At 40.4% G+C, this 288,358-nt stretch overlaps 5 protein-coding genes and 1 long non-coding RNA gene across 15 annotated transcripts; 3 read left to right on the top strand and 3 right to left on the bottom strand.

Moving 5' to 3' along the window:
* The first annotated feature begins 24,009 nt into the window (after positions 1-24,009).
* LOC144022144 (dexamethasone-induced Ras-related protein 1-like) lies at positions 24,010-28,433 on the top strand. Of its 3 annotated transcripts, none has more exons than XM_077526805.1 (3): positions 24,010-24,185; positions 26,281-26,802; positions 27,789-28,433. In XM_077526805.1, the coding sequence occupies exons 2-3, from the start codon at positions 26,532-26,534 to the stop codon at positions 28,310-28,312; spliced, it is 795 nt and encodes a 264-aa protein (XP_077382931.1). In that variant the 5' UTR covers positions 24,010-24,185; positions 26,281-26,531; the 3' UTR covers positions 28,313-28,433. The 3 variants fall into 3 exon arrangements, with proteins under 3 accessions (XP_077382931.1, XP_077383024.1, XP_077382845.1); XM_077526898.1 differs by lacking the exon at positions 24,010-24,185 and having other exon boundaries at positions 24,897-26,454; positions 26,544-26,802; XM_077526719.1 differs by lacking the exon at positions 24,010-24,185 and having other exon boundaries at positions 24,897-26,802.
* Positions 28,434-30,833: 2,400 nt separating this feature from the next.
* med9 (mediator complex subunit 9) lies at positions 30,834-31,643 on the bottom strand. The gene is made up of 2 exons (XM_077526593.1): positions 31,482-31,643; positions 30,834-31,299 (listed from the first exon to the last, which is right to left on the bottom strand). The coding sequence occupies exons 1-2, from the start codon at positions 31,562-31,564 to the stop codon at positions 31,080-31,082; spliced, it is 303 nt and encodes a 100-aa protein (XP_077382719.1). The 5' UTR covers positions 31,565-31,643; the 3' UTR covers positions 30,834-31,079.
* An 11,208-nt stretch (positions 31,644-42,851) lies between these two features.
* On the top strand, positions 42,852-76,352 carry LOC144022936 (ubiquitin carboxyl-terminal hydrolase 22). 4 transcript variants are annotated; one of them, XM_077528165.1, is made up of 14 exons: positions 42,852-43,381; positions 43,939-43,971; positions 60,844-60,976; positions 62,689-62,802; positions 63,774-63,875; positions 64,343-64,509; positions 65,830-65,989; positions 67,981-68,089; positions 69,466-69,624; positions 72,051-72,177; positions 72,571-72,662; positions 73,194-73,256; positions 73,987-74,136; positions 75,384-76,352. In XM_077528165.1, exons 1-14 carry the CDS (start codon positions 43,262-43,264, stop codon positions 75,424-75,426), a joined length of 1,572 nt encoding a protein of 523 aa, XP_077384291.1. In that variant the 5' UTR covers positions 42,852-43,261; the 3' UTR covers positions 75,427-76,352. The 4 variants fall into 4 exon arrangements, with proteins under 4 accessions (XP_077384291.1, XP_077384281.1, XP_077384304.1 ...); XM_077528155.1 differs by having other exon boundaries at positions 73,969-74,136; XM_077528178.1 differs by lacking the exon at positions 43,939-43,971.
* Positions 76,353-81,230: 4,878 nt separating this feature from the next.
* LOC144022027 (somatostatin receptor type 2-like) lies at positions 81,231-86,562 on the bottom strand. The gene is made up of 2 exons (XM_077526465.1): positions 86,409-86,562; positions 81,231-83,901 (listed from the first exon to the last, which is right to left on the bottom strand). Exon 2 carries the CDS (start codon positions 83,852-83,854, stop codon positions 82,739-82,741), a length of 1,116 nt encoding a protein of 371 aa, XP_077382591.1. The 5' UTR covers positions 83,855-83,901; positions 86,409-86,562; the 3' UTR covers positions 81,231-82,738.
* A 26,507-nt stretch (positions 86,563-113,069) lies between these two features.
* On the top strand, positions 113,070-229,298 carry LOC144022920 (uncharacterized). Of its 5 annotated transcripts, XM_077528130.1 has the most exons (7): positions 113,159-113,321; positions 113,408-113,484; positions 154,892-154,949; positions 155,281-155,409; positions 209,198-209,258; positions 224,916-224,970; positions 228,232-229,298. In XM_077528130.1, exons 3-7 carry the CDS (start codon positions 154,942-154,944, stop codon positions 228,372-228,374), a joined length of 396 nt encoding a protein of 131 aa, XP_077384256.1. In that variant the 5' UTR covers positions 113,159-113,321; positions 113,408-113,484; positions 154,892-154,941; the 3' UTR covers positions 228,375-229,298. The 5 variants fall into 5 exon arrangements, 1 of the variants encoding a protein (XP_077384256.1); XR_013284440.1 differs by lacking the exons at positions 113,159-113,321; positions 113,408-113,484; positions 154,892-154,949; positions 155,281-155,409 and adding exons at positions 157,569-158,068; positions 169,550-169,712; XR_013284439.1 differs by lacking the exons at positions 154,892-154,949; positions 155,281-155,409 and having other exon boundaries at positions 113,070-113,484.
* A 46,418-nt stretch (positions 229,299-275,716) lies between these two features.
* On the bottom strand, positions 275,717-276,445 carry LOC144021991 (uncharacterized). Its single transcript, XR_013284242.1, has 2 exons — positions 275,915-276,445; positions 275,717-275,839 (listed from the first exon to the last, which is right to left on the bottom strand). It is a non-coding gene; the product is annotated as an uncharacterized LOC144021991 (long non-coding RNA).
* Between the last annotated feature and the right edge of the window lie 11,913 nt (positions 276,446-288,358).

The raw sequence follows: 288,358 nt of genomic DNA, 5'->3' as shown, positions 1-288,358 counted from the left end.
CATGCATTCAAGCACTCGGCCCTACTTTTCCTCTTTCATTCGGCTCCTCACCACAATGGAGGAAGAACAGCTCACATTCGGTTGGGGGATTTTCTTTCTTTCTTTCTTTCTTTCTTTCTTTCTTTCTTTCTTTCTTTCTTTCTTTCTTTCTTTCTTTCTTTCTTTCTTTCTTTCTTTCTTTCTTTCCTTCCTTCCTTTCTTTCTCTTTCTAACGACACGAGGCGGAGCGAGTTACGTGATTCGCCGAGCCCCTTGAACAGACATGAGCAGCAGCACTTGCAGTAACGATTCACGCGTGGAGCGTATTAAACTTCTGCGTCAGGCTACGGGGGAGGCGTCGCGGCGATCAAGGCTTAAACAGGTGGTCCCACCCACTGACTTTGATTGACAGACCAAGTCATTCGTCTGTAAAACGCCATTATGTAAAAGAGGCCATTGTTGAAAAGGACATTGTGAAATAAAACATGAGTTTGTAAAAAAATAAAAGTTTTCTTATCTTATAAAACCTTGAAAAATAAATTAAATGTCATTATTTTTTTAAAAGTATGACGTTGTTAAAATAATCATTATGAAATATTTAATAAAAATAAAATATTTTTTACATATTAAAGAATAGCATAAACACTTTTCATAATAATACTAATGCATCATTTTACAATTTAATGGCCATATTACATAATTGTCTGTTATTTATTAATATGATAGTTATTTCAAAAAGGCATTTTTATTTATTGAATTTTGACACTTTTGGGCTTCCATAAACTTATGCTGCATTCAATGTAGTATGTATGTATTGTTGCGGTGTGCGCAATTACTGTTTGAAATAAGATGTAAAGAATAAGGGGTAGGATTAGATAAGTTTTTAACTTCTTCCTACTCCTTTTGGACATGTAAACAATTTCTAATGATTGTTATGATTTTTTTTTTATTTCTTTTCTTTCTCTTAATTTTTACTTGCTATTTGTTTATGTTTATATGTTATGTTTACATGTTCAATAAACTTCAAACTTCAAAGATGGTTTGAAAGCAAAGGTGTTTTCCATTTATTGTTTGCATTAAGGTAGCAGTTTGACAGTAATCTTCAACAATAAATAGCTTGAATCCTGTTTTTAAAGAACATTATGTGTTATTATAAGATTGTAGCCTAAAGCATGACTTATTATGCCGCCCATCGTCTGCCATTAAAATCAAGGGAGAAATGTCATCTTCCAAATTGATCTAAAGGCCTATTGTCGGATAAAATTGAACCTCAATACCTGTTTTCGGAAACAAGTTTTTCCAGGCCACCCGCTGCTTACTCATCTGCAGCTCAATGGGATCAGACATTTGTCAAACATTGCAGAAGATTATTATGTCCTTCTAAAAGTGGACATAGAAAGGACAGATATATCATTGTTCAGGATGTTACCCATCTTTGCATGTTCACATCCAGGGATTTAAAAAAAAAGAGAGAGAGCCGACTGTGCAATCTTCCGTGGTGCTTGTCCAGCACAGCAAAAGGGCAAAGGCATCAGCTGCATTTTTTAAAACCTTTTGTACAAATAAGGATGCAATCAACCTGTGCTAATTTCAAAGGAGAACAAGAACACAGTGTAGATGTGGAATGTGTCTATGGTTGCAAGGCACAGGGAAAGAGAAGGGAAAAAAAACAATTGGAAACCAGAGCATGTAAGGTGTGAAGTCACACATGTTCACAGGCGAAGCTGAAAACGTTTCACCTGCTTAGCAAGGCAAGAGAACAGCTTGTCCAATGTGTGTGCGTGTGCATTGTGTGTCGTCCTCTCCTTCCAAACATTTTCCATTGACAGTTCTATATTTAATCCAAGTTGTATGTACTGAGGGTAAAGTGTTCTTTTAATTAGTCCTTGACTGTGACATAATGTTGGGTAAAAAGTGATCTTAGCATTCTGTTGCGTGACTTGATTGTGTTTGTGGGCTGTGAAAGCTTTTTCATTATGGACTTTTGACGCTTGAGTTGCACACTTGCGTTGCACTTTTATTTTTTTATTATCAACCCTGGCAGATTGCCTCGGGGCATCTCTAAAGAAGCAGTGCTGCCATTGTGAGACATTGGTTGTGCCGATGCTGCATGCTAGCACGGTGAAGCTAGTTCATGTAGCAGGTTGTGCGTGACTGAGTTGGGAACTTGAGACAGCACTTCAATGCACTGGCGAGGTGAGCCGAATGCCGCCAACTGGTATCCGCCCGGGTGGCGTGGGGGGTTGTGCCTTGGTGCTGCCGCAGCTTAGGGAATTCCGGCGTGGCCGTGCTCGCTTTGCTGGGCCGCGGTCGACGGCTCCCCTCTTTGGTGGCGGTCCTTATGCATGCCAGATCCATCACACCAGCATCTACTGAAATTCAAACAGAATTCGCCTCTCCCTCCCACTGCTCGTTGAATCAGTGGGTGCTGGTGTCTGTGGATCTCACTCTGCTTCATCTATCCTTCCCTCCTTCCGCTCTTTAGTTTTTCCTGTGGTCTCTTGAGATCTCCTTATTTGTTGGAATTTAGAGGTTTCTGGGGTTGGCGTAAGAATCTGATTTTGTAACCATGTGGATGGCAGGAAGTGTTTAGTTGGTGCTGGATTTTACTTTGATTTATCGTTCTTTTCTTTGACCTTTCCTCTGGTCTCCTGACCTTCTGAACTTCACGACCCAGGCGAGACTCTGAAGTATACCGTGAAGGTGAAGGGTAATGGGATTTTTATTAGGTATAAGGTGAATTAATGAGTACAAATTTACACGTATTTGCACGCACGCACACACGCATGCACACAAACTCACACATATGCACAAAATAAAAAAATAAAAAATAAAAAATAAAGAATGCCGCCAAAGAAAACACCGACCCAGGAGGAATTTGAGTAAATTAAAAATTCCCTCGATTTTCTTAAGACGTCGCTGCTGTCAGAGCGCAGCAGGAGGAGCTACTGAAGCTACTGGAGGTCGGAGGAGGTAAAACAGCTTCGTCTCCAAAACATTGAAAAAAATCGGCACATCGTTGAATTGGAGCGGCAAGTGGATGATCTACAGCAACACAATGATGTGGCCATTACTGGCATCGCTCGTATGAGTTGGAGACACGCTCAGATGAGCAACAGGTAACGTCCTTCCTCCAAAGTAAGGGGATTGAGATGGATCCTGAGCATATTGAGGCATGTCACCCACTACCCGTGAGGAGCATGAAACCACCGGCTATCATCATGAGGTTTGTCAACAGAAAGAACAAGGTTGCACTTTTGAAGGCCGTAAACGCAAAGGCACAGAATGAACACCTGAGAAGAAGGAACGCTGAAATCGGAGGAAAGGCAAGATAACTCAAAAAGCAAGAAAAAAAAAAATCAACACACTTGGGTAACTAACTAAGATCTTTAAACTCCAGATGACGCTAAAAGATTGGTGGTGAAGAGCATGGAAGAACTTAAGTACAGCTGATACCAGTGCACCATTTGGTACAGGTAACCAATGACACTCCATTTCACAACATTTCAACTGAAACTCTGACTCCACCAAGAAATGACTTGAACATACCACAGAACATCCTTCATCACAAACACATGGAACTTGAAACATATTAATACTGCAAACATAACACATTTGATCTAATCACAGAGACTGACCCTTTCGAACATGGTAAATGAATGTCATGCTACTCAAGAGCAGTTTGCATATAGTGTAAAATCTGATGGTAAATTATCAATAATACACTTGAAGCATGTATAAAAAAAAAAAATCTATATCTGAGTATTTAAACTATTTCTCCCCTCCCTTTAATATTATAGCTATTACAGAAACATGGTTCAACATCAGTAAAGGTATTGATTTTTGTCTAGATGGATATACGTAAATAGAGAAAATAAGATCGGGGTGGGGTTGCATTATAATATACAGTATTAAACATGACGTTAACAATTGATGGGATAATGGAATGTTTAACTGCAGAGATTTAAAATGATAAAAAGAAGGATGTGACTGTTGTGTAAGCTATATATAGGACACCTTTTTCAAGTATTGCAGTATTTAATGATTGGATGGTTAAACTGTTTTCCACAGTAAGCCAAAAACCGTTGTTCCTCTGTGGTGACTTCAATATTGACATGTTGAATCCAACAAAAGACAGAAATATTGATGACTTTATGAACACAATGTACAGCATATCTTTATATCCAACAATATCCAAACCTAGCCAAATCACTTCATAACGCACAACAATCATTGATAACATCTTTAGCAATGTTTTGGGGAACTTAAACATATTTCTGACCATTTACCTGTCTTTACTTGATTGTTGCCTGTTGTAACATTACCATTATTGGCACTCAACAATTCAGTTAATGGTATGCCGTGATATTGTTTATATATTATGTTAATAACATTGTTTAAATTGTTACGATAGAAATACTGTAACTTGAAGAAGTACTGTATATTTGTGTTTTATACATTAGAGATGGGGTGGGATTAAATAAGTTTTCTTCTCCCCACTCCCTTTCAGGTAAAATCATATTTTTTCCTCTTTTTCTCTTATTTTTTTCTGTTCATATAATGAAACTAAGCATGAATTGTTGCTCTTGTGTTTAACTGTAAGTTGTTGCCTGAAATAAATGAAAAATGAATTAAATGAATGAATATATAATGCCACCTTAGAGTTTTCAATGCTTAGATTTTGTATATTTTAAAGAGTGGCAATATTCGTTTTGTGGGGTGGAAAACTGCTTTTACTGCTGACCCTTTGTACAATATACTAAATTGCTGTCATAGCACATTTCCATATTGTGTCTTAAATTCATGTATGTCGTCTTCTTCTTATTTTTAGGAGGGGGAGGGGGAGGACATCAGACCTGATCCATTGCATTTGGCTACTGCCAAACTTTTCATGACATTAAATGAGTTAAGTTTTGTGTGCCCTTGATTGGAAATGCGCTAGTTATCATGCATTATCTAAATATTGATCAATCATCAAACTTCAAAATAAAGTTTTGGATTGCTTTGAGGCAACATTTGTTTCTCTGGATTTTGTATTGCTTTAGTCTACAGTTTGACTTGATACACCAATTATATTATTCGAAAAATATGTACAAAACAGACCTTCCACTGTCTGCAGTCAACTAAATAAACACCACTGGAAAAATATCATTTACAATATCTACACTGCAAAGCAGTAGCTCATAAAACTTATGCAACAAATATCACCTTACACATTGTTCTGTGTATATGTAGTTGTTATGGGTCAGTGATCCATCAGCAGCACAGTAGTGGGTCATGTGCACCTTGGTGAAAGGCACACTGCAGGTTGCATCGTCAACACCTGCTGCTGTTGATGCTGATGCCGTAACGCCGTGTTCAGCTCCGTTCTTTTCTGTCCACGCTCTCACTTTCTCAGTTGTTAATAATCCTAGATATGTCTTATTTGTTTCGTTGATTGAAAGTGGAAAATACGCAGAATGGAATATTTAGCACCCGGTAACATGTGTGAACTAGCGTGAAATGTTCCTGGGTAGCACTTTACAATAGATGGTTTATAACTGGCTTTGAATGAATAGTAGCATTTTTAGAAAGATGTATTACTTGCTATTACTTAATTTATATGATTAACATAGTTTAACATTCCTAGTAGTGAGCTAACAATTAATTGTAACTTGCTCTTACGGTGTTTCTAATATCACCGTTAACCTTCTTAGAATTTACGATAGCAATAATTTACTCGCATTTAATCAACTTAAATGCAATGAATGACCAATTCTTTTCAACATGTTTTTTATTTTACTCACTCTGTGCAGCTTCTATGCTAATCCAAATGCTCACATGATGCAGATGGGCTGAAAACACACTTTGTTGAAGGGGAGTGACAACGCATGCCACCATGTTGATTAAAACGCCATCTCATTGCATTTCTTAGTGCTCGATTACAGCTCATTAGCAACCTCTACAGCTAATTGGCATGGTACATCTTGTTCGTGCAAACAGAACGCGCCCAAACGGTCACCTGGTAGATGGACGACTGTTGAGCGAATGTGTTACACAAGTATTCACAGGAGTGTTCTGTTCTACATACATGCGCCTGAAGGCTGATCTTCACAATGTTTTCCCAAATCCATTACATACGCTCATGTCCTTTTCAGGAATACATTTTCTCCCGGACACAATGCGGCTGTCACACTCCTCGCAGCCATGTAGTACATTAATTGCAGTCCAACTAACAGATTAACCTTAAATAACGTTTTATTTATTGATTTATTTATTTATTTTTACCAATTGGAAATTTCAGAGCACTCAATGTCTCGACTTCTCCTTTGACGAACATTTAAAAGGATCTTTTTCACAGAGCCATGGGAGAGACGATATTCCTTTTATTTTGCTTTAGAACCCAGCGAGATGGAACTCTGGCGACAGTGTGGGCTTTGCACAAAGCAAAAGGGCAACTCAAGTAATTGGATGCCTGACGAAGTCAGAGTCTAGCGTGACATATAAAATACTTGCCAGGCAGTGGCATCTTTCTCCTGTTCCAACAGATCTCCAAAGGAAACTCAGTGGTGTCTTCATTTAAGTTTCATTGTAACTAAAAACATTCATACTGCAAGTCATCTTTCCCCATTGAAATGAGTGAACATGCCATTAATCCGTAACAGCCTAAAAAGCAAATACAAAAAAAACAAAACAAAAAAATCAAAAACATAATTATAATTAATTATAATTATTAATAAATACAAATATTCTATGATATTGTATTTTTTAAGAACATACATTCATGACATGCTTAAATAGATAATAAAGAATTATAGTTTTCGGACACACTTTTTCTTCAATTCAGGGGACATCGTGCTGCTCCTTCTGGTGTGCACACCTTAGCCACTTGTCGGCAGTATAGTAACGTACAGACAACCATAGAGACACTCATGAAGAAGCGTTTTGTCACTGACTTAGTAAGCTCATTCATTCATTAAACTAATCTAAGCCTGTGAGTATTCTGTATGCATGTGTTGCTCTAATGTTTGTGTTCAAATCCGTTGTTTGAACACAACTGTTTTAAAAGCGCGACACAGATGCTATTCATTAGGCAATCTAGGGCGTTTTGCATTGTTTGTTAGCATTAAGCTAAATAGACTTCATTAAGACAATACAATGTGATTGTTTAAAATACACAATGCATAATTTCTGTTTATTTTTGTTTAAGGTGACAGTAAAATTCAACTTTGATTGACACTATACAGCTTGAAGATGCATTTTTGTGGCCGTTTATACAGAACAGCCAAATGGTAAAAGAAAAGTATTATAACTGTTTTTGGTTGGGTCATATCATGGGCTCATTGGGTGATAGGTGCTCATGCAGTTACTATGTCCCTTTTGGCAATAATGTATGATGACGATGCATTAGCCATTCTTATTTTGTCTGGTCTTATGCAGTTCCTTTGTCCAGCATTGCATTCATTTGCAAATATGTTCCTGCTCATTGCAAAGAGTTGTTACTGGGGATTATGTGTCTAGGGACACACCAATTTAGAGTACTGTGTATTGAAGCACATTGCATCCAGTGTTACAGATCTATGGATGTACAAGACAAAAATACACTCGAGTAGAAATTAAAATTGTAATTGAGAAAAAAATACTTGCACAAATATTTGAGTACTGTGAATGATGCGTAAACTAAGAGGGTACGTGCCCTTTATTTATTTATTTTTTTTAACTGTTTGCAAAGCATACAATGTAAAAATCCTGAAATTTATCAAGAAATTTCAATATTTAAAATAAAATGAATAAATAGAGGATAAAGGTTCAGGTTAAATACCTGTATTGGCTTAAAGATTCACTTGCAGTAAACACGTTTTGTTTTCATTTTATTATGATAGTAGGAGTACAGATACTATATAATGTTACTCAAGTACAAGAAAAAAAGATACTCTAATTTCTTCAAAAGTTACTCAAATACAAGTAGCTGAGTACTGTCCACTTCTGGTCATAGATTTAGGTTAGGTTTAGGTTGAGCAGTAGTTGTCGCCGTAGGTAAACTAATGTATTTTACGAGTACCGGTCGTTCTCTTCGACAGACTGAATGAAGGCTTCCGATCTCTCTCACACTATGAAAACCTGTTGGTTGGATGAATAATAATTAATTAACTCAAAGTGTATGTACAACTACGGACACCTTTACAAATATGTGGTCATGTCCCTGGGCACAAAAACACATTATTATTAACTGACTTTAAGATGATAAAAATAGAAAAAGAACTAAGATGTGAGGCAGCAGTTTCAGAAGAGCATCATTCAAGCTCTCAAAATACACAAATATAATATTTTGCATGTTTCCAAGGAGCACCAACTGTTAAGCAAAATGCAGTTTGTCATCCTTGTCACCTCTCGCCTCTGTTAGATTACACAACGTGTGACGCTTTGCAAGCACGGCAGCACGAGGTGTCACACCATTTTTACATGCACGGCCCTGTGTCTGTTCAATGTCTGTTGGAGGCCACTTGATCGCCACTTTATGATATACGGTACATACGCCGCACTCATAAAATCAGATATTTAACCATTCTTATGTGAAAGAGTCATCATGTTGTCGCAATAAATGTAGCAAGGGAAGGGCACCCTTTGAATTCACCATCTGCCTTCCATCACCTGGTTGCTACATTGTCCTGTGGTTTGTATATATACATACACACACACACACACACACATATATATATATATATATATATATATATATATATATATATATATATATATATATATATATATATATATATATATATATATATATCTGTTCTGAGGACTTTGGTTAACAATGGTCTACTGGTACGATGTTTCAAGATTGGGAACAGCAAACAACAAAGTGTTTTTCATGCAAAAAATGTACTGTTATTATGAGTTTACTATTGTGTTAGCATATGTTTGTGCTAGACTACGCCATACAGATCTGGGTTAGGAGTAGAACTGTCATAAACTGAAGATCTACTGTACTGACTCCAGCTTCAACTACATCTGGTTAGTTCATTGGTTTTGTATCCTTCATGTTCAGACTCACGAGAGTCGAGCTGACTCTGAGCAAGTGTGAAAGGGGTTCTTGCTTCTTCAGACTTGGCAGCAAAATGTATGAGGTATTCCCTACGAGCACACTATGTATAATCAATGTTGTTTTTTTCCATCAGGTTTTCACTCTTCCTGTTCCCTGAGGTCAGAAAATAAGCGAGTTCACTGCGTTATTCATGTGCGGGTGGTTGTTGATCACCACCGAACTCCATAAACCTGATTGGTCGAATCAGGATAGCGAGAAGGCCAGTCTAACCAGCAGCTGCCATGACGCATGAGTGAACCGGGATGGCTCACGGGTTCAAGTAAGAGCTCGGGTAAGAGAGTTCATGCCGTTTTGCGTTTGCATGAGGTCTTCAGCATTCATGTGCATCGTGTATTTCGCTTACGTGCACACCTGTTCACCTCTAGAGCCGCATTCATGGTTCGGTGCCTCAGCTGATTTCCCGCCAGGTGGACTCTCAGCTACTAATGTACAGTTCCTTGAAACAATTATACATAATTAGTGTCATGCTGTGGTCACATTAACAGATGGAACGTATTGACCCAGTCTGTCGTCTAATGCATACTGTGGGTCACACCTGGTTTAATAATGGTCATTACCGCGGCCCACTTTTGGCAAATCAGAGGACCTTTTGTTGTTTTGTCACATGGCAAAAGAATGACAGAAAAAGCTATTTTTAGAAAAAGGATCATGAGGAAAAATGCTGTTATGGTCCCTCCAACCTGGAACATTGGATCATTGTGTCTCCCTTTCATCCGTACCTCTGTATAATAATCACTGTATACAGTAAATGTGTTCCTTCACTGATGTGCGTATCCTTCCATTCACTAGTACACTGAGATGTGAATAACTCCCCAAAGGCATGGAAGTTATGATGGCCTTGTTTCCTCATTGCATCCTCTCATGACCTCCATTACTTCCACAATATTTACCAGCATTCTTTGTTGAACATGGGCAGTTTAAGCACAAATTATACAATCCTGCTGGAGAAAATCGGTATAGCAGTTATATTGCAGTGATTTGTGTTGTTGGTGTAATTGCTCAACAGTTTGAATTGAACCTGTTTCCCCCTTCACCGTAATTCACACAGATGGTATGTGTTTGTGCTTGGACATGATTTTTCTAACGATATACTGACATATGCCTGTACAAAAAGCAGGGGGTGGGTAATCAAATCTGGAACATTTTCTTCAACAAGTTAGACATCAGCACCATTGCTTTCAAAATGAACAGAAACATCACAACAAAGGTTTTTGTTGATGTTACAGACTACAACCACATGTCATTTAGTACTCCTGCTTCAGGTTTGGGAGGTTTTAGTGCCCTTCAGAATGATTCAGGGCACACACATTATGTACCTGAAAATGGCTTGAAGAATTGCCAAAAATGCCCTCCCACACACAGCAAAACTTGAGATCTCATGAATTTTCAGATGCTTTCTTGTGCACACTATTCATATTTGGATCGTTTTAGGGCCATTTACTGTAGAATGAATCAAGTGTGTAGCCCATTTGTCTGGCACCTGTTGTCTGGTAGAAATGCTGCAAAGCTTAAATAATATTAAATATTTGCCCCAATCTGGGGATCTAGTTCAATATTCAAGTGCCAAGATTTAGAAATGCTAGAATGCTAGAAATGCTATATAAAGTATTTTAGTCACGTTTACATTTGGGGCTAATTATTCCTATAGCTAGCTTTTCATGCAACTTGATAAATAACTTTATTGTAAATTGTTGCTGGAAAACCACATATGTCCAAACATTGTCACTCATATTTTTTTTCCCCAAATCAATACAACTGGTTGTTTGTATTTTTTTTGCTAATCTGTACCCACAGTTGTGTAAACTGTACCCACAGTTTAACAATCTGTACCCACAGTTTAGTAAACTGTACCCACAGTTTAACAATCTGTACCCGCAGTTTAGTAAACCGTACCCACGGTTTAGCACTTCTGTGGCGTTATGTAATACGCATGTGCACACAACGTTCGCGTGGTTGCTTGACATCAGTATTAGCAGCAAACGGCTGCTTTTTTTTTTTTTTTTTTAAATCTTAAACTGTAGATTAGTTTTGGCATCTTAACGATGCATTCGGATGAATGGATGACGGAAAGATGAAGTTTCTTTAGCCAAGTATGGCGTATTAATTGCAGAGCACAACAAAACACGTCTGCATTTTACAAGCCTTCAGGCTTAACACGGAAGTAAAAGAAAGAAAGAAGAAAAGTGTTCAAACGCCTCGCAGTCGCACAAGCGCAACATTGCACATCAACTGAATACATAAGTCTACAGTTTAAAGATGAAAAGAAGCAGCCGTTCGCTGCTCATACCACTGTCAAGCAACCACTCGAACATTGCGTGCCCATGCGTATTACATAACGTCACAGAAGAGCTAAACCGTGGGTACGGTTTAGTAAACCGTGGGTACGATTTACTAAACTGTGGGTACAGATGAGTAAACTGTGGGTACAGATTGCTAAACTGTGGGTAAAGTTTACTAAACTGTGGGTACAGATTGTTAAACTGTGGGTACAGATTGCTAAACTGTGGGTACAGATAAGCAAAAAAAATAAAAAAAATTCAGACCCTGACACCAGAGGGGCTCCGTAGGTTGCTATTTTTACACATTCAATAACCAATTTGCAGTGTTAAAAATAGCTTAAAAAAAAAATAATCACAATTGACTCTCGTTCACTTCAACTCCATCACTTCCAAGCCGCGGCGTGATATTATGTCGCCTCAAGATTGATAGTCTGAATGTTATTTAGACTAATAATTGAAAATAGTAAAGTTTACACACATTTGAGTAGGGCTGTTTTGTTCATGGTTGGTACAGAAGGAAGCATGTCAGCTACAAAGGTAAATTTGTGTGCAGATTAGTATCGTAAAATTAATATTGCTAGGTTTTTGGTTTTGGTTGCATCACTTCAAAGGGGTTGGAAAGATGTAAACACTGTCATAATAGTTTTTTTTTTTTTTTAAGCGAATCATATTTATTGAACATGATTTTTGTGTTGTGTTGATGTTGGTGCGCAACAATATATGATAGCAATATAAGGTTTAATGGCATGTTGAACGACGACTTTTTTTTTTTTTTTTTTTAATGGTTTTTATGGTTCATCACAGTTCCCCCCTCCCCCATATTCCCTGTGTGTATTTGTGGATAGAGTAACTTGCTTTAGGAGGACCATCATGATCATGTTTCATCATCAACTTTATAATTTCTTTGCTCATATTTGATTTTAAATTTCATCCGACTTAAAAGAGCATCAAGTGAAAATTTGTGCGAGTGGCATGTACGGTGTTGTATGAAATTGACAACATCGAGAAGTGATCAAAACATTCCATTATTTACAATACATTATTACATTAGCCTACCTTACATACAAGACATTGCCGCATTTCACAACTTTTAAGAAATAAATCCCGGAATTGAAAATTAATTCTAGATTACAAACACATTGTCTGCTCCGATGACGACATTCACTTCTGCTACGAGGTAGGATGCCGTTGTTGTGACATCCGTTACATGGTGTATTTCAACTTTTTTGGTTGTTATGTCCATTTATATAATTCATGTGTGAAGTGATGTTAGAGGCAAGGAACTCCGGGTTATTTTGAGGCAGGTTTGCGTTGCTAATTAAAGTTGGCTAAAAACATGTTGGCTAAAAATGTAGTTGTTCGAATAATTGGTTATTTCCATACACTCCTATTACAATTTTAACTTTTGTGCTGCTGGGAAAAGAAAATGGAGACCCTCAAGGAGGCTATTTGTGGAGAAATCTCAAAACTGACATTTTTGTCCATTTTTGTTTCTAGCTCAAAACTAAAATTGCTGACATACGGACCCTTTGGCCGGAGCGGATCACATATGATAGCAATATAAGGTTTAATAACATGTTGAACGACATGTTCGCATTTTTTCCCCATGAAAATTAGCGATTCTGTGGCAAGGATTCCACTTGACAGCGACACTATTCAATAATTTTAGTACTGACATTTACTAAGCTCCTGTTTGTGCTAGGAAAAGACTATTAGATAAGATAGAGGCAGTATAGCTTTACAGGGAGTCTTCTATAATCAAGGTACAAAGGTGAAGAATCTGGCTGTGAACAGCAGGACATCATCTCTTCTGTGTGTAGACTAATTACCTGGACGCTGAGAGCTTGGAGCAGTCATGTGACAATATCCTGAGAAAATATGTCTGCTGTCATACAGTTTATAGTTATATTTGTTTTAATACATGGTTATACAGGTTTTACCCTTAACAGCTTGTATTCAAATGTGGTTTTCAACTTTAATTTTGGGTCAAGGTTAAGCTTTGGGGTGATTTGTTAGACTGAAAACATGAAGATCATCAGCATGAAGGCAGCATCAAGCTTCCGGCCAGACCCCTACTGCATGTGTGTGCACAACACCAGCTCATTATGCGTATTTTCGTTTATGCCTTATTAAAAGAACAGTAGGAATATCCGTGCCGGCCACTGAGGGCTGATGTGTCATGCTGTGTCGGGACTGGGCGCTCGTTACGTAGCGCAGATGTAAACAAAAACATGAGGAAGTGTTAAGTCAGTGGCTGTATATATGTGACCCGCTCCAGCAAAAGGGTCCACATCTCAGCATGATCAATCTAGAGATATGGACGATATTAGACAGTTGGACTTTATTTGAGCATTTTGATATTTCTCTACAAATAGCCTCATTGAGGTCTCTAGTTTCATTTCCAAGCAGCACAAAAGTCCAAATTGTAATAGAAGTGTATGAAAATAAGAAATTATTAGGCAGTATACCTCAAAACTAGGGGGAGTGTTTTTAGCCTAGCTGCTAGCTAACGCCGCTATTTGCGCAACAACCCGAATTTCCTGGTCTCAAACGTAATTCCCAAATGATTTAAATAAAAGAAGAAGCGGCAAAACAAATGAAAAGTTTTGTCTGAGGAGACCAAAAAGAAAAAAAAGACAAAGGGAGGCTATCGGATAAAAGGACAGTCAAGGTTCAACATTGGTCCCGATTTTACTCGCTGGTGTGAGCTCAAAGACGACGTTACGCGCTGGTCCTCATGGTAAATGTGGACATCTTACAGGCAAAACACTACTGCTTTTGTCCATATGGTGCTGCCATAATCAACGAAAGCTGGAAGCTAATTGGTGTTACTTTAAGTTGGAGATAAACAAGGGCAAAAGACTAAATTAAATAATACAAAATGAACAGCAACATCAACATTGCCTGCAAGTGGTTGATTTAGTTGTGTTCAGAAATGAATTAAAAGGTACTCATTCAGAAATTCAACTGCAAAAAATAAAACATCAACTCTTAGAACAATAATACTGACATCATGTAAAAAGAAAATAAATTGTGCAGTATGTGTAACTTAATGCTGCAGAATGCAGAAAATTCAAATTTGAATTGCTACTGCCACCTGTGGCCGAAAAATGAAACTGTACACACCCTTCTTCCCGTACACAGTGCACACATGGAGGGAAGGGAATTGATAAGATTTTTACGATTCTGATTACATATTCAATTCTGCAACAATTCAATTATTTATCGATTCTTATTTTGGAAAAAAGGAGAATCAACAGGGAGCGTAGCATCCACTTTTTAATGTCTTAATTGTGTCTGTCAAGTCAAGTAAACAAGATACAAAAATTGAAAAGTAATGTGACCTTACAAATCCAACAGTGTGGTTTTAAGAGGTCCACATTCAAGGGCTCCTCGATGGGGTGCCATGGGGTACCCAGGAAAGAAAGAAGAAAGAAAAAAAAGAAAATAAACACAGCTACAATTAAAAAATAAAAATAAAAATCTTTCGTAGAAATATACAAAATTCAAACTACATTAGGGCGGACTGGTTAGCACGTTCGCCTCCCAGTAAGATCAAGTCCAGGCTCCGGCCTTCCTGGGTGGAGTTTGCATCTTCTCCCGTGCCTGTGTGGATCTTTTCCGGGTGCTCTGATCTTTTCCCACATTCCAAAGACATGCATGGCAGGTTAATTGGGTGATCGAAGTTCTCCCTATAGGTATGCTTATGAGTGTGGATGGTTATTCGTGGATGGTTGTTCGTAGATGGTTGCTCTCTCTGTTTGCCCTGGATTGACTGGCAACCAGTTCAGGTTGTATCCCGCCTACTGCCCGAAGCCGGTTGGGATAGGCTCCAGCGTCCCTGCGACCCTTGAGAGGAATAAGCGGTCATGAAAATTGATGGATGGATGGACAACCTAGATTATTTTGTGGAAATGACATAATAATGTCCAGTAACATTTCAACACTCATATATGAACTGACCACTCCTCTTTATATAACTCCTCCTCTCAACTGCCTGTCATTATAAACAGGTCCGGCAGCTGGCCCGGCGTGACCAACGGGAAATTTCCCGGTTGGCCGCCAGGCGGCACTATTTATTTTGGGCTGCAAGTTTTTTTTGTTTTTCAAAAGCAGCAATGAAAGTGCTTTTGATAGACCCAGAGTGGCTAACTTGGAGTGGCCTGCATTTTCCCGTTTGGTCGGCCTGAATTATGGACCTTTTGGCCGCTTTTTTGTGCAGAATGGATCAGATGCATTGAAGCAAGTGTCACACTCTCTCTCACTCTCTCTCCCTCCCTCTGCTTGCTTGCCTCTCATGCTCACTCTGTCCCCCCTCCCTCACCCTTACCAGTGCTCACTGGCCGACACTACAGCCAAACAATCCACTCTGTCTGAGTGTCCAAACTCATCGAAAGTAAAGTCAGAGAGCAGAAAAGATGCAGAAAAGGCAATATTAAAGAAAAGGAGCGGGCTAACTTCCCTCTCCAAAAAACGAGTTCGCAAACTGTTTTATTTTTGAAATATACGGGATTTACCTTAATGTGAGACGCTCGATTTCCTGTCCGGCTCGTGTAATTTCTTCAGCTTCATGAAAATCCGCATGCGCCGTCCGGAAGAAATAGAACGCCTGCGGAAACCTTCTGCATCGCAGCAGTCGTTCCGCACCGCAGCTGGTGTGAATTGACACGTAGACTTGAATGCGTTCTATCCTTGCGGCGTCCGTACGGCCTCCGTATGGAGAACGCACCGCGTCCGTTCTGCAGTCAGTGTGAATTGGGCTTGATGGAGACGACGGAGTAAGCAACACAAAGTGAAACACAAAAAACAACAATATAATGTGCAGAGGTGGGTAGTAACGAGTTACATTTACTCAATTACATGTACTTGAGTAACTTTAAAAAAAAAATTTTTTTACCACACAATACTTTTTACTTTTACTTCAGTAGATGTGTGAAAAAGGATCGCTACTCTTACTCCACTATATTTGCTACACTAAAGTCGTTACCAGTACACACACACACACACACCCACGCACACACACCCCCACCCACACACACACACACACACACACACTCACTCTCTCTCTCACTCTCTCTCTCTCTCTCTCTCTCTCCTTTTTTCGTTCATTATCTTTACCAGAGACGCCAACAGCTGTTCTGCCACATGACTGCGTTTCACCAATCCGACGTATAGCAACAATAATCACATGACGACTCCTTCCCTTAACATTCTACCAATCAAACGTATAGGCAGCGGAAAGTGGAAACGCTGTCGGCATTTGGAACATGGCAGCGGGAGGGGACGAAGCAGAACACCCATGGCCTCATATAATTAGCATGTTAACCTTACACGCCGTGCGGAATAACAGCTTCAAAATGCGGTGTCTTATGTGTCTGCCGAAACAAACGGACATTTTGGCATATAAAAATTCCACATCGAACCTGAGTTAACATGTTGCGGAAAGTTGGACCGAAATTCCCTTTTTGCTGTATTTAGGCAGGTATTTGTCTTAACTATTGAAAAGGACCTTGTCACATAGACTCTTTTGCAAACACTTTGTTTACTGTTGCCATAAATGAAACAGATCACGACACATGTTATATGGAGGCATGAATTGGCAGTAACAACTAAGTGTCACAAATTATTAACTGTAAAGAAGTTTTAAACACTTGACTCCATGTAATGCCAGAACCTGGTAAGAAAACATATCAACGTTAAGCCATTCTTATTCAACGTAGCAATGATAGCCTATGTCAACAAAAAAGATTTAGGCTAAAAAGTACAAGTTTCTAATTGTTCTGCTGGATGGGTATTTACAGAAATGGAGTGACCACAATATTTTCAGGTGTACACTCAGACTTAATACATTAATCATCAGAAATCCTACTCTAATATAGTTTACTTAATTTAACTGTGCAAATTGAACTGAATGTGTGATTTCAATGGCTTACTCACCTGTAAACTCATAGCCTGATATTTTTTTGTGTCAACAGAGGGTTCACCCCAACAAAATGAATGTTTTTGTCTGTCTGATTACATTGTTTTTAAAAAAATAAATCAGACAATGTTCAAGCAGTTACTCAGTACTTGAGTATTCTTTTCAGCGAATACTTTTTTACTTCCTCTTGAGTAAATTTTTTAATGACTACTTTTTACGTTTACTTGAGTAATATTATTTTGAAGTAACGCTACTCTTACTTGAGTACAATTTTTGGCTACTCTACCCACCTCTGATAATGTGTAAATAATAGTCCAAGAGCATGTTTGGCTGAACCTTTTTTCTACTAGTAATGTAATGTTATGGTGTTTGTATTTGTTGGGAACATTAAGTTACATTTAGAGGGGGGAAAAAAATCATGCTGCCCTACTAGAAGGAAGAGATAGGGCTTGATCTGCCTTTTCCGATTATGAATATTTAAAAAACACACATATATATATATATATATATATATATATATATATATATATATATATATATATATATATATATATATATATATATAGTCATTAGATTATAAACAAATATAGAAATAACCAGTTAGTGACTGAAACTAACATTTGCATTTTGTGAAAATGAGTCCCAGTCCGGCCCTGATTCTACACCTGGCCAGCAAGTGTTTTATGTCTGCAAATGAAGCTTCAAGAAATGAACCCTTGCTTGAACCAATTTGCTGAAATGGTTCGAAGCCTCATGAGGCTTTATATTGCCATCACTATGTGTCATACTTAAGCCTAGGTGATACTTAATAACACACATCACATATTTACAACCTCAGGCCCCGCATCTGGAATCCAGATCGACATAAGCTTGCGTGCCACCAACAATAACAAGACAATATCAAAACAGGCATGTGGTGGGCCAAATAAAGCTGCAGTCCAGCCAGACTTGAGTGTATTGGATAGGGCAGGGCCAGGGACCCATGCCTCATTCAACAGCTTGGCCTTGGTTGATTCGCAACTGCACCCTTCCCCTTTCTCACGCCATTATCATCAGATAGCCTCATGCACTGCACAAACACATTCATCAGCTTGCAGATGTTATCTCACTGAATGAGTAACAGTGGCAGCGAGTGGTCGATTGTTGTCGTAACTGTTGTTGCTTGTTACATCTGCCAGGAACTGACCAGCATGTCTATTCCAGCACACTTGCCTTGATTGCATTTAGGGATATTTGATTGCATGTAAACAAGTGACCACAACACACTAAAGTCAGTTACAGTATTGGAGTCTGCAGTCTGTCCATCCAGTCATAATACCCCACAGAGTAAAACAATGCTTCAATTTGATTTACCAAATTTACCATTGAAAATGGAGATTTAACCATTACCTCTTTTAAAAAGAGTCTTCAAATACCGCAGCGATAATCGATATATTGGTCAGGTAATAAATCTCCGATAACCTACGATAAAACTACCATATTTTCCGCACTATAAGGCGCACCGCATTATAAGGCGCACCTTCAATGAATGACATATTTCAAAACTTTTTCCATATATAAGGCGCTACAGTAGAAGCTGGGGTTACGTTATGCATCCATTAGATGGTGCTGCGCTAAAGGGAATGTCAACAAAACAGTCCGATAGGTCAGTCAAACTTTATTCATACATTACAAACCAGATTTCTGACAACTCCATTCACTCCCAAAATGAATAAACAGCTGTTTTATTATTTTCTCTGAGGTAAAGTGTTAGTATTAGCTAGCGATCCAAGATGGCGGGATCTTCTGCGCATGCGCGTCACCGATCGTGCAGGGTCACCGATAGTGTCTTGACAGCGAGACCTGTTGCGGCTCAATATTGATCCATATATAAGGCGCACCGGATTATAAGGCGCATGGTCAGCTTTTGAAAAAATTGAAGGCTTTTAGGTGCGCCTTATAGTGCGGAAAATATGGTACTCAAGACATAAACTGATGTTTTTTCAATGAGAAAATAGTTTCTTTTTCTACCATCACTGAAACACAATGTTAAAACTGGTGTCTTCTTCACAGTGAGTACGTGAGTGTATGTATGTATGTATGTATGTATGTATGTATTTATTTATTTATTTATTTATTTATTTATTTATTTATTTAAACAAATGCAAATGTCTTCTTAACTCATTCATTCCCCTCCACGAGTTAACTCGGGTATTTAATATACGCGTCTCGCCCCCATCCACGAATTAACTCGGGTTTTGCGTTTTTTTTTAATGCACTGGATGTAGGAGAACTTCATGCAAGTATTGAGCTGAAAAATAATTGTAATGAGTTGTAGTTGCCAGCAGATGGCCACAGTAGCTTTGATCAGAGGAGGGCCAGCATCTAAAGCGAGTGGAAGAAGCCCACAGTGGACAAGGAAGTTGGTGGAGCATGTGGAGGAGCATTAGCTTAGCAATTTGTTAAGACGTGGGAAGCCATCGGGCAATCGCGCGTCTGTTTGACTTTCCCGTTCACCGGATGACACTTCCTGGGCAAACTGCATCGAGGTATGACGAAAGAAGCCACACAACAATCGTCATATAGCTTTTTAAATATGTTTCTAGACAATGAGAATGTTGAAAATTTTGACGGCTTTGTAACGGAATGGACGGCGAATAATTACCACTCCATCCTCTGAGGTTATTACAACGGCGTTTCAGTGTTGAAGGTAAATGTACCCGCAGATACGGCATAGTTGTTTGTTGATTTTTTTTTTTTTTTAAATAATATATTGAAGGTTTGCAAAAATAAACTTAGGTTTGTATTAACGCCACAGGTGTAAGATCTGAAATGTTTTTGGAGTTATGATCTGCTTCAGGAGCTATCAATTATTTAGCAGGCATTGACAGAATTGCTGAATTTCCAGGAAAACTTCAGGTTTTCGGGAGTGATTCTAAAGTCACCGATAGGTTTTAGAGCAGGGGTGGGCAAACTCAGTCCTCGAGGGCCAGAATGCTGCTGGTTTTGGCAGTTTCCCCTCTTCCAACACAACCGGAATCCAATCAACAGGATCGTGATCAGGCTTATGCAGAGCTTGCTGATGAGCTGATCATATATCCGCTGTGTTAGAGAAGGGAAACATCCAAAACCTGCATGACTCCGTCCCCCGAGGACCGTGTTTGCCCACCTCTTTTTTTTTAGAGCCATGTTTTGGCAGTCGCTTTAGGCCTTAATGGGTCAACCCTTTGATGCATGACCAACTAATACCTACACCACATGTGTCAAGATCCGGTCCTCGCCTACATTCATAATACATAAACATATAAATATATGTAAAATAACTTTGCATATTTTTCCCCAATACATTTGATTCCAAAATGAAACAGCTTGTACCGATCTGTATTTATTACACACATACTTACAGATGTTTAAATACGCAAGCAAAATCTCTCATATTCCCACACAAATGCTTTGCATATGTTCTGGGCAACTGTTAATTAGACTTGGCACTAATTGCCTATGTGTCAAACACTGCTTACGCATTTTTCTACCGTCATTTGTTCGGTTCTCACGTATGTCACCATCACCATACAAAAATCTGTTTTTACATCTGCTGGGTTTTGCGCCACATTCTCATTTTCTCCTTAAAACTGCAAATGACGTTGATACAACAAAACATTAAAAGCCTTGAAAGATATACTCTCTGCTACTGCAGCTGTGTCATCATCTTTATAATATGTATATAATATGTATAATATTTACAAGACCAAAATAAAGTTCAGTCCACAGCTCAGTACCTGTTGTCAACTGCATGGCATCCTTCACAATATGTTGACCTTTCAGCGTGAAACTTACTTTTAGAATTTTTAGCCAATTATAGTAGTCAGTCAGCTCCATCTATCAATTTCCACATCTGAGTCGCGGGAGATCTGGATCCTATCCCAGCTGACTTTGGGTTAGAGGCCAGGTAAATCCTGCACTGGTCACCGGTCAATGGCAGGGACGAACAACCATTCATACCCACGTTCACACCTATGGACAATTCAGAGCTAGCCTCGTAACCAGACTCATTGCTGAGTGAGTCTGGACACAATCGCCATCAAGCGCATTTCTGAGGCGAGGCAAACCTAACCAAACAGACAGTGGAACGAACCAATCAGCGAATGGCGGAGGTTAATTTATTTTGTGAATTTCCTATATATTTTGACCAAGTGTAGTTCCCGTGGTCTGCAAACAAATATAGCTTCAGATTGTACATGTAATTGCATTCTTAGATGAAATGTGCATGTAGCTCTTCTCCCAGTCTAATCAGTGTCATTTTTGCCATAGACAGAGAAAATAATGTGAAAACGCCATGGAGAAATCAATGTACTGTATTCAAGTTAGGTGGACTTAGTGAGTGGCAACATACTGTAAGATGGCCACCGATTGCTTCACTTTTCTCGCGACAGTGAGTAGGCGTCATTATTAGTTTATTCAGATATTAAGTCCGTGATCTTAACACATCTTCTTTTGAAATGCTTCCAGTGCCGTCAGCTGCTGGGCTTTTAATGACTATGTGTTTCTGGTCATTTAAAACACAGTTCAATGCTGGAGGAAACAAACTATTGTCTCTCCCGCGTGACATTTTGAATGGACTTCCGCTGCCAACAAGTGACGTTGCTCATAAAGAATATGTCACAGCAAATAAACAAATTTGATTGCACTTTATGTTTTGAACCGAGCCGAACAGCCAGACCCACTTTCTGTCTTACAAGAATGTAGGTCTGGCTTGAAAGGCTAATTTAGAGCAGGGCGACTCTAACATAAATCCTAAATAGCCTCAAAACTTTTCAATCAATCAATGGTCCATTTATTAAGGTCAGCCGCATGCGATAGTACTGCAATATTTTAAAGAAAGAAGACAAACAAACAAATGAAATAAAATGCCATTCCTATTTCATCATAAATGAAAATAAATGCTTACATAAGCAATCCAAGGCTTGCTTCAACAGCAGTTTTTAAACCTACTACTGTATATGACCCAGTAGCTTAACAACTGAAAATGGAAACAACTGTTAGTACAATAAACGGGTGTCATGTCTAGGGTCACGCCAGGGTTAAGTTTGAGTTCATGACCTGTTAAGTTGGGTTCACGACCGTGAGGTCAAGTGTCTGTTTTGTACTGATGTAACAAGTGTCTGTTTTGAACTGATGTAACCACCATCTGGTTTCAACTGGAAAAACGTTAGGTGATGTTTCAACTGGTTTATGCTATGTGATGTCATGAGCTTTGTGATGTAAATCTTTCACAACCAATCAGATCGATTCACTGTCTGTAGTAGCGTTCTGAGAAGTGTTTTTGTTTGTCGGATTATTGCTTCTGTCACCACTGCCCCTCTGTGCAACTCTCGTTGTTTCTCGTCTAGTCAAGTTTGTTCTACGCCTATCGATGTGAATAAATAGTTAAAACCTTATTTGTGTCTGCGCTTTGGGATCCAACCTCCAGCACATGACAACGGGAAGTCAACCCAAAAATCGTCTTGACCATATGTTCTATGCACCCCCGCTAGTCTAAACACGATATTCCGATTAATATTGTGTTTGTAGATTGTGAGTTAAGCAGCAAAATCTACCCGTTTTTCTTCATCTCAGGGGGCGGCCATTTGCTGTCAAATGAAAATGACTTCACAGTTGCTCAGGGCTCAAATGACCAATCACAGCTCACCTGTTTTCTGAGTTCGGTCAGTTGAGGTTCACATTGCAACGTGAGGCGAAATGCTTACCTAAGCTGTGGTGGGGTTAGCCAGCTAGCTAGCTCCTCCGTAGCTTTTCAATGTGATTGTGCAGTTCCCATGGTTGCAATTCATTTGGGTGATATTTGTTTCAAAAACGGTCAAACTCACTATTGTAATTATTTCTATAAAATTTCCAACTAAATTCTCATGGGAATGCCTGTGTGACATTTTCCAATCACAATGTGTCCGTGTCAGGCAAACATAGCTGAGAGGGGATTAATGAGCCTCTATGTGAATGTTTTTGACTTTTATTCAAATTGTTAGTTCTAAAGTGTACTGTATGTGTTGAGGGATAAACCACACAGCATGTGTGCCAGCTGAGAGAACACACGGGCTTTATTGCTGACTGATGGCCTAAGTGAGCAGTGGACCACCTCCGCCGCGGTTACACAAACCTGTCGTTCCAAGCCAAGAACAGCCGGCTTAAGTACACCTATCTGATTTCGTCCCTCACTAAAAAAGGTCAGGCCCATTTGTACGTTTTGCTTGAAATCAAGGTAAATACATAGTGTGGCATAGTGTGTTGGACCCAAAAACAAAAGAATATTCTATCGTGTGAGGTCAATTATTCATGCAACTATTTGTTTGTGTGTGCATATTATACATATACATATATATATATATATATATATACATATACATATATATATATATATATATATATATATATATATATATATATATATATATATATATATATATATATATATATACACACACACACACATACATTAGGGCTGCCAAGATTAGTCGACTAGTCGTGACTACGTCGACGACCAAAACCGTAAACGGCTAATTTAAATAGTCGACTAGTCAGTTTTACATAATATATATCACATTTTACATAATATATATCATATATATCAGCCTTATATTTGTTTTCTCTTCCAAAACTGCCTCAACCACTCGTTTGACTGCCTGCTGCCCGTCCTCTTGCCTGCTCTTAGCTTACTAGACGCACATGCGCAGTAGCATTAATCCGGGTCAGACGTGACGTCAGCACCAGCTGTACAGTATGCTCTCATGGCTAACCGACATCGGACTTCGAAGGTTTGGGAACACGAAAGCGAATAATGTTCAATGTAAAATATGCAAGACAGACCTTGCCTCTCACGGCAGTTGAGACGGAAGCACCTTTTGTCGAATCCTTCTGACGGCGGGGGACAGTCATCTCAGCCACTGTAAGTTATTTGGATGGTTAGCGTAGCTAAGTGCTAACGTGGACGTTCATTTAGCACACACTGTGTGATAAAACGTCCCCACGTTGGTTACAGCTTTTAAGTCTTCTTCTCCTACCCAGGGACCTCCAAAACGATGGTATGGCGACTGAGCAGGCAGACTCTCGTTTTCGTTGTTGTACACAAACTTTTATTTTAGCACTCCTCAACCACAGACGGTGCGCACACGCAAGGTCTTCCGCTCTCCTTCTCTTTCCTAAACAACACCGCCCTCCAGCGCCAAAGTGCGGCACTACAGGGCCAGGGCCATTATGGAATTTTTTTTTACTTGGTCTGAGGAAATATTCTAATATTTTGAGATAAGATATTTGGCTGAAAATGCCATAATCAGCAATATTAAAACAATAAAGGGCTTGCAAAATTTTAGTTGATTAGTAATGAATCCAGAATGCATGGCATTTTGCTTATTTACTTGCATTACAGAAAATAATGGACTTTACCACAATATTCAAATTTTCTGAGACAGTCCTATATATATATATATATATATATATATATATATATATATATATATATATATATATATATATATATATATATAGTACATTTTGTACACTATGAAAACAGCTCACGTGATTGAAGGCATTCCTGGAATAGCCTACATGCGGTCAAACTCAGCCACATTTATTTGGTTACTCGATCGTGTCTGTGTATTTAATGTAGTATCCCGCAGGGCGTTCCGTGGCCACGAAAATAGCAACACCTACAGCACAAGACTCCTTCCCTCGATCTCTCACTCATTCTCTTGTGAGCTCTGACTCACATGCTTAGAAGAGAAGTTAAAGGTAATAAGTGGCCAAGTCTGCAAAGTGGATGAGAAGTGTTTGAGTCACAAAGTGCATACTGGGAACAACACAGGAAGGAAGTCGATGGTGGCGGCACTCGCTCCGCTTTGGGAGATGTTTGACGTGGCTTAATTGCATATTGAACATACACCTGCCACAGAGTGAATGTTAATTTTCCATACAACAATACTTAACATTGTGAGTCCATATTTAAACACCTTAGGCCAAAAATTGATTGAGCTATTAAAATTGTTAATGTGTTGGAACATCCATCCATCCATCCATCCATCCATCCATCCATCCATTTTCTTGACCGCTTATTCCTCACAAGGGTCGCGGGGTGTGCTGGCGCCTATCTCAACTGGCTCTGGGCAGTAGGCGGGGGACACTCTGGACTGGTCGCCAGCCAATCGCAGGGCACACAGAGACGAACAACCATCCACACTCACAAGCACGCCTAGGGACAATTCGGAGTGCCCAATTAACCTGCCATGCATGTCTTTGGAACGTGGGAGGAGGCCGGAGTACCCGTAGAAGACCCACGCGGGCACGGGGAGAACATGCAAACTCCACCCAGGAAGGCCGGAGCCTGGACTCGAACCGGAGTCCTCAGAACTGGGAGGCGGAGTGTTGAAACATAAAGAAGCAAATGTTTCGTACAGGATGATGGAGTTTAACTGGCTCCCTGGTCACGCTCGTTGTTGAACTAACTCATGTATCTGGAAAAAAAAAATCAAGAAACAAAGTGGAAGAAAAAACAAGTAAGCCCAGTAGTCAACTTGTGAAGTTGTCTTTGTTTTATTGTCATTGCACACAGTCATGCAGTGAGAGATGTTTGAATTGTGTAGGTATCATAGTTGTTTATGGTGGCCACTTTGTCACTGCGTTGGGTCTTTGCCACTGCATCCATTCCAAAGTACTGTATACGCAAAAGAAAAGTGGCATTGCGTGTTCCTTAGCTGCAAAATGAACTCCAACATACAAAAGCTGTTCACTGAAGCTTGTTCAAAAGGCACAAGGTTGGGTGCCCCCTTCTGGTCTAACATTGACACTCCAGCTGTTTTTCCTCTTGGGGGCGTCTGAGAAAAGAAGTGACATATATGGAGCATTTGTAAGAAAGACATATGCAACGACCTATTTTTTATTTATTTTTTTAACGACCGTATATAACGCCTTTTTACTTTTCAATTGTTTTGTGCGTGATTGCTTTAAAGTTTCTTAAACTAAACTTCAAATGAAACGGTCTTTTTCAGCCTTTGCGGACAATGGACTGATGTCACGCACACGTAGGTTAAACCCAGCATAGGTGGGGAGGTTTAGTCTGTTCCAGCTGCCTGGTCAGGAGCGTGACGCGTGACGCACACGGGAGGCGCGGCCATCTGCCTTATAAAAGCGTCTACCCCTACCCGGGACCACTTGTAGCATCTGTGAGACCCGCACCTTCCGTCTCGCTTACATCACCACACACACTCACACAAAGTGGATTTTTAAACTTGCATCCACCATGATCAAAAAGATGACACCCTCCGAGAACGAGTTCAACATCCCGGCCAAGAACTGCCGCAGGATGGTCATCCTCGGCTCCAACAAGGTGGGCAAGACGGCCATCATCTCGCGCTTCTTGAACTCGCGAGTGGACGAGCAGTACACGCCGACCATCGAGGACTTCCACAGGAAGTTCTACAGCATCCGCGGGAGCCTTTACCAGCTAGACATTTTGGACACGTCCGGCAACCATCCTTTCCCAGCCACGAGGAGGCTCTCCATCCTCACAGGTGCGTTTGGAGCCCGCGTGCAATGAAGAGTTCACTCCTGCATGCAGCCGATTAACGTCAATGCTGTGGTTGTGAATGCATCGTCGTTGCAGAATTTACTCAGGAGTCTGAGGAATGGTATTAAAAGTAAATATATTATGCACTGCAAACTGATGCAATAAAGTAGTGTACATGAAATGCATAATTAATCATTAAAGTCAATTCAATGCAGTACTATGTCAAATTGAAATCCAGGCAATGCAGTTCACTTAAGTTGCAATATTAAAATTTAGAATTTTTGAACATCACAAAATTCCATTGGGGGAATCTGAATATTAGAATAAAAATTCATGTTTTGAAAATTAAAGTTGCAGTATTACACTATGAGGGGAACAACTCTAACTAAAAAATAATAATAATTTCAAAAGGGATAAATGGGAGGAGAGACTTTTTTTTTTTAACAACAAAAATGTTGTAGCCTGTATACAAGAATAAAACATTATTATGGGGAAACAATTAAGTTTCAATATTTTGAGGATTTCTTATTTTACAAGAAAAACTGTTAATATTTGAAATATAAGGAAATATGTGAGTTTTTTTTTTTTTTTAAGAAATGTGAAATATGCGGGGGATTGTTTTACAATGCAGTGCAATTTAGTCACTAATGTAGGAATCCATGAAATTCAGTTTATTCACTTTTAAGTCCGATGCAATTTCATTTACTTGTAAATATGCCTATATCATCTTAAAGTCAAGGCAATGCAGAGTTCACACAAAAATCGTGCATCAAAATGGTGCATTGTGATTTGCTCATTACTATTAGTCAATGCAAGGCGTCATTAATGTATCAAATGTTCATGACTCCCACATATAATAATAATGTGCAGAAATGCACAAATCTGTCCAACAGTAAAAATGCATACTTATGCCGTTTATTCACGTTCATGTGTCATCCATTTGTCGTTAATTGGTATTAACTGTACATTTGCTCCTTTTATCTCCCGCAGGCGACGTGTTCATTTTGGTGTTCAGCCTGGACAATCGAGACTCCTTCCAGGAGGTGCAGCGCCTCAAGCGGCAGATTTACGAGACCAAGTCGTGTCTAAGGAACAAGACCAAGGAAAGCGCCAACGTGCCGCTGGTCATCTGCGGCAACAAGTGCGACCGTGACTTCCAGCGCGAGGTGCAAGAGGAGGAGATCGAGCAGTTGGTCCGCGGCGGCGACGATCGCTGCTGCGAGTACTTTGAGATCTCGGCAAAGAAGAACACCAACGTGGACCGGATGTTCCAGACGCTCTTCACCATGGCCAAACTGCCGGACGAGATGAGCCCCGACCGCCACTGCAAGGTGTCGTTGCAGTCGTGCGAGCTGCTGCACCGCAAGTCGTTCCGCGTCAAGAAGTGCAAGGACGCGTATGGCATCGTGGCGCCCTTCGCGCGGCGGCCCAGCGTCCACAGTGACTTGATGTACATCAAGGAGAAGGCCGTGGGAGGAGGACAAGCTAAGGAGAAAGGCTGTGTCATTTGCTGACCCCCTTGGAGGGGGGAACAAAAGACTTTTAGACTCGAGAGATGCAACTGTGCAAGCACTGGGACGTCGGTCCTCAATGCAGTTGCGACTGACTGTGTTTACATCCCCCGCCGGACTTAAATATTTGTTACACTACGAACAAATCTGAATGTGTATTTATTATGTCTGTCAATTTTTGTATCAAATAAAACTTGCTACTTTCATAAACTTGCCTCCTTTTTTTTTTTTTTTTTAAAGAGTACAGTGGACCCCATCTTATGAAGTTCAGAACTCATTCAAATTTGTCTATTTACATGTATAGCTACTGTACAGCAGATCATGAACAAATCTAAGGAGGCACACGGCTTGCTTCCAGCTGTTTGTTGCCACTTATAGTTGACATTTAAATCAAACTATCACAAAAGTCTGCTAATGTAATGCAAACAGTACACACAATGCAAAACTCAGAAGACTGGCTAACTAGCATTATGTAGTGGGAGTTATAACAATGTGGTCACTCACATGGTGCCCAGAAATGGTGCCAAGGGGTGGCCGTACAAATTTACTTGGCCAGTGCAGTGGAACTCAAATTTTTAACTGTACTGTTGTTACTTTTTGCACATTAGATCATTAGGAATCGAAGTATATTAGTAGGCGTTTAAAGGAACACAAGACTTGTGAAAAACTAACCAGCTATTATGTTAAATGGTTAATTTGAACTCATTGTGGCAAGCGGTGACTTTTTCGAGTGGGTATGCTGAAGTGTCATATATGCGAGCGCCCGTAAGAGTGCGAGCTGAATAATTTCGGGGTATTTTTATTACTAATTTCAATATTAAATATTATTTTATACCGCTATGTAGGTATAAAATTAAAGCGGAAATATTCTGGACTGACGTAGGTTGATATAGACACACACCCCAAAGTAACCAGCTCCGTGATTGAAATGACAAAATCACAATTTGCCAATTTGTTGGAATTTACAGTATTCGGAACTGGCTCGTGCCCATGATGTGGGCTCAACCCAGGAGAAGGGAAAAAAATGACATTGCAGAAGAGCCACAAGAGGTTTCAACCAACAATATAAAGTTTGCTCACCTGTAACTGCAACAAGCCACTGATGTTTCTCGTAAGCCCTTTGTTGAAAGTGAGGGACGAAATTCTTCCACATTTTTGTCATGAGGTAGCAAGGAAAACAGGACAAATTACATAGGAATTTAAGACCAAAGCAGTAGAACTGAGGTATTTTACAACTATAATTATTTCAATGATTTTATTGAAGGGATTTAGCAATGTGCACCACATTAATAGCTTATTATGACAGCTCGCCACTGGAATCCGGCATTTTGGACAGCCACGTGATCATCGTGACATATCGCGTGCGTAAAATACACATTGAATTACATGGAATGAATGACACCAAAGAGACTCACAAGGAATTATCACATCCCAGTCCCACGGCGGACATCAAAGGTGGAATTTCGCCTTACAACAACGAAGCACTTCTTCAAAAGCAGTACAACTACGGTAACCTTGCTCTCGCAAGATGAATTCTTGTGAAATATTGCTGTAGAATAACATGTGTTGCAGAAGATATATGAAGGAATTGAACCTATACTTTAATATGTGACTACGCAAGTGATGTTGAATACAGGATGTTACTGTAATGCTTTTTTTTTTTTTTTTTTTTTTTTTACTGGATGCCTTATGCTTTTGATATAAGAAATGCAAGGTTTAAACTGAAATGCACATTTCTGTTTGAAATTGCCCTACAGAAAATGTTTCTACATAAGAAAAAAAGTTTGCTGATATGCAAAATGTGAATTTAATAAATAGGAAAATTTATTTTATTTTTTTAAAGGACCGAATTGGTCATTAATTATTAAGTAAAGTGTTTTATTTTCTTTTTCGTATTTATAATTGTTCTTTAATCAATTAAAAAATATATTTGATATGACACATTGTGAAGTGCTTTGAGCACCATGGTGCATTTACCATTTATCCAAATATCTTGAAATACTAAAATATTCAATAGCCGCAGCCCTACAACACCTGTTATATTGTCATACATATTTTTTATTTTTTAATAAAAGGGATACTTGAGTTGTGAAGCCATTTTCAGTAGCAGGTAGATTTTGTCAATAATTAATGTCATAACATCATCATTTTTCATGTACAATTAATACATTTAAAAACACATTTTTCTACTTGCAGACAAGTGAAAAGGACATTACATGTGGTCCAGAAACAAGGAATGACCAATCATGGCTCAATTTACTAACGTTACATGACCAAACCCAGAAAACAGGTGAGCCGTGATTGGTTGTAGCCTACGTGCCTATAATTAACAATAAAATTTAAAGATAATTTGAGCTTCTTTTTTTTTTAAATTATTATTTCATAGGTTGATGTTCAAGACACCAGTTGTAACCAGGAGACGCTGCTTGACAAAAAAAAACGTAGAGGCCCCCCCACCCCCAAATTTATTTATCAAAAGAATAGCAAACAACGTTTCTGTTGTTCTAATTACATTATTTATTAAAAAAATATATATATATATTGCTTAACATCATGATATCACGCAAAAATACTATAGAACATATACTGCCTCCCAAATGACTGAAGTAATCCAATACTCATTGAAAGTTCATCCATTGTCCTCCAGCTGAACAAATGTGTCTCATGGGCCACCGTAGCTCGCTGCTAACTGTGTTGTAAACAAGGCGTCCCTGTCATTTGGAATGTCAGCGCTCCTTCCAGTTAGTGTGGTAATCTTCCATATCTGTATTCAAGAGGCTTTGGGAACGTCGAACATGCACAAACTTTTGTATTTCTGTAGCAGCTGGTTCTTGGTGCGGACCTGCTCCCGCAGCGTCGCCAGCTGCTGCTGCTGCTCCCCGGGGCTGCTCTCGATGCCCGGCATGGCGGAGATCTGCTCACGGGCCTCTTGGAGCTTCGTCTTCAGCTTACTCAGCTCCTGGTGCACGTCCGGACTGTCCTTGTCCATACTTGAAAAGACAACCAAACAGGAAATTTTACTTCTCATGTTTGTTATCGCGTCTTGTTAGCCTAGCCTAGTGTTAGCTGCAGTTGCTATCATGTCAATAAGGAAAGCTATTTAATGGTTTTCAACAGGGAACATTGCGCTCGTTTAAAGTTAAGACGCCGTCGTACTTTTGTTTCAGCTTACCACTTGATAATATCGTGAACCAAAGGCAGGAGAGAGCAGTCTTCGCTCTCTTTCTCCTGCTTCGGCTGTGACACTGCCATCATTCCTTGCTTCTTGCTTTTTGTCGCAGTTCGACTGCGTCATGCACGAATACGCTCCGTGATGACGTTTACACAAACGCCGCGGCCAAAGGAAACAATTTTTTTTCTTTGTGTTTGTTGATAAGAATGGTTATTGTTGTTCTGCAATAATTACTAATAAAAAAAAAGAAGGTAACGGGAAAAAAAAACTAAACAATTATTGTTTAAATTTTTTTTATTTTGTGTGTCTTTGTTTTGTTTAAGATTCCTGACACTTTTAAAAAAAAAAATGTTTTATTTTCTCCTCTGTTTTTTTTTTTTTTTAATATAAGTTACAATTCGGTAAAAGAAGAATTGTTAAAATAAAATAAAAACTTTCCTTCAGTTTCGTGTCTCTTAAGTTTGAGTTTTTCTAATTTAAATTAGAATTGTTATAATACATTGTGCATAATTAATGTGCGTGTATTTTTTTTTTGTAACCACGGCTGGCAACCAAGGGTGTACCCTGCCTACTGCCCGAAGCCGGCTGGGATAGGCTCCAGCAAACTCGCAACCCTTGTGAGGAGTAAGCGGTTTAGAAAATGGATGGATGGATTTTTTTTTATTTTATTTTTTTGGTAACCATGTATGTATTATGTATATATTAATGTGTACTAAGTCATGAAAAGCAAAACTATTTGAATAAATAAATAGCTGCCTTGCAGATCGGAGGTTCAAATCTATAGGCACTGGTCAATCAGAAAATTTCCCAAACACAATGGGAAAATGAGACAATTCCAATGAACCCAATGACAAATATTTTGGTCATACTGTAATTCAAAACGGTATGTTTATGAAACTTCACAACAACAACAACAAAACAATTCAAACAGTGAAAGATTGTGGTGGCCTGATGCTCGACAAATATTGTCTTCTTTGTCAGCTTACCTGACTCGCCCCTTTCACAGGCAAATGACTTGACTTTAATGTCATGAAACCAGGCTTGGTTTCTGTTTCCCACCTCAGCAAATCCTCAAAATATTGTCTGCTTGTGTCAATTCTCATAAGAAGGCAAAGGTAAATGGATTGTTGACTACATTAGTACTACCTAGCAACCTTGAGGACCTGTAGCAAAATTTACAACACACTTTTTTCCCCCCTTCAGATTCAGTAGCTCAGTCAGCGTGCACTGTGAGTATTAATTGTAGATCATTCAAGGTCTATTTTGGTGGTCTTCCTCTCTTTAAAATAAGCAAAGTAAACTTCACAAATAAAAGATGAATCTGTGGCTTTGTCGTTTGCTGCATTTCAAATGGAGCCTGGTAGAATGTACACTCTGACAGGAGTGTAGAGCCAATGCACATTATCTGACCCATCTTTTTCTCATCCTTCATTCATTGACCTATATTCCCATAATACCCATAAAACATAAAGCTAACTACTTCGTGGATATCATTTATTTTATATATATATATATATATATATATATATATATATATATATATATATATATATATATATATATTATATATATATGGGAATATATCCTATATATCCTTTTGTTCCGTTTTGGTTGTACTTTGTATTGAATTATCCTCACGTACTCATCATGCTGTTTTTGTTATTAAATTCTTGCTTCCAATCTACCTGCGTGGTTGGCGGTCTGCTTTGGGGTCCAGTTATTTAATTTAACCTCGCAACAGTCCAGCACAAGTCTTGTGCAGTCTGTGCGCATGGGTGGAATTTTCTTTCTTTTTGTCCATTCCTGTACTAGTGCAGGTAGAAGTGGACATTTTGTGCGCCGTTGTGGGAGGGAACGCAGCCAACTCCCAGCCAATCAGAGTTCAAATATGCAAATAGTACATTTACCGTAAAAGGAACTACAAGATTAAAGTTGGCCACTGTGGATGGACCTTTGGCGACCGCCTTCTATCCCCGATTGTGCTTCCTTGTGTGACACCCACCACCACCCATATTTGTGCCGCATGGTCAGGAAGGTGCTATTAAAATATTTTTAATAATGCAATGCTTCTACAATGACTGAAGGATTCTCCCACGCTGTTGTCAGATTTAGAAATTAAATATGTATGACATCCACGGAGCTCAGGATTTGTCTGCCTGTGCCTTGATCAAATGCACCAAAATTGTGTTACACTACCTGCGCCACAACATAGACCTCCTTATAGCTAGTCTAAAATTTAGTATATGTATACTTTTGGCCACCAAATTGCCAGATGCAGTGGGGGTGTCCAATAGAATATGCCAGAACACCTATCAAGGCATAGTACAGTCTACCAAATTCATAAACATGCCAAAATAGACTACGAAAATAGGGGCTGTAGGGTTCCAAAATGTTGTATGATGGTGACAAATGCCTGTAAGTGGCTTTGTTCCAGGAAAAGGAATAATTGTTTTGAAATTTGAAGAGATAACGTCATGGAAGGGATTGTGCTCAATCATTGACTGTGGTGTATGTTTGCTTAAGTATTATGCATACAATATTATAGATAATTGGCTCTATTGTATGCTCTATTTTTGGCTTCATTTATTGAATACATCTGTTGGCACAATAGTTGTGTTGTCTGGTGTCTCATGGATTGGATTTGATCCACTGACCTTCAAAAGCAAACTGACCTATATATATTGTCACGACTACTCTTCAAAGAAAAGAGCCTATCCCGCTCCCTACTCTCACACCTGTCAGATAGCAGGGACACACATGGACCAGTGATGGCAATTAAATGTAAAGGCATAACAGAATGCTGCTAAGCCAATTCCATGTAACACGTACAGGACACATATTACATATAGAACATGTGCGTTAATGGTGACCCAGATTTGAGTTTGGGCATAATTGCCATATCGTGGTCACCTCACATTTACAAGTCGAAAAGTAGGTCACGACCCAGCAGTAACGACACTTGCTCTACTCAAATATACAATATTATATCTTGAGCAAATTGGCACGTGCCGACAGTAAAGGCTGCGGAATATCCGGTTGGGCCGTCTTGCATTCATTAACGTCATGACGCCCATATGAAAAGGGCACCATTTAAACCATAAAACACTGATCATCGTGATTCTTTTCTCTGAAAGTTTTGGGCTATTTTGTGACAAATGTTTGAAGAATTCAATCATAGTTTCTCTGTTGAGAGTTTCACTCTTCTAAGCTGAAAGGCACGCACACACACACACACACGCACACCCCTACACTTCAATTTTCTTTGTGTTAGGAATAAAAATGAGGAACTCGCTAAATTTGGACCTTATTATTAGACATCAATAGTATAAGCTTTGACTTAAAAACTGCACCAAAATTATGCAAAGAAAACATATATTAACATTTCATTTTTTGTTAAATTTCACTTCCATTTTGCTGTAGAATAATAGTGATATAATAACAACTAAAATAAAATACAACAGATAATGGTATGTACATCCATCCATTTTCTTAACCGCTTATTCCTCACAAGGGTCGCGGGATGGTATGTATATTTAAATTTAATTCAAAATTCAATTCAAACTAAAATAAAATACAACAGATAATGGTATGTACATCCATCCATTTTCTTAACAGCTTATTCCTCACAAGGGTCGCGGGATGGTATGTATTAGGGGTGTGAATTGCCTAGTACCTCACGATTCGATTCGATACCGATTAATCCCGATACGAATTTATAAGTCGATTGTTGCGATTTTTTTTCATTCAAATTTAGAAAATACTAATCAGTAAGCTTGTAGAGTGTAAGATTTATATGAAAATGTATTATTTATTTATCTGAAATTTCAGTCTTATAGAGGTTGTAATCTGTTTCATGTTTGAACAGCATTAAAATAAAATATTAAGGCTTAATGTTCCGTTCATATAACATTCTTCCATGCTCAAGGTGTGAATCCTAACCCGAAGTCAGACGTTTTGTTGAATATTTTTCCATTAAAAATGGAAGTTTAAAAATCGATTCACACACACACACCAAAAAAAAGAACAAAAAAAGGCAATGATGATAAGACGTTGAATCGGTAAGACTACCGAATGAACAATTCTGAGCTCTTAATAAAAAAAATATATAAAAATAAATAAATAAATAAATAAATAAATAAAAAATCGATTTTTTTTTAATTGAATCGATTCGAGAATCGCGCGATGTAGTATCGCGATATATCGCCGAATCGATTTTTTTTTAACACCCCTAGTATGTATATTTAAATTCAATTCAAAATTCAATTCAAAATGTTTATTTCACTCAAATGATAGGGGACAGAAAGAAGTAAAACTTGTAATATTTTTCCTTAATCAACACACACACAAATAATCAACACAAAATAAATGACAGCAATCAGTCAAGATGCTTTCAAAGTAACATCCATCAATCAATTTTCTTAACCGCTTACTCCTTAAATGGGTCACGGGGATGCTGGAGCCTATCCCAGCCAGCTTCCGGCAGTAGGCGGGGTACACCCTGAACTGGTTGCCAGCAACACGAATAGCACGTTTCTATAAAAGAAAGATGGGTTCAGTGTAGGTTTTGCAGACACCCCCATGGGTTGAGCATACATAATGCGATCACATCATTGTCCCGGTAAAACCTGAACCTGCGTGGTGTGTGTTGGCAATATTGTAATAGTCTTTTTGTGTGATTCCATCAACATGCCGAGGGTTAGGGCACGTGCCTGTCCTCTATTCAGCCCATAATAAACATAATGGAATGAAACACATTGATATCTGTATCATACAGCATCTACAGTAAGGGTGCTTTAACTAAAAGGCAGAGCCATCACACTTATTGTCCATCCAGCAAGCTTGGACAAAACATTTGTTTTTGTCTCAGGCCATTTATTTTGAATATTTAGACAGTGCAGGGCTTCATAGCTCTTATTAGCTCTTATTCATCCAGCAGTTGTGTTTGGGAGTAATTTGCAGCGCTACACTAAACTGTGGCTACTTAGAGCTGTACTGCCTCCAAGTGGAAGCTGACAAGATTCAACTGCTTTGTATCGTTGGTGCCATATGCTGATGTTTATCTTGACTGATAAGACATTTTATTAAGCAATACGCATACATAATGGTGTCATGGTAGCGCTCGAGCTGCGAGGTGAGTATACAATTCATGCAATCTAAATGTCCTTTAGTCGTTGTGTTGAGAAGAACGGATTGATTTGTCTGTGGAAATATTCCTCATATTGCTGAAATCTGGAGTTATTAGTGATCATCTTGATGCTACTCCCCAGAGTATACTCACTGTAATGCCCCTCGCATGTGGGAAAGAAGATTGACAGTTCATCCATTTTTTTGTGGTTGTTCATTTGTTCACAATCAGCGCATTTATACAGGAGCTACAGGAGCATATGCAGACTTGTTGATGTCGCACCACCTCATCAGGCCCTAAAGCAGAGGTGCCCAACTAAGTCCAGTCCTCCTATCTTAGCATCACTGCATTGGCTCCCTGTGCACTATCGAATTAATTTTAAGCTTCTGTTGTTTGTTTTTGAATGTTTGAATAATCTTGCACCTCCCTATTTATCTGAGTTGCTTCACCCTTACAGCCCACCCCGGTTACTAAGATCAGCTGACCAGTTGCTTCTGGTAGTTCCTAAAACAAGGCGGAAGCTTCGGGGTGACAGAGCGTTCGCGACTGCTGCTCCCAGGTTGTGGAATCAATTACCACTGTATGTTAGACAGGCCACTTCACTCCTGGTTTTTAAATCACGTTTAAAAGCATACTATTTTTCTCTGGCCTTCAGCACATAGTAATACTGATATTTACAAGCAGTAAACTGGCATGAATCTGTTTATATTATTTTATGTGTTTGGTGATTTCTAAGTATGTTCTTTATATATTATCTGGTTTTATTTTCTTATTTTATGTGCAGCACTTTGGTTCCCTTGTGGATTTTTAAATGTGCTATACAAATAAAGTTGATTGATTGATTGATTGATTGATTGATTGATTGATTGACTGATTGATTGAGCCCCTATCCCGCCTGTTTTCCACGTGTCGCTCCTATCAACGCGGCTGCATCCAATAATCATCATCAACAAGCCGGATAAGGATCCTGATCATGAATCAGGTGTGTTGGTGGAGAGAAACATGGAAAACAGGCTAGATAGGGGCTCTTGAGGACAGGACTTGGGCATCCCTGCCCTAAAGGCACACACAATACCTAACACACAGACACTCCAATACATAGTCTTTATATATATATATATATATATATATAACTTATTGTCGAGACTTTAGAATGTTGAGAATCTAGACCAGGGATAGGAACTCCGGTCCTCCAGAGCCCCTGTCCTACCTGTTTTAGATGTTTTCCTCCGCCAACACACCTGATTCAAATGATCAGGATTGTTATTAGGCCTCTATAGAGCTTGCTGATGAGATGATCATTTGAAGCAGGCGTGCTGGTAGAGGGAGACATCTCAAACAGGCAGGACAGCGGCTCTCAAGGACTGGCGTTCCCTAACCCTGAGCTAGACAATAGGGTCAGGTGTCCATACATCTCAGAGCTCCACACTGCCCCTAAATGGTGGCATTTTTCTCATAAAATTTGAACCAGTGCAAGTAGATTTTTCATATACTCACACTGGTGTAACCTGTAAATTTGCAATTTTTTTTTTTTTTTTTTAAATGACCATTCTTGATTATTTGTTTCGAAGAAACTTCTTCTCCACACTCCAGCCCATTAAGTAACACAGTAAAAATGAGTGCCGTGAATATTTACTTTGCAAGTGGACTTAAATTAATGTACACCCCTAAATTTTCTACCAGTTCCCCTGCAATTTCAGGTAATGGGCCTCTGTACTCCTTGTTAAAAAAAAAAAAAAAAAAAAAACAAAAAAAAAAAAAAACCTCGAGTTAATTTCAGACCACAGTGTGGATTGGTGGGCGAAGAAATACATTTGGGGCTGGGATGAATTCTGAGAACTATGCACATGTAAAAATTGAGTGAAAATAATTCTTAGATATTCACAACTTGATTGTTGCTAGTTTTTTTCCACGTTAAGTATAACTTAAAAGGTGTGTGCAATTACGTAGAGTTACTGTGATCATATATTATACACACACATACTGTAGTTGATTCAAATTGAAAAAGCACATTTTTTTTTAACCATCGGAAGATTTTCATACAAGCTTTACATTAAGACAAAAGGGAAAATTTCATTTACAGTCTATTAAATATAGCTGTGCATCAACTTTATTGATCTTGACATTAAATTAGGCTGTGTAATGGCTAACATGATCTTAAAGCCACTGCGAGGATGAATAGAGATCTGGACGTTGATGTCACACAACCCACAATGCACGTTGGGTGGCCAGATCTCCTGATTTAGGCACGGCAGTCCTAATTTTGAGTGACGTGTCCCGCGTCCTGCGCAACCCTAAAGAGGATGCTGGTTTGTCCTCCTTTTTAAAGAATATGAGCCGCGGTTGAGTTTATGTGATCTAACATCAGCCCCACCCCACGTTTGTCACAACTGGTGTGTGATTGGAGATGCACCAACAAGAGATCCAGTGTGGTGGCATGCAGAGCCCAAATCATGAAAATTGTGTCACTGTCCAAATACTTTTGGGCCTAACTGGAGCCTACTTCCCTCTTAACTAGGCTTGTGAACAAATGAAACAGATACATTGGTGACACCTAACCAGGGCCGGCCCAGGCTACAGGCGAGCGAGGCGGTCGCCTAGGGCGCCATCTTGTGGCGGGGGCGCCGAATTGCAGAAAGGAAAAATAATAAAATTTAAAAAACACAAACACAAAAAGCCCTCCCCCCCTCTCGTGTTTTCTAGCATAAAATGTTATATAGCAAATATATTTTATTGAGTTCCTTTTTTTTTATTACTTCTATTTCAAATAAATGACTGTGAGTTCACGACCTGCTGTCCTGGCGCCCTGAACCTGACCCGCTGCTGCCGCTTACAATGAATGAAAGGTAGGGGGAGGGGTCGTATATCATCTCAGAGTGTAGTGGCAGCACTTTAGAAAGATAGATAGATGGTTGGAACACTTGTGTTGTTTATACATTGACATCGACAACAATGAAAAGGTCCAAGCCTTCAAGTGCTGCATTAAGAAAGCGGCGAAAGGAGGAGGAGGAAAAACGGGCCCAGGGTAGAGGTATGTATGTCAGTCAATCATCATTGTTTATAAAATAAACACGAAAATAGCGTTAGCTTCTTAGCTTGCTTGTAACTTGTTTACTGCACCATTACATCCATGCTCGTAGCTGCTTTGCACACAAGAGTGGGGCAACGCTTGCTGAGTTTAAACTAAAACAGCCAATAAGTCCAGATACCTGCAAATGGATTTGCACAAGTCATTGTTTCACATAACCACATTAATTTATTAATTTATTGAAAATAAGAATTATGTGCTGGTTTAATGTAAACATGGATATAGTAAATGCATTTTTTTTTTTTTACCAGATGCGCTGAGAAAATATTTGCAGCCACAACAAGCACCTGCAGAAGCTGTGGTAAACAATCCTTCAGTGTCATCTTCACCAAAGGCTACTGAATGTAAGTGCATGGATGGTGCATTTAATACAAACAGCCATAATTTCTGACATTGTATTCTATCATAATGCAAATGGATTTGTTTTCCCTGCTTTAACACCAAAATAATTTGAAGCGATGTATTTTGTTTAATGTACAGCTGAAGCAACAGCCAGTCAAGCACCAATCAGCAGTACTTTGAGTGACACAAAGCTCGATCTTCTCGATCCAGGTGACTATTTCAGTTATATCAGCTATTGCTGCATCATGTACAGTGCTCAGCATATATGAGTATACCACCTTTGAAAAATGTAAAGATTTTGTTCAATATCTCCCCGCGACGCTTGTGAGGAATAAGCGGTCAAGAAAATGGATGGATGGATGGATGTTCAATATCTCAATAAACATAAGAACAATTTCCAAAATATTGACAAAATGTTTTCTGTAGAATACGCACTTGACTCACAACATGAAAGTAAGGTTGTAATAGGATGCATAGATTACAAAATCTTCAATTTAATCAAATTAACTAATGCAAAAAAAAAAAAAGCAACACACAACAAAAACGACTACATCTAGTATTTTCTATGAGCTCCATGACTGTTATGGGTAGCAACATGTCTGCTAGGCCTGGAATTAACAAGCCTTTTTCTCGGGGTCTACATATTTGTGCAATATGTACTCTAATAAATTAAAAAAAACAAAAAACAAACTCTTAGCAGAGATGCAGTCATTTCCTACCTGGCCAAAATCCAATATGTCAAGCATGGAACTTTTAGTTTTTCTAGAGGAGAAAAAACTTAGAGAAATCTATCCCAACATGTGGGTAGCACTCAGAGTGGCTGCTACCATACCAGTGACTGTAGCATCAGCTGAGAGATGCTTTTCCAAGCTTAAACTAATAAAAAACTATTTAAGGTCTACCATGTCACAAGAACGGCTAACTAGAGTGGCACTTATCAGCATCAATCAAGAAGTATCCAGGCAGCTATCCTTTGACGCACCAATTGATGCCTTTGCTGCAAGGAGGTCCCGGCGTGCACTATTTTAAGTATTTGCCGTTATGTTCCTAAGTTATTTAGTGAAGTTTTTTTGCACACTATTCACATTATCTGTGAATCACCTTATTGCCAAAGTTTTACGATATATCAAAGTTTGTATATTGATACATTTACTATTTTTTGTATCTTACACAATTATTAATGTACATAGTGAAAACATTTTGAGGTTTTAAATACTGTCATTTTGCAAAAATTGCAATAAAAAGTTGCATTGCATTGTACTTCTGTTATTTTTCTTATTTTTATTTGTTTGTGGAATTTGGTATTTATTGTGTGGTGTGCTATTAAATATAATATATCTATAATTTTTTTTTGTGTGTGTTTTTTTTTATGGGATTGGGGGGGGGCTACCATGTACATTTTCGCCTAGGGTACCAAATCATGTAGGGCCGGCCCTGCACCTAACAGTCAACTTCTTGTCCTACACGTCGTATGTGCATGGGGAAATGGCTCCTACAGGCTTTATGTGGCCCCTGAATTACATGAGTTTTACACCCGTCATCTAGAATTTTTGTGACTGATCCAGTGGCCGTAGTTCTAGCAGATGATACCTTTGAAAGTGGTGTAAGGACTCAGGGGTAGGATGGTTTTCACACAATTCAATTGGATGGATCCTTGGGACAGGTGACCATGTGCTACTATGCCAAAACAGCCTTGCCCTTTGTATACACTATAGTGGACAAGTGGCTTTGTCTGTGGGTCATTCCAGAATTGAAGGACATTTGGGCTTCAAAATGCTTGAAAAATTAACCTTCACTTTTCTGATTTTATGTTATATTCATTAATAATAGGTAAGAAACTATATGAAATGACAAAAATGGCAATTTAGAAGGTAGTCCAGAATTATTGGGTATTTTAAAAACTACTTTCAAGCATTCTTTTCTCTTATTTTTATTTTTTTAATTAATTCTTTTTATTTTTTTTTTTTTTTTTTATTTCCTTTAACATTTGGCCTCAGCTCTCAGGACAAGTGAATTTCCTCAGAAACTGCATGTTTTAGTATTTTGCATGTGGCTTATTTAAAATTTGATGGGTGGGACGTAGTGTCCTCCAATTTTGGAATGGCCCATAGTGGTCACTGGTCAGTGCACTTTCTTGAAATCCACCTTGCGAATGATGATCCTCAATTCTGCGACAAATAGTGTCAAAAGTGAGATGATCCGAGCTGAAGCATAATGGCAATGACCCATGGTATCGGATTGCATCCCACTCACTGGTACTTATAGTCGGAGGTGCCCATGTAAATAGTTTGTTCATTAACCACGGGTCATTCAAGTTTACTGCAGGCTACACAGCCTCCGCACGTAATGACGCCATTTGTGTCCACTTATGCAGTCGCTACATCATGGCAACGAGTCTTTGAGATTTGCTATTATCTGTAACGCATGGCCACTAGATGGCAGACTTGAATTGATTTTTAACCGAGCCTCGGCGTAAGTACGCGACATAATATTGTGGAAATATAACATAATATACATATATACAAGTATCACAACATGACACTTGCATATTATTGCATACATTGCAACACATTTTAAGCATTAAAAAAAAGAGGATCAGTGTAAACATTGTTGTTTGTTATTTTAAAGGGGTGGGAGTGATTGACGCTTTAATGTACTTAATTTTTTGTGTGTCAATTATTCTAAATCAACGGTTCAACTCCAAGCCCCGCTCGTCCGGCACGTCGCGAAGGAGAAACGAACGTTTCCAAAACATTCGTCGAGCATGGCGTAGTGACGTCACCCTTTGTCTTGACCAATCACGGTGCACGCTGGTCGGGGCATTGTGAAGCAGTAGTTGAAGCGTTAGCAGCCAGGCTAAAGTGGAGAAAGAAAGCTAACTAATCGTGAGAGTGGAACTGGCAGCAGCTAAAAACGCTGATGGAAGAATAAGCAAGTTGTCAATACAGCAGCGGGAAAGGATTACTCGACTCCGAGGGGACCCCCGCAACAATGTTTCCAGGGTGCTAACGTGCGAGACGGCGCTTGTCAGATGCCAGAGGAGAGCGTTTTTGGATACTACATCGCTTGTCCCGTTTCCAAGCGGAAACCATTTCTGGACAGATAGTTGGAGGAGGAGGGGGTGGGGGGTGGTAGCTACAGCTAGCTGGCTAGCCAAAGCCAATCACCCCGTAGACTTTTTGACGCTGTCACCCGGCAAACCACAACCCGAATGTTTTGTCTGTCATGAGTCCGGCCGGGTGCTCCCATGTGAACGGTTATAAGGTGGACAACTGGAAGCAAAACCTCCGCGTCATATACCAATGCTTTGTTTGGAGTAGCACTGCTGAAACCAGAAGACGTAAGGTAAACAATAACAACAACATATTAAATAACGTTTGCCTGCGCTGCCCTTTTCTGCAATTCACTGTGAAGTTAATGTGACACAAAGGGGGACCCGGTGCATGAGTGCAAAATGATGCATCACCACACCAATCAGTGGACGTGCTGAAGCAAACATCAACGTCGTCACATGTAGTGGTCAAGTTGGCCATCTCACCGGTCAGCAACGGTGCTGCTCCTTGGCAGCTGAACACAACACTTTTCATTCATGCGACTATTATTCACGTTATTGTTGCTGAGGTCAGTTAGCCGCAAGGCTGAAAACTCGCCGATCACAAGAGCGAGTTGAGGCGGGTGGGGAGGGACACATTACCATATCAAATACGACCCCATTGTGTTGCTCGCGCATGCAAATCAGACAATGCTGCAACGTTCACAACGTGCCCCAGCTGGCCACTCACTTTTCTTCCATTCAGCCAACTCTGTACTCCTTGCCAGTTTGTCGTGTCAGTTTATCTGCCTCAAGTTGTTCTGTGCAGCCTTGTAAGTGTCACACATTTGTATTTTGTTGTGGAAAATAGGTGCTTCAGGGTGATGCGGGATGGACAGAGATGGTGAGTTGATGCTTTGCTCCTCTTCTTTCTTCCCTCCTCCAACTCATTTTTTCCCTTCCTCTCCTCCTCGTCACTCCAACTTATCTTTTTTCCTTATTCTCGTCCTCTTCCCCTCGCTTTTGGTAGTTGAAATGATCAGAAGTTGGCTTGCTTGCTATCTCATTCCTACCTGTGCGCCTGTGGGTCATTTCCATGTACAGTAATCATCACAAAGCTAACATATGACATGTAGCACATATTTGTAGAACTTCGCCATGTAGCTTACATTACCCAGCTGTAGAAGAGCCTCAGTGTAACTGTACACTGTCCAAGAGCTGTATCCAGGTTTCTGCCTTCGCCAAGGTAATAATGCTCAGTTTTATTCGGCATGATACTAAGTTATTACACGTTTATTAGTGTGTGTTTACTTTGCCTTGTTGTATCAGTGTTTATTGCTCTTTTTTCCAATTTGAATCTCATCTCCAATATTAATGATCCTTTATTAATACAGGTGTCCTCGGTTTACAACGATTTTGCAACAATAACTAATCAAATAAATAGAAGTTGATTGCACCCCCCCCCCCCAAAAAAAAAAAAAAAAAAGAATATCGATGTAAAATCCTTACCACGAAGCTTCGCAGGGATCAAGTGTAACTATAACTGCAGTCGTGCGGACCACATCATGTAGAAAGGATTTGGCGCGAGCAGTTAGTAAAGGACGGAGACTGTCCTAAGTAAGGGATTTTTTTATTTATAACAAGGAATATCAAGTATAATGTGTGTGCCACACCAGAAGGTAATGTATCGACGTTAGCTAATTTAATATATCTTACAACTAGGGCTGGGCAATAAATCAAATTAATTCGATACATCGTCATTTTCAAAAATTGAATCGTTGAAAATTTGTTCTTCTGGATTAGAAAAAGCTGTTGTTCTTGTGTTGTGTTACATCCAAATGCCTTTATGTGTTGTAATTTTGCACAAGTGGCAGAATGCTGGATGGGTGGTTAACAATGTTTACAATAGCTACCAACTACTTAATTGTGGCATTTAAGCACAAATTATGAATGTTAAATTTATGTTAAAACTAATCTAGAATCAGTATATGTTACTGGTGTCTAAACAATTTGCACAGGAATTATTTTTGAATAAGTGAAACCTTTAAATAATCGTTTGTTGGATTTATTAGATTAAAATCGATTGAAATCGTAATCGTCCTGAATGACTGAAAAATCTAGATTTTATTTTTTGGCCATATCTCCCAGCCCTACTTACAACTATTCTGTAGAAGGTGTTGTAACGCCGATCCACTTTTGTCTAATTAACAAATGGTTAGAAAACAAGCACCAATAAACACATTCATACCTGAGCTACCGATGGCCACAGCTCAGGCTAAGTCATTCAACACACAGACTGGCTAAGAGGTAAGCCAGTTAACAGGCAGGCAAGTCGACATTCAGATACACCCATCAATTCATGACAGATTTCTGCTATTCGTGGCTGGGTTTGTTCTCTGTCCCCGCAAATTGTGGGGGAACACCCTCATCCCGCCTCTGATATCATGTCTGAAGGCAGAAAGTTCATGGGTCACCAGTAAGGGTCTAATGATACATTTATTTAAACAATGTATCCGTGTGTCTGCCCCGTGATACTACTACTCGGGATAGGGATGTAATGATATCCAAACATCACGATACAATATTATCACGATATGAAGGTCGCAATGCGATAATTATCACGATATTGTGAGGGAGGTTGGCGATTCAAAAAAGGTCACAATAAGTGTTTTTCCACCGTCGGAACTTTTGGAGAACTTCATTTTTTACACCAACAACAATTACCAAGGTAATTAAATTCCCCAGGGGGCATCCAAGTACTATCTCAGCAACAGGGTCTTGCTGAGCCAGGCAAGAACTTTGAGGGGGCGGGCTGCAATGACTACGGCTGATTGGTCAAATTTGGGTGTGTTGTTTTTACATTGGCTGGACTCAATAAAACTCATTTGAATTAATTACAGAGAACTCGAAGGTGCCGTGGAAACACAATTCTAAATTCCCTGCTGAACTTTTACAACCAAGAACTGCTTTTCCACCAACAAGCCCAGGATCTTTGAGTTCTGGGTAAAGGAATTTCTTGGTTGTAAATGTTCAGCAGGGAATTTATAATTTTGTTTCCACAGCGTCTTTGAGTTCTTGGTAATTAATTCAAATGAGTTTGATGAGCCCAGCTGGTGTAAACACAAGTTGATCGGCAAGATTGTCTGTGGCACATTCTATACAGTTCAACTTTATGCGGGCTCAAGCTTGGTTTATGATTGATGCATCTGCGTGGTCTTTTTTTTTTTTTTTTTCTCCACTCACTCACTCACTCACTCACTCACTCACTCACTCACTCACTCACTCACTCACTCACTCACTCACTCACTCACGCACACGAACTTAGATTGTCTCCCGGGTCTTTCTCGCTTGGAGACATCATAACCGGTCAGCATAGGGGATTTCCATCTTTTACGCTAACGCTAGTCCGCCTTTTAGCATGGATCAATGCAAAGGGGAAGGAGGAGAATTTCAAGCCGAAGCAACGGCTGGTGGCGGGGAAGCAAGATCGTCCCCGCTGTAAAACTAAAATCTGGTACCGTAGGTGCACGTAATTTTCAGATTTTTCAGAGTTTTCTGTCTCATGAAACCTTGAGAAGAGTGTCTTATGTCTAACATATTTGATCTATTTGATCTTGGTTATAAAACCGAACTTCCCCCATACCGTGTCCATCCATCCATTTTCTGAACCGTTTGCTCCTCACAAGGGTCATGGGGGGTGCTGGAGCCTATCCCAGCTGGCTATGGGCAGTAGGCGGGGTACACACTGAACTGGTTGCCAGCCAATCGCAGGGCACACAAGTGTTGTAAAATTTCGGCTGCCATATGGTGTTTTTTTTTTTTTTTTTAGATAAAGTAAATACATTTAATTGGCCGCTCCGAATTGTCCCTAGGTGTGCTTGTGAGTGTGGGTGGTTGTTCGTCTCTGTGTGCCCTGCGATTGGCTGGCAACCAGTCCAGGGTGTCCCCTGCCAACTGCCCAGAGCCAGCTGAGATAGGTGCCAGCACCCACCGCGACCCTTGTGAGGAATAAGCGGTCAAGAAAATGGATGGATGGAAGTAAATACGTGTGGGCATTAAGTCTATTTTTGCTCCCTGCTTGCTACCCAGTAGTGCCTGTCCATAGCTGTAATCGACCCAAACCAATCACGCGTTACAAGGTGCCGCACAGCCGCTTTATGCTTTTAGTTTTGAAATTGGAAAATGTTACGTCATAGTATTACGTAATTAGGTATAGTTTTATTCTCCCTACACTTTAGCATGTGTGATTTTACTGACTGGAGATCACTAAGTTTTGGGGGGGGGGGGGTTTCTTCTTCCACATACACTAAATATTGTATTTATCGATTGTTTCAATGTAGTTCACTTGATTACATGTCATGTTTCATACAACATGAAAAGTTGGACATGTTATGTTGTTATAATCTGAACGTTAGTTTAATTTCTTGCTGATTTACAGATTTGTATAATGCATAATGTGTTTACATCACACTTTTATTACAGAATTCTGTTGTCATGGTGAATGCTTACAAGATTAAGATGTCAAAGTATTGTTGTAGAGAAAAAAATTATTAAGGCTTCATTTGCCTTTATCTTTATATTCTGTGATCTATAATAGATCTGATGTTTATTAGGGATGTAACGATAACGGCAATATCTTGATATCGCAATATTATAACTGCCACAATTTCGTCGTCGTCGTCATGAAGCATGATAATCTATACTTGTCGATCTAATTTTGACAGCTCTAAACTGTCAAGCTTTTAAAAGTAGATTGGCCAACCATGGAGGCATTACACAGGCTTGGCTTCCTGTGGAGAATTCACTGTCAGATCAAAGGATTTGAAGCTGTACGAATGCTCCATTTTCCCAGTTTTGAATGAATTGATGATGACAAGCCAAAAAACCCCCAAAACAAAGCGCTGTCCCCTAATTGTCATTATGTTGCTGGGAATCTTTCAATTTTAATGATCGCTCTCTTCATTGTGACTCTCCCTTCCTATTACTTTTGACTGCAGAAAACACATCGATGAGAAAGCGGTGGGTCTTCAGCATGTTCTGTCCATGTTTGTGGCATCAGGTTCACTTGTGGTGATTGTTTCCCCCACGCTTCCTCGTTCAATATCCTGTAAAACCTGTACTGAAACTAAAATTCTAACTCGCGTTCCTCAACAACAACAGGAAACGTTGTCCAATTTTATGTGAGCCTGATAAACTAAACATGCGCCTTAGTGGCGGCTTCTGGTCATTCAAATGAGTGGAAGCTCATTCTTGACGCCTCAGACAAATCATCCAATCATAACGCAGTAGCCGAGTGTCTGGGTCGGTCCACTGTTTCATAAAGCCCCAGAAACACTGTTATGATTGTGTGTCCGATGGACTGGGAAAAAGCCCAGCATTTTGCCATTAGTGTTGTCATATCCTGATTAGGGATGTAACGATATCCAAACATCACGATACAATATTATCACGATATGAAGGTCACGATACGATAATTATCACGATATTGTAGGTGCGTTGCCGATATTTAAAAAAGATAACAATATTGTAAAAAAAAGAGCTCATACTAAAATAAAAAGCACAATATTGTGCTTTTGTACATAGCAGCAATGCATATGAACCACGTATAATCTCTCTTAACAATAGTGAGGCACTTATTTGCTAATGCAAGCACACATTGATCATTTCACAAGCAAATTAGGTTCCCCTTCATCTGACAATTAGCATAGATTTTAAACATAGAAGGCCAAAACATCCCTAATGCAAATTAAATTGCACTAATAAACTAGCCACTAGAGGGTGCTAGAACTACAAAAATGGAAATCAACCTGACTTTTTTTTAACAGATTTGCTCCTTTTAAATATTGTGAACATGATGACGACGATATTGTGGCAGTTTTAATATCACGATATCACGATATTGCCCTTATCGTGACATCCCTAATCCTGATACCAAAATTTCGATTTTGATATTATACCTGCATAAAATACCTCGATACCGGTACTGAAATGGTACCTCAACAAAAATCTAAAACATCAGCAAAAGGATCAAAAACTGAGAAAATAACTTCAAATTATTTTTATTTATTAATTAAAAATATTAGAATGTATACATGTTCATCAGTTAATGTATGTACATACTGCATATATATTTATGTATATAGTACTGTATGAGCTTTCACATTGCATGACATAGTCTCGAAGTACTGTATGTTTTTGATGTCATCTATTCCATTGCAGATATTGCCATCTTCCTGCATCCTCTCTCACACAGAAAGAAAGAGGTGTGCTACTTAAGGCGTTTTCCACATATCGGTATACAGGCGGCCATGTGTGTTTTTATACTGTACCTTCCTTTAAAACAGAGATGGCAAACTGTCTTGTATATATATTTTAAAAAAATAAAAAATTACCGAGCTGTTTTTGACACCAAATCATAATGGTACGGTTCCGGTATCCCGTCAACAATATATCCAATGACTGTCCGCTTTTCACGCAGTGGAACAACTCATTCTACGAAGCAGCGTCCGACTGTGTAAACAGAAGTGCTGTGACACCACAGGGATGAATGAGAAGGACGTTGTGTCAGTTATTTGTGATTAGTAGCTGATTCTGAATAAATTATGTAATCACTGAAGTTTATCGTATTATGTCATGAATGTACGTGCCTAGTTAGTTCCAACAGGGTCGCTACAACTTGGCTCATGGTGGCCCTACAGGGCTACACTTAAAATGTCTAAATGTTGGACCCTTGTCATGCCAAGGATGGAATATGTGACACAAGTTGGGATGTTATCAAAGAGCTTCTATTCAAAATTATTCTTTGGTCACTGACTGCTTGTGTACGAGCTGAAAGAGCAAGCTTGCAACCGAGACATATTTTACTTTCTTTTTTTTTTTTTTTTTTTTTTTACCACAATTTAAAACAGTTCCAAGGTCTATTTTTGCCTCACTGAAATTCGCCCGTTTTGAGTGGGTTGCTCCGTCTAACGGTAATTCCACCCCAATGCAGAGTCTGGCTTTTTTGTAACCATATGACAACTGGAGAAGTGTTATGGTGTGGCAAATTCTTTTGTCCCTCGTGTAAAGAAAGCAAGTGTGCATATGGAGTAAGCACTTCCTCAATAAGTGGAATTACACTTGTCAATTATTGTACTGATCCTTGCATGTGGTGAATGCAAGTGTACACATTGCCAGACAGCTCACAAGCGATTTACTTAATAGTTTATGGAAATACACATTTGATGGGCAGGCAGGCACTCCAGAGATCGAACTATTTGTAGACAAGCAAGTAAAAAGTCAGTTTAATACAGCATGTTCCATTTAATGTGATAATGTTGATATCAGCATATGTACAGTCGAACCCCACTATTCATGGAGGATAGGGACCAGCAAATAGCAAAAATCTGTGTTAAAAAAGAAAAAAAAAATCCCATATTTTCCACAAACAACATTACTGCCTTGGATTGAGTGAGACCTTGTGAACAATTCTAAAATGTTTCATTTTGCTGCTCTTGCCGCTAATCATATACAAGAAAGAACCCTTGAACAAATGAACAATATTTTTAAGAAGCCACCGGTGTAACCCCTTTCTGCCTCTCACACAAGAGTTCTTTGATTGATTCTCCCCTGAACCGCTTCCTCCCACTGGTCCAGATTTCTTCCTTGCCTCTCCTACAGCTGCTACTTCTCATTTGACGGGCCAGCAGACACCACAGAGGCCGCTCTTCGAGCATGCATGCTGCTTGTGGCCCAAATCAGCCAGCACGGTTTCCTTTTGTACCACCATCTGGCTAATGACCTGTCAATCACTATCCAAGGTCCAGCCAAGACCAAAAGCCCAAGAGGCAATATATCTCCCCTCGCTTGGACACTCAATTATTGTCTTTTGTTAAAACCTGGGAACCCAGGTGTTATCTTAGTTTTGGAAATTGCTCCTTGTCCTAATGAAAACCACAAAATGTGAGTGTTTAGTGATCGGAATTCGATGGGTTGATGGCTTTTCTGTCAACAAATTAATTAACTGGTTCTGCTCTTGACAGTACTGTGGTGCACTGGTTAGCCCGTCCGCATCACAGTACTGAGGCACAGGGCTCGATTCCACCACTTCCTGTGAAGAGTTTGCATGTTCTCCCCATGTCTGTGTGGGTTTACTCCGGGCACTCCAGTTTCCTCCCACATTCCAAAAAACATGTATGGTAGGCTGATTGACCACTCCAAATTGTCCGTAGATGTGATTGTGGGTGCAGATGGTTGTTCGTCTATGTGTGCCCTGCGATTGGCTGGCGACCAGTTTGGGGTGTAATCCACCTCCCGCCCATTGACAGCTGGTATAGGCTCCAGTATGCCCCTGACCCTAGTGAGGATAAGTGGTTGGAGAAATGGCTGGAGAGATGGGTTTTGCTCTCAAAGTAACTTAACCCAAGAGACTGAAGAATACCAGAGGCTTGTGCATAGATGAGAATATGTTGGAGTCTAGTAACCACCCATAGTGCGGATGGTATACTGGTCTCTGTTGTTTTTGACTGTTTAGAATTTGAACTATGGTCCTGTGTCATGACATTGTGTTTCTTTGTAAACAGTAGCTAGCCTTGAGAATTAGGCTAAGCAGTTTACATTTCTGGACTTCACAAAAGGACCACTGCTTCATCACTCTGAGAATAGTTGGATGAGGTTGCTTTGTCTTCTAAGACGGTTGCCTTGCGGTTCATACACCTCCATCAGGTAGGAGATACTGGGGGTTCAGAAAAAATATCCTTGGAGTCAGGAGTTCAGACGTCTGAATGGGTTGCTGGAATGAACCCCAAATAATCCAGAGATTAGCCCATCTGGGAGGGGAATGCCTGGCAGTGCCCCAGGGGTAGCTGTTGTGACTTACTTTAGAGAATGGATGCCAATACTACAGTAAAATGACTGTTGTTGTCTGGTTTCTGTAATGATAATTTATTGTGCAACCTTTTGTTAAGATTCCGTTCAACTGGTCTGGCTGTGCCTCAGTCTAAACTAAGCACAGACACATCTGCCTTTCTTGTATTGCTAGTTGTGTTTTTTTTTTTTGTCGTTTTCCTGCTGCATTAGTCAGCCTTGATTGCATTATAATTGGCTGGTGCTCTTGAACAATGAGGCTTTTTTCCTTCTTTACGAGGTGGTTGGACCAGTTTGTTGATGGAATAAGCATGTTCTGACCATGTATTGTTTGGCCAAAGATTTAAGATAAGGGAACCTTTATTTTATCACACAATTTATGTTATTAATTATCCAAGTACGAAAGGGTAGAAGAATTTGTGGACAAATATCTAAAACGTTTTATCAGCTAATCTTGGGATCTTGAATATTGCTTAACCTGTTTAGTACAACTCCATAGGTTGTGTGTAAAAACTATTTTGTAATGTCAACAACGTTGATATAGCAACGGTGAAAAAGATGGGTCCTATGTATTTTGGGAATTGTTTTAATATACATAATTGCATATATTTTGCATGCATCTCCACTGTTAATTTCGATATGTGCTGAAACTGCTGAGAATTATGCACAAGCTAAATACGCTGTTAGTCACTGCTCTCATATATCCGTGGTCTGCGCTGTATTGACTTTAGCCTCCCCTCCCCGGTCTGTTCTTTGCGGCAGAAATGCGTGCTGTCGAGCCAGACCTTTGTCCCACTCTTTATGGTTGTTGACATCCTGGCAAGCGCTTCTCACTGGCTCTCATTACAAATGTGCATTTGGGAAAATACAAAAATTTATTGTGAGATGTAAGGTTTTGTATTTGCGGTATCTAGCTTGCTTGATGCCTGGACCTAACTATTCATCCAGGTAATTACCAGCATATATCTGCCCTTCAAGTCAGCCAGCAGCTTTTTTTTTCTCTGTAGTGTTGTCATTGCTTTGGACACCAGCCAAACAGCACCTCAAAGAGCGTTGTCCAGATGGAAGATGCGGCCCAGCAGGTTGCAAACATGATCCTCTGGAACCTGTCTGACAGTTGTTCCAGTCATTTGAGCCACTGGCTGATCAATAGCTTCTCTAATAGAACATTAAAAGCCCAGGGTGGAGTGCGACTCATGGCTGATGATATTGAGGAGTTACATTGCTTGTGAACCGGGTGAGTAAATCAAGCTGAGCAGGGGACCAGGAGCATGAAGTGATTGCCTGTCATAGCCACCGAACATCGAAAGTGCTTAGGAAGAGAGCAGGTCACGCTTTTAATATGGGTGAAGCAGTCATTGCCATCCAGTCTACACAGTTCCGCAGTGCAAGCACAAGTCTCTGTAACAGTGAACCAAACACAACTAGACAATTATCAGCTGAGCTGTTTATAGTTCAATAGTCATCATTTTGACAGATATCGGAATTTGTCTTTAAAAAAAAAAAATCTGATGGCTGATATGAGCTCACTTTAAAACTGTTAACGTCAGGGAACAATTGATTTAAATTTTCATTTAATGCTATGCAATGCTGATGAGATGCATATGAGTCCTGACTCCTGACCCTGGGAATACTGCGCATTTAATTTTTGTTTGACATTAAAACAAAGTTAAGTGAAAGCCAAGGAGCTCCGACTTGGCTGGTCATGTAGCCCTAGCGGCTGGGGAAAAAGCTCGCTTCTGTCCGGCCAGAAGTGTGTGGAGCTGCAGTGCTGCAGCTCGGCGTTGCTCGCTATGACCGCCTCGAGCGTCAACTGTTAGCTAGCAAGCTGCACGACAACCCCTGGAACTGCCCTGTCTAAAAGTTGGACATTAAAATGTATGGGTGGATGGACTTTGAACAATTAAGCCCACGGAAGGTCCAGCGAGGACTGCAGACAGACCCACCAGCCAATTCTGAGCGCTTTCAACATGTCTTTTTCGGACGAGTGGTGCCCCTGCAGGTGGACGTGGGGGAAAAATAAGTCAATCTAAGGGTTACCTTACCTTATAGATTGAAATTTAATATATAATGACCTGTGAACAATTCATCTTTAGAAAAGCCTCTTGGACACATTGTGTTCATATCTTGGGTATTTCTTTATTTATTTATTCATTTATTTATTTTTGGCGCATTTTAGTCTTTAATTGACAGGACAGCTAAAAAGTTGGGAAATGGGAGAGAGCAGGAATTACCTGCATGAAAGGACAGCATGTCCTGGAGATCGAACCGGGGTTGCCTTCTATGAGGACGAGCCCCTACACATGGTGCAGATGCTCAACTCAGTGAGCTTAACCAGCTCAGTGGCCTAGTGGTAGAGTTTCAGCCCTGAGATTGGGAGGTCGTGGGTTCAATCCGGGTCATACCAAAGACTAGAAAAATGGGACATATTTGCTTCCCTGCTTGACATTCAGCATTGAGGGTTGGAATGGGGGGGATTATGTCACCAAATAATTCCTGAGCGCGGCCCCTGCTGATGCGCACCGCTCCCTCAGGATGGGTCAAATGCGGAGAACGAATTTCGCCCCACTGAGGTGAGTGTGACAATCAGTAGTTCTTTAACCATCGCCCCATATCTTGGGGGTTTACAGTTTTTCACGATTGTCAACACACGTTTCTCAATATAATAACGGATTTCTCAGTACTGCACACACAAAATGCTAAACCTGATACTCCCTTTGCAAGAAGACTCTTGCCATCAAATCTCTACGCTGTGTTCACAAAATGGAACTCATGTTTTCATTTGCTACACACAGTCGTAGTCGCATTAATTAAGCACACACAACTAAGCTTTTGCTGCACACTACCAAGTATTTACAGCACATTGTAGTGCAACATTGAAAACACAGTTGTAAAATGGAACACACCATATGAATGACAATGATTCTGGAAAATAAGATATTTCTCCATTTGTAAAAATGACTTGAGTCTAGCCTACTATTTCATCAAACAAACTTAAAACAGCACACAAATATGCAGCCAAAAATGTTTTATTTTTGTACTTGACTGAGATATAATCATGATCAAGCTTCATGATGCTTTCGGTTTCTGTCAGGCCAGAGGGCCATTGTTCGCCACAGCGGATGTTTGTGCCTCGTTTTAACATCCACAAAACGTTCAACTAGTCCGGAAGACATTTTATTGTTGTATTTTCGCCACATCACAGGCGATGTTCTCCCTATCTAGACATCTCTAGAAGAACCGCCTTGAGTGGCGTATGAATCCCTGAATGGACTCGAGGCTGACATCACCACAGGCTTCTTCTCTGGCCTGGACAAGTGGGACCTGGGTCTGCGGGTTTCCCTCATACACCTTCCATCTCCAAGCAGAAAAGAACTCCTCTATGGGGTTGAGGAATGGAGAATATGCCGGGAAGAATAACACTCTAAAATGTGGGTGGTCCTGGAACCACTGATGTACAAGCAGAGCTTGGTGGAAACTCACATTGTCCCAGATGACAACATAATTTCAGTAAATCTTTATGGATCATCAGTGTGATCTGGTGGAACAAGTTGTTTGTGGAAGTCATCAATGAAGGCCAGCAGCAAGACCCTCAAGCCAGCCTCCCTCATACTCAAACCATGGTTCAGCACATGGTCTATCACAGTGGCCTGAATCTCATTGGATATAATAGTTCTCCGTCTTACTACTCCTCCTCTCTGTCCTCCTGCTCCTCTATGTCCTTCTCCTGCTCCCCATGCTCCTCATTCATGCTCCTGCAGGAGCAGGACAGGAGGAGCAAGAGGAGGACAGTCTTCTCTGCTCCTCCTCTCACTCTACTTCTCCATCTCAGGTTGCTCTCTTCAAGGTTCTCCATTCACCACACAGAGAGGGAGGCTCAAGACACTTATACCAGACCTGAATGTGTTGAGTTTTGAACACTTGTGTGTTGTAGGTTGATACCACTGAGATGTCACATGAGAAGTGTGTGTCACAACAGAACGTTGTATGTTGTGTTTTCACAACAAATTATCGTGCAATTGACTGCAGAGTGTATTGTCGGTTGAAGCGTTGAGCTTTTACATGAGAGATTTGTGCAATAACTGAGAATTGTGTGTAGTGTTTAGACAAGAAGGTGATTTGCAATTGGTGTCAGAGTGTAAAGAAGGAAAGTCAGAGTCTAAGGGAGTCATAAGGGAGTGTGATGTAGTGACAATTCAGGTCGAGCGATTGGTACATGAAGTTAAGGTTGTGCAAATTGTGCCAAAGTTTAGATTTATGTGTGTTAACAATCGTGAAAAACTGTATTACAGAAAGCAACAGCATGAAAGCTGATCATTTCCTCATTCGCTAATAAATCAGACATGGCGGGGCTAATCCTTGTAGAAATGTCCACTTACCGTATTTTCCGCACTATAAGGCGCACCTAAAAGCCTTCACAAGTAACAGTAATGCCGATACCATTAATTCCAACGCTAATATAGGATTTTGGATGCAGCATCTTGTGTCTTGCTGGTGCACGACATTCACTAATATGTGACATGTTCACTGCATGCCGATCTAAGATATCATATTGGCCCTTGAATGCTCCGAACCAATGGCAGGACAGCTTTTTCTTGTTGAGGAAAAAAAAAACTTAAGTATCGGTATGGTATCGGTTAGGGATAGACCGATTATCGGCCGGGCAGATTATCGGTGCCGATATTTGGCATGTTGACAAATATCGGCATCGGCCTTTTTTACAAATCTGAAGGCCGATAAAGCTGGAATCTCACCGAGCAGCGAATGCTTACGAACGTAGCAAATTTTGTGCTTTCATCGAGAGATTTGTAAGATGTTTATAGACACATTTTACTTGTTGCAAAGACATTTCAAACATATTCAGACAATTTTTCACTGTCTACAAAGATCTTTTGAACCCTGACGAAAACCCAAAATTAGATACATTTAATTTTGTATACATTTGTCACTGCTGCTACTGGGAAGTCCCAACACTTTTTTAATTTATAAAATTTTTTATTAATTTAGAAATTACGTTGAAAATTTGGAAAACTTTATTTACAGTAGAAAACTATTTATTTGCTTGCTTAGTTTTGAATTTAGCTTAACACATGCTGTCTATTCTTAATGTGTTTAAAATTAAAAGAGAAGTTGTTGTTTTTTTTACGCTGTTATTTTCTCTTTTACTGCCAATGAATATCGGCTTGAAATATCAGTTATCGGCCTCCTTGATGACTAATAATCGGTATCGGCATCGGCCCTGAAAAAAGCACATCGGTCTATCACTAGTATCGGTATCGGCCGATACTGCAAAGCTGGGTATCGGTATCGGGAGCCAAAAAACGGTATCGGAACAACACTAATCGATACGCAGGCGTCAGAATCGATATTGCTCGTTAACTTTAAATGGGCAGTTAACGATGTGTTGCTTGCGCAGGGCTGTACAGCCTCTTTGAAGTTGCGCAGGAGAAGTGGCCGCAGAGGAGACACGGGTGCCTTGGCAGCTTGTATGAAATTTAAAACAAAAAAAACAAAAACAAAAACAGCAGCCTCTTTGAAGTTAATTGCCTTCAATTAGTGCACGTGCAGGAGGAGCGTGAGGGAGTCGATGAGGAGCGATTGTACAGTACCTTATCGAAATAGTACAATATCGCTCTTGTTTTTGCGAAAAACTAATGGAAAAGCAGCTACGGACAGGCATACTGTACATACAACGGGAGACGAGGCAGTTTCGAGAGAAAACAAAAGTGCCAAATAAATAAATACATAGACAAAAGACTTGTCGACTATCAAAATTGTCAACGTAGTTGTGACTAGTAGACTAATAATGGCGGCCCTATTAGCAAGACGTTGGTTCATGTGGACACACACCCATTTCTTTTTCTTTTTTTTTAAACAAATGAAAGAACCCTTGTGTGAATATTGGATACTACCTACACTTTATCCTCTAGAATTATAGATATGCATGGGACTTTTCTTTGACACACGCACCTGCTTGTGCAGAATTTCCAATTTCCAGTCTACCCACTCACGCAGATGAGCCATTCCAATGCACGGCTATTTTTGTTTCAAACATGGTGTTTGTCCATGTAATTCTTTATGCAGTTCAAGGCAATAACAGTGCGCATTAAGTCAATATCTCAAAGCGGTGCATTGGTGGTCCTGGCTAGATTTGCGCCCTGGGCAAATCAACTGCTGGGTGACAGGGTGAAAAGCTTGTGTAAGATGCGAAAATAATTCATGGCATCTGTGGAAGTCTTAGAAGCATCAGCCACAACCAAATTCAGGGTATGAACCCTACATGGCACAAAAAGAACTCTTGAATTAATTTGCAGAAGCCTGGCTTGAACACCTTTGACTTCCCCCTTCATTTTTGCCCCGTTGTCATAGGCCTGTCCTCTGCAGTCCTCAAAAGGAACGTTGAGCTCCTCGAGTCTCTTTAGCATCAGCGATGCCAAATGCAGACCTGTTGATTCCTTTACCTCCAGAAAAAACATCAAATGTTTCTTTATGTAGGGCTTCTTCTCTGTCTGGGACACTACACAAATTACGACTGACAGCGGTTCGGTGTGGCTGATGTCTGGTATACAATCAAGAATAGTGGAGAAATATTTTTGCCTGTTTGATCTCACTTACCAGTTCAGAAACGATCCTGTTGCACAATAATTAACCAGTTTGTTCTGTATGTTGTGACTGAGGTAGCTGGTGTGCTCAGTTTTTGGACCCGGTTAACGTGCTCTTTCATTATTGGGTCCAATTGTGCCATAAGTTCAAACTATTTGAGGAAATTGCCATTAGGTAAGGTGAACAATGTTTCTGTACTCCCCCTTAGTACTAGATTTCTCACTGTCAGAGACTGCACAATCTCAATCAAACGGGTCACTACACTACTGCTCTCCATCTCAGCCTCAAGATGTGCCATCTCATGGTTAGCAAAATGTCCCCCTTTTTTTATTTTTATCCTGACTGCCAGTCCTTTCCAGACTTTCATGCCAGGTGATTTGTTTCTGGACTGTTATCATGAGAGGTGAGCAAGGAATTTGCATGTTTCCAGTCTGTCAGGCCAGAGCTTGTTAAATTGTCTTCTTAGAAAATAGTTTGCAGCAGAAGCACAAAAGGATGCTGTTTTTCTCCGACTAGACTAATCAGCTTCTGGGAATCTTTTCACCATTAACTATTGTCTTTTTGAAGTGCACTGGCCTGGGGATGACAACTTCTTCCATCCAGTTCATTTCTTAGTCTCCATGACCATGTCTGTGGGTGCCGTCCAAGTGTCTGATGCTTCATTTTGGCCAGTGGGCACTCCAGCCCCAAAAATATTTCAAAATGGCCCCTAAATTTAAAATTAAGATATACAATATGTAAGTTGGACATTAAAAACTCTTTGACTGCCAGGCGTTATAAAAACAAAACAAAAAAATCCACAGTGCCAGCCGCTTTTGAGCATTTTAACTCATCTTTCAAGGCAAAAAGAATATTGTTTGCCTTTACTACATATACAATGTGGCTACTCAATGAAAGATCGCATTCCATTCATTGGAATTTTACTAATTGGAATTACTAAGTGGGGGGACAAAAACCTACACAATCAGGATGTCAATCGAACAAACAAACCTAATGGTGATTAAAATTAGTTGCATGACATGATGCCTCAAGTCTACTAGTTATTAGTTCAGGCTCATCAAAGCTAAATGCCAAATGCAGTTGCCTTCTGGGGTTTAGCAACATATTAGCAAGAGGCTAATAGCCTACTGTCAACTAGTGTTTCGATACAGTTTTTTGGCCCCCGATACCAATTCCGATACCTAGTCATACGGTACCGATACCTAGTTTGTTTTTTTAACCTGGAAAAACTGCCCTTCTATTCGTTCAGAGCATTCAAGGGCCAATAGGATATCTGGGCTTGGCATCCAGTGACCACATCACACATCATGCACAAGCACGACACAAGATGCTGCATCCAAAGTCCTATATTAGCGTTGGAAATAATAGTATCGACATGTTACTTGTTAGTACTTAATGTTAGTGAATTAGACGCTGCATATCAATGAGTCTCATTTGCATTGGGGTGGGCATATTTTGCGTCAAATGTATGCAAATTACCTAATTTACATACGCGCAAATAACACTGGCGCACCGTGACGCAATCTGCGCGTGTTTAGTGAATTAGGCGCTCCCAGATTGCTCCATTTTTTCCGGTTAGCGCGGTGCAAAGGCGACCCAAACCTTTAGTGAATCGGCCCCAATGTGTATTTAAGAAAAAACCCAAAAAACCCTCTTGTTTATATACAAAAGAAGACCAATTGTTCATTCATTATATTGTCATATTGAAGAATTGAGCATTTGCTGACCTTATTATTGGAAGTGCATTGTTTTGTTCACCAAGTTTTAGGTGTTTGGATACAGACACAGGATCGTAAACAGTTGTATGGTGTTTGGTAGGATACAATGTGATCATTTACAACCATGCATTTTTCTTGTTGTTTGTCCTGATTATCCTTGCGTGATGGTTCCTGTTTGCTATTATATTTAATTTTGGTGCATACAAGACAGTTTGTTGTTCCGCAAACCTGAGCTTTTGTGCTTTTGTGTCCTGTCTGTGATCTCACATATACTGTAGTCGCTCTAGACCCAACAACTCAACTCATGCCTGTCAAGCGTTAAATCCCATACGCCTCACTTGTGTTAGAGAGTTGAGGGCGGAAATATGTTGCCATTGGGTGCATCGGGGTTTGCGCTGGGGTAATCTTCGTCTGTCTCCAGCCAAGCAGCGTGCTGAAGTATACAGCTTCAAATTCACGTGGCAGGCTGTTCCGGCGCGCTCGCTTACATTATTACAGCTCGCTCGCTCTTCCTCTCTCTCTTTTTTTTATTCTGTACACTGCGTTCTCAGTTTTCACCTTACCGAACCCATCTCTTTCTCCCATGTGTTCATCTGTCTCCTTTTCCCCAGGCCAAGTCCTGTATCTGTCACATGTGTGGCGCCCACCTGAACAGACTTCACTCTTGTCTGTACTGCGTTTTTTTCGGCTGCTTCACCAAGAAACACATCCACGAGCACGCCAAAAACAAGAGGCACAACCTAGGTAAGGTCTTGACTTACAAACATGGATCTGTGAGTGGATTGGTTATGTGTGTGTTTTGTTATTGTTATTAATCATAAGTGGGATATCCCCATCGGCACTCGCGAGTGTCCTTCCCCAAACTACAACTTGTCGTAGTACCAAAACTGATGTGACATCCAGAAATACAAAGGAGAAAGAGTAGTAGGGCTAAAACAGTTAATTGAATAAGTCAAATCATTAGATTGCGAGACAAAATCAAAGCAAAATTTCCCTATAAGCTCTGGAATGATCTTTTTAAAATCAAATTACTGCACAGTCACGCACACGCCGTGTAGTAATAAGTTAGCGTGACTGACGACGAATCAGGAGAAAAAAAGTACGCAAAAGACAGAGAAGGTCCAAAGTTTGTGATCATTTCCCACTTAAAAAACAAAAAACAAGACGACAAGGTGATGTGTCAGCTTGACATTAGGTAACCTTAACATTGTTAGCTAGTTAAATTAAGCCAACCAGCGCTAGTCCGAGCATATTGTAATGCCCCAACAAGTGATCAAAGATTGGCATGCCACCAGTGCGATATCAATTGCTTTACTGAAATAAACGCTCACAAAAGACTCAAGGCAGACTGGCCAATGGTTAGCCAGTTAACAGCCAGTGGCTAGCCCGTGCTCACACCAGCCAGCTGTACGTTCTCATTCACTGATACCCACATCACTAACTAGGCCAGGACCCATTGTTAAAGCCACACACATGCAATGTCACAGTCGTTATAGGTGGACTGTGAGAATGGCTTCCCCACATACACAAAATACTTGCACCTTGCACATTTTGTTTTTTTAATAATGGAGATTTTGTACCCAATTAATCAGTGGTAAAATTGGTGAAACAATAGATTTGTAACATATTTAACAGCTGAAGTCCTAAAGAGCAGTAGTTGGTGTTTGGCTGCCGTTCTATTCCATGTCACAGTCATGGAGTCTTGGCCGAACTTTGTGTTGACACATAAGGATTCACTATTGTAAATATTGAAAAAGGTTTAACATGAACAATTGTCGTCCCTTATCATTTTCCAAGTAGGTAGCCCTCAGGCTGTAGGTCCTCCACCCTTGGATCACATTATTATTCTGCGTAATAAGAACATGAACCACTCTCCGGCCGTAACGTGTCCGTCAACCATTTTAAATCGAGGCTCTACAGTCAATCATTTTACGTTTTAAACTGCACTGCCACTTTACATTACAAATCTCTACTTCACTTTGACGACGGGGTATCATTAAATATTCAAAATGCAATTAGTTCTGTGAGTTAGTGCAATTTCCAGACAATTTAATATCTAACAAGTACACACCATCATGCCGGAACAGCCATACAACACTACATCATGCATTAGCTCAGTTTCCCAGTGTGGGCAGCTCAAAAATGTAAAGATCTCTGTCGACTAAAAATAGGTTGTCACGGCAACAGAGAGAGAGAGGTATTGTTTGCCGCGGCGTTTGAGAATGGAGGAGGCTGACTGGCCATGGCTGCAAACACAGGTAGCGGCAGGAGACACCAATTCTATTCCGCCCTCTCTGCGCAGAGTGTCGAGCGCAAGCATGAGATGGAAACGATTGGGCCGAGTGGGAAATTTAGGCCAAGAGACGGCAGCGAACTGCCAAGTAAACCCATTGTGCGTTGCTGTGCTGTAATTATGGTGCAATCTTTGTCTGTCTCTCTCTCCATCCTGCTTCCAGCTATAGACTTATTATACGGCGGAATATATTGTTTTGTGTGTCAAGACTACATATACGACAAAGATATGGAGCAGATTGCCAAAGAGGAACAGAGGAAAGCCTGGAAATTGCAAGGTATAGCCCTGGTGTTTTCTCGCTTACACAAGCTTTGGCGTGTTAAAAGTCACACATGGTTACACTTAGTTTAAGAAGATAGATTGCAATTTTGGCGAGAAAGTGAACATCAAAGGCCCGCACAATTCATTTGCGAAAAAAGAACTTTTTTGAAAAATGAAGTTGATATATATATATATATATATATATATATATATATATATATATATATATATATATATATATATATATATATATAAATATAAATATAAATATAAATATAAATATATTGGTCAAGATTATTTTCTAGGTGAAAGATATGTTTTGTAATGTGTTGTACATAATTTGTCTCGTTATAAAAAAAAATTCCTAAAAAATTATGGCTATGTTTTATTCTTTTGACTTTGTTCTACAATTCTAGTATCCTTGTCATATGCAGATATTTGTAAAATTACTATAACCATAATTTTGTAATAGTACATATTTTTTCTTGTAAAAAATATGTTATGTCCATCCATTTTCTTGACCATTTACTTCTCACAAGGGTCACGGGGATGCTGGAGCCTATCCCAGCTAGCTTTGGACAGTAGGCGGGGTATACCCTGAGCTGGTTGCCAGCCAATCCAGGAAAATATGTTATATTCACATTTAAATTATCACTGATTATGTGAATATATATATATATTTTATTTAAACTATAGCTATTATGATCCATAAAGGATTCAGTTCTTGTAAAAAAAAAAAAAAAAATACTAATAATAAAATTGAAGGGTAATAGTATAACTGTCTTCTCTCATGCAATTTTGACATTATTCCGACAAATGTATCCTTTTTTGGTCATAAAAAAAAAATTCTGCTTTATTCTTGTAATTACTTCTTGCACTCTGTAAACTGTTATTTATTATTAAAAAAATATTTTTCATTTTTTTTTCTTCATGTTACTGTGTCACAAAACTGCCTGCCATCTCATTCTTTTCTTTCTCCTTTGACAGGTATAGGCGAGAAATACACAACGTGGGAGCCCACCAAGCGAGAGCTGGAATTATTACGACACAATCCAAAGCGGAGGAAAATGACGACGAACTGTACCATAGGTGGGCCGTGTTTGAATATCCCGAAAAGGTTGTCATTCACCAGTCTACGTTCACTAAGCTTCGGCCCCATCGGGCCTTTGTGTTTACATGCGTGAGCTCACCAAGTGCACTCCAAAACGTTTAAAACCTCACTGAGCACAATCTTCCCCAAAATAATTCCCAATGCTCGCTTCTTTGGATTCAACCCAAACGCTCGCTGTGCCTCACCTGCTCCGTTGGCCACGAGTGGAAGACTGAGGCTCTCTAAATGAATCCATTCATTTTTGGCTTCTCCTCCAGGATTCCCACAGTTCAGCTGGCAGACCTTCCCTGTCACTACTGTACAGGCTTACAAAACTACACACTCGTTCCTCATAGCTCAGCCGACACGATAAACGTCACGTGATGGATTTGGTGCTCAATTCAAGGGATCTAAATTGCGTGTGTTGCTTGTTTTGTCTCCCACCCCCACTGTTGTGGCCCCGCAGGTTTACGAGGGTTAATAAATCTGGGCAACACGTGTTTCATGAACTGCATTGTGCAGGCCCTCACGCACACGCCACTGCTGCGGGACTTCTTCCTCTCCGACAGGCACAAGTGTGAGATGCAATCCAATTCCTGTCTGGTGTGCGAGATGTCGCAGCTCTTTCAGGAGGTAGGACAAACCATGAGCGATAAATATATGTCTGGGGTTAGGAGTTTAAGTCGTTTCTGACCCACACTATGAGCTTAAAAAAAACACACACAAAAAAAACTTGGAATAAATGCAATTAATCCCTTCCAGGCCCCATTAAAACCAAATACATAAATAAATTGCGGCATTTTTTTAAATGAAGAAAAATAGGACTACACTATTATGCTTAAAAAAACAACAACAATGTAAAGAATTCAAGTTTGTGCATCATGATGAATTCATTGTGTGGCTCCTGTTCTGCACTCCTTGGCTATCAACTTTATTGACGGTAACTTAACAGATGCTGATGACCCTGGAAGCTTATGTTTATGTTGAAAATGTGAAAAGTTGTATTAACAAACATGCTGAATAGCATTTCAATAAATGTTTTTTTGTTGTTGTTTTTTTTGTAATTTTGACACAAATATTTTCTCTTTTACTGCAAATGAATATCCGCTTGAAATAATGGTTATCGGCCTCCTTGACTACTAATTGGTATTGGACCTGAAAAAAAAAAACATATGAGTCTATCACTTATATTTATAAACTATATTCCATTGCCATCTCCGCTTTTACAAGTCATGGGCTCTGACAGTTACGTAATGGCTGCTTGTTCCGCTCCCACATTTTTTTTTTTCTGTACCATCTCACTGAACTGTGTATACGGCCTCACAGATGGTAAGTGGCGGTACAATGATTTGAGTCATCACTCCCTCCTCGCATATGATATACACACGCACGCACACACACGAGCACTCGCCTGCCTCGTCTCACTCGGCTGAGCTGTAATCGCTCACCTCCCTCGTCATCGCCCGAGGCGAGCAGCAGACACTGATTGAGTATTGAACTGTCTCTCTGTGACACAAAATTCGCGCTCATTCACATCTTTTAACAAATACAGTACAGTGGAATCCCCAAAAGTCAAAACTGTGCCAAAAGTCAAATGAAACTTAGCCAGGTGAGATGACAATGTCAGAAAATGGTCCAAAGGTGGGAATGTGATTGTTGATGGGTGTCTATATGTGCTCGCAATTAGCTAGCAACCAGGCCAGCGTGCAGCCCGCCTCTCGCCCACAGTCTGCTAGGATAGACTTGAGCTAACATGCGACCCGAGTGAAGATAAGTCGGATAGAAAATGAATGGATGGATATCAATTGAAAGCAGACATCTGCTATCTAACATACACGTTGTATCGAGTTGAACTTGTGGGATGAAGTCTCTGTTTAATGTTAACCACCGTCTGCTCAATAAATCATGGTTGACAGAAATTGATATGATCACTTCTCTTCTCCTTCCCCGCAGTTTTACTCGGGCCACCGTTCGCCTCACATTCCCTTCCGGCTGCTGCACCTGGTATGGACGCACGCGCGACATCTCGCCGGCTACGAGCAGCAGGACGCCCACGAGTTCCTCATCGCCGCGCTGGATGTTCTCCACCGACACTGCAAAGGGGACACCATCAGTAAGCTTGGCCTCCCAACTATATAGCGACGAGCGAATGGGTCTGTTTGATCACAATTGCTGGAAGGTAATTGGACGTGTTTACCTGGGTGGGTTTGTCTGTGTGTGCACTTCTGTCAATTGAAAAGTAAAGCCGCTTTCACACAGAGATCCTGCAAAATTGCCACCACAAAGTCATATGGGGATATCCAGTATTTATCTGGCATGAAATTTCAATTTAAATACTTGCGTATGTGTTATTAACTCCTTCACTGCTGCCGATGTTTATATTGATTGACTAGAATCCAACTGTTTACTTGCACTGACATATATGTTTGTCATGTGTTTTAGCGGCTAGGCATAGAAGAGGGTATTGTGAAATTCAGATCAGCAGAAAACTAATTTCCATCTGTAGTCCAGGGGTCCATTTCACAAAGTAGGTTTAGTGAGAACCCCGAGTCTGTTGACGTTGAAATGCGGGAAGGTGCACTGTAAAAAGAGAATTGTTGGGCCAAATTACGATTACGAATGGGGAAACTCCTCGATACACGTCACCACATTTAATTTATGTTCATGAGTGTAGCGACGGGGTCAAATTCGGCGAGCCAGTCATGCTAGACGTATGTCAACAGTCTACAAGCGAGGTGTCGACTGAGCTAAACCTACTAATTCTGTCCTTGGATGATGTCCCTGATGCCAAATTCACTGGTATATTTATACGTTGAAGAACATACTAATTCGTTTGAAGAGATGGTTTGAGTGTAGAGGGCTGAAAAAGATGGGGAAAAGAGGCGACCTGATCCAGAGGTAAAGTCCCCCGCAATACAAACTCTGAAAACATGAAATACATTAGGGGTGTGAATTGCCTAGTACCTGACGATTCGATTCGTATCACGATTCACAGGTCACGATTCGATTCGATACCGATTAATCCCGATACGAATTTATAAGTCGATTGTTGCGATTTTTTTTCATTCAAATTTAGAAAATACTAATCAGTAAGCTTGTAGAGTGTAAGATTTATATGAAAATGTATTATTTATTTATCTGAAATTTCAGTCTTATAGAGGTTGTAATCTGTTTCATGTTTGAACAGCATTAAAATAAAATATTAAGGCTTAATGTTCCGTTCATATAACATTCTTCCATGCTCAAGGTGCGAATCCTAAAAAAAAAAAAAAAAAAAAAAAAATCGATTCTGCCCTTATTGAATCGATTCGAGAATCGCGCGATGTAGTATCGCGATATATCGCCGAATCGATTTTTTTTAACACCCCTAGTATCGCGATATATCGCCGAATCGATTTTTTTTTAACACCCCTAAAATACATACTCATTAACTATACAGAAGTATAAAATCCCATTAAAAAATACAATGTAAAGCTCTTTATTTCATCAACTTATCATAACTTGACACAATTACAATTACTACTTTCCTATTCACCAGGGCTTTTGCAGTATCTTGTGGCATTTGTTTTTCTTTTTTTCTGTTACAGAAAGAGATTTAAAAAATCCAAGAATAGGTGGATTTTTCAGTAAAAAAACAAAAAAAACCATGAATGGGTGAATTTGAATAGAAAACTGTGATTAGGTTGGGGGTGGGGGTTGGGGGGGGGGGGGGGGGGTGGGGGTAATCACTGAATAACCAATAGAAGCTTAAAGTCGATTCTTGAGTGTTTTTGTGCGCTGCCACTGGGATGAAATAGAAGCACTTTGCAAGTAGAAGCTTTTTTTTTCCGAATCGGAGGATAAGTTCCAGTGTTTTATTTTGAGGCACACCTTAGCTCTCCTTTCTATACACACCATCTTACTTTCAAGAAGCGCACTGAAGGAGACTGCCAATATTGTGTACTGAGGCGACACATTGAGGAAAGTCAATTGGTGCAGAGATTTGCAGGCTGACCAAACACTTTAGGTCCGGCGTCATTGACATACCCGTGAGAGCGAGAGGGAGGCCTTCGAAGGTGTTAAAGTTATCTGCATTTCAACCTTGCGCCTCGCTGTACTCTGCAGGAGACAACGACAACGGGAAGAAGGCCAACAATCCGAACCACTGTAACTGCATCATCGACCAAATCTTCACCGGGGGGCTCCAGTCGGACGTTACCTGTCAGGTTTGCCAGTAAGTACAAAGTAGAGAAGAGCGCTCTGTCGCAACAAAAGTCATTCATTTCCATGTCACCTCATCCCTTTGCATGGGGCCATTCCCTAGAGAGTTGGCAGTAGTGGTGGGTGTGAGGAGGAGGTGGTGTCGTCTAGACAGCAGCCCTACTCAAGCTTGGGAGCCTCCCCCCGAGCTGTTCTGTCACATTAACACCAGCACGCTGCACTGAACTGCAAAAGCAGCTCCACCAGCCAGCAAAACTGCACCCTGCTCATTGTGAACTGCACATGGTTAGCAAGTGGAGCATTCACACGCAAAGGCCCAATTCGACCCTATCAAATCCTCATTGACTTATTAGTTATAATTGTGCAAGAGAATCTTTTCTTCAGGAATGGCACTGAATGGGTGCCCTGTTATGCACATTATCAATAGCCACCTGCTGGCACCTCTTTGGATTACAGTAGCATGACTCATCGGTTCATTCAACTGCCATCAATGCTGCAAACCCTTTGCATTCACTGACAACATACTGATTTTTAACATCTTAACTGATTTTTTTGAGAGATCTGCTATGCAATTGCTGTGTGTGCGCTTATAGTGTAGTCAAGATGGACAGTATGGCACAACACACATAATAACCATACTTCTACTTAATCCAAACACTCAAAATAACCAGTTGCTCATCTTTGTGTCTGGCAACAGCACAAGATTCAGGTGGCTTACTAATTTTATTTAGGGCTGTGTAATTCATCGAAATTCAATTACAATTTCAAATATTACGCTCCACAATTACAAAATCAGCATAATCATAAAAAAAAAAGAAAAAAAGATTAATATTAATTTTTGAGTTGTTTAAATGTACACAGTTGCACCTTTTCTAAATTTTAAAATAACTAAATTACTGAATATTGTTTCATCCAAAAGTAACTTGCAATTATAGTGTTTCAAAGAATTTTAGTTTTGGACCCAAAAAAAACAAATAATCGTTTGAATAATAGTGATTTCAATTATTGCCAAAATAATTGTGATTTTTTTTTTTTTCATAGTCGAGCAGCCCTAGATACGTTTCACATGACAGTCACACAGTCTGTGATCATAACTCTTTTTATCTCATGATTTTCTATGTTTTATCAAATAGCACTGTCCCCTTTTAAATAACTCAAATCAAAACACTCCAGGTTTTGTGTGCATAAATATAAAACAGGTTTAACATTTGGTTTTCAAAATGGAAGGGAAATGAAGCTCATGTTATTACCACTCATGTCATCATCCTCTCATCAGGGTTCATCATGTGTGACAAAGCTCCATACACACAAAACACACAACCATGCATGACTTCTCGAATGATAAACGTGTCCTCTGTCCGTCTCTCTCCCTTATCGCCACCCTTGCAGTGGGGTTTCCACGACGATAGATCCCTTCTGGGACATCAGTTTGGACCTGCCCGGCTCCTCCACGCCGTTCTGGCCCCTCAGTCCCGGAGGCGATGGCGTCACAGTCAACGGAGAAAGCCACCTGTCGGGCTCCACGACGCTCACAGACTGCCTACGCAGGTACACTTGACATGAAACTATTTTTGAAGCTTCCGATTCAAGCCATTCTACTTCTGTGCTGCGATCCAATGAACCAGTTACTTTTCTGTGAAACATGGAAGTTGAAACAACATCAAATGAATAATACATTCAATGAATAGCATACGACAATACAGGGGTACCTCTACTTACGAACATCCCTTCATACGAAAGTTTCAAGTTACGAAACTCCTCAACAGTAAAATATTGCCTCTAGTTACGAAAGAAGTTTCAGGATACGGAAGGTAAAACTACAGAATGGACCGCTACTCGCAGCTCCCAAAGTTTTCTGAACGCAACATACTTGCAGCTGCTCTGCCATTGGCTATTACTGGCATCTTCCTGGCATCCCATTGGCTAAGAGGGACCTGTACCGTATTTGACCATAGATACATAATAGAATGTGTCTACCTGGCATCCCATTGGTTAAGAGTATTTGACCATAGATATAAAATAGTGTGTGTCTATGTAGAGAATGTGTCTATGTAGCGTCCTCGTCATTCGCCCCTCGGGCCATGAGGTGTTTCGATAGTTTTACGTAACTATTAACTAACAGCCGACGATCCATCCATCCATCCATCTTCTTCCGCTTATCCGAGGTCGGGTCGCTGGGGCAGCAGCTTTAGGAGGGAAACCCAGACCTCCCTCTCCCCAGCCACTTCAACCACCACCGGCGCGATGCCAAGGCGTTCCCAGGCCAGCCGAGAGACATAGTCTCTCCAGCGTGTCCTGGGTCGTCCCCGGGGCCTCCCGCCAGTGGGACATGCCCGGAACACCTGTCCAGGGAGGCTATCTGGGAGGCATCTGAACCAGATGCCCGAGCCACCTCAGCTGGCTCCTCTCAACGCGGAGGAGCTGCGAACAGCCGCCGAATTTGTGCAAAAATTAAAACAATTGGTGATTGATGAAGGCTACCTTGCACAGTAAGTTTTTAATTGCAACGAGACGGGCCTGTTTTGGAAAAAGATACCTCGCCGTACCTGAAGTTTCCATCAAGTTTTGAAATTTATTGAAAAGAATCACCCCGAAAATGTGTTCACGATTCGGGCGATCGCTCACTATGATGATGTTTGCCTTGGACATTTTCGAAGGATTGTTAAAAAAAAACAAGGGCTCCAAGTGGAGGAGTGGAACCGTCACTTTCCTTCGGTGCCGGATGGCGTAGGTTCACTTATCGGCCTGGGAGATCATGTGCGGCTTACATGGTGAGTGAGTGAGTGAGTGAGTGAGTGAGTGAGTGATTAAAAAAATAATAAGTAGAAGAAGATTGTTTAAAAAAAAAAAAAAACATTCTTGGATCAGTTCTTTACAAAACACCAGGCAAAAACACTTCTGAAAGAACATGAACCAAAAAGAGGGCAAAAAACGAAGAGGACAGCAGTTAAAAAGGTAAATGACCATTTTTATTCTTTACTCTGTTCTTTGTTTTTTACATTATGCACAGCTCTCATTTATTGTGCAATAATCTATTTGTAACATGTATTTGTTACATGTTTTGACGCATTTTTATGCGTTATAAAACATTTATGTCTGAATTTTGGGAGGCCTGGAACGGATTAGGGCATTTACATGGAAAATGCGTCTCTACTTACAAAATATTCTACTTAAGAACTTTCTTCCAGAACCAATTAATTTCGTAAGTAGAGGTACCACTGTACTCACATTCATGTAATAAAAGGGTTGCTAAGCCTGGTGGTCAGGGATGAACTTGGAAAAGAAAAGCCTGGAGGCCCACCTGTCTTGTTGTATAAGGCACTGGGAGAACCCTGAAAATCTTTATCATGAAAAAAAAAAAAACAACAACAACAACACAAAACGACAATATTATTATACCAGCTTATTTGAGACGCTCTTCTTCAGTGTTTCATCATCACTTGTATGCATAGTATGTATGTGTGAAATTGTCCCCTGGTGGCCGAAGCTCACACACCAGAATGAGCATCACAATGGCCATTGAATTATCATCATGCACAAATTGTTTAATGATTTACATTATTATGAAATTGTTATCTGTATGTCTTAAGCACAAAACAGTAGAGGGCTATTCTAAGCCTGTGCTGTTATTGGCAGAGCAAATGTCACCCCCATTCATTTTCTTCTCCCTTCTCATTATCTTATTCCTTTTTTCTCCCCCTCATACCCTCTTCAACCGTCAGCTTCTTTCCTTCTGACTTTCCCCCCCTCCCCTCTGCTGCGGCTCTTCACACACCCCCTTAGTCGCTGCAGCAAAGTCTGTTAAAGCTACAGGGCCGGTTGCCGTGGTGATAGAGGCGTTGGCAACACCGGCGAAGATGAGTGGCTTTTGGGTGTACCGACATGCAATGCAATGCAACGCAGGATGAATGAATGGATGGAGGAGGGAGTCAAAAATAACATTTGTAAGCCCCTTTTGCGTGACTTTTCTGCAGGTTTACGCGGCCCGAGCATCTAGGAAGCAGTGCCAAAATCAAGTGTGGCGGTTGCCATAGTTACCAGGAGTCCACCAAACAGCTGACGATGAAGAAGCTGCCCATTGTAGCGTGTTTCCATCTCAAAGTGAGTCCGTACATCCACTTACCGCTGTCTCACCACCAGAAGAACCGTTGCACCAATTGAATTGCATCTTTGGCCAAACGCTGACTACATTTTTGTCCGTTCCATAATTGGATCCATTTGTGTCATCCCAGAATAGTTTTGACGTTAACCACCAGCACAGCGCTCCCTCGTCATCCATGTTTTATTTATCATAGACTCGGACACTCATAATATATTTATGCAATTCAGTGGAACAGGCCAACTAAAAGGTGGTGTTTTTGGACAAATTCTTGCTGTTTTGATATTTCTGGTAGCAATTCACACACACAGCTGGATGTAAAAACAAGCCGTGGTGTATTTAATTCTTCTTTTTGTTTTTTTTTCCTCTCATCCTCCCTGTCCGGCCCTCCCCAGCGGTTCGAGCACTCTGCCAAACTGCGACGGAAGATCACTACGTACGTTTCCTTTCCTCTTGAACTGGACATGACGCCCTTCATGGCATCCAGGTGGGCAATAAGAACACACAAAATAACAACTTGCCCATTGTATTTGGAAGTGTTAGCAGCGTAACAGGATGCAAAAGTAATCTTCGTCCAATGAGTGCAAAGTATGTAGAATACATTTCTTTGAAATTCTAGACATTAGTTTTGTTTAATTTTAGTTTTGTAAATGTCCAATATCAATATTTACTGGAGCCCCTTTTTTGTTTAACTTGACCTTATTTTGGTAACCCGATACAGATACATGATAGAAGCAATTCTTAGTATGAGTTTCTCAGTTCAGTTTGACATCTGCATTCTCAAATATTCCTAAATGACGAGGAATGCAAGGTTTGGTGTGTGAGTATACAGCAGTGTGCAGCCCCACCCTGCACGGAGCAGTCCATTCATCTCTTTTGAGACACGTGACAAAAAAAATAAAAAATAGGTGTGCACAAATTGGACAATGGCGCCACATCGTGGACGTTCTGCAGCACTGCTGCTTGTGTGTGTGCTTTTTTATTTGACCTCACCTCCCTCCGGTCTTATCTCCTGCAGCAAAGAGAGCAGAATGAATGGGCAGTATCAACAAACGGTGGACGTGTTAAACAATGATAATAAGTAAGTATATACATCGGCGCATCTATCCATGCGTAAATGGATATTTTATGCATAATCTCCATAACATAAAAACACAAGATTCATTAAAATCTTCTACATAATTGGGACAGTGAATGCAAAGTGGGATGTAGAATGACTTACAATACTTAAGTACATTTAATATAAAAAAAATTACTTTTGATACTTATGTATGGCAAATATCAAATGCATTAAGACTTTTACTCAAGTAATATTTTTCAAGGTGATACTGACTACTAGCAAAGTTATTTTTGAATTGATATATTGTTGATGTTGACTACTGCCTGAAATAAATGAACAAAATGAATGGAAAAAAAAGAAAAAAAAATCTGCAGTTATTTTTTGAATTGATACATTGTTGATGTTGACTACTGCCTGAAATAAATAAACAAAATGAATGAAAAAAAAAAAAAGAAATTCTGTTAAGATACTTGTACTTTTATTCAAGTATTGCTTTCAGGATTACTTAATACAGAGGTGATTATATGGTAAATACAAGGAATATCTTATTATTCTCTCCTCTATACCAGTACACCAAGAGCCTCATTTATAAAACTGTGCGTGAGAACCTGTGTACAAACTACTAACGAAACCCAAACCTAGGCAGAAAAAAAGTGAGATTTTTAAAACCACGCACACCTGAACGCAATTTCCACTATTTTGAGGACATATGGCGCATACTTAGAAAAAAAAGCTGCCTTTGTATGTCCAGGTATTCCTTGTTTGCGGTGGTCAACCACCAGGGCACGTTAGAGAGCGGCCACTACACCAGCTTCATCCGCCAGCACAAGGACCAGTGGTTCAAATGTGACGACGCCATCATCACCAAGGCCAGCATTAAGGATGTACTTGATAGCGAAGGGTGAGAAGGCGCACCACGCAAACGTTCACTCAAGCAACTGTTAGTCCGCCTCCACGTGGCTGTCAACCTGCCGGCAGCGCCACACTCAAATTTTACGCATTTTTCACACCAAATTATTCAATTCATATTCAAAAGAAAAAAACTTACAGTACCACCTAAAAAATACTTAGCTTTCCAATTGCAACTTTAACCCCTTCATTTTTCTTTTGGGGATTTTTTTTAATTGATTTTGATTCTTTTCCCACAAAATAACCTTATGCAAAAATATCTGGGTTTGTCTCATGTTTTTATTTGTTATAGTGGACACCAGCATAATATGGCTGTAACCTGTAACATTTTTAACATGAACATCATGCAAATCAACTTGCAATTTTAATTGGTTGTTAGCTAGGATCCAATCATGAACCAGAAGTGTTCACATCATCCAAATGATGTGTTTTTATAGGTTTGACACACAATCTGGCATGTCCACTGCAATCCTCGACAGGGGGTTAAAATACCGTAGTAGGCATTATGCACAGTTTCAACATAACTGTGCCTGACTATAGTAAAGTTAAAATCTACTTCATGATTTGATTAATATTAATTACATATGCAGTATACTGTAAGGTAGCAATTGTTTTGAAATAAATATTTCAAAACAATTTAAATGTTTTGATGCCAAAAGTTAAGTTACATCACTCAGAGTGTCAAGTACTGTATTATGATACAGGGTTTCCCAAAATGAAATGACATCTTTTCCTAGTCTAATAACATTCTCAGATTGTAGCCTGATATGTAAAAACTTAACTACATTTAAGAGATATATTATGTTTGTTTGTTTATTTATTTATTTATATGATAAATTTTAAAGTATTTCACAGATGTCTTCATACCTCTTCTGTGCTATGCTTTTGTCAGAACGTGTCATCTCATAGGTGGTGAGCGTTTTCAACATTTGTTTTTGTTCAGTTTTGGGAAATTGGTTGTAAAATTTATACATTCAAATAATTTGGAACTGTTGCAAAAGAGGAGGAATAGGTTTCCCCTCTATGAAGGTGACAAAACAATAATAAAAATAAGAATCCATGTCATGAGGTTTTAGGTGTGAGAGTTTGCTCACGACAAAAGTCTCGTTTTCATTGACAATGGAATAGAACAAAAGATGAACAAAAACATTCAGATCAGATTGTTCTCAAGCACATTTGTGCATATTTGTATATCATATTTCCTAATTTTCTTTCTTGAACCCTGACCCTCTTTTGTAGGTATCTCTTATTCTACCATAAACAGTTCCTGGAGTATGAGTAGTTCTCGTCCCCTCCACCGTCTGTGACCACTGACCATGAAGAACCACTGGTGGACAGTTGGCAACGCGCACACACATACAAGCCTACCTGAACTACCTGACTGATTATTTAAAAAAAAAAAAAAAAAAAAAAATAAAAAAAAAAAAAAAGCTGCTCCTGTGAATGTGGAGGACATTTAAAAACAAAAAAAAACAAAACAAAAGAGAACGTGTGACATGCAACTTTTCAACAACAAAACAAGCACTGAACTACTTCTTGGCATCTACTTGACAAAACTGAATGAAGAAGAGGAAGAGGAGACATCCCCTGGGCACATCTTAGTACAGTATTCTGACACCCCCGAAAGAAAAAAAAAAAAAAAAAAAACTCCCACGGTGCTCTTGTCTCATCTGACCAAGCATTTAACTCTTAAGGCCACCATTATGCATCATGGGGAAGCAAAAAATAAATACGATAAACTATGAGGGGAAAAAAATCAACGTATTAAGGACTTTGCAAGAGCATTTTTATGGCTATAATATCATGAATGGATCTATTTTTTATTTTATTTTATTTTATTTTTTTCGAAGAGCTAAGAGACACTTGCCCGCCAGGCCTGTTGCTAAGGCCAGCGTTACTATGGAAACCCTTTGGACCGTGGGTGTGCTCCCTCATCTCAGATGTTTTCAAATCTGCTTAATGGCAGGGACATTTTTTTTTTATTATTATTTTAATTTTTTATTTTTATTTTTTTTTTTAGCACTCATGGACACATTGTTTGTTTACTACTTTTGATTTATTTTTTAAAAATAATTTTCAGTACATGAATCATATGTCCTTTGCTGTTCCTGTTACTGGAAATGTTTTTGGACGTATATGCTACTTTCATTCTTGTGGAATTGTTGGTATATGATCATGATGGTGCTGATTAAAAGGACGCTCACCTGTTTTGTGTGTGTGTGTGCGCGCGCATGTGCGTGCTGCTAATGGACCAATACATGATGGCACGTACTGTAATAGCCATGTGACCACACTGCGGTCTTCGATAATAATGGATCCGTAGTGGAATCTCATTGTGGTTAATGTTGTGTGCTGTGGCCCTATAAAGCAGATTGCATTGCGCGTGCGCGGCAGCACGGCCCTGAGCCTCATCGGGTGATAACTTCTCCATGGAAACGTTGCGTTCGTCAGCGCGTGTCGCACTGCAGTGCAATAAACACCACGCTTCACATAAAGAGCATACACATAGGCAGAATGTAGGAATGTTGTGGTAGACTTTGCCATTATAGGAACACGTCAAATAAGGCCCAATGCAATATTACAACGTAATCCACCGCCTTGAAAATAGGACCACATGGGTCATGGGGTTATAGTGACACCCGCTGGTCATATTAAGAAACACGGGATCATTAAGAAAGGCATGCAACTAATCACCAAAACAATCATGTGTTTGATTTAAAAGAACATTTTTATTTTCACACTAAATAATGTTGCTAATGTGACATTTTTCTGTTTGTAATCAGCTATTTACTGTATCTACACAGAAAACGTCTTGCATTTTTTTCCCATTTAATTTCAGCATACTTGTGCAATTTGCTGAACAAAAGCCACTCTGTACATACACGTACGTATATTATCAACACATTTTGGGGTTAACCTTTTTTAAAACATGATGTCACCACGGTTTGCTGTGATTGGTAAACTTTTTACACCAAGTACCACCTGGGAAAAGTGATTTGGCTTCAGGTTCCTCCATCATTCCCAACATTAAAGAGATCGTCCAGTTGGGGTGGCCCATTTTTCACTCATTAAGTTTTTTTTGTTTTTTTTAAAAAAATCAGGAAAATTATTTTGGCGTGCATTTTCAATTGTATCTATTTGTTTTGGAGAAATCGGTAAATAATAAATCCACCCTTCCCAAATTTCAATATCGACACCCTCCTCCTCTCCACTCCCTCTTCCCATGGTGGGAGTCAGTGCAGGGACCAGACAAGGTTAGTCCATTCAAAGTCATTGTACATACATTACAAGTAATTTCCAAAAACGTCTCTCTCGATTAGCCTCTCCACGTCTGACTTTGGGTGGCATGGTGGATAATTGGTTAGCACGTCTGCCTCCCCGTTCTGAGGACTTGGGTACGAGTCCAGGCTCCGGCCTTCCTGGGTGGAGTTTGCATGTTCTCCCCGTGCCCAGTGGGTCTTCTCCGGGTACTCCGGTCTCCTCCCACATTCCAAAGACATGCATGGCAGGTTAATTGGACGTTCCGAATTGTCCCTAGGTGTGCTTGTGTGTGGATGGTTGTTTGTCTCTGTGTGTCCTGCGATTGGCTGGCAACCAGTCCAGGGTGTACCCGCCTACTGCCCAAAGCCAGCTGAGATAGGCTCCAGCACCCCCACGACCCTTGTGAGGAAGCGGTCAAGAAAACGGATGGATGGATGTCTGACTTTAAGAACTTAAGGGGAAAAGCAGTTTCCATGCTGTTGCTTTCAATAATAAATAAATCCCCAAGATATATCACAATCAATGCATTCTGAGAAACATTAATTGCAGCCTTGATAGTTGTGTGTTTTTAGATGGGGGAGCTAGCTAACCTGCCTGGAGTCTAACAAAACTTTAGCATTGCTAAATGTCTAAAAATGGAGACGAAACACCCACAAAATTCATACGCAAATTCTTACTCTTGTCCAACCTGTAAAAGTAAAACAACATGGAGGTGATGTTTTTTCGTCATAGGAGCTCACAAAATGTCAATACAGCCCCAAATAACGTGCCGATTGCTTTTAGGTTTAAACAAATGGAAGTGTTACAAGAGTAGCAAATCAATTTCATAACATGCATGTTGTGGTATTTTCAAACACTAGGGTGACAATAGAACGTGACAAAGCAAGCCAGGAGACCTATGACGATGCTTACCTCCTTTCTCTGATGATGACACTGACAGGGTGAGATGGGAGACAAAGACAAAAGGAGTTTCCCAATTCTCTGTAGCCTGTAGGGGTCAGGACAAGTGCTGCAGGTCCCTTTTCGTGAAGGTAGACGTCGACCTCCCTAAGTTCAATCAACTACAGTCACGTGCCCTCAGCAATACAGGTGGAGGTAATGGCGACACCAGGAAAGAAAACGCAAGACGCACATCAATGTAAGTATGTTAATATTCATTGAATGTCATAGTAATGATGGGTTAGTCTAAGCTGTAATTTACTTTAAGACAAAAGTTTCTGGTGAGGTACTTTCAAATATAGGCTACTAGGAACATTGTTTAATGTATTCCAGTGCTATGAATCCATCTAGCCCAGCTTTATTTGTTGAGCATTTTTAATAACATAATTGACCAAAGTGCTTAATACAAAATAACAAGCAACAATACAGTGCATGTAAATAGATAAAATACCAGTAATAAGACTGAAAAAGTCAAACAAACAAACAATCAAAAAAAAAGCATTTAAGACTGTTTTCGGAGCGGATTTCAAATCGGGAAGTGAATTTGCGCATGTAAACTACAGATGCAGCTCATATTTCCACAATTTTGGGCCAGCAACTGAGAAAGCACAATCTCCAGTTTAAGCCCTGTCCCATCTGCAGTCAAGTAAATAAACGTCGCCTGGCCACTATTTGCGGTAATGGTATTTGTTACAATGCATATTCGGCTGTAACGTAAATATTCTATGCTTGGAGTGTCACTGGTTGCACGAGAATGGGAAAAGTCACAGAAAGAAATAGAAGTGGTAATAATTTTCATGGATCACACTTGGGGATTTTTTTTTTTTTTTTTTTTGCAATTCAGCTGAACATTTGGACATTTCAAATTCTGTGAGTAGATCTCTTCATGAAAAAGAAAAAAAAAGAAAAAAAAAAGAAAAAAAAAAGAAAAGTTGTCTCATACAGAGGAACAACAAATGGGTGTCCAAAAAAAGCACTGTCAGCATCACTGTAAGAAATGGAGTGGACACAAATTGTGTTAGTCATCCCACAGAGTCACTTCTTGTATTATGATTCAAATGAATTATTCAGCGGGACTAACACTTGTGGTCACTGTTGCTATGGAAATATAGAACACTCTAGCCGCAACAAGATGCACTACTATACTATAACTTGATTAGTCATGTTTGTGTGACACTTACACATTAAAACCGTTGCGATTTATTTATTTATTTTAAACCCTATGCGATGATCCAACAAATGTTATATTTGTGAGTTCAAAGATAAAAGTCTTGTAGCCCTTCTCAAATTCATGTTTCACACTTACATTGGTACAAAAAGAAAAAAAATAATAGCAAAAGTTAAATACGTTTTACTATCATTGAAAATCATGCAGGCATGTTCGAGACAAATGTGATCCCATTAATAACATGCTTCATGATTTCATTCCCTACAATATCATATCCACAGATGCGTCAAGACTGGACTGGAAAACATTAAGAGACCACTGCAAAATTTCACTTTCTCTGATTTTCGTTTTCATACGTGAGTGTAAATGACTGTTACTATAACTCTAAAATATTCACATTTGGAACATTTATTAATTTACTGAAAATGGGAAAAAATGGTCCAATGTTTTCGTTTTGTGTTTTTTCATGTTTTTTTTTTTCTTAGAGCTGTATATAATTTGTTGTATTCAAACCCAGTATTCCGACCTCCATATTTAATATACTGCATTTTTTTTCCATTTAATTGTGCACCTGTAATCAGCAACATAGATTTTTTTTTTTTAACAAAATAAATACATGTAGTTCTTTTGTCCTTCTAAATTTTTGTGAGAAATTGACTCATCCAGTCAAAAAAACAACAAAAACATAATGTTAAGCAGTTAATAACAAAATCGGCTTTAAATCGACACACAATTACTGTAATTTGGTTGTCCACATGTTGTTCTGGTTCTCCAATATATTGCACATTTTTTCTCTCATGTTACATCGCACAGCACAAAAGAATATATACCAGTGAAATACAATAATTATCAAGCGATTAAACGGAAGTCCAGAGTAGTTGGCAAGTCCATTTTTCTTTCTTATTTCATATTGCTCCGTGGAAAATATTTAGTGGAAGGTTGGACTTTGAAATGGAGTTTTGCAGTCATATTTACACAAAACTATGGTAACGTGTTTCTTGCAAATAATCCAGGAGCTGCACGGAAGTGTGTGCATGTGTGTGTGTGTGTGTATGTGTCATTCGCCTGAGGAATCATTTTCTAATGTCAACAGACCCCGAGGAAAACAGCCCAGATTTCATTTATAGCGCAGAGCAAACATTTGCATGGGGAAGGAAGGAGTCTGAGAAGAAACAATGTGCTTCTCTTGATACTCCTCGTGGTCTCCCTTGGATGTAATATTTGACCGTTTGCATTGCAAAGTACCGACTCTAGTCCTCACTTTGAGGCCCCTAGCCAGTCTGCAAAAAAGGTACCAGGGGGAACTTTGAAATTTAGAGCGGATGGAAGGCCTCTGCCGGAGCGAGACGCACTCGTGACACGACAGATGCCAGTGACAAAGGACGGTCTCCTGTATTTACGTCTCAACTGTCTTGGCCGAGAGTCAGGATGGATGAATAGTAGTGGTGCAACAGATCACAAAAGTCACGGTTCAGATCGGACCGTTTTTCGCATCACCAAAAAAATAAATAAAAATAAATAAGTAGTAGGCTACTTTGTCTTAATTTATCTCGTAAAGCGCCTTTTCCATTAAACAAAAATCAATTCAAAATGTCTACTATAGCTGTTTAGGATTTAGGAACACAACTTTTAAGTGCAATATGAAGCAGAAACATTATTAGAGTGTGCAGACATTGTTTGACATTTTCAGTGGAATGTTTTTCTTTTGTAAGGGGCAAAAGTGTTTCATAAAAAAATAATGACAAAGTTCTATTTCTTTCTTTCATTTTTTTTTTCTAAATAATGAAAAGACCTCAACGTGCAATTTAAGGCACATTCCCTCTCTTTAACTCATTCACTGCCATTGACGGAAAAAGACGTCAAATGATGCATTTTTTTTTTGCTGGTCTGGCAATGAATGTGTTAAAAATGGAGTGTGAATTACAAAGTAGCCTTGGTCCAGAATATTGAAAAAGAATTATTTACTAGCCTGGCTAGCCAAACACTCGTGCTAACAGGTAGCCGCTAGTCACTTATGTTGTATCATACAATGACGGCGTAATTAGTGGTTTCCGTCAATGTATTACTGTATTTGGTAAACTTTATTTTGAAGTTAGGCTTAACGTGTTGAGTTGAGTACGTTTCAGCTTCCTTGAAATGTTAGAATGGTATCGACCACTAATGACTACCGCGCTTATGCTACGTTCAGACCAACAGTGGGGGAGGCATTTCAGATGGCGCGGTTGTATTGTAGTCAATGGACTTTACGCGGGGGGGGGGGCGCGATGGCGTGCTGGGCGGCGCGTTTGGGACGTTTCTGGCGAGCATTTCGCTACTTTGACCATTTCGTCGGCATTGGCTGAATTGAACGAGCAACTTGAATTGAGCGACAGACAATCGGTGTCGAGATGGTTCACGTCACCAAATACGTCACTCAGCAGACAAACCACAGGAAGCGGTTGTGTGTAGAACGTGTAGCATAGCAATGGAGGATAGCTTGATCGTTGCGATTTGCAAGCACCCGGAGCTGTACGACACAACGGTCTACGTGTACCAGGACCGGGCCAAAAAGGCGATTGCTTGGGGGAAGACGTGTGGTGGTCGGCTTATCTGGTGGGTTTGTTTGTTTAATTGTCAAAGTGTGAAGCAAGTTAGCAATGCTACAAAAAGGTACCACCACCTACTGAAGCGGAAATCCCTCCTCTTCCTCTGTTGAGGTGCGGAGTGAAACAAATTCCATTGAGAACCCAGCGAACAAACAAACGCAAGACGAGCATGGTGTTGCGATATTTTCGCTTCAGTCTGAACGTAGCATAAGTCTTCCTGCCTGATATTTGGCCTGTGCCAGTTTAAAAAACATCAATAGCGAAAAGAGCCATGTCAAGGCGAGTAAAGGGGAGCAAGTCAGATCAGGTATTGGTCTGAAGGTCACCGTTCAGCGGGGTCTCCATAGGATTGCGCATCATGCAAGACTTGCCTCGGTGGCTGTGGCTGAGCTTGGCCTACATTCCTGGTAGTTGACTTGTGCCCATAGAAAAAAAAAACACGAGTAGTGAGTACAGCCATGTCAATGTGAGTCAAGAGGAGCAAGTCAGATCAGGTATTGGTCTGAACGTCACCATTCAGCAGGGTCTCCACAGGATCGGCCACCATGCAAGACCTGCACTGGTGGCTGTGGCTGAGCTTGGCCTACCTGCCTGGTAGTTAGTAGAGCCATGTCAACCCGAGTAAATTAAGACAAGACAGATCAGATACTGGTCTGCAGATCACCATTCAGCAGAGTACTTTGGGTTTCTGTGGGGTCGGCCATAATTCGGGATTTGTCCTGGCGGCTGTCACTGCACTCGGCCTCGTCTAGCCCGCCAACCTTCTTGAGACACAGGACATTCTGGAAGCTCTTCTTGAAGTTCTCTGACAGGAAGGCGTAAAGGATGGGGTTGGCACAGCTGTTGGCGTAGCCCAGCACCACCACAAAGGCGAAGGTGCTGCGCAGCACCGGCGTGGTGCTGAGTGTGCCCGTCACCGAGGTGACGTTGAAGACGTAGAAGGGCAGCCAGCACAGGACGAAAACAGCCACCACGATGGACACCATGCGCGTCACCTTCCTCTCCGAGCGTCGCCGCTTGGACGAGGAACTGACGCGGATGCCCGACGACTTGACCTTGATGATGATGAGCAGGTAGCACAGGCAAATGACCAGGAGGGGTAGGAAGAAGCCCAGGATGAAGGTGTAGAACATGAAAGCGGTGTAGTAGGCTTCCTGAGGCTCGGGCCACACAATGGTGCAGAAGCAGCCGTCGTGTTTGGTGATGACGCCGCTGTAGATGACGATGGGCAGGTTGACCACAAGGGACACCCCCCACACCGCCACGTTGATGGTCTTGGCCATGCGGGGCTTGCGCCACTTGGTTGAGCGGATGGGATGCACCACGGCCAGGTAGCGGTCGACGCTCATCACCGTCAGGCAGAAGATGGAGGTGAACTGATTGAGGGAGTCGACAGTCATCACCACTCGACACAGCACCGGGCCAAACGGCCAGTGGACCAGCGCCAACTGGATGGCGATGAAGGGCAGGCCCAGCATGAAGAGCACGTCGGCCACCGCCAGGTTGAGGATGTAGATGTTGGTGACCGTCTTCATCTTGGCATAACGCAGAATGACGTAGATGACCAGGGCGTTCCCGCACAGGCCCATGGTGCACACCAGGAAGTACATGCAGGTGATGACCACCGTGCTGGTTCTGTTGAAGCTCTCGTCCGTGCCGTTCCACTGCGGGTCTGACTCGTTCACCGGCAGGAAGCTGTCGTACATGAGGTGCTCCGACATGTTCGGAAGGGATGACGGAAAGATCCAGGAGTCCATGATGCTGAGCTCACGCTCGCTGTCTCCCTCTCGGAATTATCTGCAAGCTGACAACACAATGAATCCATAATTATTGAGTCATAGGAAATTGTTTAATGTTTACCTTTTTTGCAAGGAGTGCCAGCATGTTCAACAAATTACAGTTGAGATTCCGTACTACTAAGTAGGCAAAGCAATGGCTAAGACAGGAATCTCTGATCCTCGAGAGTCACTGTCCTGCCTGTTTTGGATGTTTCCCTCCTCCAACACACCTGATGATGATCAGGATTGTCATCAGGCTTCTGCAGAATCACGTTGGAGGAGAGAAACATCTAAAACATGCATTTGAGCGGCTCTTGAGAACTGGAGTTCACTACTCCTGGGCTTGGACAATATTCGTATGTGTGCAGTCAGTTGTTGCTAAGGAAGAGTTTGTGAATTGCATGACTTCAGACAACGGCAATAATTTATCAATCACTAGAGTCGAAAATGTTACAAGTACATAGTAGGCACTGTAATAGAACAACTCTGGTCCTTATTCCTGCTAGGTAAAGTTCTTAAGTCTCTCCAAATGTAGTTTTAACAGTTCCAAATAGTAGACATTCTTACTGTGACTTGACCAATACTTGTACAGAAGGCACAGTGACATAAGGCCTCGATACACCAATTTCACGTCAGAAGTCGATCGAGCAGATTCAACGTTGAATCGACATCGACCCGTCGTGACATTTGATCACTCTGATTGGCTGTATGCTAATGAATCAGTGCATGGGGCAAGAACAGGACGTGACGAATGTACAATACACGGACTTTCATAATGATATAAGTCAGTGCTGCAATATCGCTCGTTTTACACATTATCACCCTTCACATTTGAAGAAGAGAAAAAATTAATTCATCACTATATGATGTCACGCAACTGGATATATCACGTAGGATTGACTTTTATATTACATGATACTCTGTAAAGAGCCTGAGGGTGTGCTTCGCATGGGGATTCATCGTGAGTATGCGTTGTTTGTTGTTTTTATATCCCGCCCCCATAAGAGCTTTCCTTGCCTTTTTCTAACACTGAAGAATAGTGACTAGTAGCCTACATCCGCCGCTGATGGTATGGAGGGGAATTAGTTCTCAAGCATGCACAGAAGGTACTTAGTTATTGGTGTTGGTGACCGACGACACAGGGGGTAAGCGACGGTCACATTTGGTTGACGTCGGATTGGTGTATCGACGCCTTTATCCAATAGAAACCCTCTGGTTCATGTCCCGCCTCACGTCACACTTTCATGCAGACACTCGTTGCTAGCCAAAAGTTCATAAATATTTTAACTCCAAAAAGTAGAGACAAGTAAACACATCTATGAATTATTACTGTACCAACTTCACAACTATATATCAGGCGCAGCAACAGTTCAACAGAACTTCTGTTTCTGCTTCTTGTTGCTGCTCATGTCACACTTTTGTTCAGTCTTTTGTTGCGGAGTTCAAATGGCTCAATCACGCTAGCTTGGACAGTAAATGAGAACTGACGGTACAGGGTACAAAGACTCAAATCTGCGCTTTATTCACAATGAAATGTGGATTCAAAACAGAAAGAGCGCCATCTGGAGGGAATACTGCTTCTGAAGTGGTTGAGAAACTGAGCATTAGATTAGAGTGGATGGTTCCTATACTGTATGAGGATTCTCCTAGATTTTGTTTGTGAATTACCCCTCAACCACCACCACCCTCACTTGATTGACAACATGCGTGGTTAGGCTCTCTCAGAGGAATGGGCAACATTTAACTACCCGAGACGAAGCGTGTGCTCATTTATTATGAGGTTCAGCCCCTGCCTGGGGAAATCACTTGTTACATTCTCACAAACTCCGGATCTCCCCCACGGGGGCTCGCGCTAAGCGATCCCTGCCTGACAGCTCAAATCTGTGCTGACACATTATTCTTGAGGGGGGAGGGGGTGAGTAGAGATGTAAATGAGTCGAAGTTAATTGAATGAGGGAGATGAGGTCTGGCATCATTGTATTGCCAATAAGGGCGCTGCAATCACATTGAAGTGCACAATGGGGGGTCCTACAATGGTTAGGATTCATTACGCAAGCTTAACGTTTTCTTACACAGCAGAAGGACATTTGATTGGATTAGCTATACCAGCAGCATTGGCCAATTATTACCAGTAAGTACCGTGTGTGTGTGTGTGTGTATGTATATATATGTATATATATATATATATATATATGAAGAAAATACATACATTAACATTTTATTTTTAATTCTACCAAAGGAAGAATGCACATTAGGCTTCCTGTAACGATGAAAGTTGTTTTTTTTTTTCTTGCTGAACATCGTGTTTTGAAAGTAAACTTGTATCTTCTTTTATGCAACAATATAAAAATATACTTTAAAAAAATACATAATTTTAATATAGAGAATAATTACACTGTAATTATGAATATTTCACTTGTATTAAAAAAATACATTTATCAACATATGTATGGAAGCATGGATTCAACAAATGTGAGGAAAATCCTAGTTAAAAAATGATGACAATGCACTATTCACCAAGATTCAGCCTTACCTGCGTGCAAAAACATCATTTGTAGAAAGAAGTCGTCCTCGAGGTCCGAGTGTATGTAATGTCCTCGTAAAAAGCTCATTTGTGTGGATAGACAAAAAACAACAAAAGATAAGCATGTGTCGAATGCGCACGCACAAGTGAATCCTGCTGGAGAGTGCGGAGACGTTTAAGGATGCACGAGCACGGGAGAGAGTGAGAGAGCCCACATGCACACAAGCACAGGAGGTGCCATCATTTATTGTTATCTCCACAAAACACACATTCAAAAATATTACAAGAAGTGCATTAGTTTGTAAGAAGATAATTGTGTGTTCTTTAGTAGGCAACACGGTCAACTAGTGCAATGATCCAACCAACAGATCATCAGGTGGGCTGGTGGAAACAATCCATTATCATTTAATTGGTGGGAAAAAATTTTTTTTTAACAATGTCAAGTTGTATCTTTATTGAGCTACTCTATCCATGGCAGCAACATATAGTGTCCTGCAGAATAATGAAATGCTTGTTGTCATGTTATGTGCTTGTATTGTTATGCTGTCTCTATATGTGTTTGTTCAAATATCCGTTACTTAAAGCATGTCATCACCACCATGTAGACGATATCTGTTAGCCCCTCTTTAATGTTTTCCTTTATGTGTTAGCATTAAAATAGCACACTTTAATACAAAGTTATGTGGTCATTGTTTTATGTTTAGCTCGTTCACTGCCAGCATAGGAGAAATTGATATTTAACGTCTTTAGCCGTCAATGGCAGTGAATGATTTAGTTTGACAGTAAACAATGATAATATTAGTGATATTTTTTCCATTGATTAAAAAAAAAAAAGAAATCAAAGAAAGACTTTAATCCTTTACAATGATCTCTATCCCTGTAAAAGAGCCAGCTCATACACCAAATATTTACACAGATTTTATAGCTAGAAGAACACAAGAGCGTGGACGTGGGCCGGGTGAAGTACTCGCCCGCTGTGGCGTGATGTTATTTCCAGCTGAGAGGGGGGGGGGGAATCCTCTCGCTCGGCGTGCTTGCTGTTTGCACAACTTGGCCGAACGGGGACAACTGTCCTCCTTAGCCCAGGAAGGGGCTATTTTTTATGTTGACCAGTAATCACGGACCTCTTCATGTATGGTCAAATAATTCTCATATATATATATATATATATATATATATATATATATATATATATATATATATATATATATATATATATATATATATATATATATATATATATTAAACTCATCTATTCTATGCCCTTATGCCTTTTCATGTGGGCAAGGAGAGCTGGGCAAACCTCCTTAAGGCACACATCCAACACATGAACTGCAGTCCACTTGATTTCTTATTTTTAGAAAAAAGAAATGAGAAGTTCGCTCTGTTTTTTTCCGTCTCGGATTTTCAGGAAAAAACAGATTCACGTTATTTGTTTTTGCATGTTAGCACGTTCGCACCAATTCAATGCTTGTGAAGTGCTTCAATATGACAATATGTCAATTTTAAGGTGAAAATGACAACAACAACAACAACAACAACAACAACAAAAAGCCTGAATGAAGGTAGGTGTCATTCGCTTGTGTGGCGTCGTCCTAAGAAGCAAAAAGTCATTTTCTCGCTGCAGCTTAAAGGTTCATTATTCATTTGAACGGAGCGACACGTCTGATGTGATCCTTGCGTGGTCCTGGTAAAAATCCACTTTAGCGAGTCTTTCCTAATCTCCCTTTGGTTTTGGATGTCATTAAAGCAAGTCCAGATATTGTCAAAATGTCTGATCTTCATTCTGATTTTAAGCCCTGCATGCAGCACCTGCAGTAATGCGGATTCTGTATCGGTCCATTGTGGTGAAGAAAGAGCTGAGCCCAAAGACGAAGCTCTCAATTTAACGGTTGATCTACGTTCCTACCCTCACCCATGGTCATGAGCTGTTGTTCGTGACCGAAAGAACAAGATCCCAGATACAAGCAGCTGATATGAGCTTCCTGTATGCAGGCTCTCACTGAGAGATAGGGTGAGAAGCTTGTTGTCGAGCTGCTGCCCCTCCACGTTGAGAGGAACCAGTTGAGGTGGCTCGGGCATCTGGTTCAGATGCCTCCTGGACACCTCCTTGGAGAGGTGTTCCAGGCATGTCCCACCGGCGGGAGGCTCCGGGGACGGCCCAGGACACGCCGGAGAGACTATGTCTCTCGGCTGGCCTGGGAACGCCTTGGGATCCCGCCGGTGTGGAGCTGGTTGAAGTGGCTGGGGAGAGGGAAGTCTGGGCTTCCCTCCTCAAGCTGCTGCCCCCGCGACCCGATCCCGGATAAACGGTAAATAATGGATGGATGGATGGAGTACAACGCATGTATTAAGGGTATATCATTTGATAAAGGGATCCCTCTATTTGTACAAATGCATTTTCACAATATACAGTTTATATTTGTTTTCATGGCTGAAACAGTAAAACAACAAACTATAAAAGCTATTTTGGTGAGGTTAAGCATTTATTTTTGGATGGCCTTTTACTTGTATTAATGCATCTTGGTAAGGTGTCATTGCAAAGAGTACCAGGCATTTATTTTGGGGAGGCCAACCAGATTTTTAATAATATTTGCAACATAAAGGCTGGGTGGCTTCATTTGACTTCACTGTATACAGGAACAAGTAATTTATTTATTAAGTGGGAGGTCTTTAATAGTACCAATGTGGTAATTTGTTAAACTGCAGAGCATTCTGGCCATAAAATAGGATTAAGGCATTTATCGGGGGTGTTGTTTGTATGAATCCATTTTCATGATTGTGTTTAAGTGTTTTAACTTCACCAGGTGCTGTATTTATGCATTTGTTTTATTATCATTTACTAACGTTATTTAGTGTTATTAATCTATTGGCTGTTTTTATTCATTTACTTGCAGAAATTACAAAATATTTATTTATGATAAGGCACTTATTTAGACGTCTATATATGTATACAAATGTAGACCGTGCCAGACATATACACCAAGTCAACTTTTATTTTTTATTTTTTTGTCTAATAAACTGTATGTAAACTGTACTGTGTTTACTAATGCTGTCTACATGACCTGGTCATTATTTTGACATTTTGGTGGATGTTTGTTGAATGCTCCTTAATAGGGGTGGCATTTCTTGTATACTGCGATTGGCTGGCAAGCAGTCCAGGGTGTACCCCGCCGACTGCCCAAAGCCAGCTGAGATAGGCTCCAGCACCCCCCACAACCCTTGTGAGGAATAAGCGGTCAAGAAAATGGATGGATGGATTTCTTGTATAAATTCATTATCGTGATGTCTTTAATTCCGTGCCTTGCCTTAACTTCATGTTCTCTTATTCATTTGGGTTAAGGCATTTATTTTATTATTATGTATTTTCTTATTATATGTGTATGTGTGGGTGCATGCATGCGGGGTTATTCTCTTATTTGCAAAGTGAATAATTTATTGGGAATGCAGCATTTATTTGGTGGAGATGTAAAGGCATTTTTAAGATATTTTCAGTATTTAGTGGATAATAATGATAATGCACGTGATGTTTATGCACCTAACTGCAGTGTAATACATTAATTAGGGGTAGGGCATTTGTTTTGGGTTATTTTACTATTTTAACTAACAGTCGAGAATACTGGGAATGTACTGAATAGGGGGCATTTACAAGGAAGCAGCTTTTATTTTTACATTATTACATTATTAGTGGCTGGGGATGTTTATGTACGTGTCTGAAGTTCCATTCTCCTATTAGCTGTACGTATTGGGATATACAGTACATACAATACATACAGTATGGGTATTGTAACTCAATGCCTGCCCCGAATGAGTGTGGAATGACTTGAAAGGACAGAGGTGCAAGCTGTTTACAGTATTGGTTAATTTGCTTTGTAAGAAGGTAGACATGATAAGCACCTGTCTGGCACCACCAAGCACTGGCACTGATTAAACATCTTGTCCAGGACTAATTGAAAAACAATTACCGTATATATAAACGACAATACACTGCACGTTTGTAGTAATTAGATAAATTACTTCGAAATGGCCATAGGTTCCACACCCGTGCACAATTTATTCTGCCACCGCCTTATAAATGCACCTTTGGTTTATTTTCATCTGCTGTTTGTGCAAATGTGTGTTTGTAGATGAGTGTTATCTCACTTCCTGTGTCAGATGTTGTCCTCAAATTGAATTTTTACCAGGGCCAACAAGATGTTAAGCACACAAGGCCAAAATTGGCATTAAGAAACAGTGTTTGTCTGCGACCAACACATTTTTCCCCCAGACTATTTTTTTTAATTTTTTTTATGTATTCCATACTGGTGTATTGAAAAACAAGTCAAACGTGTGTCTTTCTCACGTGCCGTGCACATAAAATGCATCTGGATACTGAGATAACGATGTCCCGAGCTAACGTAAGCACCAGGACACAAAATTGTGTTGACTCAGTGTTGATTTGCTTCAGAGCAACAAAAAAAAAACAACACACAACATAGCATAGCATAACGCATCTTGAATGTGCTTCTATCAACCGTTATGAAATGTTTCCAATGGATTCAAAATGAGTATTCAAGTCATTCCCTGAGTATTATTTGAGTTTGTTTATGCAATTTATTGATGGATTTATTATGTAAAATTATTAGTTTGGATTATTTGTCATGTTTTTCTTGTGTGTGTTTTCCTTGTGCCCCCTTTGCCAATGTCTTGTCACGTTTTATCATGGCCTCATGTGCTTGTCATCCCAGTCCCTGGTGTCACCCAAACATCTCACCAAGCCACATGTTCCTTTTTAAGGTGTCTCTCATTGTCTCGTTACGATTGGCGCTTTTCCACCGGACCGGTTCCACACCGAAGCTGCATTTTTTTGTCCCCGGATGTTAGCATCTCCATGGGACATTTTCGGGGCCAAGCGGTTCCGTCGTAACCGCTATTTAGAACCCTTTCGGCAGCGGTTCTTTAGCGCCAGTCATTGGGGGACTAGTGGGGTCGTGTCATCATCTGATTGGCCGACAGCAACGCAGAAAGTAACGCGGAAAGCAACTCATTTCCTTGTTTTACGCGAGAAGAGGAAGACGCGCCCGCCTGTCTTCGCCAAAGCCATAAAAATACAGTATATACAATAAATATAATAATGTTTTACGACAACAACACTGAACTATATTTACAATTTAATAGGTACTTGTGGATGGATTTGCAATGTTTGTGGTTTTAAAAAACATCACGAGTGCACAACGCTGGCTGGTCTTGTGTTCCCATTCACTTGAATGAGAGCTCCAGCGGCAGAGCTCTCATTCAGAAATAGCTTTGCGTGAATTGCAAGATTTCATCCATGGTGGTCCATATTAAATTGTAAATATGGTTCAATGTCGGTGTGACTTGCCACTCGTGAAATGTTAATCTCAGATCCACACGCACTGCGGGAGACGGGAGTGCAAGCTTTGTTTGGACAGTTCAAATTTTCCCGCCCCCTTCCCGCCATGTGCCAGGTGTAATGGAAGAGCAACGGGTGCGGTGTGGTGTGGTAGCGTGCCGTGCAGGACTATTGTGTATTTAGTTCCCTGCTTTCTTTCAGTCCTTGTTGAGTCATTCTATATGTCACACCCGGTTCCCTGCGCCTTTTGTTTCCTGCCTGCTTTAGTTTGCAACTAGTAAGTTTTTTTTCCCAGCTTTGGTTTGTACTCTGTATCATGTGCGGTACTTTATTTGGTTTTTGTTTAAATTAAATTGGGATTAGGAGCACGCCTCACTCTGCTTTCCTGCGCTTGGGTCCACAACCACCCGCACACCTTGACATACTAATAGAATATTTGTATTTATTACTAGTATTTATTATTAAAAATTACTGGTAATCACTGGTATCACTTATTCCATTAATTAATTTTTTTTAAACTAATTTCCTTCGTTTAATTTTATATTTTCTTTATTATTATTATTATTATTATTATTAGTATTATTTTATTTTATTTTATTTTTTTATTTTTATTTTTTTTTTAATTTATTTATTTTTTATTTTATTTATTACAGGAAACCAACAATCAATTAGGGCTGCACAATATATCGAAAAAATATCAATATCGCGATATTGGCCCTTGCAATATGCATATCGCAAAGGCACGCAATAAGTTTTCTATGGAATTTTATGCTTTTTATATGAATTTGACCAGTCAGATGCTAACTAAAATGTGCATCGCCATCCAATAGTTGAAAATTATCAAGACATAATTACAATTAATTAACTAAGATAACATGAAGGTTGCTTATTTTGCCCCATGAAAAATGTTTTTCTTTCATTAGGTAATAAAAATGTAATTTCTTTAGGTACATGTTAAATATCGCAATAATATCGATATCGCTATGTTCAGCAAGTATATCGCATGTTTTTCCAATATCATGCAGCCCTACAATCAATCATATGATATATTGTTCATTTTTCAGCCATTTTTGCGCACACTTCAAGCTAACACTTGGCAGTGTGTTTCCAACAGGTTGACTTCAAGGAGCACGTGAAGCGTGTCACGAGTGTCTGAATTTGAAATCCTGTCTGAAGATCAACATGCGTCTTCTTGATGTTGAGCACATGCTTTGGGTGATGGGTAATGGCCTCTTGACATTTGGGAAATTGGAACAAGATGACAATAAACATCACACCGCCTGACATTGGTATTAAAATTGAGTAAAAAAAAATAAAATAAAATAAAATGCAGCATTATGCATAGAATAGCAAAAAGATACGAGGGCAACATTGACATTTAGCAGGTTCACCTCCAATGTGATTTCCAAAAAGGTTTGTTTGTCTTATAGTGCACTGCGTATGTGTATGGATACACATATGCATGTGTTTATTGCTTGTGGACTCACATTTAATGTTTGTTTTTTTTAATTAATTTTTTTCTGATACCAAACTGAAAGCGGACCAGATTATAATCAGTGGCACTGCTTTGGTAATTGACTCGTACACCAGCCAATGACTGCATGAGCATTCATCTAGCTTTAATTAGACTTCTTTGTTGTTTTATAGCCTGTCAGTGTTTTTGTTGTTGACTTTTAATAAGCAACACATTGCAATGCAGCCTATGATGCAGGACAATGGCCGAAAGCACAGGACTCTCCATCTGATTCTGAATGTGAGTGCCTGTTTTAATAAGATGCATGAAATGTGGTTCGCTATAATGTTCTCTGCTTTGTTTTGTATCGACTCCCACTCATAATGGACAGCTTGCGGATCAGTTTTGACAATGTCCACATCCCCTGATGTGCCCCTTTGGTTTGTTATGATTATTTGTGTGTGTGTGTGTGTGTGTTGTTGCTCCCTAAATGTCACGATGCTGAGCTTTTCACTGCCTGGACAATGTTGTCATTGAACAGAGTGCCCACAGTGCTTTTCTACACCAATCAATAGTGTGCAGGCACCAGAAAGCCGTTGTATTTTTGTAATGATGAAAATTATGCTGGTGTTGTTTAGTATTCAAAACATTTGGCATATATTTGTGCTGTGCAAAATTATGTGGCTTTAACTTACTAGGTCTGAAAATAATTGTAGTTTGACTATGAACAATCTGCAAGTAATCGACGTCTACTCGAGATTCAGTATGTTTTATTTATTGAAATTTATTATATCCATTTATGTACAGTATTTTGAATTATTTACACTGTAAAGGACAACGGATTTATTTTCAAAATTTTCGTCACTTTGGAAGTCTTATTTTCTAACTTCCTCTTTGGGCGGAAGTTTATTTTGAAGCTATGCGGAATGGTAGAATGACGAAGGAGACGGAAGATGATTGAGAGCGCGAGACGTTTCACGCACGACGAATCCAACATTAAAGATAGCCCGGTTGAAAGTGGCAACAAGGTGAAGAATTTAGCTTATCTTTAAATAGACATGTTTGTGTTTACATTTTGAGTTTAATTAGCCTGACTTTATCGGTATAGAGGAAATGGGAACATGTTTGATTGATGGCGTCATGTTTGTTTTATTTCCAGCTCTTACGGTGTAAAATGTTTATGTATGAGACAAAGGAAAGGAGAATTAAAAGGAAACTTCAGACCACCAGTAAAGCTTCATTATTTCAACCGACGCTATATATACCAACCCACGTAATTTGTGCAAAATCTTTTTTAGGTTTAACCTAATTTATTTAAAAAAAAAAAAATCAGATAAAAAAAAAAAAAAGGTTTTTTTTTCCAATGCATTTATAATGGGCAATAATTAACCTGTCTGTAGCATTTGTCATATAATTGTAAAGATACCTGTGATTAAACTAAAATGACAACTCCTCGCTTATTGAAGAAGACCTTTCGGGTCGGTCGAATTTCTTGGGTTTCTGCTTAGTTTCAGGTTATCGTAAACCAGATTCAATTCAGTCTGTCACTTTGAAGCAATTTGCAAGATCAATTGGAGCATAAGCTGAAATAGAAGTCACACTTCTGTATCACGTTTCCTTACCAGCAAGAAATATGAAAGCGATTAGAAAACAAGGACAGATGGCTGTAAGGGGATACAGCACAACAGGGAGGGAATATTACAGAGCATGAAGGTTACTTTTTCCTGCATCTGGCACGGACGCCGGCGGCTGCTGCAGCACGTTGATAAAGCGCTCACACTTTCTTAATGAATGCTGAATATTTAACTAACCGAGAGTCTATTTATTTACTATGAGGCCACATGCTGCCGAGTGCGTAATGGCGCATTCGTAAACATTACGAGTCGTGAAATATAAATGAGGTGGGATTAAACCAGACGCAACAGATGATTGAAGCCTATCGGTCCAAATCGCAGTGCATTGATTGAAACCATAGAAAGGAAACATGATGCAATATTTCCGCAACTTAAAACAGATGAAGATGTTTTAACCCTTTGCGCTGTACATGTTGACCTCACTTCATTCAAATGTGTGTGTCGAGGTTTTGTCCAGTTTTTTTCATTAGCACATCACTCACATACTAATCTTCTTGCTCGTAAGGCGTAGAGACACCAGGTCGGTAGAAAATGTTCATTCCTTTGCATCCATGCAGATGAACATCTCTTGTGCAAATCCACCACTGGCTAATTTAATGATATTCCATTCCACTGCTGTTTAAGAAATCAAATGTGAGTCTTGAACACAAGCCGTTGTCCACTCCCGGTTTAATTTATTTAGGAACAAATATATTATTAAATACTCCAACTGATATGTGTTTTATGTTTGTTTTTCAGACCGAGGCCGATTCTAATAGCTTGAAAGATAAAATTTCGATATGCGATTAATCGTCCAATTAATTAAACAATATATAATAAATTCAAAAACTATTTTGGGTCCCTTTAACACTTCAAACAATAAATGCATGCAATACAGGCAGAGCATTTGACTATTTTCCAACACATTGTCCTTCACAGCAAAATCTCCAGTGGTAGATTAACACAGTGTTAAATCTAACACTAGAAAAGTGTTGAGTGTAAATCTGACACTTTTCGAAGTGTTACATTTTTCACACTTAACCATTGTTAGTCCAACACTGTATAGTGTTAAAAATATACTCATTCTGTCAAACTACACTTTACTCTGATAAATGGTACTACATTTAAATAGCGATTTTACTCCTTACATCTCTTACATGTTCAGGTCAGTGTAAATATTCAAAGGATTTTGTTTTGAGATGTAATCAACCAAACAGGGATTAATAAACAACCCAAATCTCATTGTGTTTGCATATGACCACAATGATCCTCCACTCCACATCCACCCGCAACCGTCTCTCCTGCAAAGATAATACAAAACCGTCGCCATGGCGATGTAATAAGGAGCACCTACGTTTTTTGTTTTTTTTTTCTTCAACAAGTGTCGCACAAGAGCTCACCGATATAATGGAGCACCGCCGAGCTGTGACCCAATGTAGCTAATCAGAGCAGACGTGTCAAGAGCCACACGGGAGCAGCACTTGAAGGCTCCTCAAGATGATGCCAAGATGGGAATTTTCGTTTAAGAACATGATTTAGGAAGCGGTGACTTTTTTTTGTGCTTATAGTCAGCGAGCGTGTGAGCATGCAGCCACAATCTCCAATTCAAAAGGATGAAGTATCATAAAACCAGGAGCGTTCTGTGTATTTGGTACTTTGGCCATCAATGGGGACTTTCGTGACTTAATGTACCTTTTAACACCGCCACATCGCAATTATAGAAACTATCAATACAATACAAAAATGCAATATACCAGTACTCAACTGTGCCATGTTCTCGAGTGCTTCAGAATCAATACCTGCTAACACTAAGTCATAAAAAAATTAATAAATACAATTCATCATACTCACCAGAAATACTGATTAAATGTATGAATGTGTGGAGGGAGTGTATTGCTTGCCAAAGTTGGCTGTAAAAAGTTTTGTTCTGACTAACCAATCAGAGCATGGAAAAATGATGTCATTGAGGACTAGCAATCTGGACCTGTGAGGAGTCGGACCTGTTTGAAATGCGATTGCTTAAACCATTGCTAATATAAAGATTCAGAGATGGCAAATCCTGTTAAGATTCCGGTGCGACCGGAGAGTGGATCCCAGAATACAGAAGAGTAAGCGAGAGGTTTTATTCACCAAAACACGTGAATATGAACATAAAGCGCTGGTCACAGCCAGGAAAAAGGTTAACAAAAAGTGCTTGCAAATTGCAAGGAGGGAAATTAACACAACACAAAAAGACCCAAAGGCTACAAACCGCAAACACAAGAAAGCAACAACTTACTATAGCTATGAAACATGCCACATAAAAGTGGGAACAAAAAGAGACGTAGCAAAACTTACGTAGATGAAAATCGAGAATCTTGGACTATAATAATTAGCGAAGGCGGAAAAACAGTAGAAACACTAGACGATGGCTGTGAGCAGACGGAGCAACGACCCGACAGTGGCTGCAAGGAGTCCCAGTCCTTATGAAGGCCTAATAGGTGATGCCCTGCAGGTGTGGTGCAGGGGACACGCCCCGCTCATTAATCAGGCACTGTGAGACAAGGAAAACACACTGAGAGCCCAGCAACATGACAAATCCAGGTCGAGAAAGTAAACACGCTGCCACAGTTTGGCTTTAGCCCCTCGTGCTAGCTAGCTAGCTCCCTAGCAAGTAAACAAACACCCGGGGCACTAGCAAGCTAGCACCTGGGGCTAAAACAAACAAACAAACAAACAACAGTAATACCACGTCAGTGACATAATTGTAAATTGTCACTCACTACACTAAATAAATGCATGCATTCTCCTATTAATCCAAAAATAAATAGGAGTATAGTCAATAATGGTGGTTGTGAAGAGCTCATTGAGTGGGAATTGATCCAATACCAGATGCACTGAGGTCAGCTATATGTCAACCACTTCACGACCATTGGTTCAATGTATTTATATCGCTTAAAATGTTCAAATATTTTCCCCTAACCACTAATCCTATCTAATCAGCTGGCTGAGTCCGAGCTGCCACTGAAACACATAGTGAGTGTGACCACACACGCACACACCATGAACATGGATGTCAAGACGCGCCTCCCGGGACCACTTGTGGTTGCATGGTGCGCTCTCACTTGTGCTTCTCTCTAAATGCAAATATAGACGTCAGGAGGCGGTGCAGCAGCCGAATGCGACGGGGCCGTTAGAATCAAACAAGAAATACGATGTAATGATATAAGTGCGTACACTGTATTTCTTTGAAGGCTTGAGGGGGCACTATGGCGATGGAAAATAATATAATCTTCTCTTGCTTAAATTTGGAATTTAGATTGCTTTTTCTATCTCTGACTGGAGCTGCATACGTTGGACTTATAGCCTAATATCAGTTCTGCACATGAATCAAATCAGCGAATATTCAAAAGTGAGTCATCAAGTGGATTCCAGCTTGAAACAGGCTTCGTCCACATAATACATCCTCTTTGAAGTGTTGAATCTGTCACTCAATTCATGAAGTTTCTTCCTATTTCACATTTTGTGCCGTAGTTGCTTCCCTTGTTCCGCTACCATCAAGATATTTACCTGTCAAGATTCCTCTGAAGATCATAAATCCTCGGCTGTGTCTTTTCTGAGACCTTCACTGAAAGCATCTTTGGCAGCTCCTGCTCAGGCTCCAGTTTGTTCAGCTAGCAAATGAGAGACCCAGCTTTATCCACTCAGAAGTGGAATTATCAGGCCCACCCGACTCCCACTTCGCTCGCGGAATGAGAAATCTCAAATGCACACCTGTTGTCTTCACACAAGCAATTGGATTGTTGGCTTTATTTCCTGGCTCACTCTTTGTCTTGTTTGTGTACTTGGAAGCCTTTGTTGTTATATTTTTTTAGTTGTATGCAACACTGTGAAGCCAAAATGTGCCTTCTCTCTATGTCGTTAGTTAGCAACTACTGAACCCAAAACAACATAACTTTTTGGATTTCCTTTGTACAAAAATACACTCACAGTTGGCTGTTTTCTCAATGATTTACTTTATTTTTTTTGTATGACAAAAGTGTCATTTGCATTTATTTTGTGCCTTTATACAGTACAGCAAAGAAATAGTCGGACAATACCAATTCAGGTTTTTTTTGGCTTTGTAACTGAACTAATTGTTGGTTCAGGTAATGTGGTGCACTGGAAAAAAACAAAAAACAACTCGTAAAATTTACTTAAAAAAATAATAATAATCTCGCAAGTATTGGCACTCCAATTAAGTAAATTCTACTACTCAATATCAAGCATATCACACTCAACAGAATTAAATGCAACTAAAGATTGATTACATGTGGGAAATATTACATAACTCTTACTAAACGTAATTATAAAGTTCCTTACTATAATGTAGTAATGTGTGGTAATTGTAATTAGGTCATAGCCACTGCTTATTAAGTAAATGTTAAAAACATGAATTGATTACCAATAAATGAAATGAAATAAATAAGTAATTGTATTAAATTTTTCTATTTGACTTCACTTAATTATACTGAACTCTTAACCGAATGCATTTTAGTACTTGGACTAAATCTGTTGAAATAAATACAAACAACCATATAGTCACAATAACACCTATAAGTACAATTTAGTCACTCCAATTATCCTACAATGCATGTTTTTCAGAATGTGTGAGGAACCCGACGAAGCACGGGGAGAACATGCAAACTCCACCCAGGAAGGCCGAAGCCTGGACTCAAACCAGCATCCTCTGCAATGGGAAGCAGACGTGCTCATCCACCATGCCGCTAGAAAACCAATGAGAGATAATGTTAAAGAAAGACTTTTGTTTAGTTCTGAAACCCAAAGCAGTCACTCTGCAATAGCGATTCAAATTACAAAATAAAAATACAAACAACTTACCCTAAATTTAGGATTCATTTCTAATAAATTAACCAAATTGCAGGGGAAAAAGGAAAAAGAAAAGAAAACTTTTCAGTCTTTGTTAAAAATAAATTGAAATGACAAATTTTACATGCAGGTTAAATATTTACTTAAGTGTTAAGCAAGACACTATATAAGTTGGGAACTGAATAATACACAAGTCAAAGTTCTCAATAATTCAATAATGATTAAATTAATAAAAGTACACTAATATATTAGTGGTTAGTAGGGCTGGGTATTGCCGCCAACCTCACGATACGATACGTATCACGATACAGGGGCCACGATACGATACGTATTGCGATACATATGTATTCCACATAAGACACACTTTATTTCGTTTTTTTAAACAAAATATAGGAAAATTGGTACACTGAGACACGTGCCATGTTACGTTTATAAGTAAATAAATGTTAATATTCTTCCTCTGCTTTCATTTTTCTTAGCAAGACACAGTGTCCAATCACTGGTGAGCTATTTTTGCATTAATTGAAGGCAATTAACTTCAAAGACGCTGCTGGTTTTTATTTTTTAGGTACATTGCAAGCTGCAAAGCCAAACGTTAACTGCCTATTCAAAGTTAACAAGCAATTTCGATTCTGACGCCTGCGTATCGATACGTGTATTGTAATGAGGCCCGCAACGATATATTGCCGTATCGATTTTTTGAGCACACCCGTGGTGGTTAGTGTACAGAAATAATATAATTATATACAATGTGCATTATAATGCATGTTATGCATTTAAACATGTCAAATTATAGAAACTTATAGAAACTCTCTCTCTCTCTCTCTTTCGCTCTTGAGTAAAATTTACTCGTTTTTCGCACTTCTAAAATTAATTTTGCATATACCAAAAATAAAAAAATAAAAATCCCATAGTAGGACATATTGTAAATTCATCACTCATCCCTCATCATTGCTTGACTGATTGAAACCATTCCAACTTGAAAATATCATATCAAGCCATTTCATTTATTATTCTGATTTACAAAATTTTCATATTTTATGAAGCCCAAAATCCAAAAATTTACATATTCACCAACAGTTTCCACATATATTGACCGATCCAAACCATTCCAACTTCAACATATTCCACTCATTCTAGGCCATTGTATATTGTTCCATGTTATTCAAAATAATTCCTTATCAATCCATGCCATTCCACACGGTTCAATGTTTTTTCTTTGAGCCTTTCCTTTCATCCTTCACATGCAATTTCTCCAGAAATTGCAAATATCTACTAATTCATCTTAATATGCCCTAAAAAACAAGCTTGCCAAAGTTGTAGGGATCTTCACAAATGTCCTTGTTTCGGCCAACCAACAGAACAAATGTGGAATCAGACCAAATTTGTGATCCATCAAAACAAACAAACAAAAATCTATGTTTCAGTGACTGCTTGTGTATTTACGGTTTGGATTTCACAAATATTTCAATCCTCTACCCACTTCCAAACTCCCTCCCCCGTTGACATCGATATTCTGCCACCATCCTGACATTATGGAACTCACTGAGAGGCTTTTATACGAGGTTGAAGAGCAGTTGGTGAGCACAGAATCTTCTCACCTCCCGTTCGCTCTCTCTTGTCGTCAGGCCAGCTGCCTCTCAGGAGAGACATACTGCATGTACCCGAGGCAGAACGAGGCCGCACACAAACTGGCTTATGCAGATCTGCAGCATGTGCGAGCTGACTTTGAAAGTTAGCAATTTGAAACTCAAATCCATTCGGTTACCGCCTGTTTACCGTTCTCCAATTGCTCTATACGAAACTTTTTCATCAAAACTATTTCAACTATTTTATTCAGTCACAGTAGTAGAAGTGAAGTTCTGCAAAACAATATGGAGGATTTGCGAGGGTGCATACGGTTTCCGGGCTTGCCGCTGTGATTCTGTCGATCTTCTTAGGAAGCTTAACGGGACTGCAGGTCTTCTCACCTCATGTCATGTCATGGAAATGTACCTGTCGTGACTAGGGTCATGCGAGGGTTATGCTTACTGTCGTGGCTAGGGTCATGCGAGGGTTATGCTTACTGTCGTGACTAGGGTCATGCAAGGGCTATATTTGGGTCATGTCCATGAGGTCAAGTGTCTGTTTTGAACTGATATAAGCGTCTAGTTTCAACTGGTAAAACGCTATGTGATGTCAGAAGCTATGTGATGTCAAGAATCTTTAATCTCTTTTATCTGGTCAACAGCCGATCAGATAATTCCATGTCAGTCCTGTTACCCACGTCTAGCCACAGCCAATCAGATCGATTCGCTGTCTATATAAGCCTGTCTGAAGTGTGTGTTTTTGTCGGATTATTACCTCTGTTCCTCTGTGCAACTCTCGTTGTTTCTCGTCTAGTCAAGTTTGTTCCACGCCTCTCGATGTGAATAAATAGTTAAGGTCTTATTTGTGTCTGCGTTTATGGGATTCAACCCCAGCATAGAACAGTACCAGAGCATGACAGCACATAATAATGTCTTTGCATTATGTAGAGCGATATCCAAGGTAATTTTGTAAGCACATGTATGTTTGTAATCATGAGGCAATTAAATATTTAGTTGTTGCTAGGCAGAATGCCTTCTTTACTGCATTCCATGCACGTCTGCTCTACAGCTACCATGCTAGGATACATCTGCTCTATACAATCTCTCCACTTTCTTGCAAGTAATAAACTACTGTTACTGTAAAGCAGTTATGTTTCTGATTACGAGGCGACCCTGATTTCATATAACTAGGACAGCGGCAACTATGTTTATTGACTCAAGTAACCTGTAAACAATTGTACATATGATGACAAAGGTGGCTTCAGTGATTATGTCCTTGTGTATACAGCATTCAGTCCACGTCTGCTCAATGCAATCTCTCCTCTTCCTAGCAAGGAATAAAGAAGAAGGACAACCCTTGGTGTGTCCCGGGCTTTACGACGGCAATATAGAACACAGTTTCTTTGTTTATGTTTTTGAAGTTTGGTGTCTCCTGCTGACTTGTTGCATTCATTTGTTTCCCTCTCCGAAGACATTCCTGGCGTGAACTAGACCACTGGTGCGTTTTAATGTTTTGACATTAAATTAAGCAGCCAGCCAGCAGTGCAGCATCCAGATATTACTACTACCACTGAGCCTGTTTGGGGTACTTTCACGCAAAGCTGCGCTCCCTGATAAATTGCCTAAGCAGAGCACGGACGGCCAAATGAATTTCTTGGCTGGGTGTCATCACTCCAAGAAGCAGAATTTTCTGGAGAGAGGCGAGCCGATACATATATGCAGTGGTAAAATCAACACAAAACCATTACATTTACAAATATACCAAATGGGTTCTCATTTGCCATGTTTTTTTTCTCTCTTTTTTTTTTTTTTAATTTATTTTGAGTTCAGCCGGGCGGCACGGTAGTCGAGTGGTTAGCACGTCCACTTCCCAGTTCTGAGGTCTCCGGTTCGAGTCCAGGCTCGGACCTTCCTGGGTGGAGTTTGCATGTTCTCCCGGTGCCCGCGTGGGTCTTCTCCGGGTACTCCGGTCTCCTCCCACATTCCAAAGACATGCATGGCAGGTTAATTGGGCGCTCCGAATTGTCCCTAGGTGTGCGTGCGTGAGTGTGGATGGTTGTTCATCTCTGTGTGCCCTGCGATTGGTTGGCAACCAGTCCAGGGTGTCCCCTGCCTACTGCCCAGAGCCAGCTGAGATAGGCGCCAGCAGCCCCCGCGACCCTTGTGAGGAATAAGCGGTCAAGAAAATGGATGGATGGATGGATGGATTTTGAGTTCATCCAAAAACAGCAGGAAAAGTTACTGTGCTGTTTTGTCATCATTAGAGCACTATAACATCCTCCAGTTCAAAGTTCAAGGAAAAAAACCATGTGTAGTTTGTTAATGTTATAGCAGTAGTTAATTTCCATTTATTAGGGCCTAAAGGCTCATGTTGAAATGTATTAATCCTTCTATCAGTCCAAATACATTTTCATTTTTTTTAGGGTTTTCCCGTACTTATCAATCTGGTGAAAATACTGTAGACTTTTTCTAAAGATTTTCAAAAATATTGGCTTAGTAGCACCCTCAAAAAAGAAAAAAAAAATCTCAATAACCCATTCCCAGAAGGACACACAAAGTCTTCTATAGGTGCGTTTCCATTAAACATTTTCGCAAAAATAAAAGCGATATTGTAACATTTCGATAAAGTACAATTTCGAATTGTCGGTGTTTCCATTGAAGAGAGTTTCGCTTCTGAGGCGCAATTCTCAGAATGTCCCGTCTCGCGAGACCTCTGTAGGAGGTGCTCATGATGTTTACGGTAGACGGACGCCCGGTGTAGTTATATTACTTTAAAAAAATAAAAATAAAAAATACACTCACCCCTCACCGGGCGGTTTCGTGCATTTAGTGTTGGTGTTGTTGTGTGTGTCCCTCGGCAGTCGGCAAGCAGTTCTGACACGAAAGCGAGTGGCACCGTACTTCCTACTTCCTGTAATCCTAAAATGTTGTTCCCATGCAGAGGCTGGGTAAAAGGCGGGTTACAAATTGTTAAAAGTTTCTGATGTTTTCTGCTGAATTAACCAGACATGGCAGGACAGGATTTCAAGCTCTCCTCTCTTTCAACTTTTCGAAGGCGGCTCGCTCGATTACACCTCTCTCTCTTTTATGCTCATGACGTGCAGTAGCCGATACAAATCACTTAAGCATGTAAAACTAAAATACAAAGCCGAAATTAATAATTCTCAAAACAAATGGTAATTGCAAGTTTAATAAAAGTACACATAAACAACGCGTTACGGTCCTTTCCTCCGTGACCGGGTGGGTGTCACATGACTACTAATGCGCAAAAAGTGTTTCCATTACACTTTTGAGAAATACTTCTTTTTCGATACGTCTCAAAAACCACCTCATGAGAGCGCAAAAACTTTTTTGCAATATTTGAGAGTCTAACCCTAACCCTGTTTCCATTACCAGTTTAATTTTGCGAAACATGCCTTTTGCGCAAAACTGAGGGTAATGGAAACACACCTTATGTTGCATTGGAGCAACCATTTTAAGGTCATTTTGGCCCCTTGCAGAGGTCTTTCAAAAACAATCTCATTCTTACGGAGCCCCTAATGTGACATGGTAGAAAAAAAACAAAACAAAACTTTGCGTTAGACTGCGAGGGAACGCAATCTTTGCAAGAGAACGCAAAGTTGTTTTGCGAGGGAACGCAAAGTTGTTTTTTTCGCCTACCATGTCACCTTAGGTGCGCCATAAAAACTTCCGGGTCATCTTCCATGTGAACAAAAGCGACGTGTAAACAAAGCAACAAACAATTCTTCCACATTTCTCAACCAATTCCAACATTGCGTTTTATATGTACTAACTCAGGTCACTATGTTCTTAACTGCTAACATGTTAGCCTTTCATCAAGTACCTGAATACAGAAAAAGATGTAAATAGCAATAGACGTCAATACACTATGCAGGTGGATATTTAAGTCATATATTAACAGATGAATGCTGGCATGTTAGCATTTTATCATTTCACATTAAGTGTCTGAATGCAGGGCAAAATGTAAAACCCTCATCAATCTGCCTTCATGATTTTTGTGCTGTGTTTCTATCTTGTTATGATGTTAGCACGCCAACTGTTTGCATTTTATCTCATGACATTAGTACAAAATGCAGTATTTCTGACATTCTCCATTTCCTGTATTTCACTAATTCTACAGCAGTTCAGATTATCGTCAGCATTCACCTGCAATTGCAATAGAAATGGTGTTTTGCAGTTTCTACAGTGACTGTAATGGAGCGAAAAGGAGCATTCATTTGATTAGTTGTTAAGATTGTCACCGGCACTCAGTTCAGTCTCAGCCCCCGCGGGACAGCATGACTCTCAGGGAGATGTAAAAATTGATGACACGACGCAGTCCCAGCTGATGTGTTCCATTGGAGAAAGGCAAAAAAAGAGAATTGAACAGAAGGTAATTTGAAAGAATTGACATCTGGGCTTAATGGTTCCAATCAATGAATCAAATTGAGGCATCAATTGGAAGGAGAAGCTCCTAAGGGGTGTTTGACTGCAAAGTACTTGGATCAATTCGCTCAAAATGCTCCAAAGGCCTTAATAGCTCAAAGAAGAGTCGATTACTGCGTGTTGAAAAAGGGCAGCATTGGAGTTTTGCTTTCTTCTTGTTCGGATGATTTTATCCCACACCTCAAGATTCATGGATGATAAATGAAGATAGAAGCCAAATCCTTTGAAAACAGTTTTCAAAGCAGTGCTGGACAGGTCGATTTGGAATAGTTTTAAAATGTTGGTATTGATATTCACCAATGTCAATGTAATGAGTTCCAGTTATTCTCCCCTGGCTCCATCCAATATTTATTTGAACTCCAAGAACTTATTTATTATTCACGCTTTAATGCATTTTAACTAATTAAGTTTTGAAGTGCACTGAAGGAGATAGATTTCCTTTTGAAATTTGTATTGTATTGTAAAATTCAAATGATCACCTCTGGTCTTTATAAAATGGCCAACTTCCTGCCTGGAATGCAAATTACAGCTTTTATCATTTTTGAACAGGTTCAGTGAAGCCATTTTTTCAAAGCTGCTTAAAGTAAAACCAACACTTTATGATACCAGAGTATGGGTCCGTGAAAAGAGCTCTTGTCAGCCTTATCTGTCATCGCTCGTCACAGACGATAATGTGCCAGCGTGGCTCCGCAGCTCATTCACAGTTGTGCGATCGACGCTATCTGTATTTATTACTTCACTGTCGCTGAGCTCCTGACAAATCGACAAATAAACGGCGACCCGGTCGGGCACATCCAAGTTCCACCTCGATAGCACCTTTATCGGTTATATCTCATGATAAGCATGGCAATATCCTTCAGCCTTGTTCAGGTTCGGTCTTATTGATTCTAGGAAGAAAAGATTTATCATTTTTAACACCTTTCAGCCAGCTTCACTGTTATCTTTTTTTCCCTCAATTGGAGATTAGCCAAACCTGTTGGAGCTGAAAGTGTATCCAGAGACTTCTTTAGATTTTTTTTTTTCCTTACAAATCCTCAGAAGAGATCTGCGGTGTTGTCATACGCTCGACGGCTCATCAGGGATCTTCTTTATCTGCCGAAGCCCTGCGAGCTCTCTGTAATGTCTGCACAGCCATCACGTCATTGCGCAGCCTTTTGAGGTTCAAGGTTTGTGCAGCTTTTCCCTAAAGGCAGTCAGTTAATCATATATGCAGTGATGTTAATCTTCCCAGTTATGTCCAGAAGTGACATGGTTTTTGTTGTTGAATGAGAGGGACCGTCTGTACTGACCCCAATCAATGGACCTAAAGTTGGTTCAGTCGATTCTCAGTCCGGGTATTTTTGCGAGCCTTTGCATCACTGTGCACTCGCCGAAAGGTGTGCATTGTCATTGATGGGAAGTGGCAATTAACGGAAGAGCTCAGCTGCGCTACCACTATAATAAATTAGCTAAAGACGTTTACTGCAAATGTGCTATTGTGTAAAAGTATAAAACAATCCTGAACTCTGGACATTCTATGTATTTTATGTGTCTTTTATGCACCCTGCTTGAGAGACAACTGTAACTCACAACATCACTAATTACCCAAAACTGGAGTTGTATATGATTACTTGCTGACATTGCCAAGGCTAACTCTTTTTTATACACCTGCATTGATAACATGTATTCTTGTTTCCGTTTGAATCTAAATATTGTCTCGGTCTAATTCCGTTTGGACATTTGTTGTAACAATCAAGGCTACATGATAAGGCTGTATTGTGGCTACAATGAATCTGCTGTCAATAAGCAAAATGGGGGTTGGTGGTCTGGTTCCTGGAATGCGGCTGGCGTGGGCCACTCTGCTGGGTGAGCTAGGCTGGACAGCGCACAGGAGTCATCAAGAACTACAACGTGCTAGCAACCAGTGGTGCTAGCTGATCAGAATCGAGGCAAAATTGCTAAAAGCAATGAGCTAAATGCAAGCCGATCTACTCTTCTAGAAGCCACAATGTGTGAAAGCTTTTCCGAGGTCAGTGAAGACGCTACTGGTGAAACAGAAGAAATGCGCTTGCCTTGGCTGCTCGCCTGACGGGTGGGCCTGGTGGTGGCGTCTGGGAAGTGACTCGCCAGCTCCAAATGACTGGGACTAGCCGCAATCTACACACGGACATTCAAGAGGAACTGAGCGAGCATAGTCTGGGATAGTATGGGATGGATAACGATAAAAACCAATGACTATTCTAAATAATGTATATGACTGATGCGTTAGAGTAATGGGTCGATGGGGACGGGTCTCGGCTTCTACAAAAATACCAGTGAAGCTGCAAATAATTAACTGCGGTATAGTGAATGACTACTGTAATAATTATTTTATTTTGCAACAGTTGTCTCAGTCCAAGCATCCAATAAAGCTAGTTAATGAAACATATAATCAAAATAGTATTCATTACTGTACTAACATGCAGATGCAATGACAACAAAGCGACTACACTACTAACTTCTATCTGAGTTAGTGGCAATTTTGAAAATAGTTAGGGCTTTTATATTCTTTGCAGAATGGTTCGGTCCATATCCCCCACCAAAAAACGTGCACATCCTCATAATATAAATTAATTTATACAGCCCTCAGCGGACTTTGGCTATATAGTTAAGTGACTCACTCCATGCGTTTTCTTCTCTTGTCCTAGACACCACTGGTGCATTATTTAAACAGGCTTTCATGTCTTCTCCTTATGCATCATGACGAATTCCAGTGAGGTATTGCCACCTACTGGAAACAATGTAGTAGCACATCCTCCTGCACACATGGCTGAGAGCATCTTGATCTCTGAGAGTTCACTATTGTTGTGCATGTTTGTTCAAGATGTCTCTCTCTCTCTGTCTCTCTCTCACGCACACACTCCTTCTGCACTTCACAAAGAGTTCCATTGTTTAAATCATTTAGAATCTATCCCCCTTTTACTGTAAAAGTGCAGTGCACCCTTATTATCAAGTGGTTCATCGCCCCACTGTCACAGATTTTTTTGACCGTTTTTAATAAGTGTAGTGTACTACATGCAAGTCTGTCTGAATTTGGTTGAATCATGCACATCCAGTGTAGTACAATAATATCTATGCTAGTTTCAGTCAGCTCAACTATGGCATTTCATTTCATATGTTATGCCAGGAGCCTGCAGCTCGAGTTCTGACCAAAACAAAGAGATCAGAACATATCACTCCAGTCCTTAAGGCTTTACACTGGCTCAGCTGTAGAATAGATTTTAAAATTCTGCTACTCGTCTATAAATCACTGAATGGTTTGGGCCCTGAATATATCCAAGAAATGCTGATTGAGTACAAAGCCAGCAGGGCTCTGAGATCTACAGACTTGGGCCAACTTGAGGAACCCAGAGTTTGAAGCAAACATGGTGAAGCTGTATTTAGCTATTATGCTGTACACAGATGGAATAGGCTGGCAACAGAAGTGAAGTCAGCTCAGAGTGTAAATGCTTTTAAATCCAGGTTAAAAACTTTGCTTTTTTTCTCAAAGCTTTGATTAAGGACTTTTAAACAGCTTTAATTAATCAAGTCTCCCCCCCCCTTTTTTAATTATTATATTTATTATTATTTTAAACTTTCTTACAGTAAATGTTTTTAAAGTTTGCTGAATAATGTTTTAATATTGTCAATGTATGTTCTTTTAGTAAATTTTGTAACCTACTTTTATTTTCTCTTCTTCCTCCGAATGTTAACTATTGTTTTTTGATGCTTATGTGTTGTCTTTCCTTGTGTAAAGCACATTGAGTTGCCTTGTGTATGAAATGAAATGTGCTATACAAATAAACTTGCCTTGCCTTTCTTTGGGTTGAACATTTTGGTGTCAAAATGTACAATTTTTGATTTTATTTTGTTTTGTGTCAGTTTTAGAGTTAACTTCAATCGGAGTGACAAATAAAAGGCTTGTAGCTTGGGGGAACTATGCGGACGAGAGTGAGAACTAGCCATTGAGGAATACTTTAAAAATTGTGTTTTAATAATTTCACATTTGTGTGAGGAAGCGGTAAAACTATGTAGAAATGTTTTCATATGGCCGATTTTAATCTATAATCAATTATGACACATTGTGACCCTGATGCAAATACACCATAACTGATATCTAATAAATGGCTGGCATAAATCTAATTGGTATTCCATTTGTATAACCATAAAGTGTTTGTGACCCCCAGGCAGCTCAGTGTTCCGTGTAATTGTAACTTCAGCTTTCCATGTACAATCTGACTCACCTCCTGTTGTTTTTTTCTTTCTTTCAGTAATGTAGCAAATATTGTCAGAAGCGTGCTCCAGGCCAAAAAGCTCTTGAGCTGTTTTGACCAACGAGGTGGTGGGAATCCCTCCGCAAGTCACATCCCAACCCTCTGTCTGCTTTTTGTTTCCCCAACTTGGCTCTCCCGAGTTTGTAGGGAGGAAAAACCAAACAGTAGGCGAAACAAAGAGTGCACTGTGCAACTCCCAGAGATACTCGTCACCTGTGGTAACACAGTGATGTAGTGGAACCTGCATTACACGGAATGTGACGGCTGACAGTTGGGATAAGGTGGCTTTTGTTGAGGAAGACATCTCGACTGGTAACTGTAGAGTTGGAGCAGATTATTAATACTGTACCACAGTACTAATTTGTAAGTGTAGTATTGTCCATACACCCGTCTTCAAGGGAGTGTATTCCAGCACCCTCGACTGGTCACCAGCAAATTGCAGGGCGCAAACACACAAGCAAGCATTCACACCTATTGACGAAATTTGGATTCTTCAATTAAGCTAACTTGCATGTTGATGCAAATTACACACAAGAAGAGTCAGAATTTCAAAGCATGCAGAGCCTCAATTAGGGCTGGGAAAAAAGTCGACCAAGTCGCCGTGCCTGAATATTCTCTCCTTCAAGCCTTCCCAGTCCCAGTTTTCAGTCGGGTCTTTCTCCCACATGTCATACTGAAGGATCCCCTGGCTGACAGGAGAACCAGTGTAGGTTTCGTAACGCCCAAATTCCGCCGCCAGGTCAGAGCTGGCCTCCAAAGCGGCGTAATAGATTGTCTCAAATATTTTGATGTTGAGCTGCTGGGACTCCAGGCTTTCAAAAGGGAAACGCATCAGGATGAATGTGTCGGCCAGGCCTTGAACGCCAATTCCTATTGGCCGGTGACGTCTGTTAGAGCTCCGAGCCTCGGTTATAAGGTAGCCGGAGACATCAATGATCTTGTTGAGGTTCTTCACGATGACTTTGGTGACATCTGCAAGCTTTTTGAATTCACACGTCTTCTCTGAGGTGAGGTACTTATTGAGGGCGATGGAAGCCAGGTTACATGCTGCAATCTCATCTTTGTTGGTGTACTCCACAATCCCAGTGCTCAGGTTGCTCGATTTGATGGTGACAAGATTCTGTTGGTTGCGCTTCCTGTTGCAGGAGTCCTTGTTTTAAAGTCGACTAGGTCGACTTTAAAAGTAGATCGACTGGAAAAATTTAAGTCGACGCTCCGCCCGGAACGATGTTTGCGCCACCGCGGTCCATGTTTCACTCGGACCTTTTATGCCTACACGCAGCGTGTGTGTTGTGTACCGTACATTGAGGAGGACAGAGTTAAAAAACGACTCCTGGCACTCCCCTAACAAAAGACAAAGAATGTCCAGACTTTGGGACCATTTCAAGAAGATTGAGAGGACAAATAGTTATTTGAAAATTGTACAAAACAACAATAGCGTACCATAGCAGTACGTCATCAATGATGCAGGGGAAACATGCATATGCGGTGCTGGAAAAAACCAGAGCAAGGTAAGCTTAGTTATTATTATTATTATTATTAGTGTGATAATATTGCTATTTAGAATGCAATGCACTGCATTGTATGGTGACTGGAAGACAGGTTACCGCTTAAGGCGCCGCTTGACGATTGCAAGTAGCAATGCATTGCTAAGCTAACCGTCTAATTCCACTGGTCATTCTCAACAAGATATGCAGGCAGGATGGCACACAATATATTTCCTTTCACACGCATGCACATTCACTATGAGCCACTACCGGTAACGAACGGTCGGGACAGTAAAAAGTCCACATTGAAGGAAGTTGACAAACACCGTGTGTGGATGTGTGGGGGTGTGCGGGTCTGTGTGTGCGTGAATGCATGTGCGCAGTTAAACTGTAAATGGAAGACTATTATTGTCCAGGAAATATAAGTAACAATGGGTATTTATATCCAGATTATCCACTCAATTCAACACACGAACATTTGCAGCCTCAAGACTAAACAAAAAAACAAAAAAAAACAAAAAAATAAATAATATTTCTAATAATAAAAAGTCGATTAGTCGTTAAAAATATGAGAGGGAAGGTCGACTTAAAAAAAAAAAGTCGTTAGTGACAGCCCTAGCCTCAAAATCATGAGGCAGGCATGTTAACCACCAACCAACACCACCTTTATCGTTCTTATAGCATAAAAATTCAGTCTGTTACTATTGCTCTGTCTGCATCATTAACTATTGATGTAGAACTTTACAAAAGATAAAGCTTTTATGTAGTATTTAATATGTATTTTACATTTCATGTTACAATTAAAGAAGACATCTAACTGGTAAATTCCTTTCTATTCACTTTCACAGACACATTTGGTTCTCATTAGGGCTGCCACAAGCGACTATTTTGCTAGTCGACGAGTCACCAACAGTAGTCGCGATTAGTCGACTAATCGGATCGGATCGCCAGCCTCCTTAAATAATTGCCCAAAGTCTTTTTTCGACTCTTTTTTTTTTTTCTCAGAAAACCCCAAAAACTGAAACACATTCTGATTATGTGTTCATTTTCATTTCAGGGATATAATTATATATACATAAAATAATAATCTGTTTAACTAAGGATGTAGCCAATTTTAGCAAAGGTGGCCAGAATTTTTTTTTTTTATTATTATTTTGACGACTTAGGCCAATATTTTTAAGGGGCTGACAAGCAAGCAGCTACTCTTATATAACTATTATTAACATATAGCTTGAATTTGTTAAGATATATGTACAAGTTAGTAATAAAGATGGTGACAGGTGAAAGTTAACAGACTAGCAGTACATTCAACTTTTATTAAAGTGCAGTTTGTACCAGAATTCCTTGTGCAATCCAAAAAAAAGAAAATTATGCCGATAGTACATTTGAACTTTCAGCTCAAAAACTGTTGCCTTTAACATTTATAACAACAAATGTTGAGTGCATTTGAAAATAAAACCAAAACTAAATAGCAATTAGTAATATGAATACAACAAACATATACACAATATAAAAAATACTTTTGAGGCATGCACGTTGATGGCTTCATAATAAAGCTCTCCAATGAAGTGGAACGGAGCCTTTTAGCACTGTAACGTAGCGTTAAGACATCGTTGCCACATTTACTATTCAGCCATAAAATCGCTGTGTTACAGGCCAAGCGTGGCCCTTTAAGTGCTGTAGTGCCGCACTTTGGCGCAGGAGGGCGGTGTTGTTTAGGAAAGAGAAGGAGAGCGGAAGACCTTGCGTGTGTCTGTCGTTGAGGATTGCTAAAATAAAAGTTTGTGTGAAACAACGAAAACGAGAGTCTGCCTGCTCAGTCGCCATACCATCGTCTTGGAGGTCCCTAGGCAGGAGAAGAGGACTTAAAAGCTGTAACCAACGTGGGCACGTTTTTTATCACACAGTGTGTGCTAAATGAACGTCCACGTTAGCACTTAGCTACGCTAACCATCCAAATAACTTACAGTGGCTGAGATGACTGTCCCTCGCCGTCAGAAGGATTCGACAAAAGGTGCTTCCGTCTCAACTGCCGTGAGAGGCAAGGTCTGTCTTGCATATTTTACATTGAACATTATTCGCTTTAGTGTTCCCAAACCTTCGAAGTCCGATGTCGGTTAGCCATGAGAGCATACTATACAGCTGGTGCCGGCGTCACGTCTGACCCGGATTAATGCTACTGCGCATGTGCGTCTAGTAAGAGCAGGTCGACTAATCTTGACAGCCCTAGTTCTCATTCGCAGCTAATCGCTTGCATTATATCAATGTTACATTGTGGGATCATGAGGTAAACAACAAGTGCATTGTCTTGTTTAGTGCTGTTGAACTGTCAACCAGGATAGTATTTTGCATTAACTTTAACACTGGCAAACACGAGTCAGCAGGTTGACGAGCGTTTCAATTTGTTATAAGTAATTCCTGGTGAGAATTTGCTGTGTTTTATCCATCCATCCATTTTCTTGACCGCTTATTCCTCACAAGGGTCGCGGGGGCTGCTGGCGCCTATCTCAGCTGGCTCTGGGCAGTAGGCGGGGGACACTCTGGACTGGTTGCCAACCAATCGCAGGGCACACAGAGACGAACAACCATCCACACTCACACGCACACCTAGAGACAATTCGGAGCGCCCAATTAACCTGCCATGCATGTCTTTGGAATGTGGGAGGAGACCGGAGTAGACCCACGCAGGCACGGGGAGAACATGCAAACTCCACCCAGGAAGGTCCGAGCCTGGACTCGAACCGGAGACCTCAGAACTGGGAAGCAGACGTGCTAACCACTCGACTACCGTGCCGCCCTGCTGTGTTTTATTTTCAGTGAAATTGTAGTGTGCCAGTTTTTAATTTTGAAAATCTTGTCACACTAACACTAACATAAGACATATGTACCATACATGACGCTAAGCTAACAAGACAGTATATCGCTCCTGGTTAAAAAAGGACCGCTGTTATCAATATAGTTTCATGCATTTTCATTTCTTAGCTTCAGTTCTTTCAGCTGTTCTGCTAGCATTAGCTTTAAGCCATCCAGACAGATAAAATTGCTTTCTATTAACAACCCTTATGTTGTTGTTTCAATCTGAAACATGAAATAAGTTAAACGGAATTTTTTGACACGACAATAACGAATCGAGAATGTGGAAGCCGCTCTCCGTAGACCGTAGACATCCTGGTCAGTTATTTGTTTTACGACATCTCGGGAACAGTCATTGTTTGTGTTTGTATTACTTGTGTGCGGTCACACTTGGCGTTGTCGTTACTAAAGGCAGCAAGAAAGGAGTCTTTGTCGTGGCTGTCATCTAAAGCAGTCACACGGCCGATCTTGTGCCAAGGAGACCGGCTCGTTTATACCAGCGCATTCCTGGATCGTGTGCTCAGACCACATAAGGTTGCGGGGGTGGGCCTTATTTTCCCTCCTTGTGTGCTATCCTCATTCCATCTTCATTGGGAGCCCAACTAATGGTGTAGATTTATGTAAATGGAGCCCTGTTTCACTTGGATAAAGAAGTCATGGAAGCATCTGCCTAGGCCTTGCTTAAACCATCACACTTAAAGTGTCAAAGTGGAAATGAACCATAAAGTACACCTAAAGGAGAAGTTGTAGTGTACGACAGCGTTTTGCAACTTTCCAAGGCACATATTGTACATTAGAACTGTCATGTCAAGATTCCAACTGAATCAGTGACATTTACTTGTTGGGAATAAGCTTCAATATATGCCTTTTTTCAACTCTAATAAATGAAATCTGTTAAGTAGTTAGCTTTATGTTTTATCGTACAGTTATTGTTTTAAGGCTGTAAAACCCCTCACCACACAGTTCATCGAGGCATTAACATTTTCTCACATTTCTCTCTTGTTTAAACATTCTCAATGTTCAAACCTTCTAAATTTGATAAAATTGGTACATTAGTGTTAAAAAAAAATACATGCAATATAGCACTAAAAAATAATCTGCGAAAAGTGTTATCGCGAGGGTACAATGTATACGAGAAGTGCTACATGCACATTTCATCTGTAAGAATGCAATTATAACTTTTTTCAATAAGGTATATCTCCAAGTGCTAAATGTTCGTCTGCTGCGATTGATCAACAATGAAATGAAAGCAAAGGCCATCAGGACAACATTTGCTGCGATATGTAAACCTAAACCTTTGTAAGTCACGATAGTGATATACAAACAGTACCGTTCTTTTGAGAAGATCTCATTACACCATATAGGGATCCTGGCGTAAAACACCAACTGAAGTTGTCAGTAACAGTGGCAACTTAAGATGGCTGCCCTTTGGCTTCAGCTGTGAGAGGCCAATTGAGAGTCCTTGTATATAGATATGTAATTATTCCAGGTGTCAATGTAATATGTTTTTTTAAATTATTATTATTATTTTAAAGTAAACTATACTTGGTATAACACAAACATGTAAAAATATAACATATTTCTACAGGATTAGATTGTTATTGGATTGGATTATATTTCATGGTAAAGTCTAATGGAACATGCAAGAAATGTCCCCCCTCCCCCAGTTTTCATGGTAGTTGAAATTAATATTTGTAATTGTGTTATTAAATATGCATTGCTTGACGGGAAAAAAAAATGTATTGGATCTCATATTTGTCAATTTTATTTCCTGGAATCACAAAAGGCACACATTTAGCGGAATGGTCAATTTAATTTAATTACATCAAATGATGATGTGTGGCAGTCCCAGGAAAGTATTTCAATGTTTTGCCTGTAAATTGCTGGCAAAGAAAATGAACAAAATGAATCATTTTCATGACCAAGCAAAACTGGAAAAGACTGTACAAAAGCAATGTGTTTTGTATGTAATACAGAGCAGAGATTCATTTAATATGTATAAATTACATTGTGCCATTATTCATCTAATCCTGTAATTTTAATGGGGGTGTGTATCATCCAACTTCCTATCATCAACCCAAAATTTGAATCCTGCCTAACAACAAGTGACCATGCAAATTGTGACTAGAAAATAGAATGTTATGATACTGGAATAACATCACTAAAGTATCCAGACACTGGCTAGTTTTCACACCCACGCTGTAGAGCAACGACTTCATCACAATGCCCATGTACAGTAACTGTCTGCGTATTTTTTTCACCTGATAGTAAAGGGGGTCCTTTGTTTGTCTCAAGTGAATGACCGGGCAACTAATTGAGGGCAGGATGTCAACTTGCTAGACGGATGCTATTTGAAGAACTTCTGTATTTTTCTTAACTTGTTTAAAAGCAGTCATAACCAGGCAGAATTTGCTAATGTTCTCTGAAATGCAAATGTAAGGGACCTGTCTTGAATTGCCATGTTGCCTCACACCAGCCATCCCTCCTCCTCGCATCCATCAAGCGGCACGCTCAATGTGACTGAGTTGATCTAATGTGCTGTAAGCCAGAAGGGAGCACTTAGACAGAGGGCTAACTGTAACTCACCACTAGACCGACCACCCCCCACCCCGCAACCTTCCCCTCCCTCCTACATTTTCCCTCCATGTGAATAGTTTTTACTGTCTCTGCCTCGTCCGTTGCTTCCCACATTGTCTCGGCGGCTGACAAACAATCCATTCATGGGATAACCAGACATCCCAAGAAACCCCATCGTGTGTTTATGAATTCTCCAGGCAGACAAGGCTGTTTGCGGTCGAGGCTATTGCTGCTTTTCCATGTTTTCAGCTCTCCTGTTGTCTCTCAGATAGTTTCCAGGCCTCCTCCCTTTCACGTTGTTGCCTTCGGTTTTGCTTTTTGCGTCTATTTTCAGACTCTGTATTCACTGACACAGATCAGGGAATGTTATATTATCTTGAGGGCTGTTCGATGCCACTTTTTTTTCCAAACCAATACCAGTATGAATACTCAACTCTTGATACCAAATATCGATACCACTAGTACTTTTGATTCAAAACATTTCCACCAAAAAACAATGACAGATCATTTTTAAAGAAAGACCTATATTACAATATAGCATTTGTCTTACAATGTACAAAATTAAGAGCAATTTTCTATTCTTCTCATTTCTAATTTCTGTTTCCTGATCGTAAAGCGGTGCAAGTACTGATGATACCTTAAAAGCCCAGCATCGACGCGATGCCGATACCTGGTATCAGTACTCAACCATCTCTAATTATCTTAATCTCAAACATTTTACAGCAAATATATTTTTAAAATTTAGCTTTAAAAGTGCCATCGTCTAAATATTGCATCATAGACTGTTCGAAGGAAGTGTACATCAACAGCAAAGCAGAGTACATTGGCACTGCACAACTGTACTTAATACGGGCTGTACAGCAAACAGTTCTAAAAGATTATATGCAAATGTCATGTACTTCAAAGTTAAACACAACTGAATGGTACCTTGTGATTAGGTGTACTAAGTCCTTGATCCCTGGACAAGCACCTCTTTATTTTAATTTTCGTTTATTCACACAGACAAAAAGACAATATAAAAATACTTGTAACATTGAAAATATTTTGTGCAGGAGAGATAAGGAAACCCATATCGGGTTTATAAAATGATCTCACCTCATACATCATCTTCATATTCAGTCTACATATTCAATACAGAAACAAATATAAAACATATAAAAACCTCTTGTACTTTCTTTCTCTACTTTGACCGAGTGGTTCAGTTCCTTTGGACATTGTTCACATTTTAAATGCCTGCGAGTCAAAACAGAGCCATTAGGTTATTAATAATGAATCAGAATTCATTCCCTTGCCCCTTGGGGAGTCTGTTTGCATAATAAACTGTCTGGGTTGGCATCAGCCATTTAGCTCAAGGCCCAGACTTTGATATAACATTCACCAAGGTTTTATTAGACTAATGAACCAGTCTGCTAGAAACCAATTAATACTTTTAATGTCTGAGTAGCTGATGTTGTAGTGCACTGATTCTCAAAATGTGATGCGGCTCCCTCTAGTGGTATGAAAAGAATCACTGAATTTGATGTTCAAACTGTACATTGCACTACAGTACTTTTGTACTGTTTAGTTGTATTTAACTTTGAAGTGGTTTACTCTCCTTACTTTGGCTTCAATTCTTACAAAGTGTCAGTATGAAGATTCGTGCAAACGAATGTGTCTCTCTATGATTGAATAGCAAACAGACCAGGTTGTAGTCCGCTGGGACAGCACTGAAACGGATAAAAGTACAGAAAATTAGATGGATGCTTCTGGTTTCATGAGTTCTCCACCGGATTTGCTTATGTTGCATCCCCGACTGCGACCACGACGCTAACCTCAGCATCAACCCTTCACAAGGCGAATGACCCAAACTTCCCAGGAAGAGAAAACTTTCAATCAAAATGTTATTCTTCTGCGTCCTCAAAGGATACATTGTGTAGGGATCCAGAAGGACATACCAGGCAGTGAAAGAGGCTCTTTCTTGTTGTTTCTTTCTTTCTTTCTTTTTTTTTTTTTGGTCCATTGGCCCCCTCCCAGTCTCTCACTGGGGCAGCCTGTTTCTCTCCGACAGCAGCTGCTTGCTGCCTTTAGAGGCCGAGTTCGAGCGGTGCAGTCCAGACATCTGTAGGCCCTGAGCCTTGGCCGCCAAGAACTTCCTTTTTTTAAAAATACACACTCACACGCAGACACACGTAGAATCCCAACATCTGCTCACCACAAAGGGCGATATTCATCCTCCCTTATAAATTCCACTACTGAACAGCTCCTTAGTGTTTCGTTGAGACTCCGTCCTTCTCTGGACACTCCCTTCCTTCTCTAATTCTGTTCACATCCATGGAAATGGCAAAGTAATTGAACATCATGCACAGCGGTTAACCCAAACGACCGCCAAAGGCCGCCACTCTTAATTGAGGGAGACGTTCTCTGAGATGGAAGCGCGGGGTGACCTCGGTTTGACTTCTGCGTACATCTAATTATGAGCGTCTTTGAAAAAATAAGCAGGAGTGTGGACGTGTTTGTGCGTCCCCCTCCCCTGTGTGAGTTTTACCTCCTCACCCTGAGAAGGGGGCATTCCAGCGCGGAGGACTTGCTGCCCTATGTTCACAAAGAGATCTACTGAGGGAGGCCGGAGCAGAACAGAGATCCTTTGTACCGAATGAATGTGGCCCGTGAGAAGTTTGAGAACGTCGCGGTTTGAGAAACATCGCAAAGTTTTATGAAGGCCCCACCGGTCGGAAGCCGTCTGCTTTCAACGTCGTTGCTCGAGGTTGGCCACACGTCCATCAGCTTGTCTTTGGGACGTAATAGCGTGGGAACCACGGCGCTAAACGCCTGCCATGACGTCTTTACTGTAGCTGTTCGCAAGCTGTTTGCCCCAGAGTCAGCAGACACCTACCCTGCTGTTCCAGCAGGTGACCTCGACTAGGCGTGTGTTTTGTTAAGTTGCTGACAGCGTCGCCTTCTCTGCTGCGTAGGCTCTGGTGGGGTCATTCCACGATATACCCAGCAACTCACAACAATGAGCAGGAATTGAATGATTGACACAAACTAAAAAGAATTCTGTGAGCTGTTATTGCAGCGCAGTCCAGGAGGTTGTCATGCCAAGAATACCAAAGACATCTGTGGTATTTTTTTTTCCTTGATTCTGTACGTCAAGAAAAAAACTGAAGTTCAACAAGGTTGCAGTCTACAAACGTGAACCTTTGTTTTTGTAAAATAAATACCCATCTTGTTGCCTTTACCATGTTCAAACTAACGTGTGTTGTTTGGAATGAGAAATGAAATGCCAGGAGAAAACCTAAAAGTTTTGTGCATTCAACGTGTTGCTGACGGAGACCATTCTATTATTAGCGTGCATTTTTCCATCAGGGTATAAAACCGCAATTTAACCCCAGACTGTGCTCTGCAATTTAAAAATAAATAAATAAATAAAATAATTCAAGGTCCACACAGACACTCACACAAGCAGCGCAAAGCACAACTTGTCTGCTCATCTGCTTGTCATTAGTGACGACACAGAGATGCCAAATGGGAGATATGGATCTCATTCCCCGGCAGACAAAGCCTTATTCATCGGCGGAAAAGTCAGATGTGGAAAGACGTTTCCAGCAACTCGAAGCGCAGCCGTTCGCCACCCACTTCTGGGTCTCATTTTCAACCTCGCGTAACCATGTGCTAGGATGGATAGAAGGATGTGTTTCAGACGGGACGGTCGGATTGTTTACCCTGCAATCTTCTCTGACTTAAGTGAACAGTGGTTTGTTTTCCATTAGTAGCCTCTGAGAATGAACAAAGTCATTGTTGTGCAAGAACATCCGTTTAAGTCACTTCATTGACAAAATGCTTGGCCCCTTTTTTGTCCTGGTTACGCAAATATGTCCACATGGAAAGACCTGTGCGAAGCCTGAACAATCCTAAACATATCGACTTCATGATGGTCCTGTTGTTGGCAGTATTGCACATTTTAGCCATCGCTAACTGCCACAAACAAGCAATTTTTTAGCACAACTCCATCTTGTGAAAATGAATGACCTGGCAGATTCTTCCCCTTGAAGGCATTTCTTCTCCTGATGAGGGAAGATCTGAGGGAGGTCATCTGAGTTAGGAACAGGTCTCATAGCTGAGGGCAGGTTGGGATATTTTATCTTTTTTGTAGACGAAGTATTGAAAACAGTTATAGTTGTTAGACAAAAGTAATCATCTGCTTAGCTTTGTGGCTCCTTCCAGACTATCGGGACAGCAAAGTTGAAGGCTGCCTTCTTGCCATTAAACCATACAGTTAGTCCATTGTAGCCGGGTTTACGACAGATGTGTGGGGCCCAGGATTTGTCCTGATCTCAAATTGCACTGTCGACATTTCAATAGCGATTCATCCAGTTGTTGGTGTTGGGCGATGTGGCTCAGTGGCAGAGTGGTTGTTCCAACCCTGACCCCGGGATTACACAGAATGCGTGTGCGTTGCGTCTCCGCTGCGTTCCGGCGGCGTAGCCGATTCGTTTCCATTCTATCAGCTTGTTCAAATTACACAGGCTACGTGTGCGTTGCATATCGACTGCGGCTCAGATGCGTCGTGCCGGAGCACTCCACACGGCTAGACCTATTTTCTATTTTTGCCGGACGACGCTTCTGACGGCATCCGTCAAATGGCAGACTAGCACGGAAATAATTTGTAATTTTAATTTGTAATAAATCTCAGTCTTCTACAACTCACAACTACTTGTGACATTACTATGAGTCCATTAATGTTATAAACACAAGCGGGAGCTCTGCTCAGTCGCAGATGGGGATGCAACGATAATGGCAATATCGTGATATCGTGATATTAAAACGGCCACAATATCGTCGTCGTCATGTTCACGATATTTAAAAGGTATACATCTGTTAAAAAAAGTCAGATTTATTTCCATTTGTGCAGTTCTAGCAGCCTCTGGTGGCTAGTTTCTTAGTAGTTTAATTATTATTAGGGATGTTTTTGCCTTTCTATATTTAAAATCACTAATTGTCAGATGAAGGGGATTGTAATATGCTTGTGAAGCGAGTCAATATGTGGAGGAACTCAAAGTGAGCTTGCATTAAGTGAATAAGTGCCACAATATTAAATGCTATTAGAGATTGATGGTAGTTTATATGTATATATGTATTGCTGTTATATACAAAAATTGTATGAGCGCATTTTTTGCACAATATTGGGACCTAATTTAAATATCGGCAACCTCCCCACAATATCGTGATAATTATCGTATTGTGAGCTTTATATCGTGATAGTATCGTATCGTGATTTTTGGATATACAGTCTTCCCTCGCTATAACGCGGTTCACTTTTCACGGTCTCGCTGTATCGCAGATTTTTTTTTAAGTGCAATTTTGCATATTTTTTTACAGTAATATACCCATTTTATAAAATTTATGAAGGTTTGAACATTGTCAATGTTTGAACAAGAGAGAAATGTGAGAACATGTAAATGCCTCAATGAGAAAAGTGTATAAATTGTGCGGTCGGGGATTTTAGAGCCTTAAAACATTTATAAGAGTTGTAAAACATAAAGCTAACTACTTCACGGATTTCATTTATTGCGGGTATTTTTTGGAACCTAACCCCAGCGGAAAACGAGGGAACACTGTAGTTACATCCCTAGTCGCAGACTACGTGCCTGTATCACTTGAATTTACAGCAATTGTACATCCAATCATGTAAAACACACAGTCACCTTGTCTGTTAAATGCACTATATAAAAACAGCTGCGTCCCCTAACACCCGCCACCCCAACCCCATTCCCCCCGCTAGTAGATAAACAGGTTAGCTTGTGAACTAAGTGCTCCCTCTCCCAACTTTCTGCTACTTTGCTATATCAACCATATGGCTCCGGAGAGAAGTTTAACCACTTTAAATAAGGTTACTGCTCATAATGTTTGGGAATTAAATGTGCTATGCAATTCTGCCTCCCACCATTACTGGACAATGCTGTTCGCTTGCAAGCTAGCCTTTCCCCATTGTGACATTGCAGCTCGTAATCCAAAGCATACCACAGCATGTGTCATCTTTCTATGGAAATCAAAGGCTTATGATCAAAAGCATACTACATCATGTGGCATTAATGTAATATACAGCTCATGATCCAAAGTTCTTTTTCTATAGAAAGGAGCCACACATTATCCAAAGCACACTCCATAATGTGCCATTTAGCTATCTGCTCTATGGGTCTCTCATTCAAAGCAGACCATATCATGTGCCACCTATCTCACTATCTACGGTAAGGAACAGCTTATATATCCAAGAGTATATCGCATCATTTGTCATCCTCCTCAGGAAACAGCTTATGATGCAAAGCATACCACACCATGTGTCATGTTATCTACTGAGCTATCTCTCTTTTGAAAGGAGAAGCGTATGATTATCTTCATCCACCTAATTATCTGTGTGATGTCTGTATGGAAAGGTACAGCTCATGATCCAAAGCATACACATACAGTATCATCATCATCATCATCATCATCATCATCAAGTCCAATGCCTCGATTGTCATATTGTGTAGTCTGAACGGTCAATGCCTCAGTTTAACAATGGTTGTAAAGTCTTAACTGCTATCCCTGCTGGTTTATTGCCTCCTGTTTAACCCTCCACTTTCAAAACGTCAAAAGCAAGACAAAACACATTCCAACTTTTTGACCAAATGTTTTCTTTTCCATTCAGTACTTTTCCCCTATTGCACAAATGATACAGTGCAACGTTGTTCTTTGGCTTCTTGTTAGGTTTTGCACTATCATCACTCAGGCTCTAATGTTGCTGACCTACCGTTCACCTGCTCACTGTTGGAATACATTATAGACGATAACGTGTGATTGTGTGCATGTGATTGTAGTGGTGTCTTCACAGGTGTTCACTGAACTCACAAAAGTGTCTGAACTTTATCCATCCATTTTCTTGACCGCTTATTCCTTACAAGGGTCACGGGGGGTGCTGGCGCCTATCTCAGCTGGCTCTGGGCAGTAGGCAGGGGATACCCTGGACTGGTTGAAGTTGAAGTTGAGGTGAAGTTGAAGTTTATTGAACATATGCACATATACACGTATAATTATATAAACACAAAGTTAAAAGTAAAAAAATAAAATAACATAAAAGAAACATCCAATAAATATCTATGTATATGTTCAAGGGAGTAGGAAGAAGTTGAAAACTTATCCAGTCCTACCCCTTATTCTTCATATCCTATCACTTATTTATAATAAATTACATTTTTAATAAAAGAAAATATAATGCTACTCGTATAAAAAAATAAATTAAAAATAAAAATAAAAATACACTAGTAACACACATATATACAAATTTCATTACACTCATATTAATACATCAAAGAAAAATAAGTAAATGAATAAATCATTTCTACAATCTTCTTAACTCATATCTGATTTAAATAATAATATTGAATTTTACTTTTAAACATTCTTTTAAATTCAACAAGTGAATTACATCTTTTCAGTTCGGTTCCCAAGTTATTCCACAAATTAACTCCTTTAACGGAGACACACCTTTGCTTAATATTTGTTCTTGTTTTGGGTTTTTTGTATACACTTGTACCCCTTATCTCATAAGGACAGTTTCTAATTTCAAACAACTTTTGAGTACTGTGGCAGAGTAGATTATTGTATACTTTATACATTATTTGTGCTATTTTAAACTCAACCAAGTCATAAAATTTCATTGTATTTAATTTAATAAATAGTGGATGTGTTGATTCTGTATATTTTGATCTATTAATAATCCTCATGGCTCTTTTTTGCAATTTAAAAACAGTGTCAGTATTTGTTTTATATGTGTTTCCCCAAATTTCCACACAATAGGTCAAATATGGTAATAATAATGTATTATATAATGTATATAGTGAATTCATGTTCAGGACCTCCTTGGTTTTATAGAGTATCCCTATGATTTTTGACATTTTCCTTTTAACATTTTCTATGTGTGGTTTCCAACGTAATTTATCATCAATAACTACTCCAAGGAATTTATTTTCATACACCCTTTCTATTTCAATTAAATTCACCCTAATTTTAACTTGATGAGTGATTGGTCTAGTACCGAAAACTATGAACTTGGTTTTATTTAAATTTAATGATAATTTATTCATATCAAACCAATTTTTTATTGTACTTAATTCATACTCCACAGTAGTCAGAAGCTGCTTCAAGTTGTCTCCAGAACAGTAGAAAGTTGTATCATCCGCAAACAAGACACTCTTGAGTATTTTCGAGACACAACAGATATCATTCATATACAATATAAATAATTTAGGGCCCAGCACAGACCCCTGAGGAACTCCATGAGTAATCTTCAATTGTTTTGAATTTGTATTTTTAAACTGCACATACTGATATCTATCATCCAAATAACTTTTTATCCATTTATATGCTAAGCCTCTTATACCATATTTCACTAATTTATTCATTAATATAGAATGGTCTATGGTGTCAAATGCTTTCTTTAGATCCATAAATATCCCAACAGTAAATTTTTTATTGTCTATGTTGGTAGCTATTGCCTCTACAAGTTCCATGACTGCCATTGAGGTGGTCAGTTTTTCTCTAAAACCGTACTGATATTCACTCAAAATCTTATGTTTCTCAATAAAATTATCCAGTCTATATAAAAATAATTTTTCTAGAATTTTTGAGAACTGTGGCAACAATGATATTGGTCTATAATTACTAAATATATGTCTATCACCACTTTTGTAAATAGGAATTACTTTTGCTATTTTCATTTTTGATGGAAATATACCAGTTTGGAAAGACAAATTACAAATATATGTAAAAGGTTTTACAACATATTCTATAATACTTTTTACCAGTGTCATATCAATATTAAAATAGTCGGTAGACTTTTTATTTTTTAATGTTTTTACAACATTTAATACTTCAATATCATTAACACCATTTAGAAACATAGTGGATGAATTATTTACAACGTACTTATCTATTTCATGTTTATTTCTTGTCTCTGGAATTTCATTTGCCAAATTTCTACCCACATTAACTAAATATTCATTGAAGTTATTGACTATGTCTGAAATTTTATCGATTACACTGTTTTTATCTTTTATAAAATATTCTGGATAATTTATTTTTTTAGATCTATTTTTAATTACATCATTTAGTATTTTCCATATTTCTTGCATATTGTTTTTATTCTGCTCTAGTAATGCATGGTAATGATCTTTCTTCCTTATACGTATAATATTTAATAATTTATTTTTATAGGTCTTATACTTTGTTTCAGATTCCATAGTTCTTGTTTTAAGAAATCTTTTATACAACATATTTTTCTTTTTACATGCATTTTCTATCCCCTTTGTCATCCATACCTTATTTGGACCTTTATACTTCCTTTTAATTTGAACTATTGGACAGTGTTTATTGTATAAAAAGTTAATTGTTGACTGGAATTCACTATATGCAGTGTTAGGATCGTTTTTTGAATAGACCTCAGACCAGTTATGCTTTTCTAGGTCCAGCTTAAAGGCAGCCATGGACCTAGGTGTTGTTAATCTTTTTTCAATTGTGTAAGTTGACGGCTTCATAATTTTTTTTTCAAAATAATCATGAAGAACTGCAAAGACCGGAAGATGATCACTTATATCATTAATAAGGAGTCCACTTTCTATTTTAAAATCTATTTTATTTATAAATATATTATCTATTAGTGTAGCTGTATCAATTGTTATTCTACTTGGTTTTGTAATGACAGGGAATAAACTGTTACTATACATCATATTTATAAAGTCGGTTGTTTTCTGGTGTCCATTAGGATTTAACAGGTCAATGTTAAAATCACCACACATTATTCGCGTTTTTTTATCATTTGTATAACTAAGAATTTCTGCTAGTTTATCGTTAAATGTGTCAAGACATGACCCAGGTGTCCTATATATACAACTTATAATTACATTTGGTACATTTTTCATGTGTACCTCAATTGTCACACATTCCATTACGTTATCCATGGCAGTTGTCAGATGTTCAACTTTACTACATTTAAAAACCTTATCAACATAAATTGCAACACCTCCTCCTCTTCTGTTTTCCCTATTCATGGTAAACAGTTCATATCCTTCCATCTCAATATCATTTGTTATCTCATTTTCAAGCCATGTCTCTGATATGGCTATTACATGGAATTTGTTAATTTTACGCAAGCATTCTTTAATTTCTGCAACATTTTTATGTAGACTTCTACTATTAAAATGTTGCCAGCCAATCGCAGGGCACACAGAGACGAACAACCATCCACACTCACAAGCACACCTAGGGACAATTTGAAGCGCCCAATTAACCTGCCATGCATGTCTTTGGAATGTGGGAGGAGACAGGAGTACCCGGAGAAGACCCACGCGGGCACGGGGAGAACATGCAAACTCCACCCAGGAAGGCCGGAGCCTGGACTCGAACCGGAGTCCTCAGAACTGGGAGGCGGACGTGCTAACCAGTCATCCACCGTGCCGCCCCTGAACTTTATCTCTATTGCTAATTCTGCTGCTTTTAAAGCAATCGCCAAACTTTAACTTGCAATTTAAGGGATCTTGTCTGAAGGGTCAAAGGGGTCATAGAGATAAGGCATGTGTTTAGTTTGGTGATTTTGACCAAATCTTTATTTCTTTATATCTGTCTACCAGCTTGTGTAGCTTCCAAGAAATAAATAAAAATAAAAAAATAAAAAGAAATGGGATGATTTCCCGATGAATACCTGATGAGCTCTCTTGTTCTTAACTCTAAACGCCCAAGCCCTAACTCCACTGTAGCGCCATCAAACACGACCTAATAGGAAGCCATCTTAATCAGATTCAAGTACAGCAAGTACTACAAGGTTCTCTGCAATCTACTAAAACAAGCTAAATGTTATGGGCTTCCTCTCTTGCACCCATATAACCTCTCCCCCTTTTCCTCCGCAATGCACGGAGCAGGGTTCATTTGAAAGGCACTGTTTGTTAACGCTTTAGCGGTTAGTAAGTGCTTTCTTTGTGTGGCGGGAGAACAGAGACAGGGGGTTAATATCTCCCAGGGAGTTGCGTACAAAGAGGGCCTTCAGCTCGCCTGGCCGAAGAGGGGTGGCGAGATGAATGAGGCCGGGCCGCAGAGCAGAGGTGCCAGTGAGTGCACGGGAGGGCGGGAAAGTTCAGAGGGAGAGGTCACGGGACGTCGAGGGATCCCAGAGGTTTTCGATGAAGGTGTTCACAGGGGGCTAAAGACAATGCAGGGGTAAACTTCTTCTAGTGGCCTGAGATGCTGAAGCATCAAGGTCACATGAGTGTAAATTAAGGTTGAGGTATGTGTTTTTGATTGAGGGGCTTGAGGAAACTGAGCATTTCAGATGACCTGGAGGACAGACCTCCACTGAGGCTTAACTGTCTACTGATATTCAGGACTCACAAAAAGTTAGGGATGTAATAAGGCTTCTTCATCTATTTGAGAGTAGCCAAGGCAAGGCAACAAATTCAATTCAGATTGCAGACGTCAAGTCCGAAGGCTGGTGGTGCTCATGCTGGACCCAGGCCAGGCTTCATAGTTTTAATTATGGGCTTCGGTCAGGGCATTACGGTGGGGCATCTGCCTCACAGTTTTCTGCATGAATCTTGTAATTTGCAGTTTGATTCCAGAATGGATGATAATCAGTGTTCCCTCTCTGCTATGTTAAATGGTACTTCATTTATATAGCGCATTTCCAACTTACTAGGCCCTCAAAACAATTTACAAACTTTACAGACAGACTACTCATTCATCTACTGATGACGCAGCATCAGTACCAACGGGGGGTTCTGTATCTTGTGATACTTTGACATGGTCACAACGGCATGGGATCGAACCCACAACCTCTGGGTTGTGAGACGACTCTGAGCCACGCCGCCCCAAAGTATTAGTTGACAAAATGTCAGGTAATAATTATTGATTATGGGTTTTACCGAAATTCAGCAATCAGCCCTTGTTTGATTCATCAATGGAGCATGTGTTCGATGGACATAATGCCTCCAGTGATTCATGGGCTGTTGCATGTCGGGGCTTTGTTGGTGTCTCCATCTCCTTTTCTTTGAGAGAGGGAGGAAGGGAGATGTGTCTGGTGGTTACTCGCCTCTTCCCACGGAACGACTATTGCATTCCCGCTGTGTCGTGGCCAAACCAAAGGTCTCTTTGTGCCTCGTCCATCCGAGTTCCTCTGCCACAAACACTGGCCTCTCTGTGAGCTGCAATCCAGCACTGCTGCATTTGGGACTGCACCAACAACAGCAAAAATATGGAGTTGCTTCACCTTTTTGCCCTCTTCTGGGAAAAGTCTCTACTGGTCTATGTTCCATATCCACTGGTACTAGCTATAGTAACGGGTTGACCAGGGTATGCCCGGAAAATACCATATTGTTTGATGCAAACCACTGCTGGTCGTGAGGGTTTGTCGTCACCATTTTATTGAAGGTAGTCGGTTAGGAATAACAAAAACAACCAAACATGCGAATGTTAAATTAGTTTGTTGTAATGCATTATTAGCTCTGGTCTCTGCAATCTCCACTTGGCTGGGTCACTAAGTGCAAAGTGAGATTTCTGTTTGTGAATACCGGGTATTTGATTCCTTAAAAAAAAAATTAAAAAAATGGCATCTCTTAATAACAATTTAACATCACGCCACTATTAGTCATCCATCTGTCCAGCAATCTACTTACTACACTGCTTGTCCTCATTAGGGTTGCATGTGACCTGGAGGCTTTCTTAGCACTTCAGATGAGAGAGAGAGTGACTACACCTGGTGTGGAGCGGCATGGCTCAGCGGTAGAGTGGTCGTATTGCAATCCTGAAGTTGTCGGTCGACCCCAGGCCATTGTGACCACTTTGAACCATCATTGAACAAGATACTGAACCCACAGTTGCTCCTGATGCGGTGTCATCAGTAAATGAACGAGTAGTCAAAATGTAAAGCGCTTTGAGGGCCTTTGTAATGTGGAAAAGCGCAATGTAAATGAAGTTCCATTTACACCCTGGACTGGGCACCAGGCCTCTTATAAAATAGATAACCATCCACACTCACATTCATTTCTCTGGACATTTTCGACTCATCAATGAACGTAACATGCATGTTTTTGTGAACTCTTGCAAATTCTTCACAGAGATGTTCCAGTGAGAAAGACAAACATGCTAACCGCAGTTGCCCTTTGCTATACATCTTCTTTCCCCATGACGAACAAATACAGTAGTTGCTGGAATTATCGCAGTTCAAAGGATCGAATAGTTAATTGCTGATCGAATTGAACTTTGTTGCTGACTACCGGAGCACATAAAACAGGGTCCAACAACTACACTGCGCAGTAGGGGTGTGAATTGCCTAGTACCTGACGATTCGATCCGTATCACGATTCATAGGTCACGATTCGATTCAATACCGATTAATCCCGATATGAATTTACAAGCCGATTGTTACGATTTCTTTTACGCAATTTAGAAAATACCATTCAGTAAACTTGTACATGTACACTATAAGATTTGTATGAAAATGTATTATTTATTGATCTGAAACTTCAGTGTTATAACTGTGAGCCACTGTATTTTAACAAACAGGTTGTAACCTTTTTCATGTTAGAACAGCATTGAAATAAAATATGAAGGCTTAATGTTCCATTAATATAACATTCTTCCATGCTTAAGGTGTGAAAGTTTTGTTGAATATTTTTTCATCAAAAATGGATGTTAAAAAATCGATTCGGTTGCCTATTGAATCGATTCAAGAATTGCGTGCTGTAGTATCGCGATATATTGCCGAATCGATTTTTTTTAACACCCCTACTGCGCAGTATTTAAGATACTCTTTCGTGATGTGGAGGCTGGATCATTTGTGACAATTGTGTTCCAGTCGACTCTGGTGGGATATTAAGTGCATCTGAATTTTTGTTCCTGGGCTCTATGCACTAAGCACACTTCAGTTTTACTTGATATAGATTTTAACATCCATCCATCCATCCATCCATTTTCTTGACCGCACATTCCTCACAAGGGTCGCGGGGGTGCTGGAGCCTATCTCAGCTGACTGTGGGCAGTAGGTGGGGTACACCCTGGACTGGTTGCAGGCCAATCGCAGTAGATTTTAACAATATAACTGATTAATATTAGTCTATAAATGTCTATAATAACCCTCCCTTTTTATGGGTCTAGTGAGTGACCGGCATGTAGTTGATGGGTGGGCTAGGAAACCTTGGCTTCAAGTCTGTGAGTGATTTTACAGCTTTTATAGCAGCTTTAAATATGCTCTATGACGCTGATTCAAAGCAGTTCTGCAAAAGAATAATATTTATTCACTTTAATCCCTCTCTCCTTCTCGACACATTCCCCAGGCTACACAAGTGCAGCAGTGTGCCAAGACAAGCACCCCTCCCTTCTCCTCCCACACCTTCCTCTATGACCCGCTTTGCCACAATGAGCAGCAGGTGTTTGGCTAAGACCATGTTGCAGGGACCGAGTACATGTAGGATTTGGCCCAAACGGATGTTGAGATAATCATGGCTCCATCTCTGCAGAAAGACATGTTGACAAGCAACACACATGTACAGCATATTCTTCCAGTTCATTAAAGTGTTGCTGAATGGTAGCCTAAATTGGTTGTTTTGTTGTTGTACGAGGAGGGGGAAAAAATTGTAATAGTACAGGAAAAAATGTTTACATGAAAGTAAATGTGTAATAAAAGAACAGACATTTGCAAGAATAATTCCCTTTTCACCGCAGTCGCTCAGTGTGAAACCCGCGTGGCAACACAATGATGATAACAGCACACTGGTTGTTGCCATCATGCCCATTTTTGGAAGTGCTTGGTGTAACAGCCTACAAGAAGTAAAAACTGAGATTTTGCCACTAGTCGGATTGTATTTCTACAAGATCTAGCTTTGCTTATTTTAATGAGGAGGAGGAGCCAGTACACAGGGCAGCACAGTGGTGAGTGGTTAGCACGTCCGCCTCCCAGTACTGAGGATGCAAGACCGAGTCCAGGCTCCGGCCTTCCTGGGTGGAGTTTGCATGTTCTCCCTGTGCCTGCATGGGTCTTCTCTGGGTATTCTGGTCTCCTCCCACATTCCAAAAACATGCATGGCAGGTTAATTGGGTGCTCCAAATTGACCCTAGATGTGCTTGTGTGTGTGCCCTGCGATTGGCTGGCAACCAGTTCAGGGTGTACCCGCCTACTGCCCAAAGCCAGCTGGAATAGGCTCCAGCACCCCCGCGCAGATGGGGAAATCCGTCACTAAGTGTGCGGCCAACCAGATTGTGCCTTGGTGCGCCGGTGTTATTTGCGCATATGTAAATTAGGTAATTTGCATACATTTGACGCAAAATATGCCCACCCCAATGCAAATGAGACTCATTGATGTGCAGCGTCTAATTCACTAACGCCAGCGCAAACAGCCACACAGAGTTTGCGTGACGCAAATTACGTTTTTGGAACGCATGTATTAACCTGCCGCAACCTCGATCCCGGGATCATGACAGCAGTGCATCGCACGGTGCACCGTCGCTCTCTACCTGTTCACGTAGAAAGGAGAGAGAGCGAGAGAGAGTGAGAGAGAGGGACGGGGACATTTCTCAATGTTGGATTAGGACACATAACGTAACCCGGTCTGATCGGCAATGGCGGAGAGGCATTTTACGATCGATTTTATGTGTCAGATGCATACTGTACGCCCACGCCAACCTCTGAAAATATATTAATGTTCGCGCCGGTATATGATTAGAGCAATATCCTTCGTGAATAGATGGGTAACTGGGCGCAGACTGCGGGTGCGGTTGTGGTGCAATATTTCGCGCTCTTAGCGGACACAGCGCATTCTTAGTGAATATACCCCTGAGTGTAGTGTGCAGAGTAAGGTCCCAAACACAGACATCGGAGTTGGGAAACAGAGTCTTTATAACCAAAGTAACAGAGAGCAGGGAAGATAACACTTGATGGAAAAACCTTGACAAAAAACTTGAACGGGCTGGATGCATGCAAGAACTCATGGAAGAACAGGCTGCATAGAAGAAAGCGTGTATGGAAGAGTTGGGATAGGAAACCTCAAAGTTCCAAGAGAAACCTTGATGTGCTGACGAAAGTGCCGTTCAGTAACTCTTGCGAGGGGCCAATGCACAATTTTACATGACAGAATAAAAGCCTAAATGATATTTAAAAAAAATAATAATAAGACCCACAAATACAGAAACTAAATACAGGAACTAAGAGTGACAATTACAGGGCCATAGCAACTGCATAGCAACTGACAACTTCATCATCACAAGGGACATAGCAACTGACATCATCATCAACATCATAAGGGCCTCAATGACCCAACCCAAAACACAGCTGTAACAAATATATGCCTTTTGGTTTTTCTCTACTCGTCTACTTGGAAAATTTACGTGTGGCCCAAATACTCAAAATGATGCCAACAAGCAAGAGAAGGAGATGCCATTTTTATTTTTTATTTTTTTCGCCTCTTTTTCAGATTTTGGTGGTTTGTGTTTTTGGAATCTCAAAACATGCACTCAAGAAAAATGTTTTTCAAAATGCCCCTCGCCCCTCCTCTTGTGGCTAGAATGGCATACATAAATAAATGAAAGGAGCCCAAAAAGCTTATGCAAGTGATGCGATTCTATCTATCTATCTATCTATCTATCTATCTATCTATCTATCTATCTATCTATCTATCTATCTATCTATCTATCTATCTATCTATCTATCTATCTATCTATCTATCTATCTATCTATCATCTAGTCATCCATCCATCCATCCATCCATCCGGCTCTGCTAGCTTTATTGTTCCCTTCTCCATCTTGCTCGCTCCTCCCCCTCTGCTCTATCCCAGGTTTTCACCGTGTCGTGACTAGATGTCATTAATCTTGTGGATGTTGACAGTGTGCCAGTGAGTCCTTGCACAAAGCGAAGGCAACTGCGCAAGCCGATTTTCTTGTTTGCAGAACGCTGCCTGTGTGTCATGCTGCCGCCCTCGGGGCACTGCGACACCTCAGCTCATACTTACACACTTGGATGCGCAACTTTTGTTTTGTATCGGTCACAAAATCCTTTTTAAAACACATTTAAGTCTACGTTTTGGCAGGCTTTACTTCTTCTTATCACCCTTAGCAGCCTCCATGAATTAAAGTTAAAAAAAAAAAGAGAGAGAGAGAGAGAGAGCTGACTGCAGATGTGTCAGTCAGACTTTGTGTGATGTTATCAAACAACTGCACACATTTAACAATAGCACAAAATCACGTCTGAAGTGAACAGTACACATTCATACATTTCATCACTAGCATCTGTCTTGACAATGTCAAGCAGTCTAAATAGGAAGTACATATTTTAAAAGGACAGATACTTAAACACATGAATTTTAAAAACAAAATAATGGTGATACATTCTTGTATTGTAAGACTTCAATTTCAGCAGTGAAAAGAACAAACTGCATTTTCCAGTATTTGATTAGGCATTGTGTATAAAAAAAAATAAAAGTGCAACTATCTCTGGTATCTTGTTCCCTAAATATTTTTTTTTAAAATCAATTAAGTATTAAAATAAGAACATACCCTGGACAACGCCATTATCCAGGTCATGTGATCGTGATGATGTATCCGATGCATAAACGACAGCTGCCTTCGTCCATTTGAATAGGAGTTTGCTGACGGAATGCACAAAAAAAAATGTCGTCTTCTGGCGCCAAATACTGTGCCAATTCTGATGAATTAGGTTTCATGTCTTTTCGTGGCTAAGCATGCTGAGCACAATAACATGTAAGCTGGCCTAACGACTAAAAGTGAGCTGGATGTTTCACTTTTTCCAAGATATAACAAGACGTCATAAAAGTCATAGTCGCCGCGTACATATGACGTATCTATACGTCATAAGCGTTTTTTCATGCAAGAGTGTACAAGAGAGTCTAATGCAGGTTCTGACTGAAGGATTGGGCTTGGCTGCAATGTTATTAAAAAGAAATGGCCAGCAGGTATCAGTAAGCAGAAGATCAGCCAGTATCACGCAAGGATCTTGTTGCAGAAGAAGAGAAGGAGAAAGTGTAGTTTGGGACTCACCCTGCCTTCACGTGCTATGGGAAAGATGGACTTTACCGCTCGAAAACTCCTAATTACGACCAAGTTCTGTTCATGTGCTTCTGTTGTTGTTGTTGCTAAAAACTGCACATAGCATCTGATATTCTCTTTGCTCTTTAAACTGGACAATTAGGGCAAATAATGAGTTTTAGATGACAGGACGTTGAATTGTGTATGCTACGTCATTGTGTCGGCTCTAAAAAACCTGCTAGCGGACGATAACACACTTATACGTGTTAATATTTCTTGCCATTCACAAATCCTTCGGCACTTTCCGCCATGTTGAAACTTCAATAGTAATCTCAACTCAGAAACTTCAGTATCAAGATAAAATCCCAGTTGTCCAGTAGAAAATACGACATGAGGGGGCGTTCACGTGCAGTTTTCTACTCGATGTGGCATTTTATGGAGTTAAAATCATGCCAAAACCCCGTAAACACACAAAACATGATCTTCCCACATAAAACGCGTGATCTACGCACACAAAACATCATTCACAAACTAATGCATTTTGTTGTACACATACAAAGAAGCATATCTTCAATATGGCTCGTTTCGCTGGCCACGTCAACCCCTGGACCACTGGATGCTGCGGCAGAGCTGGAGTCACCCCAGCCAATTGTTTATTTTTTATGTGCAATAAACTGCTACATTGTTATCACAAGCCCTTTTTGCAATGTTGTATTATTGCAGGAAAACATTATTTAGATGTTTGAGCTGTCACAAATGAAAAAATAAGTCGTGTTAAAGCTCAAATTGTGCTTGAAATGTTTGTTTTACAAAAAAGCTATTTTTCTGTTTTATTTTATTTTTATTTTATTTTTTTTGCAGTAATTGGAATTTGGAAAAAACTTAGCTAGATTCTAACGCTGATAACTAAAAACTGAAAAAGAAAATAATACAGTATAAAAAAAATACACTTCTATTGTGTGATGAAAGAAGAGACTCTAATCTTTCTTTTGGGAGGTTTCATGTAGGGGGATGCACGATAATGCTATTTTCAACCGATAATGATCAACCAATAATTTAGAGGTGCCGATGTCGATAACCGATAAGTACGCCGATAATTGTTTGCAAAATTAACTTGAATACAAATATGCTTTCGAGTCCTACTATAAGTCTAACAAATACATTGAAACATTGTATAAACTTTGCACAATGTTTCAATGTATGTAAAGCACCATGAAGCTGAATTTGATTGATATGAGCCACAATCACAACAGATGGACCAACATGGTATGTCTATAATTATTGCTGGATTTCTTTATTATCTGGTTTATCTGTATGAAATCAAATTGCCGCTAATTATCGGCAGATTTCTCTATTATCTGGTTTATCTGTTTGACGTCAAATTGGTCGATAATTGTCGATAATTATCGGCCACCGATATTATCGTGCATCCCTAGTTTCATGTTTATATTAGATAAGAAGTGAAACACAATATTCTGTGGGCCTTGCAAGATCTGTTAAAATTCCGTAAAACGGCTGGTATTGAAGGGGGTTGCCCCAATGAAAATGGCTGGGATTCAATGAGTTAACGTCCAGTTTAGGCACCATCCACATTAACTTACATTTCCAAAAGGGTGACTTCTTCTACTTGATATGGGCTGGCTGAAAGCGTCCTCCTTATCTGCCACAGTTTCATCTTCACTTTCGGCTGGACATAAATGTTTTGCGAGGCCCCTGTGGCTGTACTGCTTTTGAAGAAGTGCTTCTTTGCAAAGTGCTATTCCCCCTTTGATGTCCGCCGTGGGACGCAATAATTCCTCGTGAGTCTCTTTGTAGTCATTGACTGCCATGTTATTCTATGCGCGTTTCCAGCATCCGATACGCCACTATTGTACTTAATGGAAACATTTTCATAAAAAGTACTATAAAATCATAATAGCTCAACATAAATTGACAGTTTTTGTCATGGAAGAGCTGAAATGAACCATTTCACAGAATAGCTGATTAGTTTTTAATAAACAGTGTGTTGCTTTAAGGTTTTCTCTTAAAGGTAAGTATGGATTTTGAAAGAAAGTTTTGCCAATTGAGATACTTGTTAAAATACTTGTTAAAAAAATTAATAATACAAAATAAGTTGTCTTTATAGCCTCCACTATTCTCCTATAAAATGTCCGTGTGCGTGTTCGTGTGTGTGTGTGTTGTCGTCAAAAGAGGAAGTACAGGTTTTGAAGGACAGTTCTGGCAGGTCATATTTGAGATATTTGTTCAATTATGACGTTGTGTTTTTATTGGTTGTTTATCTACAGAGAAACAAGGGTTTTGTTGTTGCCGTAATCTTTCCCGACCAGTGTTCAGTCGGTGAACAACCCCTCAGTGTCATCTTCAGTGTGTTGGCAGTTGACTTTGGACTTTGGGTTGCATGTTGGAAGAACAAACGAAAAGAAACAACAATAGGGAACTAAATGCAACAACTGACCCCAGTTAAAAAAAATAAAAAAATAAAATCATAAAGAGCCACTGGGTGGTTAGCATTCTGAGCATCATAATCTTCAAGTAGTAGAAAATGTAGTAAGTAAAACGTAAGAATAGAAGTGAATTACAACTTGAACCTAATCTCTAAAGTACCGGGTATCAATTCCTGTCAGTGAAACCAATAATGATAAAATAAAAAAAAATATTTTAGGCTTTGACAGACTGGTTTTAGATCACATTTAAAAAAAAAGTCTTTTAGCTGAATACCTACCAGCCATTTTGCATTAATACATTAGTGGAAACTGTACAGTATATCCTAAGAGGCGGTTATTTTTTCTTTATATGTAAATTATTTATTATTCATTTATTTGTATTAAAAGGAGGTTCCCTTTAAAACTGTGTAAAATTAAATTTAAATTAAGTATTTGTTATTTATATTTGGGGGGGGAAAAGTAAAATATTTTAATAAACCACCTAAACTAAATGGCACAGGCAAAGAAAGCACAACATTCGAGCATTTCCCATCGCTATAGGACAGGGGTGTCCAAACTACGGCTCGGGGGGCATTTGCGGCCCGCCATCCATTTTTCAGTGGTCCGCAACATATGCTAAAAAGGGCATTTGACTCAGTTCAAATAAATTAAACAAAACAAAAATGATTGGAGTTGGCCAAAGTAAGAGGGGAGGGTATTGAAAAAAAAAAGGTTATTTTAGTTAACCAAAACTAATGAAAAAACTAAAATTAAAATCCACGGCTGGAGGTGGGGTGGGCACGTCTTCCCTCTCTGCGCTGCAGCCCGGTGCCGGTTTCCGGGGGGGGGGCTTGTTTGGGGGGTGGGGGGGTGGAGGTATGGGTGGGTGGGGGTTTGGGTGTTGGGGGTCGGGGTGTGTTCGGGGGTTTGGGGGCCGGGGGTGGCGGGGCCTGGGTCGTGGCGGGTGGCGGGTTTGGGTGGGGTGCGGGGGGGTCGTGGGGGGATGGGGGCTGGGGACCGGTGGGGCGCTGTGGGGGCCCGCCGGGCCTCGTTCTGCGGCCTTGGGCTCGGGGGTGTTCCGGGCGTCTGGGTCGGCTCGCGGACCGGTGTCCGCTCGGGTGGCTTGGGGGTGGCCTTGGGGCTGCCGCGGCCTGGGGATTCTGGGGGGGGGGGGGGGGGGGGGGGGTGCTCGCTTTGCTGGACCGCGGTTGACGGCTTCTTTCTTTGGTGGTGGTCCTTATGCATGCCAGATCCATCGCACCAGCATCTACTGAAACTCAAACAGAATTTGCCTCTCCCTCCCACAGCCCCTTGAATCAGTGGGTGCTGGTGTCTGTGGATCTCACTTTGCTTTATCTATCCTTCCCTCCTTCCTCTCTTTAGTTTTTCCTCTGGTCACTTGAGATCTCAATTTATTGGAAGTTTGAGGTTTCTGGGGTTGGCATAAGACTCTGGTTTTGTAACCACGCAGGAGGGGTTTGGTTGGTGCTGGATTTCACTTTGATGGATTGGATGTACTGGCTTCTATGGATCTCACTCTGCCTCATCGATCCTTCCCTCCTTCCTCTCTTTAGTTTTTCCTCTGGTCTCTTGAGATCTCGCTAATTTGCTGGAATTTAGAGGCTTCCGGGGTTGGCGTAAGACTTTGATTTTGTAACCATGGGGAAGGCAGGAAGTGTTTGGTCGGTGGGCTGATTTCCTGTTTAATTTCTGGCGAGGGTCGGTGCATCCTTATCTGGTAACCAAGTTCCCCCAGTTTCGTGTTGATTATTTCAACTGGTGGGGCTTTTTTTTTTTCTTCTAGCTTTCAAGGGGTGGCAACTGAGCTGATAATAACGTAACAGATTGAACTTGTGACTTCATGACTGAATGTGTATATAACAGATGGGTTTATCTTCTCCTACCACAGACCAAGTAAGTCGTGTCTAATTACATTTGAGAAAAAATGGCCTCCTAATGAAAACATGATGACGTTCAAACTAAGAAATTTATGTCTGATTGCTTTGAAGTTCGGTGCCTCAGGGCATGCAGTCGCTTAGCTCTATTTCACAGCATCTCCGATGTGATGGGAGGACGGCGGTGGGGGTGTTAACCTGCCTCTGCTGTCACGCTAGCTTGCGGTTGAGTGAGTCAGCGGCCGCAAAACACACACACGCACACACAAGCATACCCACACGCACAAGCATACCCACACAAAATACACTTGGACCGCCACATACCATTCTCAGACATCAAAAGCAACCAAAGTGACTCCATACGCTGAGGGTCCACATCAGCACTTTCCTTGAAGTGGTTGCACTTTTACACATGTACGCTCCAATACAAATGATCCATTCATACGTCAAGCAGGCTAATTGTAACAATTTCACTTGAGTGAATTGCATCCACACTCGGCAGACTCTTTCGTCTTTTCCAAAATGAAGGAAATACATGTCAATATGACTCTTCATTAAAACCAAAAATAGTTTACAGAGCTACTTCTGTTTTACCAGTGCTGCTTTGTTCTTGGCAATTGTTTTTTCCTCTCAGCCCTGTTATTAAGCCAATTGGAGTGCATACAAACAGCAGCCTGACGTGACTGAAAACGCCTCCAAGTATCTCACGTTCCTACAAAATTACAGTAGTGGCAGTCAAAAGGTAAAGCAATGAACAAGTTTCATAACAACCCAATGCCTTGTATGACAAATACTACCAAGGTGTACAGCAGATGAGACCAGTTTGGTACATCAGCAAATGTACTAAAAATTATTTTCTCTGCATGTATTCCATCCTGAAAAATCCAGATAGTGTGTCAATTCTTTGGTGAAGTTTGTAGTTGTGGGGACAAAAAGAGTATCTTGGAAGGCTCAGGGAGAACATGCAACGCCACACCCTGAAGTGTGATGTTAATTAAAAGGAGCCCCAACTGTAATAAGTTTGCGCTATATAATTTATTTGGTTGTTACTTACATAACCAAGAGAATCATTTTTCAAAAATCACTTCCAGTTTAATAAATTTTGTAGAAATTTATTTGCACGTACACTGCCGTTGTTATTTATGTCGCAACACATTCAGTAGTTCATCATAGTGACGTAGAAGGGCGGCTGGCTCTCTGCCGAGCAATTTCAAAAACACTCTAAAGAAAGCGAGGTACTCCTCTGTAGCGTTCCTAAAGGGATGATCAAAACTCTTGAATGTGTCTGGTGAATGACGAGAGCACGGCATAGGGTAGGTGACTCTCCTGATCACGTTTTGTTTTTTTAGGAATGCTATGAGGCTTACCTTGCTTTCTTTATAGTGTTGCGCATTGCTCAGCAGAGAGCCAGCCGCCATACTACATCACTACGCACTGAATGCATTGTGACGTAAACAACAATGGCGGCATATGTCCAAATAAAATTTCTACAAGGAATCTCAGTTATGTTTTTTTTTTTTTTTTTTGTTTTTTTTTAAAGAGCTCAGAATTGTTCATTCGGTAGTCTTACCGATTCAACGTCTTATCATCATTGCTCTTTTTGTGTGTGTGTGTGTGTGTGTGTGTGTGTGTGTATGTGTGCGTGCGTTTGCGTGTGTGCGTTTGCGTGCGTGCGTGCGCGTGCGTGTGCGTGCAAATACGTATAAATTTATACTCATTAATTCACCTAAAACCTTATAAATATCCCATTACCCTTCGCCTTAACCAGGTACTTCAGAATCTTGCCAGAGTCGTGAGGTTCAAATGGTCAGGAGACCAGAGAAAAGGTCAGAAAAAATAAAGAGAAAAAAAAGATAAATCAAAGTGAAATCCAGCACCGACCAAACACTTCCTGCCTTCCCCATGGTTACAAAATCAAAGTCTTACGCCAACCCCGGAAGACTCTAAATTCCAGCAAATTAGCGAGATCTCAAGAGACCAGAGGAAAAACTAAAGAGAGGAAGGAGGGAAGGATCGATGAGGCAGAGTGAGATCCATAGAAGCCAGTACATCCAATCCATCAAAGTGAAATCCAGCACCAACCAAACCCCTCCTGCGTGGTTACAAAATCTCAGAGTTATGTTTGTCACAACCAAATAAATAATACAGAGCAAAGTTGTCATGACATTCGGGGTTCCTTTTAAGTATGCTCCAATCAGGGACCATTTTGTTGTGAGACAGCTGGAAACACACACATCCAGGACCAGGAAACCTTTGTAAGGGAATGCTCGATGGGACCTCTGCATTCTGCTAGTGGTCTTCAGTGAACCTCGAGCTTAGAATCATGCGGTCTCCAACCCAAGTCTGTCGAGACAGCTGGAATTAAACCAGGTGATATTTTTTAGGAAAAACTACTGGGGAAAATACCTTCAGGCATGGACTCCACATGCAAATCCACACCTCTGAGTCATTGGCCAAGAGTGGTCCAAGTTAGAATCTAACCAGGGACCTTCTTGTGCTTCCGAGTTGGATCCAGCCCAGAGTATTTTTTGGGTTGACGAATCCAGATCCAGAAAATAAAAACCTTGAAACAGCTTGGCTTTAGCCACAGATGCTTCTACTCAACAGGGGGAGACGAGCTCCTTTACTTGCCAATTGAGTAGACGCACCTGTGGCTGAAGCTAATCTGAGAGAGGGTTTTTACTTTCTGGACCTGGATTCCCCAAACCTTGTGAAGGGATGTGGACGCCATGTTCAAGGGCATCTACTGTATGTAGTCTGCAACTCTTTTCAATGAGTCTCAAGTTTGGAACCCTTTAGTCCCCAAGCTACGCTAGTGCCAGACAGCCCCTTTCAAACAGTTAGACCTTTTACAGTACATCAGAAGTCAGAAAATCGCAGGTCAAGTTCAGCTCATCTCCAAACTCCATCAGTATCCCTACACAGGAAAACAACAAGGAAGTGTGAAAATATTGAAATGTGAATTAATCATGCAGAAAACTTGGCACTGAGCCTCTTGATTGGCAACTACTTAAAATACAGTTGCTAGTGGAAGGTGCACATGCTTCCTGGTTGTTATGCCAGGTTGCTGGCATGCCTCCAAGCACACCTTGCAGTGTGAGCAGGAACAATAAACTCGTTCATTGCTGTGACCCAGCTGTCACACCTCATATCCAGGACATCCTTGGGCTCCAGTGACAACAAGCAAAGCTGTGCCAGATGACAGAATAGACAATTGTGAGACCAAAGGAACCAAACACAATCACAGAAATTGCGTCATGGGAAAAATGGAAGATGAAATAATGGCTATCATCGGCCATTTCTCTTGCATTGCCTTATGTTCCGGCACCAATGGCTTCATATTCCCAATCAAACAGCCCCTTTGTCTCGGGGGTTTCATCCGAGCACGGTGGAACAGAGCGCTGCATTGACGGGACGCAGACAGATTATCTTGTTTGAATGGCTTTTCCAGAGCAGGAGAAAGGCCAGCACAACAATAGGTAACTTGTTATAGGCACAACAAATCTAATATTCGTTTAACATGGCCCATGGGAGGTGGTGGGGGACTGCTCTTGCCGGTACAGTAACTGTTTGTGTTTGCACAATGCACCACCTCAGCAGGGCTGCTAATTGGGCTGTTCGGACGCCGCCAAAATCCCCCGATGAAAGCAAGCGGTGGCCGCGAGTTGTCACAGGAGACACAACAATGTAGGGATTGAAATAATCTCTTTTGCGGGATTGTTTTGTCCTCGAGTACAGTCGGACAATCAATCAGAAAGGCCTCACTGTGTGTTGTTGCGTACTGGGAGGGGATTGTACGTTAGTTTAGGCTGCCAATTTACAATGTATGTACCAGTGACTGGTTATCTTAGGATCTTCTCCAAACCATTCCCACAAAGTTAGAAACATGGGATTGTCCACAATATCGGAATAATTAAAATCCAGGGGAAGTCTAAAGCAGCAAGCCGATTTTTAACATCTTAACTGATTTTTGAAATGTGAGAAACCCCATACATGGCGATGGAAAAATAATCGACAAATGGCCTCCCATTGGGAGGGGCGATCTGCTACTTTTGAGGGACTCTTGCTCTCGGTATCTTCAGGAGTCTCCAGCCACAAATGTCGTTCAGTTTGTTGCTTGTTGCTTTTAAGATGACATGACTAAGAGGATTGGAAAAGGTGTTCAATTTAGCCCCAAAGTTGATAACCAGGCCGCATTGAGTAGCCACTCACTAGCGTATGCCATTTTGTTGTCACAGTAACGAAGGTTGTCTGAATGTCTACATGTTGTCTGAATTTTCAGGAGACAGAACGTTGCCCCTTCCCACTCTTCCAAGTTCAACCACAGGGTGGTGGCTGTTGATAATAATTTCAATCTCATTTTACAGAATTAGCTTTCATAATTGCTTACTTTTACTCTGTGATGTTGTCGCTTCACAACTAGTCAATAAAATACAAATTGCTATTTTCCTATTAGCCGTTTTATATTTTTGACTCAGAAATAGATTGCATTAAAGGTTACTACTAGGCTGCATTAAATTAGCTTTCATTAAAATATTAACACACATTTTCCCTTTGCTGCATAGACATTTTTTTATCCAGAACCTTGCGAACTTCTTCAGGGAAACAGGTGCTGAGTCAGTGAGGGCAGGAATGCTCGAAAGAATGGGGAGGGAAGCAAAGTGTGTGTGAGTGTGTGAGTAACACTGAAGAGAAGCCAGCACAGAGTACAAGGGGCGGAGCCTCTCCGGGGATTGCGTGCGGACATCAAATGTTTACCTGCAGCGAAAAGAAAGGGGAAGGTGTAGAAGGGAAAAAAACGGGCCCTGGTTTACAGGGATGGGCGGGGACCCAAAGCCCAGCGCATGAGCTTCGCACGCAACTTAACAATACTACCTTTATGGAGACTGCCTTGCGTTAGTCACGCACACACACACACACGCGCGCGCACACACGCACGCACACACTTGCAACTGATGATGTGAGTGAATCTCATAGCAACATGATGATGACACTGTAGTCGGCCATGTGAAGCCAAGCAAGGCAAAACGTTTTTTTTTAACTTGCGATATATCCATCCCCGTCATGTTTGTAAATGAGAATTACTTCTCAAACATTTTACCTGGTTAAATAAATGTTAAATAAATTTTTTATTTATTTATTTATTTATTTATTGGACAATTCAATCAATCAATCAAACTTTATTTATATAGTACCTTTCATACATTCAAAATGCAACTCAAAGTGCTAAACATCCATAATACAATAAAAAGTAAAAAAAAGAAAGAGCCACCCCTCCCCCCCACATCCCCATGATCGTACCCACAGAAACACCCAAAACACAACAGACACATGAAAACCACAACATGGCGGGGCACAGAAGTACTCTGTAAGGAAAGGCACCCAGGAGGAGTTCGTCCACAGTGAGAGGGATGAAGACCAGCCATCCCTCTCACTGTGGAGGCTCCCCCATGAGGAAACGCTTGAGCTAAAAATTTAAAAACTACCAAATAAAAACATTTAAACACTAAAAGAAAACAGTTAAACACTATAGAAAATGAATAAATAAATAAATAAAAACAAAGCTACAAAACTATATAGATTAAAATAGTTAAATAAATAAAAGGGGATAAAAAATAAAAAAAATAAAAAGATCAATCAAATGCCAAACTAAAAAGGTAAGTCTTAAGCCTCCTCTTAAAAACATCAATATTCTCTGCAGACCTGATGCCCACCGGCAGGCTATTCCATAGGTGAGGACCATAGTGGCTAAAGGCAGCTTCACCATGTGTCTTGGTCCTCACCTTAGGAACAGTTAAAAGGCCACTTCCAGAAGACCTCAGGACCTGCGAGGAGTAATAGGGTAAAAACAAGACAGATAAATAAGATGGGCCAAGAACTAATAAAAGTACCTTTAAATCAATCCTGAAACGCACGGGGAGCCAATGCAATGATTTTAAAACTGGTGTCATGTGTTCCCGCCTTCCGGTCCCCGTCACCAGACGTGCAGCTGAGTTTTGAAGGGACTGTAGGATTGAAATATTCTTTTTGGGAAGACCAGAGAACAGGGCATTACAGTAATCTAAACGAGAAGAAATAAAAGCATGCATCACCGTGTTGGCCTGTGAGAGAAACGGGCGGACTCTGGCAATATTCTTAAGATGGTAAAAAACAATCTTGGCTACATTTTTAATATGAGGAATAAAAAAGTAAGCTCAGAGTAAAAAATGACGCCCAAATTCTTCACACATTGCGAGGGTTTAAAATCTTGTAGTTTTGGTAAATTTTTCTCTCTCTGACCTTCAGGACCGATGACTAAAACATCTGTTTTGTCCTGGTTGAGCTGCAGGATATTTTCTGCCATCTATGACTTAATGTCTAAAATACAATTTAAAAGGGTATCAATAGGCCCCATGTCATTAGGTGACACGGCGATATACAGCTGTGTATCGTCAGTGTAACTGTGGAAGGTGACGCCGTGTCTCCTGATGACTTCCCCAAGAGGAAGCATGTAAAAATTAAAAAATAATGAGCCTAAGATTGAACCTTGGGGAACCCCACATTTTTATTTTTTTTCCTTTTTTTTCCCCCCTTTTTCTTTTTTTTTCTTTCTTAAGAAAACCCCACATTTAATTTCATGGGTTCCAGAGGAACATGTATCCATACTTACAAAGAAATATCGGTGTGTGAGATAGGAATAAAACCATTTAAAAGCTGTACCAGAGATGCCCACCAGGCTTCTAAGTCTGTTTAATAAAATGTGGTGATCTACTGTATCAAAGGCAGCACTTAAATCCAGTAGCTCCAAGACTGTAAGCTTTTTCAGGTCTTCATTACACCTGATATCATTAAAAATCTTTAAAAGGGCAGTCTCGGTACTGTGGTTCATCCTAAAAGGACAAAATAAGAGTGACTGAAAGCCCCGTTAGAGCCCCCGCTAACCCCTTCACTAACCAGCGGCCACTCTTCACATTCTTGTCTGACTTTTGTGTGGCTTGCTTTGTCTTCCTCTCCACTTATCTTTGCTCCTCAGAGTCATCACTTATCTGTTCCAAGAACAAAACCTATGGGATAAAGTGGACCGATAAGAGATAGCAATAGTCAAGCCACAAGTTTTTTCCTTCACCCACCTTTTCGGGAAAACCTTTTTTTTTGGATTTCAGGATAAATGAAAATGCACTATAATCTTTTCAGGTGAACTTTATTTGACCTCTAAACATTTGAATGCGCATGTCCAACAGTTCAGTTTTCATTGCTTTTTGCACAACGTGCTATTCTCTAACAAGGAGATAATGTCAAATTTCACAACTGTGTGTGATTCATGAAAATTTCCAAGGTTGTCCATGCCAGTGCTGTTGTGTTCCTTCTTTAGTCTCTCTGGATCTTTGTTGTAATCTGCTGATGACACACAGGGGCCACTTCTTCTCTTCCAGAACATCCTTTTTAAAATACTGTAGTGTTGATCCATTGGTAGTTGTCATCTTGGCCTCATGTCAGATGTGAAGAGGAATCATTAAATACCGCCACTAATCAAAACAGCAAATGTATTCATCCATTCACGGATCTGTAGATGTATACTATCATACTTGTGATATGAATAAATCATGAAATGGCTTTTACAACTATGTAACTCACTTATACGTTTTCAGAGAAAACGTCAAAAAGTTACAAGCAAAAGTCTTGTGACAAAAAAAAAAGTCACATTTGTTTCCAAATGGAGAATTGTAGATTTAATAGGAAGACTCTTACAGTTACAAAAATGTAGTTCTACTAAGTACGAAAGAAAAAAAATCTTAATTTTAATTAAAAGAATTAAGTTGCAACATAACAGTGGTAAGTCTGTAAAGTTGTGAGAAAAGATCGGAATATAATCAGAATCAGAATAGAATTTATTGCCATGTAAGAGATAAAATTTTACCTTACTAGGAATTTGTCTCAGTAACTGGTGCATATTAGAAAGTTGTGTTCTTCTTTAGTAAAATATAATGTGGTAAAAAGAATTTTAGAATATATTTCGGATGTGTGCGGTTTGGCCACCGGGGAAAATATGATACTGTTATAGAGAACCAAACTAAGAAGAATTTACTGTGAAGCCCATATCCCACTGAGGGGTGAACGTTTGCAAAGCTAGCAAGTATTGATTTCTTGTCAGGGTTCATTCAGGGTCGCAAGTCGCAACATTAACGTTCATCAATGGGTCCAAAATTTCTTTGCGACAAGAAAATTCATGAAAGCATTAGGTGAATGTTCTCGAAACGTTTAGCGAACGTTGAGACCTTAAACGTACCCTGATGAAAAATCTACATTTGTAGCTTTGCAAACGTTCGCCCCTCAGTGGGATTCATGCTTAAGTTACACAGTAATCGGCAGTAATAAAAGTTTGCAGAGGATAAAAACTATAGGTCTATGAGTATTGTATTGTCTGCATGTGTTGATGCACCGTTTGTGTCTGAATACCACTGATCTGTATGCATAACTGGATAGCTGATAGGTCAAGACTTTTGAAGCCGCGAGGACGCCATATTACTCCCAAGAAACATTTCTGGGATGACAGATCAAGTCATCTTTATTTATATATTTTAAATGTGTTAAACATAAACAAGATTTCAGACATTTTACAACTTACCTTTCACACATGTATAAATTATATGCTTGCTGATGTTTACCGGAGGAAACATTTTTTTTTTTAATGAAATAATTATATCTGTAAATTGTGGATGGTTGGGCTCTGTGTGCCCTGGACTGGCTGGCAACCAGTTCAGGGTGTACCCTGCCTACTGCTCAAAGTCAGCTGGGATAGGCTCCAGCACCCCCGCGACCCTTGTGAGGAGTAAGCGGTTAAGAGAATGGATGGATGGATATTCACTTTGGAACATAATTGTGTGTTACTAGTTTAAGCTATTAAACAAGTAACAAGTAACCCAAGTCTAATATTTGGGTCTAAGAAACTGAGCGCTAAAAGAAAAAGGGGTCTTCAAAGCAGCGCATATCATCCACTTGTTAAAAAATAGTAACCTGAGTAGCACTACCTTTGGTATTAAATTGACCACACCCCCATTTCCGGTGAAGGAGAAGCTTTCTAATTTGCAGTGTGCTGTCGAAATTTCAATAGTGATACATCCGTGCTGTTGTTGGGGCAGCGTGGATCAGTGGGAGAGTGATCGTCTTCCACCCTTAAGAGCATCGGGTTTGATCCCGGGCCACTGTGACTATGTCTAAGTATCCTTGAGCAAGACACTAGATACCAGTTGCTTCTGATGCCGTATCATCAGTAGTCAAACTGTAAAGTACTTTGAGGGCCTAGTGTAGAGTAGTTTCAAAACTATTCAGTGTTTAGCAGTGTAGATTATTAACACCATGCAGTGTTGGAGTAACACGGGTTGAGTGTGAACAAAGTAATACTTTGAAAAGTGTCAGATTTATAATCATTGGTATGGACACATATAAACACTTTTCTTGTTCATTTTGCTGTGTGTGGTCTCTGTTTTGTGTTTACTTGACAGTCACTACAGACATTTTGAAGCCTCTTTTAGCAAAAATTGTTTCCTATACCAAAAGCGTACACACAATGGCTGGTATATTGAAAAGCTCAGAAGTTGGGTCACTCATATCTCAAAATACCACGGTAATTGATTCGTGTTCAGTGTGAAGTATTAAGTGTAATATTGTGAAAATAAGTTATTATGTTAAAAATAATAAAATTAGAGCATTACAGGAAAAAATCCTAATGCTTCTAGAATAAAGTCGAAATGTTACAAGAAACAAGTTAATTAGATTAGGAGGTCTGTGCCAAGCTCTTGTTTAACAATGCAGCATGCTTTTTTTTCCAGTCAAAAGGTGTGACTGGCAGCTTGCGTGTAAAAGGCAGAGGTGCCGGGATTTAGCCGGCGGGCGCCTGCGGTCAGCGTAACGTGCGTATAGCCTACTATAAATAATTTGCCGATGTCACGTAGTGTGCGAGGGCAGAATGTGGATACGATTCACGCGGATGCACGGGCTTCCTCCCGTGTGAGCGTCTGCACTTAGGTTCGCACGTACAATAGAGAGCATTGTTCACTTGACAAGCCCCTGCCTGCCTGACTGCCTGCACCCCCACACAACACTCCTACCTGAGCACAGAGACAGGTGTATTTGTCCCAGTCACGCATAGCCCAGCCACACTCCCACACAACCTGATACTTACACACACACACCAATGGCAGCATGCATACTAGACTAGCATTGGATGTCAAGGGGTGGGAAAACCACTAACAGGTAAAGACAATTAAACGGGACTAAACGGGTCCCGTTATTATGGAAAATCCAAATGTTATTGTGTAGCAGTGTACTTTGCTTAAAACTCAAAACTCCAATCATTCAGCTCTACGAGGGTCGAGCTTGAAAACATGCACAATAAGTGACCAAACAAAAGTCTTCAGCTGCAGTAAAGTTCCAGTGTATTTCCACGAAAAAGCAAACGCAGCTCCCGGAAGGGTGTGTTTATCCAAACAAATGCTCTCGCGTGCGTGCATCAAGAATGGCTGAGTCATTTCATTATGAGTCAGACATTGATATCATTGTTGCTTAATGGGGATTATCATTTCTTCCTCCAAGCGTGAGGCAGCAGGAGAATTTTTGCAAAATAAAAATGAAATGTTCTCTTTTTGCCATTTGAAAGACGTATCGCCAAGCTGGTATTCAAAATGATACATTACCAATATCTTAGAGTGTCCTCCATAAACAAGTTAGCCTGCCAACCTTCTGAAGAACCACCCCCAAAACCTTTATCAGAGGTATTTCCTATCACTTAGTGTCACATGAGGCAAGTGTGACCACCAAAAATAATAAAACATTCATGCGTACTTTCCAGAGAGTAGCTTTCTTCCATTGGAGGACAAACAAACATAACTACACCACTTGATTTTTTTTTTTCTTCACTTTTGCAAGAGAAACATATCAATTTATGCTATTTTAGGCATTGTGGATGGCAAAGAATTAATAGTTACGTTCCCATGGTCATACATCACTTAGCATGCTAGCCTGTTGAAGTATAAGGACAAAGAAACATAAATGTGAACTTTGCTAGTTTTGGGGGGGAATTTCATTGTTGTTATATTTGTAAATTTACATGTTTGCTGTTTGAGTCATGAAAGAAGTCTTTCCATCCCAGAAAAAATAAAAATAAAAATGCAGTTTTGTCATTTTGACCGGCAAGAAGTACTGTAAAATGCTGGCATCTGTATGGCCAAACAAAGTCTTTGACTTTTTCACTTTTTTTTGTAGAGAAATATTTATCCCTCCCATATAAAGTACAGGATTCCCTTGCTATAACGCGGTTCACTTTTCCCGGTCTTGCTGTATCGCAGATTTTTATTTTTGTGTGTGTGCAATTTTGCTTTTTTTTATTTTTTTATTATTATTATTTTTATTTTTAAATTTTTTTACAGTAATTTACCCATTTTATAAAATTTTGTTTGAACATTGAGAATGTTTCAAACAAGAGAGAAATGTGAGAACATGTAAATGCCTCAATGAGAAAAATGTATAAACTACCTGGTGGGGGTTTTTAGAGCTTACTTCGCGGATTTTGTTTATTGCAGGTATTTTTTGGAACCTAACCCCAGTGGAAAACAAGGGAACATTGTATCTTCCACATATAGCTCTACACTCTAAAAAGAAAATTGCTGAGCTAATTTAAGCTAACAAATTGAGTTGTTGAATTCACTTTGTATTAACTTATTTTAAGTGAATAAATTAAGTTTAATTAACTCATACTTAATTAAACTTAATATATTCACTTTGGGGGGGTCACGGTGGTTGACTGGTTAGCACGTCTGCCTCCCAGTGCTCAGGACGCAAGATCGAGTCTGCGGCCCTCCTGGTTGAAGTTTGCATGTTCTACCCGTGTATGTGTGGGTCTTCTCTGGGTACTCCGGTTTCCTCCCGCATTCCAAAGACATGCTTGGCAGGTTAATTGGGCGCTCTGAATTGTCCCTAGATGTGCTTGTGGGTGCTTGTGTTTGTTTGTCTCTGTGTGCCCTGCGATTGGCTGGCAACCAGTTCAGGGTGTACCCCGCGTACTGCCTGAAGCCAGCTGTAATAGGCTCCAGCACCCCCGCGACCCTTGTGAGGAGTAAGCGGTTAAGTGGATGGATGGATGGATGGATGGATGGATGGATGGAGATATTCACTTTGGAACTCAATTGTGTGTTACTAGTTGAAGTGATTTTACGTTGGTCAACAATTCAATTTGTAATCTTAAGTTGGTTCAACAATTCTCTTTTTAGAGTGATAGGAAACAACAACAACACTTTTTTGGTATTTTTTATCATTTTTAATTTTCACCAAATAAATGTTCTAAATGCCTATGTTTGAATTTGAATTTAGGAGTTATATTGTTAGTAGCATAATACTTGTACTGTACAACGACAAAGAAATTCCCATTAATTTTACTCACACATCACACATAAATGAGCGATATATGCAAAGGTCACAATTGCTATGGTAATAAATTATTTCATACTCTGCTCTCCATCTCTTTGGCATTTGTTGGAGCTTGGGAAGTCGGAGCCAGCCACATAAGGAAACATTTGTTCCCGCCGTCCTTGAATGGAGTGCTTGTGCCAGAGGTAGTCAAAGAGATACAAGAGGAGAGCACATCCAAACAGTTGGAACACAAGAGCTTCGCTGTGAAGCCTCCCTCTGTGTCTGAGTAATGAATGTCCTCCAGTCTTATGATGATCGCACACGGCCCAACGATATGACTGACGCCATTGTCCTCGCCGCCAGGTTGGTGGACGCTCGCGGAGGTCAGTTAATATTAGATTTGGCTTTGGCTGGACATGCATATAGAAGACAGGTTGTGTTTAAGACCTAAAGGAAATGGAGACCCATCTCTTTTGAGTGGCTGTTATTAGGGGTGCGCGAATCAGTAAACTTGAGGGTCATGATGGGTCCATTTTTATTGGGTTGTCAACTGTCAGAGCAAAATGGCACAAACTATTTTAGTTATTGTCAAGAACACGCAATTTAATGGCAAGTTGAGTAAAAAAAAAATAATTCTAAATCCGCATCATCATCTATCAGTTTTAAATTAATGAAATAGTTGGTGCAGGTTTTTTGGTAAAAGAAAAAACAAAATGTCTTTATTCTTTAGGCTGGGATTTCCCAAAATTTGGATCTTAACCCAAAATAGCAAAGTAAAATGCCATAAGCTCATTTTCTTAATACATATTGAGATGGGCAAGTATCGGGGATGGCAAGTACCAGGCAAGCTGATTGGACGATCCGGCATTGTACACATTTGTTTTAACCAGTCACGGCCATGGGTGAAAATTTCGTCTTTGTTCTTGCCGAAGGGGGTAAAAAAACACGGACATCTTACCAGCTAGTAATGCGCCTCTCACTGTTCAACATTCAACAAGGAAACGGTGAGTAATTCTGCAAGAACAGAATTAATTGTAGTGTCCATTCGTCTATGTTAGGTTTGTTTGCTAGCTCCACCGTCGGTGCTGGCTTCCTGGTTTCGTCACAGTTGCATATCCCACCCCCGAACACAATGTCGCTCTGTGCCACCAGTGGTTCGGATCGGCAGAAATCAACGAGAGCGGTATAAGATGTATTCTCCGGAGTTTGTGAACTCACAAATACCGCGAGAATTCATCTTGCCAGAGCAAGGTTAATGCTCTGGTAGGTGCTGCTCTTTTTGTTAGTAATGGAGTTCAAGTGTTTGAGGTCTGATTTTGTATGATTTAAAGGTTTCCATATTGCCTGAGATAAAAAAAAAAAAGAAAAGAAAAACAAAAAAAGAACCATGAACGAATAAACATGAGATGTGATTGTGAACGTGATTGACTGCAGCCATGCATTTGTAGCGTGCCCTTGTGTGATGAGATGCAGAAAGGCTTGCTGAATATGGTTATTGTGTAAGCTCAAGGCAGGGGCACGGTATGGAGATAACACCACATTCATATTTTGTTTGTTGATCACAAACAGATTTGATGACTCTGTTATTTACATTCATCACATAGTTTCAGATAGGTTACATTCTACCCCCAGTTGCCTTTAATTTTATAAACGTAATTAATCATTGATGTAAGTTGAGTTTAGGGAGATCCTCACCGTGAGCTTCATTAAAAATGTATATTTCTCCTTTACTTTCGTTTTTTTCTGCCTTAAGAGGAGAAAAAAAAGCCTTCACACAGCAGTGGCGGCTTAGGAATGTGAGACAGGAATGCTGTTCAGTTACTATAAAGGGGGTTACTGATCACCGAAAACAATGTCTTTGTGTTTTCTTCCTCGGCTGTAGTCACGCAATGCTATGTGTGCAAAAAAGAGAGAAAAAAAAAAAAACATGGGCAACTTTTCAACCTCCGACACATACGGCACACAAGAAAGCTATCAAGTACCTGCGATTGACAGAATCGCGTGTGGCTCAGGTACTTTGGGAGCGGCGCCAGATGCAGAGGCATGGAAAAGCTGGTGTGGAGCTATGCTACGTATACTCCACGCAACTTTACAACAGCATTTCCCAAACTTTATTGAGCCAAGACACACACTTTACATTGCCATTATCACATGGCGCACCATCAAACAAAAATGTCACACAAAATTATAATGTATACTGATAAAATGATGAGCTCATCTTTACTGTATATACAAGCACATACAAATTTAATATGGCATTAAATGAGGTGATTTTTTTTTTAATTATTTGTTGAGGAGTGTTCCAATTATTAGGGGTAGAAAGAAAGAGCGACCAGAAAGCCAAGAGGTTAAAACAGCGAACAGAGAATGTGGGTGGTGGTATGCATGGTGAGCAGAGAGCAAAAATAGGGTCTTACAAATAATTATTTAATAATAATAATAATAATAATAATAATAATAATAATAATAATAATAAAAGACCATTTTTAATAAACTTGTCCCCACTTTAATCAATCTGACTCTGACGTGCTTTTAAGTGCTGCTGTTCTGCTTAGCAATAGGGTTTTAATATCCATGTGTGAAAATGAAAACACATCCTATTTGCTGCAACTAATTGATTAATTCAACTGCTGTGGGAGACAATTATTAGAACAGGAAGTCCTCGAGTTACGTCGGAGTTACGTTCCTACGCTAGCGATGTAACCAGAATTTTGACTTACGTCAAATTTCCCCATTAAAGTCAATATTTACATCAAAATAATCTGCATTAATTAAAAAAAATAAAAAAAATAAAAAAGATGCTGTCCGACTGTAGCCCAAGTCTTTGCCGATGTTCGTCGGTGCTTCTCTTTTCTGCGATCTTTTTATGAAGTTTAGCTTCGATTCCATGGTAATTGCTTTTCTTTTGGCTGGACCAACATTGACATAGCTTTCTTCTTCTTTGGGGCCATGATGTGGAAAAAAAGAGGGTGAAAAAACCAAAGATACTCCCACAAGTGCACACGCGCTCGCACTAGCTAAGGGCTAAATAGCGGATGAGGGGAAAACACTGCGGGCTATATGGCGGACAAGGAGCCCAAATGGCGGACCGGGCGTAACCGTAAAGTCGAAAACGCCTTAGGTCGAGTGCGCCTTAACTCGAGGACTCCCTGTACATGTACATTTTTGCATTATGTACAGTGAAACCTGAGTATATGACACATAACATCGTGATGCGACCACACATCAACATATTGAAGTTCTGGTCTCCAAATGACATAAGTTCATTTTCATATATTCTGCAGGGAACATGTTGTAAGGCTCTGCGCTTGAATTCATCTGAGAGTCAGTTTACATGTCTTGGTAGGTCGAATCTTCAGTTCACTGATTAATGTCCGTATGTGAAAGATAGCATCTGAAGTAGAGAAGGTGTTTATTTGAAGACGTTCTGTTTGTGGTATGGTACACACTCACCTTCAGCATGAGTTACACCTAATGAGATTTAATGTTTTGGCCTAATTGTTAATCAAAAAAGACTGGGAAATACTGTAAATGTTTTAAAACAGTTGATAAAGTTTAAATGTAATTATATTGTACTAAAACGTTAAATACATCTGAACTCTGTGATTCTTCTATTTTCCATTTTGAGAATTGTCGTTCTATATGGTTTAATTAGACTGTTTAATTTTCTTAGTATCACATCCCTCTGGCATCTCCAATCCACTGCCAGAGTCTCCAGTCCTTGTTTTGAGGCTCTGGGGGAAGCTCTGATCCGAGGAATACTGTACAAGCAAGCCCGGAGGCGTAAGAACATGAAAGTGAAGTAAGCAAAGACAAGACATTCTTTCATTCATGGGAAGGTGATTTAATGCACCGACATCCTTGTGTGTCTGCGCACCGCCACAGATGATCATCATTACTCACTCGCACCGTTCACACGCAAGCCGCCTTCATGCTGACACCTGATGAGTGACAATCAAATCTACTGACACAATTTATGACATAATGACACCATTGGCTGTTACTGGTAACACAATAATATCATGAATTATTGTATATGTGTATGTAGATATAGATGCATGCAAATGCTACTTTTATAACAATTTTAATTTTGTTTAGTGGTGCAAGGAATCTCTTTTTTTATATTTACATGATCAGTATTTTAACATATAATATTTTACATGAAAATGACATTCAAAAATAAAATGTGAATATTTTTATATAGTATAATAGAAGATTTAACAAATATAGTAATACAATAAGATATTGTTATATATAATACAAAGAATAGGTTATAGTATAACTGACTGTAATAGCTACCTTTTATTTGCATATGTGACTGGTAAGCCTAAATGAATAATTCAAAATTTAACATATCAACGTTTATAAAGTGGAAAAATCTAATTGTTCTGCAAGAAATATCTGTAAATATCTAAATAACAGAGAATTTAATATTTTTTAAATTGATTTTTGTATTTATGTAATGGGCCCAAAAAAAGACCCACTAAACTGACATGCTTTTTTTCCCCTTACCACAAATAATAAAAATGTTTTATATTGTACTTATGGGGAAAGCCAAAGGACTTTATTCCACAAATAGTGAAAATGTTTCATATTCTACAGTACTTATAGGTAAATACAAAAGACTTTATTTGGGTCACTCCAGAATTGTAGGACATTTGATGTCCCAACGATTACATTTTAAATAATCCACATGCAAATTATAAAAACATTCAGTTTTGAGTAAATTTACTTGTTCTAAGAAAAAACAACAACAACAAACAAAACAAAACTAAGAGGTAAAAATACTTGAAAATAGTTTTTAAAATACCAATTAAGTGTGGAGTACTCCCCAAAATGCCATTTTTTCTCTTGTCCCACCCCCCAATGACAAAATTGAATCTCAAATAAAACAGTTAAAATTGAATTTTTTTCTAGTATTACAGTATTTGTTTCATTGATGTTTCGTTGTAACTGTGGGAACATTTGTTTTAATGAACACAATATTTCAAATAATTATTATTATTCATGGTACATGTGTCCCACAACATGCATGCAACCCTGTTAACAAAACCTTTTTGGCATGATAGAAGAAGAAGCTTTGAATGAGATGATACGCTGGAAATCTTCAGTTTTCCAAACGCAAAGGGAGCTCTTCTTCTATTTTTCATTTCTACAACATAGTTTGCCTTGATTGAATGTCTCACTCTACCTCATTGCAACCCTGTTATGCATATGATCAGAATAAGACAATTATTGTTTATATGTTCTTTACTTATTTACATAATTAAGTTTGTCCTCTTGGTCAGTAGTAGTAACAGCTAGCTAAACAGGTAGCGTCTACTCCTGAGAGAAAGCTAACATTTACCCTTTACTCTCATTTACTCTTACCTGTTGCTGTGATTAGAGTGGCTTGCACTACATTAATGGTGTTGTAATATTATTTGTACCATTGATCTGCAAGATGAGCTAATCAAACCCTTGATAGCTTAGGTTTAGTTTCCAAGAATTTTGAAGCCTAAAATGTCCTCCAATTCAGGAATGACCCATTTAAAAGGAAACCATTGAAAATATGATGATTTATATTATAAACATGCAAAACGCCACAAGATTAGTCCACTAGAAGTTAAAGATTCTTTTATATTTTATTATATCACATAGCTAAATAAAAGTAAAATATAGTTAACTTCATATTTTGTCGCACTTTCAAATTTAGATTCCATGTTAGTTTATTTGTTATGTCTATATTTAGGAAGCTGGAAACTATTATTTCGCTTTGCTTAAAAAAAAACAAAAAAAAAAACAACAAGAAACAAACAAACAAACAAACAAAAAGGTATGCTTTATTCCAAAACAAACAATCGAGTACTTACTGTGCTTCGTTAAAAACTACCTATCCCACGATGCATTGCGCGGCTTACGTCAGACGCAGGCAGCATGCACTCGGGTGATGAGCTCCAACTATGGCTCAGTCTCGCGCTGACGACGGGCAAGAGCGGTTCGTCCGAGGAATCTAATGGACTTCTAACATCAGCGCGCTGGATACATACTGAAAAATTAAGCTGCTTATATCTCTCTTTGGACTTCATGTTTTTGCACTCTTTTTGAGGGCAGTCGCGATGATTCTTGGGATGTGCCGAGAAGTTTAAACGCTGACCAGCGTGTTTTCTTCTTGTTAAAAATACAATTCATCAGATAAATGAAAAGGGATAAAGATGGCTTCATGTTATGGATTAAACAGGCTCCCCGTGGGTCATTCTGTGGAATACTCAACTTTTCATATGGGAAGTGATGTCCCAGTTCAGCTGCGAGACATGTGGGACAGACGACTCTCATGGGATAGCAACATCCTCGTACTTGTACTCCTGTGGATGGGATTGATTTTTAAAACACAAAGAATGGAATAACTTCTCTTATCTTGGAATATTTGTGTTGGTGCTTAGCTGCCGCGCGACCTGATAGAGCATCACCTGACCAAGCAGGTATGTAAAATGATTGTCAGTGAACGAAGGATACAGTGCTACAAAGGGCAGGGATTGGTTCCTTAGTACAATTCAAAATACTGAGAGCATTTGATCTGGCTACAAAACCGTCAAAGTATGGAGCTGATGGAGCAGCTGTTACTTTGTGTTGATAAAACAAATTTTGCAAGTTTCTCCCCCTTTTCAGTTGCATTATATTATACATAATAATGGGTCATCGGTGTCCCCCCTGCCCCTTACGTTATATCGCAAAATTGCTGTATCATGATGTCATCCTTGGCCACACATTCCAATAATATCATATTCTGAGTTACTCCCATCGTTAGTCAAGAGGCTACACAGGTGTGTGTGGTAAATTTGGAGGAAAATATGTACTTTCGGGCTAATCTTTTGTTGTTGTTGTTTTTCCCAGCATTGTATTTCATAAATAACGTTTTGCAATTTTAGTGGTACACATATTTGGTAAATGAGCTTTTTTTTTTTTTTTTTTTTTTCTTCTCCATTTTTTAACTTGGTCAGGTTTGTAATGTTATACCATCAGTTACTCTAGTCCAAATGGTACAGGTGAATCCTCAATCTGTCAATGATAAATTTGGAGACAAATCGGTACATTTTGGGTTTCTGATTCATTGACAAGATATTGTACCCCAAAAAGAGCCTTCTCAGAACCAAGGTTGGTCTCAGTTCAGCTTTCTTGGGGCTCATTTGCCAATTTTAGTGATTGCCAAGCATGCGTTTTTCAAGTTACCTGTAAATTGTACATATATAATGGCTTGCATTTAGGTTTCCATTAAAAATAGTATCTTGTTTGTAATAAGTATTTTTTCCACGTTTTGATTAGATTCAACTGTTGGATTTGTACTAATAGACCATTCAGAATTAAGGTGTTTGGCTGTTCTATTACCATCAAATGTGGTTGATCAAAGTTTTTGCAATTATCAACCTGGATCTTACTCAAATATGGGTGAATATTAGGGGTGTTAAAAAAAAAATCGATTCGGCGATATATCGCGATACTACATCGCGCGATTCTCGAATCGATTCAATAAAAAAAACAAAACGATTATTATTATTATTATTTTTATTTTTTATTTTTTTTAAGAGCTCAGAATTGTTCATTCGGTAGTCTTACCGATTCAACGTCTTATCATCATTGCCTTTTTTTTTTTTTTTTTTTGTGTGAATCGATTTTTAAACTTCCATTTTTAATGGAAAAATATTCAACAAAACATCTGACTTCGGGTTAGGATTCACACCTTGAGCATGGAAGAATGTTATATGAACGGAACATTAAGCCTTAATATTTTATTTTAATGCTGTTCAAACATGAAACAGATTACAACCTCTATAAGACTGAAATTTCAGATAAATAAATAATACATTTTCATATAAATCTTACACTCTACAAGCTTACTGATTAGTATTTTCTAAATTTGAATGAAAAAAAATCGCAACAATCGACTTATAAATTCGTATCGGGATTAATCGGTATCGAATCGAATCGTGACCTGTGAATCGTGATACGAATCGAATCGTCAGGTACTAGGCAATTCACACCCCTAGTGAATATAGTAATGTGTGATCTGCTCACTCCGTTATTCATCTCAAGATCACCCTCCAAAATGAGCTGCATTCATTGCGTGACCTCCCGTGCACCTGCTCCTTACACCTCCCAGCCTCTGCTTGCACAAGTGAACCACCCTCTGCCTTTCCCTCAGTGACTCCCTACAGGTGAACGTGGATAAGATCTCATAGGATCATACCTTTTCAGAAAAACTTGAAGACAAATCCCTCACCTAACCTTATTAGCGAGAAAGACTGATGAATTTTGTCAGGGGTCGAGGGACAGCGCACCACTATAATGTCCGTAATACAACACACAAGACCCCCTTTCTCCACTGAAGAGGGACCCTCTGTCTAGAGCCAAGTGACTCTCATGGCCGGCATTGACGGTGGGACACTTGCCCTCACAAAAGGAGCTGAAGTGTCAAATAAACTCGGTCAGAGCAGCGCACACCCCACCACCCCCAACCACACAAGACACACAAGAATTCCTTTATCTGGCACCCTGTGAGGCGGACAAAGACGGACATTGTGTCAGCAAACGAGGTCTTGGCTAAACACGGGCTCTTCTTCTTCTTCCTGCTTTTTGTCGTATGTGAGTGGCGGAGAAGGAGCATGTCTGCAGACGTGACCCTTGATCGAACTCCCCATGTGACCAATATAGACACTCTGTTGGCTGTGTCCATCACTCGGCAGCAAAAACAAGTACGGCAGCTTTTTCTTGAGGTGATATCCTCAAAAGTAACTAGTTTTATACTCGGCGTGGGACGAAACATCCATACTGCGCTGCAACAATTAATTGAATCGAATTATTTGATTTCACATAAAGGTTGAGGCAAAATCTCTACCTGGCATGCAAAGACAGAGAATTTGCAATGTTTGAGATCATTTCAAACTCAAAAAGGAAGCGGTGAAATATGTATCATAACATGTCTACTCCAGCACAAGGTATATCAATTAGGGGTGTGCCAAAAAATCGATTTATAAAAGAATCGAGATTCTCATCTATTAATCGAATCGAATCGATATGTAATATCCAAAAATCGTTTTTATTTAAATTAGAAACATGCTGTTTTTGTGGAAAAGGGCACTTACGATACAAAATTAATAAATGATTAAAAAAACAAAAAACAAGACAAGTTTAATAATGTCTCTATTTGTCATTTTGTCTTGCAAAGCAGACTGGAGTAGATCATGACAATGTTGTGCATATCTGTAAATTGAAGCAGAAATCATTTGTCAATCAAATAATTTTGAATTGAATATCGTTTGAATCGAGAATTGAAAATCGATTCTGAATCAAATCGTAGACCCAAAAATCGTAATCGAATCGAATTGTGAGACAGTCAAAGATTCCCAGCCCTAATATCAATGATAGCTAATTTAACATGGTGTCATCGCCAGTTAGAACATTTTGTAATGTCCCCGCCTACTGCCCAGAGCCAGCTGAGATAGGCTCCAGCACTCCCCGCGACCCTTGTGAGGAATAAGCGGTCAGGAAAATGGATGGATGGATGTAATGTCCCCACAAGATGTTAAGGTAGACAGACATAGCCGCAGGCTTCCTCTCAATCACTTTATTGAGCATACTTTGGGACAACAAACACACAATAAGCACATTTGTTTGTTTGTAACCTCGAAATGTAGGGACCGAGGATTGTCACTCACTATTTTTATCTAAATATTATGGTTTTAAATTTATTTTAATTGTATTTTTTTTTTTAGAGTTTTAATTGGATTTTTTTTTTTTTAATTTATCATAGAACAAAAATTTTTCCTTATATTTGTGAATTCTAATCAACAGTGATATCTAAAATGATTTTTTTCCATCCATCCATCCATCCATCCATCCATCCATCCATCCGTCCGTCTTATCCTCACGAGGTCGCCATGTGGTTTATTTGCTCTTGCCTGAAAACAAATGTCTCCTGTGTATTTTTATGATAGTTAAGAAAATATTTTGTTTTGTTGTCTTTTTGTAATCTTTGGTTACATAGTTTAGTGTATCATGGATGGCTTTTGTCCTTCATACCGATTATTGCTTCATTGATGATATTGAGTCCTCATTTCCTCTGTGATTTCCTTTTACTTTTTACACCTGTACATTTTTTGGTTCTAGAAAACAGTCCAAAAGTTGCTTTCCAAGTCAAAAATGAGTCCTGTGGGGGCGCATTAGTGTAGGCGATACAGACACATCATTGTATGCAGCACTTATCCAAGTGGCCATTGAGCTGTTTTTTAGGCAGGGGTAGCTAATTTTCTTTGTATCTCAGGGCGGTCGTCGCTGAGCGCTCAGGAATTTGCTTTCTCACGCAGTGTCAAGCGTGCTGTCATATGATAGGCTTGCGGCGAACCGCAGCAGAGTACCATTTACACACCGGGGTTCGACTCATTTAACAAGCCCCGTTGTCTTTTTTTCCCCTCCCCGCTAATTTCCCTCTTCCCAGGCATTTTCTTTTCGTCTCAGCACGGGTGAAATATTTCACCAGGTTTTCCTGTGTGTCTTGTCAAATGTTCTCACACGTTCTTCATGGGGATTTTATTTAAACATCGCTAGAAGCAAACATGATTTCAAGATTTGGAAGTGTACCATCCAACGATAGCATCTAAATTTATTTCATTTTGCTGAGCTAAAATGGCAACGGGAACCATGATTGGGGATGATAATGCAGGTTGATATCACAATCTTAAGGTACTGGCAAAATGTCTTAAATTCTCGTGGCTATAAGCAACATAACTTCAGTGCACGTTAAAGTATCTTTTCTAACTAATCTTCTCCCATTAACGTTTAAGAATAATCTTTTTTTTGGTCGTGCACTCATGTACACAAAATTTGACCTGTACATTTGTTCCATCACAGCAAACACCCTGTTAGTGTGTGTTGGTTTTGGTGTCTTGCTCAAGGACAGTGCAGCTGTGCGTCTTGAACTGGGGTCCCCATGGTGGCAGGTGACCATGTTAACCACTTGAACGCGGCTCCCCAAAATTTCTGAACTGTTATCTTGTGTCGTGAAACGTAATGGCACACTTCTTCAGAAGTCTCACATTTGTTAATTTAACTAAATAGTGAACAGTACAAAAATGTGTTTTCCTATAATATTATGAATTTATTTGACGTTTAATCCTATGTCACAAATAACATAGCGAGCATGTTCTTCAAACTGCAAGCAAGTTGACACTGGATCAACAGTGCCTCTGCTGGTTGCAGCTAAATACTGCATTCCATTTTGCCTCAGTCGCCTTAAAGGGATAGTTTGGCTTTTTTTACATGAATCTGTATTTCATCCTCACCTCCAGTGTGTGCGATCAGCACTGACTTACCCCTGACAGCGTTCGGTGACACCAGTTCTGGTCCGGTGTTGGTCGAGAGGAAAATAATCCAGCAAGCTTGCTGGGGTCTTGGAAATAAAGCGTTTTTCTTCTAAAAACAATTTGTGTTCAAATGAGTGATACATTTGCATCACAATACTCCTTTTCTGAAAAAAAGTCAGACGCCATTACCGTCTGTGCTACTTTTCTGTTTGTTCGTATCACTGCGCGGCGCCCCGCATGCAGCTGATAGACGCGCACTAATCTACAAGTTGTTTGTCTTTTCGAAGGCGGAAGGATCAGCTGTCTGCAGCGCGTCAATTCGCTGTCTAGGGCTTCGCGCAGTGATACGAACGAACAGAAAAGTTGTGGCTGGCGGTAATGGCGTCTGACTTTTTTCAGAAAAGAGTATTGTGATGCAAATGTATCACTCTTTAGAACACAAATGGTTTTTAGAAGAAAAACGCTTTATTTCCGAGACCCCAGCCAGCTTGCTGGACTATTTTCCTCTCGTCCAACACCGGACCAGAACTCGTGTCACAGAATGCTGTCAGGGGAAAATCAGTGCTGATCGCACACACTGGAGGTGAGGATGAAATTGAGATTCATGTCAAAAAAGCCAAACTATCCCCTTAAGATACACAATCGACAGAATTCTTAACAATCTATTTATTTGTATAACAATCAGTTAGTTACATTTGATCATTTTTCTTGTATCAGTGCTTGAGTCATTGCACTCGCTAAGTCAGGTTGGCTGTTAGGTGTTAGCATGGCGCTTAAAGTAAACAGATTTTCTTGCTTCGGTGGTGCATGTTAATGATGTGTTTATGAGCTTGGGCGGAGTGGTGATTTCTCACAAAGTCAAGAGCCAGACCTCAGTAGCAGGTGAATGAGCTCAACGTGACCTGATGGTGAACTCCCACGTCTGGGTGTCATGACCGCCTGTTTTCCCAACCCACGGGGGAACAGGAGGAGCACGTACCGCACATTAATGACACCTATTTTTGTCTTATGTGCCGCGCTGCTTTACCTCAGGAAAAGTAGCCCCGCACAGTTCCTGTCAGGTGATCTTCTGGTGTGGGATTCATGACAAATTGTCCTTAGCGTTCATGTGTATTTCATGTCCGAACAGGAGAACTGTCGTTTATTAGTACAGCACGAACAATGGGAAGCTTGTCTCCGCGGGTGGCGGGGGGTCGGTAGGGGGGCCGACGGAGCTCGTTGGTGGTGGTGGGGCTGGTCTGAGATTGGGCAGCAGCCTCTGACCAAGAACAAGCCCCCGTCTGATGGAGAGAACTGCTGACCCTTCCTTGAGTAAAATGGTACCTTTGTTTTCGAGGTGTATGTGTTTATGTGTGTGTGTGGGAGAAGGAGTAAGGTTTTTTTTTTCTTTCTTTTTTTTTTTGTGAAGTGGTGGGCCTGCTGTGGGAAATGTTTTTTCTGTGAGCTTCTCATTGCACTTGTCTAGTAAAGAAATGCGTGAGAAACAAGTTTAAAAAAAATGTTCATAGACATCTTACTGTAAAATGGTCTAATCTTGGGCAACAAAACTCTGGTAATGGTGGATTCATGGAACTCATATTTTTCCAAAGAAGCATGAAGATTGTGGTTTAGGGAGATTTTAAGTAGCTGATGGAGAAACGGACTTCCATGCATTTGTCCTTATTGGTGCTGTATGTGATTTCATCTGAGCGCTCCCATCCTGTTTTGTCTGAATTGTTTTGTCAGGAAGCTCTCAGAAACCGACCAAATACAAAAATGCAAATGCTGGAAACCTTGGGGCAGGATTTAGATTACTCAGGTTAGGAGATGCGGTTGAGGTTAATTTTGGGAGGTTAGATTTAGGTTTTTGAGATAAGGGGGAGATGATTGGTCCGAGAATTAGAATTAAGATTATCACTAAAGGGTTAGGTAGGGAATCCTGGTCCTGGAGAGCCACTACAGAGCTTGCTGATGAGCTGATCATTTGAGTCAGCTGTGTTGGAGGAGGGATACATGGAAAACAGGCAGGGCAGTAGCACTCCAGGACCAGGGTTCCCTTCCCCTCAGGGAGGGGGTCAGTTTAAGGTTAACGGGAAGAGTTAAGGTAAAGGTTACTGGAGATGGTCAACATTAGGGCAGTGATGGGCAAACTCGATCCTCGAGGCCCCGGAGTCCTGCAGGTTTTGGATATTTCCCTGCTCCAATGCAGCTGATTCCAATCAACAGGATCGTTATGAGGCTTATGCAGAGCTTGCTGATTAGCTGATCATATATCAGCTGTGTTGGAGAAGGGAAACATCCAAAACATGCAGGACTCCGGCACTTGAGGACCGAGTTTGCAGTCGGGATAGCGATGCGGTAGGTTTAAGGTTAGGTTAAAGTTACCAGTTAGAGGTTGGTGGTTACGGTTAAGTTTAGGGGTTGAAGGTTAGTGTTAGTGGACAAGCATTATGTTAAGGTAAAGGTGATGTGATAGCGGTTAGGATGTACCAACCACATTATTATGGAAGGCATTAGGTTTTAAGGTAAGTGATTAGGGGCTGATGGGTACTGTTAAGGTTTGGTGTCTAAACCCGCTTGGATTTATAATTAGTGGTTCGGTTAAAGTTATGGTTCAAGGTTAAGTTTAAGCTTTAGGTTTATGGTTCGGGTTGATGTTGGAGCAAGTCTAAATCTTGACATGAAAGTAAGCGACAGCCTTTTTGTTTCTTCTTGCATATTTATATGCATAGCTAACCCACATCTCAGCCAGGTGGACATTTAGTTTTCTTCTTAAAGCAGGTGTTTGACTAAAAGACAAATGTATTATTACAAGTATGTGAAACTTTTGAGGAAAACCGGCAATTTTTACAAGTGTAGGTTGTATTTTTTTTCCCCACAACTCCTTAATTTTCTCTACTACTAATTCCATCTCCAAGCCTGTCATGCATATTGTAATTTTTCATGGTCTTAATGAGCTTTTTAGGCAATATTGTCTTCTAGTGAAACATTTGAAAGTGAATGTCCCAAATATACTCGTTGTTTGTTGTGATCATAACTTAAATAGCCCATACTTCTCCTACATTTGGTATACTGTACTGTATCACTAACAAGTGCAGTGTTGTTACTTAGTAGACATCACCATCTTGTGGTCTGTCATTCACAATACGGTGTTATGCAGCTCATATTTCAAAAATAATTGTCATCTGTATGAGAAAGAAGCTTAAAAAAAAAAGTTATTACTAAGGTGTTTGTCAGCATACCTTAAATACAGTTTGTGGTTATAAAAAGTCTACACACCTTTGTGTAAATGCCTGTTTTTTTTGTTTTTTGTTATTTTTGTTTTTTTTGTGATTTACCAAAAAACAAAAACAAAAACAAAAAAGATAAATACTGTTATACACAATTCAAAAGCTTTCCTATAACCTGTAGAACTCAATTGAAAAACTGTTATCTTATGGCGAGGGGGATATAAAAATACAGTGTGCACAACTTCTAATAAAAGGTGGAGGATGGGGTGCATTAATGATGGGCAGGAAGCAACATACACTTTTTTTTTTCCCCACAAAGTTTCTTGACTTAGTTTAAAATTCTTGTGCTGGCGTTGCTGTTTGGCCAGAGCCCGACTGTGCAGTAATTGCTTGTCAAGGCCTCAGACAAGCGATAAGCCCTCAGAAACAGTCCTCGTTTTTCTGCCAGAGGGCTGACAAAATGACCGCAAGCTTCTTCAGCGCACACGCCAGGCTGCTGTCAGCAGGCCAATCATTTGTATTATTGTACAAACCCCACAAAATGACACTAATCCCTCTTTAGTCGGCTTTGGCTGATTGCTGTGACTCACGGTATGAATGATATACTGCAGCTAATCGCCATTTGGAAAGTTGTTGCTCCTCTGGGCCTTCACTTTTTTCATGGTAATACACTGCTGCACCCTTGTGGACAATTCGTGCAGTGGCCCAGAGCACATTTTCCTTAGCTGCATTGCCCCCAGTGGCCACTTTAGAACAGTGGTGCTAATGTCAAACCTTAGTAGGGTTTCAATTAACTTTTTTTTTTTTTTGTAATTTATTTATTTATTTAATACACTTGCAATACAATATGAATTAAAATAAATATTTAAAAAGTGATTAACGTTCAGTTACTATGAAAAAATATTACTCTGTCTAGTCTGTTTACTGTTTACTGTCCTTATTTAATTTAAAGAAAATGAGATGGATGGATGGATGGATAGATAGATAGATAGTAAAAGAAGAAAAGAAAAAAATTGTCAATAGTATCATAATTTACATGTTCAAAAAGGAGTAGGAAGAAGTACAAAAACTAATCTAGTCATACTCTCTAATATTCTAACATGATAATATACTAATAAGTTGTTCTTACTAACATAAACATTAAACAATAGAAAATAAACAAAACATGTTTATATTGGTATGAGTTGTAAGTCCTTATCCTTTACATATATGCAAAGAAGAGAGCGCAAAAGTAAAGCCCTACATATACAATACAATAAATTCCCCAAAAATAAGTGTTGAACATATGTGGGCACACGTGCACATGCCCATAATGAGTACATACACATATAAACATACATGCACACACCATTTTATTTACATTTATACCTGATTTACATATTTTATATCATTTTTTTTTTAAATACAGTAATTGATTCACATTTTTTCCAGTTCAATTTCATAATTGTTCCACAGATGAACCCCTTTAATAGAAACACACATTTGCTTTATGTTTGTTCTTGTCATTGTTTTTTTAAAGTAACTTATGCCCCTTAACCCAGAGCAACAGCCCTCTTTGTTTTCGAATAACTTCTGAATATTGTGGCAAAGTAGGTTATTATATACTTTGTAGTTTGTACATTATTTGAGCTGTTTTAAAGTCAACGAGGTTATAGAATTTGAGAGTATTTAATTGAATAAATAATAGATTTGTTGGTTTTATATAATGTGAGTGAATTAATTATTTGTATGGCTCTTTTTTTTATTTATTGAAAGATAGATTGTGTGTTGGTTTTGTATGCATTTTCCCATATTTCAACACAATAAATCATATATGGCAGTAATAATGTACAATATAATGTATACAATGATTTCTTATTCACAATATCTTTGGTTTTATACAAGATGCCTAGGGTTTTAGATATTTTTCTACGTGTGATTTCTAGCACAATTTTGCATCAATTATAACACCAAGAAATTTTATTTCATTTCCTCTTTCAATTTCAATTGAGTCAATGATTTTGACTGGATGCTTGATTAGTCTATCCCCCCCCAAAAATAAATAAATAAATAAATAAAAATAATATATATATATATATATATATATATATATATATATATATATATATATATATATATATATATATATAAAATAAACAATTAATTTCTATTAAAATTTAGTTAATTGTCCTCACATCCAATTTAATTATTTTCTTAATATACTATTAGTTTTTGCTTATAACAAATTAGATAATCTTGAAAATACACTGTTGGGGGGAAAAAAACAACACTTTTTAGGATTTCAAAAATATTAGTTACTAATTATCATTACTCTGTTTTCCTTCCACATTGCAGAACCATGCATGTTTGTTTGTGCCCTGCAACTGGCTGGTGGCCAGGCCACGGTGTATGTCAGATGTCAGGGACAGGCGCCAGCTCAATTTAATTAATCATCTTTAGAAGATGGATGTTTTCATCTATCTCCTCAAATTAATAGCACTGAATTCATCTCACCACTGGAGGTCACAGTTGTCACAGTCTTGAATAAAAAAAATCAAGACCTCAAGCAATGATTGGTTGATAGGGTATTCACAGGTATATTGTTTATATGGCATTACGTCCTCAGTCACTATAATATAGTGACTATATGGTAGGAGAACCAATTAATAATGTTGTTCTTGTTTTACTGTTTTATTTTTAATAATCACATTGTATACAGTCATTTCAAAAGATAAGGTGAACTTGCTTTTGTTTCATTTTTAAATTTCATGATGAATTATTTTAATCATAATATATTTCAGTTGTTTCCCCACAAATGGTTGATTTTACTGAATCTCACTTTTTCCAAGTATATTATTATTATTATTATTATTATTATTATTATTATTATTATTTGCTTGCTTAGATATTTTTCTTGGTTAGGATAAAAATGTTAGATTTTTATATTATAATTCTTGTCATAGTAGCTGTCATAGTATTTTTATACAGCGTTCTGGTTATGGGTTATTGTATTTTTAAAGGTTTCAACCACAGGCATCTATGGACTTTTTATTATTTTTTTTTTCAAGAGAATAATTTACCACACTTGTAAAAGCTTGAATCAAGAGGTGATCCAATTAAACAAACAATCCTTCTAATTGTATGTTCTACTCATTACTAACTCAGTCTGCTAATGAACCTATTAGTCTGTCATTTAAATCAATTAGAGCTGCAGCCCATCATTCCCAGGTGTGGTTCATGAATGAAGACAATCCTAATACCTCCTTTAGGTTTAATGTTGGCCACCAGATGGCAATGTGGCTACACCAAAATGCATCCCGTGCAAGCATGAGTGCCTGCAGTGCAATGAATGCTGTCTTAGTAATGGATTACGATCGCTCTGATTGCCCAATTCATTCCAAGTCATCTCCCTTTGAAGATCAATGTGCTCTCCGACGCCGATAAAGGCATTAAACCTGACGACCTGCCGCCATAAAAGCCGCCGGTTGCTCCTCAGCGGGCAGAAAAGTTGTAACAAACTTGGATGGACTTCCACGTTGAAAGCAAGCGAGCAGACTGCTTGTTGCCGAAACTTGGCAAAGGTAAAAGTCACGTGCATAGGTGGGGCACATTTTGATTGGGTGACAACAGTGGTTTTAAGTTTAATCTACCAGTTCCCACAAGTATAAAGTGTTTAATATTCACCTATTCTGCTTTTTTTTTTTTTTTTTTGTGTGTGTTTACATTGAAAACACACTCATATGCATACAGCACTGGTGCAAGGCATGTCAGCATGTCCTTAATCTGCACCAGTGAGTTTGGGAGTATGGACATAATAAAAACTAAATGAATTACATAAATACAAATACACAAAAACATGTACAGTCAACCATATTAAATTTAATTTTGAAATTATGAATACAACCTGTTTAAATTTATTTTCTCAAGTCAGTACATTACATTTTTTGACTTTTCGCGTACAGTAAGTTGTTTATAAATACGGGGCATTTTTCAAGCACAGCTCAGTTGTATTTTAAGTTGCAGTTTTAAGTGTGTTTATTACGTTACATTTATTTAGTTAGGGATTTGTTTTATAACTATTTATTTCAAGTGAAATTTTTATTTAAAAATCAAAGAGATGATAAATGTCTTGTTTTGAGCAGAAATGTTGATAATTCCGCGTTGCATCTGAGTCCACTCATCTGCATGAAATTCTTTTGCTCTACTTGTTTTCTAGTTTTGCCCAGTTGTTGGCAAGGGATGGGCTTTCTATTCTATTCGAATTCTATTTATTTGTAAATAAATTCCCAGAGATGGCTATATATGATTTTTATTTATTTATTTATTTTCAGGTATTTTAAGTACAGTTTATTTTCTTTCCTTTTTTCCTCATGTTAATGTTCAAACGGTCAATAATTACCTCACAGTATCTTAGAATAAGATATAAAGGTATCATTTTTAGGAGTAAAAATTCTGCCTCGTTTTTGTTGAACCCTTGGCCCTGTTGTATCTCCCATACTTATGCACGCACACACACAAATATTTACACTCACAGTTTTATCTGATGCTCCTTTCATATCTAAACTCAACTCCAGTTTGTGTCGTGTAAAAGCTGTACCAGTATTTTCTTTTTATGTTTTGATTATTTACTTCCTGTTTACTGTCTGTGCAAGTGTGTTACACATCCAAGTCAGCATTCTCCCCACGGTGTGTCAATTATCGACAAGCTGCAACACAGCACACAGTTGCGACATAGCCGCTTAACACACTACAAAAGAAAGAATGAAAAAAAGCTAATAATTGTTGTTCTAAATCAAAGTTTGGCCGATTGAGTTCTGATCGAAACGCTTCAGTGGCAGGCTAACACAGGTCCTGGCCCTGCTGAAAACTGGACCAGATGTGCCCAAGACTGGCACTTCCTTTATGGGTCCCAAGGAAGGCGGGGTGGGGGGGGGGGTGAGATCTGGTTTTGTTTTAATTGCACGTGTTGGAGCATATGGAGACATGGCAAGACAGCCTATGCAGGTTGCACTCGGAAGAACTCTCTCCATTGCAGCTCAGCAAAGCCCTTGTGCAACCAATGTGGATCGTTGTCTGAGCTGTATTTCTTAATATACAGTTTGTTTTTACGTTATTTGTATTTTACTTTTACCTTTAACCACACAAAACTGTTTTAGAACAATAAACTTATTTTTTTGGAGCTCTCAAGCCAGGGAGTATTGCATTTTGCTGTGAATAGTTCTGAATCAACGTTTCAGTTTTGTTTGCCGTAGCCGAAATACTTTCTTTTTGGTAGTTTTTACTTGTATGATTTTATGTTTTATTTTCACCTAGCTTTTACTTCATACGTTACACATTTTTTCCTCCCTATTTTTTTATGTGGTTGATAGTTTCTTTATAGTTTTTTTTTTCCAATTGTTATTTTTGTAATATTTTACAATTTTAATTAAGTTAGGTTAATTTTAAGTTTTAAGTCTAGGCTTCCCTGCTAAAGCTGCTTTCCCGTGACCTGACCCCGTTTAGGCGGTAGAAAATAGATGGATGGATGGATTATATATTTAGTTTATTATCTTGTGTAGTATTTGCTAAACAAATGTATGAAATAATATGAAGGTGAATTGGACATATTTATTCAAAAGTAGGCATAAAAACATACATATGCATAAATATGACAGTGTTTCACCAGATATTAAAAACAAAAGTGTCGGAATGTCCTACCCAAAAGTATCATTGTCTGAGTCATATTTGAAGATTTGAAGCAGAACAAAAACAACACAGTTTAATAAACAATAAGTCCAGTTGCCTGAATTCATAAAGAATAAAGACATAGTTTTGAGCAAGCACATTACTATCTTTCATTGATGTTGTACCAGTAAGTTTAAAATGACGAGGACAATTATGGGCTAATGATGTGCAACCAAGACAGCTTTAAAGTCATCTGATGACCTCAACATAGCTCTTGAGAGCCGACTAATATGTTCACACAAAATGCTTTTATTTGCACATCTTGCAGAAACGGCCATTCCTTCTACCACGTGTTATGTATGGTTACAGAGGACTTTAATTGAGCTACACATGTACGATGTGGGTGAATGTGTCACACGTGAATGTACCTGTATGTTAAATACAATACCTTAATTGATTGCTTCTACTTTTTTCTTGTAAGCTTAATCAGTAAACTCTTGGAATTAATTTAAATTCATCAAATTGAAAGTATATTTAGAATCAAAGACTGTTCAAATAGCTTTCTTTGATCCTTGAATATATAACACTTTTCTTGTAAAATACAACTGTGCAACAAAACGATCAAAGTGGACTCAAACAATTGTCAGAGCTTCTCGCTTACAGGTTTAGTTCTTCTCACAAGCGCCACACTCCAGCAGAGAATTTGCTTACAACAACTAATATGCTATTTGAATCTGGCTCTGCAAAATGCACAAATTACTTTAGAGTTCCCCAACAAGCATGAAGCAAGTAAATCAGAAAGTAAAATTACCTATAGTCTGTGATTATTTTTTCTTCCCGCCATTGACTCTTACAAGTCACAGTTACAAAAAAGTTACAAAAGGGTCTCCCTTTATCATCCATTGTGTTAGTTGTTCTGGAACGTATCCCCACTCCCCACGCCGGGTAAACGGGGTTTTACTGTGTTACAATTAATGTCAAGTAAAATTGGTGGACTATAGAGGAAATGAATTTGAACAACTAAGAGCAGAAGAAGACTTCATGGGCGGAACAAATAAGTCTCCCTGGAATGAAAACGCTGACATGCACAACATTGTGGAGTGACCACGTCAGTTACTACTGAAACCGTTAAAGTTGCTGTCTCCATATAATGCAAGTCTCAACACTTAAATTCATCCCTGAGACTGTTTATGTATTGTGCTACTGTTTTGGTTAGCCATTCTTTCCAAATTAAGGCTATTGAAGGGATTGTCACTTTTTAGGGAAGTGCAAAATTGAAAGTGTGCAAAGGTCTGAACATGTTTGGATTATGTTGGTCTTTAACCTTGCTGGTCAGACCGACCACTACACTGTTGTCCGGACCACCTAGAATGTTCTGGCTGGCTCGGTTAGTTCATTCTTTTTTGAGGCAGGCGAAAAAGGAAAATGTGAGTGAAGTGTTTTGGGAGCTGGTTGCTGGCCGATGGCAAACTTCTCCACCGCTAGCTGCCAGCTTATCGACTTTAACGACACGGGTGGGCGAGAGCCAGCTCCTTTATCCCCCCTCGGGGTCTCCATGTCCTTGACGCCCGACACGGTGGCGATATTAACAGCGCCCGCTTTTATTCAGCATTCCATGTGATTCATGCTGAAACATGTCTTCCAAACCCTTACAAGGGTTCTTTAATCATCTCGAGGATGGGTTTAATTAAATAATGTAAACATTATCCTTCGGCTAAACTTCCTTTCCAGTCCCCCTTTTTTTTTTTTTGGCTTATTTATTTCATTTTGGTGATTTTTATTGTATCCTACTGTATTTTTAGTCCCAGCTTCCTTTTTCCTTTCCCTGGGTTCTAACCGTCCATGGTGTTGTGTTGGAAGGAGCCCCAGGGGCAGCGTCCATTTTGGAGCTACATATAAACAGCCAACGAAAGGCAGCGTGGTCCTAATTAGCTGGAGCCGCTCTCATGCCAATTGCAATTGTGTAATGTTTATACTATTTGTGTGTGTGCGTATGCGTGTGTGTATGTGAATGCTGTGTCAGGCCACCTTGATAATCACCGCCCCTTCACTTTTATTGCCCTGCAAGAGGTTCTAAAGGTTTCTAAAGTGATACCACCAAAGTGTCGTCAAGAAATATGCACGTCATTTGAAGGGCACTATTTTGCCCTCAAGAAACATGTTGAAGCTCTGGAGCCAGGATGTGCTAAAAATTCCATATTTTGCCACAGACATATTCCATTTTGATTCATGCTAAATTAATGTCATCCAAGAAGTAAAGCTGTCATTAAAAATGACAAATTATAGTGTATTGCTTTGTGTTCAAAATTCTACAGAGTATCTTGTAGTAGTTGAAGCTAGCTTTGCTGTAGTGCATATTATTTTATTTTTTTACATTTTACAGAAAATGCATCTTTTTAAAATCTCTTCGAAACTTGGCTCGGTTAGGTTTTTGAAGGATTTCAATCTCCATCTTGCAGTAGCTATTGATGCTGGTTTAAAGCTATCCCGTTGAATTTTTCATTCCAAGTTTGTCAATTGAAGCAAAATGGATAACAGTATTACGACATAGCCAGTGGAAGGTTACTAATTTCAAGAATAACCCAATTTTGAGAAGCAAAAGATGACCTCGGCAAAGGGCTACATCAACTCATCTGGGAAATTATTCTCCCTTCTCTTTATATACATGTAAAACAAATGACAGTTGAACCTTGATTTTTTTTCAAATGGGTTTAACGTAGCTGTAGTTTTTGAGTTCTTTCTCAGGCATTATGACACAACCTGTTTAGTTATGAAAGCAAAATGAATTCCTGCCTTCTCTGTCAACGTCCGTACAGTAAAGCAACGACATTTGGCCCTATCACAGATGAGCAACAAACGCCATAAAAACACCTTGCGATGTCTGGCTTTCCGCAGTCTGTGGCCATTAAGCTGTAAAAAAGTTATTGTAAAAAAAAAAAGAAAAAAAGAAAAGAGATTAAACTGATACAGCAGAGGATAACGCGCCAAAGATGAAAGCTCATACTTAAATAAAACCTGCAGTGGACCTGTTTTTTTCCCCTCTCTCTCTCTCTCTCTCTTACCGGTAAACTAATGGTGGGAAATCTTTGAATTCTCACACCCCCACTTGACTTTTGCCACCGCTGGCAGCGTCGGACAAGTTTGTGGCATGTTTGACGTCACCACCACTTCAATTAGCTTGCAACTGACCGACTTATTTCCATTTGAAAAAGTTTTCCTTGATCGTTTGTACATTGGACTGGAGCGCAGATAAGAACAGTTCTGCACTGTAAGAACATACTGTAAGTCCACTGGATGGCCACCCTTGGCTTTTGTCTATCTTCTGCCTATCTATCTTGCTCTAATTGTGTCCTCGACCCAGACATGTCCATAAATAAACGGGGTCTCAAGCAGACCCAAGCCGTGTTTATGTTCAGGCCAGTGTGATGGAGGTGGTGGTGGTGTTTGCGGGTGAGTGGATGTATCTGGACCACTGAGCCTGTCTCGGACTATCTTGGCTCAGGTGGAGTCAAGATGTGTGCCGCCTCACGCCAGCGACATGTGCCTAATGAACTCATGCGAGCTTAAAAACAGACACGGCGTCTGGCTCATTTGAGATAATGTTATTTGAAGTAGTTGAAATCAAACGATGTCCCACAAACACAGCGGACTGTAAAATGAGGCGGGCGTGGTGTTGCTCATTGAATGGTTATGATAGACTGGCGACCAATCCAGGGTGTAGTCAGATCGGATAGGTGGCTTCAGGATAAGACAGGTCTGGCTGTTTTTTTAATACTATGGTGCACTGGTTTCACCATCGTCCTTATCTGATTGTGAACTACAAACAAGCACAGTTTATCGAGAAGCTCATTTTCTACAGAATCTTCCGTCATATTTAAACGATAAGGAGCCAGAAAGCTGAGATCCCGTACGTGTTTATATTTGCAGCAAGAGGTCTTTGTTTCATTAAAACACTTATTAACCCCATTCCAAGCTCTTTGCAAAAACATCCCTCTTTGTGCTGTTTGTTTGACTTGTAGCTGATTATTCAAACAGAGCAGTAAAAAGCTGGGTTGGGCCTCTGGTCTCGTAAACAGTCGGATCTGCAGTACGAGATTCAACGCCACCGTTTTCCACTTCTCATCTGTCGGCTCTAAGATGTGTGGAAGCTTGCCGTCGGACGTGCCATGTCACGTTTTCCCGCTTTTGGGCGTCCTAAGTTTTGATGTCTCATTGTGTAGGCGGGGGAAGATTTTAGCGCTATTCCCTGAGGAAGACATCTGTTTTGCAAATGTTGATGCAGTGTGATTTTTGTATGTTTTTGAAACTCAGTTCCAAAATTCATTGAAAAATGGGCCTGTAGTGAGTTTCAATTAAAAAAGCTGTATCAGAATTTGTGCAATTTACCAGTTTTTTGTTTTCCCTTGCCAGCGAAATAAATTATATTTCTTCAAATTGTGATCTTCTCTCTGTAGATGCAGCCTTGGCATCTGTACAGCTGACCTATGATAGTGTGAATGACTATAAACTGGGGCGGCACAGTGGATGACTGGTTAGCACGTCCGCCTCCCAGTACTGAGGACTTGGGTTCAAGTCCAGGCTCCGCCCTTCCTGGATGGAGTTTCTCTTCGTGTTCTCCCCGTGCCTGTGGGTCTCCTGTGGGTACTCCGGTCTCCTCCCACATCCCAAAGACATGCATGGCAGGTTAATTGGGTGCTCCGAATTGTCCCTAGGGGTGTGCTTGTGGTGTGAGTGGTTGTGTTTCTCTGTGCCCTGCGATTGGCTGGCAACCAGTCCAGGGTGTGCCCCGCCTACTGCCCGAAGCCGTCTGGGATAGGCTTCAGCATCCCTGTGACCTTTGTGAGGAGCAAGCGGTTAAGAAAATGAATGGATGGACTCTAAACTGCATAGACAAATAATATACATATTGATAATTAGGGGTGTGAATTGCCTAGTATCTGGCGATTTGATTCATCTCACGATTCATAGGTCATGATTCGATTTGATATCCCGATACGAATCTGTAAGTCGATTATTGCGATTTTTTTTTTAACTAAAATTTAGAAAATACTAATCAGCAAACTTGTACATTGTAAGATTTGTATGATAATGTATTTAACTGTTTGAACAGCATTAAAATAAAAATATTAAGGCTTAATGCTCCATTAACCCTAAGTAAGACTTTTTGTTGAATATTTCCATAAAAAATTGATGTTTAAATATCGATTCGGCCATATATTGAATCAATCCAAGAATTTTGCGCTGTAATATCACGATATATTGCCGGATCGATTATTCTTAACACCCCTATTGTTAAAGGAAGGCTCCTTTAATTTTACATGTATGGCTTGATCGGCAGTAAATAGTTAGTTTAGCTACGAAAAATGCATAAGAGCTGAAGAATACACCCTTATATTGATTTATTTAACTTTTCTTCAACATAGAAGTACTTCCGTGTTGGAACGCCCCCAAGTGGTGACGTAACAAGTGTGTATACTCGCTTGGCGAACAGTAGTTCACGCAGACATAACAACGAGGAGGACACAAACGTCACTTATGCCTTTGTGTATTGCAAAATTTTGCAAGGCGTCGGCAAGGAAAAACCCGCGTTTCGGGGGTGGGGGGGCATTCGTTATTATACTGCACGGACTGTTTTATTTCATAATTCATTTGAGTGTGAACATCGTCAAGTACGGGGACGAGGACGTTATGTTTTATTAGCTCGTAAGTTGTTTATACTTCACAAATTGACCATGTTCATAATCTTATTTTACCAAAAAATTTATAGAATGTGGATTAGTGTCATTATCATGTGTCATGTGCGACGTACTACATTTGTGTTCTGTCCCGCTGTTCTTCCTGTGGTGCCTTCCAGTTTCATTTGCATTTCTATTAATTTCGTTCGGATCCAAACCATTGATAACCAGCCTAGGTAACGGCGTCTCGCATTTCCTTACTTCATTCTGTCTATAAATAAACACGGTTAATACACAACCTTCTTGCAACCTTTCGTTTACATCATCGGGACGCTACGCAAAAAAAGAAAAGAAAAAAAACAGCTAGGGGAGGTTGGGCGCTGTAACGATGATACATTTAATTTTACTATTTTTTTTTTTTCCTGAAATAGTTCGTCAGTTCCACACGTTTTGCATTGCTCGTGCTGTGTGTCACTTTACCTGTTGGATATTTGCTCCTCCAAGACTTTTCTTCTTCACATCTTTCATCGCAACCAAAGCTATCCTGAGAATGTCTATTTAGTATTGCCATGTTGAATGTCTGATGTTCCAGGATGCAGTTGAGATTGTCCGCAAGGAACCGATCCTCGAGTTCTTTTATTTCCAGACAGCACACATTCATTAGCGGATTGTCCATTCCTGTGCAGCTCCCGCACGAACACCACTCACCCCCCGCCTGATTCACTCGTTCGTTAAAGTTTATTTTGTGCCCGAAAAGACCATCTGGCGCCACAACTTTCACATCCAAGGCAGACTTTCCTTCGGTAGGGTTATTTTGTCGTGTTGGCTCGAAGCGATAAGGTTTAATCCTTCCGGGTTTGACGCTAGATGCACGGCTGCATTTCATAGTGTAGCGTCGTTTACACACTAGTGACGTAAACATCCGGGTTATTTAGTCACGTGTAACAAACATGCCGGCGTTCGATTCATTTTAACATCGGTTTAAAAGTTATTAAATGTACATAAAAAAATAATCACGTCACCAAATTAATTATTGAAAAAGTAGCAACTTTTTGCTGCTAAAAATGGATCAATAAGTAAAGTGTTCCTTTAAATAAAGACAGCTCTGAAAGTGTCAATCAACAGGTGATGCGATCTTTTTGAAAATGTTACAATTTCTTAAAGTTTTCTGGGACCATCAACATGCAAGCTATCCTATTTCTGTTTTGACTCAGGTTCTTATCTCAACCCTGTCGACATTATGACCATCTGTCGATCATATTAGCGTTCCAACACCACCAGGATCCGCTTGCTTGATGAGTTTATAATTGTTTGCCAAGCGCCAGGTGTCATGCTGAAGATGATAGCGACAACTGACAAATGAGCCAGTCCATGTACAGGAAGGGCGTGCGTGTGTATGCGTGGGTATGCGTGGGTATGTGTGCGTGTGCGCAAATGAATTTGCATGTTATGTTAGAGCGGGTCATCGCACAAGAAAAATGCCCTGACACTTGCAGTGTTGCCAACGGAGAACTAAGAGTTTATTTCTAAAGTTATTAGAAAAGTCATTTATTTATTTATTTTTAATTTTGGCAGTTTTGGTCCTCCAAAGCAGGAGGTGTAACTCGTCTTACATTTTGAGCCGCATTCTAGGACGGTAACATGTATGTAATTAGATACGTAACGCAAACCTCTACACCTACAAAAGGAGAGCAAATTATAAAAAGCCTGTGCTGGCTTGATGTCTCACAGACGTCATTGGCAAAGATGCCACTTTGAGACTATGTGTAAACGCAAACATGCTCAAATCACAGAATATATAATTACCTTGTCTGTTAAGTCATTATTAAGTGTTTTGAAACTCACAACAGTGTGGACCCTTTGTTTACAACGTCATTTCCCTCGTTTTAACGTCATTGTGTAGTCTGGCTACCCGTCAACAATGGCAAGAACAGATTTACAGTAGCCTTTTTTCGGCTAATTCGGTTTCCCGTGCGATACTCTGGTTGTTCTCTGGTTACTTTCCACCAAGAGTTCTGATTTACTCCCACAGTCCAAAGCAGGAATGCAAAGTTAATTTGAGACTCTCAGTTGCTCAGGGGTGTGCATTTTCTGGCAACCCAGCAAGGTTAGAATTGCATGACAACAGCGTGAAACCACCGTACCGTCTTTCGGAAATTTGCTACAATTTGGGGAAGCGCTGTGGTGTGTGCTTAGCACGTCAACTTTATGCAACAACGTTGTATACTCAGACTTTCTGTGTAGGTTCTTGTTCTGCTTGTATGGGATTCCTCTGGGTATTGTTGTTTCTCCTTGGTACAGTCAAACCTCTGGAAAATTCGAGAATTTTATGTCTCAGAACTCGTCCAAAAAATCGTCTCTCGAACTGAAAAAAGCCGAGCGAACCTGAACGCGACTCACTCGCCGAGTGTAGAAAAGGCTACAAAGCTGTCTATTCCTTAAGTCTGATATGTTCAACTTTAACTGTGTAATCCTAATTTGCATAATTTGTAGTCTGTTAATTGGAAAGCGAGTTCACGTGACACAACTTACCCTCGCGTTTGTGCGTGTGGCCACTTGAACAGAATCAGTCTTCGCCAGCAGCGATAGCAGCAGGAAGTCTGGCGCTAGCGTGTGCGTCAATGACTGGTGGGTCCTGTTGTCCTTATTTCTTGTCTGTAACCTTCTTGCCAGAATCAGCTATAGCTTGTTCCTTCTAAAATGTTTGTTACGAATGTTTGGCCGGTGTTTCCTCCTCCGCAAGTTACCACATAGCACTCGTAAGTTGATATTGCGCTGCTAAGCTCGAAACCAGAAGTGTCACCATTTAGTTTCACAATAAGAGCGCATACCGGAAGTGATGTTCTCAATGACGCTAGCTTAACTGCGCTAATTTAATTTTCTTTGTTCATTAATGTGAGTGCCTTAACTTACGTTTCTACATTTACTTATTGGCCTATTTTCTGTCTTTCTTTGGGAAAACACACACACACACACACACACGCCCCCCCCCCCCCCCCCCACCACACACACACACACACACGCCTACAGACACAAACAACTTAAACCAAAAGCTGCAAACAATGAACATATGTGGGAAGATTGAAGAAATACTCTTAAGTGCATTTTTTTTTTCATCATTTTAGATAGGATATCTTCTATTAAAATAAAACAGTGTCTATTTCTACCCTTTTCTATTTATGGTAAACAGTATGCAGTGCAGTTTATGGTGTAAAATAGTTTAAAAAAATAAAGAAATAAATAAAAAATACTGAATTTTTTTTTAGACTTGGAACGGATTAAAATTATTTACATTAATTATAATGGGAAAAATTGTTTCGGATTTTGAACATTTCCATTTTGGAACAGCCTTCTGTCTGGAACGGATTATGTTTGAAAACCGAGGTTTGACTGTATTTTGCTTTCCTTAATGAACTCCAGATATTCCAGGTACTTCTTCTTCTATGTCCTCGTATTATTATTATTATTATTATTTTTGTCACTAAACAAAGGAAAGAGCACATTAGATTCACATTACCACAGTACCTTTTTTTTTTTTTTGGAAAAATGGCCTCAGCTTCATGGAGTATGTGGTTAATGTGGTTGCCTCACAGCAAGAAGGTTCTGGATTTGAATGCCGGCCAGAATTTCTCTGTGGAGTTTACATATTCCCTGGGTTTGTGTGGGTTTGCTTTGAATACTGAGATACTTTATTTCTTCTCCGACAACTTGTGGGTTTCTTCTGGCTACTCTGGTTTACTCCCACACTCCAAAACATGAATGTTAGGTTAATTGAATACTTTCAGCTGCTTAAGGGTGTGCACATTCTGGCAACTCTGCAAAAAAAATGGAAAGAACAGGTTAAATTTGCATAAACAGCAGCATGGTGCGGCCGTACCATCTTTTGAAATACATTTAATCACTACAATTTGTGAAAGCACTGGGGCATAAATGGTTAACATGTCTTTCTCTGAGTTCAGACTTTTTTGTGTGCTGTTAGTAGGTTTCTTTTAATGCTTGTGGGGGTTTCCTCCTGGTACTCCAATTTAATCCAGATATGCATTTTTTCTTTGGGTGCTTCTTCTTCTGCATACTCTTGTTCTTTCCTTTGCACTGCGGTTTACTCACTTCATCCTGGTTTAATTGAGTACCCCAGATACTGTGGTTTTCTCCAGCCAGGTGCTCTAGTTCTCCCCCAGGTGATACAGGAACTCTGCTTTACTGCAGGTGCTCCAGTTTCCTCGAATGACTCCATTTGGTCAGCTAAGGACTAAGAATGACATTTTCCATACGTGTGAATGTGCATGTGAGTGTTTATCAATTTGGTCTCATTTGATTGACTGAGGGCCCGTCCAGGGCATACCTCTGCCTCTCACCTAGAAGTCCTTCCCCGCAAGTTCCATGGCTGTTATTGTCACACAAATAAGTTCTAATCAATGACTTTGTGGCCAGGGATGAAAGTTTTGTAACAATATCACAGCTGACCTTAGCATTCCTGGCCTTTCGAGAGCGAGGCATAAATGGCAAAATCTCGCACGCGAACATGTGCAGCCGCTGATCTGCTTACTGCGATTAGACGCAAGTGACCTGGCTTATGACGTCGAAATTTGTTCGAACGAGCGTTAACCAACTAACAGATTTCGTTATATATAGAAAAATAAACCTTTGGCTTTCATTGGTCGGATTTTCAATTTACATACATTGTTAAAGGAAGCATATCCTTTTGATTGACAAGTAATTTCATATCTAAAAGAAATGTTTTCATAAACAACATTCTCGACACAATCTTAGTGCTGTGCCACAGGAGGAGGTGGTGTGGAGTATGTGTGTGTGTGTGGGGCGGTGTACAGTAATTACGACATTAAGTTAAAAGGAATTCAAAATAAATTTAATCTCCAAATCCCTTTCACTGCCTCCCCAAAGAGGTTTAGCGCGAACATGCTCCGTCTTGTTGCCAGACACACGGAGAGCACAGAGTGGAGTCGAGAAGAACGAGGGTGAGGTTCTGGTTGATGAAACCAGTCTACTAAAAAATAGTGAGTGAGTGAGACTGTGTGGGAAGGTTCTCACAGTGGGAGAGCTACTCTCTATGCATTGATGCATGAGGGTAGTAGGAGTGGCGACCTATTTTCTTTATTATTATTATTTCGCTGTTTGTTGTCTCTATACCAGCAAATTTCCCATAGTTTTTAAGTGAATTAAATCCAAGTGGGCTTCTTGCTTGTTGAATACATTTCACCTTGTAATCAAAAAGTACAAGAGCATATGTTTATTTGTGGTCACTTAATTTCATGGGCAGTAATTTTTCAATGTGAGTTTGCATAGGTAAGTTTTCTGTCATCTACCATCTACATACCATTTATTTACTACAACTACAGAGCACATTTAACACCTCTGAATGCCTTCTTTCTGTTTCATAGCACTTCCAGGATTAAATCAAATGTGTCCAAAAGTCCAAGGTTTAAGAAACAACAATGTGTTATACTCGGAATTGGCACGAGACTGCATTTCAGTGATCGGCAATTATTGATTAATTAAAGACTATTTAATTATAGTTTATTTGTTCATTCATTGTTTATTAAGCAAGGTAAGACAATTGAGAACGAGTTTCTTATTTACAATGCCAACCTCGTGGCAATTTCCGGATCAGTGTCTTGACCAAGGACAATTAGACATCATACAGTCACAGCCGAGATTTGAACTGGTGACCTCTTTGGTCACTACGCAATAATACAGGAAGCAGCTCAGAGACTGCATGTTTTCGTGTGAGAGTTTGACATTATTGCCTTGCTCCCGACAGAGGCCAGGAATGCTATGATCACCGGTGATAGTGTTAGGAAATGTTCACCTCTGGCAACTAAACAATCACTTCGAACTTAATTGTGTCACCAAAACAGCCAGTGATCATGCAGGGAAGGAAGCTAGACCAGATAGATAACTAGAGGTACATCCTGGACTCGTCAATCACATAACATACTGTATACGGATCGCCAAACAAGCACTCACTCTACTAACTGTGCCACAGCCGCGCATGGACCATGGAGTCTTAACATCAGTGTGAATTATTTATTTGTAATTGCCATGCGGTTCGCTGGCAACAAGTCCAGGGTGTACCCCACCGCATGCCAAAAGTCATCTCGCATATGCTCAAACTCACCAGTGACTCCAATGAGGACAAGTGGTGTACAAATTGGTTGGATTGGATTGAGCAAAATAATGCTGACCCGGAGGAATTACGTCATAACGTGGATGTAGCTCAACTTCCCATAACTGACGTAGTGTTGTTTTAGTTGTTGTTCATACTGATTTATTGTTTTGGGTGCATGGGAGAGGCGCCGTACTCTGAAAACCTGTCAGTATGGTGCAAATTATTTCATATATGAAACTGAGCATGATCATATTTTGTATGTACATGGATAATTTTTTATATTGGATCTCATTCCTTTGTTTAGGTGGGGTTTTTGGGTCATGTTCTATGCCCTCTACAAATTACTGTATATTCACTTGGTTTCAAATGCAAAATGATTTGTAGGAATGTCTTAGTTGAGTCATCGCTGCATTCGACGATGTCATAAATCGGTTTAAGAAATCACGCCACCATATGCTGTATTTTATTTTGTAATCGTTTGTCCTCTTGCAACAACACTGTAAAAACATGCTGCCTGCTGGGCAAGAATTCCATTGTGAGCCAGACACAGCAGCATAAACAATGGAGCCGGGGTTTTCGGAAAACTCAAGCTTTTTTATTTGCAGCCACAAAAGCTGCTCTGTCCTTCGCGATGATGTCCAAATCAACTGGATGTCACTCCTGAAACAAATAGTTAAACCATGCGCCATGCGTTCATTAGGGCCCGGCGGCTTTTATGAGCGCTGTTAAGGTGGCCGAGCGTAACCTGTGGCGCTGCGAGGTGAGTCATCTTTCCGCCGTTCGGGAGGGACGGCGAGGTCAGCTAGAGTTCTTCCTACCGGGAGCACTTTAACTGACATGGACTTGGCTTGCAGGCAGCAAAAGCAATTAAGACGGTTGCGACAGCCTGTAATTACTGCCTCACCCATGCGTCACCTATATTCTCTCGCTCTCTGTCTGCGCCCATTATCCTCTGTAGTGTAGTTTCCACTGTGTAGTTGAGCGCCAGGTTAGGACTGTACACCTGAAATAAATGTTGAGGAGAAAAACTGCATTCGCTGCCATTGTCATTTTTTGAATGACGAAGGCTGTCAAGCATTCATTTTAATGTATTGCATCAGAAAAATGTGTGATGCACTTCAATGGATTGTTGATTAAGTAAAGCGGAGTGCACTGCTTGTTGCAGCAGAGGCAAGGTTGAATCAACTAGTTTGTCGATTAATGGAAGAATTACACACTTTTGTGGACTTGGTTCATCATGGCTTGAAGCAGTCGAGGCTAAATTAAGTGCACTACTTGTTGCAGCAGAGGCCCTCTTGAGTCAACAAGTTTACTCTCTGTTGAAGGGAAACTTGTTCGTCCAATCATTACTTTTTTTTTCACGTATTGCTTGATGGCTTGAAATTGATTCATTGAGTGCTTAAGGTTTGCTTGATTATGTGGAATTGATTTATTATATCTTAGAGCATCATTTAATTGTGTGAAACTTGGTTTTGAGTCATTGATTAATGGAGGACTCATTCAATTATGTGGACTTATTTACACTTATGTGGATTAATTAAGTATTGAGGCAGTCAAGGCTAAATGGAGTGTGGTACTTGTTGGATCAGAGGCATTTTTCATGCAACACGTTTGCTACGTAAGGAATGACGTTTTCAGACACTTGTTTCAAATGTTTTGTTTTTTTACCAATTTGAAATTGAAATTAATTTGGTAATTGATGGAGGATTCACAATTTGCTCAATTAAGTTGAGGCAACATGCATAGACACTGTTGATTCAACCTCATCTGGTTGTTGTCTAAGAAGTATAACATCCACACTTTGGACAGGAGGAGGTCAGAGCACTCTGAAAGTCTCCACCCGTAGACAGTCAAAGAAATATAGTCAATTTAAAACATTGGCCTTTGGATGTACAGAGTATTTGCATGTTAACCAGGAACTGCTATGACGTGCTGTGAACATTAAGGTCGGCAATGAATTAATCACTTTGACAGAGTGTCATAATCTCTCAGCATTCTCATGCAATATCTGCAGGACTTCCAATTTCTAGGACCCCTTGTTTGAAAAATGGGCAAATGTGGCCTTCCCTGCCTGACAGCATGATTGAATGCTATTGTATTTGGCTCATTAGGAAACGCAAGTGTGTGCTGATAGGTAGCTGTGGGACAACAACTCTGCGCTGAACGAGCGGTCCCCTTCAACATTGAGGGCAGTGTTCAATGGCGGGCCTTGGGTATGCAGATCACGTTTCCAGCAGAAGCAGGAAGTGAGAATTGGAGGGTTCCTGCTACCCCGTCCTTACCTCTTCCTACATGGAAGCCAACTCAAACCATGTGTGCTCTGACCCCGTGGGCCCCACAAACGCAGCCAACCAGGCCGTGTGATCGGCAAGTGTTGTGGTCTTCGTAATGTGGCTTCAGGAAGCCTACATCTTGCCATTGTGATTGGGATATCCCCTCAGTGCAAAACCTCTGTTAGGGAACGTGGTAAGCAATTCCTCCTTATGTCCGGTTCCCTTCCGTTTTCATTCAAGGCTTAGCGCACGATGGAAGTGACAGGAGAAGTACAGTTGTTCATCCCTGGGGTCGAAGGGCGTTTCCTGACACTCAAGTTGCCACTGGTTAACAGGGGACAGATTAAGGAAAGTGACCCAAACGCACAGTGACATCTGCGGAACTGAGCTGCTACACAATTCAACAGTAATTAGCAGAGTTGAGAATATTACATTACAGATTAAGTAGGGCATGCAGACATTAAAATGTATGAATTGGTTAGAACTAAACAATATAAGCACAGTTTAAACGGAATTTGCAGGTCAACGACACTGGTGTTGGGAGTCTGGAGCTGATTTAAAACTTTTAGTTCCATTCACTACTAGTATACAAAGTACGCGTTTGTTGAATTTTAGGTAGAAATGCGGCTATAGAAATGATATAGCTATAATATTAATCAATTACTTCAGCTAAAGCCAGCAAACCGCCAGAAACAGGAGACTTCTGGAACTTAACACCAGAACCTTCACACCAGAACCTTTAGGACCGTGGAAAGTGGAAACGTTTGTCAACATTTAGATCTGTGGGAATTTACCAGTGGCATAAAAACAACCTACATAGAGCGGTTTTGGTAACCTTTGGGCCAGGTCTGCAGCGCTTGATATATGGGTTGTTCTCGGAAAGCATTGTCCAGGGGTGTGACGTGAACCCAAAACTGAAATTGTGCAAAACCAGTTAAATAAAAAACTATATGCTTTAAATCAAACCTTCCTGCAGTCTGCTATGAAAAAGATTATTCACAGGAGATTGTTGAATGTGCTGCTCGTCTCCTTACTGGTGCCTGTAAGAGGGAACACATAACCCCTATCCCGGCCTCTCTTCACTGGCTGCCTGTGAAATTTAGAGTCCACTTTGATTCTTTTATTTGTTTTCAAATCTCTAAATGGTCTTGCCACACCTTATCTCGCCGAGCTCTTGCACCCCTACGGGCGCTGCTCCAATCCTCGCTTTCCCATTACATAAAAAGGAAAAAAAAAAAAAAAATCGAGCTTACAACATCCTGTCAGTATTTGTTCATTTGTCAAAACTTCAAAAGAGTCATGTTTTTTTTTTTTTTTTTCTACCCATACAGAGGAGGCATATGTTAATATAGTTATAATGTATGGCATCTCTGAATAAACTCTGAATATCATTTAAGTATGTTGAGGAGTGTCCTCTTTTTTTTTTTTTTTTTTTTTTAGAAATGAAAATATGTTCACACTACTAAACATTGAGCACTCAAGTCCCAAATTGCTTTTAAATTATTTTTTACCCTTGAACAACTTCACCACCTTCATACAAACATATTCAGTTGAACAATTGGTACAAATGGTGAATTACGTATATACAACATTGTGATTCGTGAACACACGGAAACAATGGCTGGTGTAAATGCAGACACAATGTTGCAGTCATTTATTTTCCAATGTATTTTACAATAGCCTGATATAGTTGGTAGTTGGGGTACAACTTTTGAGGGCTGGAGATATGTGATTGGAAATTATTTGTTCCAGGAACTCATAGAATGATGGGCTAAAAGTAGAAAAGGAAACGTAGGTGGAAATTCACTTCTCGCGCCCCTATTGTAACTCGCAATGTGAAAAAGGTGGCATGCTTTCCCATGTTGTAATACATTCCATTTCCAGTTGTATGGATGTCAGTGCTCTTCTGTGGTGATATATAATGTACCTGTAAAGGCAAAACTTGTGGCATTATTCTTAGATGCTCATTTAGCTGAAGATACAAAATCTGCATTTTTCCCCCCAGGTAAATTCTCATCAATTTTCAAATTGTATGTACATTATGACCTCTTGCGTTGGACTTTATAGGTTCAACTATATGCGACTGGAAGCCTCCTACTAGGCCTTGTCCCACCCTACATCTATTTATTTTATTTTTTTGCCACACAGAATTAGACACTTCACCTGTGGGCTGCAATCAAAAGGGAGGGGGTGTGGCTTTATCGCCATCTTTCAAACCCAGACGTGCTGACTAATCGTCCAAGGATTAAGCCTTTAAACAAGGCCTCTTTCATTCTGATACCCTGCTCACCGCAAATTCGGTGTGCTGAAATGGCAAAGATACATTTTGTGGGGGCAGGAGGAAGTTCGGATGGCGTACTGTTCCCTGGATGTTTCTTTGTTGTGTCATTCAAACATCTGCACTCACACAAATACACACTACATATATACCTCTAGGCTGGATCTTTCATCACTTCCTCTTAGTGGAGACAACTCTGCATTTTTTTTCACAGCAATCACACCTTCAGAAGCACTGGGGCACAGAAAATTATTTGCTGCAGTGGTCCAGGTAGGGGGGGAGAATCATGTACAGTACTACACTATTACTCATATAATGATACTGGTCCAACTTGAATAGATGCAGCTTTTAAGCGAAGTTTTCAGTTGTGGTTGATTATATTTGGAGTTACCGACAAAACATAATGACAGTCATGGCTCACGGGTTGTCTGGGTTTAGTCATGTGAAGGTCGCAAGCTGAGCCCTAAGACACTGTGATTTCATTTTCAGTCGACAGCAAATGACAGTACCGGGCAAAATGGCTGCCCCCTGAGATGGATAAGAACTATAGTGGCTTTTTCTTCTTAACTATTCTACAAATGCAATAATCAGAATTCCATGTTTAGGCTAGAACAAATTATTGTATAGAAAATGTTTGACTTGACTACCTATTTAACTACTGTATTCATTGTAAAACTGTTGGCATTGGTAAACATCGCAGCCAAAGGATTTAAAAAAAAAAAAATGCAGAGGTTACATCCATCGATGCTGGCTCAAATTAAGTCTGTATTTGGAGCATATTGTTTTGGTCGAACAGAAACTCCCAGTTTTGGGTCATTCCATCGTGAAAGAACTATTACAAAGCAATCCTGGAATGTTTTTGACAGTATACAAGGACTTGATACTGTTAAAACCACGCTAACTGACAATGACACACTTCCCTGCATTCGTACCTGGACCGCCACAGGCTTGCAAACAAACACGATGGCTCGCACACAGCCTTGCAGACTGAGATTGAGTTTAGCACACCATCAACGGTTTGTGTACGTGTGTTTGGGAGCGGGCTGTGGGGCTGTATATTGTTGTATGTAAATGTTCCGTGGCGCAGCTCTGATGTGATGTTGCGCAGACATCCTCAACAAGTGTGCACTGCTGTTTGATGAGCTCATCCGAGATCACGCTCGCAAGACATTACTCAGAGTTACTTATTGCCTGCATTAAAATCTAAAATTGGTCAATCTATAAAAAAAAAAAAATTAGCACTATGAGAATTTAAAACCACCTACGTTGTACTAGAATAGTTTGGTTTAATTAAGGCCATTATATCATTTTTTTTTCCCCCTGTTGATTGATCATGTGAAACAACCACTCTATTTTAGTGTGTTTTCTTGGGTTTACTATTCCAAACTTTACAGTACTACAAGTATGGCCTTACATGAATTACATTTTTTAACATTTCTGTGAGAATCTTGTCATTTTTTGGGATAAAACGACAAAAGAAACAACAGCACATCAATTTTGTTCAATTCTGGCTGGTACGTTTTGCAAACGTAGCAGTTTTCAGAGTGTCATTTGCCATACCAATCAATCAATCAGTCAATCTGATGTCACGTAATTGTGGTAAATCTGAGCCGACGCCTCTGTAGATTGGTTGATAGAGAATCACCCACCATAGTTTGGTGAAATTTCATAAGTTCACTGTCTGTTGCATTAGGGAACTGGACTGAACTGAATCATTACACTTGACATTGTGGCAGCATGGTGAAACATGTGGTTAGCCTTGCAAGAAAATTGGATTCAGACCACTCTGCCTGCAATTTTCCTGTCTTCCTGGGGGTTTCCTCCGGTTTTCTCCCATTAATAGGGATAGACCGATAATCGGCCGGGGCCGATTATCGGCGCCGATATTTGGCATTTTGACAAATATCGGCATCGGCCATTTTTTGAATCTGAAGGCCGATAAAGCTCACTGAGCAGGGGATACTTGCGAACGTAGCGAATTTGGGGTTTTCATCAGGATTTGTAAGATGTTCACAGTCAGTTTTTATTTGTCGTAAACACATTTGGAACATATTCACACAATTTTTCACCGCGAAAATCTTTTTGAAACGTTTTTACGAACCCTAACAAAAACCCCAAATGAGCTACATTCACATGAATTTGTTACTCAGTGAGAAATTATATATAGTTTGAAAGAATTCCCCCCCCCCCCCCCCCCTCCCCATTTTACTGCAAATGAATATCGGCTTGAAATATCGGTTATCGGCCGACTTGACTACAAATAATCTGTATCGGTATCGGCCTTGAAAAAACCATATCGGTCTATCACTAGACTTCATACATGAGAATTATTCAAAACTTGAAATTATTAATGTGAGTGTGATTGGTTGTCTTTCTACAAGGGGTCGAAGCTTTTAGTCCACAAGTCGACTTTACGACTCAGCATCATTGTTTAACACTTAACATCAACTAAGTGTTAATCAGGTGTTTTTGGTATCTTGTCTTCCAACTGGCCATTTTACAGAGGACTTTCAACTCACCCATATGATGCCATTGCCAGACTGTAATGCTCTGCTGATCACCAAAAAGTTCAGCCAAGAAGGTAACACAGACTTTAAGAGAGAGTGTACATAAATAAGATGATTGTGGATGAGTAATGTGGTTAGTCTCTGTAGCTTCTGCTATTCCAATCACGCAAGTCTTAAAATATTACAGTCCATTGAAAAATGGCTTTACATAAAGCCATTCCACATGGCACAAAAAAGGTCAGGGATTGCTGTAGGCCTACTGTGCTGAATAATATCTCAATGAGCGACCAAAGGGGTGTAGTCTCTTTTCCCCAATGTCTGCTGTGACAAACAGCTTTGTTGTGACACCCTGAACAGGATAATTGCTGGAAAACGGATGGAAGGGTGGACTTTATAGTATGTGTAAACATTTTCTTGTTGGGATGGATGTCAGTTTTTACACTTCTTCTTCTGACTTCCTAAAACATCTTGGTGCTTTGACAATAATTCTAATGTCTTACTGTGGTAAATGCCTCTTCGTCAACATTCAATGCCTCAACCATGTCACTCGCATGGTTCTCTGTTATTAGATTGTATGATTTGTATGCAGACTCGGAGCCAGAGTATGCTTGGGGTTTGACGCACGACTGTAGCATAGCTATTATGTGCTTTCACGGCAGTTTACTTTTCAGTGTATCTCACTTATTTTTTATTTTTTTCTTGTCAAATGCCACTTTTCAAATGGAGTAAGGCCTGACTTCGATTCCGGTTTTGCGCATCTTACGTAGTGAAAATATGATGACACGCAAAATATGGTTTTGTAACCTGACGAGATCACAAACACGGCAGTGATTCCTGTCTTTGTTCAAAGGCTTCTGTTGTAGTAGCACGTTGGAGAGGTCTTCCATTGTTCCCCTGATTAACTTCGACTTAAAGTGCTTATTTGTGCTGGCCGGGCAAGCATTAAAGCAGCATGAAGGCATCTTCACTTGTTCTCATTTGTTACCGTGACCGTGCGCGACTCAGGTGTTTGCTCATGAACTTCGCCAGCCATCGAGAAGAAGCCACTGCAAACTAATATTGTTGTGTAGCCTCAGGTGGATTGCCCAATGCCTCAGAATCAAATTCCTTGTTGTAATTCACTCACAGTGGCATAGTAGCAAAGGCATCCACTCTTTTGCAATTAGGCTGCAATCTCATTCAACGAGTGTCCACAATGGTAACAAAGGAAAGTATCAAAATATGCTTTGCAGTTGGGGAGAAAGCAAAGTGAGGCATCTTCTTCACAGAATGGGAGGAAATGTGTGTGTGCATGTGTGTTAAAAGGCTATGATTGGGCCTCCAGGTGTGTAGACCTGCGGCTGTTTGGGCTTGTGAGGCCTCTTGCGGAGGTGGCTTCATGACAGCACTAATGATAGGTTGCGGCAGGTGAAGACATGAGTGTGTTTATGTGTGCTAGTTTGACTCAGTGACACACACACACAAACACACACACGCCCTTAAACGTGGCCAACAACGTCGATTAAAATGACACCATGAAATCAGGACGAGTGAGTACTTGCTAAGTGATGGGCAAGTTCTACGAGTCGCAGGTCAGGTCATTGTCATCCAATCAGCTATTCCGAAACCACGCCAACAGAGGTGGCTGGCAGGTCAAGTTTAGGTTGATTGTTGAACTGGGAGGTCAAGTGTTTGCTGTGATGTTATGACATTGTGATCTGTGATGGTAACACCGCAAAAGAATGTGTTGCAAAAATAGGTATTTTAGTCTTTGAAATGTTAAAATATGCAAAATGCCACTCCAAATAAGACTGAATCTTTCAGGAGCAAGAAAAGGATTGTTTTACAGCGAAATACGTTGTAAAAACAGTAAAAAGTAACAAAGCAGCAGAAATCTATCTTTTCACAGCCATGTATGTGATATGTTTAACCAAATTTGTTTCGAGAATGTATACATTTAGTAATTAATTCCCATGACAATCTGTTTATGTTCCCCTCAGCTTGTGATGACGTGTAGCAAGGTAAAACGACACGTTTCCATAAAGCCTTGCAATTACTGTATATTTTATCAAAATCAACGTCATTCATTTTTTAATGGCTTATTTAGGTAAACACTTTTATTTGATTCTGTGAAAATAAACATTTTACTGGCATTGATCCTGTCAAAAAATATGTTAATTGTCCAAGTTTTTCAACACTTGGTTCATTAAAACAACATAAAGGCCTGTCAAACAAACCCAATTGGTTGGGGGGGGGGGGGGATCTGAAGACGACTTAGAATGTTTTTAATGGCACCCCTGGCACCCAATGGAAATACCTGTAGTTGTTTTGCCACACAGAGTTTAACTACACAGAAAGTTGATGCTTTCAAGTGGACTAACATAGCTAACGTCTTATAGTGATAATATTCTGTAATTTTGTTATAAAGGTTTGTGTGTTTCACTGGGAAAAGGGAAATTGGTAATAGAAAGTGATCAATGTTGACAAATGTGGTGGAAAGAAAAATCCTCATTTTTGTTTATTTTACTGTACAGACAACCGCTGCTATTCAGGGAGGATTAGGCCGACAAATAGCCAAAATTTGCAAAATTGAAACCCATTAAAATGCTCGTAAATGTGAAAAATATTGGGGGAAAAAATGGAAAAACATCGAATAATAATAATAATAATAATAATAATAATAATTGTACTGACTGTACGTACATGTACAGGACTGTCTCAGAAAATTAGAATATTGTGATAAAGTCCTTTATTTTCTGTAATGCAATTAAAAAAACAGAAATGTCATACATTCTGGATTCATTACAAATCAACTGAAATATTGCAAGCCTTTTATTATTTTAATATTGCTGATTATGGCTTACATCTTAAACAAAACTCAAATATCCTTTTTCAAAATATTAGAATATCATTAAAAAGTATACGAGGAAGTTATTCAACTAATCACTTGAATCGTCTAATTAACTCAAAACACCTGCAAGTGTTTCCAAGTGAATCGAGAATATATGACATTTTTTATTTTTTTTTATAATTGCATTACAGAAAATAAAGGACTTTATCACAATTATTTTCACTGCTATGCGGATGACAGTCAGATCTATGTCCCGCTTAGTAAAAAGGACGCTTTCTCATTGAGGCCTCTTTTGTCCTGTCTGGAAGAAATCAAAGCCTGGATGGCTTTAAATTACTTGAACTTCAATGAGAATAAAAGAGAAGTTATGGTCTTTGGTCCCAGTGGCTCTTCTCATCCTGCCGACTTGGGTCCTCTGGCACAATATCTGAAGCCAACCGCCTCAAACCTGGGTGTCAAGATGGACAGTGACTTTAAACTGGACCGGCAAATTGCCGCTGTTGTCAAATCCAGCTTTTTTCATCTTAGACAGCTGGCTAAGATCAAAAATCTATCTCAGCAGCATTTACGAACGGTAATCCATGCCTTTGTTGCATCTCGGCTGGATTATTGTAATGCACTTTATTTTGGAATCAGCCAGTCCTCCCTGAAGCGTCTCCAGCTTGTCCAAAATGCTGCAGCTCGTCTCCTTACTGGTGCCCGTAAGAGGGAACACATAACCCCTATCCTGGCCTCTCTTCACTGGCTGCCCGTGAAATTTAGAATCCATTTTAAGATTCTTCTATTTGTTTTCAAATCTCTCAATGGTCTTGCCCCACCTTATCTCGCCGAGCTCTTGCACCTCTACACACCTGCCTGGGACTCAGGTCAGCAGACCAGACTCAATTGGAGGTATGGAGGGCTAAGCGGAAGCTTACCCCGGGTTTTCACCGGTTGCGGTTGCGGTGCGGTTGCGGTGCGGTCCGGCGACGCAAGCAATTAGATTCCATTCATTCGAATGGTGCAGTTTACACCGCTTGTGGGTGCGTTGCGTGTCGACTGCGGAAGCCGCAGGCCTTCCGCAAGGATAGACCTATTTTCTATTTTTGCCGGACGCCGCAGCGGTAGGCCTCCGGCAAATGGCAAGCTAGCACAAAACACATCGAGCGGGACAGGAAGACCGAGGCAGTTTCAAAATAAATTTCCGGTTACCTTTCAGAATAAAACACTCGCCAGCTCCTATTTCGCAAGTTATTCAGCAAAACGTGACGTGGGCGTCGCCGGGCCATGTGCTCATTCACGGTTTAGACACCAGCGAACATGGACGAGGAGAGGTTTATATTGGAGGTGGAAAACCACAAAATAATATATGACACGGCACATCCTTTTTATAAGGACTGTAATGTATTGTGAGTTTGATGTTCGCGATTGCTTGTTGTGCCCGTCTCGCTTGCCGTACTGAGCGGCAGCCGGACGGGGAAGACAGAAATAAAGAGTGGACCCGCACTGACCCGACTCTCGTTATTAATATACTTTACAAGGACAACCAAAAAAAGGATGCTGCATGGAATCTCATAGCAGAAGAAGAAGAAAAAGTTAAATCAAAAGAAGTCCACCTCTCTTTCTGCTTCTCTGTTGAGCACAGACATTCTGTATGTTTGTCGTTGTGAAATGCCACATGATCGCGCGCGCGCGGTCCCGCGAGACACGTTGGGAAGTGGGCGGCGACGGAGCTGCCGGACCGCAGCTGTGCGGAGCCGGTGTGGATTGACAAAAAAATTGACCCGTCCGGAGCACGCAGTCAAGACGCACCGCACCGCAACCGCACCGCAACCGCACCGCAACCGCATCCAGTGAAAACCCGGGGTTAGAGGAGATGGAGCCTTTGCTGTTGCCGGTCCCTCCCTTTGGAACGACCTACCACTAAATATTAGGCAGTCCCCATCGTTATCCTCTTTTCAAACACGTCTTAAAACACATCTGTATTCTTTGGCTTTTGGCGCACCATGAGACTTGTTCTTGGTGTTTTGTGGTGTGTATGAGTTTGATGTTTAGTCTACTTATTTATGCATTTATTTATCTCTTTATTTACTCGCCTACTTCTTATTTATTTACTGATGTAAAATGTATTTACTTGTTAAAAACAAACAAACAAAAAACACTTGTATTCGCACTTTCAAAATGTCTGCTTTGTTCTTGTTTTGTTACCTTATTCTTTACTGCAAAACTGATATTTATGTTTATGTACAGCACTTTGTATACAGCAATGCCTGTTCTTAAAACGCTTTATAAATAAAGTTGAGTTGAGTTGAATAAGATTGTGTTTGCTGTAATGTTTTACTTAAATGATTTTCAAATTATGACACCACAACCAATTATTGATTGGCTTAGCATAAAAATACAAAGTATCTACTGATCCAATCCAGCCAATCAGATCTGTTTAAAGTCTAGTTTCCTTCCCAAGATGGCATTCCACTCGACACTAAGGCCCTTGTGTTTAGATGTGCCACCCCTATGAATCACTTTCTCATTTGAAGACAAGCTCATAGATGCATGTCATTAAAAAGCTCCTCATCATCAAAAACACAAACACTCTCCTGTCGTCTGGCGTAATATGCAAAGGTAAAGATGACTCGACAATGATGCTCATTCCTGCGGCATGTCGCCAGGAAATAAAAAACACAAATGAAGAACCTTTTGTGTACCGACGCAATTCCGTGTTGGTCTCACACGTCAGCTGCATCTGTGCGTAGATCCCTCCTTCGAGAGATAAACAGGCAAGCTATTGTCTTTTACTTGCATAGGATGGGCTCTGAGCTAGTCATGACTGCATGTTTGATCTTCCACTAATGTGAATGACGGTTTGAGATGCTGCTTGCTATAATGTAAATCTCTTCAAAATGCACAATGTGACCAAATTAGATTTGGTATTAATGAACATGCATTGAACATGCAGATGTTCATCATCAGCCTCGATTGAAAGTAAATTTCTTCAACGGGCCTACTCTACCAACTGAAAAGACATGGGAAGTCTGACATTTTGATTTGAATTGGCCCTTGTCAAGTCTTTTCCAGGGGCACTTCAAAAACAAAATTTTGTCCTTTTGTTACCAAATTTGAATCGTGCACATTAAACAGATGGGAGATGATGCCATTGAATAAAATCGGGTTTTTGTCATTGCTTGTAGTGGTGATGATTCAGGAGTTGCTGTAACGTAACTCTTCTCGGTTCTACAATGATAATGAATTTAGGAAATTATGTAAATTTCCCAGAGGGAGCCATACCAGAGGGATCAATAAAGTCAAGTCTAAGTCTAAAAAATGCTCCTCCATTTACCCGTTGCTGTGCCTCCCAAATTTTTCACACACTGATGAGCAAAGTTACTTTCTGATAAGCAACAGTACATTTCAACTGACAACAATCACAACTTCACAATGTGAAGGGGCTCCTTCCTTATGAGATAATAGGCTATGAATCGCAATCTGAAAGTAATGCAGAGGATATTTCCTGCTGTCCCAAAGGCTTAGCACTCATTCAAAGCCGTCCAACTGCTGACGGCAGCTGGTCTTCGCTTTCATACTGCATCCTGCTGTAATAAGAAGCCACTAGATTGCTTTTTGTTCATTCTCAACAACGCCGCTCAGGTCATCCCCACCTGTAGTGGTGGGCTTTATGATTTATACCAGTTTTAAGCTGTCTGGAGACATCAAAGCCATGGACGCGAGCCTTCTTGTTATCTTGCAAGTCTGTTCTTCTCCGGCAGTGCCCACAGGGCAGTGTCAGTGCTTATATTTGTGATGTTGGCACAGGAAGAATGATTTAGTTTAGGCACCGCACATTCCTGATTATTGACACACTGCGGTATGGAGAAGGACTGGCGAGGGCATCGGCGTTCAGATGCACGGGCCGGCTCGTGTGCAACACCTGAGCATCTCCACGGCAACGGGAATCACAATGAACCGTCATTTCACCACCAACCGGTTCGACAGAGAGTGTGCGGCAATGCTTGTGCAAGGAGGGGATGACGAGGGACAAATGTAATGCTTGACATTGGCTGGGACGCAAGGTGAGTCCTTGCCCTGTCGCAGCCAACACAAGCACAGTTATAATTAGAAGGCATTTTCTTGAGGCCATAACCAGTTCACAAATTTGAATGAGTAAAAAAAAAAAGTACAAAATATACAAAACGAGGATTAAAAATGGTGAAAATCCAAGCCTTTGTGTCTGTTTTTATACGTGGGCGTGCTCACTGAAAACCTTACTAACCTGTCTTCATTCACATATCAGATGTACACTTTTTTTTTTTTGAAGGGAGTGGGGTCAAGCACTGAACACCATGCAGGTTTCCTAACAGAATTCCCCGTAATCTTATCAGTACAACATGAACAGCATCAGGCAGCCTATGAAAGACTTCCGCTGACATCATGCACACGTTCCTTCACTGGAAATGTTGCAGCTTCTCAAACAATTTGCTAGTCTTGCATTATCCTCCTTCAAAGGCACCTAAAATTAACTGTAAGAAAGTGTCAGAAATTTGCAGTACTTACTTTTAACCATAGGGTGACCAGACATTGTGTTTTGAGCTGTTTTTAAGCCTTGGGTCCCACGTCCCAGTAGATTTTGCCAACCTCATTATCCAGGGTCTGTCTTGGAGTCCCGTTTTTAGCCATGTGTATGTCAGTCAGTCACACAGTTGTCATAGTGATTCATACGATAAACCCATAAAAAGGAAACTGTTACATACCTTCCTATTCCTTCCAAATTCACATTTGCATTCTCATTCACATCCACATTGAATCAGTAGCAGGACTGATTTATGTAGCAGGCGGTGACCGGAACTAGATCTACTTCTTGCTTTCACATCTAAGCCACTTGCTGGTCAGACAAGGCAAGCTGAACTTTCTAGCTGTATATTTCCAATGTGAGATAGACAACCCAACTAGCTTCCAATAACTGTCAGGAGCAAGCAAAAAAAGTTGGAAAAAGATGAGTGCATTGACCTGTTCAGCCCTGTTGAACAGTCAACCAGGATAGCATTTAGCATTAGCATTTAGCGAACCCCCTTGGCTAGCTAAGATTGGCTAGCAATGAAATCTGGTCATCCGCACCATCCATCAATACTAATAAGTCTTTGATAAGTAAATCATTTAGCATTTGGTAGATCTGTAAAGTAAAGTGTGGGGGAATCCTGTCAGTTTTTAACTTATGCCACATTGTCTGAGCTACATGATTCACCATTCATCCAGCCATACTGCCATACTTTTAATGTACTTCCTGATGGCTCACAAAGACATGATATAACTGGGAAAACTCGAGTAGAAGAGTGCAATTTAGCGGAACAAGACTCGGCCTGTTTGCGAGGCGCCCACTCATCCCTAAGTGGTTTTGTTTGGCCCGGTCCCTTTTGTTGACGCTCCCATTCTCTCATGCCTATTAGATTACCATGCATGGACGGGTACTGCGCTGATACAGTATGTGCCAATGTCTTGGGCTTTTTATGCACTCTTTCGCAAACGCGTCGGTGATCTGTCACGCATGCGCACAAAGCACAACGTCGAGTAACATGCACCGAAAAACCGACACATGGCCAAATGTTTACGGAAGTAAATATAACGTGTAGGGGCTCATCTTATCGTCTCACATCGACAGAGGAGCGAGACAGAAGGAATTAGAACTGTTTTGGTTTGTCGTCTTATATCCACTGTACCTGATGATTTCCCATGATAAGATGTCTGTATTTTCCTCATTCATGCGTCATGGTCATTGTTAATAACACTTGTCATGCTGACAAGGAAGTTGCATTTATTTTTCCATTTTCTCATCAGGCGTGGACCCTTTTTCATGTAAACGTGTAACACCTGCCACTGGGTAAGCGTATTCTTCTTCCGTGGCGGTGGCAGCGTGGGAAGTTCGCTGCACTTCCCGACCCCACGCGCTACGGCGGCGCATTGACCCTCGTCACGTGACAAAGGAATGCTCGCCGCCTTTTGTTTTAACATTCACGGCACTCATGAAGTTGAGAGCAACTTTGCATACTATAGAATGATGGCTCCCCTGGCACTTTGTCTCCCTATTCTCCTGGCCGCGGTTGCTCCCAAACAGGATTTGCGGGCAGCGCACCCCCACCGCTCCATCTTTTAAATCACTTCAAGCGCCACTGAAGCCTTTTTTTTTTTTTGCCTCCCAAACCGGGCACCCAATCGAATGGTATCACAGGGCCTTGGACACATCCAGATAATCTACCCACCCCCTTTTTAAAAATTTTAAGGCCAAAACAAAAGGCGGGCCCAGTGAAGCGCATCTCGGCTGGTGGGCTGAATAGAGGGGCCCCTTTCATGGCTGTTTATGAGCACCCCTCTTGAAAAACACACATACAAATCACATCCCGTTCTCCCAAGGACTGCTCTGATACGGGGCAGAGGGCGGGATTCTCGCTTCTCTCTTTCCCTCTTTCTCTCTTTTTCTGTTTTTTTTTTCCCCCACTTGATGGATTTCCACCCCACGTACTCTAGTGTCCGATCCATTGGTTTGTTTGTCGGTGTTACGTAACAGCAAGTGGGCCAAACGTTTGCGGAAAACATCATTAAAAAGGTTTCTGCGGCAGATGCAGGACAGACGGCACACATAAAGGAGATGTTAAACTGTCGGATCCAAGATAAACAAGGCCGTTGATTCGGAGAAATTTGCCTTTATAGTTCTGCTGAATTGTGACTATATAGTTTGTGTCCATAATAAACGAAATTCACTGGAATACAAATGATTTGTTTTCAGATCTCTATAAATATTAAAGCCACTTAAAAAAAAAAAAAAAAAAAAAAGTGTACCCTGCTGGGGATCATCATTTTATGACATTAAAGAGGAAAAACTTGTAATCTTATAAGCATAAACATGACTGGTGAGGATGTTGGCAAGTGACTCCAATCTATGTTTCAGTTTAATAGGATTTTATTGAAATTTGAAAATGTTAGTCTCTTCCTGAAGCAACCATTTGTTGGTTTTGTTCAATCATCAACCAAAAGTGTCTTGAATAAATACTTAATGATTGATATATATTCTGTTCCAATGAAACAGACAGTGGCTGTTTTATTTCCATAAGTTTACAGCATTTTGCTTGAAAAGAAGACTGCAGAACATTCTGCAAAAAGATTTTCACAAAAATATTTCCCCTGAACATATCCACTAGTTTTAAAGCATTTACAACTAAGAATGTTAAGGCCAGGATGTCGCCTTCAGTGTAAATTGCACCATCATTTATAAACATGTCAGGAATGCTGGTACAAGCTGCAAAGTTCAATCAAAGTTGAATGTACTGTTTTAATTGTCTTCATTTTTATCTCGCACATTCCTTAATGCATTCAAGCTCTAAGATGTAATAGTAATATACGAGTAGCTGCTTGCTGGTGTGATAAGCTCTGATTATTAGTCAGAATATCTTTTAAGGATTTATAACTGTTGCAATATCGATGCTAGTTTGGTGAGCATAACTTTGGCATTTTGTGATATGCGTTGGCATTAAGCCAGTGGCGGCTCTAGCCAATGTGGAACCCGAGGCGAGATTTCAATTGGCTGCACCTCCATTGACAATTTATATAGGTTACAAGAGAAGTTGAATTTTTAACATTGTTTATAATGTATAACGTCACACAATTTAAAATATTAAGTGGAACATTTTCTTCATTTCGTGACTCTTTCATTAATGTCAAACAAATCATTCGAGTGACTTGCTGTTGCAACAACTAATTTTATTCAAATCAAATCAAACTTTATTCATATAGCACCTTTCATACATTCCAATGCAACTCAAAGTGCTGAACAATTACAAACATCTATAATACAATAAAAAGAAAAAGCCATCCCTCCCCCCTTATCCCCATGATCGTACCCACAGACGCACATGCAAACCACAACATGGTGGGGCACAGAAGAACCCTGTGAGGAAAGGCACCCAGGAGGAGTTCATCCACACTGTGCTCCGGATAGTTTTGGTCATTTTGACATGTTCACAAAGTCCTCTGGGGGTTTGGCTCCACACTAAATTTTGCACTGGTAGCACTGGTGGTACCAATTTTTTTCAGTTGGTTGACCTGCACAGGATTTGGTCAGACCCTTTTTTCGGGGAGGTACAGCATGACCATATTTGCTAATGTGCAGTCGTCTCAATTTATATAGTAGTTTCATATGACTAAAAGATTGAAACTATTTTACTGGAACAAGAACTGTCTGCATCAAAATAGCGGCTTACCTCAAATTATTTTATGTAACTTTAAAAGAGGACATGGGGGATGGGGAATCTGTTTTTTTTGTGTGTGTGTGTGTGTGTGTGTGTGTGTGTGTGTGTGTGTGTGTGTGTGTGTGTGTGTGTGTGTGTGTGTGCGTGAACATTAATTAGCTCAGAGAGGGTCCAGCTCTTATAGTGAGGCCTCCAAACCCTTTTCGCCTTTGGAAAAGCAAAGCTTCACGGCCTGCCTAGCATTGCAATCAAATCAGTGCCTTTCAACACGGGGCACGTGAGAACATTACAGAGGGTATGTGGAAACTCATGAAAGCTCAGATGGTGAATAAAATAAAACTACAATACAGTACTATGGCTGTGAATATTATTCTTTTTCTGTGTTTTATTTAATGCCTGTTGTAATGGCATTCCAGTTCTTGGTGGTAAATGCTGCAAGAAAGAAAGACAGGTTTATTCTTTGACTCATTGACATACCAATTATTAGAAAGGAGTTGCCTTGTGTATGAAATGTGCTATACAAATAAACTTGCCTTGCCTTGCCTTGCATCTGAGGGCTTTGACGATTTTTTACATATTACAATATATGACAAATTTGACTTATTTACAGCCGCTCTGTGCCCACGGTCCACCGCTACTGCACTGATAACCTGTAGCATCTCCCTCCGCCCCTCTGACACTGAACGGTCATTTTTAAATAGAAGGTCAACCGGGGGGGTGGGGGTATTGTTGTTTATTGTTTTCGGTTTGATTTGTGTGTGTTTTTTTCTTCTTTCAAAATGGCACACAAGGAGAACGCATCAGTTCAAATTATTAGTATTATTTATTTTTATCTTATTTACTGTTAAAAATAAATAAATAAATAAATAAATAATTGAAGCCTTGCAGCGGCGCCCCCTCAAGCAAGTAGCGCTCTAGGCAACCGCCTAGTTCTCCTATGCCAAGAGCCGGCCCTCCTATTAAGCTAATGTGAGATGTTCTTTGTTTTATGTGCCGTTTTACAGTAAACTTAAACTGGGAGTTTCGCTAAACAGATTGAGGCAGCACAATTTATTTTTAATTTTTTTTTTTGCTAAACTACGCAGCATGCTGAAAAAACTCACAACACAAAATAAACACCTGCTTGTATTTTGAATGAGAGAATGAGAGAAAACGTTAACACACCTCAGCGATGATGTCAGACGAGCTCGGAAGCGAACTTCCAATGTCATCCCACCCGTGACAGCAATCACGTCGGTGGTTAACTACCCTTTTCCGCCTGCTGTCACATCCCGTTCGACAGGTAAGCGTTTGACGGACGGGCAGGAATGCGAGTGGAGGGATTTGTTTTGGAACGGCGGCCCATTCTTTGGGTGTTCTTAAGCAAACACAGCGGGCGCTGCACGTCCTGTTTTTATGGCTTTGGCACGTCACTCTTCAAACTCTCGAAACGAGGCTGCTCCCCAAGAGCGCATGCGAGAGAGCAAACAAGTCTTCGAATGCCTGACCTTCCGCCTCATGTGACACACGTGTACACGCACATGCACACATACCTACTGTGCAACACAGATGCCTCAATTTCTATTTATATTTATATTTATATTTTAACTGTGGTTGGCACATTTGCATAGCAACAAAATAAAATGTATGGATGCATTCAGGACTGCAGCCTTTATTACCACCACCAAGGAAGTTTTGCTAGTTTGTTGGCATCACGGCGCAGTGTATACTAGGGTTGTCACGAGAACTGATACTTCGGTGCCAAGTCGATGCCAAGATTCTGAAAATGGGACGGTACTGTCTTTTCTAAAATAGCCGAAGTATCGTTGGTACCGAGGCGGCAGATCTGGCCACGTCTTTTGTGTTGTTTTGGGGGTCCAACTTAGCAGGAAAAAAAAAAAAAAAAAAAAAAACTTAGCGAAGCTTGGCCCGCCCCACACTACTGTCTAGACTAGCACGCAGCAATCAACAGGTCCTCCTCACCAGTGTGGTGGTTTTTCTCCATGGCAGAAGATCAAAAAATTTTCAGCAAGGATTCTAAGAGGGGAAAGAAGGCTTTTGCTCACCTGAAATCCATCATCATGTCAAAGCCATTTTGAAGGAACGTGAAGGAGGCACAGCTGCAGCAGCTAATGTTGCTAGGCTAACTGCGCTAAGCTAGCAAGGCAGCAACAACAAATCTAAAGCCATTAACGGCAAAGTTATGGCATTCAAAGCGCTAGACAAGCAGCTGTTTTTTGTAGCTGGCCCGTTTTTTGTTGTTGTTTTTTTTTTTGTAAGTTCATAGCACATTTGGAGCCATGTTGCATCCTTGCAAGTGGCAACAGCTTGATTGACAAGAACGTACTACTACACGTAAGTTTCACCGCAGTTGGAGGTGGGGGTTTTCAAGGACGCGTATCATATGTTATTTTATTTTGAACTTTTACATTTTCAGAGAAATCTCTACTATGCCCAGTGCAGTCAAAGCATTAATACTGTAGCGTTTGTGAAATGAACAAGCCGAGCAGTGACCTAACTATTTAATACCAGTTACTGTCGGCTGTAACCAAACACAACACGGTAATGTGAGCAGCTTATTTATTTATTTATTTATTTATTTATTATTTTCAAGTCTATGTTGCCTTCATGGCCCGTCCAGACTACGGGAAATAACATAACCACCCACGCACCGACAAGGGTTGCTGCAATACCAGTTTTGTCTATTTACTTGATTTGATTTTTTTTTTTTTTTTTTTTATTAAGGTTGACAAAATGCAATGCATATAATTTTACCAAACGTTCACCTACCTCATTCTCATGCACTATTGCACTTAGGGTTGAATAAATGCATTCCTATTGCATAATGCATACATACATGAATGTTTTGTTTTTTCCAGATAAACCAGTTGTAGTTCTGTATTAATTTTAAAATTAACTTTTTATTTGGTGTAATTATCTGTTAGCCATTTCATATACAAAATAAATACACATTTGAAAGAGACACATTTGTTTGTACTTAAAACATCAGTTTTTCCATTCCTGAATGCACAAATTGCAGATTATATGAAGGCAAATTTATCGGTTAACGGTATCGACCATACAAAGCAGGAAATTATTGGTTATCGGCACAGTATTTAATTATATTGTTTACTCTATTGTTTAATACTTTAACAGCATCGACTACTAAATTCTGGTATCGTGACATCCCTAGTGTATACATGTATTGCTTAGGACTAATGATTGACTATTGCCGCTCTTTATTTTTCTTATTTTGAAGTTCTATGCCTCCACAAATGTTGCGTTGGGCACGACCACCAACGTTGCTCTCTATATACTACACCCCTGTCTATCCACCTGTAACCGGATTGGCACCGACATAAATGAATTCTCCCATGGCCCATCTAAAGCCTCTTTTTTGTCCTATCCCACTAATATGTCAAAATGTTCAATGACTGAATGTGTGGTATTGCGCTGCAAGGCTTTTTGGCCATGACATAACAGCATTATAATTGCTGTGTGTGAGCTGAGAGTGACACATACACACAGAGCGGAGTAAGGCCTGTAGATGTTTACAATAGCTTCATCCAGCCAGGGGGAAGGTGAAGTGAGATGATGAGCTATCAATCAAAAAACAAAACAAAAAGCGGAGACTGGAGGTGAATGCGTCCGCCGTGATGGCTACACCTGTCTGGCGTTTCCTGCGGCGGTTTCGGAGGGTGTAATCCCTGACATCGCCCGTGTTTACGCTTGTGTTTTTAGATACGCGTGCATGCTTTCCGGCTGACATTTTGCTTCACTTGCGACTCATGCTTGCCGGAGGGCATCCTCCCGAGCCTGCCACCCACGTCCTCATTAAAGCAAAACTCCAGTAGCGACTCTGTTTCCTATTTAATACAGAGTGATTACACTGAGAAATCCACATGCCCCAGCTCAAGAGTTTGTCGAGTTAGTGAGCCATTGCTTGGTTGTTGTGTTACACTTTCAGCTGTTTATTGAATAGGACAGTCAAACACATAGATACAAAATGAAAACACTCACAAGGAGCATGGGTTACAGTTAGTTGGTTGGCCGGGGCTGGTGTCGAACTCTTGACTGCAGTGAACAGCCTCGTCCAACAGATGGTGTTGCTTTGCTAATTGCTCTTTCATTTTTAATGGTAACGACTCTACTGTTAATTTTCTAAATACATCATACATGTTTGAAAAGTATTGCTGAAAATATGCAAAGACTGAGAACTATGACTACTCAATTGTGTAGCTGTAGCGTTAAACTTTTATTTTTACCATTTCAGTTTTCCTGGCGAGGGTGTGGCTTAAATGGGGCGCAGTTTGGCCCTATACCCGAAAATACGACTTTCCTTTGGAGAGTCTGCTGGTATGGCCGCTTTAGAAAGCATTGTTGTTGGCCATGAGTGTGCGCACGTCATGCAAAAAATGGGTTTGACGTGTTCTTATTTTATTTTTTTTAAGTCTGATGTGACAGCCAGCATGTGGAGCATGCTGAAGCCATGCTCCTGGTGTGGCTGCTTTTGAGCGCCTCATTGTGGCAGCGTAGAAAAGTCCAGCGGTGACCCATTGGGATACACTCCATCCATCCAATGGAAGCTTTCAGCAGATATTTCAGTGGCATAAGAAAGATGTTAAATAAAGTAGGATCCATTTTCAACCAACTAGTTAATTGGCAGCTGACAGTTGAGTGGGACGTGGTTTCAGCTAGGGCTGCACAATATATCGAAAAAATATCGTTATCGCGATATTGGGCCATGCAATATGCGTATCGCAAAGACATGCAATAAGTTACATATGGAATTGTATGTTTTTATCTGAATTTGTCCAGTCAGCCACTAACTAAAATGTTCACCGCCATGCAATATTTGACCATTATTGAGAGGTAAATACAATTAATTAAGATTATATTGCGTTTGCTTATCTTGATGCATGAAAAAATTTTATTCTTTCATTATATAATAAAAATGTCATTTCTTTAGGCATACCTTAAATATTGCAATAATATCTATCACTATATTCAGCAACTATATCGATTATCGCATGATTTTCCAATATCGTGCCTAGTTTCAGCACATTTAGCGGATTTAGAATCTGACAGCGGAGAAAATGGCTTGAGTTTTTCAGATTTTCAAATCTGATTTTATATACTTGGCAAGGTTTTTTTTTTTAATCATTCAAATTTAGCAGCGTTACTTGTGAATCAATGCCATTGAAGTCTTATATGTCAAAAAAGCTTTGTAACTAAGAGGATGGCTTTTGAATAACATGTTTATTTTTATTCTGGAGGGTGTCATGGTTCGGTTCTCAGCCTGTTGTGCTTTTGCTTTCAGTGCCTGCAACGAGGGGGGCGTTCCCCAGCTCCGCACCTGCAGCGCATTAACAATCAAGACTTTAAAAGGACTCCGAGCAGCACAGCAAGCCGTCGGATTATTATTTGCTCACTAGTGTGTCCAAGTGTTCTCCGGCGTTTCCAAGTTTTGCTAAAGTCATAGAATCTGTTTTCGTCATCGATTTACTCTGTATTCACGTGTGTATATCCGCGTCGCTTTCTGTTGTTTACTCCGCTTTTTTGATTGTTTCCGCATTCCATTTCGAGTAGTCCTTGCCGGGTGCAAGTGTTTTGTGTTTGTTATTCTGTCCTTGCCTTTTGCAAGTGTTTTTTGTTACATTCGTGTTCCTTGCCTTTTGCAAGTGTTTTATGTTTCCTTCGGGTTCCTTGCTGTGTGCAAGTGATTATTGTGATCCGCGTTATCTTGCCTGCGAGAAAGATTTGCTTCTTCGGTTGATCAAAAGAATAAACCGTGATTGTTTTCCTTCTCTGAGCCTGCCTTTCTGGGATCCGTTTTTCTTCGACTCAGCCGAGTCGTGTCAGAGGGACTTTGTTTATAATTCCATAATGACCATACGAGTACATAATTATTTCTCAGACTTTTTTTTTTGTAGAATACCACAAGAAAACACTGCATTGAGCACCCTCTATTTGTGCGGGATAGGAACCGAGCCCGGTCAAGAATAGGGAAAATCCGTGAGTCATTGACGCCGACACAGAAAAGTTCGAAATTGCCTATAGATGCCTAAAAATGGCGGCAAAAGCACTTTTCCAAAAAAAAGCTCCATCTCTCAGTTCAACATAGGTGCTGGGACCAAGATATCAAGCAGAAGAATGATTCCCTTCGTCCGCAAACCAGATGAGACTTTAGCACATGCGCATAGTTTATTCTCTGCAACATTTAAATGAACTCACCAAATTCCGCCTTAAAAGTTTATGGAAACCTTTTCCTTTTTAATGATTTTACGTAAAAGGTCACCAGCACTTTTTCAATCTATATAGACTAAAAACCACATCATGGGCATTTATGGCTATCATTAAATTACAGTTTCCTGAGGTATTTGAGGAGTTCTTCTTTTTCCATTTACTTTTTTTGTTAGTATTTCCAGAGTAAATGTGCTAGATTTGGACTGGAATGCTTGCACCAAAAACTCCCTCTCTGACACACCTTTTTGAGAAGTACTCCGAGCATCTGCTATTTTTAATCTTGTGTTTTTGCCCTTGTTTTATATTCCACCACATGTTAAGTGGTGCCGCTTTTGGCTTGAGTTAGATGCATCGGGTGTGTGTAGCGCTGGGAGATTCCTAGAGGAAGTGTTTATGACCACGCTGCGCTGTGACGTGAGTAGCACCAGAGAACCAGTAGTCGGCTCGGTTGTGCACCCTCCCTCACAAATTGGGGCCAGAGAAGTCTGATGGCCAGGTGGATAATGAGATTCGGGTTGCCGTTTCTTTGCGGGAGATTAACTGGGTTGTGCTTGTGCATAATCTAAAATCTGACCTCAATAAAAGCCTTTTTTTTTTTTGGGTCCGAGTCACACCCAATCGTGTTTTATTGAATCCCGCCGCTGCTGCTGTATGATGTGACATTGATGAAATCCACCCTAGGCTTGTCTGTTATTTCTGTCTCTGACCTCTTATTGCCAGGCGCTGCTGCACGAGGCTGTAAAGTGGTCAGCGTTTTGGAAGCGGCTGCTGTGGGTTGAACCAATTTTTCCATCCAGGCCTCATTTTACATGCTTGAACACTTTCTGACCAAAATGAAACCTCAAAACAACAATGTGCAATGACTGAGAATCTCTGTCATTTCCATGGCAACTGTATACAATCTACCCCCATTTATTACGAGGGATGCATCAGACCCACCCACAAATCTGCAACATCGAGACTCCATGTAATTTTTCATACCTTAATGACGTAATTCTCGCAACTTTGAACACAATATTTTATCTTTTGTTCTTGTCCTGTATTTTGTGGATTTTGTTCTAATTCTGTTGGGAGTTTCGTGACACATTCCATGAGGTGACTTCTTGTGAGCTGTTTCGAACCCGGCGTCTGTATTAGTCAAGTAAACCACACTTCACACCTGTCGGGGGAGCCAGGCCTGGGGGTCTCAAAAAGACAGTCACTGCTTGCTGCTGCTTTAATTTGATACCACGTGCATAGACTCAGTGTGAGATGCAATGTCTCTCTTACTTCCACAGTGAGGGAAACCAAATTCCGGGAACGAGCCGTCAGCCCTCAATGGCTCGCACAGATGCAATGGTGAGTATGCCTCCGAAGCCACTGCTCTGCATTTATAGCGTTGTCCTCCCATAAAACCTGTCTTGAATAAGTTAGCTGTCATCACGAGGCAGTACAGCTTTATTACTTCCTAACTAGGTGTTTTTAACCAGCGCTTTTGAACAACATATATGGATGTTTGCCAAATATCCGCGAGGCTTCAAAGTTGAAACTGATGCAATTGGTATTTTAATGAATGATAGCCTCAATTTCAACCACTAAATGAAAAACAAACTCGTAAAATGTACCACCGTATTGAATCATGCGGTACTCAGTGAATTTGGCCACTGTCCCACATCACCCCCGTCAACTGAGCCCACCCGCCACCGTCCAGTGTGTTCCTGTCAGCATGTCACACCAGGGTGATGCCCCCCTTTCTGCCCCTTTTGCCGGCCCTATTGACTCGACAGGACTCTGTGTTTGCCCAATCATTTGGGAGCCGGATACAGGGATGAATTGTTAACTACGGCGGGTCAGCCTGTGCCCCTTCAGCTCCCTCGCACCCGCCCCTTCTGACATGCTGTTGACTCATCTCCATGGCAATGGGGCAGGAATTTGTTTTCTGTGAGCGGCCAATCAAAGGGCACTCGGTGGTAGTCACATGACCAGGAAGTGTCTGGGGTATGTGACTGACGGATTTAGTGTGCGATGTGCTCATCAATTATTCTCCCACACAATCATTGGGCTTGACATGAATCCATTTCATGTTATTAAGGACACCATCTTTGTGGAATTTTCTACTAGGGGCAAAAATAAAAAAAAATAAAAAAAAATGAAATGAGTACCAGTACTTCAAATTCCTCTAAAATCCTCCATAACAAAAATAAAAAAGTAAGTAAATAAATAGACACATTGTAATTGGAATTTTGGCCTTTATAAAAAATGTTTTTCCTTTTCTTTTTAACTTAAGCGTGTCAACCAATCGGAGAAGGGAATTCCCCGAGTATAAGACTAAACACAATGAGTTGGGGAGAACACTCAGAAATAATGAAGTTCAACTGTTTTACTCCAATTTGAAAGTGTGTTTTTGGTCAGATTTTCTGTAGGCAATATAACACAAAAAACATTCCCCAAAGAGGTCTTTATTTAAAAAACAAAACAAAACAAAAAGACGTGACCTAAATTTCACTAGAAACAAATGTCCAATGTTCAGAGAATCTTGTGTTGTACCGATGTTGACGTGGCCATTCCAGCCATACTTAGCATTTTGACAGACTGTCATTTTTGAGAAATCTCGTCATGTTGCTACTGCATTCCTGGTCAATTGGCATATTGGAGTCATAACAATAGAGATTTTTTTTTTCCCTCTCTCCCACGCCATGAAGATATTTGTGTCTGCCCCCTTTTGGCAGATGTTTATACAGGCAGTAACTCCATCCTCAGGCCTTTCTCTGTAAGTTAGATTTTTTTTTTTTTTTTTTTTTTTTTTGCAATTCTTCCACAGGCTGTCTCAAAGCTTCCTCTCAAAACCCCAACAACCTGTTTTTTTTTTTTTATCATTGTCTGCATGTATCGACAGGCAAGTGTGCGCATGAGTTGTTTGCGCTTTTGGCCTCCGCACATGTTGTTAGCTCAGGGCAGGTGAGTGTTTGCCTACTTGTCTCCCTTTATGAGGTCAGTGTATGTGCAAGGAATGCAGCACGTCCGATTTGTCACCGACTCTTATTGTTGAGGTCATCCTACTGGTACATTGGGTACTGCTGTTGCTGTTCCCTGGCAAGTGACAAATATGTCCTTTTCATTCATTGTTTCCTCTTTTCACTCTTGCTGGATAAAAATAAGAAAACTATTAAATGTGTTGAATGCAAGTCGGGCCAGTCCGGGCCTGCAAGTGAGTGACTACACATTGCGATTGTGTTGAATCAGTGGTGATGAAATCCAGAGTTAGTTCCTGGCTTCTGCAGCCCATCTGTGACCACACGGGATGCTCTTTCTCCTGACATACACTTGAATTATACACATATAAAAATGATATTTTGGGATTGAACACAATCCTTTCTCGAATCGGCTGTGTCCCGTGCAAATATTGATGATCAAATGGTATTTTTGGTCATGAGGAAGCCTCTGAGCTAATGCTTCCCACGTGAGTGCTGAACACAGCTATTACAAATGGCGTGATCTGCTCTTCATGTGTGACCTGTCCAACAGTACAAACGGTGGCGTTTGCAATCTTGCATTTTTGCTTGGAGGTTCTGTTAGTGTATGCAAGATTTAACAATCTTTAAATGCCATCAATATTCGTGTTAAGGTCAACCCTTTCCCCTATACATGGTCATGTGATCAACCCCCATCTAAACCGTGATGCACGGATAGCGTCATCGTGCGAATAGACGTAATTTCCGCTTCTTATTTTTTTTTACTATCAATAAAAGACATTATTTTCATGTCACTCACCAGGTTGAAGTATGTTTCCTCCTTGCTCCAAAATTGTGTTCCTTTGCTGCAGATAAGTTTTGCCATTTTTGTTTATCTTTGCTTGTGTATTTCCAGTCGGTTGTGTGGACAAACAAGTACTTCCAATACAAAAAGATAAGATTCCTTGTGGATAGAACGTTCTCAGAACAAAAAACAGTTATCCCCATTCTGAGGTAGCCAAATAGCCTATGCGCTTATATGACCAAATATTCAGGTTAGAAATGGGACCTAGATCTCTTATTCATGTTTTCATGCATGTTTACATGTAAACAATCGTTTTGAGCTCCAGCAACCGTACTGATTATGATACTGCAGCAAGCTTAAGTCAAAGTATTGAGTGTGACAATCCCCTTTGCCACCGGACAAAACTTGTTACCAGTATTTTCTGGTCAGGCATGCCGGCGTAATCCACCACTTGTGAGCTGATTTGGCTTATGCCCATCATTATGAGAGCATAAAATGACCAAATAAATGCTGAGCCCGTTGATATGCCGCTACTGTATTGTCCTCCGAAGTCTCCACTTGGTTACAATGCTTTTTTTAAGTCTCTTCTGTTGGTTTTTCATTGGTAAATTTCATTTTGACATTGAGGATTATTCTTTATTATCTCTATTTCTTGTTCTTCTTTATTAATGCGTACTGTATTGTTAATTTTGATATGGTCTAATAAATGACAACGTAGTAATTGGCCTGTCGCTGGGTCACTACAGCACTGTGGCACAACATTAGCCATATCCCAAACGGTCATGGTTTGCTCCTGGGCCTATGCACTACCCTCTGCAGACGTTTTGTGGACATTTTGATCTGTCCTATTTATAACGTCAAAATGTCTGCTGTGTTAAAAAAAAAATAAAATAAAAAACAGGCACCAACACGTTTTGAATAACATTATTTGTTATGGTGTGTGAAGGTCTTCATTTTCAAGCGTGTATGATTTGTGTATGCTGGTTGGGGGGCTCTCAGCCTGTGCCACCATCTGGGTGGTCCTCATGGCTGGCTTGTCCGTAATCCTCCTGTCCCATAAATCAGTGTCCGGGCTCGGGACGGGAGCTGATACTGTGTGACCAGTGGAGCGAGGTGGGTGGGGTGCTCGGGCGGGGGCTCGAGGCACTAAGCCGAGGCTCCAGTCGCTCGATGGCCCTGGCCACACGTCAGCTCTCCACACCGTCTTTAAAACAACTCGTCATGCATGGTTGACTTTGGGGAAATGGCCCCGGCCAGCCGTCATTAACTGTGCCGGTTGGTGTTCTTGCGCCGCAGAGTCTTAAGGTCTCTCTGTGTGTTCCATCTCGCCACTTTCAATCAAAGGACATGTGCTTCTAACTGGGGCTCATTTGGGCAAATTCCCGAGTAGAAGTACGAGCTCTTGAATTTAAGTTTCAAATCAAAGTGAACGTGTGCTTGTTTTCAATTTCTGGCATGAATCCTTGCCACTTTTTTCATGCATCCCTGTCAGATGCTGAAACGTGGGGGCATTTTTTTTTTCAAACTCAGCAGGGGCCACAACTGAATGACTAAAAGTACACACATTTTCACTAGGATACATGTGCGAGTTTTCAGTCATGCACTGTAGGAATGTACCAATCCTACGTGGAGTTTGCCTTTCACCTAAATTCAGATGGGATAAAACTTAAGTATTTTAGGGGCAGGACCATTCACCATGCAGACCTTTTTGGATATGTTAAGACCCGCGATAAATGTAATATATATTTTTTGTAAGATTAATAAACAGTGATTCATAGAGGGCCTTCATGCCATCAGGTGCCCGGGCCCGACTAATGTGTTTGTTCTGACTAAAGCCCAACTGGCCCAAGATGAAAGCGAAGTACCTCTCTCCAAGGATGAGGAGGGAGGATGCTATCTGGCCGGACTACAGCCTCTCCACGAGCTTTTATCTCGGGTGGGAAATTGCCCGCAGTTGTGCCCAGACTCCGATTCCTGAAGAGTGCTCGGACCTGTGGCATTCATGAAGATAATGCTGCTTGGAATAATAACAGTCAATTGTAGCCCGATGGAGGTGCGAGACAGATGAACAAGTGCGGCGGAATACAAAAGAAGCTAAGATGAAAGGCTGCGAGGTACACTCTTGCTGGGACTGATGGAAGCTTTATCGACACGCTGACATCCAAACAGAGCTGAGTGGGATCCGACGCTGATTTGACCCTTTGGTGCCGTGGCGTTGAAACGCAATTTGTTCTTTTGTTTGCCAAGATCACAGACGTGTATTTTTTTTTTACCCCAACATCTCCATTTTTTTTCCCCAATTTCTCCATTCCCCCCATCACCCTCGCTGAGTGCAATTTAGTTTGATGAGCAGGTGGTCTTGCTGAAGCTTCTTGGCGTGTGGGGCTTTCAGGCGGAGTCAGTCATGTAGGCCGGGATTAGGGGTGGGGGTTGGAGAGGGGGTGACAGAGGAGAAAGGTCCAGCATGTGTTGGTGGTGTTGACGGCGGCGACCCCGGCTGCTCCCCCGCGAGTCTGAACCACGCAGAGTGCACATTCAAAGAGTTATTTTGTGGCTAAGTCGCACTCCAGATGGCTTTTGTGCAGTCAAAGTCCTTCAAGCTTGGTGGAGCTTTGAGCTCAGCGGGTAAAGCATTGCAGGCCAGACAGCCGTAGAAGGCAACACGTCGTCGTCTCGGCTTGTTTATCACGCTGAATTCGAACGCTGGAGCGGAACAAAATAGGTGGATTAGAGTGCATCGCTCAGCACATCACACATACTACTGTCATGTCAAGGCCTATACGTTCGAAGTTAAAGGGGGAATCTTGGCTCTGGCCTCCTTGTGAGGCCTTCACATGCTCTCCTGTGTACTCACCATTCTAAAAACATGACTGTTAGGTTCAGTGAAGACAATATTGTCCATAGGGGTGAGTGTGAATGGTTGGTATCTACCCTGCAATTGGCTAGCAATCAGTCCATGGTGTACCCGACCTCTGACCCCAAACAGCTCCACAGGCTCCAGCTCACAAATGACCCAATGAGGAGAAGAATTTGAACAAATTGATGGATTATTCTACTCTTTATTGTTTGTAGACAGTACAGATAATTTGGTCTCTGGAGTACCTGCCCCACCCATCAAGTATGAATTTAAGTAACCAAGTAAATCTGGTTTGCTGTCAAGTTCCATGTTTCTTTGTCAGTGACTTGACAGCTTGGCTCATGGAAGAGCCGGCATTTCAAAAATGCCATCATGGTAACGTAGGCTGCACTGTGCGTTGGCCTCAGTGTTCCGGGTGAGCAGTGGCTTACTTGCATGAAACTGAATCGCAAAAACACAATTTATCTCGGAATGGTGGTCCAACTTCATTAGCACTGTATTATATATCATGTTTTCATAGTTACTAAACACCCTAAACAGCCCAGATGTGGACACGCAATGCATCTGTTAAAAGTTATACATCATCGATCATCAGCATTCTGCAATCACCTCCTTGGCGATATACAAACGATCAATATTTAGCCACTAATGCCGAAATGTGCAACTCTTCCGCTCTTGTAGTGTTGATTTGTAATGTAAATAGCTGTTGCACATGGTGCCACAAGCCTGATCTGGTGGTTTTCTTACTGACTCCTGAGTTGCAGCATTGCAAGACTTTGTGGCTTGGCCCTAAAAGTGCGATTACAAAATGTCTGTGTGATTGATGGCTGCTTTTATAGGCATGCATATTAACTTCTACTGGTTATGATTCCATTTCGGGAAGTAGTGAAACGTTTTTCTAAGCTGTTGTTAATAAAAACACAGGTAAACTTACCTAACCAGTGATTGGTTTGTCGATGTAATGTTTGGCCCCCGAGAGCTTTTAGAGTAGGACTGATGGATTTTCTGGATTTTGGACTTTGTCCCCAGAGTGTTTCCCAAATGGTGGCGTCGACTCTCACTGATAAACAGTGCGGGATTGGATCCAGACCCTGTTGGGGTCTCTTGGAGGCCTGGGGCGCGTAACCACACATACTGGGAATGTTAGTCATTTGTTTATCGTGGGTGATATTTGCCTATTCTTAATCCTTCACTGGATTAGCCTTCATGTGTTCCTCATTCCACCTTTCTCCACCCATTGCAGGCCCTGACAGCTTTTTTTTTCCCCCTCAGCTTTTGATAAGCCCTTGACTAAGAGTCACCTACATTGAAGAAAGATTTTCCTTTGATTTATTTGTTGCTGATAAAAATCAGAACAACCAATTAACATGTCACTATTAAATGATCGAGCTAACACTCATGGAGGTATATGCATCCGGTCTTAACCCTTAATAATTAGCTTGTTAAATTTAGATTGACTCACCCGTAAACTAGCTACAGTAACACTGAATGTTTCTCCCCCCCCTAACGCCTTGTCTCTTTGTTTTTTACGCAGCCTAGAAAGAATTCACTCTGTGGTCTTTCCAGCTGAAGTGGTCACAGCTGAGTGTCATGGGGTGTTGCTTAATTGGCAGCTTGTGGTAAATGCAGATATGCTTCACTATGCGTAGCTTCTTCAATGGCCCGTCGCACTATTTGCCTTTTTTAAATTGTCCTTTAATTGGCTGCACAGTCACAGTCTCTTGCCTTAAAAACTGTCCTGTGTGCTTACCTGCATGTGGCCTATTGGACTCGGAGGTCCCAGTTTGGGGGGTGGGGGGGGGGGGGGGGGGGGGGGGGTGAAAAGCTCACATTTTGCCAGCCTAAAACCAGATGTTTTGTTTTGGGTCTACATCTTTGTCTACGGTTGATTGAATGTAATATTTGAAGATGTAGCAATATTTTCCATGTAACAAGAGTTATATGTAGTTTATACAGTGGTGCCTTGAGATACAAGTGACTTGAGTTTTTTTTAGATGTTCGGCTTTTTTTTCTTTTTTTTTTTGTGCTTTGGCTTGTGAGTGCAGACTTGCAAGTGAACTCAGACCACTTCACACGAAGTAGCAATTTGGCAAATTAGTGAACAATGCTTAAAAAGAGGCTTCAAGCTGTGTATTTCCACTCCCAGTTAAAGTTTGCCGGTAAACTAAAACAAAATGCATTAATTATAATTTATCATGGATATGTCTCAAATGCATTTGGTCACATCAAAAAAATAAAATGTTATGTTTCAACAGCCCCCAACCATAACAATACTACTGTAGAATACTGTATTTACAAATCACTTCATTTAGGCTGCATGTCTTTTGGGGAGGGAGGACTCGTTTTGAGAGGACCATTGAAGATCATCTCTGTTTGGGTTACAAACCTTCGCCGCTGTGTCCATTCGTTTATGCTACAAGCTAGGATGCTGTTGTTATGATGTCCGTCTTCTGTTCACTTTGGTGCTGAAGGGTCACATTATGGTGTATTTTCACTTCTCAAAATCTGCATTTTTGTCCAAATGATCAATTTTTGTCACTAACTCAAAACTAATGTCGCCGACATGCCGACATTTTGGTGAAGTGGGTCAAGGTCACATACATGTTTTGTCCTTTATGCATGACTAATATTAGTGCCGTACTGATGAGCAGTGTTTGAAGAACTAGTCTTAGTCCTGTCAAAGTCAAAGCATTAACTAATAATTAATCACAAACAAAATATTGCATTAATCATGTATTAAGGCAGATTAATCACACTTTTAATTTTGACCGCAGATGATCTTTTAGCTAACAGCGGATGGTTACATTACAGGTAGCACAGGTTGTGTTTGAGCAATAAACATAACTACATGCGTTAAAGTAAAGCATTTAATGAATGTTTGCGTATGACAGCTAAGGCTGTTTGAAAGCGCTATATAAATAAAGATGACTTGACTTGACATTCAGAATATTTGTTCATGTCAAATGTCATGTCAACAGAAATGTTGGACGTCCTCATAACATTAAATTTCGAAGGAATTAACATAACAGGTGCTCTTTAAATTTGGCAGGCAAAAATGGTGATTTAAAAGCCTTTTAATTAAGTGATAAATTGTGATTAATCAAAATTCTAAGGTGTGATTAATCTGATTAAAAAAATATAATTGCTTGACCGCTCCAGTCTTAAACTGCCCCCAAGTAGTCAAGGTGGGCACACCAGAAAGAGCAGCAATGTGGTCATTTAATCAATCCAGTCTTCAAAAACTCTCTCATTTTATTTAATTAGGTCAAGAATGTATATTTTTAGAAAGTTCAATATTATGTAGTATTTTATAGTTGTATTAAACTCAAGCCGCCTCATGATTATATTTGTTTAGTTATGGAACAACAAAAGAAACATTTTTGGATGAGCAGCCAATATCTATCATTATTATTTATGAGCTGCTACTTGACCGAGTCTAACCGACATATGACCACATGCAGCAGCCTGTTCTGGTAAATTTCCATGACAAAAGGTGATCTCTCTTCTAGAAAAGATTGTGGAAAAGAAAAATCATGCTTGGTGTCAACACCCTTTCATAATTCTTAGGTGGATCTGTCAGTGAACGAACGCGCACGCCCTCACGACACCACCGTCAAAAAAGCTCTGAATTCCAGCCTGGTCCATCAGAAAGCTCCGGCAAAGTCTTCTCCCCAAGCACCATCCACTTCCAAGTGGGCTGCATCAGCAGTCCTGGGCAGCACTGTGATCCCACCATGGGGTGTATATGACTGTGGCTCTGGCTCACGCTACACTTTAATCCCCCCTTTCCTTTTAACCACAATGGGAAACATGTGCTTACTCTGCGTAGGGTACGGGCCCACCATGGGAGAGAGGCTGTTTACCTTGACTCCAAAACTAACATTTCACAGCTCCCGTGGGCACCCCCGCTCGCTACCCCTCGACAGACAATCCATCGGTGTCATTTTGTTGCAGACAAGATAATAACCCTGTGCTGTTGTTGCACAATATAACTGTCTCTTCACTTGTCAGCCTGTAAAATTTGCCAGTTTTCTTTTCTTTTTTTTCTTTCTTTTTTTTTCAAACAAAAGCTGGGGAGAGCATTGTAATTTGTACTCACTGTAATTTTATTATCCTCTTAAATTTCCATTCCAAACTGAAATTTGGACCTCAGTCGACACCAGTGATTGCACATATCTGCTTCATGGTAAGAGAATTACATTCAGAAGTGCATCCTAAACCACCATAATCCTTCATGAGGAATTGGTCCAGATGTGCACGCTTGACGCCGAGGTTCTTTGTCCTTAAATGCTGTCTGTTTCTGTGTTGTTCGAGGACGACATAACACAGAGCCATGTAGACAAATGCCGAGCCTGAGGGCAGGAAATGCACTCCAGATGAAGATACTACACTGTGGTCTATTTGACCCCTGCGTTGTGTCGAAGTGTGTGGACGTTAACCATTTATCTGACCAGAAACTGTATTTGGAAACTGAAGCACGGGTTGAGAATGCAGCCTTGTACATGATGCTTTTGATTGGCCATTACATCTGCAATGTTTACCAGCAATTTTGACTTTTGCCACCAATGGAAACTAGTTGCTGAATCCCATACACTGTGTGAAGGGTCAGTCGCGTTCGGCTGCATCGCTCGGCGTGTGGCATTAAGTCTAGTACTTCAAGCGTGATGATGCTTTTTAGTTCTATGTCTTTAGGGGCATTCAACTTTTCCACTGTAATTTGATGCCTCCATGGTTACATAATACAGACTAATCGTTCTGCATATTATGCCTTCCAATTTATCTTTTAAAATGATGCCCTCAAGACATGCAAATAAACAATGGCTGTAGATGAGGTTCCGGTGACCAATTGTCGGCTCAGTACAGCTCTGGAAGTCTGCAGGTGTGGTCAGATGAGTGAGTTCTTCCTGATGTAACTGGAACCTCAACCAGATTGCTCCCCACCGCCCCTCCGCCCACCTGCCACCCTTTCCTGTACTTTTATCCGAGCATACATGGCAGTCTTAGCCAGGGCACCGTCCTGCTGCTTTTCTGTCACCGGTCAGGTCAGGTGTCTCTGTGAAGAGAGACTGCATCCCCAATCACCGCTTTGATTTGAACTTGAGTTGAGCTTGCTGACAGGATTCTGTGACAGTTCATTGTTAGGAGGTAAAATCACTTTGACCTCCAAGGGAATCAGGTTCTATGTTTTGGATTTTCTTCATCACGAAGATGGCATAGACTGCAGTGATTTTTTTTTTTTTTTTTTTTTTCTGTAAATTGATAGATAATGACTTCAAATTTTGCTGTTGATTCGGGCTGATGTTGTCAAATGTCTTTCTGATTAGCGTCACTGAGCCTATTTTAAGTCTCGACAGGGGACGACTTGTACTTCCTCCCGTGCTCTGGATTTAATTTTGTTTAACGGCAAAGGTTTTTACACGGTCACTCAGAACTCTTGAACAACTGAACAAGAACAGTAATTTCAAAACGGATGTTGAGCTATACAGTGACAGATTTTCTGAGTTGGGGTAGCCATGTTAATTGGTTATTTGAGCCGGAAAACATTTGCTTCTGAGACGGTGAGCCAAGATTTCAAGTTAGTGTTTGAAGCCTGAGTTAAGATTTCCAACAAGTATTTGTTAGAGTGTTGCAGAGTATAGTTTCAATACAAGGTTAGCATTTCAAACCAGGGTCAGGGGTTCAAATTAGGATTAGGATTTTCAAATTAGGGCTTTAAGAGTACAGTTTGAAGTCGTTTGAAGATGGGGCTAGAGTTTCAAAGTAGGGTTTTAAAATAGGGTTAGGTTTCAAGCTAGGGTTAGCTTTTCAAATTATTGGCTAGAAAAATTATTGAGGTTACAGTTTGCATATTTTATAATATTTATTAGAACCCTAACATTGCCGTTCAACACAACTTCAAAGTACAACCACTAAAACAAGAGGACTGTTAAATGAGCAGCTATCAAAACAGAAGAAATCTGTGTTTCCCCTCCTTCATTTGGTAACCTGAATCAAAGGTGAATAATTTGCGCATCATCTAACTTTTGCATTCCTGCCAAATACACACTGAACAAGTCGCTGCAAGTGGCTCATTCCATTGTAGAGCTCGCCGAATAGCAGCCAAACTCGGCTTGAAACGAGGCTTAACGCAGTCCCTTTGATTATGTTTGACAAAGAAATGATTCACCTTCACTCACACCTTTATCCTTCATTTCTGGATCTCATAATTTTGTAGTTTATGGCAAAGACCAAAAAGGCAAAAGGGTTTGCAAAGTGCGTGCGGACCCGCACAATCAGTATGGAGATGTAATCTGATTTGCAGGGGGAAAAAAACGGCTTGTTTCACATGACTGCCTTAAAGCGACCACTGGCGCATGCTTGTGCCAGCGCGTGTCTTTGTGGGCACATGTGCTTGTGTCCATATTTATTTGTCTTCGCTAAATGCTCTTCCTCGATGAGATTTTGTTTACGAGGGCTTCCGAACGGGAGAAAGGTGATGAAGTGGCGCGTACTCGCAGTTCTGGCTACTCAGAGCTTCTTTGAAAGTCAGTTAATTAAGAGGCGATTACGCATCTGGAAAAAAGTTGGGTAGGGTTTGTTTGTAACTCTTGTTTACACTTTTCCATAGTGGCAGCTTTATTGTGAGCTAATGGACCATCAGAAATGATATCAAATAATTGAAGTGGTCCCTAAAGCTTTGGTTAACTTTACAGCACCACTCCAGTTAAATTCCACAGGAGATTTGCCTCTGAATCTTTTGTTTTTCTTAATTTTTGGTTTGTTGATGGTGCGGCTTATCGCTCGCTGGCTCGCAGCTGGATGTGGTCCGGCATGTGATTTCCATTGAGGGAGATTGGAAGCAATCTGGGATGTGGTCATGAAGAGGACGCCCACAGAAGTGGACATTTGTCTGTTTGTTACACCCAAGTGTGTCCAGAGTTAGATTTGATCCATCGGCGAATGTGCTGGTCTCGTGTTGCACAATTCATCGGCCAGACGATGCATCAGGCGGGAGGCTCCGATCCCATCAGGGGTGTCAGCGGGGGTGGTTTTTCATAAAACGCTAATCTCGGCACACAAAAGGGTGTACGATATTAGAAAAAGTGCCCCTACCCCCAAGCTAATCAAGACCCAAGCAGTCCTCGAAGCTGTATCTCATCTTGGGGACTAAGCCTAACCGCATGCAGCTTCAACCACCTGCTGATCCACATGATAACTCATTTACCTCATGATCAGCAATGTGACAGAGGATAGAAAAGAAATGCGACTGGCTCACAGACACCCGTGGTGCCCGTGGGCCAGGTGAAGGTATTCTAGGAAAGGGCAGTGCAGAGATCATGAGGTTGTATCCTCTAGAAAGCTTCATATACAGTTTTAAGATGATAGGGTTTCAAAATAGGTTTTCAAACAACGTTAGATTTCAAGATAGGCCTACACAGCAAATCGATCAGTGTTACATTTCCACTTTTCCAGTGTTCGATGAAATCTGGTGTAAAAAGTGTGAATGACAAACTTTCGAAATTTCCAGCGTGCTGTCGGCATTTCAATCACGATACATCCATCCTGTTGGGGCGGTGTATATCAGTGGTAGAATAGTTGTCTCCAGACACTGAGAGCGTGGGTTCAATCCCAGGCCAGTGTGTAACTATGTCAAAGTATCCTTGAGCAACACACTGAACCCCCAAGTTGCCCCTGATGCCATGTGATCAGTAGTCAAAAGCGCTTTGAGGGCCTTGTAAGGAGGAAAAACGCTATATAAATGAAGTACCTTTTACCAGAATTAAGTGTTAGAGATAAATTTTTAACACTGACACTAGTGTAGAGTACTTTCAACACTACTCAGTGTTGACCAGTTTAGATATCTGCATATATGCAGTGTTGGAGTAACACTGGTTAAGTGTTTAAAAAAAAAAAAAAAGTAACATTTTGAAAAGTGTCAGATTTACACTCATCGGTGTGGACACATAAACACATGTACACTGTCAGGAAGAAGAAGTGAATCCAAATGCAGCAACAATTGTTCATTCTATGCATAACACAGTAACATGGCGCCCATGCAGTGAGCAGGCCAATTTCAAAACAAACCTTGCCTTACTAAATAATATATGGAGCTCAATGACTTGGAACACTTTTATTTTTGAAGTTGTTCTTGTCAGCCTGTTGGGGTGTAACAGCTGACTTGACTCATCTTTCAAGGCAGTGTTTGGGGTGTTAATATTACTGCCACAAATTGTTGCTACCGACGTCAACAACACAGCATCGTCCAGAAATCCCATTCAGACATAAATGAAGTGCGCTATATAAAAAAAAAGAAAAAAAAAAAGACTTAATTACGCTGACATTGTATTTTATGGTGCCTGTTGCCAGCATTTAGCGGCTAGCAGCGTTAGCGCTAGCAGTGCTTGACTGGTGAGTGTTGTGGGATTACTTTTCAAAATAGATGTCAGTGACTGCACACTTTGATGCTAACATCACGTTCCTACTGATCACTTGTTAACAAATAAGGCTTACTCAAATGTGCTGTTTCGTCCGACAAGATCACTACTGTGGTTCTGACATTTGTCTCATAGCCCAAAATCTATGGGGAAAATTTCTTGAGAGGAAAATTGTGTTCTGCTAAGCACGTTATATTTACTGTAAGTAAAATATAAATAAAGATTTTCTAAAACTGAAAGCCAGTTGGTTGTTCATTAAGTGCAAATGTGTTTGTCTTCTGTATTTATAATTTTCCTTTAATTAGGCAGTTGTTAGGATATTTATGTATGGTTTCAGGCCAGAGTTGGGGTTTCAAACCAGTCCAGGTTGCAAACTAAGGCTATTGTTTCAATTGTGTGTTTCAAACCCAGGTTACAATTGCAAAATAGGTTTCGGATTGCAGGTTTGTTTTTCAAGAGTATAGGTTGTGGTTTCAAACGAGATTTTCAATCTTTCCATAGGGTTTCAAATTGGGGTTTTAATCCACTGCTAGGGTATGAAGGTATAGTACGTATAGTTTCAAAATAATCAGGGTTTGCTGGAAACTTAAGTATGTGTTTCAAAGTATGGAAGTGAAGGGTTAAGGTTTCAGTCCAGGATTAGGTTTTTAAGAGAACGTTTTTAAATTAGGTTAAGGGTTTCAAAATAGGATTTGAATCCTGGGTTGGGGTTTCTAACAAAGGTTCTGGTTTGTCAATAGGAAGTTGTTAAATTCAGTCTTTGTGCCACTAGAAAAGAGAACACTTGTTTCCAAGGAAACCAGTGTGGGACAGTGTGACTCAAAAGCAAGCTGTGAACGGTTGACCGAGCTGACGCCAGTCCAAAACTCGTAGTTTGGTTCTTAAACATGTCTGCTTGGACAAACCTGCAACTTTTCAATCCAATATTGACTTGAACCTGTTGACCTCCTAAATGAAGCCAAGCCACCACATCATTAAGAATGCTGCAAAGACGCAAAAGCCCCTCTGACTGCTTCCATCCCTGTTTGACCCAACTCCAGTGAAATCTTAGCTTCACATTAAGGCCTGGAGCTGATCTACTGTATGTCACTCCACTCCTCCAGGCTTAACTTTTGCAATGGGTCGTGAAGATACCGGAGAAAGTAGGAGCCATGTGCTTAGCGTAAAGCCTGATTTGGTGGCGCAACAGCTTCAAAAACATAGCAACAGGTTGGACGGAGTGGAGAGCTGTAGCAAGTAGAGCAAATTCCAAGTCAGCTTTCAAAACAGGGATAAATTATGTCTTGAAAGTTGGGTTGAAAATTAGGATGGACAAGTACTGATACAAGTTATCGGTATTGGACCGATACCAGGCCTTATTTCAAGTTATCTGTACTCATGAGTATCGATCACCCTCTTGTGGCTGTTTTACAATCAGGAAGTAGAAATTAGAAATGAGAATAATTAAAGAAAATGCTATATTGGGATACAAAGGTCTTTCTTGAAAATGATCTGTTTTTGTTTTTTTTAGGTTGGGAAATTTTATGTATCAAAAGTACTAGTGGTATCGGTCCTTGGTATCGGTATTGTGACTACTGAAGAGTTGAGTACTTGTACTGTTATTGGTCTGAAAAATAGAGGTATCAAACAGCCCTAGTTTCAAACTAGGGTTAGGGTCTCAAGTTCAGGTGTAACATAAGGGTTCAGTCCAAGGTTCGGGTTTTCAAATTTGGGTTTTGAAGTTAGGATTTCAAATTAGGATTTCAAGACTTGATTGGGGCTCCAAAGTAGGATTTTAATAAGGCATAGGTTTTCAAAATAGGTTTACAAGCCTAAATTTGTGTTTCAAGAAGAGCCAGGTTTTCATAACAGGATTCATGTGTCAAAATGTGGTTTTAAGCCGGGGTGAAGGGTTCAAGTTAGTGGTGCAAATTAGAGTTGGCTGTAACGCATGAAAGTTGATTTGTTGGAGCAGATGACATATTTCATCTCTGCTTCCTCCGTTTTCAGATGCTATTGGGGAAGCGAGACGGAGCTGGAGACGTGATCTCAAGGACTTCCCCAGGTGATTTCAATGTGCAATCTTCTCCCAGCATTCTCATCCCATGCAGGCTCCTTATATAAACGGACCAGCGCGAGTACGCAGCGTGCTCGCCGGCCGATGGGAGCGATAGCGCCGCGACTTGGCCTCAGCGGGATGCTATGAAAGTTCAAGTTGTGACAGCGCCGCCAAGAATGCGGCGGCACGGCCGTATCGCCTTCAAACGCTCCGTGGAACCTGATGGAGATATGGCGCGATTGCCCACCGCAGCGCCACTGACCTTCAAAGCACCCTTATGACGGGCGCGTTGTATACGTGCGCCACTCGGGAGATGTGGACTCGCCCCAAACATGCTTGACTGGATTTTTTATTTTTTTTTTCCCCCGACTCGGTGCTGTTGGTAAATAAAGGATAAACCTGTGTGAGCATGGCAGGATGCCCGCAAACAAGTACACTAGATGGGCTGATGAGGAAGGGCGATAGGGGCCGGCCCCCGGGCGTCCGCCGGCATGCCGAAGCCGTCAGGCAGGTTGGGACGTGGTTCCGTGTGCTGATGCTGCTCAACATGGCTACGCTCCAAATGATTAGGCATCGGGCCAAGGGGAAACCCAGAGTGAAGGGGCACAAAAAGGGGCACAAAAAAGGCAGGAAATTGAAAGGTAAGCAGGGGTCTTCCTGGCCTAAATGAGGCTGAGGTGGTACCATTGTGGCCCCATTTCATTTATCAGTTAGAAGTGCCACAAATATTTGATTCATCAAAAACTAATCAATCATCCAATTGATCAACATTTGTATTTTTTTTAAGAGAAAGCTCAGAATTGTTCATTTGGTAGTCTTACCGATTCAACATCTTATCATCATTGCGCTCTCTCTCTTTTTTTTAATATGTATATTTTATGTGTGTCTTGCGTATGTGCGTGCATGTGTGTATGCATGTATGTAAATATGTGTAAATTTATACTCATTAATTCACCTAAAACCTAATAAAATCCCATTACCCTTCACCTTAACTGGATACTTCAGAGTCTCGCCAGAGTCGTGAAGTTCAGAAGGTCAGGAGACCAGAGGAAAGGTCAAAGAAAAGAAAGATAAATCAAAGTAAAATCCAACACAAACTAAACACTTCTTGCCATCCACATGGTTACAAAATCAGTCTTTACGCCAAACCCAGAAACCTCTAAATTCCAACAAATTAAGGAGATCTCAAGAGACCAGAGGAGGAACTGAAGAAAGGAAGGAGGGAAGGATAGATAAAGCAGCGTGAGATCCACAGACACCAGCACCCACTGATTCAATGAGCAGTGGGAGGGAGAGGCGAATTCTGTTTCAACAATTATTTTGATATCGATGAGTCTTTCCAAATGATCAGATTCATCCATTTAACAGCAAATATTTTTGTGATTTTTGTACTTCATGAAAGCAAAGCAGATTGATTTTTTTCAAAAATGTTTTCATTTGAAAAAATCTGCTTTTACTTTGGAAAACATCAAACAACATTTGTCATTGACCAAACCAGTAACTGAACCATAATCAATTTATGGAATATGATAGTCATTATAATATTTGGGGGGTGGGGGTTATTTGTAGCTGTAATATGTAATAACTTGTAATTGACATGAATCCTAAAGCAGCCTCAGAAGTGTATGTCACAATGTATGTGGCCTTTGTCCAGCCACTGCGCATCAAAACTGCTGGCTTTGAGTCAGCCATCTCCAAATGTTGGATGCAGTAAAAAGTCTGCCTGTTATGTCTGATTCATGCAAGCCACTGAGGTGTGGTGCAGGTAGAACATCTGTGATGTGCAGGCAGAGGGGAAAAAATAATAGGCCTATGACCAGATGACTACTTCATGTGACGCACTGCTACCCTAAGGCTAAAGTGGCCACTTTGCTGCCATGACGCCAACTGTTTTGCTTGCACTTAATATCATTTTGGAAGCGCAGGTAACTTTGAGTTTGCGGGGGGCCACTTACTTGCGTGACCTCATCTCTGGATGTTCTGATAGGTTTGCTTTTCAAGAACTGTTAGGCTGCCCTTGAGCAAGACACTGAACTTGACATTTTGAGGGTTCAGGGGATCAGTCCATCTCTATTCAAAATTTAAAGCGATTTTACAAGGCATTTACAAAAAGAGCTAATGCAATACTTGCTAAACCCTGAAAAGTAAATCAATCTGCAAGTTCAGTGCTTTGCTCACGGGCAACCCGGCAGTTCTTGGAAAGCATACGAGTCAGCAGCAAGTATAATCAGACAAAAAAAGCCAGTCCCAACCAAAGTGTTTAACAGGAAACGTTGTACTCGGGGGGGCTACAAATGTGATGTACCTCACCTGAGGCAGTTCTGATTAGCAATCCTCGTTCCAGTGTAAAGGCCTGCAAGTATCTCTGGAAATGTTTTGGCACCCGAGATTTCAAGATCTGCCGAGGATTGAAATTGTCATAAGTGGGACTTGTTGAACTCCGATTCCTACTAACTTGTGTGTCCAAAACACAATCTGCCTCTGAATGGCTCTCCATAAGATCTATTCATGACTGCAAGGTCCCCTTGAGCAAGGCACCAGCTTTTGGTCTTACTTAGCATTTAGCTCGTCCTCAACAATTTCCTGAGTTTTAAGAAAATCTACATTTGAGAATGAGCAAACGTTTAATCCATCGATCCCATGGCTATACCACTCATCCTGTCGAGGATCATAAGGGGGCCTGGATCCAACCCCTGCTGATTGCAGGAGTCGGCCTCAACTCTGTCCAGATCATCACAAAGATACAGTCAATCGTTTACAGTATACAATTGGATTCATATGTACAGACACTTAAGAGCATAGGTCTCAAACTCCAGTCCTTGAGGGCTGCAGTCCTGCATGTTTTAGAGGTTTCTCCCCTCAAACACAGCTGTAACATATAATGAGGGCCATTATCAGGTTCCTGCAGAGCTTGCTGATGAATCAGGTGTGTTTGAGGAGGGAAACCTCTAAGACATGCAGGACTGTGGCCCTCGAGGACTGGAGTTTGAGACCTGTTCTTTAGAGTCTTCAATTGGAGGACCAGTTAGTATAAGATTCAAAACCATCACGAAACACATCTTAATCATGATTTTGGACTGGAGTTGTGGCGATGATTTGTATTCGGTTTGCTGGAAAAATGACATAAGATCTCTTCTGCTTTTGGATGTTTTGGGATATTTTTTCATCTCTTCATGGAGTCCACCTATGGTTTGTGTTTTTTTTTTAAGCCCATGCGCTCATTTTTTTGGACTTGGTCAATCATTAGTTTCTGTATTATGTTTCTAGGATCAAGAGTAAATCCCAGTCTGGACGGTGCGGCCATCGGCAGATGTTTTCTCCTGGCGAGGCGTCCGACAGTATGCGCTCCATCACTGACAACGTCGCCCTTAAGATCCAGCTTCAGCTTCTTGGAGTGGGAGAAGCTTTGACGTAAACGCAGCAGGACGGCGGAGGGGATTCTATTTCTCAGACATTATGAAAGAGATCAGTCAAGCTCAAAAAGGGAAGCCAAGACGGTGAATGCGCCGCACGTTTACCGCCGCTAACCGCGACGGACGGACATATTGTTTGACTTATTCTACACTGAGCCTGGATTAATATTTTCCCGTACGGACATCTGCTTTTCATACTCGCCCTCTTGCTCAAACGCCGTCCATGTCACATCCACGGCGTTATCCGGTATACATCAACAAGTGCTGGAACAGCGAAAGGAAAATAATCAGAGGTTATTTTCATTCTCGTACGGAGACCCGAGCCAGTATTTAGACCACGTTGACTGGTCAAGGCCGGGTGATGGAGAGCTCTGGGGGAAGAAACAAAAAAGTCACATGCTGTGCTTAGCTCTTTCATTGTCAATCAGTCTGTACTGAATCCTTTGATAGCTGAAACTGAAATGAAATCAATGTGTCATCTGACAGTGAATGAAATCAAAGTGAATCCGAAAAAAAAAAACTCATGTTTGGTATCTCGTAATTAGAGGATATCTTAACATCGTCGGGATGTATCGTTTTGTAATGTGACTGAATTTTCTTGAATCTTATATAATAGGAGTAAAATAGATTGTAATTGGACTGTGTTTGTTTTTTATTGAAAATGAATTATATTGTGTTGGAGTAAATGGTATCAGCATTTCTCATAACCAGAGTGACATGTCGTAATTGGAGTGAATGGTATCGTATCTACAGCCAATCGTATCGTAACCAGACTTGTTTTGTAACCAGAGAGACTTGTAACTTGATCGGAGTGAATTGTAATGTAATTGAAGTCAATCACGTGAGTGCATCATATAATTTGAGCATGTTATGGTAATTGGAATGTATAGTTTTATAGTCTTAATAAACTATTGAATTTTATTGTATTTTCATGGGAATGAATGGTATCAAATAGAATGAATCAGTTTCTAATCTGAGTGAATTGTATTGCAATTGGAATGAATCGTAACACAATTGGAGTGTATCGTATTGTAATCAATGTGATATTTACTTTGGAACTTGACAGTCTTGTGACAAGTCATCCAAAATGTCACACAGCTCATACTAGCAATCACATTTGCCAGGAACAAGGTCATCGACATGTGAAAAAAAGAAAGTGGGGGTTGAAGTGGAAGTTGAGCCTCATGACATCTTTATGGTCCCACAACATTAGCATGGCCACAATGCACTTCCCCCCACCGTACCCCTTCCCCCCTCCCTAACACACACACACGCACTGCAGGGGAAAGATGACCTCTCAATTCATTGCACTTCTATAGTCCTCAATGGAGCGGCTCAACAAAAGGTGACATCATTTTCTCAGGGTTTGATTGGTCCCCTCCGTGCGACGGAATGACATCATGTGGCCCACCCTCCCCAAACTCCTCAAAAAGACCCAACCACCGGGTCCAAAGCAGTCCCCCCCCCACAGCCCTCTTGGATGCTGCGTTGCCAAGACAACAGCTCCAGGAAATGGGGCAGTACTTGGCAGTATATTAGAGCTGCCTATCCCATAATGAGCTCCGGCGGCCATGCCTTTTGTGCGCCAAGTAAACAATCATGGGACATGATAGAGTGAGACCGAATGGAGGGGTGGGCAAAGTGCAATGTCATCCTGTTGCCGGAACTTTCTACTCAACAAAAAAAAGTTATATAAAAATCTCTCAACCTACTGTTTGAAAGCAACAGGAAGGGAGTTTAAAAACTTCATGTTAGCGGAAACACGACCACAGGAATAGATGGATGAAGTTTGATACACAAGTATCAACATTTTCTGCCAGAATATCAATCTTACAACCTTTTGAGATTACATGTAACATTCATGTGTAGCAATAAACGTTTTAACACCATTTTAGTTTGACATAAAAATTGTCAAAGTCCAAGCTAATTCGATTAGTTTGTTTTGATCAACGTTTCCACAATGAAAGCGCAATGTTCACCAGTCCAATTCATGGCATCAACTGAAAAAGAAACAAAAAATAATGGCACTACACAGGAACAAAACAAAAAGGCATTATATGGAGGAAAAAAAAGGCACTATACGTACTTTTCCAAAAATAAGAACACATTTTTGTTTCTTTACTTTAGTTGTCTTTTATTAAACCTACAAATGTGTCAGATCATTTTGCCTGATGATAAATTTCCTTATAACGTCATAAAGGAAGTTGGTGTCTTAAAAAAAAAAAGCCTTTTTCAATAGTAACGTTAGCTTGAGCTAATGTTAACAGCATGCTGGCATGTCCTGACTGTCCACCAATAATATTGTCTACAAAAGTTCTGAATACAAGCCACCGTCTCATCAAAGAAAAAAAAAATATATATATAAATAAATAAAAAACAGCTCTCATGAGTGTGATCAGAATCAAAAAAGTGTTGCTGTTTAATTTGATGGAAGCCGTGACCTGGACTATCCATCCATCCATCCATTTTCTTGACCGCTTAATCCTCACAAGGGTCGCGGGGGCTGCTGGCGCCTATCTCAGCTGGCTCTGGGCAGTAGGCGGGGGACACCCTGGACTGGTTGCCAACCAATCGCAGGGCACACGGAGACGAACAACCATCCACACTCACACGCACACCTAGGGACAATTCGGAGCGCCCAATTAACCTGCCATGCATGTCTTTGGAATGTGGGAGGAGACCGGAGTATGACCTGGACTAATAAACCCTTAAAAGTCATGTTGGGCAGCATTGCGTTCACACAAACGTCAACATCTACTTGGAAATGCCGTTAATGGGGGATAATTGGAAGTGTGCTGGGAGCCAAACCTCATTGGTTCCAAACAGTCCTCCTTGAAGCCGACTCCAAGTAACTTCCCAAAACGCCGAGCCGCATCTGAGGGAAAAATGACACAGTTAACCGCACATACCCCTGGAGGAGGTCCAGCTGTCATGTTGAGCTTATACATATATTACCCAGCTGAGCACGACGTGCGCTCGGCTCGTCCTCCCGAGTGGACAAAACCTCTTTTCCCACACGTTTTTTCTCTTTATCCAAGTAGCCGAATCAAAGCGCCACTTTTCTGTGGCTTTGGCCTTATGTCATGTGATGTGATTAACGGTGTTAGCCGCTCCTTTGGGCCCTGTGGGAGAAGGCTTTTTCGGGTAATGGGTATCGGTTACCTCTGGCAGGCCTGAGGGCGTGCGTAGGCTCCCACTGACCATGACGTCCGTCCACTCGCCTCTGGTGGGAATCAACAACTCTTGCGATTTTCCGCTATACTAGTTTCCACAGTCGACAGAGGTGATGGAATTTCACTCACTTGTGTGATGGTGATGGACTTACCTTATAGCTTTTACTAAAAAAAGAAATAATAAAAACTGTCTCAGGCTTCTAACGTCTAGCAAAAGAAGCAAACGTAGAAGTCTTCACCTCGAATCGGTTCACAGTCTTGTCGAACAGAACAAACAGATGGACTCAAAAGCACAAGTGACAGAAGATCAAAGTGACAAATGTGACCTTAGAGGACACTAAGGGCCGCTAGTGAAGTGCCCTGCTATGGAAGAAGAACAACTACTGAACAACAAAAATAGGAGGATGAGAATAACGATCCACTGTATGTCTCGTCATATGACTGTTGGCAAGGAAACACGTTCTCCTCTAGAAGGGCTTCTGGTGAGGTGCGCTGCTACAGTTAAAGTCAACCTCTACCAAACTGGAGAAATGGAGAAGAATAATGGTTTTCTGTACAGTATATACTTCTACCAACGTGGCCAATGGTACGGAGATGCAGTTTACTCAAGCAGAGACTACGGGGGTGCCTGTGAGGTGCACCGTGACTGAACGAGGCACACAACAATAATGGGGGAGTACAAGAGTCTCCTGGATTTACATTCTTGTGTGTGACTGCTGATAAAGCACACACATTTTACTCAAGAGGAGACTCGGGCCACTCGAGAGGTTCGTTGCTACAAGAGACTACCAAACAACACCGAACGAGGACAAGGAAGGGCCATCTGAATGAATGCTTGTCATGTGGCTGTTGGCAAGAAAAACATTTTTATCTAAGAGGAAACTAAGGGCGAGATGCAACACTGTGGATACATTTGATACAGAAAGAGACAGGCCTATTTTTTTCATTATTAATCTTTTTTTTGTTTTTTTGTTTTTGCATGAGCAACCCCCAGTTTTTTTTGTTTTTTTTAACACTTTATTGAAGGTTTAGGCCCATTTTTCAAGAGTTTTTTATTTTTTTTATTTTTTATTTTTAAAAGATGACTGTGTTTGCCTTCCGAGATGGATGCTTGAGGCCCTCGCCCCATCTGCCCACCCCTTTGCATGCCACTGCTCGCCATATATGGCTTGCATAGCAAAGCATCCTTCCATCTAGGCAAGCACCCTCTCCATCCCACTTTTAATCCTCATTGAGAAGTGGGGGTGCTGGCGTTTTTTTTTCTGGGGAGAGGTTGGGGAAATGGATGATGAGGATGAGGGGGGGGGGCAACAGAGTAGGCCAAAGGCTCCGCTGACATCCATGGGAAATGTGCAGATCCATTCAGCGGTAATTATGGGCATCAATGCAGAGAGGCAGTGTCAAGGCGTGGGGATGGGGCAAGGGGGTGTGGGAGAGTTTGGCGAGGGCGACGAGGTTGGGAGGCTTTCACAGTCCAAAGACAGACATCAGGACAAAATGGAAAGGTGAGGACTAACAATAACTAACGTTCAATAAGTGGGTATAAGCTTGACCTTGAGACACACATTTGGATGTATATTCATATTTCTATTTTGCAGAGATGGGAAAAACAGGTCACAAAAGTTAAAAAAAAGAAAAGAAAAAAAGTTTGCTTTAGCCACAGGTGTTTCTCGTAATGACCTTGTTTACCTGCCGGTTGAGTACCAGCAACTGTAGCTAAAACCAAACTGGCAGGGTTTTGACTTTCTGGACCTGGATTTCCCATCTCTGCTATTTTGGAAGCATTTTTATCCTTGAGGAGACTGAGGGATGCGAAAAAACAGTCAGCTTCAGGAAAGTGCAAACTGTGAAGTAAAAATTGTTACACGTTGAGTTAATCCTTTCATGCTAGTTGGAAATGGCGAATCGCATCGTAGCTCAACATCTCGTTCAAGTGTCAGACTGTTGAAACCTTTGGCACATATTTTTTTTTATGAGAATGTGGGGTAGACATTTTGGTCAAATCAAATACAAGTCAAGGTACAAGAGGAGACGAAGGGCCACTAATGACTTGCACCACTCCGACCAATCTCCTGTATTTACTTGTCGGTGGTAAGGTGACACATTTTACTCAAGAGGAGTCTAAGGGCCGCTAGTGAGGTCCACTATTATGGATCAAGCCAGGTTGTACCGCCCATTGATTGCATGCGAGTCTCCAGTGCCTTTCACAGATGTTTATTGCTCAGCAATACACCGTAGAACTAAAGGTTTAGACATACAAAACAAACATCTTTACTACAAACATGGCATTGTGTTAGCATCTAAGCTAACAATAGAGAATTGAAATGCTACTGACCACTTTGGCCTGCTCAATCAACGGCAGTCTTCTTCCACAAGTGATCATCGCAGTCATGAATGCTTTAACAGCTTCTTAAATCAACTTTATCCATTTGCTCAACTTTTCCAACGAAGAATGATGACAAAAAACAACCAGCTTGAAAGAAAGGAAAAGACGTGTCGTCCAATGCTTGTGGCTGTCAATCACGGAAACGCTGTAAGCCCGCAACTTCCGGTTGTTTAACATGTCAAAATAAAAGCATCATATTGAAAAAGGAAATAAAGATGGCAGCATTTACACAGGTTACCAAACAACAACAGAGGAGAACTGGGGTCTCGTACATTTACTCCTCGCCGTGTGCCTATTAGCCCCAACAGGAAGATATTTTTACTCAAGAGGAGCCATTATTTTAGGGAAAATTTGGGGTCAAACTGCATATTGTGCAACTTCTTGGAGTAAAAGGCTACCCAATATCTTCTCAACAGTAAGGATACACATTTGATTCAATAGGAAGAGACTAGCAGCAGAGTGTAGATGGTGGAGTTTGCTTCATTAAATTCTCCACAGGTGGCATATTTTCTTTGAGGGGACACTAAGGGCCACTGCAGTGAAGTGAAGACTGGGGTTTCCCGTTTTTACTTCCATGGTAAAGAGACACATTTCATTCAAAAGGAGAATAAGGGCTGCTGCAGCCAAGTGGAAGCTGTGGAATATGTATATAGTGTTTTATGTATGTTACCAATATGGTACCTTCATATAGATTATAATACTCCTTAATCTCCTTTTTGCTGCTGTAGTCCATATTCTTGGAGCCACAAGTCTCATCTTGGACAAAATATTACTCCCCACCAACCAAGAAGTAAAGATAGAAAGCGCTCATTCACCTCCACTCTTTTCATTAGTTAGCATGTCATGTTAGCAACGATGTGTTCAATGCAGCATGGTTTTCAGATTTTCCACGACATAGTCTACAGAAATTGAGAAACAACACTGTAATTTTCTTATGTAAGGCCCGTGAAGGTGGATGAGTTTGGCTTGGAAGCACATCAGAGCACTAACCTCAACAAGAACTTTATCCTTGCTCTTTTCCTGAAGTTGCAATCATCGTGTTCTTTCATATAGTTGTTTAGCATCTTGTAGCAAACACTTTCCCCAAGCGTACGTTTTGAAACGTGTGAGTGGACAGTGGGTGGCTCAAACTCCGCCCCCCTCCTGCGCCGTACATCATCACCCTGACAGGAATTATGAGCCTTTTTTTATTTTTTATTTATTTTTTATTTTTTCAGCCCTTTTGCACAAAAAAACAATCAAAAGATATTCCAAGCTGAGCATGGTGACCTTTTACCGGCTGGCAACTGCGAGAAGGATTACATTCAAACGACGAGTTGTAAAACTTTGAAAGGTATCTTTTTTTCCCCCCTCACTTACAACTTTTTTTTTTTTTTTTTTTTTTTTTTTTTTTTTTGTTGCCTGAGGGGTTGAAAGTGAGGTCAGGCCAGCAGGCGCTTCTTCTTCCGCCGTCTGGGGAGGTTACCTTCAGAGATGTCTCATTACGCCTGATGAATTTAGACAGAGGGTGTCAGAACATGTACTAAAAATAACACAAAAATGCGGAGACATGAGGAGAGAGAAGAATAAAAAAAAAAAGTGGACACAATATGGATCGAATGGGCGAATTGTGGTGGTGGTCATTTTATGTAGACCAAACAACATTATCAGAAACCTTGACAGAATCTGCTTACAAACTGCTAATAGTTTGAGATTTTTCATAGTTAGTTTTGATTTCATTTTATTTATTTATTTATTTTAATTAGTTTTCACAGTCGGTTTGTTAGGTTTTATTCATTTTCTCAAAAATACTTAGTCTTCTTTGTTTTAATATTTGTTTTCATTTATTTTATAAAACACTTTTGCCCATTAAAAAAAAAACAATCAACTCAAAATGTCAAACTTAGTTGTTTAGATTATAGGAACACAACTTTAAGCCATTAATACCTTGATTAACCACATGAACAATGTAAATATAGGAATGTTTCTGCCTCATATTGTTAAAAGTTGTGTTCCTAAATCCTAAATGGTTATATTAGACATTTTTAATTTATTTATTTATTTATTTATTTATTTATTTATTTATTTTTTATAGGAAAAAGGTGTTTTACAAAATAAATGAAGACACTAAATCCCACATGGCTATATTAGACATTTTGAATTATTATTATTATTTTATTTAATGAAAAAAGCACTTCTGCGATTGGCTGGCAACCAGTTCAGGGTGTACCCCACCTACTGCCCGAAGCCAGCTGGGATAGGCTCCAGCACCCCTGAGACCCTTGGCATGGATGGATGGATGGATGGATGGATGGATGGATGAAAAAAGCACTTTACAAAATAAATGAACTGCGATTGGCTGGCTACCAGTTCAGTTCTGCTCGTAGCCAGCTGGGATATGATCTATATATATCATAAGCGGTCAAGAAAATGGATATATGGATATATATTAGTATGTATACGGTCAGAGAGAGTGGAGACCGCTGGACATGGCCCTTGTTTTACACTTTGCATTTGAATTTCTTCTCCCAACATTTCGAACTGGCAGCAGGGTGTGGAACAACAAGAGGTCGTGGTGGTCATCGATCACTTTGGATGGACAAACAAGAAGGTGTCGGTGTGCAAAGTTAGATGCTTGCAAGTTTGTTATTTGGAGTAAAAAATGATGCTTGTGATAGTTGTTTTTACATCCCAGCTGACTTTGTCCAAGAAGCAAAGCAACCAGCCAGTCGCAGGGCACATACTGTATGCAGAAGTATGTGTGAAGTATTCACACTCACATTCACACCGATGGACAGTTAATTAAAGGTCAAGGTGGCTTCTGGCAACTTTATGCGAAACAACAAGCTGGACAGTGATGGCCGACATGCGTACACACATGGTACACAACTTTGGATCTTATGACAGATAATTGTGAATCCCAGAAATCGGAGGAATCCAAATGAGACTCTTGAACCTTATCAGGAAATTGCGGATGATCAAACTAAAACCAAAATTGGGGATTCTTTTCCCCCATGTCTGGTGTTTTTGTTTTTCAAAGGAAGCTTTGTCCGACTTGATATTTTGCTTCAAAAGTATGATCTTATCGGACAAGCCCAGAATGTGTGTGGATCTGCGCCAGAAATTCCAAATGACTTCAGAACTTCTTTTGTCACAAATGTAATTTGGGCTTTTTATCTATAAAACACTGATAATGAGTCTTGATAGAGTCTTAATGCTTTTGGTGTGTCGGGCATTTTCCCATATATGTACAGTGATTTTTTCTTTTGGAAGTGTCATGAAAAAATGATGTTCTGAACTCAAGTCTCTTGTGGTATGTTGACATTATGCATGACTGTGGTTGAAACTCCAAAGTTTTGTACACCTTTTAAAGGTGTTTTCTTCGTAATTTGGGGACTTTTGAGGTTTTACTGTAAACAAAATGACGTTACTTTTAAAGGCCTGTAAATCAGGCCACGTATGAAATCCACACTCAAATAATAAAAACACTTTTCAAGCATAATCTGGACGCAACTCAGCAAATCCATTTGCTGAAACAACACACTTGAGTTTACGTGCCGAGCTTCCTGAAACAAACACAAATCATTTCAGGCAATTTGATTTGGAAGGAAGGGGGAAAACCTCGTCTGGTTTTTGAATTGAGGGGAGCGCTGTTAACTGGATGTTTTTTGGGTGAGCATGTCCAGATTCCATCAGTGTCAAAATTCGCTTCAGTGTCACGTACAGGACATACCACTGCGACATCAACAGGAGGGAGATAACCGTTGATACTTATTTTAACCTTTGAGAATTGACTTTTTTTTTATGGGCCACGGATAAAATGAAAAAACTCAAGACACATTAAGCGTAAACTTGACTGGTTATATAGTTTATAAGTTTTGTTTTATGAATTCAAAAGCCAACCTTGTCGGGATGAATACTGGAGACTCGCGACACCATCAAGAGAATTATTATTATTATTTTTGTATTTGGAAAGAAAAAAAAACAGTGGAGCTAACCACAGTTACTTTGCTTCATTAAACCAAGTACCAAAAATGACCGACCCCAGTCAAGAGCGAAGTCAACCGTTGTTATTTCGTTTATTAAACTAAGCGCAGTTGACCTGCAAGTGCAAACGCACTTTTCCTCAGTCTGCTTTTCAATGCTACATTCAAGGACTTAAATGCTTATTGTTCTCACCCTGAGAACATGCTGAGTAGCTCTCATGCATGCACTCAGATTGTGCGCTTCTATTTGGCATGATTACAGATGTGACGGAATCCTCCTGAGAGGGCCGATCAGTAAAAAATCCCATTGACTGCTTTTCACAGGTGACTGTAACTGAACACCGATCTCACGTGGTCACAATGCAAACCCTTCCTGCTACAAGTCCGAGTGATGATTTTCAAGGTGTTTGTCACCGTGAGAAACGGGTTGGTTTCACCCGTCTTCCCCAACCATTACAAAAATTAAATGTGGTCGTCGATCTCTGGGGGAAAAAAAAAAAGAGCTCCATTTTCTCTTTGGTCCGCTGAACTGTCTCCTGCTATTTTCGATACGATCTTCCCACATTTGGCTTCATTTAAAGGACACGGGGAACAAGAGAGGTGCAACATCACGGTGGTCCACGTTTTGAAACTGTCATCGTAGCTCCCCAAGGAATTCAGCCTTCACACTGAGCTGTACACTAAGACAGAAAACTCTCTGGTGGAAAACTGTGGCTTCCCGCGAGGCGCTCTCATGACGAAGATGGCGGGGTTACAGATTTTCGCTTTATGGCCGTTTTGCGGCGAAGAAATTGGATCATTAACTGCGATACCGCAACGTGTTTCGGGTCTCTCATCCAGAGCTTGTCGTCGTTAAAGGGCAGCATTAACAAGGGCAGCTTGGGAACGTGCGGTGCGCGTTGAAGAGGAGTGAAGAGTATCCGGGGAATGATGCACATCCTGTCAGCTGAGTGACCCCCTTCTTCCTCCTCACAGCTGGTGCTCCCACCCGCACGCAGGCCAACGTGTAGGTTGCAAGGATCACTCCTCGAGGTCTCCGCCTCAAACTGGGCTCGGCCTGGACTAATGCTCCAGGGTTGCTGGACCTTGTGACCTGCGGGTTAACCCATCATCTTTATCTCTCCCCATTGCCGCAGCCATATTGAAGACGTTAACCCGGTGACCCCCGCCTCTTCCGAGGGAGGGACACAGTATTGATACCGCTTTCACGTTACAGTATGATTGTGCCATCAGCATGTTGTTATTTTGTTTTAATAAACCCAAAGTTGGCAACCTCCTTGCTATGGATGAAGAGTGATGGCTTAACACTTAAGAATTTAGACGTTTGTTATTTCTTTGCACCAATATAACTAAAATATACATTTTTAGGGGGTGCAGAGCAAAGACTTGCGACTCAATCGAAAATGGACTTGAAAGGTGTTACTTTGTTTTAACAAACCAAGTGCCAACAACCTTCAAAATTTGACTAGTTTTGGATGAAAATGGCGGACTGAACACAGTTCAGAATAGGTCTGGCCATTATCAGTTATTACTTTGTGTTGATTAGCTTCTTTTTGGCGGGGGCAAACTCAGTGAAGAATGACACTGACAGCTGTTACTTTGTTTTAATAAACCTAGCGACAATAAACTTCAGAAATGACCTTTTTTTTTCATGAGGAACAGCTTTACTCTTTTTTTTTAAGAGAAATGTGTATTTTTTTATTACATACATTACTTAAAAATGATTATATTGTTATTATCGGCAATAAAATCACCCTTTTATGGCACACTATTTTCAACAATGAACTCATTTGAAGTTTGAGGCTAAATTTTCAAGCTATGATGGTTGATCTCAACCATCAATCTCAAGGTTAATGTTAGGACATGGCAACAATCATCTTAAAATTTATTCAGAGGGATTTAGCTGCAGCTGCTTGCCGTCCAAATGGAACTCCGGCGCTTCTGATGGTCAGGTGGACGGCTCCGGGCCGGGTGACTGCCACAGGGTAGCACAGCTCCCCCACCATGTCCAACCCACCCACCAACCACCAGCCACCCTTCACTCCCTGATCTGCCCAGCGTGCACAGGACTTAAGGGGAAAAGCTGGGGATTATCGCCGTTGCACTTCCACCCTTACCACCCACTGCCACCTCGCACAACGGGACGCTGTTGCAAGCTTTTCCAATGCAGCCTTGCACCTGCACGGGAGACATGACCGGCTGTGGTTCGAGAGGGAACAGTTTCAGGACACAAAATAAGGCATTTTGTCTTTCCAATATGTATCGATTCATCGGATGGGCATGGCTCAGGTAGTAGTGGTTGTCTCCAGAGTTGAGGGTTGTAGCTTCGGTTGTCAGTTCCCAGCGTCTAAATGCCCTTGAGCAAGAAGCTGAATCCCCAGGTTTTTTCTTGATGACTTTCTACTTTCGTAGCCTTATTTTGGCCATTGTCCTGGATTAGCCGGCAACCAGTTCAGGGGTTTTCCCGCCTACTGCCCGAAGCCAGCTGGGATAGGCTCCAGCACCCCCGCGATCCTAGTGAGGAAAAGCGGTTATGAAAATCGATGGATGGATGGATGGATGGATGGATGGATGGATGGATGGATGGATGGATGGATGGATATGGAGAGAAATTTGTGTCTTTATTTTCAATCAAACAAAAAGGGGATTTGCAATCAAAAAAAAATTTCAATCAAACAAAAAGGGGATTTGCAACCTCAAATAAATTTTAATCAAACAAAAAAGGGTTTTCATATAAAATAAAAATTTGCAAACAAAAAAAAACATTTCAAACATGGATTTGTATTTTAATAAAATCTTTTGCAAACATTTTTTTCGTTTTGTTTGCGAATCTGTTTTTTGGTTGCGAATCTGTTTTTTGATTGAAACCTGTTTTTTGGTTGCGAATCTTTTTCTGTGTTGTGTGGGCGGGGTCCTCCGTTCAACCGATGATAGAAGCCTTGTCATTGGTCAGCTTGGAAGCCGCTGCGACAACTTTCATTGGTCAGATAGGAATGGGGGTGTGACAATGTTCGTCTGACTATTTCCTGGTTCATTTTGTCCAGTCGCCGCCAGCATCGAGGTAAATATGATTCCCCCCCCCACACACACACACACTTCTAGTTTTCCGTTTTGTTTATCTGACATTTATCTAAAAGCAACCCTTGATCTATCGTTTATCCGGTGATTTGTTCTAACCATTACAATTAACGTAATCACTCACTCAGCATTGCTTAGCCATGTTAGCTAGCTAGGTAACTGATGGTCCGATACATGAGTCAGTCATGAAGCTATGTTGTTGGCAGTCAAAACACAAATATACGGCTAATTTGGGATAGCTGTTAGGATGAAGTTTTGTTGTTGTTTTTTTTATACTCATAAAGAAACCTTTGCATTTGTTTCACATACAGGCAGGGCTGGGAATCGAATTTATTTACACTAGCTGCTTCCCCTAAATCTTGGATTAAATTCGTGATAATTCTGTGATTATTATTTATTGGTCCTGGTTGTTTACTGTACGAGTCAGGTTGAAAAAGAGGGGGAACTCATGCACAAGTCAAACTGTTTTACACAGGAATTTATTTTCATTTTTTACATAAATTTAAATGACCCTTTGGGCCGCGAGACACTAGCACTAGAAGCAACATTGAGAGTCTGCAAATAAATGACGCGACCAAAACTCAAGGACTCCTTGTTTGGATTGATTTGCCGTAAAGCAACAAGTCTTTCCTCAGGTAAACGACAGTGGATGTCAGGTATAACGATCCCGTGGTCACCGTGATGGTCCAAGGGTAGTGTCTCTTCAGCTTGCTGGATCTGTAATATCAAATACATTTATGAAAGCTACAGTAACTCCAAGAACTTTTACTCATATAAAGTTTTTTCCTCTGGTTATGTACGCTTTTACCAGCAATAAAACTGCCCTGGCCTGCTCCTCTTACAGTAAACATGCATCTCGCTATGTCTACATTTTCTACCCCTTGGTCTGCTCGCACTCTAAAATAAAAAATCTAGTCAGTGTAATTGCAAAAGTACACCTACAACTCAGATTCCCCTTCTGTTTCAATCTGACTCATACAGTAAACAACCAGGACCAATAAATAATAATCACAGAATTATCACGAATTTAATCTCTACTTCAAACATCCAAAATTAAGGGGAAGCAGCTAGTGTAAATAAATTCGATTCCCAGTCCTGCTTGTATGTAAAGCGAATGCAAAGGTTTCTTTAGGAGTTAAAAAAAACAAAAAAAACAACAACAAAAAAAAACCTTCATACTAACCGCTATCCCAATGAGTCGTATATTTGTGTTTTGACTGCCAACAACATAGCTTCATGACTGACTCATGTATCGGACCATCAGTTACCTAGCTAGCTAACATGGCTAAGCAATGCTGAGTGAGTGATTACGTTAATTGTAATGGTTAGAACAAATCACCGGATAAACGATAGATCAAGGGTTGCTTTTAGATAAATGTCAGATAAACAAAACGGAAAACTAGAAGTGGGGGGGGTGTCATATTTACCTCGATGCTGGCGGCGACTGGACAAAATGAACCAGGAAATAGTCAGACGAACATTGTCACACCCCCATTCCTATCTGACCAATGAAAGTTGTCGCAGCGGCTTCCAAGCTGACCAATGACAAGGCTTCTATCATCGGTTGAACGGAGGACCCCGCCCACACAACACAGAAAAAGATTCGCAACCAAAAAACAGGTTTCAATCAAAAAACAGATTCGCAACCAAAAAACAGATTCGCAACCAAAAAACAGATTCGCAAACAAAACGAAAAAATAGTTTGCAAAAGATTTTATTAAAATACAAATCCATGTTTGAAATGTTTTTTTTTGTTTGCAAATTTTTATTTTATATAAAAACCCTTTTTTGTTTGATTACAATTTATTTGAGGTTGCAAATCCCCTTTTTGTTTGATTGAATTTTTTTTTTGATTGCAAATCCCCTTTTTGTTTGATTGAAATTTTTTGTTGATTGCAAATTCCTTTTTTGTTTGATTGAAAATAAAGACACAAATTTCTCTCCATAGATGGATGGATATTTTGGCCACTGTCTTAACATTTTCTAATTGTTTGCTTCCATCTCAGTTTTGGAATGTTGAGAGTTTACCAAAATGTCTGTTTGAAGGGGGAAAAAATGGGGATTTGTGTTTGAGCACTTGGACAAAATGCATAGAATCCAGTTGTTGTTTTTTTTGTAAAATCTGCTAAGAATCTGCTGGTATGTGATATACAGGTTTGAGGAACAAACCCTGAAACAGTTTCACCTTATTCCCAGGTGTTTCTACTCAACAGGTGCTTCGTCGAGCTCATTTACCTGCTAGTTAAGTACAGGCAACTGTGCCAATCTGCAGCAGGGTTTTTACTTTCAGGACCTAGATTCCCCAACCCTGGTGACATACTATATGAAATATTGAGGCAGCTGAACACTTGACAATCTGCCTTCCTGTTAGACACACTAAAAGAGGTAAGAAGAGGAATCCTATGCTCCCAGTGACAGACAAGTGACAAGACCTGTTTTTCACATTCACGTTATAGTTGAGATTCCTTATTAGACACTCAAGCGCTCAATCACTCATCGCTCACTAGTTTACGGTGACATCATGACTACAGATTAGTAAGAGTGAAATGTCGCGAAGTGCACGTCAGATGACTTCCTAGCGACAGCTCACGACTGTGAATGGCAGCTTACATTCCGCAGGATCCGTTTGTCGACGTGCGGCTTGCAAAATACCCCGCGAGCTGCCTCCCGTTTATGATGTCATGCACCACGAGCGCTGACAAGAATCTTATCAGCGTACGGGTGGAGGAGCGAACGGTGGCTGCCTGATAGACACACAACAGCAAAAAAACAAGGGGGAAAAAATCTGACTTGGCAATCAGATGACATCAGGTAGCCTGTGGTTGACCTGGCAAGAGCTGCGAGATAAAAAAAAATAAAAATAAAAATCCCTGAGGATTTATTCAACAGCATACACAGATAAAGAAAGCATAGAGAGAATGGCAGAAGTCAATGACTTTATCGTGATTCTCGGTCATCCCATTCATGGTGAGTCAAAAAGTTGAAGGAACTGAACTACTTCTTGTTTGTAGAACTGAACTTGTATAATCCAGTTTTAGATCCAAGATGAAATGCCTTCAACAACCAGAAAGCAGTCCAGTTAGCTTTTCATTCCAGTCTTCTAGTGTCCAAAGCATTGACCTTTATTGACTAAATGGGATTTTTTTTTTTGAACATTTTCATAAGATTCAGAAACGTACAGAAAAAAATAAAAAAAATAAAAATCCGACCAGAGAACATTTTGGTCAATCTTTTGATGCTGGCTGAAATGAAGTCGACTGAAGCCTTGACAACTTGCATGATATGATGATAATGCATATTTTTCACCCAACTTTTAGCCCAATTGTACAAATACCGGGGACTAACTTCAAGTTACTACTCTACAATCTTTAGCGCTACCCTTTCTGAGAAGGTTAGAACAAGTTAGACCTGGTCAAATGGATTCATATCGCTGCCTTCTTCAGACTCCCTCCCCCCACAAATGGTGCAATGTGTGCATTTGCTTCTGTGGAATGTTTAAGTGGCTGGAGATCAGCCAACCAAGGGAGATAACAACATCACTGGACGGGATATTAGGGTAGTAGCCATGGAAACAATGATGTCACCATAGAACCAGTGATGACCTATAAGGTAGCAAGTTGAAAATAAGACATATATGGAAGATGATAGCGTATCCATATCATGAACAGCAGTGGAGTAATGTAAGGGAACGCTTAGAAAATCTTTCCTTCTTTTCTTAGTCTCCCACTAAAACGATTTGGCAAGCACATGAGCCAATCGTGCACCACTGGCAAAAGAAGCATTCTGGCAATGTTCAGATGACATTTCCCAACAGCTGTGGTAATAATAGAATGGAAGTGAGTAGGAGGATGGTTGTAAATTGGGTAAATAATGCAAGGGTTATTGTGACAAAAGCTTGCAAATTATTATTATTATTATTATTATTATTGTTATTATTATTATTATTATTGTTGTTTTTGTTGTTGTTGTTGTTGCTCTTGTTTCTACTGTAGCTAACAAGTTTAACCCAAATTTTAAAGGTTTTTTTTTTTTCCTATGATTTTGGTGCTGGCCTTACTTACTTATTTTACTTAATTCCAAAGGCCTGCCGACCTCAAAGTACACTTGTAACTTTAACCCCTCAAAATTAAACAAACAAACAAAAAGTCTCGGAGTTGTTCATTTCAATTGTACATACAGTACAGTACAGGCCAAAAGTTTGGACACGCCCACACACGTATATCTCAATGTGTTTGCTTTATTTTCATTTCTATTTACAATCACATTGTACATTCTCACTGAAGGCATCAAAACTAAGAATGAACACATGTGGAGTTATGTACTTAACAAACAAAAAAAGGTGAAATAACTGAAAACATGTTTTAGATTCTAGTTTCTACAAAATAGTCACCCTTTGCTCTGATAGCTGCTTTGCACACTCTTGGCATTCTCACCTCTGGGAAATTCCTTCAATACTGTTGGAAAGCCATTTCAGGTGACTACTCTTGAAGCTCATCGAGGGAATGCCAACATTGCAGAGTGTGCAACAAAATCATCAGAGCAAAGAGCGACTATTTTCATGAAACTAGAATATGAAACAAGTTTTCAATTATATTACCTTTTTCTTAAGTACATTCATAGTTTTGATGCCTTCAGTGACAATCTACATTGTAAATAGTCATGAAAATAAAGAAAATGCATTGCATGAGAAGGTGTGTCCAAACTTTTGGCCTGTGCTGTATGCAGTACTCGATTCTGAAAGCATGGCGCAGCAGTGAGTAGCCCAACAAAATCAAACGAAGAAGAATTTGGACTCATACTTGGCGGTTAGCCGGCTCAGATTTAAACTTCTTTATCATTCAATTTGTGAAGTTAGTTCATCAACCTTGGTAAAATACAAAATGTAATGTTACAGAATTTTGTGTAGGCATCTCTACCTCAAAGTCATTTCACTCAAAACTATGGAAAAATTTTGCAAGCTAACACATCTTTTATACTTGTTATGTCAGTGAATTAAGTGTAATTGATGTGCAGGATGAGGGATACGATTCTTGGATATTGTCACCTGTACTTGCCAGAAATTACTGCAGGTCCTTTAATGTTGCTGTATGTATACCACATGTTTTTTTTCCATCAGCCTTATTTGTGGTAAATTAAATGAGATGTTAAATACAGCCTACCAGTTGGCGTTCTACGCTCTGCAGTGCACATTTTCTCGTTTTAACTGAAACAAACAAATATGTTGGGTTGATTCATGAAGCGCGAGCAAATGTTTAACCTTGATGCCATTTGAGCAGGAACCGGCTTTACAAGAAACGTTAAATAAATCTACGTCGGTAAAACCACGTTTCCTTTCAGCTCCTGTGTCCCTTCGTCATGTTAATCTTGTATTTTCTGCCTCGCTGGCGGGCTGCGAGCGTTGAGCAATGCCTTTTGTTCCCGGCTCAAACACAGGATTTAGCATAAGCAAACAATCTCAGGCCGTATGACCGAGAGTCATAGTGCTCGATAGAAGTGGAGATAGTTGGTTTGAAATACACGTGAGGACATGCTTGAAACAGGGCTTGGAGGTTTTAGGTTAGGATTAGAGTTAGAGCTATGGCTAGGGTAGGGTTAATGTTTGGGCTGGGAAAAAAACAATATAGTTGAAAATTGATTTTCAAACTTTTGAACAATGAAAAAAGAAAAAATTGGAAATAGTTGTACTCTTTTTTTTTTTTTTTAATTATAAAATACCTGAGCATTTTGTAGCATTCAATTTTGCAGTTAAACAGTGTCATTTCTCGTATATTTTGATTTTTAATTAAAAAATAGTGTGAATGACATTTTCTTAATTAGTTAACAAATTTGTTAATTATTTTAAAAACGGTAATATTTTGTAACATTGAATTTTTTATTTGAGAATTGTATTATTTTCTTTAGCGTATGTTGTGATATGGGCGGCACGGTGGACTGAGTGGTTAGAACGTCCGCCTCCCAGTACTGAGGACTCCGGTTCGAGTCCAGGCTCCGGCCTTTCTGGGTCCAGTTTAAATTTTCTCCCTGTGCCCGCGTGGGTCTTCTCTGGGTGCTCCGGTCTCCTCCCACATTCCAAAGACATGCATGGCAGGTTAATTGGGTGCTCTGAATTGTCCCTAGGTGTGCTTGTGAGTGTGGATGGTTGTTTGTCTCCGTGTGCCCTGTGATTGAGTGGCGACCAGTTCAGGGTGTCCCCCGCCTACTACCCAAAGCCAGCTGAGATAGGCTCCAGCACCACCTGCGACCCTTGTGAGGAATAAGCCGTCAAGAAAATGGATGGATGGATATATTGATATTCTTTAAGTTAATTCAAGTCATCTTGATTTACATTCAAACAAATATATTTCTATGCTTTTAAAATGAAAACGGTCTAATGTGAACCTTTTCTTTAAAAAAAAAAAATAGTATGTAATATCTTGATTTTTTTTTCCATTTAAATGAGGTGATAACTTGCAACAGTTTGGAATTTCAATCATTTTTATTTATGATCCAAAAATGCCATAAACAGTTTTTTTCCCTCATTTTAAGTTTCAATCTTAAGTGCAATACTTTGAAACATTGTACTTTTATTTAAAATTTGTATATATATATTTTTTGTTATTAACAAAACAGCAAGATATTTCACTTAATATTAAGAATGTTGCTTTTTGGCGCTGGAAAAATCCAATAACGTAAAGTACAGTATATTAGTTCTTGGGGGGGGAGAAAATGATTCTCTGGACCCCTATTCCTGGCCAAAAACTCTGCTGGATGAATGTGAAGCACTGCAATAAAAACTTGCCAAAGGTGAAAGAACATGAGCGTGACACACGCCTGCAATGCAGCACATTCATCAACCTTCTCTAAAATGACTACTCGCCGTTCCCATGTGCATTTCGCTTCCAATACATCAATACTGCATGTACAGCAGGAATGTGCTTTCATACATCAGCTTAGGTTGCAAATGATTAACAGCAAAGGGTCAGAAGACGGATGGCCTGAAACAAGAAGACATGCACAAATGTTCTGAGTTCACTTGTTTTTGTTGTAGTTACATTCTTGAAAATCAATAACAAGCAAATGGAATAGAGCAAATTATTGCTATTGCTAAACTAAGCGCAAAAAGTTTCAATTCTTCGTTGTGTTCTTGTTACATTGGTTCAATAAAAAACTGACGTATTGTAAGCATCTATTTTTGGCTTTATTCAAAAACGTGTTCTTGTCATACATCTGATTCGGAAGTGTGTGGTCCTACGCGGCCCACTAGTTGCAGTGATGTAAAATTGCAACCCCCTCCATGGTTGCCCATCCCACTCGCAGTGTTGATTTGCTGTAGATTTAACTCTGTCCACAGATTGGATAACCACAGTCTGTTGTGGTCTGAGCCTCTGGACAGACAAGCATGAAACCGGCGGGATTCCCAGGCTGTGACACAGTCATTACAGAGGCTGCCTGGATGGATGGATAGATGGGGGATGGGGGATGGGGGAGGTAGGGTTCTCTCCCTGACCAGAGTTGACCCGACTAGACAACCGCAAGCATTTGGCTCTGGCTTTTTTTTTTTTTTTTTTTGCTGGGGGATCGGCTTGCCCGCCTCCATGTTGTGTGCTCCATTTGGGCTTTCTTGAAGCGTCCCAAACAAAACCACAAAAGTGGAGGGGCTGATGCAATGAGGTTGCCGAGCAGCTCTGTCGCCCCGGCCGCAGAGCGGTGAGGTCATCCCCTGCGTGCCCCCGGCCTAGCGCTTGGCAGCCAGCATGGGAACTGCCTTCGAAGAGCCCTCATAGGCCGTTTCTTGCCTCTCTCCTTCTCCATCAGACTTTTAATTTTTTTTTCGTCCTGAGCGTCCGACGATTCCTCGCACCTCATCATCAACGGAGAAAGGAGAACATGTGGTATCCATATCACCGCTGTATATTACTCATCGTCCAATCGCCCCAGATCCTCATCGCTGCGCGTCGAGTTTGATTTTTTTTTTTTTTCCACGCAGTGTAAATCTAAAAGATGCTGGCATTGCGTCAGCTCCTCTAAGTGGAGCTATATTGAGAGGCGGCGGAGGGTTTGCATGTCACGAGAGACCCGAGAGTTTTATGGATTTACTGGATGTGTTCATGCTCAAGCACACAAACAAACACAAATGGCACAAGCTAGTTTATATTTTATAGATTAGGGATGAGACGAGACACAAATTGCATGAGACGAGTTGTCTCACAGGATTGAGTCCACAAGAATGAGACCAGATTTTTGCAAAATTTGTAATATTTCGTTATCAGGCTACCACCACATGAAATCCAAAGAGAAAAAGTTGCCTAAACGTCCACCAGGGTCAAACACTATTTGTTGATAACCAAAACGGACTTACCGAGTGAGATGATGCCACATCTCCTTTTCTTCCCCAGCGAGTTGCCATCTGTGCTTTTTGATGATGCATTAATGCACGAAGCTCCATGACTTGGGTTTCCAAATAAGAACCTTATTAACCTCCTTCAAATGAAGGCAAAAAGAAATTTTAATCAAAAGCCATTCACAGGCGCCAAAAAGAGCGTGTTCGCAAAAACGTTTATCAGGCAGACATACATTACATTCAGTTCACCATTTTGAGTTCATGAACTGCCATCCATTGAACTCGTTACGGTACAACACTTCTGGCTCAACAGGCAAAAATAATTGCCAAAAGAAAATAGATCTCCTGCCGTGCAGGGACGAGATATCATGTAGCTTTCTAATCCCGCAAGATCTCGTAGTACGAGTTTAAGTGGAACGATTCGGTTCAATTCAGCGGGATTCCCATTTGATTTGAGAAGGCCTATAACTTATGTTTATCAATATGTAAAAATGTATGTACAAGATCTTCAAAGCACAAACTGCTAAAATCAATTCTATTAAAATAAACAACACATCATCAGTAATGTTCAACCCATTTATACCGATTGATACCTGGTGTGCATCTCTCATAACAGACAATTTGATACGAATTTCTACTACTGTAAAAACTTAACAAAAAAAAATCACTTGAAAATGTTGCACAGGGTTGCACTGTTATGAAGACAAAAATCTTCCAAATTGACTGTTAACAGTAAAACTTAATTGAATCATGCCAACAAAACAGTACATGACTTTGTATCCTGAAGCACCCTTTGCTGATGATTCCCACCATCTGCAGCTTGAGACTTGCTCAGCTCCTCCGTAGCGCTCGTCTGTCGTACTTTGTGCAGACATAAAGGTGCCAGCATTGTTTTCACATGATGCTAAACCTTCCCAGGCTTGGATTGTGTATTATACAGCGCAGGACTTCCTGCATCAAACGGGCTCATGTTTCCATCTTAGACAACAAGGGCCTTGTCTCTTTCGCTGGCTGCGGCGCGTACCTGTCCCGTAGCCATGAGGGCCCTTGTTCTCGGCGGCTTCGTCGGAGCGCGCATGAGCACAGTTCACAGGGAGGCTACACATATTATGGGATGTACGCATATACAGTGCAGATATTAGGAGGTTTTGTGGTTTTTCTGGTCGTGTGCACACAATCCTGCAAAGCTAGTACTTGACTTTGCATGGTCCCAAGTCATATGATCAGAGCTAGGGGACAAAAAATATTTATTTATTTATTTATTTAGTTTTTTGGGGGGGACATGAGAAGGTTACAGCCAAAAGTCAAATTGCTGAATTTTGGCAATATTAAGTTTTTTTGGGGGTTTTTTTAACAAAAGATTTAAAATACAGTTTTGAAAATTGTTTTTTGCAAAATACATTGTTTATGTAAAACTAAAAAAAATAAATCAATATTACAAGATATCACGCATTGCAATTAAAAAAAATCTGCTTGCTTTAACCTTTTAATAATAATACTAGATATTACACACATTTAAATAACAATGTTTGCACTATTTTTTTAATAATAATAATGTTCGTCTCAGTGTGCCCTGTGATTGGCTGGCGACCAGTTCAGGGTGTACTCCGCCTAGAGAGATAGGCTCCAGCACCCCCGCGACCTTTGTGAGGAGTAAGAAGTTCAGAAAATGGATGGATGGATAGTAATAATAATAATAATAATAATAATAATAATAATAATAATAAATGTTACAATATATTGCAGTATTTATAAAACAATTTTAGGGAAAAATGGAAAATGTTGATGGTGACACGTATTACACAAAATGTTTTTAAAATTTCAATTTTAATGAATGCCATTTCACTGTTGCAAGATTTGCTCCCTCTTTAAAAAAAAAAAAGATTTGTTTACGTTACACGACATCACACATTTTTCCTCATAAGAAAAATGTTATCACATTTCAAAATAAAACAATTAAAATTAAAAATAAGAACATAATTGATTTGATTTTGACTTGATTAGTTTGGTTTTGAGCAGATCAAACAACTATGTCATCCAAAAAGCCAAACATAGCAATACTTTATAACAAGCAATCAAAAAAAAAAATAATCATGTCCAAAAAACAAAAACAAAAAAAATCACCATGTACACCAGTGGCAATAAAACAAGTTCACCATGTGCTGCTAAAAAAAAAAAAAAAAAAGTAAGAAGAGAACTTAAGTTCCACCCCATCTTCCATTAATATCTTTTGCTTCCTTGAATGAATGTTCGAGAGAAAATACAAAAACATTTGTTGATTGTTACAAGCTATCACACAATTTGCGTTTGTGTTGTTTAGTAAGTAGAAGTGGCCTCAACATCCATTCATATTTCTTTATGCCCTGTAGACATGCATGAAAGACATTCTAAATATGTAACACTGGAAACGATCAATACCTGTTTTTAACTCTGCATTTTCGAGAAGCCCATTGTTCTGTCAAAACATGAATATTTGATCTCCTTTCTTTGTACAATTGAAATTAGTAAATAAATCTGTCATCAAGATCTACACTTCGATGACATTGAAACCACTAAGCATTTAGTATATTCTATTAATGACTCTGTGACAAAGAAGACGACTGTGTATTGATCACATCAGTCAACTGATCATATCAGAATGCATTGTTATTGTTTGCAATCAGTGGCATCTCTGGCATGAAAAGTTAAGTGGGGCACAACAGTGGGCACTTTATAGCCACAAGCAGCAAAGCCTCCACAATAAATCGTAATTCAATTCAAGATCACAATCTGGTGGAAAAGCGCTAAATAAATGAAGTAGCCTATCATTTATTCATAGCCTTACATATTAAGGCTATGAATAAAACCTTCGAATGGTTCAAAATAGGGCTGTGCAATTAATCGAAATACAATTACAGTTGAGCCATTGAACTTGGCTTTGTATTATACATACATGTTTATAACAAAATTACATTACAAACATAATTGGTATTTATTATTCTTGATAATATATATATATATATTAAATTATAAATTATTAGTTATAAAGAAGACCAATTATGAGCGCTCAACAGCGCCATCTGGTTGGGCCCGGCCTCACTGGCCCCAATTGCAGAGACGTCACTGATTACAATAGTACAAATTAAACATTGGTAATGTTGCAGTCTGATATCATGAAAATTACTTTCGAAGTTATCTTTTCATCATTCAATACTATAGATATGATGTAGCCTACTCTTCATTGATTGTCGCACAAATCAAATCATGATAGCATCACTATCATTAGAAAAATATCACAATCACACGTTGTCATCCTTGCCTCAAAAATAAATTATATGATTCAAAGTAAGTAGGATGTAAAGTAACTATGGCACGTTCTGACATGGGTACAAATTTCAATGACATAATTGGTGTTGAAACGGAATTCATAAACTGTATACAGCTTGTGCATGTTTTGTCCCATCCAGACTGGTTGGACCAGTCGTGAGCTCCGGGAAATGACGGAAGTGTGAGACATTTTTTGGCAGCAGTGCGGATGCCTGCCGCCTCCAGCACGACTGCCGGTTCGGACGCATGCAAATCCAAAGCGGTAGGACAGGACCGCCACGTAACGTCCCATCCCCTGCTGTTGTACAAGCCCTCTAATCCGTCATTTCATGTGGAAACGTATCCAGCGCTGATTTATGACATCCGCCCCCTTTAAAAGTTGAAGACACATGCACATTAAAGCCTGCGGGTCAAAGGTAACCCGTCAGTTTTACGAAGCTGTGCCTTTCATTTGGGTTTGCCGCTCGTCTCTACAGTACTTCTCGTCGAGCTGTTTTTTTTACAAGACACTACTAATCACAACATTTGAGCCGTGAGTCAGAGAAGTTGACAAATCAGATCTTGGAAAACTGGAGTGTGAAGAAGTTGGGAGTTGTGGTTCTCACAAAAGATTTGTCCCTTCTTTAAAACATCCAGGATTTTTTTCCTCAGTCAAGTCACGTCAGTTTATGTACATATATAACCCTTAATCACAAAAGAGTGTCCTGCTGAGTCGAGGCAGATTCTTCACAGCCACCTGTGCCCCTTTTGGGGCAGGAGAGGAGCGGGGAGAAGAGAGCTGGATTTTGGCCTGTTTTACTGCTGCTTCTCCTGCCATTGAGTGAGGCTAGGCAAGGTCCTGGTGGCATACTAGGCCAATGCGAAAATGGAGAAATACACCTTGGGACATTGTGATCCATTACAAATGGAAAGACTGGCAGAGATTAATAGGAATAAATTCTTGCATATAACATGTTCCTAATAATTATTGTGAGACATCAGGATCGGTGTCTTCACTACAATGAATATGTGGGGCACCGTATTTTCCGCACTATAAGGCGCACCTTCAATGAATGACATATGTTAAAACTTTTTCCATATATAAGGCGCTACAGTAGAGGCTGGGGTTACATTATGCATCCATTAGATGGTACTGCGCTAAAGGGAATGTCAACAAAACAGTCAGATAGGTCAGTCAAACTTTATTAATAGATTACAAACCAGCTTTCTGACAACTCCATTCACTACCAAAATGAATAAACAGCTGTTTTATTATTTTCTCTGAGGTAAAGTGTTAGTATTAGCTAGCGATCCAAGATGGCGGGATCTTCTGCGCATGCGCGTCACCGATCGTGCAGGGTCACCGATAGCGTCTTCACAGCGAGACCTGTTGCGGCTCAATATTGATCCATATATAAGGTGCACTGGATTATAAGGTGCATGGTCAGCTTTTCAAAAAATTGAAGGCTTTTAGGTGCGCCTTATAGTGCGGAAAATACGGTACTTTAACTTTTAACTTTAAGTGGCCATCTCCACCAAACAATGGCTCAATAGCGCAGTCTAAAGTTTTGCCATTTTCTGGTTTATTAGCATCATGAAATTTGGTAAGTGTGCTTATTATGAGTATAGTAGACCCACATAAAAAAAATCTCAAAAGGCCATCCCTGAAAAGATACAGGAAGCCAGCCATTTTCCTTTGAAGAAAACTTTGGGTTATGTTGGTCCTTGGAAGTTGTGCTTGAAAATTTGAAGCATGTATACCAGACACACGTGATCCTAAGTTGGCAAGCATTTGAGTTGACGTCATTGGATGTTGACAGAGCTGGCGAAGTTTAACAACTTGCCATAAAACCAGGAACTCTAATAAATCAGCTCCACAAGGGCTAGCTTGGCCGAAAGGTCCCACCCTGAAGAAATTCATAGATGCTCCCTACTGGCAGAAATGTGTCGGTGCAATAATTGTTGCATGGCGGGCCACATTAAATGCTCTCGTATTCCGTATTTAGACCCCACGGGGCCGAAATCTCCCCACCCCTTCTTCCAAGTGGTCGGACAAGTTATGGACCTTGTCAAGGCAAGCTTCAGTGGTTTGGACGAAAATACGCGTGCGTGCGCGTTCGTAGCGATGCAGCGCTCCCTTCACACAGTGGGGGTGGAAACACAAGTCTGACACGGGCCTGTCAGCGGAGTGCTGCCGTCGCCATGGTGACATGCCCAGTGTTTTCTTTAATAAGCGCCTCGCAGATAGACTTACTCATATACTTTGATGACACCTGTCAGAGAGGACCTCTCATGAAAAAAAATCTGATGAGCTCAACAGCTACTAACCCATAACACACACACACACGCGCGCACACGCACAGACTGACGTCCTTATAGAAGAGTGTAAGTGCAGTCAACAAAACCTAAACGACGCCTGAATGAAAAGAAGGCCGACACGGGGCCTGTCTTGATGTCACAACGCCGTTCAGGGCTAAAAGGTGACGTTCAGTCAATGGAACCTCGCAGGAAGCGAGCGACAGGAGCAAATTAGCGACATTGTTGGCGGCGGGATGTTTTGGAGCCCGCATCTGACGCTATCTATGCTCCCCTCGGGAAAGATTCTGGGAGATGCGCGCCAGGGGAGGGAGGCCCGGTCATGTCTGCTTGCCGTAATTGCAATACTATGCGGCTGGTTATGACATGCGGTGAGCCAAAGAACTGCGATGATCTTAACCAGGGCCGCATCTGTGATGTGAACTGTAGGGGCCTAAAGCTCCCAGTTAAAATATTAATCATACAAGATCTTGCAATTCAAACATTATTAAAATCAACAAAGGTTTTGTTTTTCTCTGTTGTCTGCTTGGCAGGTAAATATTGCAAATGAGAATGTGTTCTTAATTTCCTTATCTGGATAAACAAACGTAAAAATTATACAATATTTTACAAATAATGTTTTAATGGTTTTTAATGTTTAACATGGCTGGACGGTGGATGATTGGTTAGCATGTCCGCCTCCCAGTACAAAGGATGCGAGATTGAGTCTAGGCTTCGGCTTTCCTGGGTGGAGTTTACATGTTCTCCCCGTGCCTGCGGGTTCTCTGGTTTCCTCCCACATTCCAAATACATGCACAGCAGATTAATTGAACACTCTAAATTGTCCCTAGGTGTGATTGTGAGTGTGAATGGTTGTTTGTCTGTGTGTGCCCTGGATTAGGTGGCAACCAGTTCAGGGTGTCCAAAGCCAGCTGGGATTGGCTCCGGCACCCCCGCAACCCTTGTGAGGAATGAGCGGTTAAGAAAATGGATGGATGGATGGATGGATACTCTTCAACACTTCTTTGCAATGAAAAGAATAAAAAATAAAACTGTTGGCATACGCCTGGGCAAAGTCTGAGAAACGTTTAGCCAACAGTGAACGGGCCGCGTGTAGAGTCGTACAGTAGAAGCAGCGGTTCCAAGCACTCAACTTTCGCCCCCATTTGCGATTAGCATTAAATGATGAGACTTACCTGAAGAAGAAGCTGCTGTGAGTGTCATCAATGTCATCTGCCATTTCAAACATCTTGGCAGTGGCAGGGCTGCGAGCGTGGCGTTGCTTTATTTGTCTGAGTCCGACTGCTTAACGCCGCACACTGCTCAACTTTTATACGGACTCCATGAGGTGCCAAGTGTTCCATTAAATATGAGGTGTTATCTGCTACTACGAAGGATTTTACATGTATTTAATGGTATTTATGTCTTCTAATAGCAATTTCTACTATGACTAAAATATACAGTAAATACATAGGCCTACGACATGAAATATACAGTGTTGGTCATGAGATGTTTAATATGTTCAATATAAATATTTAATAATTTTTGTTCCCCACAATGTAATAAGCAAATGGACAGCTTAAAATATATATTTCAGATTTGAATTATATAGCCTTAACTTTATATTTGTTTGATTTTGTCACACACCTCTTGATTGAAATGGCAACAAAAAGAAAACAAAAAGAAAATGAAAAGAAAAAGAGAGGAAAACTGAGAAAGAAGGAACAGATGAAAGGAAAAAAAAACAATGAATGAGAGAAAATGGAAGCGAAAAAATAAGATGTGACTTTTCTTTCTTGACCTGCTGAAAAGGGGGGAATGTTGCCTGTGACAGTTGGATCTGTCACAGTTGTCACTCAGTGCACTCTAGCAGCCTTTTACACACATGCACACGGACACCCAAATGTGCACATGATCATCTCAACACGTCATTATTAGTTGTGGTTGTTTATGTGCACATAGTTGGGCCATGAGTGTGACAAAAACTGTCACAATCTCACTTTGGAAGAAGTGAGCTGTCACCAAATTGCACATTTAATTACACTTAATTTGCCAGTTTCATGATTTGTAGGCTACTTGGGGCCCTTGGGAGTGTTAAATTTGATCCATATTTGGGCGTTGGACTCTCATGCCATTCAAACACAAAGTGTTCTGCAGAATAAGAATAATGAGAAACTTAATGCTGATTGTCACAAAGTCTGCATGAAGTTTGCAGACTATTTGTGATGCTTCCATATCGTTAGCCTGTTATCCAAATTTGTTTGCTAAAAGGACAGAAAAAGGAAAAGGCTGCTCATTACATCAGCCTATGCCTAACTAAGCAATAAAGCAAAGTGAATCCTGTTTTGTTTTTTTTTTTATCTCATCAAACCACAAGCTGTAACATTGTCATACAAAGTATATAAATATGAAATCATTATACACATTATATTGTTCATTATTATTACCATATTTGACTTATTGTGTTGAAATCTGGGGAAATGCATATAAAACAAATACTAACTCTGTTTTCAAGTTGCAAAAACGAGCCATAAGAATTATTACTCGATCAAAATATAGAGAACCAACACATTCACTATTTATTAAATTAAACACAATAAAATTTTATGACTTAGCTGAGTTTTTTTCTTTTCATTTCTTTCTCTCAATTTTTATTTGCTATTTGTTTATCTTTATATGTTATGTTTACATGTTCAATAAACTTCAAACAAAGTCCAACTTAACTTAATGCTAACCAAACTAGTATTAATGTTGTAGCTGCATGCAGACAGACAATATAACAATATTTATACAGTCATATATTCTTAGTCTTAGTCTGTGAAAAATTATTAATAATATTGCATCTTATTTGTGACTGTCATCTTCTGTGTCACCATCGAATCTAAATGTATTGTGTATGTCCATATTTATTATACTGCCCCGTAATGACCAAGGAGAACACACGAGAAACACACTGTTCTGTTATTGACATTATATGTATTTAATTATATTGTTACGATATATTTTTTATATAGGTGGTTAATCATTTTAGTTATTATTATTATTTTTTTTTTACACTTGTTTGCCATTTAAGACAACAGTGTTCCCTCATTTTCCGCTGGGGTTAGGTTCCAAAATATACCCGCAATAAATGAAATCCACAAAGTAGTCAGCTTTATGTTTTACATTTGTTATAAATGTTTTAAGGCTCTCAAACCCATCACCACACAGTTTATACACTTTTCTCATTGAGGCATTTACATTTTCTCACATTTCTCTCTTGTTTAAACATTCTCAATGTTCAAACTTTCATAAATTTGATAAAATTGGTACATTAACTGGGGGAAAAAATGCATGCAAAATTGCACTTAAAAAATCCGCGAAACAGCGAGACTGCGAAAAGTGAGGGAACACTATATTAAAAAGTGAGTTGCGCGAGCTGTAATCCTCCCTCAAGACTTCCCCATGTAATCTCAAACGTCTTAATCCCATTCTAATGCCTGAGGGAGAACACATGATGAGGTTTGTCATCACACACAGCTCAGAAGCCATAAAGGAAAAGAACAGGCCGTGCAGATTCGTACAGTAGAAGCAGCGGTTCCAAGCACTGTGTCACATTCGAGAGGAGGTAGAAAATGGAAGCTCTTACCTGGCATGAGACCTTACATGTAGCGCATTAAAGAAAATGATGGCGGAAAGTTCCTTGGCCCCGCTGTTGCGACAGCTTGAAGTCGTTTGAAGACTTTTAAGGCACAATTGCAGAAAAACGCACACAGATACAATAGGTGGGTACACCCTCACCTTCACTACAAGAGCTGTATTGTTGAATAGAGACCTCCACCCAAACAATCTGGTCGGATTCTGGCATAATGGTGATGTGACCTCAGCTAGTAAACAGATGACCGTTGACTTCTAGGAAATTAAATCAAATTAAATTCAATTGCCCTGATCGGTTGCCGGCTACGTCATCCACTTAGGACAAATAAACAACAATAAATACTTCCCTCAAATAGAAGCCTCTTTTTTTCTTTTTTCTTTTTTAAACCTCACCATGTTTGAACTGTAACTCAAATTAACTCACAGAACACAGATGCTCTTGTTCAGATGCAGACATTAAAGTACTGACGGCTGTTGCTAACCCAAAAAAGCAGCACCAAATAGTGTGAGCAGACTATTAGAGTCTTTCGCACGTGTTCTTTGCGACTTACGTAATCCATCCATCCATCCATCCATCCATCCATCCATCCATCCATCCATCCATCCATCCATCCATCCATCTATTTTCTTGACCGCTTATTCCTCACAAGGGTCGCGGGGGCTGCTGGAGCCTATCCCAGCTGTCTCTGGGCAGTAGGCGGAGGACACCCTGGACTGGTTGCCAGCCAATCGCAGGGCACACAGTGACGAACAACCATCCACACTCACAAGCACACCTAGGGACAATTCGGAGCGCCCAATTAACCTGCCATGCATGTTTTTGGAATGTGGGAGGAGACTGGAGTACCCGGAGAAGACCCACGCGGGCACGGGGAGAACATGCAAACTCCACCCAGGAAGGCCGGAGCCAGTCCTCAGAACTGGGTGGCCACGTGCTAACCAGTCATCCACCGTGCCGCTGACTTACGTAACCATGCAGCAAATACCTCCGTTCATACATCGAATGTATTATTAAAGAGTTCATGGCTGAGCCCATTTGAACTATGTTACTAACCAAAACAGCAGCAGCACAGTATGTAAACAGCTATGTGATGCCTCAGCAGTCTGCCTCGTTTTTCCAACATAGTCCTTGTTTTTCTTATTTTGGTTGCCAGTTTCACTTGATATGAACTATAAAATACCAGGAACCATTTTGTTAATATTATTCCTAACAGATGAACCTTCTTGAACCAAATTTGGTTGACTAAAGGATGAACGATGCTGGCCGCTTCTTGTGGAAATACATTCATAGTTTCTTGCTTCCTGGCATTTCCCAGTCACACGTTTTTATTCAGGTCAGTTGCTACATCGTGGCTAAAGGCAACAAACATGACCTTTTGACTTTTCCTCTTGTTTCAGTCACATGTTCGACTATCACTATCATCAAAAGAAACTTTCATTTTTTCCCAAAGCGGAAGTGCTTTTCTTCCGTGAACAGTCTGCAGTGACGTTTTGCTTTCTCTTTATATACCACACGTGGACCCGTGTGTGGGTGTGCTTCACATTTGAGGTTGTGCACCTTCAAAAGCAGCAGTGAGAAGCATGCACAATATATACAGCACTGAAGACAAAAATTTCAGAACTCAAATTTTTGAGTAATGAAACAAATGTTGGGATTTATTTATGATATTATAATCAACAGAACTTCTACTCAGGTAGATTTTTTTGGCTACTTAACCCACCTCTGTCTGAGTGAATGTGGAAAGCAACAAATAGCGTCATGTTATGTTGAAAAAGATCTAAACAAAACATACAGCATCTGCCTCTGCGTCATTTCATGGCAGTTGTATCTGCATATAAGCAGTGCTTTAAGTGGTCCGAAACGCACCGGTACGGAGCTCCAGCACTTCTAAAAATCTCCCTTGAGCGTTCAGGTACTTCTCAACGTGCAAAGAACGTACTACCAGCGTTTCGGTACGCCTGACAATGCATGTTTTGATCACCAAAAGGTGTTCCGGCGAGCGCCGCTCATCAACGGACTTACATATAATATGGAAGTCCTGCACTCCTCACATCACCATGCGCATGTTTACTCCAAAATTCATAGAGATCTGTACGTTGTTGGTGAAGCGCGCTTACGTCATTCAGTTCAGCCACTGTAAAACGTGTGTGTGAACAACCACAGTTATGAGTTAAGAAAATGAAATAAAAACTCTACCATGCTGTCACGGCTCAAAGCTTCAAAAAGACTATGGTCAGACGGTGGATTCATGAAATCGTTTGTGTCCGGATATACACACCTTACCGTATATTGAAGTCTTCAAGCTATCTTAGCTTCAGAATAGATGCTTTCAGGGTTTGCTGACAGTTTCAGTTTTGCCGGCAATAATAAGAACTGGTCAGATTATCGTACCTTTGCCATTTTTAGGATTATTGATCGTACATCGTACAGAGGGTCAAATTATCGTACAAATACGATAATTATCGTACACCTGACAACACTGGTGGAGAAGCTCTAAATGCAGATCTCATCAGTAAGAATGTGAATATAAATGTTCTTTCATAAAGTATTTTTACGAGTGCTACAGATTGGTCTACATCATCAGAACCAGTTATCAGAAACATCAACAATGAAATGGAAGGCAAAGCACTCAAGAAGAAACAATCGCTGTGAAATGTAAACCTAACTTGTGTAAAACTGTGTTTTTCTTTCTTTCATATATATATATATATATATATATATATATATATATATATATATATATATATATATATATATATATATATATATATATATATATATATATATATATATATATATATATATATATATATATATATGGGAATTACCGGCACTTTGTTTTTCCCACTTAAAACACTGCATATAAGTAAGTATTTAAAAAAAAAAAACAAGCGGTTCTTTAACCTTTCACCGTTCCGGGAGACCCAAAATTTATGGTGAGAACACAGCAGCGAGCAAACAAGCAATGAAAAAAAAGAGGCGCTACTTCATGAATACTAATTCTGGGAGCTATTAGCCAAAAGGGCTACCACATGGGACAGCTGGAAAATGCCAATGCGATTGTTCTTTGTGCTTTTCCCCGTCAACAATCAATCGCTTTTTACTTGCTAATATTCGCGCACAACGCCGGAAAGGACAATAAGGGGCTCACAAGTGGCCAGATTGCTTGGAAAAGTGGAGATAGTCGGGAATTATGGTATCGGGAAGCATCAATATCACCATGTGTTTTCCCTGGGCTAAATGCTGACATTGCTGCACCATGAGGGGAGAACTATCCACAACTTTTAATGATCAACTCACACATATTTATTGATTCTTTTTAAGCAATCCCCCCCTTATATAAGGATTAAGCCCTTAACTTCCATGATTCCAATACAAAATGGGTCAACTGATGAGCAGAGGTGATTAAAGAAGTTTGGTGCTAGCCTTGTTAGCTTAGCGTAATGTCAGCCCTTTGGTGAGGCTTTTAAAAGGGGACAGAGAAAAAAGCAGAGAACAATAACAGTATATGACAACAATAATAACAATTAGCAAATAGGGTGGGACAGAACAGGGAACAATATGCGTCACATACTTTTTGCCAGGTTGATGAGTGTTTTTGAGAATTGTGGCAACCAAACAAAAACTAAATTTTTTGTTCTTAATTTGACAACATTTCTGACGGCTTCCCCATTGAATCTATATATACATTTTAAAATAAGTAGTTAAGGAAATGGTTAGATGGATGGACAATTTTCAAAACATTTTTTGGGGTTATTTCAGTCATCTTTTACCAGATCTTGGATACATCAGGACAAATTTGACACTTGTGGCTTGTCCATCCATGGCAACATCCGTATAAACTAGAGCAAGTCATGTTTCTATTTGCAACAGTTTTTTTTGTCTAAAAATGACATTAATAGCAAAAGAGATAAGCCAGTTTTAAAGAATTGTGCTGCTCCTTAAAATGGTCGCCCACTGTCTCGATCTGTATGCACGAAGCAATAAATCTTGTAAATCTAATAACCCTCATTTGGGAATGAATACATATGCAAATGAGGCTAGCGGTGGTGCGGAGCAGTTGGATATTTATAAGTCAGACATGCTAAAAACTAGGGGTGGGAATCTCTGAAATGAGGCCGATTCGATATGTATCTGGAACGATACAATTTTCAATTCGATACGATTCATTTCAATATTCAAAACTTATAGTGACATTTCTTGATTGTAAACATTAATCTTAAAACACCACAAATTTTTCCAGTATCTACAAATGTGTTAAAAAAGAACAACAACAAATATGTCTTCTATATTTTTATATTTTTAATCAATTATTTAAATATACCGCAACAAAGGGCTGGGCGATATGACTGAAAAATGTATCAGTTTAAATATTTATTAGTAGTTATTGACAGTTATAATTGTTTTTTTTTCTCTTCAAAATAAGGATCAGGAAAACAAAAGGTTGATAATTTAATGTTAAATATAAATATTTAACCTTTAGACAGACACCAACACAATTAAACAGAATATGTGCACATTGTGAAGTATTTCAGAAACATAAATTTAAGACATGAAATTAATCTGAGACACGACGATGACCACAGAATCACTACTGTTTATATTTTGTTTTTTGGCCTGTCGTAATCGCGGGCACGTCTCAGTTCTCCTATCTGCTGCTCATGCTAGTTGTAGACATTGACAGGGAGCCACAAACTGAGAAATGAGATACTTGCAGTGTGCTTTTAGCTTAGCTGGTGTGTTGGCTGTGGGACATACCTGTGTCGTTTGAATCCATGCATTGGATCGTCACGGGAGTTATTCTTTTTGGCTCGCGCGCAGTACCAACGCCGGCCCGGGACATACAAGTGCACCGAGAGGACTCGATAGCCATGGGAAATACCGAGATGTACGGCACCGGCTTTTGCTGTCTCCAGTTGCATGTTGTCACTCATTGTGCGCGCGCGCGCCGTGTCGCGAGCACGGCGTTGACGGTAGGCTCCCCCCAAGGTGCGTAACGTCTTTGGATTATGTTTACAACATCCGGGGAATGAAGCGTCTCTGAGTGCTACTTTGCTAGCTCTCTGTAAACACGGAAGTAGCTTGAATAGTGCTGCTACTGAAATGTAAACAAAACAAGTAGAGCACGGCGCAGAACTCTTGCTATTGTTATGTAAATCATAAAGCCTCACTTGCAACCGATTCACAGCAACGCGATATCCGGTCCACAGCTTTACAAGCAATGTATCTAAGGATTTCCGGCGGATTTTGTATCGGTTGACAAGTCTGCTACCGATACGGTCGTTTAGCTCCCCTTGACGAACGATGGTTTCGTCGAATCGGTTTTTTGTTCCACCCCTACTAAAAAATCATATGCGTCTTTGTGTGTAAACACACTCAGATATCTTGCGCTACACATCCATCCTCAACGCAATGTCCTTATTGCCGGTTCATCCGAGGCCCCCGTCAGGTCCTCGAACATCTTCACATCAGAATAGTTTGCGTGGGGTGGACCGGAGGAGCTCCGGGGCACAAGGAACCACATGCTTACTTATGATAATGAATATAAATAATGTTTCAGTGTTCCCTCAATTGTATCACTGTTCACCTAGCGACCCAGCGACATAGCATTTTGTGTGTGGGGGTGCGTGTGCAACGTCTCCATGTTTTTCCACGTAAGTACCTACTTTATCGAGGAAACGTGGTTTATAGTCACCATTTTAAAGTCTTTTTTTTTTGTGCTATTCTGCTTTGCACATATCTACACAGATACATACAATATGTACACTATATTGTGTGTTCAAATACACCCACAAAGTATTTCAAAAGTGTTTTAATTTGCATGTGTTTAAAGATTGCAGAAGGGGGTAAAAACTAGCAAAAAGATCGTTTTATTATTTTTCTATGTGCATCACAGATAGAGAATACAGTATTCACACTTGCGTGTGTGTCTGTACAGTATTCACAATTGCGTGTGTGTCTGTAAAGTATCACCCACAATTAATGGGGGTTCACTGTAAACCACTTTGGTGAGGTTGCCCGGACACGCCCCAATCAGGAAGTGTCAGTAGGAAGTGAGGCTCATTGCTGGGGTAGCGCATGTGCACCACCGGGAATGTGACAATGCCCCACACTACCCCCCCCCCCCCCCCCCCCCCCCCCCAAAAAAAGAGCATGGCATATAAGTCTTAATAAAACCTATAATAATCGCTTTGCCCTGCTGTCTAGACAGGGAACGGTTAAATTGGGTGCGCAAGGGTGTTTTGGGGCGCGGCGGCGAGTAAAGTGAGCATTCTATTGAGGTCTTAGTTTGGCTAATCTCTCCCATGTGACAGCACAGCCAGATTTGCTGCCATGGAATGCCACAGGCTGTTGTGCTGGGGGACAAAAAGAGACAGAGGCTTAAGCTGTAGGGGGGCAACACTCAGCCGTCCTGGAGAGAAGTGCGGCTACGCCAAAAAAAAAAAAAAAAAGATGGGAGAGGAAAGGGAGGGAGTGGTGGTAAAAAAAAAAGAAGAAAGAAGTTCTCAGGGTTGCCATGTCATCTCCCTCCTGCTCTCATCGCGCACGCCACGTACTCACCTGATTTGTTCTTCAAGGTGCAGTGTGACTTCTACCTAATGGCAAGCGTAAACATTAATAACACCTGAATTTGTGCTGAGTTCATTATATGGGGAGGGGTTGGGGGGCATTATATATATATATATATATATATATTAGGGGTGTGAATTGCCTAGTACCTGACGATTCGATTCGTATCACGATTCACAGGTCACGATTCGATTCGATACCGATTAATCCCGATACGAATGGTCACGATTCGATACCGATTAATCCCGATACGAATTTATAAGTCGATTGTTGCGATTTTTTTCATTCATGTTTAGAAAATACTAATCAGTAAGCTTGTAGAGTGTAAGATTTATATGAAAATTTATTATTTATTTATCTGAAATTTTCAGTCTTATAGAGGTTGTTTGAACAGCATTAAAATAAAAATATTAAGGCTTAATGTGCCGTTCATATAACATTCTTCCATGCTCAAGGTGTGAATCCTAAAAAAAAAAAAAAAAAAAAAAAAAAAAAAAAAAAAAAAAAAAAAAAAATCAAAAAAAAAAATCAAAAAAAAAAATCGATTCTGCCGATTATTGAATCGATTCGAGAATCGCGCGATGTAGTATCGCGATATATCGCCGAATCGATTTTTTTTAACACCCCTAATATATATATATATATATATATATATATATATATATATATATATATATATATATATAGTACGGAGCAGTGATTTCATTAGGAAAAACACAAGTGCATATTTCTTTCATTAAAACTTTTGGAGGCAGAAATAATCCCAAACAACTTGCAGTATTTCATAGTTATATAGTTTTATATTAATTAATTAATTAATCTGAATGTTTGTTATAGCTAATACAGGGGCATGATTAGTCAAGAAATGACTGACTACATTTATGATTGGGTTTTGGGGCAGACATCATTTTTAATTATTTTTTTTGTCCACTTTATAAATAATTCTAGGAACGCCACATTGTTTTACTCATTTTAGCTAAGGACAGTTCGTTCGAGGGCCAAACATAAAATTTAGACTTTTAGAGCTTGAAGTATAAAAGCCGAATTTCTGCCGAAATGTTATACTTGTATGCATTTTGTAGTAGTGATTCAATTGAAGTTTTTAATGGTGTTTGGGGTAGAAATCATCCACAAATTCTGCTTAGAACCACCAAAACATTTTCATTTTATTATTATTATTATTATTATTATTATTATTATTATTATTATTATTATTATTATTATTATTATTATTATTATTATCATTAAGGTTCAAAATGGGTTTGGCACCCTGAGCTAATTTTACAGTTAGCTTAGCCTCGCTTTAATAAGTTTTTCCAAAAAGTGTTTTGTATTTTTATTTCTAGACGGTTAAAAAATGAATTACCGGTAGTTAAAAAGTTAGATAGAAGTCAGAATACAAAGTTGTCAAGCCCTCTGTACTTAAGTTAAGCTGGACCTGGGTTGCTCAGTCTACGGCCCTGGGGGAGGTTCAACTGTGCTACTGTGCACACTCAGAGGAGTTGTGATGTCCTGAGCACATCTGGTCTCCAGCCGCACAGAGATCGCACACAGCGGTCCCAGGAATCCCACAAGCATGGTGAGGACAAACAAAACAGATCCTGAGGGTCTTGTCAATGTTTTTCCTGCCTTCTTTTTCCGTGTGTGTGTGCGTGCACGTGCGTGCGTGTGCGTGTGTCTCATCCCGAGGGAACAGGACAGGAAAAATCGGAAGCAGCGTTAATTCTCAGCCTGCAGTCACAGATGACCTTTGAAAATGCTCGGTGTTAGTTTGTTGTTTGTTTCTCAGGTACAGTGGAACCGTGATTTTGTATGTCTCCTAGTTTTCGTAGGGTTTCTTTTATTTTAGTTTTTTTTCATTTAAAATTTGTCCCAAGTCTTGTAGATTCACTCAGGTTTCAGACAAACAAATGTGTGACTTGGACATTCATTTCCCAGAATTCATCATCTAACGTATTTTGTAAGTTATGTAAAAGGGTTCATCAGTCGGCATATCGTATTGACATGTTAGGGCAGTGTTTCTCAATTGCGGTCCTCAGGCCCCCCTAGCCAGCCTGTTTCCATGTCTCCCAATTCCCAATGCAGCTGATTCCAATGACAGCTAATCAGCCAGCTCTGGAGAAGCCTAACGATATTCACCTGCGTTGCAATTGGGAGACATGGAAAACGGGCTGGCTAGGGGGGCCTGAGGACCGGAATTGAGAAACAGTGTTAGGGTAACATCTGTGTAATACCGTGTCCAAGACTTTCAAAACAAAAGCATGGAGTCCTACAATGAAAGTTTCACCACACTTCCTTTGGCCACATGGCGGTTTATTCAGCAGTCACACTAAAAAAGCAACAGTGAAATAGTTTCATCCATCCATCCATTTTCTGAACCGCTTGTTCCTCACCAGGGTCGCGGGAGGTGCTGGAGCCTATCTCAGCTGGCATTGGGCAGTAGGCGGGGTACACCCTGAACTGGTTGCCAGCCAATCGCAGGGCACAAATAGTTTCAGTGTGAATGCTAAATAAGTGACCATGGGGCCTAAGAAAGTATGCTGACATGCTTTTATTTTGAAGACCGGACTTGGGACAGGATGTTATGCCAATGTTGCCCTATCTTGTTATTGACTTGAGTCGATTTATCCACTTTATTAGTCTATTTTATTTCACAAATTCTTTATGTAAAACTATAGTTATTCTCCATGATATTAAAAATAAATAAATAAATATATATATATATATATATATATATATATATATATATATATATATATATATATATATTATATATATATATATATATATATATATATATATAAAATGCTTGTGTGTGTGTGTGTGGGGGGGGGGGGGGGGGTGCATGTGCGTGTTCTGGCATAGATTAATTTGTTTACATTATTTCCTATGAATACATTGCCTCAGGAATTCTGTACAATTCAGTTTTAATCAGACTTCCTTGAATGGATTCATCACAAACAATAAAGGTTAAACTTTGTTAGCTGTACACCAGTGATAGAACATTTAGTTCTTATTTCCAACAGATGGAATGAAGCGTTCCAGTGGAGTCCAAACTACCTGTGTAACACTTTCACAGGATCAGCCTCAATCCCTCCAACCCAACCAGCCAAATCCCCCAGAGCCCCAGATCGCCAGTCTGGGACAGGCGTGAGAATTTCATTTCGGGAGGGAGGGGGCTACATACAGCTCCGCCCACATCGCTCCTTTTTTGGCCCTTTGCAATGTTTTAATTAAAGAAATAATCAGCATTTACATCACAATGGTCCTTGGGGGCCCTTACCATTAGTGGCTCATTTGTCATCCCGAGTCTAATGAAAATGTAACATCACCTCAACCCTACTTCACAGTTCTCAGATCAGCCGACGGGCGGGAGGAGAGACCTTGAGTTGGTTTAACTCTTTTGGCTTTAAAGCATCAGCCCCCTGCCAACCAGGAGGAGGAGGTTGACAGAGGCATTTATATATATATATCTATATATATATATATATATATATATATATATATATATATATATATATATATATATATATATATATATTATAAAAAAAAAAGAAAAAAAAAGTGTATCAAGCACTTAGGTTACATACCAGGGCAACACACAAAAAAAATATGATAAACAACCTGGCTCTGATTGTTTCCCTGGTTTTCATTCACTTGTTGCTAGGCAGAATTTGTGCAGGAAAAATCAATAGAATGTGTTGCTAGGCAGAATTTGTAGCGCACAATAAATCAAATTTCGCACACACACTACTTTTTTAAATTTACTTTTTCACAGGAGGTAAGAAAAAAAAATCATACTAACCCACTGCATTATTTTGTCGCTTTGTGCTTCTGTTTGTCCATTCACAGACACATGCATAAGAGTGAAAACCTTGGGAGGATCATTCAGTAACAGGTATGCGATCACGTCACGAGTTTGTTGCTTCATGCATGTTTGTCCATTTGCACACAGCAGTCTCCCTACCCTCCACTCCCCTCATGTTGCCTTCGTCCCCTTTAGCAAACCCCCACCCCTCCCCCTGAGCTGTCCCGGGCCACAATAGGCCGAGCATCTTTTGTGGCATTAACGGTTTGGAGGAGCAGTCGAACAATGTATGAGAAGTGAGGAGCGCGGGGTTCCCACACGCGGGGCCGACGTGTCCTCACCCCACCACCACCCCCCTCACCCCTCAAAGACGGCAAACTTGCATCACAGCTGATTACCCCTCCACCACTTACCCCGTTTGCCCCCCTTTCACACAAAACACACTTTCCCCCCTCCCTCAAGCATGTATAAACACACATGTAGATAGACACACTCTCATACGTTGCTGGTATGACACACACATTTGCCCATGTTTCATGTATGAAGCTTATAGATTAACAGAAGATGAATGTGGCTGATAAAGAAGATGCACATGGGCCTAAGCATGCGCACGCACAAACACACATTGCACATATATTTTAATGGGCTGGTGAGGCCGGGGGAAGAATCCTTTTGTTGCATGAAGGGAGCGCGATCGTCTGGAATCTTGATTAATTTGTACTGTCATATGTGGGAAGGTCTTTCACTATAGGGTGGGAATGCAGCCAACTTTACCCCGTCAAATTTACTGACAGAATGAAATGTGGTGGCGAGCATTTCGTTGCCTCATGCTGTGAATGCACAGTGTTTGGCCAAATTGCAACTAATTGGTTTGAAGATTGATTTAAATAGTAATTCATTCAGATAAAGTTGAGAAAAGTTACTATAATTAGTGGAAACCTGACATACTTAAAGTAGCCCCTAATTCAGCTAAATTAAAAAATGGCCACTCTGCCATTGCCCACCAGTCAGTCAGTCAAATCTCGTACTTTGCTGTTTGCATGTACGGTAATTGGTCTGCTTGCAGGAAAGTGTGCGAGCTTGACCATTATGCTATTCTAAAAACATAAATATACTTAATACAAAATATATAAGTTCAATGGAAAATCTCAACGTTTCCTTTTTGATGAAATGGGAACATTTCAAAGGCGCCAGAATAATAATAACATAATAATAATAATAATAATAATAATAATAATAATAATAATAATAATAATAATAATAATAATAATAATAATAATATTCCAGGAGTAAATTAAAAGTTATAAAACTCTATGCTAACTGTCTATTAGTTTGCGTCATTAAAGACAAAATTGGGAAGATTGGCAGTTCAGACAATTACAGACCAATTGCTTTGACCAGTACTTTGTCAAAAGTTGTTTAAGCAAAATTGCTTAATAAAATCTCAACAATTGTTATATCATCAGACAGCCAGTTTGGTTATAAAGCAAATTTAGGCACAGACATGTGTATCTATGCTCTTCAAGAAATTACTGGCAAATACAAGGCTGAAAATTCATCTTTTTTTTTTTTATCTGTTTTTTGGATGAATCCAAAGCCTTCGACAAGGTAAACCACGGGAAGCTGTTTATGAAGTTGACACAGAGGGGTGTGCTGAAATATATTGTTCGAATTTTAACCTATTGGTATGCTCAGCAAACGATGAGAATTAAATTAAAATTAAACAATTTAGCAAGAATAAATCTGTAATTTTAATTTTTTTTTAATTAGAATTTTGCAATAATAAATGAATATTTCAAGAGAGAGAGTTTGTTACTGCAGTAAAATTTCAACTTTACAAGCGTTATTACAAAATACCTTATGAAAAAAGTTGTACTTCTACGGGAAAAACATGTCATTTTAAAATAAAATTAGAAGAGTGGTGATATTTTGAGACCAAAGTTGTGATATTACACTATTATTTATAACGGTGACTTTATTCTCATAATGTTCTGATGTCATTGACAATAAAAAAAACAATTCTGATTTAATCCGTGTATTGTTTCCATCACATGAATTTGTATTGTACTGTAGATATACAACACCAAGTGAGGCTTGCTAGATTGTTTACATTATTTCTCCTTATTCCTCCTGCATTCTGCTGTGTGAAGTGTGCTGCTGTCATTTCACCACCATGGGCATGATACATTCAATGTTTCTTCCCATTGCCCCCTTTCCTGTCTTTTCTCACCCTCCATCATTGAACTGAACTGTGTGTGGCACTCAGAGGACCCTCACACTCCACTGCTCGGCTCCTGTCAGTCCCAATCAAATGTCGCATCCATACTGTTTCCAGGCACCTGTGCCTTGCAGCGACTTGCACAACCACCTCCCTGACATCCCATTAACCCCTTCCTCCCTGCCCGCCAACGTCTCTCGGGGCAACGGGCGCACAGTGTGCAGGTCGTTTGTCACCAATTGTCAGCGTTTAGCGAGGCAATGATGTGAGGCAAGGTTGGGGAGGCCCGGTGTAGGGGAGGGTATTGGCGGCACGGGGTTGCAGTGCCTACATCCAACCCCAGACGAATTGTGTGGTGACCAGAGGAAGAGACATTCTTTTGTCAGGTAGGTAAACTCCCTGCCTGCCCAATCTGGATGTTTGGAAATGCATTACCTCCAGAATCAATTGCACCTCGAAAAAAGGCAGATGATTGAGTTGCACCAACAATCCCCCCCGGAGACAGCCCTGGGACAGCATGTCATGTCCTTGTTTGTTTTCTTTAATAACCAGAGACTTTTGAAGAATGCCAAGGGCTGGTTGTCATTAGCTGGGGTGCGGCTGATCCAGGCCCAAGTTCAGCTTACTCACTTGCAGGACTGAGTCAACAGCGACGGGGCAAGCCTTCACCCATCACTAAGTCGAGAAGGGAGATACCAGTGTCCTGTACGGGATCTATTTTCATTCCAGGGGAAGTGGTTATTTAAGTAGACGACAGGGAGAACCCCCTTTGTCTAAACATTCACTGAGGGGTTTATACTCTCAGGGTTACTTGATGCCTTGATCCAAAAAGGGCTATGAGGAAGATATTGGGTAAGACACATTCTTTCCGGTTCTCTGTGAACTGCAAGCTCAGACAAATAACGTGTGGTGGCGTGAATTCAATGGATGATTGTAGTATTTGTTGCTTCAGTTCACTTTGGTATGCCCGAAATGATCCAGCGAGAACCCGTGTTGGGGTACCAATAGAAGAGAGGTGTGCCGCGGTATGCTGGTGGAGGATGGAATAAGGCTGATCAGGGTTTATTGACCCAAACTGTACCATGACCAGTTGAACTGTCCAGGTTTTTTTTTTTTTTTTTTTTTTAGAAATTTTCAATTATATCAATATGTAAGACTTATTGTAAAAGCATAGGTTGAAGCATCACCGAATGCAAATCAAGCTGAGCAACTCCATGTCCGCCAGTCTGTGTTTTGGTGGAAAACCCAACCACTGAATTGGCTCTGCTGCAGGATTACCATCCGTTCATCCGTCCGTCTGTTTGTCCATCCATCCAACCATCCACCCATTTTCCACCGCTTATCCTATTTAGTTTTGCCCAGAAGTTTGAGTCTATCCCAGCTGAATTTAGGCAATAGGCAGACCATCACTCAATCGGAAAGTCAGAACAAGACCGTGTAGTTAGCCACAACTACTAATCTGTTTTCTTTGAGATTTGAAGAATGCATTTTCACCACCTGACTCACTTTTCCAATGACGCAAACTATTGCTCATAAGAGCTTATGTCATCAACCAAAAAAAGGATGTTGCACAACAAGTTTTTTTTTTCCTTCTGTTTTGTAAACAGTTAAGCCTTGGTGAAGGTCTCATCCCAGCTCGGACCTTTCTATGTGGGGTATTGGGAACCTCATGGAGTTCTTTGGGTTGTCTGTGGTTTATCAGGCTTCCTCCCGCATTCCAAAAACATACAAGTGAGATCATTCTGCCCGTCCATCCCTCCATCTGCTGAACTGTTGGGTTAGTGTGAACACTAGTCCATCTCATTCCTGGAAGCATAAAATGTTGTCCGTAGTCCTCCATTCGATTCTTCAAGACCTTCTTCTTCCTACTCCCTTGAACATATACATAGATATTTATTGGATGTTTCTTTTATTTTATTTTTTTATTTTTAACTTTATGTGTTTATATAATTATACGTGTATATATGCATATGTTCAATAAACTTCAAACTTCAATCTTCAAACAAGAATGTCTCCAGTCATCCTGCCATACATCTACCTGCTTTCCTGTTCACACTGGATTTGATCGCGACTGGCCGTGAAAATTGTTGTGTTGATCTTGAATTTCACAAAATATAAAAAGGTATTCAAAATAAAAATAAGCATGTGAGAAGTTTTTTCGTGTCAAAATTAATTTTGATTCACTTCGGTCCTGCCTTTGAATAAATTATTTATTTTCATTTTTTGCTTCCATATATATTTTGACATTTGAGGTCTTATTTTTTTCAGTTGCATGTTTTTTTCTTTTCAGATTCAGATCTTATTTTTTGGGGTTTCAACACATTTTTTCAGTTTCAAAACTTTTTTTTTCACTTTCAAATCGTTTTTCACTTTCAGATCTTTTTTTTTCACTTTCAAGTCTCTTTTTTTCAGTTTCAGACTTTTGACCCGAATGTTACGTGGGGGCGTGGTGACAACTGAGCGGGGCGTGGAATCATGAGTGACAGCTGCACAAAAGCGCTTTGGAAACACCCCCCAGTGACAGTGCCTCCAGGGAACGTAGGAATTAAGAGAACTCTTAACTCAACATATATACCCCATATTCGTGTGATTGGCAGCATATGAATTAATGCCAGTGACAAAATTCCACTTCAAAGTCTGTTTTAGACAGTTCTGAGCACCAATTACGGTCTAGCAGCAATAGGTTGTGCCAGGTTTGCCGTACAACAGCGACGTTTAAGCGTCTAATATGTCCGATGTCGATGTCGGCATTGTGAACGCATCGTATTCTCCCGCTGGCGTCCGGCCGGTTGCCGTCAGGACAACCGAATGCACGGGTGAGACATGCTAAACAAGTGTTGCAAAATCATAACAAACAGTAAGGGCCTGTTTTTGTGACAACATTTTTTGGCGTGACGCATTATAAATGGGGGACTTTGTCAAAGCTGAGCTAACGTTAGCATGAAGTATCGGCCACAAGCAAGCACTGCGTTTGTAAACAACTGAGGTAAAGCAAGCCACCTTTTGTTTTTACGCGGTCAACTCCGCCGCACTTCATTTTTTTCTTTTCGCCCTTTTGTAGGATTTACGTTTGTGTGTTGGAAGAGACGCTTTCACGGAGAACGACATCCGCTGGTACGGAGAACGACGTCCGCTTTTCAAAATAAAGGATCGGTTTTCAAAAATAAAATTCAATTCAAACGCAGTTTAAAAGATGTTTGTTTTTATTATTATTATTGTCAGTTTAAAATATGTTTCACTATAACACAGTACCAATTCACATTTCACTGGGAATGCACTCTTCTGGGGTGATATTGAGCAATAACATTGATATGTACAATATTAAGTTAATTTAAAATGAAGGAAAGGTTGAAATGGAGAAAAAAAAAGAGGTGTGTGTCATTGAGCAGACATTTCACTATGAGCCAGTACTAATTTGGGGCCAATAGGTCACATGACCTAGAAGCCATTAAGCAAAAATGCTAATATTTATAGAAAGGTGTGCATCATATATCAGACATGCCACTATGATGCAGCATTGTTTTGGGGTGTCAATAGGTCACATGATCTGGTCCGCAAGGTGTCCGGTCTCTCCCTCAAGAGCTTGGCTATCAGGGAGGGACTCAGAGTTGAGCCGCTGCTCCCCCGCATCGAGAGGAGATGTTTGAGGTGTCTCAGCCATCTGTCTCCGATGCCAACTGGACGCCTCCCTGGAGAGGTGTTCCGGGCATGTCCCACCGGCGGGAGGCCACGGGGATGACTCAGGACACACTGAAGACACTATATCTCTCAGCTGGCCTGGGAACACCTTGGGATCCCGCCTGAGAAGCAAGATGAAGTGGCTGAGGAGAGAGAAGTCTGGGCTTCACTGTTAAAGCTGGTGCGATAAGTGATAGAATATGGATGGATGGATGGATGGATGGATGGATGGATGGATGGATGGATGGATGGATGGATAGGTTTTGGGGAAATGTTCACACTCACTATTAACTCGAGCAAACTGTTTTGAGTGCACTATTAAGAGATGTAGTAACGAATACTGCAAATAGCTTCCAGGTAGGGCTGGACGATTATGTAAAAAATTATACCTATGATTACTATGATAAAGATCGAAATCTCGATTATTAAAATGATTATTCAATAATTTTATTGCATTGATAAATAACACACCTCTTATTTTTTTCATTTTAGACCTCCACTTATTTATTTATTTATTTTTTTAAATGTAAATATTAGCTTTTGAGCTCAATAGAGCTCCAGACCATGTGACCTATTGACACCCCAAAACAATGCTGCATCATAGTGGCATGTCTGATAGATGATGCACACCTTTCTATAAATATTAGCATTTTTGCTTAATAGCTTCTAGGTCATGTGACCTATTGGCCCCAAATTAGTACTGGCTCATAGTGAAATGTCTGCTCAATGACACACACCTCTTTTTTTTTTTCTCCATTTCAACCTTTCCTTCATTTTAAATTAACTTAATATTGTACATATCAATGTTATTGCTCAATATCACCCCAGAAGAGTGCATTCCCAGTGAAATGTGAATTGGTACTGTGTTATAGTGAAACATATTTTAAACTGACAATAATAATAATAAAAACAAACATCTTTTAAACTGCGTTTGAATTGAATTTTATTTTTGAAAACCGATCCTTTATTTTGAAAAGCGGACGTCGTTCTCCGTACCAGCGGATGTCGTTCTCCGTGAAAGCGTCTCTTCCAACACACAAACGTAAATCCTACAAAAGCGCGAAAAGAAAAAAATGAAGTGCGGCGGAGTTGACCGCGTAAAAAGAAAAGTTGGCTAGCTTTACCTCAGTAGTTTACAACGCAGTGCTTGCTTGTGGCCGATACTTCATGCTAACGTTAGCTCAGCTTTGACAAAGTCCCCCATTTATAATGCGTCACGCCAAAAAATGTTGTCACAAAAACAGCCCCTTACTGTTTGTTATGATTTTGCAACACTTATTTAGCATGTCTCACCCGTGCATTCGGTTGTCCTGACGGCAACCGGCCGGACGCCAGCGGGAGAATACGATGCGTTCACAATGCCGACATCGACATCGGACATATTAGACGCTTAAACGTCGCTGTTGTACGGCAAACCTGGCACAACCTATTGCTGCTAGACCGTAATTGGTGCTCAGAACTGTCTAAAACAGACTTTGAAGTGGAATTTTGTCACTGGCATTAATTCATATGCTGCCAATCACACGAATATGGGGTATATATGTTGAGTTAAGAGTTCTCTTAATTCCTACGTTCCCTGAAGGCACTGTCACTGGGGGGTGTTTCCAAAGCGCTTTTGTGCAGCTGTCACTCATGATTCCACGCCCCGCTCAGTTGTCACCACGCCCCCACGTAACATTCGGGTCAAAAGTCTGAAACTGAAAAAAAGAGACTTGAAACTGAAAAAAAAAGATCTGAAAGTGAAAAACGATTTGAAAGTGAAAAAAAAAGTTTTGAAACTGAAAAAATGTGTTGAAACCCCAAAAAATAAGATCTGAATCTGAAAAGAAAAAAACATGCAACTGAAAAAAATAAGACCTCAAATGTCAAAATATATATGGAAGCAAAAAATGAAAATAAATAATTTATTCAAAGGCAGGACCGAAGTGAATCAAAATTAATTTTGACACGAAAAAACTTTTCACATGCTTATTTTTATTTTGAATACCTTTTTATATTTTGTGAAATTCAAGATCAACACAACAATTTTCAGTTTCAAGTTTTATTTTTTCAAGTACAAAACTTTTGGCCCCAATTTAACTCCATACACCTCGGACTTGTTGCCATTCAACCACAGAGTGCATATAACAGCCAGCCTCATCCTCGTCTTCATTGTTGCATGTTAGGTAATTGAAGAATAATTTGCCCACAGGTGTGAATGTGAGAGTAAATGCTTGTTGGTTTAGGTGTGGCTTGCAATTGGCTGCCGACCAGTCTACTGTACAGTGTACCCTGCCTATCGCTCAAAGTCCAACTTCAGGTTAAGAGATGGAAAATGGATGGATGGGCAGTCTGCTGCAGCTTTGTCCCATATTTGACTGGCCAGTCTAGGGTGTACCCCGCCTCTCGACCCAAAGGCTCCAGTGCATGTGCCACCTTTAAATGGACAAATGGAAAGCTGTTTAATATCTCTTTCAAAGAACTGCATATAGGACATTTTGAGACTGGTTAATTGCAGAGGAAGCTCTTTACTTCAATGTCCCGACGCCTCCATATTCCCTTACTATTACAGTAAATTCCTTTTCTGATGCACATGCTACATAAATATCACTTATCAGAGGCTGCCAGGTAAAGTGTGTTAACTTGGCCTTGGACTTTCATTGCCTCCAATAATTATGTAATCTGCGGAATCTGTCAAAAATCACTCGCGGTTCTTCAGTGTTTACGCACAGATCGCCAGTGGAGATTTTTTGGAAGGTTTAGCACTGCTTGGTGCCACTGTTGCAGGCCACTTTAATGGATCTTCAGCAAGAGGAGCGGGGCGTGTGTGCCTTGATTGCTCAAGCATCTTTCATCTGGCTGGCTGCAGAGAAGCACAGCGAGTCCTGGGACCGCATCGCGGGGATCGGCTCGTGTAAACACGCTGACCATTCCCGGCTCCATATGGAAGGCATCAGTACCTAGAGAGCAGCGTGATGCCTGTCATACAGGGGTCACGGGATTACATATATCCCCCACCCACTCGCTTGAATATTTCCCCTGACTCCTTCCTCCCCCCGCCGACCAAATAGTCCCTCCCAGAAAATACATTCAGATCTGTCAACATGGCTCGCAACCTGGCAAGCAGAGCCACGCAGGCCTCCCTGAGTTGGCTTTGAAAATGGTTGCTTAGCTTCAATTTAAGACTAATAAATGTTCACACTGTCAGCCCCTCCTGCACACTTACAGAGGTGTACTGTGGGTTGGCAGCACCTGCGGTGGGGAAGTATTCTGCACCCCCCCACCCCCACTCAAAACATCTTGCATTTTTTCCATTAACTTAACCTCTCCTAATGCTTTCCACATAGAATAACTTCCAAGCATAGTGAAGTAATTCACCCATATTAGCTAATTTCAAGAATGGTTAGTTATACTGTTTAACAATAATTAAAAAAATGTATTATTCAAGTGACATTAATCCACAATAAAAATTAATTGACAATTGTTTATTTTTTTTTTAAATGACATTTGGAATAATAAATTAATTTAAAAATAAATAAATAATACATAAATAAATAGTTGAATCAAATGGTTTGTACCAGACCACAATTCATTAATTTGACAATGCATGATAATGATTAATATTAGAACTTGGAACAAATAAATACATAAATTAAATGGGTCGCAACAAACACATATGATTAATGTTTATTTTTATTTTATTTTTTTTGTTGGAAATTATGTATAAATAACTATTTAAATTATTATTATTATTATTATTATTATTATTATTTTTATTATTAATAATAATAATAATAATAATAATAATAATAATAATAATTCAATATTTAGATAAAATGTATTGCATTAAGGGCGGCACGGTGTTGAGTGGTTAGCAGATCCGCCTCCCAGGTCTGAGGACTCGGGTTCGAGTCCAGGCTGCGGCCTTCCTGGGTGGAGCTGGCATGTTCTCCCCGTGCCTGCGTGGGTCTTCTCCGGGTACTCCGGTATCCTCCCACATTCCAAAAAGACATGCATGGCAGGTTAATTGGGCGCTCCGAATTGTGTGGATGGTTGTTTCGTCTCTGTGTGCCCTGCAATTGGCTGGCAACCAGTCTAGGGTGTACCCTGCCTGCGACCCATGTGATGAATAAGCGGTCAAGAAAATGGATGGAGGGATGGCGTTGCATTAAACCACAATTAGGTCGTCGATTGATCCATCCTTCCATTATCTGAACCGCTTATCCTCATCAGATTCATTTGAAGTTAAATAAACAACTGAATAAATACGTAAAAATTTGCATAGAAACTAGGGGTGCAATAAATTTGCGATACACTGACGGTAGATATCGATGTAATGTGTCCAGTTGTGCAGTTATGCTATAAATGTTTATGCACTTTCATTTGTCTCACTTTACAATGTGTACAGTTATAAGGCTAAGAGGCAGTGAGGCACTATGCAGAACATTGTACAAAGTTTTGGCATTGAGTAAATGCATAATTAGACATTTTCATTTTTATGGGTATTTGTTAGCTTTTTCAGTCACATATCGTGATATACTGCAAATTTTTATATTATCGATATCATGAGCCAAATATCGTCACCGTATTGAATTGTGGTTTACCCGTATTGTCCCACCCCTAATAGAAACCCAATTGTAAAAATTAAGATATTAAAATTGAAAATATTTCCTGTTACATATACTTTATATACTTTACTACTATAGTAGCTACTGTAATCAAACAAACAAACAAACAAACAAACAAACAAACAAACAAACAAATGAAAGACAAAAGAAATATGTCGCAATAAGCCAAAATAAATAACTTTTTTTTTTTTTTAATCCAAGCAGAAATGGGTTTCTAAAAATGTACTTGGTCTGCCACTGCATAGTTAAAAAGCATTATCATCTGAATCGAGCGCATTCAGCTCTCCCGTGTGTTGAAGCTCGGAGGTTAATGAGCGGCGGCGTAATTACCGCCGCTGAGGTCTTGTTTCTTCTCCTCATGGATGAGCGGTCTGGAATTAACTCATTAGCAGCTGCCCTGGCTGCACAATTAGTCCTTGCACCGCAATTAAATCCCCCGAGTTACGCTCCGGTGCTCACTCTACACGACCAGGCCATGGGTGCCGCGCAGTCATCGCCGCGGCCGCTGAGCTATGATGGCCATGATATCCAGAGGTGGCAAAAGTACTCAGACTCTGTACTTAAGTAAAAGTGCAGTTACTTGTTTGAAACAAATTCTTTGGAAAAAGTAGTTGTTGCGTAGTTGTTCAAAGCCAGGAAAATAATCAATAAAATTATTAAACACTGTAGTCATGTCTTGTGTAAGAGTGATAGCCGTTATCCCGCTTTAGTCACGGCTTGTGTAAGGGAGACACGAGGGAGATGTTGTCCGGTTTATTCCCTTCCCTAAACCCTCAAACAACTACAAAAAATGTCTGCTCTGGATCAAACTTTTGGGAGGGCCACACACATGACCAGTTGAATGCTTCCAGAATGACCAGAAACTACTACGTCTGCACGATGGAAATGTTCTCCCTTGTTGTTTTTAGCCAAAGGCTAACGATAGCTCCGGGTAGTTAATAATCCACACGTTTGTTGACTTACTATTTACGATAAATGCCAACAAAACATTGAAACTATGAGGTAATATAAATTCATTCTTACCCTGCTTGACAGGAATAATGTCCAAAAACTTTGGTTTTACCGACAAGCGGTCGAAGTGAGATATTTTCCTTACATCTGCAGCAGGAGACAGTGATGCGCGTTTCCTTTTGTTTTTGGGCAAAATTGCATGGCGATAGAGTGAGGATTCCCTTCACTAAAAATTTAAAGCTCCCTTTTGCTTGCATCGAAGAGAAATATCAGCGTCCTGAAAATACTCGACCGAGAAATCACAAGGAAGATCGGACAATTTTGCCATTACAGCACCATGCTGTTTCGCTAATCTTGCCTGAACAATGTCGGAGCCAGGTACGTGTCGCATAATGTGGGCGGGGAGGGGCACGCCATGGTAAGGTCAATTTAGGTTTAAAGTTAGGGTTGTTTTAACCGGGAGAGGTGGGACATTCTGTACAATAATTCGAGCTGATTGGACGATGCGCCATTCTACACGTTTGTTTTAACCAATCACGGCCATGGATGAAAATTTAGTCTTCGTTCTTACCGCAAGAATTCATCTTGCAAGAGCAAGGTTAGGGTTATTTAGTAGAGTGCAGAATTTTGGAAGGTATAGGCTTGTTTTGGAGTTGGGTTTAGTGTTTGGAACGAGTTGGTTGGAATTAGCTGACAAAGCAAGATCCATAGACATAGTTGGTTGAGTGTGCAATAATTTGAGAACCCATCTGACCTTAATGCCACCAAACCCCAATTGATATAAACTACACCAGGCAGGCCTAACTTGACAAAAAATATAGTCACCCCGAAGTCGATACTTTCTCCAATATATTTGACCATAGTGTGCAATGGGGACTTTTATCCCCCTCCTTGTTATCTTTACTTCTGTTCATGCTACCCATCTTCCTCCCCTCACCCCTCCTCTTCCTCCCTCCTGCTGTGAGCGGCCTCATTAGGGAAGTGATGATGTAACCCCTGTGTTTCATCAAGCGCTTCCATTTGTCATTATGACTGACAAGTGCCAAGGTGGCCCAACTGGGGAAGAGGAAGAAGGGCTCCCCGCTGGTCTCATATCCTCGACTTTCTCTCACTTTTGCTTTTCAGACGGTGCAGAAAATCTGACCGCACTATTATCACTGAAAAATATTTCAACTTCAGTCCATGCGAAAGCACAAATTGACGTCCAGACGCCAGAAACCTGAGACCTCTCTTGACAAGCGGCATGGAAAATGTGTCGGTGAGCCCATCAATCACAACGGGTTGAAAAGACCGCTTCGAGCCTGCTGCTCAGAGATCCTGACAAGATAATACATAGCGGGGCTGTCACACTGAGGAGATGTATTTAACGGCAATGAAACGTTCAGGAGTTCGAGCGTTCAGTATTAGATGTCAGTGAGTTCTCTTAGCAGTGAGATTGATGCTGTGGGCCTTGCACGGCTCTGCAGGCTGCACATGACTTTAATATACAGTATATGGATGTATTCTCATTTTATTTTCTACAGTACATTTGGCCAATCTAATTCAAGAGCTTGAATCCAGAACAGCTTTTAGAAAGATACTTACGCTATTAGATTTACCGAGATGTAATTTACAGTCATAATGGTGCCAATTCATTCAGTGATTGCACTTAAAAGTCAACATATTTGAATCTTGTGAAACTGAAAATGCTGAGATTAGTAGCCTTCCTTGGAAAAAAAAATATGCTGGTATTCCATCCATCCATTTTCTTGACCGCTTCTTCCTCACAAGGGTCGCGGGGGGTGCTGGCGCCTATCTCAGCTGGCTCTGGGCAGTAGGCAAGGGACACCCTTGACTGGTTGCCAGCCAATCGCAGGGCACAAAATGCTGGTATTGTGTTTTTGATACATAAAGTACCTTTCTATGATATTGTACTTTTTAAATTGAAGAATTATGATTAATTAATTTGGGTAAGAATTAAGACACTACTACTATGTGACTTATTAAACTGCAGTAGTATTAGTCATTTTTTCTCAGAGGATAAAAATTATGCCTATTATGGGACGCGGTGCGCGTCAGCGAAAATCCGCACATTCGCGACGAAAATCCGCACATTCGCATATTCGTCGAAGTAAAAAAAAAATTGAACTTTTTTCGCGTTTCGCCTCGCGGTAGCCAATCGGCTTCGAGTACGGGCCACGTCACACACAGCGTCCTCTCTATTGTCACCCCGAGCGCAACAACACGGCCAGCCGTGACAGAATGATGATCAAGAAAGTGCTGGTAAGTCTGTTTACTTGCTTTTGAACTGTACCGAGTTAGCAGCAGTGCTTGTTATTGATGCCAAAGCTATTTTTAGCACAAATGCCGGCCGCCAGATTGCCACTACAAAAAAACAAAAGTGCTATCACGTACCTCAAAATAGGAGAAAATAGTGCCACGGTTGTTTAGTCCCAGGAAAGAAGTGAAAGTAGTTGGCGCCTTGGCGGTGCTCACTTTTTGTTGACTCGCTAAAAGTGCTCCACTTCCTTGTTCACCAAGGCAGACGCGTCCTCCGCTCCGGTGCGCACAAAAGCGCGAATGAGTGGCAATCGTTCCAAAAACACTCTACGCGGTGAAACTCTCACGAATGAAGCGTTCCAGTTCGCCTATTCGGATTTGGTGAGAACGTAGCATTAGTCATTTTTTCTCAGAGAATAAAAATGATGCCTGTGAGTACTGCGCATCTACCCGTAGTTGCCTTTTGGGCCCACAGTTTTTCAGCAAGTCAACACTCTTCTATCTAATTGTGAGCCAAGTTTCAAAGCTCAAACCTCAGGACTCAATCAAAATAACATTGTGTAGCGAGCAGTGACGGGAGTCGGAGGCAGAGTGTTGAAGTACGGAGCCAAAGACCGGCGGTTTATTGATACCAGCTTCTCATCGTTTAACAGCAACAACAACACACTCTGCGCGAGACTCACAGACCTACCAACATTTTGTTCTTTTATCCTTTCATCCTTTCCTCCCAACAAACTCCCCCTTCGTCCCAACGTTCCGTGGGTGAATTATGTTCTAATCACTACACAAGCCCCCCCAGAATTCACCCACAATCAAACTCCGGATGACGGGGCGGCAAAACTGCCCGACCCCTGCGGGTACAGGACCCAGGGAGCGAGGGCGGGAGGGACACAGCAGAAACACCAGAACAGTCCCGCGCACCAACTGGCGGGGATGCAGGAACAACTGGAAGGGACCCCACACGGTCCACAAGGCGCAGCCCAGGGGGGCGGCCGCGGCGGGGGCGCGGGGCACGTCCAAGGGTCCGGCCAGGTCAACATGAGCCGGTTTAACTTGCAACCCGGTGTCGGAGCCCCGAAGCGACTGGCTGTCACGGTCGGAAGCCTGGTCGGCCGCCATCCGGGAAAAGTCGAGGCCCAGCTGTACCGTGTTGACGGCTGCCCTGGACAGACAATCCGCGACCACGTCGTCCTTGCCAGCGATATGTCGGATGTCCGTGGTGTATCCAGATATGAACGACAACTGTCGCTGTTGCCGCGGGGACCACGGCTCGGACAACTTCGACATGGAGAAGGCGAGCGGCATGTTATCGACGAAGACCGTGAACTCACGGCCCGCCAGGATGAAGCGGAAGAGGCGGAAGAACCTGTGGTAAAAAGTCACCATCCCGAGGAACTCCCGAAGACCCTGGGCCGTCCGGGGTCGAGGAAAAGCGGCAACAGCTTCCACTTTTGCCGGGAGCGGGGTGGCGCCGTCCTCGTTGATGAGGTGGCCGAGGTATTGGCTGGAGGGCACACCAAAGACACATTCTGTCTTAGTGCCGTAGGTCCGGATCGGTGCATCGTTGGCCGCTGACAGGTGCGGGCCGTGAGTGCCCCCGGCAGCATCTTCAGCCGAGGCAGGCAACACGCTTCTGCGGGCGCCGGAGTCACAGAGGAACTTGAGTCTGGAGAGGGTGTCCATGATAAACAGCAGCCGGCACTCTGCGCCCCCACTCACAGCTGCAACTGAGTGGAGGCGTCGCCGTTTCCCGACGCAACAAAGGAGCAAGGGGCGCGGCACCTCTTCGCCTTGGTACCAAAACGTGCGTGAAAATAGCATAAGCCAGGGGCCGATCGGCCATCCACGGCAGCGCATACCTTATGAGGTGCCGTTGCGGCCGCCGGGACCGGGAAGGCGCGTGCAGAGGCCAAGACCTCGTGGTTGTGACGCTGGGTGGCCAGGAAAAAGCGGTCAGCTTCCTCCGCCAGAGCACGTGGCTCAGAGATGGTAGTGTTCGCTAGCGCCGTAGCTCTGGCCGCCGTGGAGCTCCCGAGCGCGGCCCCGACGTGGTAGTAGCGCGTGGAATCGTCCGTAATTCCCCGGATGGCAAACTGAGCTTCAGCTTGTACAAACCACGTCGCCGCAGCCGACTCCCAAAACTCCGGTAACTTGAGACCAGCGCAGTTCGCCATGTTGCTCAATTCGATCAAATTCTCAGCCTCGGAAACGTCAACGAGGCGGATGTCGGGGTCACCAATGTAGCGAGCAGTGACGGGAGTCGGAGGCAGAGTGTTGAAGTCCGGAGCCAAAGACCGGCGGTTTATTGATACCAGCTTCTCATCGTTTAACAGCAACAACAACACACTCTGCGCGAGGCTCACAGACCTACCAACATTTTGTTCTTTTATCCTTTCATCCTTTCATCCTTTCCTCCCAACAAACTCCCCCTTCGTCCCAACGTTCCGTGGGTGAATTATGTTCTAATCACTACAATTGCTCTTTTATACTGGATTCTGTCTTGATCAGCTAATAGGTGGATTAGCATAGCATTAGCATGGATTTTTATTTGTTTTGCATGATTTCCTTGTGTTACTTTTGTAGAAAGGAGGGTTTTGGTACCTGCGGGGAAAATTTAGGGATTCTGGGACCTGGGGAAAGGCATAAAATGTGAGGAAGGTGTTACACTGTCGTTAGATCCCACACTGATTGCTGAAAGTGCGCATTTGGCCACAGACACAAGGACGCCAAAGAATTTTGCACAAGCGAATCGAGACTGGTGTGTACAAGTGGCTTAGCAGCATTAGACACGCGTTGAATAGGTTGCACGAAATGGCAGAGAAATAGTCAGGATGGTAAATATCTCATTTGTTGTCCTTGTCATTGGGCGTCACGTTAGATGAGTGGTTAGCACGTCCGCCTCCCAGTACTGAGGACTCGGGTTAGACCTTTAAGAGAATTGTCTGCCGTGAAGCCTGCTCTTTATGCATTGAGTTTTTATTGATATAGCTACACTATTTTGCACCTTTGCCTTGCTTGGCATTTTATTGAGATTACCAAACAGTGGTTGTGTCTCGTTTCCAGTCACTACACTTTGATATGGTGGATGTAACTTTCATCTGTCTGAAACGGAGATGTTCTTCTACCTGGCTTTTTCCCTATTTAGGGTCACAGTTATGGATGAGGTTTGGGTGGAGGTTTTTCGTGGAACGAATGCCCATTCTGACTCCAGCCCTCACTATTTAGTGCTTGGGACTGGCACTGAGTTGGCCTGACTTGCCCCACAGTAGAGGACAGGTAAGATTACAACATCTGGTTGTACTAGTTGGCCACCAAAACTGACCCTGCTTAGTTTACAAGTTTGGGTGCTCTCACAAGTTGCTGCCTGCTCTGTCTGAAATGGAGATGATCCTTTTTTCTTTTCTTTTCTTTTTTTTTTTGTGCACTGCACGCCCACCGGGCTTGGGGGAATGCGTCTGACATGACGCTGAGGCGGGCTGCAAAACAGCAGGATGCGATTAATGACCACAGTACGAGATTGCTACAATATGGCTCCCCCTAAGCTGTCATATTTCATGGAACTGTGTATATATGTTTTGCCATTTCACCCTTGCTTCTTCTTTTTCTTCGTCCCATCCCTCTCTTATATTTCTCAATCTTGCACTCTTATTTTTTCATGCTTACTGACGAACATTTTTGCAGATTATTAGATGCAACCTGCAACACTGCGGCCTTACAATAAAATGAGAACATGAAATGTGTTCAGGGAGGGAACAATGTGGAAGCCAAATGGCGCCAGATTGTTGTGGTAGGAGACTGATGCTCTGAGCTTCGGGGTCAGCACAAGAAACGCTCCAAAGGGCCACATGAGGGAAACGAGGGCACAAGGAAGGACAGGGAACCCTTAACATGGTGTCAAACAGGACCTTCGGGTCTTCACACAAGAGCTGCGGTCTCGCTGAACCTGCGCTGTGATGTTTGTTGACACATCTGGGAGAGAATTTGGAACGTTTCACAGCCTTCATAAATCAGGAAAGGGCATGATTTTTCCCAGGATGTTGGGCTCGTCCCATACAATGCTGCCAGACTTTATCACCATGGTGACAGATGTGGGGGAAAATTCATTCAAAGATCTCTGCAGTGTACCTGCAAAGGGATAAGATCAGCAGAAACAAAAAAGAAAATCTGGTGAAGAAGAAATGCTTTACGATGTGGCTCTCATTTGGGAAGTTGGCAGTATACATCCCGATGCTTGATTCCTGATGTCTCTCCGGAATTTCACAGCAAGTTAGTGAAAGTGTCTTGAGGGATGAGCCAGGAAAAGGACGGGATGTACCATCTGTCAGTTTTGCCTTTGCACTCGTTTGTCGAAATCCGTCCCATCTACAAAGCCAGACATTCCACACTGGGTGAGATTAGCAAGTCTCTCAACAGCATCATTTTTTTCCCCATACAAATAAATGGAAATTCAAACTCTCCAACATGAAACCTCACTACAGGTAGCATTGACATTTTTAATGACCATGCAAGTATTGTATAAAAACTGTTAAAGACAACTCAATATTTACTCACACCCAGCTACTGCTGCAATTCTGGGTTACGAGCTAAAACTCGTGCAAATGATCAAAAGTAAAGATACACAAATGCTTTTCACAAAAGATTGGGAGGAGATCAAAATGTGCTGATGCTTCAAGAGGTTGCTGGAATAGAATGGGACTGCCTGCAGAGACAATAATGGGGGCACATAGCAGAACAAACCAGAACCCCCTGCCCAAACCCCAACAATTTCCCCTCCCCATGCATGAACTGCAACTAATTAATGTCCTAACAGGCACACATGTGAATATGACCATTTTGTTTTGGACCAATCCATTTGTATGCTTCTCATAGGAGGCTTTGTTTGAAAGCTGTTGTTTCTATGGCGTCTCATAAGGTCACATTTGAGACAGATAGTTAGAAAATTCTTTTCTTGGTTTTTCATGGAGGTAATGGGGAAGACTCTAATGACCGTGAGACAGTTGGCCAATATTTCACTAACTCCCAAAGGAAAAGACCGAAGAACCGAACCATGTCTGGGTACATGTTGCACATGCAGGATAGTGGGCGGGGTCAGCAACACCCCTCCACGAAATTTGTCCCATCATAACATTCATCCATCCAACCATTATATGTTTTATTGTGGGCCAGCATGACAAGACATGAGACGCAAGAGTTCTACTAGCCTAATGCTACATTTGTCGGTAGAGTCGCCACCTGTCCCATTTTCCCCAGATTTTGTTCTCTCCCTCTTTTTTTTTTTTTTTTTTTTTTTTTTTTTTTTTTTTTTTTTTTAAACAGCTGTCCCTAGAAAATAAAAATCTCTCCAGGGACCCACCACCGGGTGAATTTTTATTTTATTTCCTGTCATGTGGGCCTGTGTCTGCGGCGACATTGGAAATGTTTCTGGCAGCACCATCAACAGGCCTTTGAGTAGAGAACCAAGGATATATCCTCTGTGGTAAAGAACACCTGCAGAAAGTTGTCATTTTATGGCCTGTTCTTGCACAAAAGTAGAGATATATAATATTATTATTTTGTAAATATTTTTTACATGATCAAATTTTGAACTGAAAATGTAAAAACTGTTATTTGTGTGTGTCATGTTTTGGTTTGGTGGGGGTGGGTTTTTGTTGTCTTTTGGTCGTTTGTCATGTGTTCCTTGTTTCTTCCCTTGTCCCGTTATGTCAAACCACGTCCACCTGAGTGTTTCTTCCCTTCCCAGTGTATCCACCA

This window comes from Festucalex cinctus, chromosome 1 (assembly GCF_051991245.1).
Source record: "Festucalex cinctus isolate MCC-2025b chromosome 1, RoL_Fcin_1.0, whole genome shotgun sequence".
Classification (NCBI taxonomy): Eukaryota; Metazoa; Chordata; class Actinopteri; order Syngnathiformes; family Syngnathidae; genus Festucalex; species Festucalex cinctus.
The sequence above is the reverse complement of the archived record's forward strand: the minus strand, read 5'-3'. Positions and strand labels throughout refer to the sequence as shown.

Bases quoted from the DNA above. Each gene is read 5' to 3' on its own strand.
- LOC144022144 (XM_077526805.1), top strand. From the start codon at position 26,532: ATGATCAAAAAGATGACACCCTCCGAGAACGAGTTCAACATCCCGGCC. The intron at 26,803-27,788 runs GTGCGTTTGGAG...TATCTCCCGCAG, and splicing joins GAGGCTCTCCATCCTCACAG to GCGACGTGTTCATTTTGGTG.
- med9 (XM_077526593.1), bottom strand. From the start codon at position 31,564: ATGATGGCAGTGTCACAGCCGAAGCAGGAGAAAGAGAGCGAAGACTGC. The intron at 31,300-31,481 runs GTAAGCTGAAAC...TGTCTTTTCAAG, and splicing joins GTTCACGATATTATCAAGTG to TATGGACAAGGACAGTCCGG.
- LOC144022936 (XM_077528155.1), top strand. From the start codon at position 43,262: ATGAGTCCGGCCGGGTGCTCCCATGTGAACGGTTATAAGGTGGACAAC. The intron at 43,972-60,843 runs GTGAGTTGATGC...CCTTTTCCCCAG, and splicing joins ATGCGGGATGGACAGAGATG to GCCAAGTCCTGTATCTGTCA. The intron at 60,977-62,688 runs GTAAGGTCTTGA...TCCTGCTTCCAG, and splicing joins AAACAAGAGGCACAACCTAG to CTATAGACTTATTATACGGC.
- LOC144022027 (XM_077526465.1), bottom strand. From the start codon at position 83,854: ATGGACTCCTGGATCTTTCCGTCATCCCTTCCGAACATGTCGGAGCAC.
- LOC144022920 (XM_077528130.1), top strand. The intron at 155,410-209,197 runs GTAAGCAAAGAC...TTACTTCCACAG, and splicing joins CGTAAGAACATGAAAGTGAA to TGAGGGAAACCAAATTCCGG. The intron at 224,971-228,231 runs GTGATTTCAATG...TTATGTTTCTAG, and splicing joins GATCTCAAGGACTTCCCCAG to GATCAAGAGTAAATCCCAGT.